Source organism: Aegilops tauschii, chromosome 3, assembly GCF_002575655.3.
Source record: "Aegilops tauschii subsp. strangulata cultivar AL8/78 chromosome 3, Aet v6.0, whole genome shotgun sequence".
Lineage (NCBI taxonomy): Eukaryota > Viridiplantae > Streptophyta > Magnoliopsida > Poales > Poaceae > Aegilops > Aegilops tauschii.
In genome coordinates this window covers 409,599,367-409,887,724 of record NC_053037.3, presented here as the reverse complement: position 1 = coordinate 409,887,724, position 288,358 = coordinate 409,599,367, and positions in this window count along the sequence as shown.

Below are 288,358 nucleotides of genomic sequence, written 5' to 3'. Positions count from 1 at the left end.
GAGAATCCAAACACACGGGAGGCTTTATTTTGTTCCGGACTCTAACAATGGGATGTGACGAGCATAATTGGTTTGGTGCCAAAAATTGGCATGCCAATGTTTGACATTGTGCTAAATATTGGTTAATAATTGGTTGGTTACCAAATTGTCTTGTCTATCTCACATGAAGTTGCCAATATTTGAAAGTATTGGTATTGCCAATATTTGACAATGCCAATATTTGGCTAGCCAAATATTGAAAGCAAACCAATCATGCTCGACATCTTCTCTCCCCTTCCTAAGTACAAAGATCACATGAGCTGCCTAACATGATTGTGATCAATCTAATATAATATGTTGTATGTTTGTTGAGGCGTGATGAATTATCACTTTATAACCAGATTATATATTGATTCATTTTGGTTTTGTGTGCATGATTATTAGATGTATATGATCTCTGGTCTATTAGTTTATTCTTTGACCATGTTTGGATGAGTTATGTGTAGTAGTTGGGGTTGACCTCTTTCACAAATTATTTTCTACGACAATCAAGAATACAAAGCTCATTGTTGTATCATCGCCACTAAGGATAAAAAAGATAACTATGGCACCCCTCATTGGATTAAGGCGTAGGAAAAATACGTTTATCAACATTATGTGATTTTGCTTAATGCAATACTCTGTTTAATTACTTCATACTTTGGGTGCATGTTGGGTAGTGGTCTTTGGATGGAGTATTAGTTGTATATGCATGTTGGATAGCGATATATGGATATAAGGACGTAATGGTTGTATGTAATCATGACATGTAGGATTTGCCATAAAATCTGCAATTTAATTGACACACAATTGTAATTTACTTACCATATCGACACTATCTGGGAGAGATGCCACTGGTGAACTTCTGAACTTCGGTCCAATATTTCTCATAGATACAAACTTTCTTTTACTTTTATATTCCGCAATCCGTTATTTCTCACATACAAAAACAATTCAAAAGTGAGACTGACAACCTCACTAGAACAATTGGGAACACAAATTGAATATCTTAGTTGTGTGCATACCTGATCATTATGCGTGTGGTTTTTGATTCACGAGCGAATTATCTTGGTTTTTTAGCTGAGGGGAAATCTTTTTTTGCGGGGAAAGGGGATCTTGTATTACTCAACCAGGAATTACATCGTTCATACACAGCCTTACAACTTCATCCGTGCCCAAGCCCAGCCAGACAGCAGTACGAGGCGTGGCACGGCCATAATGTGCTAGCTCAGGACTAGCTTTATTCTGTGTACGTCGAATATGAGTAATGACAATCTCCCTTCCTTCAGCTAACAAGGACTTGATCTCACCAACAAGCGCCATATGCCTTAAACGATCACATGATTTAGCTTGAATCATCTTGACTGCCTCAGCACAATCAAGCTCAACTATCACAGGTTTTGTGGTCCATTGTAGCGCCAAATGAACACCTTCTCTACAGGCTTCTAATTCTGTTTGGAGGGCATCAGCACATGTACATAGTTCTCTCTACATGCGGAGAAGCTGAGGGGAAATCTTACTGCTTACTACAAACCCTTGCACATCGGGTCCTAGCAATACTTTTCACAATTAGCACCATAATTACCTTTGATCTAGTTTGAGTGTAGATATAACCTTCTTCCGTAGAGACCCTAGAATTTATCGAATCCAGAAAGTGAATTAATCTTGGCAAGGATATAACTCCAAGTTCTTGTGATCTCAAATCGTTCCAGTTCCTGAACAAACACTTATCGTAGAGGTTGTTTCAATATAAAGGAAATAGGCCAGAGCTAATGTTTTAGCTGCAGCTGTGTACACACGCTTGGGATAATAATTAGGCAGATCAACAATGCACCAGCAAACACCATTACATATATCTTGTAAACACATTAAGTGGGAGATGCATCCTAATAAAACCATGAGCGACTACCGCCACATTGAGGATTGGTTGTCCGGCCTTGGCCCTATCCGACGCACTAGGTTACCTCGGTTATTAAGGATAAACCAGATCAACTCATGAGCATTTGATGACTACATCACAATATCCCCTAGAGACTCGATTATAGCTATTGTACTCACCTTACTGTCACCGGTTTTTAGTATAGATTTCCTCTTCTCTCTTCCCTTTACCTCTCCTTATTCGAATCTTCGAAGTCTTGGGTACCGACGAGCTCTAAGATTGATAAAGAGACAAGAAACAAAATTAGTTGCATACTATTATAGAATAAAGTTATCTTGAAGTAAACAATCAATCCCGTCTTATGTGTACACATGGCTGTGAGGCTACACCTCAACCCTTAGCCCAAGGATATTACTCACGCATCACGATTAAATCACAAGCAGAAGGCTGCAGATGAATGATTGAAAGTCTTACAATCTCTCCGGTCACGTTGGAATCTCTATTACAAGTAATTTATCTAATGAAGATGGAGGCTATGGTGGTGGAGATGGCTACGGAGATGTGATGTTTAGGATGTCGGTGTGGCGACTATGTATTGTTGAATGATGGTTTCCCACCGTCGGGTCTTCCACTCCTTTGTATAGTGCATACGGGGGGAATACGTTTAAGGATGCCTCTTTTGTGAATTTGGCTTGGGCCCCTTCATGATAGTTGTCAGGGATGACATCATGGAGGTGGCGATACATTTTACGACCACTACCGCGGACCGTGTTCTCTCATGTTTCCTTTAGTGCACCCCTAGTGGTATGAAGTTGACGATCACGTTCAGAATATCCCATATATGGTTTAATTTTCCACCTACAAACATCCATTTCTTCAAGGAACAAGATAAACAAGGAGATTTGTAATCATTTGTATCCATTAGTAATTATTGGGCAAATTGACGTAGTCAACTAGCAATTGTTCTAATTCATCTAGATAACACTTTCTTGCAATGTAAACATACTTAAGGATGTGAGATCGTGTCAACGAAATTCTTTCAATAATTTTATGGAAATTCCAATCTTCTACTAACGAGACCATGCCAAAAAGTGACATATGCTAACTGGGTTATTGATGTGAAGGAAGCTAAATACTCATGACCAATACCGGTTTTATTCCATTCTGAATTAATCACTGATAATCTCCAAATGGAGGGAGCATTGTAGCACTTTCAAAAGTGGAGGTGCTAAGTATGGAGTGTCGAACCCAAAAGGAGCTAAAGGTAGGATTAGTGTTCTCTCAAGTCCTATATGTCACCAATAAAACCCTATGTGCACCAAATGTTGTTTTGCCTAAACTTTCTAGTAAAGGTAGCATGTAAGTTTTAGAGAAAGCTAGTGTGAAGTAGTAGTGGTAGGTGTTGCTATTGTCCCTAGGCAGATGGCTACAATATTAGAAGGGTAGTCATAAAGTGCAATTTTATATGTGAGAGAGGCCTATGCTAACATGCAACAAGATCCAAATCGGAGATACGGCCCAGAAGATCATGGGGCATGAGGCATCATTGCCAGTCCATTAAAGGATAGGAGGGTGGCTCAAGATTAGGCTTAGTCCTTAAAGTCGGATCCTAAGCCACCTGACAGACGAGAACCAGTAGTCGGCCACGAAGATGATGAGAGCAGTCAGCGATGATGACCCACAGGTATAGGGGATCAATCGTAGTCCTTTCGATAAGAGTGTCAAACCCAACGAGGAGCAGAAGGAAATGACAAGTGGTTTTCAGCAAGGTACTCTCTGCAGGCACTGAAATTATTGGTAACAGATAGTTTGGTAGCAAGGTAATTCGTAACGGGTAACAAGTAACAAGTGTAACAAAAGTGCAGCAAGGTGGCCCAATCCTTTTTATAGCAAAGGACAATCCTGGACGAACTCTTATATAAAGCAAAGCGCTCCAGAGGACACATGGGAATTATCATCAAGTTAGTTTTCATCATGCTCATATGATTCATGTTCGCTACTTTGATAATTTGGTATGTGGGTGGACCGGTGTAAGTGCATCTAGTGCCCCTTAATGATTTCTTACCACGAGTGATTGGGCGAGGTCTGTGTGATCTTATCTCAAGGAGAATACGGTGAGGACTGTGTGTCCTCAGGTTTAAATACCTAGCCGCTCCAACCAGACGTACAACTGTCACAACAGTTGGAACTGGTCTACCAAATCACTGTCTTCACCAAGCTAACTGGTTCTATTTCCTCAACCCTTTAATTTCCTCATTACTGTGTTGTGTACTTGATCGCTACTGATTGAAGACTTTGACTTAAGACTTTCTCAATTTCCTCAGTTCAATTTCTTCAGTCAGTTTGTCTTCAGCCTGCTTATCCTGTGTTTACGCTTTATGTACTTTGTGCTTGTTTTCATTTCATCATGATGATTGTGCTTCAGTTCTGTTATGTTTGCATCTGAGTACTTATTCCGCTGCTAGTCATTCGTGACTTAGGAATTTCCTCACTGTGAAATTCCTCAGTGACGAATTTGTAAAAATCGCCTATTCACCCCCCTCTAGTCGACTTAACGCACTTTCAATTGGTATTAGAGCAAGGTACTCCCTTGTTCTATGTGATTTTGGTTTAACCGCCTGGAGTTTTAGTTATGTCGACCGCAGGTATGATCAAGGTCTCTGCTGGGTGTCCTACCTTTGATGGGATGGACTACCCCTACTGAAAGAATAAGATGCGAATGCATCTTGAGGCAATTGACAACGATCTCTGGTACGTTGTGGAAAATGGTGTTCCCTCTGTCACTCCTACCATCAACGCTTCTGACCTGAAGAGATTCAAGCAACTCGACTCTCAAGCAAAGAACATCATATGTGGCCATCTGAGCAAAGGACAGTATGGCAGAGTGAGTGCTTTGGAGACAACAAAGCTTATTTGGGAAGGCTGTCCAAGGTCAATGAAGGAGTCTCAACACAGCGTGACTCTCGAGTTGACGTTCTTCGCAATCTCTTCAACCGCTTCAAAAGACTCGACAATGAAAATGTTCAGCAAACCTTCGATCGCCTCACTGACATTTCAAATGAGCTTCAAGCACTTGGTGCCACTGACATCACCGACCAAGAGGCGGTGAAGAAATTTCTGAGATCGCTTGATTCCTCATTTGACACCCTTGCACTAATGATACAAGAACGTGGAGACTACAAGTCACTTGACCCCGCTGATATCCTTGAGAGGCTAAACACTCATGAGTTCCAACTTGCTGAGAAGAGAGATCTCTATGGACCGAGCTATGGCAGATCACGCGCTCTGAAGGTCAAGGCAGTATCTGAGTCCGAAGGTGAGGATTCTGGTAGCAGCCTTGGTGATCCTGAAGAACTGAGCCAGGAGCTAGCAATGCTCATGAGGAAATTCCAGAAGTTCTCAAGACGTGGTCGCTTTGGTAAATGCTCAAGAAATGATGACATAAGATCAGATTCCTCATCTCGTGACTACAAGAAGAGAACTTGCCATAAATGCAAGAAACCTGGTCACTACATTCAAGATTGTCCTGAGTGGAAAAAAGAATCAAAGAAGAAGAAGTACAAGGATTACAGTTCTGATGATTCAAAGAATAAGAAGAAATCTTCAAAGTCCTCATCATCAAAATCCTCGAAGTCTTCATCTCACAAGAAGAGCAGCTCCAAGAAGGCTCGGGCATTCATTGGCAAGGAAATGGACTCTGAGGCTGAATCTGAGGAAAATGAGGAAGAGGAGGCATCTGAGGAGTCAGAATCTGGTGTGGCGAGCCTAGCCCTCGCTATTGCATTCGTCAGCAAGTCCATCTTCAACTCTGAGGAGAATGACTTCTCCAACACGGCTGGCGATGACGACGATGATGACTACGCTCCCACCTATTGCTTCATGGCAAAGGGTTCCAAGGTACTCAAATATCCCTCCTCTGAATCAAGTGAGGATGAATCTGATGAAAACCTCAAGCCTAACTACTCTAAACTTGCTAAGATTGCTGTAAAACAACAAAAGGCTTTTGAAAAGGTTCAAAATATGCTAGACAAGAGCGATGATATGTTGGGTGAAGAAATGGATCGCACTAAAACTTTGACTGAAAATCTTCAGAGACTTCAGTCCAAGTTTGGTAACCTTCAGAGTCACCATAACACTCTCTTATCTGATCATGAGAAGCTTTCTTATGAATTTCTTCAAAGAAAGCAAGATCTTGAGAAGCTAAGGGTGAGTTATGATGATCTTTAGAAGGAGCGTGATTCATTACTTGCTCAACAAATCAGCGCTGCTCAGGAAGAATTCATTTCTCCATATTTGAAGTGCATTGAAAGTGAATCTGCTAATTCATCACCTGAAAGTTCAAATGCTTCTATTGCTGCAATTTCTTCACCTGTCTCTGCTATCACTAATTCCTCATCTGAGGATGTTGCTAGTATCACTGACAATGCAGGGCTGAAGGAATTGTATGTGACAGGCATGTACAAAAGCCTCAAAGGGCATCAGGCACTTTGTGATGTGCTTAAAAAGCAGATCCTCAACAGGAACTCTAGGAAAGAGGGTATTGCCTTTGAGAGGAAACTCAATGCTGATGGTACATACTGGAAGCCTGAGCAGTATCCCAAAACCTCATGGGTTGCTGCAAAGGGACCTCCAGTGGATCCATCCACTCTATCTGGCTTTACATGTGAATCTTCATACTCTTCTGATGAGTCATTTGGCTCCAACTATAAACTGTTCAAAAATCAGAATGGTGAAGTATTTGCTAGATATGTTGGCACTAACTGCAGGAATGGTTCCCCTATGAAGAAAATCTGGGTACCCAAAAGGTGCCTTGAAAGTCTTCAGGTGAATGTCATCATGACACCACCTGTGAAGAATAGGAACCCCAGATCAAATTCCTCATATGGATCAAAGTCCTCATGTGAACATCATCGTGCTAACACCTCTGTTTCGCAGGGAAAAACTAAGGGCTGTGAATATGTGCATTATTCTTCAAACCATTATGTTCATAAGTCCTCGAAGAATTTCTCTGCTTATTCATATGCGTACCCTAACCCCTCTTATGTGAAACGAAGTGGATTGGCATCTATGCCACCTTTCTTTTATGGAGCTGGCAGAATGATGAACTCTTTGCCACCCCTCCAGATGTGGGTGGTGAAGAAAAATAACTAATCTCTTATGCAGGGTCAGGTCTCCAGACGAACTTAAACGTCTGAAGAATTTGCTGGAGACCTGAATATGCTTGAAAGGACGCAAGCTAATCATGAAGAAATGAACTTCCATTTCTCACGTCCTCATACTGCTATACCTATTTTTGCGTGATGAAATTGATCTGATGAATTTGATGTCATATTCTTCACTGATGAAGTATATGAGTTCGTAAGCTGCACTAATTCATCTGCAGGATGATCAACCCAAAGCCACTGAGTGGGTCCTCGATAGTGGATGTACAAATCACATGACTGGTGACAAGATCTTATTGATGGACACTGCTTTATCTCCATCACATCTGGAGCATATCACCTACGCTGACAAAGGCAAAGCAAGGTATTGGGTCTAGGTAAGGTTGCGATCTCAAAGGATCGACACATGGACAAAGTCATGCTTGTCGAGTCCTTAGGATTCAACCTCATGTCAGTCTCAATGCTTGGTGATCTTGATATGGTTGTTATCTTTGGCAAGTATCGTTGTGTTGTGATCATGGAAGTTGACCATTCCAAAGGAGAGGAGATCTGTATATTGTTGATTTCTCTACAGCACCACAACCTGCCACATGTCTACTTGCAAAAGCTTCATAAGGATGGCTATGGCATCGACGACTTGGTCATGCTGGCATGAGGAAGTTGCACACTCTCGCAAAGAAAAAGCATGTCATTGGCATCGAGGATGTCAAATTCCTCAAGGATCACCTGTGCGGAGCCTGTGAAGCTGGAAACATGACCAAGGCCAAGCATCCCTCAAAGACTATCATGACTACCACTCGCCCATTTGAATTGCTTCACATGGATCTCTTTGGCCCTAATCATTATTCCTCATTCACCAATGAAGCTTCTTTATATGGCTTTGTTATTGTTGATGGTTATTCTCGTTACACATGGGTGCATATCGTCACTTACAAACGTGAAGTGCAGGAAGTCTTCAAACAATTTTCCTCGAGGGCTTCAACCAACTTTGGTGTGAAGATCAAGCACCTCAGAAGTGACAATGGAAATGAGTTCAAGAACACTGGTCTTGATGACTATCTTGATGAACTTGGTATTACTCATGAGTTATCTGCTCCTTATACTCCTCAGTAGAATGGCGTCGTGGAGCGCTGATAACCCACAAGTATAGGGGATCGCAACAGTTTTCGAGGGTAGAGTATTCAACCCAAATTTATTGATTCGACACAAGGGGAACCAAAGAATATTCTCAAGTATTAGCAGTTGAGTTGTCAATTCAACCACACCTGGATAACTTAATATCTGCAGCAAAGTATTTAGTAGCAAGGTAATATGGAAGTAACGGTAATGGTAGCAAAACTAATTTTTTTGGGTTTTGTAGTGATTGTAATAGTAGCAACGGAAAAGTAAATAAGCGAAGAACAATATGTGAAAAGCTCGTAGGCATTGGATCGGTGATGGAGAATTATGCCGGATGCGGTTCATCATGTAACAGCCATAACATAGGGTGACACAGAACTAGCTCCAATTCATCAATGTAATGTAGGCATGTATTCCGAATATAGTCATACGTGCTTATGGAAAAGAACTTGCATGACATCTTTTGTCCTACCCTCCCGTGGCAGCGGGGTCCTAATGGAAACTAAGGGATATTAAGGCCTCCTTTTAATAGAGTACCGGAACAAAGCATTAGCACATAGTGAATACATGAACTCCTCAAACTATGGTCATCACCGGGAGTGGTCCCGATTATTGTCACTTCGGGGTTGCCGGATCATAACACATAGTAGGTGACTATAGGCTTGCAAGATAGGATCAAGAACTCACATATATTCATGAAAACATAATAGGTTCAGATCTGAAATCATGGCACTCGGGCCCTAGTGACAAGCATTAAGCATAGCAAAGTCATAGCAACATCAATCTCAGAACATAGTGGATACTAGGGATCAAACCCTAACAAAACTAACTCGATTACATGATAAATCTCATCCAACCCATCACCGTCCAGCAAGCCTACGATGGAATTACTCACGCACGACGGTGAGCATCATGAAATTGGTGATGGAGGATGGTTGATGATGACGATGGCGACGGATTCCCCTCTCCGGAGCCCCGAACGGACTCCAGATCAGCCCTCCCGAGAGAAGTTTAGGGCTTGGCGGCGGCTCCGTATCGTAAAACGTGATGAATCCTTCTCTCTGATTTTTTTTCTCCCCGAACACGAATATTTGGAGTTGGAGTTGAGGTCGGTGGAGCTCCAGGGGGCCCACGAGGCAGGGGGGCGCGCCCAGGGGGCAGGCGCGCCCCCCACCCTCGTGGAAAGGGTGTGGGCCCCTGGCCTTGATTCTTTCGCCAGTATTTTTTTTATTTCCAAAAATAATCTCCGTGAAGTTTCAGGTCATTCCGAGAACTTTTGTTTCTGCACATAAATAACACCATGGCAATTCTGCTGAAAACAGCGTCAGTCCGGGTTAGTTCCATTCAAATCATGCAAGTTAGAGTCCAAAACAAGGGAAAAAGTGTTTGGAAAAGTAGATACGACGGAGACATATCAACTCCCCCAAGCTTAAACCTTTGCTTGTCCTCAAGCAATTCAATTGATAAACTAAAAGTGATAAAGAAAAACTTTTACAAACTCTGTTTGCTCTTGTTGTTGTAAATATGTAAAGCCAGCATTCAAGTTTTCAGCAAAGATTATGACTAACCACATTCACAATAACATTTAGGTCTCATGTTTACTCATGTCAATGGCATAATCAACTAGCGAGCAATAATAATAAATCTCGGATGACAACACTTTCTTAAAACAATCATGATATGATATAACAAGATGGTATCTCGCTAGCCCTTTCTGAGACCGCAAAACATAAATGCAGAGCACCTTTAAAGACCAAGGACTGACTAAACATTGTAATTCATGGTAAAAGAGATCCAATCATAGTCATACCCAATATAAATTAATAATAATGGATGCAAATGACAGCAGTGCTCTCCAGCTGGTGCTTTTTAATAAGAGGGTGATGACTCAACATAAAAGTAAATAGATAGGCCGTTCGCAGAGGGAAGCAGGGATTTGTAGAGGTGCCAGAGCTCGGTTCTAAAGCAGAGATAAATAATATTTTGAGCGGCATACTTTCATTGTCAACATAACAACCAAGAGATGGCGATATCTTCCATGCTACACACATTATAGGCGGTTCCCAAACAGAATGGTAAAGTTTATACTCCCCCTCCACCAACAAGCATCAATCCATGGCTTGCTCGAAACAACGAGTGCCTCCAACTAACAACAGCCCCAGGGGGAGTTTTGTTTGCAATTATTTTGATTTGATTTGCATAAAGCATGGGACTGGGCATCCCGGTGACCCACCATTTTCTCGTGAGTGAGGAGCAGAGTCCACTCCTCTTGAGAATAACCCGCCTAGCATGGAAGATACAGACATCCCTAGTTGATACATGAGCTATTCGAGCATACAAAACAAAATTTCATTTGAAGGTTTGGAGTTTGGCACATACAAATTTACTTGGAACGGCAGGTAGATACCATATATAGGAAGGTATAGTGGACTCATATGGCATAACTTTGGGGTTTTAAGGGATTGGATGCACAAGCAGTATTCCCGCTTAGTACAAGTGAAGGCTAGCAAAAGACTGGGAAGCGACCAACTAGAGAGCGACAACAGTCATGAACATGCATTAAAATTAATGAACATTGAGTGCAAGCATGAGTAGGATATAATCCACCGTGAACATAAATATCGTGAAGGCTATGTTGATTTGTTTCAACTACATGTGTGAACATGTGCCAAGTCAAGTCACTTGAATCATTCAAAGGAGGATACCACCCCATCATACCACATCACAACCATTTTAATAGCATGTTGGCACGCAAGGTAAACCATTATAAACTCCTAGCTAATTAAGCATGGCATAAGCAACTATAATCTCTAATTGTCATTGCAAACATGTTTATTCATAATAGGCTGAATCAGGAACGATGAACTAATCATATTTACAAAAACAAGAGAGGTCGAGTTCATACCAGCTTCTCTCATCTCAATCAGTCCATCATATATCGTCATAATTGCCTTTCACTTGCACGACCGAATGATGTGAATGATAATAATAGTGCACGTGCATTGGACTAAGCTGGAATCTGCAAGCATTCAATAAATAGGAGAAGACAAGGCAATATGGGCTCTTGGTTAAATCAACAATAATGCATATAAGAGCCACTTCAACAATTTAATCATGGTCTTCTCCTATCGACCCCAAAGAAAAGAAAAGAAAAGAAAACTATTTACACGGGAAAGCTCCCAACAAGCAAAAGAAGAACAGGAAATATTTTGTTGGTTTTCTTTTAATTATTACTACTACAGCAAGAAAGGTAAACTAGCTAAATGCTACAACTATTTTTTATTTTTAGTTTTTCTTAAGGTTTTTCAAACACACAAGAAGAAAGCATAAAAAGGAAAATAAACTAGCATGGATATTACAGTGAAAAAGTATGAGCACCGACATCTAGCAATGAGTGTGTAAACATAAATGTAATGTCGGTGAGAAATACGTACTCCCCCAAGCTTAGGCTTTTGGCCTAAGTTGGTCTATGGCCACGGCTGGCCTGGCGGATATCCATAGTTATAGCTGGGGTCGTACTGAGAAGAAGAAACCTCTGATTGCCACCGGTTGGCAATCGCCTCCGGATCCCACTGGTATTAGACTGTCGTGGAGGATCAAATTGTGGTTCCGGCTCTGGCTCTGTAGCTGATGTAGGGTTCCAGTAGGCGTGGATGGCCGCCAGCGGAACGAGATACTTGCCTGCAGATAAATCAAACAAGGAAGGAGCAGACAAGGTAATAGTCTTAGGGTGACTCTTATCAAATATCAGTTTGTATTTAAGCGCCCTTTCCCTATTCTTAACAATAAAATCATGTGCTACCATACTCTTATAATCTAAATAAACTGTAGGCAGCAATTTTTCTTCTTTCTCATAGTGCCTAATAGGTATGTTATAATGTGCAGCGAGGCGCGAGGCGAAGATGCCTCCCAAGATGGGGCCCTTAGTACGGTTAAGTTTTAACCGCTTTGCAACAATAGCGCCCATACTAAATGTGTCATCCCGAAACAAGGCATGGAACAAAATAATAATATCAGGGACACTCAAGTTTCCACAGTTTCCACGACCAATTAAGCATCGACTAGCAAATAAAGCAAAGTAACGTAGAACAGGAAAGTGTATACTAGTGATTCGTGCGTCGGAAACCTTCCGCGTTTCCCCTACAACAATTGTATCAATAAACCCCTCTACATCGTTACTATGTGGTTCCTCTATGATACCCGGAAAAGGTAACTTGCAAACTCTACAGAATTCTTGAAGGGTCATCTCCTTATACTCATCATATAAATAAAAATCCACCATAGGTGGTGACCTCCTAGAATGGAAATGAAAATTTTGCACAAAGATATTGGTGAGTAAGAGATACTGTTCGCGTTGGTCGCGGAGGAAGTCGGTGAGGCCTGCATTCTCAGCCAACTCATAAAAATCATCATAAATCCCGACTGCTCTCAAGAAATCATCGCAAGGCCATTCACACGGCCTAACCTCCGCGGTACGAGGCAGATTATATTTGGGCCTCTCTTCTTCTTCACCTTGCTTTTCCTTCGAGCTTCGGCTCGATGAGCCCCTCAAAAATCTCTTCATCATTTTCTGAAAATTTCTGAAATTTTTAGTAACTTCAAATAAAAGTAAACCAAACTCAACAAAATTGATAGCAACTACTCCCACAAGTGCCTAGAGACTATATCATGCATTAGAACTACTTGGAGCCATATAAATTTGACATGCAAGCTCAAGAACATGGTCACCTATGCAGCACAAATTTGCAATGAATAAAGCACTAGAACAAAAACTAATTGGACCAATGGAGGAGTCACATACCAAGGAACAATCCCCCAAAGCAGCTTTGTGAGAGGTGCTTTGAGCAAGGAGATCGAAAATCGCAGCAAAATGAGCTAAAACTCGTGCTTGAGCTGGTTGCTGATTTTTTGGGAGGAAGAAGAAGTGTGTGGGTGCAGGAATAAGTGGAGGGGAGCCACCATGGGCCCACGAGGCAGGGGGGCGCGCCCAGGGGGTGGGCGCGCCCTGGACCCTCGTGCCCAGGTGCTTGCTCCCCCTGTTGTGTTCTTAGTGCCAGATATTCTCAAATATTCCAGAAAAAATCATATTTCAATTTCGGGCCATTTGGAGAACTTTTATTTTCGGGGTATTTTTATATTGCACAGATAATTCAGAAAACTGGCAGAAAATACTATTTTTACTTTATTTGAACTAAATAACAGAAAGTAAAAGGAGGGTACAGAAGGTTGTGCTTTCTAACTTCATCCATCTCATGCTCATCAAAAGGAATCCACTAACAAGGTTGATCAAGTCTTGTTAACAAACTCATTCCGAATAACATGGAACCGGAGAAATTTCGAATAACACTATGTTACCTCAACGGGGATATGCACATCCCCAATAATAAGAATATCATATCTCTTTTTGATAGTAGGTAGAGGAAATTCAAAACCTCCAAAAATAATCGATGGAATTTTTCCAATAGAATTGATACTATGAACTTGAGGTTGTTTCCTCGGAAAGTGTACCGTATGCTCATTACCATTAACATGAAAAGTGACATTGCCTTTGTTGCAATCAATAACAAACCCTGCAGTATTCAAAAAGGGTCTTCCAAGAATAATAGACATACTATCGTCCTCGGGAATATCAAGAATAACAAAGTCCGTTAAAATAGTAACGTTTGCAACCACAATAGGCACATCCTCACAAATACCGACAGGTATAGCAGTTGATTTATCAGCCATTTGCAAAGATATTTTAGTAGGTGTCAACTTATTCAAATCAAGTCTACGATATAAAGAGAGAGGTATAACACTAACACCGGCTCCAAGATCACATAAGGCAGTTCTAACATAGTTTCTTTTAATGGAGCATGGTATAGTTGGTACTCCTGGATCTCCTAGTTTCTTAGGTATTCCACCCTTGAAAGTGTAATTAGCAAGCATGGTGGAAGTCTCAGCTTCCGGTATCTTTCTTTTATTTGTAACAATTTCTTTCATATACTTAGTATAAGGATTCATTTTGAGCATATCAGTCAAACGCATACGCAAGAAGATAGGTCTAATCATTTCAGCAAAGCGCTCCTCCTGTGTGCTGCGGTGGCAGCCCCTTTGACATATAAAAGGAGGACCGAGGCGTACTGAGAAAGGATTCAGACTTTTTGGGCTAGGCATGCACCGCAGCTAGTTCAAGATCTCAAGAGCACCAAATATACACCAAAGCAGGATTAGGGTATTACGCATCGCTTGCGACCCAAACCTGGATAAAATTCCCCTGCATTGGTCTTCTATACCCGCTCTTTTTACAGCCCCGCGCCCCGGCAACCGTAGTAGGGATTCCCTGTGATCCCATAGGTGTCATTCTTGAACCCCGACATCTTTGGCGCGCCAGGTAGGGGGCACAAGCTGTGAAAATCTGGTTTTGAAGCCAACTCACCAATTACATCATCGCCATGGCCCCCAAGAAGAAGGGGATCACAGCGATCGGGTCGTCCGGAGCCGTCCCGTCCGCACCAGCACGGGCAGGCGATGGGGTCGCCACGGGTGGTGTCGGCGGCGCGGCCCACGAGCATCCAAGACACTCTGGCAATCGGAGCCAGGAAAGCGGCGTCATTCGGGCCCAAGACGACAAGCCACGCGCCGCTGGGTCCGGAGGCGGGGTCGTGCTGCCCACGGGCGGCGCGGCAGCCTCTATGACGCCCCAGCCGGTGCCCGCGCTGCAACCTTCCCAGGCCGTGCGCAATGAGCAACACCACGATGAAGGTGCCCCTGGGCGCCTCCGTGGGAAGAGCCCTTTGCATCATTCTCAAGACGTACCGGGCCGGTGTGCACGCCTGGACGCAGGCGGGAGCGGCGCGCGACCGCGAGATCATGATAGAGCTCCTTCTAACATGGTTAGAAGTCGAAGCGCATCACAGTCCACGCAGATTTCGCCACCTCCCACACCAGCGGAAGCGTTGGCGCGCGTGCAGCTGCTCCTCGACTTCCCTCCTGTTGCGGAGAAGCTCGATGAGTGGAGAGCTACCATTCGGAGCCTCATCAGCTTCGCCAACAAAGATGAACCGCGACCAGTGGGACCCTCGTACCGGCGCTCCGTAGAGCCTGCGCACGCCGATGGTGGGAGGACCGGAGGCGCTGCAACCACGGTGCACTCTCCTCCCCCACGCCAGCAACAGCAGCCGCTGGCTCGTCGGACCGACGCCTGTGACGACGTTTCCATAGCGTCGTCCGACCCATGAGCCCGCCGCGACCAACGTCAAATTATTCGGGAGCGAGCCCAGGAGGATGCTCGGACCACCATCGAGCGGCGCCGGGAAGCGTGCAATCAGTCAGATAGGCGTGCAGGGCCCACCATGGACCACCCAACACCGGGGGGTTCCGGCGACCTACCATACGAGGTGGGTTGTCCGGCCTTTACCCGTGAGTTTCGGCAGTTCCAGTGGCCCTCCCAGCGCACGTTCAAACCTGATGTTGGGGAGAAGTACAACGACAAGACTCAGCCGTCGGAATTCCTCAGCATCTACACTATCGCGATGCAAGCCGCCGGGGCTCGCGACGACAAGGTGCTTGCCAATTACTTTCGGTTGGCACTTAAGACCAAAGTCATGTCATGGTTGATGCACTTGCTAGTGGATTCCCTCTCTTCTTGGTCGGACCTGTGCCACGAATTTGTTGCACCTTTACCGGAGGCCACCAAGCTCCTGGCTAGGCAAGTGATTTGCATGTCATCCCCCGGAAGGATGGCGAGAACCTCCGCAAGTACATCCAAAGTTTCAGCCGTGTGCAGTACAACATCCCAGATGTTCACCCCGCCGCTGTCATCAGTGTGTTTCATCAGAACATGCGCAACCGCAAGATGCGTGAAGAGCTGGCGATGAACAAGGTCAAGGATGTAGCCGAGCTTTATCTTCTGGCTGCCAGATGTGCTCGGGCTGAAGAAGGAAGGAAGTACCCCGGCGAGGACGCCGGTGCGGAAACTGACTCCACAGACGAAGACGCCGCCGCCCCAGGAAAGAAGGGCCGACGCCGCAACAGGAAGCATAAGGGCAAGACCGTGCTTACCGTTGAGGGATCCGGAGACCCCGGTGTCGGTGTCAAAACCGGCGGATCTCGGGTAGGGGGTCCTGAACCGTGCGTCTAAGGTCGATGGTAACAGGAGACAAGGGACACGATGTTTACCCAGGTTCGGGCCCTCTCTATGGAGGTAATACCCTACTTCTTGCTTGATTGATCTTGATGAATATGAGTATTACAAGAGTTGATCTACCACGAGATCGTAATGGCTAACCCTAGAAGTCTAACCTGTATGACTATGATAATGAGTATCCCCCTCTCCGGACTAAGTCCTTCGGTTTATATAGACACCGGGAGGATCTAGGGTTACACAAGGTCGGTTACAAAGGAAAGGAATCTACATATTTGGTCGCCAAGCTTGCCTTCCACGCCAGGGAGAGTCCCATTCGGACACGGGTGCAGTCTTCGTATCTTCACAGCCCATCAGTCTGGCCCATGGCTAACAGGCCGGACGCCCAAGGACCCCTTAGTCCAGGACTCCCTCAGTAGCCCCTGAACCTGGCTTCAATGACAAGGTATCCGACGCGTAGATCTGTCTTCGGCATTGCAAGGCGGGTTCCCCCTTTCCGGATACTTCACAGTGGTCTTCGGACGATCGAGTTCGGCTCTGCAACACAAGTAGCTTATACTTCCACAAAGGGCATAATAATTTATAAGTCCAATCCTCTGGCAACCTTTTTCAACATGACAACACGTCAGTCTGGTCATTATTTCGAACCATTTTTTCGCTTGTTGCCCCACGTTCCAAGACGCGGTTGTCATTGGCACGTCTTATCCAAGCAAAGATCGTGTCCCCTTATTAAGGGATTCTTTATCGACATGGACGTGGGTAACCCAACCGTCTTTAGGATACAACTCCTTGGGAATAGGCAAGCTTTAATGTCCAGGAGGAGGCGTTAGATATTCACGGCCTTTATAAAGGGGTACAGACCCGTCTTTCTTCTCCACGCTTGCTTCTTCCTCAACCCTTACTACCTCGAGTTCCAACACCCAGGTTTCAATCGCCGCAAGCCTCAGTCATGTCCGGATCCAGCCGTCGAGGCCGGTGGGTGGCTTCTTCTATCACAGAGGAGGATATCGTGAAGCTTCGCGCGGCAAGATATCTGACCGCATAAATCCTCCATCGGCTTCCCATGGAAGGGCAGGTTATCCCCACCCCCAGATCCGGCGAGAGGGTCGTGTTTGTTTCCCACTTCCTCTGAGGATTAGGGTTTGCCCATAATCCCTTCGTCCGGGGGCTCATGTTCTATTATGGACTAGATTTTCACGATCTCGCCCCAGACTCTATTCTTCTCATCTCGCCATTTATTGTCACGTGCGAAGCCTTCCTCCGAACTCCTTCACACTTCGGCTTGTGGCTCAAGACCTTCAATGCGAAGCCGCAAGTGATGGAGGGGGAGCAGGCAGAGTGCGGGGGAGCCTCAGTGAGCAAGCTTACCAACGTTGTTTGGCTAAAAGGATCCTTCACAGAATCTTCCGACTTATGGCAGCAAGAGTGGTTCGATATCACCGAGCCCCGTGGTTCCAAGTGGGCAGCTGCGCCTACGTTCCGATCCAGCCCCCCAATTCAGCTTGCATTATGGATTAACAAGGGGTTGACTGGGGATCAGTTGATGAAGTGCGAACTCTGCAGAGTCGCATTCGAAGCCTTATTGAGAAGGATATTTGTCGTGGTTTTGTCACGACAGATGTCCTAGAGAAAGGACTTAGTCGTGGAGCCATCGCTACGGGTTAGCTCAAAGGGGTTAAAGCGGACAAAGGATGCAATAGAGTTTTATACTAGTTCGGCCCCTTCGATGAAGGTAAAAGCCACGTCTAGTTGTGATGGAATTGATGGGGTTTCGATGACCAGGGAGCGGATACGCTTGCCTGAGTCTCGAGTTGTTGTTTGTTGTCCCTGAACCGCCGCCGGGTTGTCCCCTTATATACATGGGTTGACGCCCGTCGGTTTACAGACTCCGAGGCCGGCTCATAATCGTGTACGGCTCGGTCTCTGCTACGTATATCTTACAACACAAGTTTACATCTCAATGCCGGTTTGTGTCTACACGCCTTAAACCGGCTTTGGGCCCTGGGCCTTCATGGAGCGTCACCGTCTGTCTTCATGGGCTTCAGATACAGATGAGCTACTTATGAAGTTAACCCGGCCTCTCCTGGCCGGTTCACACCCAGTGGTAATATCGCCAACATTAGGCCCCAGATTGATTTGAACTGGTTCATGTCAATCCTCAATACCTGAGAAAATTTTCTTCTTCAACATCTTCACACAGCCTTGTAAACCGCCATGACATCATCTTCTAGGATCTTGGTAAACCGCCGTGACGTCACCTGTCATTAACGAGCCTCCGACAATCGAGGCAACAGCATCACATTATATCCAAAAATCTGGCTCCTCGATTTTCGCATCTGTCGTTTTATCTCCTTATAAATAGGGCCAGGGGGTCTTTCTAGTTTCCCCCTCGTGCCTCTTCGCTTCGTCTTTATCCTTGCGACGCCCGAACCCTCGACCTCAGCTGCCGCCGTCAACCTTCGACCGCTGCACCAACTTTGGCCGCTGCATCGACCTGAACGTACCAGAGCTCCTCCGCGCGCCGCCGCTGCTCAACAGCATCCGTAAGTCTCCCCTTTCTCTTACCACAGATCTGCGCTTAGGGTTTCTGTTGCTCATCGGTGTTCGTCGCCGCCTTTCCTTTCCCTTATTTATATCCGTGTGTTAGATCCAAAAACCACATAGGTCTCGTGCGGTAGTAGTTTAAACCTCATAGATCTCGTACTTTAGCAGTTTCAGCACCTGTTTGATATCCAACTCATCTCGTCTTGGTGAACCTTCAGTACACTGGAATTTAGGTCAGAATATACTTTGTTTTCCCTACGCGCGTTAGATCTGAAATTACCATAGCAAGATGTGAAACTTGTTTCTTCCTTCTCTTACACCCTTTGAATACCAGATTGGCCAGTTTAACCTCACAGAAAAAATGATGACCCGGTAGGTACCATTAGTCCCCTGTTGAACCGCCAATGCATTACACTGTTCCATTGCCAGACTCTGGTTTAGCAATATGCTAGTATCCTCATACCGCTGTATAGTTGTCCACTGTAAATCTTAAACCGGTAATACTCATGTTTCAGATTTCCCTTGTCATGGCTAAACAAGTTTATGAGTGCAATTGGGCTCCCTCTCGAGTAACCGAGGAGCAATTAAACAACCTTGTTAAAACGGGCGCCTTAGCCAAGAAAGATGTCATCCACTGGAGGGTCCCTGGCCCGGAGAATCCTCCTACACCCAAGGATGGAGAAGTAATCGTGTTTGCTGATCATCTCGGACGAGGCTTTAACCCTCCCGGTTCGAAAAATTTCCGAGATGTGCTAGCCAATTTTCAGCTGCGCCCTCAAGACATCGGTCCCAACTCTGTTACCAATACCTGCCACTTCCAAGTATTCTGTGAAGCTTATCTGCAAGAGGAACCTACAGTCGAACTGTTTAGGGATTTCTTTCATTTAAACCGCCGCACCGAGTTCTTAGATGGACCCAATACGGAACTGGGCGGAATGGCGGTTCAGAAGAGAAAAGAAGTCACCTTCCCCCATCCCAAACTCCACAGTCACCCCAAAGAGTGGAACCAAACTTGGTTTTACTGCATGGATACCTCTCCATCTGACGAAAACCCCCTGCCGGGTTACCGCCCTGAACGCCTGAGCAACACACACTCGTTTCCTCAGAGGCTGACAGCCAGAGAACGGGCCAACTATGCTTCCCAACTTTCGAAGCTTAGAGCCTTCATGGCGAACGGTTTGACAGGAGTCGATCTTGCTCGTTGCTGGATAAGCTGGAGCATTATGCCCTTAAGCCGGCGCCCCGGTTTGATGTGTGAGTACACGAGGAGTTTGAAAGATGCTCAGCGGCACATTGACATTCAGCTTACAGATGACGAAGTCACTGAGGCTGTAAAGAAAATACTGAACGAACCGGAGGCCGTCTGTGCCCAAACCGGGCTACTCCCTTTCTGCACCTTTAATAAACCACCAGTTGTAAGAATCATATAATCCTTTGTATCTGAATTTGCTTCTGTCCAAATACTCTCTGAAAGTGTGATTATTTTTCTGACAGGGTGATGATCCGTTCTGGAACAAGAAACCATCACAAGATAAACCGGCAAAACCGCAAGACAAACCGGTCAAGCCGGTTCGTCCAAAGACCAAGGTTGTCAAGAAACCTTCCAAGAGAAGGACCACTGCATCCTCCGATCTACCGGTTGATGACAATGTGCGTAATCCGGAATCAGAGGTAGAACTTGACTCTCTTGGTTCATTTTTCATACATCTCATTGACAATGATTATTATCAGGACGACGCTGAAGGCAGCCACGCTGATGACGTAGAGGTAACTATTCTTTCCTCCGATTCAGATCCTCTGCCAACATCAAAAATCCGTCAGGCAAACCGGAAAGTAAAATTTTCTCACCCTCTTGCTTATTTGGATCCAAACTTTCTTTTGAAAACGCAGCAGCACGAAGCTCGCCGTACAACCCGGCACAGCGGCCAGGTAGTTACCTCCGCCGGTTTACCGAACAGTCCGGTTCGGAAACGCCGATCAGAGGTCTCTTATCCCATTGATACTTCATGCCCAAAAGCAGGTTGTTTTCGCCAGCCTCTTAACCCGTCTGATTCAAATTATCAGGGTACTTCTCACTCATCCTCTGGCGAGTCTTCGACCACACAACTTCCACCTCTCAAAACAGTTCCTGGGTGAGTTATGCACATGTCTTTATTCTTGATATGTTATCTTTTCATACTGTACTGATCCTTATGTCTTATCTTTTCACAGCGCCAAGCCAAGACCCAGCAAGAAAGCTCGGTTGAACAAACCGGCTGACGATAATGTAGCTGTTGAACCGGAAACAACTCCAGATATGGAAGAAACTAATGCTGACGCCATGCTTCATGATCCGCCGCTTCAAGACCATGATTTCCTTGCTGAACAAGTGCAAGTTGATACTATAAGTCATGCAGACCGGCCAACCAGCCCTGTCCGAACTGGTGACAAACCAGTCAGTCCAACGAAGGACACTGATAAACCGCCAACTCCGGCAAGAGCTGCGGATGAACAAGATGATGATGTTATGATTACTGGCACTGGCCACTCCACCAGGCAACCCTGTAGCTTTGTCAAAGCATACTGCCAAGGATGATCTTTCTGCTATCGGCAAAGGCAAATGGAATGCCGATTTATCAAGCTTCGCCAACCTCAATGTTCAAGATATTCATTATGGCTTCTTGAACCGTCTGTATACCAGCCGTGACTATGAAGCTAGTTTGGTAAACTTGATGAAGGAGAGATATGAGGTAACTACCATTTTTCTCTTTTGTCCAATTGTACTTTATCAATTCCTAGAAGCCCCCAAGTGACGGTTTATGATACCGATCTAAACCGGGACTTTTGTCACAACTTATCTTTGCATATTTTGCCTTCAGAGACCGGATTACCTTGTTAAGATGAACCAGTTCCTTAAAATTTGCCATACTGTTCTTTCGCCGGTATAGTCCCCAAGGGCCGGTTTAACTTTATAAAGATGAACCGGGACTGTAGAAGAATTCCATATCAACAGCTTTTTGAGCAAACACACATTAGCCCCCAAGTGCCAAGCTTAATACTTGTATTGTGTTTGGGACTTGTAAATTTTTTGGAGTAAACGCAAATATGCATTAGCCCCCAAGTGCCAAGCTTAATACTTGTATTGTGTTTGGGACTTGTAAAAATTTCTGAGTAAACGCAAATATGCATTAGCCCCCAAGTACTAAGGGCGTAACTTGTTATGTGCTTGGTACTTCAAATATGTGTTGTCAACTCATTATGTATCTGTCTCTTTACAGGCGGGGCTGAGCAAGAAGGAACGCCAAACCGCTGATCTGCAGGAGAACATCAAAACCCAGCAAGCTGAAGCCTCCAAAGCAAAGGAAGAGTTGACCCGCGCTCTAGGCGCTATGGAGAAACTGAAAGAGGGCTTCAACAAAGAGCGGGCGGATTGGGAGACTGAAAAGGCCGCTTTGATAAAAAGGGCTGAAAACGCAGAAGCCGCTCTTAAACCGGTGGTTGACGAGCTGACTGGTGTAAAGCGGCAAGTGCATGCTATGACCTCTGCTGTGTTTGGTAAGCATCCTTCCTTTATGCTTTCAACATATCCTCTCATGCGTTGCCGGTTTACTGATGTTTGTAATGATATAGGAACCCGCATTAGCCATCTGGGCTCAGATGTGCAGAAGAAGTTGAAAGCTGCCTACACGCTGATAGAGCAACTTTATACCGGCGCACAACGGATTATCTGCACCGCTTCGCACAATAAGCCACCCCCGACATTGATCAAGGATACCTTAGACAGGCTATCTATGCTGCCTGCCCGGATAGAAGAGCTGAAGAGGTCTGCTGCAAGGGCTGGCGCTCTGACCGCGCTAACCCGGGCAAAAACATGGGTGTCTGATCTTGATCCGACGGACGTGGCTAAAGGCTACCCAAGCTTGAAAGAGGACAGATCAGAATTTTGCACTGAAGATCTCCGCGCCATAAACCGGGAAGTACGTCCACTGGCTTGTCAACTTGCTGAAGAAGCTGATCTTTCACATTATCAGGCGAGTTATGATATCAATAACAAGCGGGTTGCTGCACCAGCTCTTGAAACTCAAAGCCTGATCCCTCCAATCCGTAAGCACACTTATGCCCCTGATATTGAACCGTCCACCCTTATAAGCGACGAAGCTGTGTTCCAAGCTTTAACTGGGATAGACTGGACAACTGTTGACTTCCAGCCGCTGGGTAGGGACGAAGAAGAAGAACCGGTGCAAGATGACCCGCAGCCGTCAGGTCAAGCTGCTCAATGATCATAACCCGGAGGCCGGTTTAACCTTCCATACTGCAATGTTTATTGAGAAACAATTATTCCTTTAGGCAGTGAAACGCCTTGTAATAGGCTAGTTAAAACACTTGGTCTGTTATGCCTTCGTGCATATTTATCTGCAACTGATGCGTGTTAATCCGCCATGCTTGAGATATGATGTTCATAATCCATAGCTATTTATCCAAATTGTTCCTGCAGATAAAAAGCTTAAAATGCCCTGGCGGTTTACCACCGGGCGGGTCATGATACCCAACTATATATATGACCAAGTTTTATAACCAAGGTTGTAAAAGATAACCAAGTATGGAAATATATGATACCTGCGACCTTTAGGCATAGTGTTGGCTGACCAACCTTGTAATGAAGGTAATAACCTTAATCCGGAGTAAAAGTATCTCCTGTTATATAATGCCGGTTTACAACAAAACCGTTCCGGGTTGTGAAAAACACCGGCTTATTCCATACTGGTGACTATGAGTCAAAACCAGACCGGGCTGATAGTCTCCGGATTATAACTTGGTCATGTACTGACAACTTGTAGCTGACAGCCCAACCGGGTTGATAAACACTGGTTTGAAAACGTTACAAATCTTAGCAAAAGAAAAAGAAACTTAGCAAAAGGCAAATAAAACCGTTGTAATCGAGGCTTTTCATGGGCTGCCAGGCCCCAAATTTGATCAAGAGGTGTTGCTATGGTTCGGGTTCGACCAAGCCCCCAAGTGATGTTGTGGCATTACGCCGATCAAAAGGCATTGCTATGGTTCGGGTTCGACCAAGCCCCCAAGTGATTCTGTGGCTTTACGCCGATCAAGAGGCGTAGTCATGGTTCGGGTTCGACCATGCTCCCAAGTGATGCTGTGGCATTACGCCGATCAAGAGGCGTGGCTATGGTTCAGATACGACCAAGCCCCCAAGTGATTCTGTGGCTTTACGCCGATCAAGAGGCGTAGTCATGGTTCGGGTTCGACCATGCTCCCAAATGATGCTGTGGCATTGCGCCGATCAAGAGGTGTAGCTATGGTTCGGATACGACCAAGCCCCCAAGTGATCTGATATCAAGCTTTAAGAAGCTAAATCAAGGGGTAAACCGGACGCCGCTTTGCAAGCTCCATGTAACCACACGTGATGTAAGAAAACAACAGATACCCCGCTTTAGCTGAGGTTCCGGTTTATTATATTGATCATAATATATACAATGTCATAATATGTACATAAGCAGAGCCTGTAGCTCAAGTATAGTAGGGCCGAAGATGAGCAATATTCCACGGCCGGCTAGTCTCCTCCTCCGATTTACGTGAAGCTTTGCGCTCTCGAACATCGATTAGGTAGTACGACCCATTGTGCAAATCCTTGCTGACCACAAAAGGCCCTTCCCAAGGGGGGGATAGCTTGTGCATATCTGTCTGATCCTGGATGAGTCGAAGCACCAAATCTCCTTCTTGAAAGGTTCTGGTTCTAACCCGACGGCTATGATAACGACGCAGATCTTGCTGGTAAATCACCGAACGGGCTGCCGCCATGTCACGCTCCTCATTTAACAGGTCAAGGGCTTCTTGCCGTGCCTTCTCGTTGTCCGCTTCAACATATGCCGCTACACGAGGCGAGTCATGACGGATGTCACTGGGAAGAATCGCTTCCGCTCCATAAACCATGAAAAATGGCGTGTAGCCTGTCGATCTGTTGGGTGTGGTATTGATGCTCCATAACACTGAAGGTAACTCCTCAACCCAACAACCCGGCGTCCGTTGCAAAGGAACCATAAGCCGGGGTTTGATGCCTCTCAAGATCTCTTGATTGGCCCTCTCTGCTTGACCATTGGACTGGGGGTGAGCCACTGATGACACGTCAAGCCGGATGTGCTCACGTTGACAGAACTCCTTCATGGCACCCTTTGACAGATTGGTACCATTGTCTGTTATAATGCTGTGTGGAAAGCCAAACCGGAAGGTCACCCTTTTGATGAACTGAACTGTCGTGGCTGCATCACACTTACTAACTGGCTCTGCCTCTACCCATTTTGTGAACTTATCAACCACCACCAAAAGGTGGGTCTTCTTGTCCTTGGACCTCTTGAAAGGCCCAACCATATCCAGCCCCCAAGTTGCAAACAGCCAGGTGATTGGAATCATCCTCAATTCTTGAGCTGGTACATGAGCACGTCGTGAGAACTTCTGACAGCCATCACATCTTTTAACCAAGTCCTCGGCATCCGCATGAGCTGTCAACCAATAAAAACCGTGACGAAATGCCTTGGCCACCAAAGATTTTGAACCGGCGTGGTGCCCACAATCTCCTTCGTGGATCTCACGCAAAATTTCACGGCCTTCCTCAGGAGATACACAGCGTTGAAACACCCCTGTCACACTGCAATGATGTAACTCTCCATTGATAATAGTCATGGACTTGGACTGCCGGGTTATCTGTTTGGCCAAAGTTTCATCCTCTGGCAACTCGCCCCGGTTTATATACGCCAAATACGGAACCGTCCAATCCGGGATAACATGTAAAGCCGCCACCAACTGAGCCTCTGGATCAGGAACAACCAAATCCTCTTCACCAGGGAGCTTGACGGACGGATTATGCAAAACATCCAGGAATACATTAGGTGGAACCGGTTTACGTTGGGAACCCAGGCGGCTTAAAGCGTCTGCCGCTTCATTCTTCCGTCGGTCCACATGATCCACCTGATAACCTTTGAAGTGACCTGCAACAATATCCACCTCACGACGATATGCTGCCATTAGTGGGTCCTTGGAATCCCAAGTGCCAAACACTTGTTGAGCCACCAGATCCGAGTCACCAAAGCATTTGACTCGGCGGAGATTCATCTCCTTAGCCATCCGTAGACCATGGAGTAACGCCTCATATTCAGCTGCATTATTAGTGCAAGGGAACATTAAATGGAGAACATAACAAAACTTATCACCTCGTGGGGAAGTTAACACGACTCCAGCCCCCGAGCCCTCCAATTGCCTGGACCCATCAAAATGAATAGTCCAATAAGTGTGATCCGGCTTCTCTTCTGGCGCTTGTAATTCTGTCCAATCATTGATGAAATCCACAAGTGCCTGAGATTTGATCGCCGTTCGGGGTATGTATTTCAACCCGTGAGGCCCGAGCTCGATAACCCACTTAGGAATTCGACCAGTTGCCTCCCTATTCTGGATTATATCCCCCAAAGGAGCAGAGCTGACCACCGTGATGGGATGACCTTGGAAATACTGCTTAAGCTTCCGGCTTGCCATGAAAACCCCATACACCAATTTTTGCCAATGCGGGTACCTCTGCTTGGATTCAATGAGTACCTCACTAATATAGTAAACCGGCCGCTGAACCGGATATTCCTTTCCTGCCTCCTTGCGCTCCACCACAATAGCCACACTAACAGCCCGAGCGTTAGCTGCCACATATAGCAGCAACGGTTCTTTATCAACCGGAGCAGCGAGAATCGGCGGATTAGCTAGCTGCCACTTTAAGTCCTCAAATGCTTCATTAGCGGCGTCACTCCAGACGAAGTTATCCGTTTTCTTCAGCATCTGATACAAAGGAATGGCCTTCTCACCAAGACGACTGACAAACCGGCTCAACGCGGCAATCCGGCCTGCCAGGCGTTGAACATCATTAATACACTTTGGTTTAGCCAAGGAGGTGATGGCCTTGATCTTTTCCGTATTAGCTTCAATGCCCCTGTTAGACACCAAAAAACCCAAGAGCTTGCCTGCAGGTACACCAAAGACGCACTTGGCCGGATTAAGCATCATTTTATAAACCCGCAGGTTATCAAAGGTTTCCTTCAAGTCATCAATCAATGTCTCCTTTTTCCTTGATTTCACCACAATATCATCCACATAGGCGTGAACATTGCGGCCGATTTGTTTATGAAGACAATTCTGCACACACCGTTGATAAGTTGCCTGTGCGCTCTTGAGCCCAAAGGGCATGGACACATAGCAGAAGGCTCCAAAGGGAGTTATGAAGGCCGTCTTCTCCTGGTCCTTAACTGCCATCTTGATCCGATGATAACCAGAATATGCATCCAAAAAACTTAACCGCTCACAACCCGCCGTAGCATCAATAATCTGATCAATATGGGGGACGGCAAAAGGATCTGCTAGACAAGCTTTGTTGAGATCTGTGTAGTCCACACACATACGAGAAGTGCCATTCTTCTTGAGGACCAGCATCGGATTAGCCAACCACTCAGGATGGAATACTTCAACGATAAATCCAGCCACCAAGAGCCTGACTACTTCTTCTCCAATAGCTTTGCGTCTTTCTTCATTGAACCGGCGGAGAAACTGCTTGACCGGTTTATACTTAGGATCAACATTGAGGGTGTGCTCAGCGAGTTCTCTCGGTACACCAGGCATGTCAGAAGGCTTCCATGCAAAGATGTCCCGATTCTCACGGATGAACTCGATGAGCGCGCTTTCCTATTTCGGATCCAAGTTAGCGCTGATGCTAAACTGCTTGGACGAATCGCCAGGCACGAAGTCAACAAGTTTAGTCTCATCAGCCGATTTAAACTTCAGGGCCGGATCATGCTCCGTAGTTGGTTTCTTCAACGAAGTCATATCTGTCGGATCAATATTGTCTTTGTAAAACTTCAACTCCTCCGTTGCACAAACCGACTCCGCATAAGCCGCATCACCTTCCTCACACTCCAGAGCAATCTTGCGGCTTCCATGCACGGTTATAGTTCCCTTGTGACCCGGCATCTTGAGCTGTAGATATATATAACAAGGCCGTGCCATAAACTTGGCATAAGCTGGCCGTCCAAATAGGGCATGATACGGGCTTCTGATTTTCACCACTTCAAAGGTCAAGGTTTCTGATCTCGAGTCATGCTCATCTCCAAAAGCCACCTCCAGGGCTATCTTACCAACAGGATAGGCCGACTTACCAGGCACCACACCATGGAACACCGTATTGGACGGTTTAAGATTTTTATCTGTCAGCCCCATGCGACGGAAAGTTTCATAATAAAGGATATTGATACTACTCCCTCCATCCATGAGTACCTTAGTGAACTTATAACCGCCCACCTGAGGTGCCATCACCAGAGCCAGATGACCCGGATTGTCAACCCGGGGTGGATGATCTTCTCTACTCCACACAATCGGCTGCTCAGACCAGCGCAAATAACGGGGCACGACCGGTTCAACGGCATTCACTACCCTTTTATGAAGCTTCTGATCGCACTTGTCCAAGCTAGTGGTAAAGACATGATACTGTCCGCTATTCAACTGCTTTGGGTTGCTCTGGTAACCTGACTGCTGCTGCTGCTGATTGCCCTAATGATTATAGCCACTTTGATTACCCTGATTACTTTGATTGTTATGTCCACCCTGATTGCCGTGGAATCCTGAACCGGAATTTCCTCCGCCTGAACCGCCCCCTGGTCCATGATCATACCGGAAAGAGTCAAATTTTTTGAACTCTTGCATGATGTAACAATCTTTCCAGAGGTGTGTGGATGGTTCCTCCTTCGTCCCATGCTTTGGACAGGGCTGGTTTAACAGATACGACAAACGGTCCGGGTTAGGATTTGGCATTCCATTGCGCCGGGGCGGTTTACCCTTACGCCGCTGGCCCTTGTCGTGCGTATTAGTGTTAGCTACAAAGTCTAAACCGTGGTCCGCTTTACGCTTGCCGCCGTTTCCATGACCCGCCGGGTTGTGGTGTTGTCCCTTGGCGTTGCCGCTCTTCTTTCCCTTCCCTGTCTTATCATCGTCAGACTCGGGATCCTTGGTACTATCAGAGTCGGCATACTTCACCAGTGCAGCCATGAGGGTTCCCATGTCATTACAATGATGTTTGAGCCGTCCCAACTTCAACTTCAAGGGTTGAAACCGGCAATTGCCTTCCAATGTTAAAACTGCGGTGTCAGCGTTGATGCGGTCTGATGAATGCAAAATCTCCGAAACCCGGCGCACCCAATGGGTTGTTGACTCTCCTTCTTCCTGGACACAGGCAGCTAAGTCCACAATTGACATGGGCTGCTTGCATGTATCCTTGAAATTCTGAACAAACCGGGCTCTCAACTCAGCCCATGACCTGATAGAATTAGCCGGTACACTCTTTAGCCAAGTGCGGGCCGTTCCTTCTAGCATCATGGTGAAGTACTTCGCACATGCCGCATCATCCACGTCCAGCATCTCCATGGCCATATCATAGCTTTCAACCCATGTTTTAGGGGATAAATCAGTGGTGTAATTCGGCACCTTGCGCGGGCCCTTGAAATCTTTGGGCAGACGCACATTGCGCAACGCCGGGACAAGACATGGCACTCCCAAGGAACTAGAGGTAACTCCTGGTTCCACCGATGTGGTTGGACGAACCGGAGTAAGCTGACGGGCCTCGTGCTGCGCTGCTAACTCGGCCTCTCTGCGTGCCCGAGCCCGGTCCACCACATCCTGAGCATCACCGGCACCACCCGCCGGGTTATGGCCACGGGGCGGATCACGGTTCCGCGCATTGCTTGACACTGCCGGTTTATCCATACGCCTGCTGTAACTCCAGCTTGGAAGGGGAGTGGAATGAATCCGATCGCGACTATATGAATAAGCCTCCTGTTGAATCAAGGCTGTCTGAAGAAGCTCCTTAACCCGACGCGTCTCGACCGCTGCTGGAGAATCGCCTTCGATTGGGATGGCCGCCAGCCGTGAAGCGGCAGCGACAATGTTGTCCATTGGGTTAGAATAATGACTCGGTGGTGTGGGGACATGAGGTACCACAACATTGTTCTGACGAGGCGGATCCACCAAATGTGGCTGAACCGGCGCCCCTGCTCCGGGTGCCTCTGCCCGGTTTACCACCGGCGGATTACTGGTTCCTGCCCCTGGGGTGTTAAAGAGATTTCTAGCATCGTAAACCGGCTGCGGATGAGATCGGTGCCTCCTCTTCAGGACTTCGTTCGACGCACTCTGATCCAGCATAATCCGGTAAGCTTGTGCATCCAAAGCGGCCCGCTCCGCGGCTATCCTGGTATCCTCAACTGCTAAGTCGGCTTTTGCCTGGGTGATCTGATCTTTCACTTTCGCGACTTTCGCATTGTGTGCATCCTGATCCGCCGGGTTAACCTCCACCATCAGCGTTGCCAACACATCAAACAAATCAGATAGAACCTGAGCTGGTGGTCGCATAGGGCCTCCTGCCCCAGCTGCTGCCGCCACTGCTGACCCGGAAATCATCGCCGCTGCGGTTGAAGAGTGGAGCGCTGGTTGCGTGCCGGCCATGAAGATCCCCACCTGGTTTGGCAGATCGAAGGGGTCCGGAATACTGTCGCCATCGGAACAGCCCCCAATCCGGCCATCTTGTAACTAATATAACGACTCGGTCTGTCCAGTCGATGACTCGTCGCCGGAATAAACGACGGTCTCACCACCAGATTCCGATCTATCCTCAGATTCACCTCCATGGATAACTCCCACGAAGGCACGCTTCATGACAGGCTTGACCTGGGCAGATCTCGCACGCTGAGCCGTTTCGACGAGGTCGGTGCAGATGTCCGGCTCAGGGCCCGGTTCATCGATCTTGCCAATGAAAACGTGTATGCCACCAAAGGGGACCCAGTACCCATACTCGATTGAGCCGGCCTCGGGGCCCCAGCCTGCATCGTCGATGTAGAGCTTGCCACGACGACTCTTGGTCATCCGGCCCACGGCGTAACCCTTGAGTCATTCGAAGCTGCCCTCCAAGAACTTGAAACCATCGTGCGATAGCCCCACGGTGGGCACCAACTGTCGTGGTTTTGTCACGGCAGATGTCCTAGAGAAAGGACTTAGTCGTGGAGCCATCGCTACGGGTTAGCTCGAAGGGGTTAAAGCGGACAAGGGACGCAAGAGAGTTTTATACTAGTTCGGCCCCTTCGATGAAGGTAAAAGCCTATGTCTAGTTGTGATGGAATTGATGGGGTTTCGATGACCAGGGAGCGGATACGCTTTGCCTGAGTCTCGAGTTGTTGTTTGTTGTCCCTGAACCGCCGCCGGGTCGTCCCCTTATATACATGGGTTGACGCCCGTCGGTTTACTGACTCCGAGGCCGGCTCATAATCGTGTCCGGCTCGGTCTCTGCTACGTATATCTTACAACACAAGTTTACATCTCAATGCCGGTTTGTGTCTACACACCTTAAACCGGCTTTGGGCCCTGGGCCTTCATGGAGCGTCACCGTCTGTCTTCATGGGCTTCAGATACAGATGAGCTACTTATGAAGTTAACCCGGCCTCTCCTGGCCGGTTTACGCCCAGTGGTAATATCCCCAACAATATTGATCTTGTCAACATTATTCAGGTAATGCTAGTCCGCCAGACCCTGCCGTGCCAGCGACGGCCTCTCCGCATGTGGGAGTTTAATCCAGAAGGGCCAGGGACTTTTCAGCACTTCCTTGGCACTACGCACGAGGGAATGTGGAAATTATTTTTGGGAAACGAAAGCAGTGGCCGGACACCATCGAAGATGTTGGTCTTGGCTGCAACCATCCGGACACCTCGGTAAGCACTCAATTCCCGAACACCTTTCAGTCGAACGTACCGTAATAGGTTACTGAGCAACCCATCTTTTTCCAGGGTTGGAAAAAGAAAGTGAACCAGGTGTCCGGCCCCTCTTCCAGAAGACTCAGCGGACGCCGTGCTAACGAGGATGCTGGCCCCGACACCATACCAGGTGCCGACGAAGGAGGACAAGAACAGGGAGACTAGAGGTGACCCTTATTCCGGAGACGGATTAGACATTGTGTCTGGGGAAATCAATGTTTCTTCGCCCAAATACAAAGGTGCAGGAGGAGCGAACATCCCCTCTCCCCATGGCAAGAAAAGGGCTGCCTCCGAAGATCGGGAGGGGAGGTCTCCCAAGAGAGGCAAAATGCCATCATCGGGCGGCTCGGGCTTGGCAAGCGAGATCGTCACGCGGTTCCATTATGAGGACAAGCCTCCAACCAAATCGTAAGTGAAGCAGGGTGCTTTAAACATATCCTGCTCCTTTCTTGTTACCGAAGTAGCATCTAATATTATATATATATATATCTTCGAGTTCGGCGCACAGTTGTCCTCAACAATCTTCTTCCTCGGGAGACGTTCTCCCGGAGATGATGGAGAGCGATACGCCTCCCCCGACCTCCTCGCCCAACAGGGCGGACGACTTCAAGGTGTCGTCGTGGAGGGTTTCTCCCGACCGACAAGCAGTGCGGGGGGCGAAGAGAACCTTACCCCGAAGGTGTTCCATCCGTTGCTCGGGGTTCGGGGGCCAACAATGAAGGTCCCGGACTATCCGGTTTACAGGTAGAGATGATTCTGGAAACGAGTGAATGGGTTCCTTCAAAGGAAGGCCGTACTCCTGCGGCGGCTTCCGAAGATCCAGAAGCGCCGGATATGTTGACGAGCCTGCTGCGACAAGCGTCTGTCTCAGAGGAACACCGTGCCCTGATGGGTACGGTGGTTGAGAGGGTTCTGTCCGCGAAGAGCGGATTGAATGAAGCCTTTACGAGCCTGCTAAGAGGCTTTGAGGTTTGTGATATAATTTTTCCAACTGTACCTTAAGCGCAAAATGCACCTGTGTATAGATACTAGCCCCTGATACTCGGATTGCCTTCCCAAGGGAGGCGATCGGAGGATTAAAAAGATATGCTCAGGTAAGTGTCCGGACTAGGGAGGTAGCCGAGCTGCAGTGGAAGCTTGATGTGGCAGCGGATGACATCGCGTTAATCAATATGCGTCTTGATGAGTCGAAAGGTATGTATTCGGAGCAACCTGTATACATACATATTTGTAATATAAGCATGACGCTGAAAGTTGCATACTGGGATATGCATGGCTGCAGATGGTGCTGCCGCTGTTGAGATTCTTCGGGCGGAGCTGGCCCGAGTCAAGGAGCAGGCCCGGTCTAGTAATGCGGCTGCCGAAAAGGCATCGGCTTAGTTAAAGGCCGAACAAGCTGCTCAGCGCCAAGACGAGGAGAAAATATCCACGATGGCGCTCGAACTAAAAAATGCTACTAGCCGCTGTGAATTTCTTGAGAAGGAGAATGAAGCCAAAACGACTGAACTTGACAAGGCCTTACGAGAGGCGAGAGAAGCGCGGTCTGAATCCAGAGCAGCCCATGAGGAGATCCGGCAAGCTGGGGAGATTGCGGCCGGTAAGCCCTTTTTGTTACAGACTAAGTTCGGCGATCCGAACTATACTCAGCTTAACCAAGTGTGGAGTTCTCCAGACGAGTTTTTAGACTTGCCGAAGAGTTCTTCCGATGCGGCGCAGTTTTACCAGGTGCGAGAGGGGTATGCAACGGAGAGGCTTTTCTGGTCACAATTTGGCGCGTCAAAGCGCCCTCTTTTGCTGAATGAACAGATGTCCCAATGGGCTGAGCTTCATAGGATATCCGGCGCTGCCATGAAGAACATCATAATCCGGCTGTGGCCGACTGAGCCTGTTCTGAATAGCTACTTCGGCTTGGTGCAGCGGCTTGTTGATGCGGTGCCACATATTGAAGTCCTCAAGCGGACCTATTCCTCAGCTGATGAGAAGGGCAAGGCGACTGCGATTATTGATGAAGACATTCGTCCATTGGATGGAAAGTTTCACAAAGCTGCATCCTACTCCACCAATGATGACTCTGCCACTCATGACTCTGCCGCAAATGCTTCAAAGCACAATCCTCAAGGCACAGCTCCAAGGGTGATGACTGATCGTGAGCTTCTCCTCAGTCTTCATGAGAAGGTCGATCGCAACCACAAGTGGGTCAAGCGTCAGTTTGGTTCAATTCTTCAGAACATGAGCATCACTCAAAATTCAGTGAAGAAGAACCATTACTACCTCCATGAAGTATTTGATTGCACCTGGGCTATTCTGTCTCATCTCTATGGTGAAGAAGATCTTATGCAGATGGGCTTCAAGCAGGATTTTGACTGGTCTCAGCCACCTTCGAAGAAATTCAAGAAGGTCAAAGTTCCTCACTTGGTGGCCAGCTCTTATTCTTCATCGCGCGAGACTGATGAAAATGAAGACTTGGACAACACTGCGGCAGGCTCTACTTCAACAACCGACCCCAACAACGCTGGCGCTCCTCCATCAACTTTGTGATGATACTCTTCAGGGGCGTTAGTCCTCATTTTCCATCCCTTTTGGTCATTCGATGACAAAGGGGGAGAAATTTGAGTTAGTCTTCAAGCGGGTCTATATATGGGTGTTTTTTTGCTAATTTACAACTCTCATTCTTTTGAAAACTTTGTTGGATCGAGTTGTAATCTTAACTCCGATGGTGGTTTGATACTTTCGCTATGTTCTTCTGCATGCTATTTCCTCATATATATTAATGCACGCATGCTGAATTACATCAGTCACCATATTTCATCATGCATTTCAAATTCTTCATATCATATGTTAAATGCGTGTATGAATTACAAGATATAGGGGGAGATCTCCATGATTCTACTCTTCAATGTGCAATGCTTCAAAATCAAATTCCTCACATATGCACATCTTCAGGGGGAGTTCTTCTATATATTGCAATCAAATTCCTCATTATCAATATTTACACTTCATATGTTTATCCCCGTTGAAAACTTAACCTATATTGTCATCAATCACCAAAAAGGGGGAGATTGTAAGTGCATCTAGTGCCCCTTAGTGATTTTGGTGTATTGAAGACTTATAGGTTAAGGGACTAATGCATTTGTGAGTGTACACAGGTCTATAAGTCTATGACGAGTTTGATATTTACAGAGAAAGTCGACCCCTAAAAATGAATGTCTTCAACTGAAGACTTTGGCTTTCTGAAGACTTTGAAAGTGAAGAAATTGGTGTGACCCTGAAGACTTGGTATACATGCGAAGAACATGAAGCGTGAAGACTTTTGTTTTCGTAGTTTCATTTTCTCTTTCTTGAGTCATAGGAAACACCGTACTGTTAAAGGGGGTCGAGGAAAAACTAAGGAAAAGTTTCCATGTGATGCTCAACTCAAAATCCTACACCTACCAATCCCTTCGAGTGAAGCCATTGGAAATCTCATACAGTTCAGTCAATTTCTTCAGTGACAGATACGAAGTTCTTCTGGTCTCTTAGAAATTTGTTCTGACTGAGGAGTTAGGAATTCGCCGGTGCGGATTGCCTACAAGTGAGGAACATGATAGCCCTGAGGAATTTGAGACCTCAAATTTCCGACCGTTGCTGTGCTATGCGCCAGCTGTCCCAAAATATCTTATCCACCTAATGGTCATATCATTAAAGGGCATTTATATCTTATCATGTCGGGCTGCTCCCTAGGCTATAAATAGCCACGCCCTACAACCACTAGCTGGTTGGCTGCTCCGTGATAAACTAACACTTGTCATTGAGAGCATCCCATCCTCCGAGGACTTTGAGCGAAAATCATCTAGTGAGGAAAACCAAAACCCAAACACCTACAAACCCAAAAGTGATTGAGCACCACTGAAGAGATTGTTCCTGTGTGGATCCGACGCTTGTTACCTTTGAAGGCTGTGCATCTTCCAGACGGTTAGGCGTCATGGTCTAGAGCATCCAAGAGGAAATTGTGGATCGCCGAGTGACCGAGTTTGTGAAGGTTTGGAAGTCACCTGAAGACTTACCACGAGTGATTGGGCGAGGTCTGTGTGATCTTAGCTCAAGGAGAATACGGTGAGGACTGTGTGTCCTCAGGTTTAAATATCTAGCCGCTCCAACCAGACGTACAACTGTCACAACAGTTGGAACTGGTCTACCAGATCACTGTCTTCACCAAACTAACTGGTTCTATTTCCTCAACCCTTTCATTTCATCATTACTGTGTTGTGTACTTGATCGCTACTGATTGAAGACTTTGATTGAAGACTTTCTCAATTTCCTCAGTTCAATTTCTTCGGTCAGTTTGTCTTTAGCCTGCTTATCCTATGTTTACGCTTTCTGTACTTTGTGCTTGTTTTCATTTCATCATGATGACTGTGCTTCAGTTCTGTTATGTTTGCATCTGAGTACTTATTCCACTGCTAGTCATTCTTGACTTAGGAATTTCCTCACCGTGAAATTCCTCAGTGACAAATTTGTAAAAATCGCCTATTCACCCCCTTCTAGTCGACTTAACGCACTTTCAACCGGTGCTTCGGTGCTGTCCTTACTTGGACAAGCCTCCCGCTTATGATTGACCCCTCTCACAAGCATCCGCAACTATGAAGGAAGAATTAAGATAAATCTAACCATAGCATTATACATGTGGATCCAAATCAGCCTCTTACGAAGCAACACATAAACTAGGGTTAAGCTTCTGTCACTCTAGCAACCCATATTCTACTTGCTAATTCCCAATACCTTCCCCTAGGCCCAAATCATGATGAAGTGTCATGTAGTCGACGTTCACATAACACCACTAGAAGAAAGACAACATACATCTCATCATAATAATGAATGCCAAATTCACATGATTACTTATAACAAGACTTCTCCCATGTCCTCGGGAACAAAAGTAACTACTCACAAAGTATGTTCATGTTCATGATCAGAGGGGTATTGAATATCATTAAGGATCTGAACATATGATCTTCCACCAAATAAACCAACTAGCATCAACTACAAGGAGCAATCAACACTACTAGCAACCCACGGGTACCAATCTGAGGTTTTGAGACAAAGATTGAATACAAAAGATGAACTGGGGTTTGAGATGAGATGGTGCTAGTGAAGATGTTGATGAAGATTAGTCCTCCCATGATGAGAGGATCGTTGGTGATGACGATGGGTTCGAGTTCCCCCTCCCGGTGGGAAGTTTCTCCGGCGGAATCGCTCTGCCGGAGACCTGGATTGCTTCTGCCCAGGTTCCGCCTCAAGACGGCGGCGCTTCGTCCCGAAAGTCTTTTCTCTATTTTTATAGGTAAAAACCCTTCACATAGTAGAAGATGGGCACCGGAGGCTGGCCAGGGGCCCCAAGCTCAGGGGGCACGCCCTGGGGGGTAGGGCGCACCCCCAGGCTTGTAGTCACCTGGTGGGTCAGCTCCTGGTATTTCTTCGCCAATATTTTTTATATATTCTAAAATAATTCTCCATAAAGTTTCACGACATTTGGAGTTGTGCAGAATAGGGATCTCAGATTTGCTCCTTTCAGGTCCACAATTCCAGATGCCGGCATTCTCCCTCTTCATGTGAATCTTGCAAAATAAGAGAGAAAAGGCATGAGAATTGCATCATAAAGTGTTATAACTGTTAATAATTCAATAATATCAACATAAATACATGATGCAAAATGGAAGTATCAACTCCCCCGAGCTTAGACCTCGCTTGTCCTCAACCGAAAGCCAAAATCGATAATCATGACAGCATGTTTGGAGATAAAGGTGTCGATAAAACAAAATACGGACATGAGGGCATCATGATCATCTTTAGAAAAACAATATATTGTCATACACTACTGCAGGATGCTGCTAACGCGACACTACGATCAGAGACCCTCCAAGAAACTATGTGCGATGCAGTAATCGCAAACGGTGGTGTATGAAAACCGTCAAAAAAGGTGCAAAACGTTTGCGATGGAGGATGCATCAAACATGGTTCAGATTTTAGTTGCGTGTGCGATTCAGGCCACATGGTTAACCCATCTGAACTATTTGCGATGAGGTAGAACAACAGAAACGGGCAGCCATATTAATGTGTGTGCGATATACAGCATACAGTTCGCTCCGATGAACCGTTTGCTATTAGGGAGTGCAACATAAACGGTTAGCCACATCAAGGTGTGTGTGATATAGGGCATACGATTCACTCGGACAAACTATTTTCGATTAGCGAACGCAACAGAAACGGTTCAACTTAACAAGATGTGCGTGATACTGGCAAATAGCCGACTCAGATGAACTGTTTGCGATGAGAATTTACAACACAGACGGTTAATACAGTTAGTTCGTGTGCGATTCTGTGTGTACAAAAAACTTTGAAAAATGCAAACTAGTTGCTTGCGGTGGCTAGGAGTATCGCACAGTATTCGTGTGCGATGATTAGTAAGTTACACATGCATTTCCTTATGTTAACACTTGTGTGATAAATAACACGTGGCACCGGCTACGGTATTCGGGTTGTGTGTGTGCTCCACTTAGTCTTCCCGCGCTCCAGCGAATGCTTCCCGCGCTCCACATGGGTGAATTGTAAAATCCACACCTATTCCCTCACCGGTTTCCCGGCACCAGCTAACGGCTTGCTGCATATAACCCAGGCGGCAACGCACCGCCGCGACACTCCGCGAAGATCTAGTCCTCAACCATCTACCATTAGTTATTCCAAGCATGCCAGGCAACGACCAAAGCTTCGACGTCGACGCCTACCTGTGTTACATCTTTGGCGAGGAGAACGAGCCGGAGCAGGTCGGGGAGCAAGAGCTTCATCGGCTGGTGCAGGCACCATGGCCCATCGGCAGCGATATCGGCGTCACAGTCCTTGGGAGCACAATCGACATATTGCAGAGGAGGTGTGATGAGCAGTTTGCCATCCACCGTGCAAAAGATCCAGAGCTGCTCGGCGGCATGATCGACGACCCACCCGAAGAACTGCTGTCACCAGTGCTCATCGAGAGCCTGATGCCCCGCAAGGAATGGGCACAGGACCTCTGCGATTCAGTCAAGACAAAGGCAGCCTGCGGCTTCATCATTGCCCGCGGCGGCCGTGTCAACCTCGATTCTGATGATGTGGTGGCCAGGCTCGAGCGCATCCTTGGCAGAGGTGATGTCCCCGATGAAGTAGAACATCGCCAACGTGATATCTTGAGGATGTAGGTGATCGACGGAATTTGCTACCAGGCCAGAGACATGGAAATGGAGCGGTTCCACGGAGTTGTCATGTGCGCGATTGCACGCTGTCAAGCTCTTCTAGAAGAGGCCCAGCAGCCCCAAGAGCCTCCCATCAGCGCCAACAGCTCCGTAGGCGGAGGCGGGTCGGGACACTCGGAGTGAACGGTCGCAAGGGTGCTATGCTGATCATGGAGTCCGAGAAGACCATCGTCGGAAGGCCGCCAACTCAGCCTTTTAGCTTATATTTTATTATAATTGTATGCATATGTAGGTCGTGAGTGTTCTGGGCCTTGCCGCATTTGGCATTTTAAATTATCCTGAATATGTAAGACAATTATTAAGAATTATTAATAGTTGCCATTGTAACTTTGCCTCAACGGCGAGTAGAGCGCGCGCAGGGACGCCAGAGCGGAGCGCGCCGCGGCCGCCTCAACGGCGAGCAACCACGTGGTCAACCTTCTGCCATCAATAAATTTTGACCTTGTTTCTCGTCACATTGCTGATTACAACGCAATAAGTAATTGCAAATCTGTTCACACCTCTCAAACTAATATGTGTTCACACTTCGCACCGGGCTATAAAAACTACCCACTCAAAAATTACTTCACAGTTCCTCTCCTCATCACCCACAAAACTGGTTTTCTCTGTCAAGTCGTTCCGCCATGACCGGTAGGAGGAGTTTAGGGTGGACATATAACCAGGCAGCAACGACCAAGGCCGCGGAAGCACTAGAGAGGTCCCGCCACGAAGCCGCAGCCACAGCAGAGATGTCCGGGCATGCCGCGGAGCCCTCGAACGAGCTCTCATGGGCACGCGAGGGCTCTCACAAGCACATTCGTGGCGTCGGCCATCGCGACGAGCCGGCGTTCCTGAAGTCCTTCGCCGGCGACGACGACATTCTCGCTGGCGTCACTACGCAGCAGGAGCTGGTCGACGGCTTGATGAAGCTGCTCAAGATCAGCGATGCCTCGGTTGACAAGGCGACCGGCCTCGTCGAGCAACTCATGGATGACAATGCGGAGCTCCTCAAGTTGGTCGCCGAGAAGGAGGAGAAGGCCGCCGGATGGAAGATGTTGCATGAGCAGAGCAGTGCCTCAGAGTTGACGCTGAAAGCGGTCGTCGAGGAACTGATGGGTGGCTTGAGGAAGCTCCGGATCGAGCGTGAGCAGGAGGTGGAGGAATCCGTGGCTACTTTCAAGCAAAGTCGTGAGGAATTGAAGAAGGAGCTGGAGGATTTCGCCGCCCGGCGATCCATCGACGAGTAGAGACAGTAGCGACCCAGATCGTTGTCTGCAATTTCCTTTTTCTCTTGTCCCCGTGTCTTCCGGGCTTTGCCGCATGTGGCATTTTAAATTATCCGGAATATGTAAGACAATTATTATGTGCACCATTGTAAATTTGTCGTCGTATTATACGTTGCCATTTTATTTGTGGTTGTATTATCCGTTGCCCTATGTGGCAATTTAAATTAGGACGGAATACTAGTTGAAAACACGAACAAAGAAAATGCTGCCATGGGATCACAAGCAAACACCCTCTGTCCAGGTGCTTTAATTAACCCATTAATGGAGAAGTTGTGAGCGAGGCGGGCGGCGGTTGGTGCATGGAGGTCAAAGAGCTCGCTTCCCGGTGAGCATGGGCGGCCTTGCTGCTCGCACGTGTCCCGTCGAGCATGCGAGGTGGACAGGATGCACGCGTCCCGTCGAGCCTGCGCGGTGGACTGCTCACACGCGTCCCGTTGAAGCTGCACGGCGGACTTCTCGCACTCGTCTCGTCTAATCAAGCAGCTGCACGCACGCCACCGAGTATGGTTAAATTTCGACACGGTAAATATAATACAACCGTTTGCGATATTAACGTGTCAGATTTTTTTATTTCAAAAAGGACTTCGTTGGCTACTAATGTGTGCGCCTCTTCTCAAACTGGACGATTTTTCTTACCACGACATATATGTGCCATGTCATGAAACCATGCCAAGTTTCATGTTTTTTGGGTGACTTTTTTATTCACTAGGATTTAAATACCGAGATTCAGGACGACGACAAGTTTGTAATTCATTCTCATTCCTTAAACGAGACCTAAACATGCACCCAATGACACATGTACAATTTCCCACCCATTCTGCTTCACTGGAGCATGTGGTTGTAGTTCAAATTTGAATTATGGACTACATTAAATGCATAGAAAACTTAGTAATTAGTAATATATATATATACAATGGCCAAATGAACCCTGAACAGTTTCAAATTTCAGCCCGACACTCCTGTTATTCTATGTTGCCTGTAGAAAACAAAGTTCAAGGCAAGAAGAGGCATTGATTATCGTTTCGCCCACAAGAGGGGCATGTTTCCCTACCGGAACCACGAGGGTTGCGACAGGCTCTGGTTATTAAAAGGCTTGTAATATAGCTTTGCTCAAATTGGACAATTATATATACCAAGTAGTGACACCATACCAAGTTTCATGATTTCCTAGCGAGTTTTGGATTTACAGACATTTAAAAACCGAGATTCGCAATGTTTGTGGTCAGGCTAGGACGGCGAGACGGTTGAATTCGTTCCCATTCATTCCATGGGACCTAAACATGCACCCCAAGGAAACATGTACGTTTTTTCTAGCCATTTTGGTGCACTGGAGCATGTATTTGTAGTTTGGATTTGAATAAGGGACATTAAATGCCTAGAAAACTCAATTAATGAACAAAAAAGGTCAAACGAACCCTGAATAATTTCAAAGTTCAGCCCGAATCTCCAGTTGTTCCGTGTCGAGTGTAGAAGAAAATACGAGGCTAGAAGAGGGAGTGATTATCGTTTGGCCCACAAGGGGACACGTTTCCCTATCGAAACCATGAGGGTTCTTGCGACAAGCTCCGGTTTGTAACAGGTTTGTAATAAAGCTTGGCCCAAATTGGCAATGTTTTTACCACGACATATATGTGCCATGACATGACACCTTGCCACCTTTGATGACTTTCTGGTGAGTTTAGGATTTATGGGGACTTAAAAACCAAGATTCGAAATGTTTGAGGAAGAGCCAGGACACCGGTACGGTTGCAATTCGTTCCCATTCCTGGCATGAGACCTAAACATGCACCCAAGGACACATGTATAATTTTTCTAGCCATTTTGGTGAACTAGAGCATGTATTTGTAGTGCGGATTCGAATTATGGACATTAAATGCCTAGGAAACTCAATTAGAGTATACAAATGCCAAACGAACCCTGAATAAGTTTAAATTTTAGCACGGATATCCTGTGGTTCCATGTTTCTCGTGGAAGAAAATACAAGGTGAAAAGAGGCAGTGATTATGTTTCGCCCACAAGGGGAACACGTTTCGCTATCAGAACCACGAGGCTACTTTGAGAGAAGCTCCAGTTTTTGTAAGAGGTTTGTAATAAAGCTTGGCCCAAATTGGACAATGTTTTTACCACGACATATATGTGCCATGACGTGACACCATGCCACCTTTGATGACTTTCTGGTGAGTTTAGGATTTATGGGGACTTAAAAACCGAGATTCGAAATGTTTGAGTATGAGCCATGACACCAGTACGGTTGTAATTCGTTCCCATTCCTGGCATGGGACCTAAACGTGCACCCAAGGACACATGTATAATTTTTCTAGCCATTTTGGTGAACTGGAGCATGTATTTGTAGTTTAGATTTGAATTATGGACATTAAATGCCTAGGAAACTCAATTAGTGTATAAAAAGGCCAAACGAACCCTGAATAAGTTTAAATTTCAGCACGGATATCCTGTCATTCCATGTTGCCCGTAGAAGAAAATACAAGGTGAAAAGAGGCAGTGATTACGTTTCGCCCACAAGGGGGTCACGTTTCCCTATCGGAACCACGAGGCTTCTTTGAGAGAAGCTCCGGTTTGTAAGAGGCTTGTAATACAACTTGCGCCACAATGGACGAAAAAAATTCCTCGACATATAAGTGCGATGTCGTGACACCATGGCAGGTTTCATGATTTTCAGCTTAGTTTTGGATTTACGGAGATTTAAAAACCGAGATTCTTCTCACGAAATGTTTTCAAATAGCACACGTGTTCACTCACGAAAGACGATATTCAATGAAAACTTCGCAGAAACCATATTTTAAAGTTTCATAAAAAACTGAAAAAATGTGGGATGTTAAGAAGGTGATGTTTTATTGCGACACAAAATTTCAAGTTGAAAAACATTATGAGATGTGAGCTATGAAAAAGACAAATTCCGCCCTGAATAGTGACATTACTATTCGACACTATTCAACACTGATTTTGTCTTTTTCATAGCTCACATCTCTTAATGTGTTTCAACTTGAAATTTTGTGTGCTAATAAAACATAATCGTCTTAACATCCCGCATTTTTTTGAATTTTTTTGGAACTTCAAAACATCTTTTTCTCGTGGTTTTCACCGAATTCCACCGAATGTTGGTTTCCGTATGATATTCCCCCTGCTGCGCGCGCGATCTGAGTCCTGCTTTCTGACTGGCCAGAACCCAAACCCCACGGATCCTACGTGTGCATCGTTGGATGCTCCCAGATCGAACGACAACCCTTAGCCCTTTCGACAACACATGCAGTACATGGGTAAGCACTGTGCGCATGCGTCGTGTAGCTCACGCTTCCTTCTCTACTAGGTTTTCACTCAAAACAGGCTACCATTTCTCGCCACTCCTCTCATCTGTTTCCCGCCTCTTCTCCCAGATATGCATGATGTAGATGTTCGTTTAATTCTTATAGTTCATCTCATCCAAAATCAATTAGTTTTGTAAAAAAACTATTTTAAGATTCATGGAATTGTGCATTGTAAAGGTAAAAACAAATAGTGACAATTCATTTAGACAAAAAGGTTTGGGCAATTAAGATATGGAAGATTCTAGAGAACAAAGGAGAAGTGCTTGTGTTTAGAGGTTTGTGCATTATGCTTAAGTTCAACCATGGAGTCTTCTAGATTGTACATGTGGCAGAATCTGGTGGAATGTAGATGATATCCAACGGCCAGTAGTGCTCGGATTTGCCATCTCTATACTGTCGGATTGGCTTCATCCAACGAGCAACTTTCATAGTTATTCGCACACTATATATGTGTATAGATGTATAGATATATATAGATGTGTCCCATTCTAGACAAAATAAAGTTTGAGCGCATGCGTGGGACGACCCCCCCCCCTCCGCTGCCGCCTCGAAGTTGGGAAACTGACATCATAGGTATTGAACCAGGCTTGGTGTCGGGTACGGTGTTCGGTTTGTAATGTACTTGGCATGGCCCATCGTAGTTGTGCGTTTGGGATTTAAACACATCATACACCATCGTACCCATACATATTTTCGGGCCGCATGCAGTGTATACTGGGTCTTCTGATCGACCACGTCTCCCTTGTGCAGTTTTTTGTGACGACACGGATTTATGTGGGCTCCCCGAGTGTATATATATATCATCCCTTTGACCGATAATGAGGGGTATGTGTTTGCCATGAATGGATTCCTCCTAGTTCATGTTAGGGCCGGTCACCGTCAAATGTCGGTCAACCAAAACTCGAGCTCATGCGTTGTCAGGATTCCCTCCCAGATGCTCGGATTGCTGGGTTCAACCTACATCAAACCCTGCTGTCGGTGTACAAAAGTAGGGGCTCTCCTTTTGACCCCTTTTACTTGTGCACGGGCAGTCAGAGCCGCGCCCGCGGCCACACTTAATAAAGCAAAGGAGGGAAGCCGGAGGGAAACCGAAGCACAAGGCAAACAAAGCAACGCCAAGACCAGAAGCATAAAAGAGTAAAGGGGCGAGGTGGACTCCCCCGGCAAGACCCTTGCCGGGGCGGCCTCCGCGGCCCCGGCAAGAGCCTTGCCGGGGCAGCTTGCCCAACGCCAGCAGAGCGGGCCACCCTTGAGCCCAAAGGTTCCAAACGTCGCCAACAACTATACTGGAACTAGGGCTTGGGAGGCACCTCGTGGTGGCATGCAGATCTTTGTGAAGATCATAAATACATAGGATCAGACGAGGACCAGAAGACGATGACCCTCGGCGGGATTCTAGCCGAGGAAATCCACAAGACCCCCGGCAAGCGCCTTTCCGGGGACGACCGCAGCGCCACGGAAAGACCCTTGCCGGGCCCCCTGAGGGAGTCCTGGACTAAGGGGTCCTCGGGCGTCCGGCCTATTATCCATGGGCCGGACTTATGGGCTGTGAAGACATGAAGACCGAAGACTGTACCCGTGTCCGGATTGGACTCTACTTGGCGTGGAAGGCAAGCTTGGCAATCGACTATGTAGATTCCTTCTTATGTAACCAACTCCTTGTAAACCCTAGATCCCCCCGGTGTCTATATAAACCGGAGGGGTTAGTCCGGAAAGGACATCCACATTACCATAGTCATATAAGCTAGACTTCTAGGGTTTAGCCATTACGATCTCATGGTAGATCAACTCTTGTAATACTCATATTCATCAAGATCAATCCAGCAGGAAGTAGGGTATTACCTCCATAGAGAGGGCCCGAACCTGGGTAAACATCGTGTCCCCCGTCTCCTGTTACCATCGATCCTAGACGCACAGTTCGGGACCCCCTACCCGAGATCCGCCGGTTTTGACACCGACATTGGTGCTTTCATTGAGAGTTCCACTGTGCCGTCGACAAAAGGTCTGATGGCCCCTTCAATCGTCGATAATGACGCTGTCCAAGGAGGAACCCTCCTCCCCGGACTGATTTTTGTGTTCGGCGGCTTCGTACTGCGGGCCAACTCGTTTGGCCATCTGGAGCAGGTCGATAGCTACGCCCCTGGCCATCAGGTCAGATTTGGAAGCTTGAACTACGTCACGGATATCCGTGGAGACTTGATCTTCAATGGATTTGAGACCACGGCGATCACTCCCCCTTGCTTCGATGAACATGACTTCAATCTGTCATCGGATCACATCCAGGAGATGGTTCTTGTTGCTGCAAAGGCCTTAGAACCAGAGCAAATCGCGCCATCCAAAGCCATAGAGTCCACGGCGTTGGAGCCGCACACGGACTCAACACCCTGCAATATTTGCGTCAACGGAACTTCGGACTCGTCTCCGGCTATAAGTTCCAGACCGTGTACGCCTGCGGACACCGTGCTAGATCGGTTATCGATCTTCGAATTCAGCGCCGCAGTCGTTTTCCAGCACTCACCTTTGGGCGATGTGCTGAACTCTTTAAAGAATTTGTCCTTAGAGAAGGACTCGCAGCCGAACTATGCTCGGTTCGAGTTAGAGGCTGATGATGGGGAATTTTGCTTCCCACCAGCCACCCACTTCATAGCTACCGTCGAGGACTTAACCGACGAGCTCGATTATGGCTCCGAAGACATCGACGGTATGGACAACGATGCCGACAAGGAGCAAGGCCAAGACCCGCCATTTACTGGACGTTGGGCGGCCACCTCTTCGTACGACGTGTACATGGTTGATACACCTAAAGGATCTGGCGACGACAAAGAAGAGCCAGATGCGAATAAACCCTCTGAGATGCAGTCCAGGCGCCGGCGCCCCAAACGCCGCTCTAAGCCCCATCGCTCAAAAGATGGCAACACTGGCACCAGAGAAAATAGTACTCCGGGCAACGCCGAAAACAATGAAGACCCTGTTGGAGCTACATCCGAACAGGAGGAGCAAGACAACGGGCAAAATAACCCTGATAAACATGCCGCACCCAACGACCCGGATGATGATAGTTATCGTCCAGTCTCCGAGGATGAGAGAGCCTCGACAATGAGGACTTCATCGTGCCTGAGGCACCCCTCGAGTAGGAGCGCTTTAAGCGCCAGCTCATAGCTACTGCAAGAAGCCTAAACAAAAAGCAGCAGCAGCTCCAAGCAGATTAAGACCTACTCATCGATAGATGGACCGATGTCCTGGCAGCCGAAGAATACGGCCTCAAGCGCCCAGCCAAGAGTTACCCAAAACGCAGACTACTACCTCAGTTCGATGAGGAGGCACCAGATCCCATACCTCCCTCGCGCAATGCGGACCGACCACCACGTGGTCGGGATAGCACAGCGGACCGACCACCCCGCGGTCGGGATAAAACGACAACCCAGGCCGAACAACAGCCCGCCCCACCGCCTCGCAAAAACAGGGACAGAACAGCTCGGGATCATACATACGACCTTCGACAGGACCTGGACAGTAGAGCAGGACACACCAGATCAATCTACAGATCGCGAGGACGCCTCCCTACTCGGGATGACAGCTACCTATTCGGACGTGACAAACTTAATCACACCTGGGCGGATAACCGCAGACGGACTTCATCAGAGGTGCGCCGTGACGCGGCCCGCTATAGAGGCGCCGCACACCCTCTCTGCTTCACAGATGAGGTGCTGGATCACGAATTCCCCGAGGGGTTCAAGCCCGTCAATATTGAATCATACGACGGAACAACCGATCCCGCAGTGTGGATTGAAGATTTTATTATCCACATCCACATGGCCCGTGGAGACGACCACCACGCCATCAAATACCTCCCACTAAAGCTCAAAGGGCCAGCTCGACACTGGCTAAATAGCCTGCCTGAAAATTCCATTGGCAGCTGGGAGGACCTGGAAGAAGCCTTCCTTGACAACTTCCAAGGTACATATGTCCGGCCACCCGATGCCGATGACTTAAGCCACATAGTTCAACAACCTGGAGAATCAGCCAGAAAATTCTGGACTAGGTTCCTAACCAAAAAGAACCAGATCGTTGATTGTCCGGATGCCGAAGCCCTAGCGGCCTTTAAACATAGCATCCGTGACGAATGGATAGCCCGCCACCTCGGCCAAGAAAAGCCAAGGTCCATGGCAGCCCTCATGGCACTTATGTCCCGCTTTTGCGCGGGAGAGGATAGTTGGCTGGGTCGCAGTACAAACACAGCCAACGAAGCAGGCCCCTCCGAGGCCAAAATCAGCACCGGCAAACTCCGGCGCAACAAACACAAACGCCGAAGCAATGGCGATAACACCGATGACACTACAGTTCATGCCGGATTCAGCGGCTCCAAGTCCGGCCAGCGAAAGAAGCCCTATAAAAGGAATGGTGGAAGACCATCCAGCCTGGACCGCATACTCGATCGTCCGTGCCAGATACATGGCACCCCAGATAAACCAGCCAACCATACTAACAGAGATTGCCGAGTCTTTAAGCAAGCCAGCAAGGTAAATAGCGGAAACAAGGAAGGGGAATCGCAGAGCGAGGATGATGGCGAGGAGCCCCGGCAGCCGAACACTGGGGGGCAGAAGAAATTCCCGCCTCAAGTCAAAACGGTGAACATGATATATGCTACACACATCCCCAAAAGGGAGCGCAAGCGCGCACTCAGGGACGTCTATGCGGTAGAGCCAGTCGCCCCAAAATTCAACCCATGGTCGTCATTGCCGATCACCTTTGATCGTCATGATCATCCAACTAGCATCCGTCACGTCGGTTCAGCCGCATTGGTACTCGACCCAATCATCGATGGATTTCACATGACACGAGTCCTAATGGACGGTGGTAGCAGCCTTAACCTGCTCTATCAGGATACAGTACGCAAAATGGGCATTAATCCCTCACGAATCAAGCCCACGATAACCACCTTTAAAGGAGTTATACCAGGCGTAGAGGCCCGTTGTACGGGCTCGATCACACTGGAGGTGGTCTTCGGTTCCCCGGATAACTTCCGAAGCGAAGAGCTAATCTTCGATATCGGCCCCTTCCGCAGCGGCTACCACGCACTGCTCGGACGAACCGCGTTCGCTAGATTCAATGCGGTGTCGCATTATGCTTATCTCAAGCTCAAGATGCCCGGTCCACGCGGCGTCATTACAGTAAATGGAAACACGGAACGTTCCCTCCGTACAGAGGAGCATACCGCAGCCCTAGCAGCAGAAGTACAGAGCGACCTTCTCAAGCGGCACCATAATCCTGCCGCCGAGCCCCTGGACATCGTTAAGAAGGTCCGGACTACACTGCATCAGGGCAGCTCAGTTCGTCAAGAGCTGAATTAGTAAATTCGGCCTCCGTCCCAGCCCCGATGAGGAAATGGCATCCGTACCACGCGTACATAACTACGCACTCAAAACCCCATGGGTACTGACGGAGGCACAACTCGCTTGTGATCCACAGTGCGGCTTGACTGACCCTGGGATTCGCACGCCTTTACTTTTTCTTTTTATTACGGGTTTTTTCTCTTTTCGAGGTCTATGCGGACGACCCGCTCGCAGAACACACAAAGGAGGCAAGGAGCTCTGGCATACAAGGGAATCCCCAGGTGGTCTCTACTAAACGATTGCCATACTTGTTTTACATACCCTCATGCAGCTCGCCCTTGGTTGCGGCATGTTAAATAACTTTACTTGCTTATCACATTACTTGCACAATGTACGCCTCGACGTACTAATTACATCACAATAGTGAATAAATGGTGGAGTCAGTTTATTACTTAATTTTCGTGTCTCCTCACCTTTGTATATATTACTTATCGCACGCGTACACCATGGTACATATTACTACGCCAGGGTCTTCGTTACACCCCGCATTCCGGCAATAAAAGTCCGAACACTTTTACAGTATAGTTCGGCACCCCGAACTTATAGCATCATATGCATCGGCTCCGAATCATGTCTTTGGTCAATAGTTGGGTTGCTCGGCTCCTGTGCTTGCTACCTTACGTTCCACTATATCGGCTAGGGTAGTAAAGGGAGAACTACTGCGATCGTGTCCCGGTTCTTCCGGACGAGCACCTCAGTAGAGAAAGCCGAAAACTGACTGTCATGATGTGGCGAGAGCTGGTCAGCTGTTCGAGAGGTTCCAAATCGTTAGAGATTTTTTCCGCTTCTCGTGAAGAATCGGTTCTTCCGATTAGGCGTGTACAACGCCCCTAGTTCGGCCTTCCGAATACCAGGGGCTTCGCCAACTTTCTTAATTGTCAAACTCCTATGGCTAAGTGAGGGCGGTAAAGGCTGCATAGTCTGATTGCCTTGTTCCTTGCGCTAAACACCTCCTTTAAGGACCAGAATGTGGAGTAAAGAGTGTTTAGATTTATCCCGAACACCCCCATACTATCTACGTGGGGGCAGAAGCCGACGACTGGTCCACCCTCAGATTTCATAAACAGCCACACAGGAGGTAAAATATAAATCGCAAGCATTATAATACATAACATCACTGTTCCATATTACAGGACAGGATAATACAAATGTTCTCATGGAAATATGACATCCTTCGAACATTGCTCCACCACAAGGCGGGACCCCTCCAGGACACCATCAAAATAGAGCTCGGGTTGATGATGCTCCTTGCCCTCCGGCGGTCCCTCGGTCATCAGCTTCTTGGCATGCAGCTTTGCCCAATGCGTCTTGACACGGGCAAATGCCATACGCGCACCTTCAATACAGACCGACCGCTTCACGGCTTCGAGCCGTGGACAGGCACATACAAGCCGCTTAACAAGACCGAAGTAGCTGCTAGGTATAGGCTCGGCAGGCCACAACCGGACTATCAGGTCCTTCATGGCTAGCTCTGCCGACCTGTGCAGCTCGACCAACTGCTTTAGCTGGTCGCTGAAGGGCACCGGATGTTCGGGTCCAAGATATTGGGACCAGAATAGCTTCTCCGTAGACATCCCTTCTTCGGCTCTATAATGCTCGGCAGCATCTGATATACTGCGCGGCCGATCCGTAAACGCCGCTGGAAAACCCAAATTCGGATAAGTACAAGGAACGTTTCTTTTACATACTTGCTTTGCACGGTGAAAGACTTACCCGCTGCAATCTTCTTGGCCGCCTGAATCTCCTGGAGGGTGTTTTGGGCTTCGGCTCATGCATCCTGTGCGCTCTGGCGGGCCTTCACCAGTTCGGACTCTTGCGCCTTACAATCGCGCTCCAAAGACTCAAATCTCTCGATCGCGCCCTGGAGCTGTTGTTGCGCCTCGCCAACCTGGGCCTCGTGCTTCTCGCGCGCGGCGCATTCCCTGGCCGCTTTGTCCTCGGCCTCGGCTAACGCCTTTTTGAGGGCCGCCACCTCGGTCGTGGCCCCTAATAAAGTTCATGACACTTTAGTCAGCTTGAACAATTTACTCTTCAATATACACGCAGGTTACCGCATACCTTGGCTATCCTCCAGCCGCTTCTTCACGCGGCCGAGCTCTTCCTCGGCCCACTCCAGTTTCTGCTTCAGTCCAGAGACCTCCGCAGTTTGAGCGGTAGCAGCCCTCAACGAGGCCTGCTTATTCACATAGACATTTTATGTTAGACTCCTGCGAAAATTGATTTTGATCCTCTATTCGGCTTTTCTTTCCGGACACCGAACAACGCATCAGGGGCTACTATCTACGCTGTGATATTCTTCCTACAATTATGTACTCACCTCAAAGCCTGCTAGAAGGCTAGCGCAGGCTTCGGTCAGCCCGTTTTTGACGGACTGAACCTTTTCCATCACCGTAGCCATATGGGCACGGTGCTCATCCACAATGGAGGCGCCTTGCAGCGCCTCCAGTAGATGATCCGGCGCCTCTGGTTGGACAGAGGACACTGGTAGCACACCCCCTCCTTTCGGGAAGGGCCATTTGCCGGACTCTGGAGCCGTATAGGTCTCCGGAATAGAATCCGGCTGAGGGTTGAATAGAACTCGGCCCACACCGGCCGTCTCCGTAGGGGCTTTTTCCCCCATGTATCCGGTGGTCCGGGAGTCATCCTGGGGCGCCACCCTGACGATCTCTGGAGTCTTCCCCCGGTCTGAGGAGGCCCTTCGAGACGCCTCCTCGTCGTCACCCTTGGCCGAAGGGGAGTAAGCGGGCGGCAGTGACATGCTGGCCCTCTCCTTTGGGTCCAGCGAACCTTCTGATGAAGATAGCGGAGAGCTGTCCCGAGCCGGACTGCGATAGCGGAGAGCTGCCCGCATTGATGAGAATCCCGCGATAAGGGGACACGATCTCTGGTTTGACAAGACGTGCCAATGGCAACCGCGTCTCAAAACATGGACCGGACAGACGTGATGTCGTGTTGTAAAAAGCTGTCAGCGGATGGAACTCGTGTAAAAATATATATTCTCTCTGCGGTTATGTATGGTGTGTGTGTGACAGGTCCGGATACTATCATCGCATCCGAAGACTATCTTGGAGTTTGGAAAGGGGAACCCGCCTTGCAATGCCGAAGACAATCTGCGCGCCGGACTCCTCGTCATTGAAGCCAGGTTCAGGGGCTACTGAGGGAGTCCTGGACCAAGGGGTCCTCGGGCGTCCGGCCTGTTATCCATGGGCCGGACTGATGGGTTGTGAAGACATGAAGACCGAAGACTGTACCCGTGTCCGGATTGGACTCTACTTGGCGTGGAAGGCAAGCTTGGCAACCGACTATGTAGATTCCTTCTTATGTAACCGACTCCTTGTAAACCCTAGATCCCTCCGGTGTCTATATAAACTGGAGGGGTTAGTCCGGAAAGGACATACACATTACCATAGTCATATAGGCTAGACTTCTAGGGTTTAGCCATTACGATCTCGTGGTAGATCAACTCTTGTAATACTCATATTCATCAAGATCAATCAAGTAGGAAGTAGGGTATTACCTCCATAGAGAGGGCCCGAACCTGGGTAAATATCATGTCCCCCGTCTCCTGTTACCATCGATCCTAGACGCACAGTTCGGGACCCCCTACCCGAGATCGGCCAGTTTTGACACCGACACCCCCCGGCAAGACCCTTGCCGAGGGCATCAGCAGGGCCACAGCCAGGCCTGCGCCTGCCAAGACTCCACCGCCGTCCCCAAGCTGTTGTTAGCTCAACCAGCTGGGCAGGCACCTGCGTGGCGACAGGCGGCCTCTACGCCGACTCAGCAAGCACCTGCGTGGTGGCATGCAGATCTTCGTGAAGGCCCTGCCACTGCGCCACCTAAGCAGCCTGCCTGCCTACATGGCACTGCGCACATCGCTGGCCTGGGCGCGTGTCGAAGCGAGGCGGAGCGGCGACAGACGGGACGGGCCTCGTTCCCGTCCCCGATAAAGCTAATCGACACCTAAGTAGCGCATTTAATGCGCTTTTTCCCGTAATGCCGGGCGATAAGCTCGCGCACTGTAGACCTTTCCATCTCCTGTGTGCCACTGTGGCGACCCCTTTTGCCATATAAAAGGAGGCCCGAGGCGACCAGGAGAAGGGTTCGGCTCTTTGGAACTTTGCAGCCACCGTAGCTAGTTCGAGAGCTCAAGAACACTCTGAAATACACACTAAAGCAGGACTAGGGTATTACAAATCCTCGCGGCCCGAACCTGGGTAAACGATCTTTGTGCTAGCTCTTAAACCTGCTCTTCTCACAACCCCGCGCCCGCCAACCGTAGAAGGGATTCCAGTGATCCCATAGGTGTCGTTTCCCCGGCATCTTTGGCGCGCCAGGTAGGGGGCGCAGTTGTGATAATCTGGTTTAGCAGCCAGCTTAGCAGTTCCTCGTGGCCATTGAGGGAGTCCTGGACTAAGGGGTCCTCGGGCGTCCGGCCTGTTATCCATGGGCCGGACTGATGGGCTGTGAAGACATGGAGGCCGAAGACTGTACCCGTGTCCGGATTGGACTCTACTTGGCGTGGAAGGCAAGCTTGACGACCGATTATGAAGATTCCTTCTTATGTAACCGACTCTATGTAATCCTAGACCCCCCCAGTGTCTATATAAACCGGAGGGGTTAGTCCGGAAAGCGGATACACACATTACCATAGTCATATAGGCTAGACTTCTAGGGTTTAGCCATTACAATCTCGTGGTAGATTAACTCTTGTAATACTCATATTCATCAAGATCAATCAAGCAGGAAGTAGGGCATTACCTCCATAGAGAGGGCCCGAACCTGGGTAAACATCGTATCCCCCGTCTCCTGTTACCATCGATCCTAGACGCACAATTCGGGACCCCCTACGCGAGATCCGCCAGTTTTGACACTAACATTGGTGCTTTCATTGAGAGTTCCACTGTGCTGTCGATGAAAGGCTCGATGGCTTGCCTTGTCCTTAAAGATAACATCACCGCCGGGGGAGCTCTGGCCCCAGGCCAAACCCTCCGGCTGGGCGGCTTTAATATGGTCGCCCGTTCGGCCGTTGAGCCGACGATGACCTCTCAGGCCATCGAAAACCCCCTTCGCATCAACTCCGAGCGCTCCAAGCACATGGATCCGACAGAGTTCTCATCCTTGATTGAACTCCTAGATCGCATCGCCGCTTTGGGAATCACCACAGATTACGATCGGATCGGGCCTAAAACCGATCAAGGAGAAATCAAAACCCCACCGGTCACCCACCAGATTGCGGTAGTCGAGGAGCAGGACGGCGAGTCTTCTTCTATATTGAAGACGGACTATGTTCGGATCGCCGATCAGGAAGAGCCGGATACTCACCCGCAAAAGGGTGCGACCATCCCTCTGAACATAGAATCGGACGACGGTCCTAAACAATCAGAAGTTATTCCGGAACCCGGACTGTCAAGTCCGGAGGGTCGTCAAACTCCGGATAATCGGTCAGGTCGGGGTTCGGATTTAATTCCACCCACCCGCCCGGACATAGACGCTCTCACGAGCATAAAACAGCAGTCTCAGGAAACGGTCCACCACTTCTGGGCCAGATTCCTCCTTGTCAAGGACAAGGTAAAAGATTGCCGTGACGAGGACGCAATATCAGCGTTCTGCAACAATTGCGCGAACGAAGGAATCCTCAACGCCATCAATCGCCGCCGCATACTGAAATTCGCTGACTTAACAACCATCGTACAAAAATACAACGCGATGGAGAGCGCCTGGAAAACTCAGGCAGCTCGCTGGGAACCGTCAGTCCCAACTCAACTCCCCCTACAGGCGAAAAGGGCGCACCCTCATAGCACGCCCAGTCCAACAGTCAAGAAACACAAAACCGCTATGTGGCACGGCACCGTTCTGGAGGGGTGGCTCGATGGCCCATGCAAAATACATACAACACCAGATACCGTGGCAACCCACAGCCTTAGAGCATGTTGGATACTACGACAGGTAGCCAAGAGCGGCGAGGACATCCTTATCAAGGATGCCCCAGAACAGCATCCCCCAGAAGGCGATGCCTCAAGAGTATTGACGGTCTTTGAGACATTCGCTTCAAACAACAAGCGCAAAAGGGCACTTCGCGAGCTCACCGAAGTCTACCAAATTGCTGCAATAAACCCCCCGGAACAACACGGCTATAACATTCAACGCCGGTGACGAACCAAAGTACAGAACAGTACGAGCGCCAGCCGCGTTAGTCCTCAGTCCCATCATGGACGGGTTTCGACTCACCAAGGTCCTCATGGACGGCGGCAGCGGACTAAACCTCATTTATGAGGACACACTCCATAAAATGGAAACAGACAGGAGCCGCATCAAGCAAAGTAACACAACCTTCCGAGGAATTATTCCCAGTCGGGAGGCACGGTGCGCGGGCAAAATCACACTTGACGTAGTATTCGGCACGCCGGAGAACTATCGGTCTGAAGAAATAACTTTCCAAGTGGCCTCCTTCAGCAGCGGATATCACACCCTGTTGGGGCGGGATGCTTTTACACGCTTCTAGGCCATACCCCATTACGGGTATATGAAGCTCAAAATGCCCGGACCAAACGGTATAATCACTCTCGTCAATGATCCGTACATAGCACTCCCCGCCGAAAACAAAACCGCATCCCTGGCCCTGGAGGCGCTATCCGAAGCCCTCGCGGCCGAAGAGTTAACCGCACTACGCTCCACTGTGGACAGGGACGACGTGATTCTCGACAAACGCCCCAAATCCACCTCCTTCAAACCAGTAGAAGAAATAGTCAAATTCCAGGTCCACCCAATGGACCCCAAGAAGACAACATCTATCGGAGCTCAACTGAATCCAACAGTAGACGCTGCACTACGAGAATTCCTGCGCGAAAACTAGGACATATTCGCCTGGCACCCTTCAGACATGCCAGGGATCCCACGCGAGCTGGCCGAACACAGCCTCAATATATTAAAGGGATTTAAACCGGTTAAGAAAACACTGCGGCGCTTTTCCGAACCGAAGCAACAAGCCATGGGGGAGGAGCTGGCCAAACTCATCAATGCCGGATTCATTAGAGAAATCAAACATCCAGACTGGCTGGCAAACCTGGTGATGGTACCAAAGAAGGACAAATCCTGGCGCCTGTGTGTCAATTTCAAATACCTCAACAAGGCTTGCCCTAAGGACCCCTTCCCCCTCCCCCGCATTGATCAAATCATTGACGCCACCGCAGGACACGACTCACTGTGTTTCCTCGATGCATATTCCGGATAGCATCAAATCAAAATGAAGGAGTCCGACCAAGCCGCAACAGAATTTATCACCCCATGTGGGCCATTTTGCTTCAACACCATGCCCTTCGGGCTCAAGAACGCCGGCGCCACATACCAACGCATGATTCAAACATGCCTGGAGAAACAAATCGGCAAAACGGTAGAAGCTTACGTCGATGACGTCGTCATCAAAACTAGGCATGTCGAAACACTAATAGACGACTTACGTCTTACGTTTGACAACCTCCGGGCATATGACATTAAGCTCAACCCGGAAAAGTGTGTCTTCGGCGTCCCCGTTGGAAAACTGCTGGGCTTCATCATTTCCAATAGAGGAATTGAAGCAAATCTGGGTAAAATCCGAGCTCTGTCACAGTTGGCTACACCAACAGACCTCAAACAGGTCCAAAAACTAGTGCGCGTGGCAGCAGTAAGCCGCTTTATCTCCAGGTTAGGAGAAAAGGCACTACCACTCTATCGCCTCTTGTAGCGCACTGATAACTTCGAATGGACAGACGCGGCGACTGCCGGACTGGAGGAAATAAAGGCCCTCCTAGCGAGCAACCCAGTCCTGGCCGCATCAAACACTGGTGAGCCCATGTTGTTATACATATCGGCAACACATCAGGTGGTGAGCGCCGTGCTCGTCGTCGAACGAGAACAGGACAGACACAAATTTCCGCTCCAAAAACCAGTATACTATGTATCAACTGTCCTTACACCGAGCAAATCCCGGTACCCCCACTACCAAAAGATAGCATACGCGGTCTTCATGGCATCCCGCAAGCTACGACACTACTTCCAAGAGTGCTCAATCACGGTGGCTTCTGAGGTCCCACTCAATGACATAATAAACAACCGCGATGCCACGGGATGGATCGCCAAATGGGCCATAGAGCTACTTCCATTCGACATAACATACAAGCAACGTCGAGCCATCAAATCCCAAGTACTGGCTGACTTCGTCGCCGAATGGACAGAGGCCGAACTCCCTAAAGAGTACGACGCATATTCCAGTTGGGTTATGTATTTTGACGGCTCCAAAATGCTGGCGGAGCTAGGAGCAGGAGTCGTGTTACATCCCCCACTGGAGATGTCGTCCAGTATGTACTCCAGATACTATACACAGGCTCCAGCAATGCAGCCGAATACGAGGCCCTATTGCATGGTCTTCGCATGGCCGTAACCATGGGCATACAATGCCTAGAGGTGCGCGGGGATTCAAACCTCGCAATATCTCAAATAAACGGAGACTTTGACGCCAAAGATCCAAAGATGGCAGCTTATCGCAATGCCGTCTTAAAAATGTCGGCTCGGTTCAAAGGGCTCGAATTTCATCATGTCGCCCGGGAAAGCAATCAAGCAGTAGACGTCCTTGCTCGTATCGGCGCCAAGCGCGACCCTGTCCGACCCAACATTTTCCTGGAAAGGCTTTTCAAGCCATCCATGGTATGGCAAGGGGAGGGCGGCAACAACAGCCCAGATCCGAACACAACCTCAAATCCCAAACATACAGACAGTATCGGGGGCTCAGCCACCGACATAACACCGTCGGCCAATCTCATTATGGCAGTCATTGCCCCATGGACCGAACCCTTCTTGGCCTACATTAATAGGAAGGAGCTTCCTGAAGACCAGAATGAGGCTCGCCGCATTGTCCGGCGTTCGAAGGCCTACAAGGTTCACGACGGAGAGCTCTACAAGAAAAGTACTACCGGAGTACTTCAAAGATGTATCTCCGAGGAAGAGGGGCGGCAGCTTTTAGCGGAAATTCACGCTGGTCTTGGCGGACACCATGCCGCAGCCCGGGCCCTTGTTAGCAAGGCCTTTCGCACTGGGTTTTATTGGCCGACTGCCCAAGCAGACGCACAAGACCTCGTCCAACGCTGCGTCGGATGCCAACTCTTCGCCAACCAAAGCCACATGCCCCAACTGTTTTGCAAACTATCCCCATTACTTGGCCTTTCGCGGTCTGGGGACTGGATATGGTCGGACCTCTTAAAGGGGGAAGCCATAAGAAAAAATATTTACTGGTCATAGTGGACAAATTCACTAAGTGGATAGAGGCTAAACCAGTTAAAATGGCTGAGTCCGGCCCGGTGATAGAATTCATATCCGGTGTTGTGCATCGTTATGGTGTCCCACATAGCATCATCACCGACAACGGCTCTAATTTCACGGCCGACGAGGTAAAAACCTGGTGTACTAATCTCGGCATTAAACTCGATTACGCCTCCGTCTACCACCCGCAAACCAACGGTCAGGTTGAACGAGCCAATGGTCTTATTATGAGCGGCATCAAGCCCAGACTAGTGCGGTCTTTGAAAGAATCAGACAAGCACTGGGTTGAGGAGCTCGACTCCGTACTCTGGGGGCTGCGGACCACACCCAACCGTACTACCCGATACACACCTTTCTTCATGGTGTATGGCGCAGAGGCTGTTTTGCCCTGCGATATTGTTCATGACTCACCTCGAGTGCGCATGTACGAAGAGAGAGAAGCCGAGCAAGATCGGCAGGACAACCTTGATGCCCTGGAGGAGGAGCGCGACGTCGAAAAGGCCCATTTAGCATTTTACCAATAGCAGGCTCGAAGATATCAAAGCAGAGAAGTACGGGCCAAGACTTACAACGTTGGCGAACTCGTTCTACGCCTGCCGGAGAAGAAAAAGGACAAACTCAAGCCCAAATGGGAGGGTCCCTTCATAATTGATGAAGTTCTCACCAGAGGAGCGTACCGTCTTCGTGATGCATCAGACAATCGCCTCGAGCCGAACCCCTGGAACGCGGCCAGACTCCAAAGATTCTATGCCTAGCGATGAACTCCTTGTTCATCTTCTTCTCCCCTGTAGTTTCTGTTGTTTTTTCTCTCTTTTCCGATTACCTTTTTGCTTCCTCGCTTTTGCTTTGGTACGGCTAGACCACACACCCTTGACACATACATACTTAAAATATGTATGTCCATTATACCTGGGGGCTTCTTGGACAGAAGCTTTTTATTATTATTCCTCGAGCATCAAGCTCTTCACATATGAGTTCTTCCGTATGTACCTTTTCTTCGCCACTATATGCATCGATATGACTTAAGTTTTGGCCAAGCTGGGTTGCCTGGCTCCTGTGCTTATGCCCTACGTTCCCGTTAGTTCGGCTAGGGCATAAAGGGAGCACCTCTGCGATTGTTACTGCCGGGTCATCCGGATGTGTACCTCAGACTGGGTGAAGCCGAAAGCTAGCGTTCTTAAGGTAATATGTGGTCGGTGAACTAAAGATGTTTTTGCAATTACTCCATTGCGAACCCCCAGAAGTTACATACACTGTGATTTTTCCGTCACAATTCGGACATGTACATTAATACATGCACACCAAGGGAAAGGAACCCTTAACGGAACTATTCTCTCTGGAAGATGTTTCTTATGATCTCAATGTAATATAACATAAGTAGCAGAATACAACTTGTCTGTTCAAGCAACTATGACCCCTACGCCTAGTTTTCCAGGCATACCCCGGTCTATTCAGCCGCGAGGGTATCCGGAAACACTCTGCACCCTCGGGTCCAGAGGTTGAAGCGAAAAGGTCTGCCATGACAAATGCTATACAATTCAGCTAGAATTACATAGGGTAAGGAGAGTACATAGTCACTTGGACTCAAACACTTCCTTCTCTATACCGTCCAACAGGCGGTCCAACTTACAATCCTGTTGGGAATATTTGGCGGCCACCTCTACTTGGTCATATACTAAACTAACGGGAATTTCTTCCCCATTTGACCCTAGCGGTCCAACCCGGGCCATGTGATTAGGATCCAGCTTCCTATATCGCGTTTTCACCATGGCCCAGGCCTCTCGTGCACCCTCTCGGCAGGCCGATATCTTCCATAGTCGGATACGCCACCGCGCTCCCTTGAACAACTCTACAAGCTCCTCCATACTTCCTGGAGGGGAGGCGGACGGCCATAAGGCCTTGGCAACACTCCGCATGGCTAGCCGAGCATGCTCGTGCACTTGTGACAGCCTTTGCAGCAGATCACTTGATGATCCGGACACCTCCTCTTCAGGACGGCCCGTCAATATACCTGCAAACATGACTATATCAGTCCCATTTATCTCTGAGCTATTTCAAACATAGTTCGGACACATACTGAAGATGCCGCCCCGCAGCTTTTTGTTCTCCTTCACGGAATCGGCTAGCTGGGCTCGAACATCTGTCAACTCTTCACCCAATGTAGTGTTGGAATCCTGTAGCTTGTTTTTCTCGTCTCTGACGCGGGTCAGCACACGCTCGCCTGCGGCGTGTTGCCTTTTCGCCTCTTTTTCTCCCTCTTGGGCGATCTTCAACTTCTCTTCAAGTTGATCAGACGACCCTATTATGCGATCAGCAGCAGCATTAGCAAAGTTGGTACACAATTATTGTTCCTCGGTGGAGGGGAACATTACCAGAGGATGACTTCTTGACGTTTTCCAGTTTGGCAGTAGCAGCATTTAGCTGTGCCCGGCACTGCTCCAGCTCTTGGGCTAGCAAGCCATTCTTTTCTGTAAGGACCTGGTCGTACAACGATCCTTAAATCGGTTGTGCCAACTGCTTTCAGTCTCGGGGGCTACGGGCATATGGTTATCCTTTTTTTGACAAAGGAAACTTACCTGCACATCCGTCAGATATTGCTTCGTGGCTCTCCTAAGCCCATCTCAAGCAGCTCGGATGTATGCGTCGCCCAAGCTAAAGGCATTAAATGCCTCTTTCGAAAACTTGGGGTCTCGTAAAATAGCCCTGCAGCGCCGATGATTCATGGCGCTCTCCACCTCCGAGTTGGTGACAGACATATTTTCCGAACCCTCGGCCGAAGGGCAGTCCGGCGTTGTTCCTACACCGGCCCCGTCCCCCCGACTGGATCTAAATCCTGGTTGTTGGGAGCGCGACCGGCCGGGTCCCCGGACACAGTTCGGCGAACCTTTTTCCTGTAGCCAAACAAACACACAAGTCATAGTCGGGTGCGGCCGCCGAAAAGCATATTTATCCGTACCTCCTCGACAAAGGCCTGGTTGTGTCTTCACCGATCTTCCTCTTCGAAGGCTTGCCCGGTGCAGGAGCCGGTCTCTTCGGAATCGCCGAACGTCTCCCCTGTGGAGCACGATACAGTGCAGTGGGTGAGGCAGGATAAGAGCACTCTTTTAGAAAAAGTGTTTCTTGATTGTTTACATGTGAAGCGGGAAGAAGGCCAGGGTAGTCGGCGGTGATGGCCACTTCTGTGCCGTCATAGCTTGTCTGGTAAAACACTCCCTCTGCGAGCACCACGAATATATCCGGATCCTCCTCAAATCCAGGATCAAGCTCCCGGTTGTGGTTCTCCGGCTGTGGGGCGGGACTATGAAGTCCTTCGGTGACCTTCCGCCAGTGCTGTCATAACAAACAGACTTGAGATTTATCAAAAGTAATCCGGAGGTGGAATGAGTGGAACAGAGGGGTTGAGGCTTACCCAACTGGGTGGATCATACATAGAATACCCATCTCTGCGCTTAATGCGAAGAAACTCCTCTTCCTCCCCTTTAAACAGCTCGGCCAATATTTTGGCCAGAGCGGCGGGGGGTATCCAGACCCTTCCGGCCATAGCGGGAGGCGTCATCCTCTCCATTGTAGTGCCACATGGGCAGCCCTCTGTATTGTAGCGGCTGAACCCCTCGCACTATGGAGGTCGCCATTACCTCGATTATTGTGAGTCCGGACTGAGCGAGCATCTTTATCTTGCTCATAAGCTGGCGAATTTCTGCGCTGTCATCCTCTTCAAGACTCTGGGGACGCCAACTGTGGCGTTTCTTCAGCGGAACGCTCGCAAATTCAGGAAGGCCCTTTCGAACTGGGTCAGGAAGCGCGACGTCCTCGATATAGAACCATTCGGAAGACCGTTCTTCGGGTGCCTTCCTTGGTGTGCCGGACAGATATCCAGTATCGGCGATACGCCATACTTCGGCTCCGCCTACTTCAAATATTGACCCCTCGTGATTGCGTGGGACAAGACAGAACAACTTCCTCCACAGCTCGAAATGAGCCTCGATGCCCAGGAATAATTCGCATAAAGCGACGTAACCCGCGATGTGCAGAATGGAGGCAGGGGTGAAGTTGTGCAGCTGGAGGCCATAGTATTCCAGAAGCCCTCGGAGGAACGGATGAATTGGAAATCCAACGCCCCTTAGCAGGTAAGGGACGAGACATACTCGCTCTCCCCCGGACGGATTGGGAAAGTCCTCTGCCTGAATCTCACCATTGAAGGAATCTAGCCCCGCTCGAACAGAAACTAGATCTGCGGGGGGAAGAAATCCCTGCGCCTGCAACTTCGTCAATCGGCTGTGGGACACTGAACACCTCTCCCACTCGCCTTTCTTTGGGCCGGAACGGGTGGAGGAGCTAGGGGCACTAGCCACGCTGGAATGGTTTCTCCTAAGCAGTTTCCGGGGATTTTCTTTGCGTGGCGCCGAATGGATCTAGGATCCAATCTCTCAAATACGCGCTCTTCCTTGCATGGATGGAGTGTTATCTGCAAAAATACCCCGACCTTCCACCTTCGCTTAACACGTGGAAGGCGAAGATTATTCAACGCGCAGAAGCCGAGGGGAGCGACATTGAACCGATGGCCGAATACATCACTTGGAGATCATTAAAGGAGGAACCCGCCTTGCAATGCCGAAGACAATTTGTGTGCCGAACACCTCGCTATTGAAGACCGGTTCGGGGGCTACTGAGGGAGTCCGGGACTAAGGGGTCCTTGGGCGTCCGGCCTGTTATCCATGGGCCGGACTGATGGGCTGTGAAGACATGGAGGCCGAAGACTGTACCCGTGTCCGGATTGGACTCTACTTGGCGTGGAAGGCAAGCTTGACGATCGATTATGAAGATTCCTTCTTATGTAACCGACTATGTAACCCTAGATCCCCCCGGTGTCTATATAAACCGGAGGGGTTAGTCCGGAAAGCGGATACACACATTACCATAGTCATATAGGCTAGACTCTAGGGTTTAGCCATTACGATCTCGTGGTAGATCAACTCTTGTAATACTCATATTCATCAAGATCAATCAAGCAGGAAGTAGGGTATTACCTCCATAGAGAGGGCCTGAACCTGGGAAACATCGTATCCCCCGTCTCCTGTTACCATCGATCCTAGACGCACAGTTCGGGACCCCCTACCCGAGATCCGCCAGTTTTGACACGACAGCCATGGCTTCTGGAGAAGAAGACAGCCAAGAGAACGGCGCCGCCTGCAAGCATGAAGGGCGCCAGTGCGGCGCCAGGAAAGCTAAGTCATGCCGAACTTTAAATATTTCCTTTTTATATAAGGTTATTCCCCTCGGAGATCTCGTTCTTTGTATGGAAAACCTGCACACAATGGGGCCATTCCGCTATTGGCAACGCCCTTACTCTGTTTCAAGTCCGCTCAACAGCTTAAGCGGCCGCGTCGAGAACGGCACGGTAGCCTTCCGCAATTGGCAACGCTCTCGATTCTGACTCGAGTCAAGCTCGACAGTTCGAGCGGCCGCGTTGAGAGTGGTAAGGTGGTTTTCCTGGCAGCAAGCATACCCGGCAGGCTATTGGCGATCCGTCCTCAAGGCGCCGTGGCCTGGGTTACGCGCCGGCAAGCCCACCCGATTAACGTAGGGTGAACATACAAAGGGGGGATTGAACAGGAAAGTAACGTGCATAATATCAAAAGCACTGCAGAGTTATACTACATTAATTGTTGCTGCGGTTCTAACTAAAGATAGAAATTGTCTTGGTCATGAACCTGCAGCGGCGATGAGAAACGGGGTGCCTAGTCCCGGCACAGGCCCTCCACCCTCTGGATTTCGTCGATGCGGCTGATGATGGGTTTGATACGCTCCTTGAGCGTCGCGAGGTCCGCATCCTCCGGCAAGCTCTCCAGCGCGGCGTCGAAGTCGAGGTTGGGGTTCCAATGCGCCACCTTGGTGAGGACCTTGGTCATGGCACCCCGGCAAAGCCTCCGGGCCTCATCAGCTAGGGAGGCCGCCCGATTGGAGTGGAGATGCTCCAGGGCTCCGAGAACACCCTCGAAGAACAGGGTCAGCTTGGCATTGGGGCTCATGTTGCGCTCCGGGGTGTACCTCACATTTGGCATCCCCATGGTAGCCAGCTGCGTGGTGATCCTGCCGGCGACGTCTTCGAGGCGGCCGACCCAGCGGGTCTCGCCCTCCAAAAAATCCTTGTGGTTGGCGGCTTCGTTCTTCCGCTGCTGCTTCTCGGCCTCCAGATCCTTGGCCAGGGTCTCCTCCCGGGCCTTAGCCTCCGAGAGCGTCTCCTCAAGACCCTCCAGCTTCCGCTTCAGGTCTTTGATGGAGTCGTTGGCCTTGGAGAGCTGCTCGGCCTTGCCGAGGACTGTGCCCTGCGCCTCCGCGAGGGCACCGTTGAGCGTGTCTTTCTCCTTGGCTAGCTTCAGGCTCTGGTCCTTCAGCCCGTCCTGCTCCACCTCCAGCTCCTTCACCTTACCAGCGTGAACCAGAGCCTGGGCATTGAGTGCCTCCTTGTGCCTCTGCTCCAGCTCCTGGGTCCGCTGCACGACGAGTTTCTCCACCTCCGCGTCCTTGCTACGGAGCATTGCGGCAAGCCTCTCCTCGCGCGTGGCAAGGTCCTCCTCCTGGGAGTTTAGCGCAGCCTGCTGCTGGTGCCAAGCGGCCTCGGCCTGAGCGGCCTCCTGCTTCGCCAGTTCCTGGGCCTTCTTGATGTCGGCCTGCTTCATAACGAGCGCCAGGTCATGCTCAGCCAGCGCGTCCCGGGCGGCCTTCAGGTCCTTGTGGGCCTGGCAGAACCAAGCCTGCGCCTCGGCAACATGCCCCTCGAGGTCCGCCTCCGCCTTGTCCACCACTGCCATCCTGGACTTGGCCTTGTCCAGGCGAGCGCGGTGAAGCGCCCGGAGCTTCTGGAAGTTGGCGCCCATGGCCTGGAGGAGTCGCTCTTCCTGGGAACCACTGCCACCGGCGCTGGGCTCGTCAACAACCTCAAGCCCGACGGCGGCGAGCACCTCGTCATCGAACACCTCCCCCTTGACGGGCGCCCCGGTGCTCGCCGTCCCTAGGAGGTGGACGAACAGGTCGTCACTCACCCTCAGGTACCTGCCTGAGCCAGAGGCGCGGAGGAGGAAGGTTGGTCGTCAACCACCTCCTCCTCGGCAGCGGCCTTGCCGGCCTCGTCGGCAGGCCCCTTGCCAGCCTCCTCGGCAGCCGCCTTGCCGGGCTCCCCGGCAAGCCCCTTGGCGGCGTCCTCAGCGGCACCCTTGGCGGCCTCCTCGGTGGCGATCTTCTCGGCCTCCGCCGCGGCATCCTTGGCGACATCCTCGATGACAGTGTCTATATCCTCCGGATCCGCCGAGGGAGGATCTGGATACAGAGAAGGGGATGAGGCAAAACCAAGACCGAGATTCAGAAAGAACAAAAAAAGAACAGGGACGGAAGGCGAGTGACTTACCAGTGCCGGGCTGGGAAGTGGAGGTCCCCTCCCCGCCAACATTTGGCGCCGAGGTGAAGCCACCAGCGCCCGAGTTCGCCCCCTCCTCCTTCGTGTGCATGGGCTCGGTGCTTGGCGCCCTTGCCGGGGACGCCCCTCGGGGCGGCGTGGTGAATGAGGGCGGCGTGTTGGGGGTAGCCCTCTATGGCTCCTCCTGCTACTGTCCTCCGCCTGCAATCACGGCAAGATCAGCACCAAGGGATCGTGCCCCCAACACACGTTGACAAAGGGCGAGTGATGAACTGACGTTGGGGGTTGTGCCCAGGGCTGCTGTCCGGGCTGCTCAACACCACCAGCGGTGTACCAGAAGTACCTGCGGGGGCTGGCCGCTCGCCGAAGCCCTGGCCCTCTTCACCCTCTGGGCCAGTGTCTCCGCGTCCCTGCAATGAAAGAAACGAATCATGATAAGTGGCACGGTCTGAGGGGATGGAGATGACAAAAAGGGACAAGATACTTACTCGTCCTCCACCTCCTCCTTTGCCGCCTTCCTCTTCCTCCTTGGGCTGAGGAACCCGAAATCGAAGACGACCTCCGTGTCGACATGTGCCAGAGGAGGGGAAGCTGATGGAGTCCGAGGACGCTTAGACGAAGAAGAGGCAGTTGCTTTCTTCTTTGCCACCGCGGCCTTCACCAACTTCTTCGCTGCCGCAGCCCTTGTCTGGCGCGCGGACCCCTCCTGAGCTTGCCATGGTTGTATAGCCCTGCCAGGCCGGACCGGCTCGCCAGAGGTGGCCCGCCACAGGACTCGCCCTCTCCCCGTGACTGGAGGGTCAACAGCCTCGGCCTCCTCCTCCGATGACTCGTCGACCACATCTTCGACGAGAGGGGCCCCGGTGCCAGCGCTGCTGGCTTCCCCAGCGGACTCCGCCCACCGGGCAAGCTCCTTCTCCTCCACGGCCGCCGCGGCCTTATCCTCCATGCCGCCGGCGCCGCCGGCGCCGCCGGCCTCCCTGGCGAGCTCCGCCTCCGCCGCCCTAGCGGCGATGTAGTCCAGCTCCTCCTGGGTGGTGTCCTGGACGAGCCGCGGCTCATCGTGGACGTACTTCTCCTCCAGGGTGTCAAAAAACTCCTGCACCTGATCCTTCGGCGGCTCGGCCCAATTTGGGATGAGGCCATGCACGTTGAACTCCGGCATCATGGCGATGATGTCGCTTCAACGCGAGTTGTTGCTCAGCGGGACCACCCCTGCCGACAACTTAAACAAGGGCCCCTTGGCGACCTTGCCGGCCTTCGCGGCGGCCTTCGCGGCCTTGCCGGACCGCTCGACCTCGCCGTCGCGGTTCACGTCGAGCTGGAAGAGCCGCTGGCAGAAGTGGGCATGCCCCATAACCGTGAGGTTGTGGTCCAAGCCGGGGCGGAGCCTCATGATGTCGGCGGCGTTCGTGAAGAGCCAGGCCAGCCTCCCCTTGTTGTGCCGCGGAGTGATTCGGCGGCGGATGAAATCCGCCCCGATCATCTCAAGGGTGAGCCGGCCTCGGTGAGACGAAGAATCCTGGTGGTGGCGACCATGAGCTTCTTGTCATTGACGTCGACATCACTCCAGTCGTTCCTGCGGACCGGCGGTGCGTGGTGGACCTGGCAAAAGTCTTGCGGATCCTTCTCTTCAATCCAGCACCACCGGCCCCGCCACTCCTCCCACCTCTCCTTCTAGGCGTCGTCCGGATATGCCCTTTTCTCCTGGGTCCTTGGGATCCAGGCGACACAACCGGAAATGGCGCCCCCCTTTTGGATGCGAGGGAAGAAGTAGTGGCGAAAGAGCGCCGTGTTGGCGAAACCCTCGTAGAGGTGCACAAAAAGAGCCATGCACACCGCGGCATTTGGAGTAAAATCCAGAAGGTGGAAGCCGTAGGTGTGCATGACATCGTTGAAGAAATCGGAGAAAGGGGGACAGAGCCCGCAGGAGAAGTAATCGACGAAGAATGGGTACCGATTCGGGCCGGCTTCGGCGAAGGCAGTGGGGATGACGCGCGTGGCCGGATGCCCTGTCGTCTCGCTTCCCGTCTTGCACCCCCACAGGTGCTTGAAGTAGTCCCGGAGTTTGACCGCGTCGACCGTCGACGAGAAGTAGGCGTGCTGCGTCCGCCGCACCGCCGACTCGCTCTCCGGTGGCTCCTTGTCCCCGGCGTCCTTGGCCACTCCCTTGCCTCTGCTAGTCTTGGGTGCCATGGCGACTGCGGGAGGCGAGGAATGAAGGATGGCGAAGGTGCGGCGGCGGCGAGCGAAGGCAAGATCTTGAGAAGGAGGAAGAAGGGGACGGCGGTTCCGAGATTGGGGAAAGCACGGAGGGTAAATGAGCAGCGCGCCCGCGGTTATTCCTTTTTACGGGGAAGGCATGGGCCGCCTCTTTTCCCATTAACTGCGATGTGAGGCATGCGTGCGGGAACCGCCCCACGCATGACCCCCACGGCACGCACGACTCTCCACGTCGCGCGTTGAACGTGGGTCGTGGAGAAGCGCAGCGGACGAGAAGTTATTGCGATAAAATCCGCCCCACCTGCCCGCGCACCGTTCTGGGCCTAGCCCAACAACGCGTCACGCTTATGTGTGGCCCAGGCCCGGGGTCTCCTGTCGGTGTACAAAAGTAGGGGCTCTCCTTTTGACCCCTTTTACTTGTGCACGGGCAGTCAGAGCCGCGCCCGCGGCCACACTTAATAAAGCAGAGGAGGGAAGCCGAAGGGAAACCGAAGCACAAGGCAAACAAAGCAACGCCAAGACCAGAAGCATAAAAGAGTAATGGGGCGAGGTGGACTCCCCCGGCAAGACCCTTGCCGGGGCGGCCTCCGCGGCCCTGGCAAGAGCCTTGCCGGGGAAGCTTTTCCAACGCCAGCAGAGCGGGCCACCCTTGAGCCCAAAGGTTCCAAACATCGCCAACAACTATACTAGAACTAGGGCTCGGGAGGCACCTCCGTGGTGGCATGCAGATCTTTGTGAAGATCATAAATACACAGGATGAGACGAGGACCAGAAGATGACGACCCTCGACGGGATTCTAGCCGAGGAAATCCACAAGACCCCCTGGCAAGCGCCTTGCCGGGGACGACTGCAGCGCCACAACAAGACCCTTGCCGGCCCCCCGGCAAGACCCTTGCCGAGGGCATCAGCAGGGCCACAGCCAGGCCCGCGCCTGCCAAGACTCCACCGCCGTCCCCAAGCAGCTGTTAGCTCAACCAGCTAGGCAGGCACCTGCGTGGCGACGGGCGGCCTCTACGCCGACTCAACAAGCACCTGCGTGGTGGCATGCAGATCTTCGTGAAGGCCCTGCCACCACGCCACCTCAGCAGCTTGCCTGCCTACATGGCACTGCGCACATCGCTAGCCTGGGCGCGTGTCGAAGCGAGGCGGAGCGGCGACGGACGGGACGAGCCTTGTTCCCGTCCCCGATAAAGCTAACGGACACCTAAGTAGCACATTTAATGCACTTTGTCCCGTAATGCCGGGCGATAAGCTCGCGCACTTTAGACCTTTCCACCTCCTGTGTGCCACTGTGGCGACCCCTTTTTCTTATAAAAGGAGGCCCGAGGCGACCAGGAGAAGGATTCGGATATTTGGAACTACGCAACCACCGTAGCTAGTTCGAGAGCTCAAGAACACTCTGAAATACACACTAAAGCAGGACTAGGGTATTACGCATCCTCGTGGCCCGAACCTGGGTAAACGATCTTTGTGCTAGCTCTTAAACCTGCTCTTCTCACAACCCCGCGCCCGCCAACCGTAGAAGGGATTCCAGTGATCCCATAGGTGTCGTTTCCTCGACACCTGCGTACGTATCTCGTCCTTAACTACCTTGCCTTCATGGTTGTTGTCTGTATCGAGAGGTAGGCACCACATCTAAATTGTACATTATTCTATATTGAAAACACACATCACCCCTTCCCAACGTACATCATTTTGGGCTGCATGCAAGAGGTGCTGGTTTTGTGGTCCCTCTCATGCGATGTTTATGATGGTTCAATCTATTGGCCCAAGCGGTTTATCGACAACAACAACTGTGATTTGACCAAACGAAAGATTCATTGGTCCGTCTTATGGTAGGTCATGTCGACATGCATGTATGACCAAAGTATCGATCATTACGTGCATCCGCCCCTCTAACACGAAGTGGGAGGTGGTGGGCCAAGCATCCTAGCTAGGTATGACATTATGTCATTATATATATCCTAGCTAGGTGGTTGTTAGGGTGCTTTCGGGTTTGCGAGGTAGGTGCCACCAAAGTTATGCATTGTGTATTTAAAGTTTTAAACATCCCCAATATTCGTACATATATTTGGCCACTTCCAGGTGGTTCTTGACTTCTGGCCCCTCTCATCGATCTTCAATGACGCGCCCAACCGTGGGCCCGCGGGGTCAAAGTTGTGCATTGGAATTTTGAACATCACATACCACCCTTTTCACTCATATATATTTGGGCCACATGTTGGTGTGGCTATCTTTTGACCCTCCCTAACGTTATATTTTGCTGCAAAGACTCTGATGATCCTCAACGGACACGGGGTATAATATCTAAACCGTGTGCGATACAAGTGCGATGTGAATCACCACGACCGCGCAAGCGCGAGCAAATTAAGGTGGAGGTATTGGCTCAACCGTGTGTGATGCAAGTGCGCTGAAATCACCACGACCGCGCAAGCGCGAGCAAAGGGTGGAGGTACTGGCTTAACCGTGTGCGATGCAAGTGCGCTGTAAAACCACCACCTGTGGAAGCTAAAGGCGGGTAAGTTTATTTGGAAATTAGGATGAACCGTGTGCGATAGACCAGCTAGCTAGAAATATAAAAAACAAACTACCCGCCTTGAGCGTTGCAAAAATCAGCGGATCCGCGCCACTTTTCCTTATTATCATACACGCATATTGTTATTGGACCGTGCGCGATCTTGGGCAGTTGTGGCACCCCGGCTCAGAGCGACCGGTTTACCATGCATTGCTAGCCCAGAGACCATGTCTTCTGGCAACACACAACATCTTGGTACAGAAAACAACCGCTTTATTGATGCTAGCGGATCAGAGTTTATATTACAACAGGGGTAGAGGCCAAGCGGCACACACGGTGCGGCTGAACAATATGTACATTATTTAGTGAACATAAAGGGCCTCGATCATAACAACTACGCGGCAGCGGAACAACGTCGTAGCGGAAACTCCATAGCACAGGGACACCGATGTGGACACGATCTAGACTCGAGCAGCACTCCTTTCCAACGAGACTTTCCTGAAATCTGGCATGACACGCCAGGTCAGTACATTGAATGTACTTGCAAGCTCACAACATGCATAATCATAATGACAAGCAATATCATGATAATTAACCAATTAATAATGCAATAATGTTCCAACATGCTGTGATCATGCTCTTGTGATAAACGTCCCTCGGGACCGACTTACCAACCGTGATCGTTCTTGGATCACAAACAAACCACCATCGTGGTCTTGACCAGAGCAACTCATGATCCTTACGGCGATCACAACCATGACCAATATTTGTTCTCGAACATCTCGATGGCCTTTCCGCCATGATCAACAGTGCAAAGTTCATAACTTAGTGTGCAAGTTTATTAAACATTGACTCATGGTAGGACCTACTACGAGGCGCCCGTGACCGTGGACTCGGCTATCGATAGATTATACACTCTGCAGAGGTAGCACACTGTACCCACACCACGGAACCCATGGCCTAGCACTCCCATTCGGGTGGACCAACGGCATTCCGACAAAACCCTTCCATTGCCATGACACTCTCCTGGCCACTCCGAGCCAATCCCAACGGGCTAGTCCTGGGTGGCCCCGTGTCTACCAAAGACACAACGACCACTGTCGTGGCCAAAACGATCCCACTCGGGGACCCGGTACCATAATCTCAACAACGGGCACACAAGATTATGCCTGCTTACCGGGCCAGGGTAAGCATGCCATAACCTTCCCTAGTTGGAGGCACCGACCAGAGGCATGTCAATGGACGGAATCAAGGCCTTCCCACAAAGGCAAATGTGGTTGCACTGGGAAAAACTCGATTCAGCGGCACCATGACCCAGTAAACGATATATTAAAGTTGAGTTATATTCAGGTTCAACTTAAACTGAAAATGACCGGTGTCATAGCATGCCATGAAATGCAATACTACACATGCATCACATATTAACGAAAATGACTGATGTCAACCATATTCACACTAAACATCAACAACTTATATTACTTTCCTAGTCAGGGTAACTCTCACTTTAACAAGATATTTTGTAACAAGTTTTATTATTTTCTCATGCAAGAAAATAACTTCAATTAATTTCTCATATGCATAGCAAAAATTATACTATCATCACCACAAGCAAATCCTAATTTCTTTACCAACCAAGTAAGGTTCAAACATTCTGTAAGTCAAGTAAAATGGCTAAACAAGCACTTAACAGAATATTTTCTATCAAATTTTAACTATTTTATTTGTGCAAGAAAATAACTTTAAGTAATTACTCATATGCATAACAAATCATTTTATCATTTCCACAAGTAGATCTTAACTTTGCTTTACCAACTAAACTAGTTTCAACATTCTGTAAATCAAGCATAATAACTAACAAACACTTAACAGAATATAAATAACATAATAGTTATTTAAATGCATGGATTAATCATTTCATTCAAGTAAGAAAATCATAAATATTGAAATGACACCATGAAAATGTTGTTGTGGCTTGCCTTAGTGCAGATGAGGTTCACAAGCCTTCTGGTGATCCTCAAGACAAGCCTCACCCTCTGAAAATAAATTTAAGAACAAGAAGAAAAGATCAAGAACACTTCTGCAAATCACCAGAAATTCTAGACAGCTCAGAAAAATCTCATCTTTGATGAGCTGCTAGATTTCTTTGCAAAGAACACAATGCAAAAAGAATCAATTCATTTGGAGTTATGGTTGAAGAGTTATAGCTGTTTGAAGCTCTCTGGAAATTAATTGAATTTGAATTTAAATAAAACAGACTGGGGGGGGGGGTGACGTCGAAGGCGTAAAGCCTCAGGGCGCCACCACTCGTACCGCTTCGCGCGCGTACAGAGTGGCTGACTAGCGGGGCCCACTAGTCAGGTGAGGTGGAGGGGGAGAAGGAAACAAAGGGGGTCGCGGCTTCGCCGGAGCTCTCGCCGGCGACGAGGGCTCCTTGGCCAAAATGAGAGGGAGGGATTGAGAGAGGGGACGGAGGCACACCTGCCCGTACCCGTAGCGCAGCTAGGGGTGGTCGGATGGCGTCGGAATCGACCTCGCAAGTGGAGGCAGAGGGCGGTGGTCGCCGGAGACGAGGAAGACGGCGAGCAGAGGCAACTTCAGGGGCTCCAAGGGGACGGGATAGCTTCACCGGAGAGAGGCGGAGGCTCTGGAAGGGTCGCCCTGGCCTGGGAGGTGCTGGAGCTACCGCGACGACCCGAGGGGATCGCCGGCGAGCTCGAGCTCGGGGACGGCGGCCCGCGGCCTGCCCGGCCGGGCTACGGCTATCTACACGCTTGTGGAGTGTGTGGGAGTGGAGGATGGTGCTCGAGGAGGCTGGGGGTTGCTTCTTTTATAGGCGAGCGTCGGGGGTGGATCGGGGCTCCGCTGGCGACACCTGGACGCTGTGCTCGGCGACGAGTGGCGTCAGTGAGAGGGGGAGAAGGCGACGCAGCTCACGCGCGGACTGTGGGCGAACGGGGACGAACACAGGATCAAGAGGAAGGCGACGAGCACAGTGCAGAGCGCACTATGGCGTTGGCCGGACCATGCCCGTGCTCGCTGCGGCGAGCTCCGGCGTCGGCGAGTGCCAGGGGGGAGTTAATGGCGTTGAGATGAGGATGGTGGCGAAGTTTGGCACGCTCGGGCAGACGGGGGAAGCGAGCACATGCAAACAGAGCGCTCGGCGGGACTCAGAGCACGTCGACACGCATGCTGGCATCATGGACACGCGTGGTCACCGCGTGGTCACCGCGTGAACTCTCCCCTCAGGCCGACCAACGTCCAAAGATCATGTCTGGCTTGTTGTACGTGGTAGTTTTGAAGATTACCACGCTTTGGTTTGGCTCCAGATGCAGTAGAGAAGGTTTTACAAGCCAGGTAAGTTTCTGATCAGTAACTTTGAGAGATTACTGAGGTCAAATGGCTGGGATTTGGGGGCTGTGCTTTGGAGGCTAGCCATCATCTACTAAGGTGATGATGCACAAGAAAATTCAGGCACAATGGAGCAAGTAAAATGGTAGTTGCTGTAGAAACCACCATTTCTGTCCAGAACAGAAAATATTTTCTGTAGCAAAAATATTCCAAAAAGTGATGAAATATTTTTGCTCAGGAAGGTGCCCTAGGGTTCAAAGAATATTTGTGAATTTTCTTAGATTTTTGTGGGCAAGAAAAATTAGGGTTGCTTTGGGGCTCATTGAACTAGCTAGGGTTTTAGAGAGGAAAAATGAATATTTTTCATTTAAGAAAAATATTCCCAAGATTATTTTGTGGTGGATCAGAAGGGGAATGATGATTAGAGAGGGGAATGATTCACTTGGGTGAAAGCCAAGGGTACCCAAGTGTTTAAGTCCATATGAAAAGATTCAAAAACTCCAAATTTCAAAATAAAGCCAAATGAAAATCAGGGAAATAAGAGAGGGCAAAAATCAGGCTGTCACAGCATTCCCGCCCCGCATCACTTCCTTTACCCATATTTTAGTAGCCGCCATACTTCAACCGTCGCCCACACTCCTCCAGCACCGACCTTATAGTAAAATTTTAGCAGCCGAGGCATTTGAACTGTCGCCCTCCGTCGTCCACCACCATCTCCACCCACCATTACTAAAATTTACAGTAGCCGCGGCGTATCCTCAAACACCACCCCCCCTCCACAGTCCCCCACCCGCCCCTCCCCCCTTCGAACCCTAGCTCGCGGCCGGCGCCGGCGCCGCCGCCAACCCTGCCGGTCTGCCCGTTCCTCCTAGCTTAGATAATAAAGTTCAGGCTATCCAGCGATTCCCATACCATCGCCCCACTCCCCTGAGTTTTTAGATGAGGCCTGCGGTGTCCCTCCCTGCCAGATCCACATTCCCTGCTCCAGAATGTCGCAGCCTAAGCTCGACCACGTATCTCGGGGAGCCCGACGAGCATTCGGCCAAGAAGAGGTTTATCATGGCCTCTCCGGCGAAGGTTGGCGAGGTGGCCGCCGTTCACCCCGACCTGTCGATCCCGGAGCAACACGTCGCCGCGGAAGCCGGCGAGGACGTTGACTACGTTTCCATGCCGAAGGCTTCATGTCAGCGGGCTAGCGTATTACTGTATCTCGGGAAAGCTGGCTACGACATCAAGCTCGTCCACACTGACGGCTTCACGCGGGCCATGTCACAGGTTAAGTGGTCCATCCCCAACCCCTCTAGTTCAACTGCAGTCGATCTCTTCGACGGCCCTACCGCTGATCTCCTCCACCAAGCGATCAAGGATTTGCGAGCTTTATACGCCATCGAGCCCATTTTGTCACTTCTGAAGGACACGTTCTACGATGGCGGCTTGGGATCCTCAATTGCCAAGTCACATCTCATCGACCACGACCACGACCACGAGGAGGGCACCCACGAAGGTTCTTCCAAGGTGAAACAGCCCATCTGTGACATCAGAGAGCGCACCATGGGTCTGTGCTCTTCCAACTAGAAGGATCCCGTCCATGAAATGTGAGGCAACATTCTATCAACAAATATTACCTTTTCTAGCTTGCCAACCCATACCCTTTGTTGTAGTAGCATTTTCCGTGCGGTGCTTTAACTATGCCGTGTTTAATTATTTCAGTTATGCAAAAATGTATTGTTCAATAGGTCTATGTGATCTTTAAGTATGAATTGTCCACTTTAGTTTCACGAATGGCTATATTTGGTTGTTAGTAGATGCCTTGTTTATCTGTATTTGGTTGTTAGGTTGGTTGGAGTGAGCATTTTTTCAGTTATCGAGTAGATGCCTTGTTTATCTGTATTTGGTTCTTAGTTTGGTTGCAGTGAGTATTTGTCCAGTTATCAAGCAGATGCCTTGTTTATCTGTATTTGGTTGATAGGTTGCTTTTTTTAGCATTTGTCTAGTTATCAAGCAGATGCCTTGTTTATCTGTATTTGGTTGTTAGGTTGCTTTTTTTAGCATTTCTCCAGTTATCAAGCAGATGCCTTGTTTATCTTTATCTGCTTGTTAGGTTGGTTGCAGTGAGCATTTGTCCAGTTTTCAAGCATATGCCCTATTTATCTGTATTTGCTTGTTAGGTTGGTTGCAGTGAGACTCTGTCCAGTTTTCAATGGCTATATTTGGTTGTTATACTGGTCATTTATGCCTTGTTTATTTCAGTCATTCACAATGTGTGGTTCATTATGTGCAAGTCAGAACTGTGCCGCTCGACTACATCAATACCAGTTTGAACGGCTATATTTGGTTCCAGTTATTCTTGGTGTAGTTAACACATGCCCTTTATTTTCAGTTTTACACATTTATCCAGTGTGATGTTTAAGCATTACCTACGTTCTATTCATTTTTAACAATACCAGTTTGAATTGCAATATTTGATGGCTGTTAAGCCCGCTGTCGGTAACATTGCCTTCCATTTTATATCTACTTTAATAGCATGCTGAAACCAACACATTCAAGCTATCATTTGGAGATGATGTTGTTTACCTTTGCTATATTTGTTTGATGTTAAGATTGTTGTACTTATCATGCCTTTCCACTACTTATGCAGGACAACAACGGGAGTGGCCACCATTTTCTGCCGAGGTTAGCTTCATCCCTCGGCTTGTACTCCCCCGTCGTTCCATAATGTAGTGCATATAGATCCAGGCCTGGACACTAGTTAGCTTCTAATATTGACTTGTTGCTTGTAGGTACATATGCCCTTGGCAAGGATCCATGCATCGACCCTTTTTGCGTATGGGGTAATGAGATATTGATGAACAAGCATCAAGTGAGGAAACTGATAAGGATTATTAGCAAAAAGATACGAATGGTGGCAAGCAAATTATTTGTTTATGCTCTATCCAACACAACAGTGAGCTGTAGGATGGTAACTACAAACTCTGCGGCCTTCTCTTTTTACTGCCCATAATGAGTTGTTAGACAACAATGTCTGAATCTTTTTCGTTCCCAGTGGTTCCCGAAGCAGTTCACTCAAGATTACCTCGCAAAGTACATGATTGGTGGACATGCATTGAAGGTTAAAGTATTTCATCCAGACTACAATGAGCATCGAGAAGTACTAAGGAAGACAGTGAAGGATGGACGGGCAACCATCACAAGGGGTTGGCCTGGAGTCGTGCGCGCCTTATGCATGGAGGAGGGCACAATATGGGCATTCCGCTTCACCTTCTCCAGCAACCAGAATGTCTTTCGCATCTCTCTTTACAGTCTTTAGTACAACTGTGGTTCATCATTCTTTACTTGGTGCTTCTATAGTTCTTCAGTATATGTACCTGTGTATTGAATTATGGATTCGTGGTTGAACCTATATTTGTAATAAACATGGTTGGATATGAAATAAGTGATTGCCTACTTTCAAAATCATAACATGTGATTTTTAAATTAGGTATTAATTGGATTAATTATGGATTAAATAGGGATTACACTGCACACAGTTTGCAAAAGCGAAACGTCTGCAATATATGTGGAGATCAAAAACGTTTCTAGGATCCACTACGTGTGCGATCAATCTCCACTGCACACACGACTTTCTCTTGAAAACTATTTGCATTAGGCCACCTTGCGCAAACGTTTATCACACAAAAAGTGTGTGTGATGGACAGCCTTTGCCACATAGTTTCTTTGTACGCACCGTGTGTGATGCATTCAATAACGCAAACGATAAAATTATTATTATCATGTGCAATGGCAACGCTATCACAAATGATTTAACGGGAAAAATTGTGTGTGATGTACCTGTGAACGGAAACGTTTTCCTTGGAGCGACTGTGTGGGATGTACATACGAACGAAAACGTTTAGCGGGGACTGACTGTGTGGGATGTACTTGCGACCGGAAACAATTTCACCGTATAATTGTATTTTTTTTAGCTGTACTGTACGTATTTCCATATTTGAGCGCCCGCCGGTCGCACGCGACCTCATTTTGCCGAACGTGTGTGCCAGGAGGGCATATCCCAGACGGTTTCTGGTCGTGTGGGAAGGACCCCCCTATCGCCCACACTCACTTGGCGACGGTTTCAGATGTTGTCGCGGAAAGGGGTTTTAAACCATTTCTTTAGGATCGACGCGCACCAGTGATATAACTTCTCGTGCTAGAGTGATAATTCGTTCACAACGTAAAGTATGAACCATAAACTTCATTGAAAGCTAACAAACTATGATCTTAGTCATTGATGCAATTGCAGTTTGTCATAATGTGAGAAAGAGTCCATGTTGCAGGTTCACATACTCAACCATCATTTAGTCTTTCACAATTGCTAACACTCACGCGATACTTATGAGATCAAAGCTTCAGTCAGACAAATAGAAAGATAGGGGCTTATAATTTCTCCTCCCAACCATTTAATTCAAGAGTAATGTCAACAATAATAACTCATGATCACCTACATCCGACTGGATATGTGTGCCTAGATCTTTCCCCAACACATGATGCTCGCCAAAAAGATAAAAAAATAAAAGGAATGGTGAAGATCACCATGACTCTTTGAATAAAGGTAGATATTTAAAATAAAAGACAAGCCCTTCGTGGAGGGAAGTAGAGGTTGTCATGCACTTTTTATTTGGATGCACAAATTTTTAATAAAAGAACGTCACTTTATATTACCACTTTTGATAGTGACCTTTATTACGCAGTTCGTCGCTTTTATTTCTTTCCCATCACAAGTTTGTATAAAGCTTATTTCCTCACATTAAAAGATCATACATATATAGAGAGCAATTTTTATTGCTTTGCACCGATGACAACTTACTAGAAGGATCTTACTCAATCCATAGGTAGGTATAGTGGACTCTTATGACAAAACTGGGTTTAGAGATTCTAGATGCACAAGTAGTATCTCTACTTGGTGTGGAATTTTTGGTTAGCATAGGATGGAAAGCAAGCTCCACAGGTTGGAGGATCCATAACAATATAACTTCTATTCGGATATAAGAAAACATAACTCATTACGTTGTCCTCCTTGTCTAACATCAACTTATTAGCATATAATATTTTAATGAGTGCTCACAATCATGTAAGATGTCCAAGATAGTATATTTATATATGAAACCTCTCTTTCTTTATTACTTCTTATTAATTGCCACAATGACCAAAACTATGTTTGTCAACTTTCAACAACTTTCATGCATTATACTTCTTATATGTGAAGTCGTCACTCTCCATAAGATTTTTATATAATCTTTTATTTTCTTTATACTTTTTCATCTCTAAGCTCAAAGCAAGAAAGCAAAACACTCAACTCAAAAATAATCTTTATTATATAACTCTCATACTCGATTACATAGATAGATCACGAAGCAAAAACTCAAAGACTAAATCATACTAAAACTTTTATTCTACTAGATCACGATTTAACCAAAAGGATCGAACTAAGATAGATGACAATGATAAAGATGTGATGGTGATACGATACCGGGGAACCTCCCCCAAGCTTGGTACAAGCCAAGGTTGGGGTGCCCATACCCGTGTACTCAAGTCTCCTTAGGAGGTGGTGGTGAAGTTGATGATGTGGGAGGCTTGTCCTCCGTCTTCCAAGGCATAGGCTCCCAATCATAGAAGGATGAACGAGTCTCCGGAATCCTAAAATCTGTAGCTAAACTCATCCTCTTAAATCTGGACTCATACTCATAGTTTTGGTTTTGTAAGTCATAGATCTGTGCTTGGAGGTGCTCAATTCGCTCGTGAAGCTTGAAGATGGCCTCTCCAATATTATCGTTGTCCATCTTTTGATCACGAGTGAATTTCGTGATCATGGAGTGGTTGGCGTTGAGTCTGTGTTCCACCATCCCTGGCACTTGAAGATCTCCTGCTCCACTGCTTCGAGCCTGATCTCCATGCTTCTGGTCTTCTGTGGCCCTTGAACATCCCGGATGTGAAGCACCCCCTCACGCATCTCAATAGTTTGAGGGTGTTTCATCACCTCCGGAAGGTAGGGACTGATGACCTTCTCATAGAACTTGTCCTTGCGTGAACTTGGAGGCGTCATGGCGATCTAGATCTGTCAGAAAAAGTAGCTCGAAACAAGAATAGAGGATATTTTCGTGATACGGTGGTCAAAACCTCCGAGAGATTATATAATGATTTTTTACCATGCAAAACAATTAATCTGGAAGAAAACAGAGTCCATATGGTGCACGAGGATCCAAAAGCTCGGGAGGTGCGCCTAGGGGGTAGGGCGCACCCCCTAGGCTTGTCGCCTGCCCGTGCACATTCTGGACTACTTATTATTTTCCTAATTTTTTAAATATTCCAAAACGGAGTAAAATTGCTTTTATGGAACTTCTAGAGTCGGTTTACTTACCGTATCACATACCTATTCCTTTTTAGGGTTCTAGAGCATTCCAAAAAGTTTCCTTTATGAACTCCTCCGGTGTTATGGAATGAATAATATTAGTCTCAATATTTATAGGCGTACGTGAGATATAATGCTTAATTCTTTGTCCATTCACCACCTTCTGGTTGGTGCCTTCGGCATTGTTGATCTTGATAGCACCAGACCAATAAACTTCTTCGATAATGTAGGGTCCTTCCTATTTGGAGGGGAGCACCGGGTAGAAGGTTGAACATTCACATCTTGTATCTTATGCTAAGAGCTAAGAACACCACAAGAGTAGGGTATTACCTCCATCGAAGAGGACCCAAACCTGTATAAATCCTTGTGCTTACTTCCATCTACACCGATCGATAGATATGATTACCTGTACATTCATACTCACGTAGTATTATCAGGATATATCCATGACACTGGCGCAGTGGTGCCAGCCAGCATGGATTGCTCAGGCTTAATGAAGCCCTAATGCATATTTAAGGTCATCGACTGACTGGAAGTCCAATTTTTTTGGAGGCATAAAGTGAAAAATAAAAAAGTAAAAAGGTATACAAGGAGATAGGGGACTCATTATTTTGTGGCCCATCTGGGCCGGAGCGGGACCTTGCAAGGCAGCTCTCGAATCTTCTGTATAAGCAGGAAATTATGGCCAAGCAGCGGTCCCACATCGACTGGATGCGGGCTGCCGATTGAAACACGAAGTTTTTCCATGCTCGGGCATCAACGAGAAGGAGCCATGACCGAATTTTTGTTTTCATGGCGGCTGATGGGTCACTTTGTGAACAGATGGATGAGGTGCACACCAAGGTACAATAGTTTTACAACTCGTTGTACACAACCCAAGATGAGACCATGGTCGATGTGGTGCTGCACCATGTTCCCAGGAAGGTGTATTATCGGATGAATGAATGGCTTTTGAGACCGTTTGATTCGAGTGAGATGAAAGCAGCGTTGTTCGCCATGAAGCCATCGAAAGCGCCTGACGTAGATGGTTTAATGCAGGGTTCTATCAACGGAATTGGTAGCTTATTAAGGAGTATGTAACAGAGGACGTTCTTGGTTTCTAACGGAGGCCATATCCGGAGGTAGTTAATAAGATGGTAATTGTTCTTATTCCCAAAATAAAAAACTCAAAATATTAGCCAGTATCACTCAATTTCTCTTTGCAATGTCATCTATTAGGTTTGTTCCAAAGTGTTGGCTGTCCGTTTGCGGGAGATACACCTTTGTTCCTGGGAGGCTAGTAACAGATAATGTCTTAACCGCATACGAGTGTATTCTTGTATGCGTAGGAGAAAAGGTAAACAAAGTGGGTGCACGGTCAAGATCGACATGATGAAGACATATGATCGTGCCAAGTGGGTATATTTGCAAGGTATAATGTAGCAATTAGGCTTTAAGGAGGCCTGGATCTAGCTGGCGATGAGGTGTGTATTGTTTTAAGGTAAAGGTAAATGATGAGTTATTACCACATTTCATGCCGTCAAGAGGGCACCGTCAGAGAGACCCTATTTCATCATGCCTGTTGTTTTGTGTAGAGAAGGGTTTTCATGCATGCTCAATTTTTTTGATGGAGAGTGGATAGATAGGGGTATTCGGGTCAGCGCAAGGGATCTCTCATTTGTTGTTTGCCGATGATTGTTTGATCTTTATGAAGGCAAACCATATGAGTACTACTAGATTCAGTGATAATCTACATGATTAAAATATGGGCTCAGGTTAGAGTGGCAACAAATTTAAGAGCTCCATTCTTTTTAGTACAAATAGTGATGCTACTCTACTAAGGAGTAAAAAACACATTAAATATTCAAAGGGAAGCACTCAAGGAGAACATATCTGGGCTTGCCCATGGCTGGAGGGAGAATTATTGAGTGGTCTAGGGGGAAGTGCAAGGATGGTGTGAAAGGAAATTGTCATGTGCAGCGAGAGAAGTTCTCTTGAAATCAGTGGTTCAAGCGCTACCGACCTATTCTATGAGTTGTTTCAAAGAAACTTACAAATACTATGTCTAAGTACTAGTAGGCTGGATCAATTAGTAAAAAGGGAACACATTCTAATCTTGGGAGAAGATGGCGATCCCTAAGTCCAAAGGAGGGCTAGGGTTTAGAGATTAGCATATTTCTAAAGATGCTATGTTAGCAATGCAGGCATGAAGGCTTCTCAACAACCCTGAAAGTTTATGTGCAAAAGTTCTAAAAGGGAGATACTTCTTGGATGGAGAGTTTTATGTCGGCAGGCTATTCCGCCGGAGCATCTCCACATGGAAGGCGATTATATGTGGTAGAAACATGCTAAAGACGGGATTAATACGTTGAGTGGGAGATGACAGAAAAACTCAAGTGTGGAATGATAATTGGATTAAGGGTACAAAATCTATGCAGACACTTGGGACGCTGGTAGAAACTCCAAGTCGGTTAGTCAATGATTTGATCGATCTAGATTCTGGTAATTGGGACGGTCAGTTTATATGCCAAGTGTTCCATCCCTCTTATGCAGATGCAATATTAGCAATGGCAATACCTAGAAGAGCAGGAAAGGACATATATGCATGAGCGTGGGAAATAAAGGGTTTTTTCTCAGTTAAGTCAGTCGATAGGGAGACAGTGGATAGGGTCATTGCAGCATTAGATGCTCCTAACAGTTCTAGTGGTAATATGCAGATATGGAAATCTTTGTGGAAGTTGCAGGTCCTCCCGAAGATCCGTGTATTTTGGTGGAGAGTGATGAAGAACATGCTTCTGTTTTTTCCTTGTTTTAGAGTTTCGCAGAAAAGGATTACCAAACGGAGTCCAAACGGAATAAAACTTTCGCCATGATTTTTCTTGGACCAGAAGACACCCAGGAGACTTGGAGTGCAAGTCAGAGGAGCCTCGAGGCGGCCACAAGGATGGAGGGCGCGCCCACGGGGGTGGGGCGCGCCCCCCGACCCTGCGGGCCCCTCGCAGGTCCCCTGACCTAATTCTTCCTCCTATATATATACTCTTATACCCCCAAAACATCCAGGGGAGCCACGAAACCACTTTTCCACCGTCGCAACCTTCTATACCCATGAGATCCCATCTTGGGACCTTTTCGGGCATCCTGCCAGAGGGGGAATCGATCACGGAGGGCTTCTACATCAACACCATTGCCACTCCAATGAAGCGTGAGTAGTTTACTTCAGACCTACGGGTCCATAGCTAGTAGCTAGATGGCTTCTTCTCTCTCTTTGACTCTCAATACAAAGTTCTCCTCGATGTTCTTGGAGATCTATTCGATGTAACACTCTTTTGCGGTGTGTTTGCCGAGATCCGATGAATTATGGATTGATGATCAGTTTATCTATGAATATTATTTGAATCTCCTCTGAATTCTTATATGCATGATTTGATATCTTTGCAAGTCTCTTCGAACTATCGATTTAGTTTGGCCAACTAGATTGGTTTTTCTTGCAATGGGAGAAGTGCTTAGCTTTGGGTTCAATCTTGTGGTGTCCTTTCCCAGTGACAGTAGGGGCAGCAAGGCACGTATTGTATTGTTGCCATCGAGGATAAAAAGATGGGTTTTCACCATATTGCTTGAGTTAATCCCGCTACATCATGTCATCTTGCTTAATGCCTTACTCTGTTCTTATGAACTTAATACTCTAGATGCAGGCAGGAGTCGGTCGATGTGTGGAGTAATAGTAGTAGATGCAGAATCGTTTCAGTCTACTTGACGCGGACTTGATGCATATATTCATGATCATTGCCTTAGATATCGTCATAACTTTGCACTTTTCTATCAATTGCTCGACGGTAATTTGTTCACCCATCGTAATAAATTCTATCTTGAGAGAAGCCTCTAGTGAAACCTATGGCCCCCGGGTCTATTTTACGTCATATTAGTTTCCCGTCAACTTGCCAATTTCCATCGCCGTTCTTTTATTTTGCAATCTTTACTTTCCATTCCATAAGCCAAAAATACCAAAAACATTACTTTACCATTTATCCATCTCTATGAGATCTCACTTTGCAAATAACCGTGAAGGGATTGACAACCCCTTTGTTGCGTTGGTTGCAAGTTGGTGTTTGTTTGTGCAGGTATTTGGTGGCTTGTTGCGTAGTCTCCTACTGGATTGATACCTTGGTTCTCAAAACTGAGGGAAATACTTACGCTCCTTTGCTGCATCACCCTTTCCTCTTCAAGGGAAAAACCAACACAAGCTCAAGAGGTAGCAAGAAGGATTTCTGGTGCCGTTGCCATCTACACCAAGTCAAGACATAGCAAGCACCCATCATAAACTCTCTTCTCTCGCATTACATCATTCACCATTCGCCTCCGTTTTCCTCTCCCCCACTTCTAAAACGATTTTCGAAAAGATTCATCTTTTCTTCGCCCCTCTTTCGTTCGTCTTCTTCGCTTGCTTTTTGTGTGGTCGTGTCTTGGATTGCTTGCATAGTCGCAATGTCTCCTCCAAAAAATGTTGACCCTCACCTTAGGAGGTTAGGCGAAATTGAAAATAATGTTGAAGCTTCATGTCTTTGCAATTTGAGCAGAATAATTTCTTTAGGAGAACTCAAGGAGCAGAAAAGTTTTATGGAATACATGAATAAAGAGCTTGATGACATGTCTAAAGAATTTTATGGTTTGAGATCTCAGTTTGCCAATCTTTGAAAATTTGGTAGGTCAAATTTCTGACAAACAAGATACTCTAGTAAACAACGTGGCCGCCAAACCAGAGGCTGAAAATAATGATGAAGATCTAAAAGTGATTGATGTGACTCCTATTGAATCTTTGTTTTCAAATGTAAATCTTGAGAAAGATGGGACTGGAGATGAGTCAACTTTAGTTAGAAGGCGTCCCAATGATTCAGAGTTTTTAGATCTTGATGCAAAAATTGATAAAAGTGGGATTGAAGAGGTCAAAACTTTAGATAGCAATGAACCCACTATTATGGATTTCAAGGACTTTAATTATGATAATTGCTCTTTAATAGACTGTATTTGCTTGTTGCAATCCATGTTGAATTCTCCTCATGCTTATAATCAAAACAAAGCTTTTAATAAACATATCGTTGATGCTATGATGCAATCTTATGAAGAAAAGCTTAATTTGGAAGTTTCTATTCCTAGAACAACTTTATGATGAGTGGGAACCTACTATTAGGATTGAGATTAAAGATTATGAATGCTATGCTTTGTGTGATTTGGGTGCTAGTGTTTCCACGATTCTGAAAACTTTATGTGATGTGTTAGGTTTCCATGAATTTGATGTGTTGGAAATATGCCCTAGAGGCAATAATAAATGGTTATTATTATATTTGTTTGTTCATGGTAATTGTCTATTATTCATGCTATAATTGTATTGTCCGGAAATCGTAATACATGTGTGAATACATAGACCACAACGTGTCCCTAGTAAGCCTCTAGTTGACTAGCTCGTTGATCAACAGATAGTCATGGTTTCCTGACTATGGACATTGGATGTCATTGATAACGGGATCACATCATTAGGAGAATGATGTGATGGACAAGACCCAATCCTAAGCATAGCATAAAAGATCGTGTAGTTTCGTTTGCTAGAGCTTTTCCAATGTCAAGTATCTTTTCCTTAGACCATGAGATCGTGCAACTCCCGGATACCGTAAGAGTGCTTTGGGTGTGCCAAACGTCACAACGTAACTGGGTGACTATAAAGGTGCACTACGGGTATCTCCGAAAGTGTCTGTTGGGTTGGCATGGATCGAGACTGGGATTTGTCACTCCGTGTGACGGAGAGGTATCTCTGGGCCCACTCGGTAATGCATCATCATAATGAGCTCAATGTGACTAAGGCGTTAGTCACGGGATCATGCATTGCGGTACGAGTAAAGAGACATGCCGGTAACGAGATTGAACAAGGTATTGTGATACCGACGATCGAATCTCGGGCAAGTAACATACCGATTGACAAAGGGAATTGCATACGGATTGATTGAATCCTCGACACCGTGGTTCATCCGATGAGATCATCATGGAACATGTGGGAGCCAACATGGGTATCGAGATCCCGCTGTTGGTTATTGGCCGGAGAGGCATCTCGGTCATGTCTGCATGTCTCCCGAACCCGTAGGGTCTACACACTTAAGGTTCGGTGACGCTAGGGTTGTAGAGATATATGTATGCGGAAACCCGAAAGCTGTTCGGAGTCCCGGATGAGATCCCGGACGTCACGAGGGTTCCGGAATGGTCCGGAGGTGAAGAATTATATATAGGAAGTCAAGTTTCGGCCACCGGGAAAGTTTCGGGGGTTACCGGTATTGTACCGGGACCACCGGAAGGGTCCCGGGGGTCCACCGGGTGGGGCCACCTATCCCGGAGGGCCCCGTGGGCTGAAAGTGGAAGGGAACCAGCCCTTAGTGGGCTGGGGCGCCCCCCTTGGGCCTCCCCCCATGCGCCTAGGGTTGGGAACCCTGGGGGGGGGAGCTTCCCCCTTGCCTTGGGGGGCAAGGCACCCCTTCCCCCCTTTGGACGCCGCCCCCCTTGGAGATCCCATCTCCCTGGGCCGGCGCCCCCCCAGGGGGCCTATATAAAGGGGGGGGGGGAGGGAGGGCAGCAACACACAGCCTTGGGCGCCTCCCTCCTCCCCTGCAACACCTCTCTCTCTCCCGCAGAAGCTCGGCGAAGCCCTGCCGGAGAACCGCTACATCCACCACCACGCCGTCGTGCTGCTGGATCTCCATCAACCTCTCCTTCCCCCTTGCTGGATCAAGAAGGAGGAGACGTCGCTGCACCGTACGTGTGTTGAACGCGGAGGTGCCGTCCGTTCGGCACTCGGTCATCGGTGATTTGGATCACGACGAGTACGACTCCGTCATCCACGTTCATTGGAACGCTTCCGCTCGCGATCTATAAGGGTATGTAGATGCACTCCCTTCCCCTCATTGCTAGTATACTCCATAGATGCATCTTGGTGAACGTAGGAAAATTTTAAAATTATGCTACGATTCCCAACAGTGGCATCATGAGCCAGGCCTATGCGTAGTTACTATGCACGAGTAGAACACAAAGCAGTTGTGGGCGTTGAGTTTGCCAATTCTTCTTGCCGCTACTAGTCGTTTCTTGTTTCGGCGGCATTGTAGGATGAAGCAGCCCGGACCGACCTTACACGTACGCTTACGTGAGACTGGTTCCACCGACTGACATGCACTAGTTGCATAAGGTGGCTAGCGGGTGTCTGTCTCTCCTACTTTAGTCGGAACGGATTCGATGAAAAGGGTCCTTATGAAGGGTAAATAGAAATTGGCAAATCACGTTGTTGTCATACGTAGGTAAGAAAACGTTCTTGCTAGAAACCTACAAACCACGTAAAAACTTGCAACAACAATTAGAGGACGTCTAACTTGTTTTTGCAGCAAGTGCTATGTGATGTGATATGGCCAGAAGATGTGATGAATGATATATGTGATGTATGAGATTGATCATATTCTTGTAATAGGAATCACGACTTGCATGTCGATGAGTATGACAACCGGCAGGAGCCATAGGAGTTGTCTTTATTATTTTGCATGACCTGCGTGTCATTGAATAACGCCATGTAAATTACTTTACTTTGTTGCTAAACGGTTAGCCATAGAAGTAGAAGTAATCGTTGGCGTGACGACTTCATGAAGACACAATGATGGAGATCATGATGATGGAGATCATGGTGTCATGCCGGTGACGAAGATGATCATGGTGCCCCGAAGATGGAGATCGAGGGAGCATGATGATATTGGCCATATCATGTCACTATTTGATTGCATGTGATGTTTATCATGTTTTTGCATCTTATTTGCTTAGAATGACGGTAGTAAGTAAGATGATCCCTTATAATAATTTCAAGAAAGTGTTCACCCTAACTGTGCACCGTTGCGAAGGTTCGTTGTTTCGAAGCACCACGTGATGATCGGGTGTGATAGATTCTAACGTTCGAATACAACGGGTGTTGACGGGCCTAGCATGTACAGACATGGCCTCGGAACACACGCAATACACTTAGGTCGACTTGACGAGCCTAGCATGTACAGACATGGCCTCGGAACACGGAGGACCGAAAGGTTGAGCATGAGTCATATAGAAGATACGATCAACATGGAGATGTTCACCGATCTTGACTAGTCCGTCTCACGTGATGATCGGACACGGCCTAGTTGAATTCGGATCATGTTTCACTTAGATGACTAGAGGGATGTCTATCTGAGTGGGAGTTCATTAAAAAATTTGATTAGATGAACTCAATTATCATGAACTTAGTCTAAAATCTTCACACTATGTATTGTAGATCAAATGGCCAACGTTGTCCTCAATTTCAACGCGTTCCTAGAGAAAACCAAGCTGAAAGATGATGCCAGCAACTATACGGACTGGGTCCGGAACCTGAGGCTCATCCTCATAGTAGCCAAGAAAGATTATGTCTTAGAAGCACCGCTAGGTGAAGCACCAATCCCAGAGAACCAAGACGTTATGAACGCTTGGCAATCACGTGCTGATGATTACTCCCTCGTTCAGTGCGGCATGCTTTACAGCCTAGAACCGGGTCTCCAAAAGCGTTTTGAGAAACATGGAGCATATGAGATGTTCGAGGAGCTGAAATTAGTTTTTCAAGCTCATGCCCGGGTCGAGAGATATGATGTCTCCGACAAGTTCTTCAGCTGTAAAATGGAGGAGAACAGTTCTGTTAGTGAGCACATACTCAGAATGTCTGGGTTGCACAACCGCTTGTCTCAGCTGGGAGTTAATCTCCCGGATGACGCGGTCATTGACAGAATCCTCCAGTCGCTTCCACCAAGCTACAAGAGCTTTGTGATGAACTACAATATGCAGGGGATGAAAAAGACCATTCCCGAGGTATATTCAATGCTGAAATCAGCGGAAGGGGAGATCAGAAAAGAACATCAAGTGTTGATGGTGAATAAAACCACTAAGTTCAAGAAGGGCAAGGGTAAGAAGAACTTCAAGAAGGACGGCAAGGGAGTTGCCGCGCCCGGTAAACCAGTTACTGGGAAGAAGTCGAAGAATGGACCCAAGCCTGAAACTGAGTGCTTTTATTGCAAGGGAAGTGGTCACTGGAAGCGGAACTGCCCCAAATACTTAGCGGACAAGAAGAAGGCCGGCAACACCAAAGGTATATGTGATATACAAGTTATTGATGTGTACCTTACCAGTACTCGTAGTAGCTCCTGGGTATTTGATACCGGTGCGGTTGCTCATATTTGTAACTCAAAACAGGAACTACGGAATAAACGGAGACTGGCGAAGGACGAGGTGACGATGCGCGTCGGGAATGGTTCCAAGGTCGATGTGATCGCCGTCGGCACGCTACCTCTGCATCTACCCACGGGATTAGTTTTAAACCTCAATAATTGTTATTTAGTGCCAGCTTTGAGCATGAACATTGTATCTGGATCTCGTTTAATTCGAGATGGCTACTCATTTAAATCCTAGAATAATGGTTGTTCTATTTATTTGAGAGATATGTTTTATGGTCATGCCCCGCTGGTCAATGGTTTATTTTTGATGAATCTCGAACGTGATTTACACATGTTCATAGTGTGAATACCAAAAGATGTAAAGTTGATAACGATAGTCCCACATACTTGTGGCACTGCCGCCTTGGTCACATTGGTGTCAAGCGCATGAAGAAGCTCCATGCAGATGGACTTTTGGAGTCTCTTGGATTACGAATCATTTGACACGTGCGAACCATGCCTCATGGGCAAGATGACCAAGACTCCGTTCTCCGGAACAATGGAGCGAGCAACCAACTTATTGGAAATCATACATACCGATGTGTGTGGTCCAATGAGTGTTGAGGCTCGCGGAGGATATCGTTATGTTCTCACTCTCACTGATGATTTAAGTAGATATGGGTATGTCTACCTAATGAAACACAAGTCTGAAACCTTTGAAAAGTTCAAGGAATTTCAGAGTGAGGTTGAGAATCAACGTGACAGGAAAATAAAATTCTTACGATCAGATCGTGGTGGAGAATATTTAAGTCACGAGTTTGGTGCACACTTAAGGAAATGTGGAATAGTTTCACAACTCACGCCGCCTGGAACACCTCAGAGAAATGGTGTGTCCGAACGTCGTAATCGCACTCTATTGGATATGGTGCGATCTATGATGTCTCTTACCGATTTACCGCTCTCATTTTGGGGCTATGCTTTAGAGACTGCCGCATTCACTTTAAATAGGGCTCCGTCGAAATCCGTTGAGACGACACCGTATGAATTATGGTTTGGGAAGAAACCTAAGCTGTCGTTTCTAAAAGCTTGGGGATGCGATGCTTATGTCAAGAAACTTCAACCTGAAAAGCTCGAACCCAAATCGGAAAAATGCGTCTTCATAGGATACCCTAAGGAAACTATTGGGTATACCTTCTACCTCAGATCCGAAGGCAAGATCTTCGTTGCCAAGAACGGGTCCTTTCTGGAGAAGGAGTTTCTCTCGAAAGAATTGAGTGGGAGGAAAGTGGAACTTGATGAGGTGATAGTCACCCCTTCCGAACCGGAAAGTAGCGCAGCGCGGGAAAATGTTCTTGTGGTGCCTACACCGACTGGGGAGGAAGTTAATGATGATGATCATGAAGCTTCGGATCAAGTTACTGAACTTCGTAGGTCCACAAGGACACGTTCCGCACCAGAGTGGTACGGCAACCCTGTCCTGGAAATCATGTTGTTAGACAACGGCGAACCTTCGAACTATGAAGAAGCGATGGCGGGCCCGGATTCCGACAAATGGCTAGAAGCCATGAAATCCGAGATAGAATCCATGTATGAAAACAAAATATGGACTTTGACTGACTTGCCCGATGAGCGGCGAGCCATAGAAAACAAATGGATCTTTAAGAAGAAGACGGACGCAGATGGTAATGTGACTTGTCGCTAAGGGTTATCGACAAGTTCAAGGGGTTGACTACGATGAGACTTTCTCACCCGTAGCGAAGCTGAAGTCCGTCCGAATCATGTTAGCAATTGCCGCATACTATGATTATGAGATATGGCAGATGGACGTCAAAACGGCATTCCTTAATGGCTTCCTTAAGGAAGAGTTGTATATGATGCAGCCGGAAGGTTTTGTCGATCCTAAGAATGCTAACAAAGTATGCAAGCTCCAGCGCTCAATCTATGGGCTGGTGCAAGCATCTCGGAGTTGGAACATTCGCTTTGATGAGATGATCAAAGCGTTTGGGTTTACACAGACTTATGGAGAAGCCTGTGTTTACAAGAAAGTGAGTGGGAGCTCTTTAGCATTTCTCATATTATATGTGGATGACATACTGTTGATGGGAAATGATATAGAATTCTTGGAGAGTATAAAGGCCTATTTGAATAAGTGTTTTTCAATGAAGGACCTTGGAGAAGCTGCTTATATATTAGGCATCAAGATCTATAGAGATAGATCAAGACGCCTCATTGGTCTTTCACAGAGTACATACCTTGACAAGATATTTAAGAAGTTCAATATGGATTAGTCCAAGAAGGGGTTCTTGCCTGTATTGCAAGGTGTGCAGTTGAGCACGGCTCAATGCCCGACCACGGTAGAAGATAGAGAAAAGATGAGTGTCATCCCCTATGCCTCGGCCATAGGGTCTATTATGTATGCCATGCTGTGTACCAGACCTGATGTGAACCTTGCCGTAAGTTTGGTAGGAAGGTACCAAAGTAATCCCGGCATGGAACACTGGACAGCGGTCAAGAATATCCTGAAGTACCTGAAGAGGACTAAGGATATGTTTCTCGTTTATGGAGGTGACGAAGAGCTCGTCGTAAAGGGTTACGTCGACGCTAGCTTCGACACAGATCTGGATGACTCAAAGTCACAAACCGGATACGTGTATATTTTGAATGGAGGAGCAGTAAGCTGGTGCAGTTGCAAGCAAAGCGTCGTGGCGGGATCTACATGTGAAGCGGAGTACATGGCAGCCTCGGAGGCAGCACAGGAAGCAGTCTGGATGAAGGAGTTCATTACCGACCTAGGGGTGATTCCCAATGCGTCGGGTCCGATGACTCTCTTCTGTGACAACACTGGAGCTATTGCCCTTGCGAAGGAGCCCAGGTTTCACAGGAAGACCAGGCATATCAAGCGTCGCTTCAACTCCATTCGTGAAAGTGTTCAAAATGGAGACATAGATATTTGTAAAGTACATACGGACCTGAATGTAGCAGATCCGTTGACTAAACCTCTCCCTAGGGCAAAACATGATCAACACCAGGACGCAATGGGTGTTCGATTCATCACAATGTAACTAGATTATTGACTCTAGTGCAAGTGGGAGACTGTTGGAAATATGCCCTAGAGGCAATAATAAATGGTTGTTATTATATTTCTTTGTTCATGGTAATTGTCTATTATTCATGCTATAATTGTATTGTCCGGAAATCGTAATACATGTGTGAATACATAGACCACAACGTGTCCCTAGTAAGCCTCTAGTTGACTAGCTCGTTGATCAACAGATAGTCATGGTTTCCTGACTATGGACATTGGATGTCATTGATAACGGGATCACATCATTAGGAGAATGATGTGATGGACAAGACCCAATCCTAAGCATAGCATAAAAGATCGTGTAGTTTCGTTTGCTAGAGCTTTTCCAATGTCAAGTATCTTTTCCTTAGACCATGAGATCGTGCAACTCCCGGATACCGTAAGAGTGCTTTGGGTGTGCCAAACGTCACAACGTAACTGGGTGACTATAAAGGTGCACTACGGGTATCTCCAAAAGTGTCTGTTGGGTTGGCACGGATCGAGACTGGGATTTGTCACTCCGTGTGACGGAGAGGTATCTTTGGGCCCACTCGGTAATGCATCATCATAATGAGCTCAATGTGACTAAGGCTTTAGTCACGGGATCATGCATTGCGGTACGAGTAAAGAGACATGCCGGTAACGAGATTGAACAAGGTATTGGGATACCGACGATCGAATCTCGGGCAAGTAACATACCGATTGACAAAGGGAATTGCATACGGATTGATTGAATCCTCGACACCGTGGTTCATCCGATGAGATCATCATGGAACATGTGGGAGCCAACATGGGTATCCAGATCCCGCTGTTGGTTATTGGCCGGAGAGGCGTCTCGGTCATGTCTGCATGTCTCCCGAACCCGTAGGGTCTACACACTTAAGGTTCGGTGACGCTAGGGTTGTAGAGATATATGTATGCGGAAACCCGAAAGCTGTTCGGAGTCCCGGATGAGATCCCGGACGTCACGAGGGTTCCGGAATGGTCCGGAGGTGAAGAATTATATATAGGAAGTCAAGTTTCGGCCACCAGGAAAGTTTCGGGGGTTACCGGTATTGTACCGGGACCACCGGAAGGGTCCCGGGGGTCCACCGGGTGGGGCCACCTATCCCGGAGGGCCCCGTGGGCTGAAAGTGGAAGGGAACCAGCTCTTAGTGGGCTGGGGCGCCCCCCTTGGGCCTCCCCCCATGCGCCTAGGTTTGGGAACCCTAGGGGGGGGGGAGCTTCCCCCTTGCCTTGGGGGGCAAGGCACCCCTTCCCCCCTTTGGCCGCCGCCCCCCTTGGAGATCCCATCTCCCTGGGCCGGCGCCCCCCCAGGGGGCCTATATAAAGGGGGGGGAGGGAGGGCAGCAACACACAGCCTTGGGCGCCTCCCTCCTCCCCTGCAACACCTCTCTCTCTCCCGCAGAAGCTCGGCGAAGCCCTGCCGGAGAACCGCTACATCCACCACCACGCCGTCGTGCTGCTGGATCTCCATCAACCTCTCCTTCCCCCTTGCTGGATCAAGAAGGAGGAGACGTCGCTGCACCGTACGTGTGTTGAACGCGGAGGTGCCGTCCGTTCGGCACTCGGTCATCGGTGATTTGGATCACGACGAGTACGACTCCGTCATCCACGTTCATTGGAACGCTTCCGCTCGCGATCTACAAGGGTATGTAGATGCACTCCCTTCCCCTCGTTGCTAGTATACTCCATAGATGCATCTTGGTGAACGTAGGAAAATTTTAAAATTATGCTACGATTCCCAACATGATGATTGTTCCTTAAATTTGCATCTTGCGGATTCCACTATTAAGAAACCTATGGGAAGAATTAACGATGTTCTTATTGTTGCAAATAGGAATTATGTGCCCATAGATTTCATTATTCTTGATATAGATTGCAATCCTACGTCCTATTATTCTTGGTAGACCTTTCCTTAGAACGATTGGTGCAATTATTGATATGAAAGAAGGAAACATTAGATTTCAATTTCCGTTAAGGAAAGGCATGGAACACTTTCCAAGGAAGAAAATTAAATTGCCTTATGAATCTATTATGAGAGCCACTTATGGATTGCATGCCAAAGATGATAATATCTGTTCGTGTTTTTATGCCTAGCTAGAGGCGTTAAAGAATAGCGCTTGTTGGGAGGCAACCCAATTTTATTTTTGTTCTTGCATTCTAGGTCCTGTTTTGCTTTGAATAAATCATCTAGCCTCTGGTTAGATGTGTTTCGTCCTTTAATTAGTGTTTGTGCCAAGTAAGACCTATGGGATAACCTACGGTGATAGTTAATTTGATCTTGGTGAAAAACAGAAACTTTGGCACTCACGAAAACAATTCTTATTCTTAGCAGGAACGTGATAAAATACTGATTATGTTTTTAGAAGATTAATAAACAAATTATCTAGGATTTCCTATTTTCTCAGGATTTTTGGAGTTACAGAAGTATTCTAAATATTCAGATTGCTACAGACTGTTCTGCTTTTGACAGATTCTGTTTTTCGCGCGTTGTTTTCTTATTTTGATGCATCTATGGCTAGTATCGGGGGGTATGAACTATGGAAAAGTTGGAATACAGTAGATATTACACCAATATAAATAAAGAATGAGTTCACAACAATAACAAAAGTAGTGATTTATTTTCTTATACTAACGGAGCTTACGAGATTTTCTGTTGGAGTTTTGTGTTGTGAAGTTTTCAAGTTCTGGGTTAGGATTTGATGGACTATGGAATAAGGAGTGGCAAGAGCCCAAGCTTGGGGGGCATGCCAAGGTAATATTCAAGGATGTCAAAAAGCCTAAGCTTGGGGATGCCCCGGGAAGGCATCCCCTCTTTCGTCTTCGTCTATCAGTAACTTTACTAGAGGCTATATTTTTATTCACCACATGATATGTGTTTTGCTTGGAGCGTCTTGTATGATTTGAGTCTTTGATTTTTAGTTTGCCACAATCATCCTTTCTGTACACACCTTTTGAGAGAGACACACATGAATCGTGATTTATTAGATTGCTCTATGTGCTTCACTTATATCTTTTGAGCTAGGCAAAATTTGCTGTAGTGCTTCACTTATATCTTTTTAGAGCACGGTGGTGGTTTTATTTTATAGAAATTGATGAACTCTCGTACTTCACTTATATTATTTTGAGAGTCTCTAAACATCATGGTAATTTGCTTTGGTTATAAAATTAGTCCTAATATGATAGGCATCCAAGAGGGATATAATAAAAACTTTCATATAAAGTGCATTGAATACTATGAGAAGTTTGATTCCTTATGATTGTTTTGAGATATGAAGATGGTGATATTAGAGTCATGCTAGTAAGTAGTTGTGAATTTGAGAAATACTTGTGCTAAAGTTTGTGAGTCCCGTAGCATGCACGTATGGTGAATCGTTATGTGATGAAGTCGGAGCATGATTTATTTTTTGATTGTCTTCCTTATGAGTGGCGATCGGGGACGAGCGATGGTCTTTTCCTACCAATCTATCCCCCTAGGAGCATGTGCGTAGTACTTTGTTTCTATGACTAATAGATTTTTGCAATAAGTATGTGAGTTCTTTATGACTAATGTTGAGTCCATGGATTATACGCACTCTCACCTTTCCGCCATTGCTAGCCTCTCTAGTACCGTGCAACTTTCGCCGGTACCATAAACCCACCACATATCCTTCCTCAAAACAGCCACCATACCTACCTATTATGGCATTTCCTTAGCCATTCTAAGATATATTGCCATGCAACTTTCCACCGTTCCGTTTATTATGACACGCTCTATCATTGTCATATTGCTTTGTATGATCATGTAGTTGACATCATTTTTGTGGCAAAGCCACTGTTCATCATTTTTATACATGTCGCTCTTGATTCATTGCACATCCCGGCACACCACCGGAGGCATTCACATAGAGTCATATTTTGTTCTAAGTATCGAGTTGTAATCCTTGAGTTGTAAGTAAATAAAAGTGTGATGATCTTCATTATTAGAGCATTGTCCCATGTGAGGAAAGGATGATGGAGACTATGATTCCCCCACAAGTCGGGATGAGACTCCGGACGAAAAACAAAGAAAGAGAGAAGGCCCAAATAAAAAATGAGAGAAAAGAGAGAAGGGACAATGTTACTATCCTTTTTGCCACAAAGTAGCACCATGATCTTCATAGAGAGTCTCCTATGATATCACTTTCATATACTAGTGGGAATTTTTCATTATAGAACTTGGCTTGTATATTCCAATGATGGGCTTCCTCAAATTGCCCTAGGTTTTCGTGAGCAAGCGAGTTGGATGCACACCCACTTAGTTTCTTTTTGAGCTTTCATAAACTAATAGCTCTAGTGCATCCGTCGCATGGCAATCCCTACTCACTCACATTCATATCTATTATTGGGCATCTCCATATCCCATTGATACGACTAGTTGATGTGAGACTATCTCCTTCTTTTTGTCTTCTCCACAACCACCGTCTATTCCACCTATAATGCTATGTCCATGGCTCACGCTCATGTATTGCGTGAAAGTTGAAAAAGTTTGAGAGCATAAAAAGTATGAAACAATTGCTTGGCTTGTCATCGGGGTTGTGCATGATTTAAATATTTTGTGTGATGAAGATGGAGTATAGCTAGACTATATGATTTTGTATGGATAAGCTTTCTTTGGCCATGTTATTTTGAGAAGACATAATTATTTTGTTAGTATGCTTGAAGTATTATTATTTTTATGTCAATAATAAACTTTTGTTTCGAATCTTACGGATCTGAACATTCATGCCACAATAAAGAGAATTACATGGATAAATATGATAGGTAGCATTCCACATCAAAAATTCTTTTTTTATCATTTACCTACTCGAGGACGAGCAGGAATTAAGCTTGGGGATGCTTGATATGTCTCCAACGTATCTATAATTTTTTATTGCTCCATGCTATTATATTATCTGTTTTGGATGTTTTATATGCATTAATATGCTATTTTATATGATTTTTGGGACTAACCTATTAACCTAGAGCCCAGTGCTAGTTTCTGTTTTTTCCTTGTTTTAGAGTTTTGCAACAAAGGAATACCAAACGGAGTCCAAACGGAATAAAACTTTCGCCATGATTTTTCTTGGACCAGAAGGCACCCAGGAGACTTGGAGTGCAAGTCAGAGGAGCCTCAAGGCGGCCACAAGGGTGGAGGGTGCGCCCAGGGGGTGGGGCATGCCCCCCGACCTTGTGGGCCCCTTATAGGTCCCCTGACCTAATTCTTCCTCCTATATATACTCTTATACCCCAAAAACATACAGGGGAGCCACGAAACCACTTTTCCACCGATGCATCCTTCTGTACCCATGAGATCGCATCTTGGGGCCTTTTCCGGCATCCTGCCAGAGGGGGAATCGATCACGGAGGGCTTCTACATCAACACCATTGCCTCTTCGATGAAGCGTGAGTAGTTTACTTCAGACCTACGGGTCCATAGCTAGTAGCTAGATGGCTTCTTCTCCCTCTTTGATTCTCAATACAAAGTTCTCCTCGATGTTCTTGGAGAACTATTTGATGTAATACTCTTTTGCGGTGTGTTTGCCGAGATCCGATGAATTGTGGATTTATGATCAGTTTATCTATGAATATTATTTGTATCTCCTCTGAATTCTTATATGCATGATTTGATATCTTTGCAAGTCTCTTCGAACTATCGATTTGGTTTGGCCAACTAGATTGGTTTTACTTGCAATGGGAGAAGTGCTTAGCTTTAGGTTCAATCTTGCAGTGTCCTTTCCCAGTGACAGTAGGGGCAGCAAGGCACGTATTGTATTGTTGCCATCTAGGATAAAAAGATGGGGTTTTCATCAAATTGCTTGAGTTAATCCCGCTACATCATGTCATCTTGCTTAATGCGTTACTCTGTTCTTATGAACTTAATACTCTAGATGCAGGCAGGAGTCGGTCGATGTGTGGAGTAATAGTAGTAGATGCAGAATCGTTTCGGTCTACTTGACACAGACATGATGCCTATATTCATGATCATTGCCTTAGATATCGCATAACTTTGCACTTTTCTATCAATTGCTCGGTGGTAATTTGTTCACCCACTGTAATAAATTCTATCTTGAGAGAAGCCTCTAGTGAAACCTATGGCCCCCGGGTCTATTTTACATCATATTAGTTTCCCGCCAACTTGCCAATTTCCATCGTCGTTCTTTTATTTTTGCAATCTTTACTTTCCGTTCCATAAACCAAAAATACCAAAAACATTACTTTACCGTCTATCCATCTCTATGAGATCTCACTTTGCAAATAACCGTGAAGGGATTGACAACCCCTTTGTCGCGTTGGTTGCAAGTTGGTGTTTGTTTGTGCAGGTATTCAGTGGCTTGTTGCGTAGTCTCCTACTGGATTGATACCTTGGTTCTCAAAACTGAGGGAAATACTTACGCTCCTTTGCTGCATCACCCTTTCCTCTTCAAGGGAAAAACCAACGCAAGCTCAGGAGGTAGCATTCAGGACCCCCTACCCGAGATTGGCCGGTTTTGACACCGACATTGGTGCTTTCATTGAGAGTTCCACTATGTCATCGGCAGAAGGTTCGATGGCTCGTTTGATCATCGACAACGATGCTGTGTCCGGGGAAACCTTCCTCCCTGTACAACTTTTCGTGTTTGGTGGCTTCGCTCTGCGTGCCAATTCAACTGGCCGCCTTCAACAGATCGACAGCTACGCTCCTGGTCACCAGATCAGGTTCGGAAGCCTGAACTATATTGCTGATATCCGAGGAGACTTGATCTTCAATGGGTTCTCGGCCTCGACCGCCGTTCCTCACCCACATGAAGGAAGCCTTTCAATTCCACCACCAGGCTCCGTTCAAGGATCAACTATCGTTCCTACCATGGCCTTAGATCTAGAGCGGACCACCTTGTCCGAAGACGGGAGTATGAACCCCACCAGACCCTCTCCCACTACGGAGCTCCCTGGCAAAGACCCAGAGGTGACCATATTATCGGGAGACCTGGAATCAAACAGGGTTCTCCCTGTCGTCAGGAGGCCGAACTCACCTCTGGATGTTAAGTCCAAACTCTTGAGGTCTGCGTCCATTGGGCACGGCCGAGCGGCGTTCACAGGCCCAGCTCCGCAAATCCTCAGCCACCCGTCCAGTTTTCACTTCTAAGCGAAGCTCTGGACTTAATGCGATCTCTCGCCATCACAAAAGCGTCGCTTCCGAACTACGCCCAACCCGAACTAGGGGCTGAGTGCGGGGAATTTTGCGTCCCACCCACCAACCACTTGGTAGCCACTGTCGAGGACTTAACCGACATGCTAGACTACGCCTCCGAAGACATCGATGGTATGGACGACGATGCCGGAGCCGATCCAAGCCGAAACCCGCCTATCACCGGGCGTTGGACGACCACCTCTACATACGACGTGTATATGGTGGATACACCCAAAAGGACGACGACAACGGCCCGATTGAGGACAAGCCCGTCGAAGCACCACCAAAGCGCCGACGTTAGTGGCGCCGCTCACGATCACGTCGGGAAAAGGACAGTAATACCGGCACCGGAGACAATAACACCCCGTACAAGGCCAAAGACTCCGACTGCCCCGTCGAGCCTGCATCTGAGCAGGATGAATGGGAGAAGGGAGAAGTTAACCCCGATGAACCTATCGAGAATGAGGATTGGGAAGATAGTAACTATCTACCGGTCTTCGAGGGGGATGTCAGCCTTGGCAATGAAGATTTCATTGTGCCAGAGGAACCCCTCGAGCAAGAGCGCTTCAAGCAACAACTAATCGCCAGTATGAGGAGCCTAAAAAAGAAACATCAACAGCTTCAAGCCGAACAGGATACACTCAACGACAGATGGACAATGGTCCTGGTTGCCGAAGAATACGGCCTCGAGCACCCAACAAAGATTTATTCGAAATGTTGGCTACTACCACAATTTGACGACGAGGCCCTTGAGCCAATACCATCAAGATATAATCACGCTGACGAACCAGACCGACCACCACGTGGACGGGACAAAGCTGCTGCTTATGCCGAACACCAGCCCGCGCCACCTCGCCGTCGAGGCAAAGAGGTAGCGGCTCCGGGCTACACCTATGACTTACGTCAGGACCTGGACAATAGAGCCGGTCATACTAGATCAATCTACGGATCAAGAGGACGCGCTCCAACACGAGATGACAGACATCAAGCTTAGCATGATAAGCATAACCAAACTCGGGCCGAAAACCAAACACGGATGCCATCTGAACTCCATCGTGACGTTGCTCGATACAGAGGCGCCGCACACCCCTTGTGCTTTACCGATGAGGTAATGCAGCACCAGTTTCCAGAAGGGTTTAAACCCGTAAACATTGAAGCATACGATGGGACGACCGATCCCGTCGTATGGATTGGAGATTTTCTTCTTCATATTCACATGGCTCACGGCGACGATCTCGACGCCATTAAATACCTCCCCCCAAAGCTAAAGGGACCAGCACGACACTGGTTGAATAGCCTCCCAGAGAACTCTATTGGCAGCTGGGAGGACTTGGAGGATGCTTTTCGAGACAACTTCCAAGGTACTTATGTCCGACCACCGGACACTAATGACCTCAGCCACATAGTCCAGCAACCCGGAGAATCAGCCCGCAAACTCTGGACCCGGTTCTGAATTAAAAAGAACCAAATCATCGACTGTCCGGACGCCGAAGCCTTAGCGGCCTTTAAACACAACGTCCATGACGAATGGCTCGCCCGACACCTCGGTCAGGAAAAGCCGAAGACTATGGCAGCTCTTACCGCACTCATGACCCGCTTCTGCGTGGGAGAAGATAGCTGGCTAGCTCGAAGGAATTGGTTCGGCTGGCCAAAGCCGGACTGTGAGATCCTTCATGGCCAAACTAGACATCCTATGCAGCTCCAACAGTTGCTTCATCTGGTTGTTCAGCAGTGTCGGATGCTCCGGCGCCAGGAACTGTGACCAGAACGGCTTCTCTGTCGAGTTCCCCTCCTAGGCTTGGAAGAACTGCGCGGCATCGGCGGCACTCCTCGGAAGATCCGCAAAGGCGTCTGGAGAACTCCACAGTCGACTGAGCAAGGCATATCTTTGACCCCCAAATATACTCTACAAGAGAAAGGGCTTACCAGCCGCTATCTGTTCGGCCTGCCGGATCTCTTCACGAGCACTCCGAGACTCGATCCACGCCTCTTTGGCCTCCTGGAGGGCTTTGGCGAGTTCGGCCGCTTGGGCCGAAGTATTCTCCTCCAGCGCACTTGCCAATGGCGTCTTTGAGCTCTTGCTCCACTTCAGCCACCCTCTCTTCGTGTTGGCGGCGGGCGACCTATTCGGTCTTTAGTTCCACAACCGCTTTATTCACCTTCGCCTCCTCCTTGTCCTAGGCAAGGGCGCTCTTGAGGGTCTCGACCTCGGCCACGCCAACTGCACTCATAATCATGACAGTACATGAGTTACACTCTGAATTTGCATATCACTTCAGATATATGATCAAACTCTTTAAAATACACGCATACCTTGTGTCTCATCAAATCGCTTATTGATGCGATCTATTTCATCGGCAGCCAGCTTCAGTTTCCGATTGAGCTCGGAAACTTCAGCGGCCTAGGCGGTTGCGCCAACAGGGAAGCCTGTTATACAATAGAAAAGTCCGTTACCTCTTCCGAATACTATATGATCCTCTGTCCGGCTTTTTCAAAACCGGAGAGAGTTTTAGGGGCTACTATCTATATACAGGTATATTTCCTTCATATAAAAATAGAAGCGTCTAGAGCATTACATCGCATACCTCGAAGCCTATCAGTAGGCTGGTGAAGGCTTCGTTCAGCCCGCTCTTGGTGGACTGAACCTTCTCTACCACCACACCCATCAGGGTGCGGTGCTCCTCCACGATGGAAGCACGTCATAGTGCTTCCACCAGAGTATTCTGTGCCTCCGGATTAGTGGAGGTCGCCGTCGGAGCTGATGCTCCCCTCCTTCAAAGGGGGCTGCTCACCAGATTCCGGAGCCACGTGGGTCTCCGGAATGATGTCCGTCTGGGGGCTGGATTGACCAGGGCCCCCGCCATCGGTCGCCATGGGGGTCGCACCCCCATGTCTTCGGCAGCCGAGGTATCTCCCTCGGGCGCCTTCTCAACAGCCTCGCTCGCCCCTCCGCGGTCAGGAGAGGTCCTTCGGGACAACACCTTGGTGTCATCCTCAATGGTTGGCGAAGAGGCTCGGGGGGGGGGGGCGTCTCACTCTCTGCCATGTCCGGTGGCAGAGAACTCCCCTTAGATAGCGAAGCGTTAGGGAGGTCGCGAGCAGGGCTGAAAGACACATGGTGTAATAAGTTATATCATCAAAATATAGAGGACCGAAGATGTATGATAAACCCTTTGGTACTTACAATTCAGCTAGGGGCTTCACCCTGGGAAGCCTCTTGGGGATGGGTTCGGCCTCCAAATCCGAACCATCTAAGAGGGCCATCTTCCCCCTCTTGGGCGCCTCCTCCTCCGGGTCTGTGGAGGCCGCCCTCTTCTTCTTCCTTCCCCTAAGAGGGGAATTGCTTTCCGCTTACTCCTCCTCTTCTTCCTCATCTCCCTCGTGGGAGGAGGGGGCTTCGGTCTCTCCGGACACCGCGTCCGAAGGACCCTTGTGGCGGAGGCCGCCCTTGGCCTCCTCGCCCTTCTTCTTTTTGGCCTTCTTCTTCGGCGCCTGATAGGGCGCCGGGACCAGCATCTTCGTCAGCTGGGGTGTGGCCGGGTCTTCAGGCAGCGGGGCCGAACACTTAATCCGCTCCGCCTTTGCTATCCAGCCCTGTACAAGGGACAAAAAACTTGTTATGTTTGAAGAATTTATTAACCAAATATATATTCAGTAAAATCATACTTACCGGTGTGGCCGGATTCTCGCTGTCAAGACCGATGTCTTCGGTCTTCTTTGGCCACGCTTTTTGGGCCTTGAACAATAGCTTCTAGATGTCTTCATGCGTTGTGCCGAAGAAGTGCTTCAAGGTCCGTGGATCTTCCAGATTGACTCCCACATGTGAGAGGGCCGGAGTTGGCAGGGAAGAATCCGACGGAAGAGCATCACCTGAATCACGTTAGTGAGACTGGTGTTCTTGCCTATCATGTTTGTGATGCACTTTTGCAGCATCAACACTTCCGCCGTGGATCCCCAGTCCAGACCCTTTGTAGTCCATGAGGTGCCGCATAGGGGGTCCGGATCTGAACTCAGGAGTGGCCGCCCACTCGGCGTCACGGAGTACAGTGATGTAGAACCACTCCTGCTGCCACACCTTGTCAGTCTCCACGAAGGCCCCCTTAGGCCAAACGACATTGGGGAGCTTGCTCACCATGGCGCCGCCGCAGTCCGCATGCTGCCCATCGACCACCTTCGGCTTCAGATTGAAGACCTTGAGCCATAGGCCAAAGTGTGTGGGGGATGCGGAGTAGCGCCTCGCACACTACGATGAACGCCGAGATGTGAAGGAAAGAATTCGGGGCTAGATCATGGAAATCTAGCCTGTAGTAGAACATAAGGCCCCGGACGAAGGGGTGGAGGGGCAACCCTAGCCCAGGGAGGAAGTGGGGGATGAATCACTACAAAAAAACACTCTTCTGTGATGATATGTGTTTGTCACAGCAGGTCACGTTTTCTGTCATGCATGTACATCCATGACGATTTTATGACAGAATCAAGATAGTCATACCTGTGCTGTCGTAGAAGTGTTCCATGACATTACCAAAATTGTCATCACGGAAGTGTCCACTTCCATGACGATAAATGGCGCATCATGGAAGTGCTTTCGTCAATGGTGATCGACACGTTGCATCCACCGTAATGGGTCGCCGTTAAGCTATCGGGTCCGGTTTTGGATCCGATAACCCGTTAACAGCTCGGAATGAGGATTTTCCACGTGTAAAATTGTCATTGGCCAGAGGAAACACGTGTTGGCTCACCGTTGGGACAGATGTCATCCATTCATTGGACAGGAGGCGCCTATGATACGTCGACATGTGGCAAGGCCCAACAAAGGCCCATTTCAGTGAAAAGGCCGACCCGTTTGACTTGCTCAAAAGGTAACGGGCCAGCCCACGGAAAGCCTGTTAACGGCCTGTTCGTATATAGCCCATTTACGGCCCGCTAACTCACGGCCCATTACGGCCTATCGGAATTAAGCCCGGTAGCTTCATCTGGGCCGTCCAATATGATTCCAGCCCGTTGTAACTTCCGGCCCATGTATGGCCCATGATGTCTTTTGGCCCATACGAGGCCATTTGAAACTGTTGGCCCATTAACGGCCCGTGGTGAATCTGGCTCGTAATGAACAGTGTACCACTTTATATCCATTAATGGCCCATTATTCCATTGGGCCATTTCCAACCCGTGTTATCTTTCCGCCTTCTCAGGGCCCATTTATTCTTGGGCTCATTTCCAGCATTCGGTTACTTACGGCCTCTTACTGGCCTTTTCTGCTTGTGGGCCAAATTCAGCCCGTGGTTACAAATCGGCCCATTCGCGGCCCGTTAATCCGTTGGCCGTTTTTATAGCGTCATCAAATACGACCAATTAACGACGGCCTGTTATGGTCGGCCCATGAATGGACGATTCCAAATCTAGCCCCTTTATGGCCCATAATGCGGTTTGTTATTGGCCCATGTTTGGCCGATCGATCATATGGCCCGTAGAAGGCCCATTGATGCTACGGCCCGTAGAAGGCCCATTGTTTCTACGGCCCGTAGGAGGCCCATGGTAACTACAGTAAATATGTAGCCCATGGTTATTGTGGCCTAGTTTTAAAAAATAGGTTATTGCGGCCACTAGCAAACCGCGGAAAAAGAACTGCACTGACTACAAGCAAACAAATAAACAAGACAACAAGGAAATAAATAAGCAAGCAACTTACGCTAGGTATCACGGCTATTACACATGTTACATGCACTGGGCATCAAAGTTCGCCACCAGTGCAAATATAGGGAACAAAGCAGCATATCATATACACTGGTTGTCAAAGTTGGCGACCAGTGCAAATAAACGCTGCAGCAAAACAAGTCCAGAACTGAAACCACTTTAGAAGAGCTCAAGAAATAATATCCTGGGTACCCATAATGCTGGCAATATGCTTAGCAAGCTTATTAACTTTCTCTTGTTTAGTGCTTAAATCCTCCAGCGCTTGCTGTTGCACCAGAAAGTATGCATTGAATTCTACAGGGACTTGCTCAGTCCTTCAGCTTCCTGTCGCAGCACATCTGATCGATGTCTTTCAACTTTAAGTTGAGACTCAAGAAGACGAACTGATTCAGGCAGCGAGTTCGAAGAGCTTGTGCCAGCAGTAGTGGCCAGTAACTCGAACACTGCATCAAGACAAGACTTTTCGGTTCTCTCACTGTTGTCAAGATAGTTTTTATCATCTTTCTTGGAGAGCAACAGGGATGTCTCACTATCTTGAACCTTATCTGCATTACTTCCTTTACCATTGCATAATGGGGTATTGTTCTCCAATATTTTGTCCGCATTCTAAAAGAGAAACAAGCAGACGCATCACAGGTTTACCATGTTGTATATGAAAGTCATTTTGGTAAATCAGTTGAGTAGTAAAGTGGACAGGATAACAACATGAAACAAACATATATCTATGTACCATGGTCACTTTATGGTCTACATCATTCTAGTTTTTTTGCCAAATCAAGATAGAGACACAGTTCAAATAATATTTGTTCAAGACAAAGCAGAATAGACAGAATATAAGTGTGGGAAACTACAAAGCAATAACAACACTTGTAATGTGCATGACATGAGAACATAACTGTTTATTCAATTGAAACTGAAATCAACATAGAGCAAGTTACAACAGCAAACCAGTTAAAGAAACAGGTTCAAACATACATGTTGTGCCGTTGGAGTTTCAATTCCATCCTTCAAATTTGAAAATAGTTGGTATGAGTAAATACCATGATGCAAGAGCAAAGGAGTATGAACCATAGCTACATAACCTGACCTGAGAACAATTCTTCTTCTCCTTTAAGCGTTGAGTTGGGATTCGGAGTGGTGGTTCTCATGCTTTTGGCACTGCAGTTCCCTTACTAACTGCTCGTGTTTGGGTGCTCTGTGGTGGAGACAGTGCTGTGTCAACTGGAACTGGGTTACTATCTGCCGGGGTTGGGGTTAGAAGGGGTGTAGCTGGTTCTCTGTCCAACTGGGTAGGGGTACAATCTGCGAGAGTCTGGGTTATGTGTGGTGGGGCTGGTTCTTGGGCAAGTACAACTGTGGTTCTATCTGCATCAACTGGTAGCACTATCTTTTGTGAGGACCGTGTTGTTACTCCCTTAGATACTGCCATCACCCTCTCCAATTCAAATGGCTGATAAACAAGAAAGTAATTGAATGTACAGACATTGTATGATAGACAGGTGCAATGGATAGTGGGAAATAAAAGAGGGCATGAGATAATTCACATTTATGTTGTCTAACCAAACAGGATAGCATGACACAATTTCACATATATGATGGCTAACTAAACATGATAGCATGACACAATTTCACATTATGATGGCTAACTAAAAAAGATGGAAAGACATAGTTCAAAATATGATGACTATGTAAACAGGATGACATGATATAACTATATAATGTGTTTATTAAATAGGTTGGCATGCCATAATTCACATACATGTCGCCAATGGAAACATGATAACATGATATAATTCACGGATAGAATGACATAATTCAAAATATGATGACTGTAAACACTAAATAGGATGAGATGATATAACTATATGATGTCTTTATTAAATGGGTTGCCATGCCATAATTCAGATAGATGCTGTGTATGTAAACATGATGGCATGGTATAATTCAAATATATGATTTATATAGTAAGCAAGTAAGCAGATGGCCATCCATATATGATGTAAATACTAAGCAATGCAAGACAACATGCATTACATGGGTAATATAACCCCGCCAAGTTTGAGCATAGACCTCAGGGGGAAATAGGACTAGTCATCAGTCTCTGAATCCTCCTCTGAGGAGCTCTCTGTAACCAGCAAGATATCTGCTTGAGCAGGTAGCATTGTCTGCTCTGAATAGCATGGCATTGCATAATTCACATACATGATGATTCGCTAAATAGCATGGCATTGCATAATTCACATATATAATGCCTTGCAACAAGATAGCATTGCATAATTCACATATATAATGTCTTGCAACAAGATGGCAATGCATAATTCACATATATGGTAATTAGACACTAAACAGGTGGCATTCACACAAAGCATGTCTAAACTAATCAAATGACATAGCAATGCAAGACACCATACGCACGATATGGGCAACATAACCCTGCCAAGTTAGAACATACACCTCGGTGGGGGGGGGAATAGGACTGGTCATTTGTCTCTGAATCCTCCTCTGAGGAGCTATCCGTAACCAGCGAGATATGCGCTTCATCAGATAGTATAGTCTGCTCTGAAGACCTTGTTTTCACTCTAGAATTTTCCATCACCGTGCCAAATGGCTGATGCACACGAGGGGTAGTTGAATGTACTAACATTGTTGACAAATGTAATACGTAACGAAAAAAAGGATGGCCTGATATAATTCACATATAAGATGACTGGCTAAGCATGATGGCATTGCAAAATTCACATATATGAAGCCTGGCTAAACAAGATGGCATTGCATAATTCACTTATATGATGAATAAACTAAATAGATGGCATTCACACAAAGCATGTCTAAACTAAGAAGATGACATATTTGATGTATAAAGTAAGCAATGCAAGGAACCATATGCATGATATAACCAACATCAGCATGCCAAGTTAGAGCGAAGACCTCAGGGGGTAAATAGGAGTGGTCTTCTCCTTCTGAATCCCCCTCAGAACAGATATCTTCCTCTCAATTACAATCCAAAATGGGTGGAGGGGGGCTGCCTTTGCGCCTACCATGGAGCGATGTCTGCATGAAATTTTATTGCCACCCAAGGCTCGTCTCTTTTGCTCTACATGTTCTGTTCCATTGTGTACAATAACTGACATGCACATGAATAAAACATAATGAGATTATGTAAGGAGTGCAGGCAGAAATCCTGAGTGATGGTAGCAACCTGTGGATAGACCCAAAACTAATGATAGCAGGCAGATAATGGCTTTAGTTAAAAAATACAGATAATGGCTTCTTTATTGTTTGTTTCCCACCCAACATGAAACTCATAGTAGACACCAGAGATTAACCAGATAGTACATAGATACTATTGATCGCGGCCCCGATATGTACCCCACAACCATTTAAAAACTCAAGTTTGACCGTTAGTTTGGAGCTGACTCAGTGTCCAATCGGTGAACAGGACGATAAAGTAGCATGTAATATTAAGCGATGCATAACGTAAGCAGACACGAAAGAGTGCGACCTCTCTTGCGGACCCGTGTAGTCCTCGAGGTCACCTTCTCAGTTGATGATGGTAATGCAGTTGTCATGGCTGCCGACAGTGGGGAAGAATATCTGAGGCGGCGAAAGACAGTCTGGAGGCCGGATCCCTGCTGTGCTGGACCCTTCTGTCGTTGGAGCAGCTGAGCTGGGGTGGACGACGACGCAGCAGGAGTGGGACAAACCACACAAGGTTTTCTTTGACAACTATCTGTAAGAGAAGTAATTCTGTAAGGGCTCGTTTGAATTAGAGGATTCTAACAACGCAGGGATAGGAAATACACAGTAATAGGATAGGAATGCACGTGCAAAACAGAGAATTTAAAAACACAGGATTTGTGCCAATCTGGGTGTTTGGTTCACAAGAATTGGAAGATCACAGGGTGCAAAGAACACTACAAAAAAGACACATCCGTGACATTTTGGGCCGAACGAATTTTTTTCTGTCATGCTTATGACACTTCTATGACGATAATTGTGACAAAACCCGGTATGATCATAGATATGGTGGGCTCCTACTTCTATGACAAAAAATCATGACAAAAAATGGGCTTTTCGTCTTGGACGGGCCGGAGACGCAGCTGCATGACATTCTTTGGGCCGTCCATGACAGAAAAAACCGTGGTAGAAGCGAGGGCGCGGAAAATATCAGGGAGTTCCCGGTACGGTGGGTGGTCGAGGGACGAGCGATGCGCGTTTCTCTCGTACACGTACGCGCGTGGGTGCGAGGCGTTGGGCTCTAACTGAACCCGAGCGAGGCGTTCGCCTACTGAACCCGAGTGATTGCACTGCAGGCTACGCGTTACTGAACCCGAGCGATCAATCGATGGCTGTTAACTGAAGCCGATTGTCGGATGTGGGGTTCCGGCAAACCCTTAAGGTTCGAACACTGCAGTGCGTGCGAAGTCTTTCCCCTCTACCGATCTACACCCTAGCTCCCTAAGATCTCGCAGATGAACTCGATGAACTCGCAACACAGAAAGACACGAGCTTTATACTGGTTTGGGCTACCGTTCTGGTGTAATACCCTACTCCAGTGTGGTGGTGGTGGATTGCCTCTAGGGCTGATGATGAACAGTACAAGGGAAGAACAGCCTCCTGAGGTTGAGGTGTCCTTGTGGCTAGGGTAGGCTCTCGACCGGGTTGGATGAAGCTAAGATGAGATGCCTCTACTATGGTGGCTAGCTCTACTTATATAGGCCCTGGTCCTCTTCCCAAATATCGAGCGGGAAGGGAGCCAACAACGGCGGGCAAATTTGGAGGGGGACAGCTAGTACAAGCTATCCTGACAAAGCGGTCTTCGCCTGCGAAAAGCTCTGGTGGTGACGCCATCTTGGGCTCCACGATGACCTCCGTCTTGCCGTCCTCCTGGTCTCGGTCTCGTTGCACCAATATAGCAACCTTTGCCTGATGCCTCGGTACTCTTCGCCTGCGCTGGCCTCCTTAGCACCAAGAGGAAATAAGGACGCTGCGCGCGTTGGCGCCCGCCTGGTGTCGTTCGTCATGGCTCACGTCACGAGAGCCTCGTGAGGTTTTGCCCCACCTTGATATCTCCGCTCCTCGTGAGCCTGCCTGGCTAGGCCACTCCCGAGGAAGTCTTGCGTCGTCCGCCTCGCGAGGCTTGGACCCTCGCGAGGGTCTTGGATGCCTTGTTGATGAAGATGGGCCGTACGGCCTGCTAGCTTAGCCACGCCGTGGGCTGCAGGCAGGCGAGTCTAGGGACCCCCGTTACCAGAACGCCGACAGTAGCCCCCGGGCCCAAGGTGCGCTCGAGCTTGGCTTCGCGGCGAAGCCAAGGGTCAAGTTCGGAGCACCGCAGGCCCCAAAAGCCTGCGGCCTCGGTTGACGCGTGGCGGTTGATTGGACGTGGGCGTCTCCGCTTCCCCACGCTGCCTCGGCAACTGCTTGATCTGACAAAAGGCTGGCGCGGGCAGTTCTTGCCTTCATTGCTTCTTCATCGCCTCGCCCCAGATCCCCTTTCTCGCTCCTCGCCACCGCTACCTCCAGATCTGCTCCAACTTTGCTCTGCATCTGCAACCCATGGCGCCACACAAAGTCAAGGCTTCCTCGGCACCGGCTTGGTACGATCCCGCTCTTGAAGCGCCCACCGTCACGGAGAAGAGCCTCGCCTCCGTGTGTCTACTGACGACGGGGGAGAGCAATGAGTGGGGGAAGACGGAACTCCGGCTTGCTTCCGACAAGCCAGAGCTTGAGGGGAGCACCTTCTTCCCTTTCTTCTCGAGCAGCATCGCCGTTGGGTTGGTCCCTCCTTTCTCCGATTTCTTTTATGAAGTCCTCGACCACTACGGTCTGCAGGTGTTGCATCTCCATCCCAACTCTATCCTCCTCCTGTCCATCTTCGCCTACTACTGTGAGGCGTACCTGGGGGTGATGCCGTCCGTGGCATTACCGCGCCATTTCTTCTTCCTTCGTGTCAGCGAGGGTCACATCTCCGGATTCGCTAACTTCGTCGCAGCCGGCAAGGCCAACTCGATCTCGAGCACCGGGAAGAGTGCCGACAACATTCGATCCAAATGGGTCATGATGGATGCCAAGCGCGCCGATCCACGTCTGGCGTTGCCAACGGCGGCGCCCTCCTCCAACGGGGAATGGCCCAAGGCGGAGCTTGCTGATGAGCGGGCATCGCTAGTGTTGGGGCAGATGGTGACCGACCTGAAGCCGGGCAATGCGAGGGCGGCCAAGGTAACGGGGGCGATGCTCCTGAGGGAGTTCTTGATGCTGCGGGTTGCCCCACTCCAGGCGCGCGCGCCCCCTGTGGGAGCTTGAAGAAGAGGGGAACAAGACCCGCCTAAGGCCGGGGTGAAGGAAATATGCCCTAGAGGCAATAATAAAGTATTATATATTTCCTTATATCATGATAAATGTTTATTATTCATGCTAGAATTGTATTAAACGGAAACATAATACATGTGTGAATACATAGACAAACAGAGTGTTACTAGTATGCCTCTACTTGACTAGCTCGTTAATCAAAGATGGTTATGTTTCCTAGACATGGACATGAGTTGTCATTTGATTAACGGGATCACCTCATTAGGAGAATGACGTGATTGACATGACCCATTCCGTTAGCTTAGCACCCGATCGTTTAGTATGTTGCTATTGCTTTCTTCATGACTTATACATGTTCCTATGACTATGAGATTATGCAACTCCCGTTTACCGGAGGAACACTTTGTGTACTACCAAACGTCACAACGTAAATGGGTGATTATAAAGGTGCTCTACAGGTGTCTCCAAAGGTACTTGTTGGGTTGGCGTATTTCGAGATTAGGATTTGTCACTCCGATTGTCGGAGAGGTATCTCTGGGCCCACTCGGTAATGCACATCACTATAAGCCTTGCAAGCATTGTGACTAATGAGTTAGTTGCGGGATGATGTATTACGGAACGAATAGAGAGACTTGCCGGTAACGAGATTGAACTAGGTATCGAGATACCGACGATCGAATCTCGGGCAAGTAACATACCGATGACAAAGGGAACAACGTATGTTGTTATGCGGTCTGACCGATAAAGATCTTCGTAGAATATGTGGGAGCCAATATGGGCATCCAGGTCCCGCTATTGGTTATTGACCGGAGAGGTGTCTCGGTCATGTCTACATAGTTCTCGAACCCAAAGGGTCCGCACGCTTAAAGTTACGATGACAGTTAAATTATGAGTTTATATGTTTTGATGTACCGAAGGTTGTTCGGAGTCCCGGATGTGATCACGGACATGACGAGGAGTCTCAAAATGGCCGAGACATAAAGATTGATATATTGGACGACTATATTCGGACACCGGAAGTGTTCCGGAGAAGTTTCGGATTAAACCGGAGTGCCGGAGGGTTACCGGAACCCCCCGGGGAAGTATTGGGCCCTGGTGGGCCTTGAGGGGAGAGAGAGGGCAGCAGCCAGGAGGTGGCGCGCCCCCTCCCAAGGGGAGTCCTAGTTGGACTAGGAGAGGGGGGCGCAGCCCCCTTTCCCTCTCCCTCTCCCTCTCCCTCTCTTTCCTTCCCCCCCTCTTTTCCTAGTAGGACTAGGAAAGGGGAGTCCTCCTCCTAGTAGGAGTAGGACTCCCCTTTCCTAGTCCTACGAGGTGCCCCCCTCCACCAGATTACACCTCGATAATACCGTCACGGAGCTTAGGCGAAGCCCTGCGTCGGTGGAACATCATCATCGTCACCACGCCGTCATGCTGACGAAACTCTCCCTCAACACTCGGCTGGATCGGAGTTCGAGGGACGTCATCGAGCTGAACGTGTGTAGAACTTCGGAGGTGCCGTACGTTCGGTACTTGATCGGTCGGATCGTGAAGACGTACGACTACATCAACCGCGTTGTGATAACTCTTCCACTGTCGGTCTACGAGGGTACGTGGACAACAATCTTCCCTCTCGTTGCTATGCATCACCATGATCTTGCGTGTGCGTAGGAATTTTTTTGAAATTACTACGTTACCCAACACGGGGGACCTGCCTGGCGATGAATTGGACGCCGCCCTGCGCCTCATAGTCAGGGACAACCAGGAGTACCCGCCTAGCACCTTCGTTCCCTTGTTCCAACGTAGAGACCGGGAGGAATTCGTCACCTCCAGGCCGACCTTTGACGCGCGCGGGCTGGTGCTGCCGGCGCTCCCAGGAGCCCATGCGACACAGAAACCAGTGGAGGTGTCTTCTGACGAGTCTCGTGGGGAAGGGGAAGAGGAGGTGGACTCGGAGAAGACTCTGAAAGAGGTGGGGGAGACTTCCCCTCTGAACAAGGCCGAGATCCTCCGCGCCCTTCCTGACGATGCTGAGGCCGATGCCCGCCAAGGGGAGAGGGAGCAGCCCCTCATCCTGACAAGGAGCAGGTCATCGCTGGTCCCTCGGGATGCTGCCCCCGTCTTGACGCCGCCTGAGGCTACCTCCATCCCTCCTGCTGCGTCGTCTCCTGCCCCGGGGATCTGTGCGCCAATTTCCCGGGCTCCGCAACTTTCGGGCTTCAAGCTCCCCAAGCGGAAGGTGGAATACATCGCGATGGATAGGTAAGTGCCTTGAGCTTCGTCTTGTCCCCGCTTGTTCTTGTCATTTCCTTATGCTTGCCCTTGGTTGATCAGGCCGACGTCTTCGGTGAAGAAGAGGAAAGAGGATACGGCGGCCGTGCCTCCCTCCGCGGAGAAAGGAGGCAGCAGCGCCCGCATCTCCCCAGCCCAATTGTCCTCGCGGCCAAGAGGAGCATCGCCGCGTGGAATCAGCCCCCATGGCCCTGCTGGCTCTGGAGGTGCCGGCACTTGGCGCGGATGATGAGGTCCCAGCTGCGCCGGAACCCATGATCTCCCAGGCCCTGGTGACGAAGTCGCCTCCTCCCACTGCTGCGCCTCCACTCCCAGGTTGTTCTGCTCCTGCTGCTATTCTGGAACGTGGTCTTTTGGAGATGACCCAGCTGCAGGCGGATCTCCTGAGCGCGGACCCATGCCTTGTGGCCGGGTGCCTGGAGCTGGCCTCAGGCTGGCTCCACTCCAACTTGGCTGTTCGCGCGGCGCTGGGCCAGGCCGCTGCAGCTTCTGAGAAGGAGAAGCAGAGTGCCGCCAACGCCGCAGCCGATCGATCGCTGCCAGGTGCTGGAGGACGAGTTGCAGAGTCTGCGCGACAAGCATGCCGAAGAAGCACGTTGCTGCCAAGCAAGGGAGGAGGAGATGAAGGCCCGGGAGGACGCCGTCAAGAACCGTGATGCTGAGCTGGCGGAGTTGGAGAGGACGCAGGCCGCCGAGCGCAACTGGTTGGAAGAGCTGGAGCGGAAGGCGACTGCGAGGGAGGCCGATCTCGATGCCAAGGCGCGAGTCCTGGCCGAAGACCGCGTGACCTTCGCCGATCTCGAGAAGAGATCTCGACAGGCGCTGAGGACGCTGTACGAGCACGGCCTGGAGAAGTCGCTGGCCACTGATGAGGATGGCCCCGCCTAGCTGCTTCCTCTCTTGGTGGAGGCACTGGAGGAAGTCGTTGATGGCATTGGTCCCATGGCGGAGGCGGAAGCTCATGTCCTGTCTTCAGCTGCGTTGACCCGCGTCTTCAGCCACCTGCACCTTCGCGACCCCAGCGCGTGCCTTGACGAGCTGCTGGAGCCTGTTGCTGAAGATCAATGCGAGGCCGCCGCCGCAGCCGTGCAAGGTCAGGTGGAGGCCTTGCTGAAGAAGTTTCGCGGCTTTGTCTCCGCTCCTCTCTCCGGCGACGCCGCCGATCCTGCGGCGGGTGGTGAAGGCGAGAACATCGTTGCCCACGGGGAAGCGCCTTCCGCAGGCGATGGCGACGTCCACGGGTGACATGTGAGGCGTTTATTTTCATTTGGTACTGTGAGGACAATATGCTTGTAATATTTGCTTCGAGATTTTGCGATTTCCTTCCTATTTGCTTTGCGTTTTGCGTCGGCAGAGCCCGGCCCCGCGCATACCTCAACCACCATTGGGCCGACCGGAGACCAGCATGAACCAAGGAGTGAGGGGCTACGTGACCAGTTAGGCTCCTGAGTCGCGATGCTCAGGAGTCCCCCTTGACGCGCAAACAACCTATAGGGAGAGTTCGCGAGGATAGATTAATGTTCTACGTCGGCAGAGCCCGGCCCTGCGCATACCTCAACCGCCATTGGGCCGACCGGAGACTAGGACGGACCAAGGAGTGAGGGGCTACGTGACCAGTTAGGCTCCTGAGTCGCGATGCTCAGGAGTCCCCCTTGACGTGCAAAAAATTTCCATACCTACCCTCACCGAGGCCTCGGGAGGGGCGCGCGACGCCCAGGTCCGAGGGACCTGGTTGGGTGGCGTGCGCTTGGGCGTGACCCGAGCGCAGCCCCCGTGCCCAGCCCCCTCGCGCAGCTCTCCCGAGGGGAGGCGTCGCGGTGAGGCTGGTCGCTGAGCTCTGGGCTCCCTGAGGTTGGTACGGCTGTGGGGCCGCCCTCAGTTGTTTATCACCAGCGCGGAGCATAGTGCTTCCGCTTGTGCACGGGCATAGCCGCTCCTCGGCAGTGTCGACAGCCAGCGCGGAGCATGGTGCTTCCACTTGTGCGTGGGATGGGGGGCCCCCTCCGGGAGGAGCCCCCTGGGCGTGTACAGCCCCGTCCTGACACGTGGCTTGCACGGCAGGGCTGCGAGGTGTACTGGGCACTCGTGAGCCAGCGCGGGACTCACAAGGCCCTACCTCAAGGCCGGTTGCGCCTGGTCTTGAGTCTCGGCGACTGTGTGTTCCTGCAAGGCGGTTAGATGTAAGCACTCTACGTCCTCAGGTCCCGGCCCTTGAGCGAGCTCAACCGCCGCTGGTATGCCAGGTCGCGATGCCGTGGTCAAGGCCAGGGGGTGAGGGCTGGAGAGCCAGTAAGAGCTCCTGAGTCGCGATGCTCAGGAGCCCCCCTTTTAACGCGCAAGCTAATTGCATAGGATGAACAGACTCGTGATGGGCAGCGATCGAGCAGGCGATAGCAGTTGGCAGGTTAATCATGGAAAGCAGATCAACTTGGATAAATGCAGGAAGATACATGCCACCGGGTCCGGCCCGAGCGGCTTGGGGATGAGGCAGCCCGAGGGGCGCCCCCAGCAAGGTAAGCTAAAGACATAAACAAAAGGGATACATGCCACAGGGACGGACCCACGCGGCCTGGGAATAATGCAGCCCGAGGGGCGCTCCAAGCTAAACGAGCTTGGAAGATGTCACCTGGTTCTGTAGACAAAGTAGAGTCGGTGCAGCAGAAGGCGTGCGTTGAAGAAATGACTCCTGACGAGCCGCCGGAGCCCTGAGCCTCGGGAGGCTCTGAGGGCTCGGGAGGTTCCCTGAAGACCGTCTCCATCTCCTCCAGGACGGCGTGGTACCTGGCTTCCTGAGCCGCCAGGACACGCCGCATGTTGCGCTGATAGGCCGACGCCACGCTCGGCAAGCCGAAGGGCATGTGAACGTAGCTGTGTGGCGGGCCCTCGCAGCGGCCCACACGCGAAGGCCAGAAGCGCTCCTGAGACGCAGCCCTGTTGAGCCCTGGGATGTCGATGCAGACACGCAGCCCAGCATCCTCGCCAGGATGGGGGGCTGCGCCTCGTGAGCAGCGGTCGCCGCGCATGGCTCTTGCGTCTTGCAGTTCCTGGGTGGTCTTGGTGATGAACTCCTGGGTGGTGGGCACTCCTTGCCTCGTGCTCTCCTGAGGAACATGTGCTGCGAAGCACACTTCCAGGTAGTGCCTAAGCGCCTCCCTCTTGAGGTCGGCAAGGTCTGAGGCCCTCCAGAAGAGAGCCCCCGAGCCCTGCCTGAGGAGGGCGCCGGGCGCGCCTTCCTATGCGATGGAGGGAGGTGCCCCTGGGACAGACGCTGATCCTGATGAGGCTCCTGCCGCGACGCCATCCTCCTGAGGTCCTGCGCGGCGCAGCTTCTTCTTCTTGGGGATGGCCTCCGGAGGGCCTTCACTTCTACTGGCGGGGTCGTTGATTACTGCAGCTTGGAAGGCGCGCTCGAGGGAGCACACCGCACCCCTCTCTTCACATGGGACCGTGATGATTCCTCCACTTCCTGGCATCTTGAGGACGTTGTAGCCGTGATGGGTGACTGCCATGAACTTGGCCAGGGCCGGATACTCGAGGATGGCATTGTACATCAGGCGGATGTGCGCGACTTCGAAGTCGATGAGCTCGGCGCAGTAGTTCTTGCACTCCCCGAAGGTGACAGGAAGGCGGACTTGCCCTATCGGTGTGGTGGAACCATCGGTCACTCCTGAAAAAGGCTTGGTGGGCTGGAGTTGTTCATATGGCACTTGGAGGTTGTCGAATGTGTCGACGGATAGGACGTTGAGCCCTGCGCCGCCGTCGATGAGGGTCTTGGTAACCTGCACATTGCTGATGATTGGGGAACACAACATCGGGAGGGCACCGGCGGTGGCCGCGCATTTGAGCTGATCTGCCGAGCTGAAAGTGATGGCGCATTGGGACCACTTGAGTGGGCGTGTGGCCTCGAGCTTGGGAAGCACCGCGTTCACCTCGCAAGCGAACTGTTTGAAGATGCGCTGAGAGGCTGGGGCCTGGAAGCCCCCAGCCCCCTCGTCCTGTTGGTGGTCGTCGTTCCTTCTTGGGGGCGACAGCGGGGGAAGACCGGCGTTGCCTTGGGGGCGATCCTCACGAGGCTGATCCCTCCAGGCGCCTTCGCGAGGTTGGTCCTGCCAGCGGTCCTCGCGAGGCCTGTCGCGCCATTCCTGGCGCGGGCCACGGTCGTCCCAACGTCCGCCTCCACGTCCTCCTCCGCGACCGTAGCCCCGGTCGCTGCGCTCGGGGCGTCGACCGAAGCGTCCTTCTCGTATGGCTCTGAGCTCTTGACGGTCGCTGGTGTTGTGGGTGTTCAGGTTCTGGAAGGCGCAGAATGGTCGGCTGTTCTTGGAAGACTCGGGCTGATCTCTGCCCCGCTTGGTGTCGGGCTCCGCTGCGAGCACAGCTGCCTCCTTGCGCTTCACGTCCTTGGCCTTGGTTTTCTTCTCCTCTGTGCCCACGGCTGGCAGCTCAAGGAGAGAGAGGCGCCCCTCCTCAGCTCTTGCGCACTTGGTCGCCAGGTTGAACAACTCCTGAGAGGTGCAGAGCTCCTCGTGGATGGCGAGCTCTTCCTTCATCTTGACGTCACGGACGCCGTCGGAGAATGCAGAGATGATGGCCTAATCCGTGACCTTGGGGATCTTGAGGCATGTGTTGTTGAAGCGCTGGATGTACTTCTGGAGGGTCTCTCCTGGTTGTTGCTTGATGCGGCGTAGATCACCCGCGGCCGGCGGGCGGTCGCGAGTGCCCTGGAAGTTTGCGACGAAGCGGTCGCGCATCTCGTCCTAGGAGGAGATCGAGCCGTGCTGCAGGTTCAGGAGCCAGGAGCGAGCCCCATCCTTGAGAGCCATGGGAAACCAGTTCGCCATGACTTTTTCGTCGCCGTTGGCATCTTCGATGCTCAGCTCATAGAGCTGCAGGAACTCCGCGGGGTCGGCGGTGCCGTCGTAGCGAGGAGGCAGATCCGGCTTGAACTTGCCTGGCCAGGCGACGCTACGCAGCTCGGGGGTGAAGGCGCGGCAGCCAGTCGTGGTTGCCGGGGCCCGCTTCAGAGGTGGAGCTTGGTCTTGGCGAGGTCCACGCGGCGCCGCCGCGGGCGGCGCGCGGTCTTGACGTGGTGGAGCGGGGAGCGCAGGTGCAGCCTCTCGCGGCCGCGGGATTTCTTGGTAGCTTCTCTCTTCTCGCGCGAGCACCGGGCGCGCTGGATCATGCCGCGGAGCCGCGCGCCTTGGTGCCAAGGCACCGTCTTGGGGCAGAGGTGGTGGAGGCACGCCATGAGCCTCGTCGCCCGTGGCTGGTTGAGTGGGAGGCAGAGAGAGGGACAGCGCCGGGGAGCCCCCTACGGCGCGGACGAGCTCGGCGACGCGGTCGAGCCACTCCTCATAGAGGTCGTCGACGGGGCGGTAGCGCAGGAGTTCGTTTGCGGCGAGGAGCGCGGCGCGTGTGAGACGAAGAACCAGCGGGGGTCAGCGATGGAGTGGCGGTGCGGCCATCCTGCCCCACCGAAGGATGCAGTGAGGACGCCTGCTGCTCGTTCCCCGCCGGGCCGGTGGCAGCATTGGTGGCGGGAGACGCAGAACGACGAGGTGGCCCGCCGACGGGAGCCGTCTGAGCGACGCAGGCGGTGAGGGCAGCTCGACGCTCAGCCCGAGCACGGCGAGCGTCCGCCATGGAGACGACGGAGCGACGGAGCGACGAACTGATGGAAGGGAAGCTACAACACACCCCTACCTGGCGCGCCAAATGTCGGATGTGGGGTTCCGGCAAACCCTTAAGGTTCGAACACTGGGGTGCGCGCGAAGTCTTTCCCCTCTACCGATCTACGCCTAAGCTCGCTAAGATCTCGCGGACGAACTCGACGAACTCGCAACATAGAAAGACACGAGGTTTATACTGGTTCGGGCCACCGTTGTGGTGTAATACCCTACTCCAGTGTGGTGGTCGTGGATTGCCTCTAGGGCTGATGATGAACAGTACAAGGGAAGAACAGCCTCCTGAGGTTGAGGTGTTCTTGTGGCTAGGGTAGGCTCTCGACCGGGTTGGATGAAGCTAAGATGAGATGCCTCTACTAGGGTGGCTAGCTCTACTTATATAGGCCCTGGTCCTCTTCCCAAATATCGAGCAGGAAGGGAGCCAACAACGGCGGGCAAATTTGGAGGGGGGCAGCTAGTACAAGCTATCCTGACAAAAGCGGTCTTCGCCTGCGAAAAGCTCTGGTGGTGACGCCGTCTTGGGCTCCACGATGACCTCTGTCTTGCCGTCCTCCTGGTCTCGGTCTCGTTGCACCAATATAGCAACCTTTGCCTGATGCCTCGGTATTCTTCGCCTGCGCTGGCCTCCTTAGCACCAAAGAGGAAATAAGGACGCTGCGCGCGCTGGCGCCCGCCTAGTGTCGTTCGTCATGGCTCACGTCACGAGAGCCTCGTGAGGTTTTGCCCCGCCTTGATATCTCTGCTCCTCGTGAGCCTGCCTGGCTAGGCTACTCCCGAGGAGGTCTTGCGTCGTCCGCCTCGCGAGGCTTGGACCCTCGCGAGGGTCTTGGATGCCTTGTTGATGAAGATGGGCCGTACGGTCTGCTAGGCTAGCCACGCCATGGGCCGCAGGCAGGCGAGTCTGGGGACCCCCGTTCCCAGAACGCCGACACCGATCGAGCGATTCCTTTGCTACTGCTGCTAACTGAAGCCGATCGAACCTGCTGCCTCTTGATGAACAGTGAGCATTGTTGGGGGTTTGGATGAATAGTCCCGGTGGGGGGTTGGATGAACAGGAACCCGTGGTGTTGCCGCTGAATGAACAGGACCCCGATCGATCGGGCCGGTGGAGGGGTGGATGAACAGGACCCCGTGGAGGGCTGGATGAACAGGATGACCCCATGGAGGGCTGGTTGAACAGTAGCCCGTGGAGGGCTGGATGAACAGTAGCCCGTGGAGGGGTGGTTGAATAGGACCCCGTGGAGAGGGCTGGTTGAACAGTAGCCGGTGGAGGAGCGCGTGGTGGAGGCTGGATGAACAGGAGCCCGTGGATGAACAGTCGCATGTGGAGGCTGGAGGAGGTCGATGATGGTTGAACAGTAGCCCGTAGAGGCTGGAGGAGGTCGACGGTGGAGATGAACAGTATCCCGTGGAAGTCCCCTTTTCGACCGTAGGAAGTCTGTTTCCTCCATTTTGTGGTATGCCAGACCCCTCCCAATGAACAGGATCCCGTTTTGACCGTGGTCGGTCGAACACAAGGCCGTTTCCTCCGTTCCGCGGTATGCCAGGCCTCGTTTCCATTGGCTATTCCGTCCAAGCCGGCTGGCTCCCGATGAACAGCACGCGTTCTGTTGCCTCCCGATGAACACGACGCATTCCGTTGCCTCCCCATGAACATGAGGACGACGCAGTTTCTCCGTTCCGACCCAGCCATGTACACGAGCCCTGGCCGTACGTATACGCGAGTAGGCGTTCGAGACCCCGCCCGTATGTACATACGTGGCCATATTTACTTTCTTGCACCCTGGCCGCTGTACGTACGTGTACATGCTGTGTGCGCGCCTCTACTACGACACGTGCACGCCTCTGCTATGACATGTGCCCTTCCTTACACGGCCACGGTTCATCGCTGCAGCCTGCAGACAGACCGATCGTATGTACATACACGTTCGCGACCAAAATGATAATGCTACGTACGCTTCGACCAGGTGGGTCCCGACTGTCAAGTACTTCCTTGCGAGTGAAGATGTAGCTGGTGGGTCCCAGCAGTCAGGGGGGCGAATCATTTTTTTGCCCGTAATATGGACGCACTTCCTTGCGTGCGAAGATGTAGCTGGTGGGTCCCAACAGTCAGGGGGGAAACTCTTTTTTGGCGAAATACAGTGGCCCGTCCGGTGGGTCCCTGCTGTCAGGTAGAGGAATAATTATTTTACGCGTAATAAGGAGGCACTTCCTTGCTGCGGCCGTGGACCCAGCTGTCAGCCTCTCCACGTATAGTACTGTTCCGATGGAAGTCGTTCGTTGACCAGATTGACCACGCTGCGCCGAGAGCACCAGGGCGGTGGATGACGGCGAGGCCTAGGAAGGGAACGACACGGAGCTGGGGAAGACTCGACAGTGGTTGCCCACGCGGTGGGGAGTACGAGGGTTTACTGGTCCGGCTGCCATCGTCGGAAAATAACATGAGGTGTGGGTGAGTAGAGGAATGGCCTTGCCAGCAATGGAGTAGGGTGGGGCGGTACGGCCTTTGCGGCAGCACAGCAGGCCACGGGAGGCGGGAGCAGGCAGTCCCACCGGTGCTGGTTTGGGCGGCTGGAGCAAGAAGACCAGAGGTGAAGAAGCACTACGGCCGTTGGATAGACATCGTACGGTCTCTGCAGCTAGAATCGTTTATATTGACTAAGTTGACAAATCCCTTGGTACACGTCAACTTAGTAGGCCCACAGGTCAGCCTCCGAAACGGTGCGCCCCAGATGTCAGGGGGAGGAATCATTTTTTCAGCGGCTGAAGCTAGAATATCCGAGATTGAAGAAGAAGCACGACATCCGTTGGATGATCCAACGGCCACTGCTGCTAGAACTGTGTGTTGACTATAAGTTGACAAAGCCTTGCATACGCGTCAACTTACTTTTTTTTAGGGGACGCGTCAACTTAGTAGGCCCACAAGTGTGTGGCAGAGAACTTATAGCCCATTTGCAATTTGTAAGAATGTACAACCCATTTTTGAATTCTAATGGAATTTACGACAACCCATTTACAGTTTGTTAAAAGTACAACCCATTTTCTAGCTAGGACAAAGATTAATAATTTCAACCAACCGTTCAAAACAAAATTCAATAAAATTTCCCACATTTTGATGGGATCCGAAATATTTTTATCCCGAAATTTCTAGTCAGATTAAATACAATTTCAATATAAATTTGTATTACGTAAAAATCCAATGAAACATTGCGCGTGCAACAATTAATGAAATTAAAATTTTCAAAATCCAAAAAATATATTTATACTAATTATGTGTTTGGTGCATTTTTTATAGTTACTGCCCAGTTTTTATAATTACATCCCATTTATTATTTCTTAAAGTCCATTTTCTTGTTAAGCCTAATGCATCCCTCCTTGGAAAGATTTGCAGCCCAGCGGGGCGGAGAATAACAAGTTGACCTTGCCTGGGTATTCCTCAAAAAAAGTATAGTTAGGCTAGCCATTTTCAGCTTGAAAAAAATTAATATCTGGGCTGGATATCTGGCCTGGGCTAGACGGGCCATAGCCCACCCAGTTAATACCCTGCTCTCCTCTGAACAACAACGAAAACATCGCTCAAGAAAAACTCTACAATGCTCACGCCTCAAAAACATAAATACTTCTTGAGCTGCTTGGTCCCAGCTGTCGGCCGCTCGTTGTGCAATTCTCTCGTTTATTGACTACATAAGTTGACAATGGTGTGGGACCGTGATGTCAGGAAACCAGGAGAAAGAAAAAAAATATAGTTGTATATAATAAAGAGGCACTTGCGTACGTGCGGCTATGGCCCTGGTGGGTCCCCACTGTCATCCTCTCCAAGTAAAGTCATCTCCTCATTCCTCATGTCCATTGACCATGTTGACAACACGAGACGGCGGCGCCACGGCGAGCGCAACAACTCGAAGGACGACGAAGAGGGCCTCGCGGGCCCTACAGATGGTCTGATACAACGCCCGCTGCTCATTCGGGAAGCCAGGATCATAGGGCCACATGTCCGCGACGGCATTGTCGTTCGCTTGTTCACCGGTGCTTGTTGAGGAGACGAAGGTTGCAGCACAGGTCCTCCTGCGCTGGTAGCTCTTCCGCCATTAGGGCGTCGAAGTGCGGCCGCACCTGCTCTATGGTGAACATGGCATGAACCGGCTTGGACAGTGGCGCCGGCTCCTGGTCGGAAGCTACGTCCATCGTCTGATTGTCGACGCTCAGCTCGGCGAGCTCACTAGTGAGCCAGCATGTCCGGCTGCTGGACCGACCCGCTGCCAAGCATGAGTCTGATTGCCGTGGCCCACCCAGACCGCCTCCCTCGCCCGCGCGCGCTTTCCGCCCAAAATGGTCAGCGCCGCCCGCCCCGCTTCCCGGTGCAGGCGATTGCTCCGCCTTCAAATGACACAAGTGCCGTCCGTTCGTCCGTCTACCGACCACATTAATGATACGCGGTTGCCGAGGCGGCTACTCCGGCGCCACACGTCCGTCCCTCCGCCGCCCACCATTGTTATATGAACTGCTACGCCGGCCATAGCCGTAGTCATCCGCCTCCGTTCCCTTTCTCCTTTCCACACCACTACTGCCCACCATGGCTTCCTAGCGCTCCAGTGCTCTTCGGGACGGGTGTACGACGGACCACAAGGAGATGGCAGCCATTGCTGCCAACTGGCTGGCCGTCAGGCAGCCGGAGGACGACGACGTCCCAATGGATAACATGGTAGTCGACGATCCCACGCCAACCCCCACCTCCGCGCCATCCTCGCCGATGCATTGCACCATGACCATCGGCGAGGCCCGTGCCCAATACATGGACACGGTGAGGCAGAAGCGTCAGGAGCAGTTCCGGGAGGCGCATGCCGACGCCGCCTACAACCACCATCTCCTCCAGGAGCACCTGCAGGCGGAGGAGCAGATCGACACGGAGCGTGCCGAGCAGGAGGCGCTACTCGACTCGTACCACTCCGCTCGCGAGGGCCGCCTCGAGCGCTGGCGGTACCGCATGCGGGTGGCGGAGGATGTGGCCGCCTACAAAGAGGGCGAAGAAGCAGGCGAGGCGCTGTTTGGCAAGACTGAGGACGAGGCAGAGGACAATGCCGGCAATGACAAGTCCCTGCTCCACTGGCGTCGACGAGGCCCTGCTCCGCTGAGGCCCCGCGGCGCCAACTACAAGACAGAGGGCACCGCCGGCTCCACCGAGGCCCCGCCCCACCGCCACCGAGGCAGAGGACCTCACCGGCTTCGGCGAGGGCCTACTCCGCCGAGGCCTGATACGTCTCCAACATATCTATAATTTTTGATTGCTCCATGCTATTATATATTCTGTTTTGGATGTTTACTGGGCTTTATTATACACTTTTATATTATTTTTGGGACTAACCTATTAACCCAAGGCCCAGTGCAAATTGCTGTTTTTTTGCCTATTTCAGTGTTTCGCAGAAAAGGAATATCAAACGGAGTCCAATCGGAATAAAACCTTCAGGAGCGTGATTTTTGGGAACAAATGTGATCCAGAGGACTTGGAGTGGACGTCAAGAAATCAACGAGGAGGCCACGAGGCAGGGAGGCGCGCCTGCCCCCTGGGCGCGCCCCCACCCTCATGGGCCCCTTATGGCTCCACCGACCTACTTCTTCCTCCGATATATACCTACGTACCCCGAAACCAACCAGGAGCACCACGAAACCCTATTTCCACCACCGCAACCTTCTGTACCCGTGAGATCCCATCTTGGGGCCTTTTTCGGCGCTCCGCCGGAGGGGGAATCGATCATGGAGGGCTTCTACATCAACACCATAGCCTCTCCGATGATGTGTGAGTAGTTTACCACAGACCTTCGGGTCCATAGTGATTAGCTAGATGGCTTCTTCTCTCTCTTTGGATCTCAATACAAAGTTCTCCTCGATCTTCTTGGAGTTCTATTCGATGTAACTCTTTTTGCGGTGTGTTTGTCGAGATCCGATGAATTGTGGGTTTATGATCAAGATTATCTATGAACAATATTTGAATCTTCTCTGAATTCTTTTATGTATGATTGGTTATCTTTGGAAGTCTCTTCGAATTATCAGTTTGGTTTGGCCTACTAGATTGATCTTTCTTGCAATAGGAGAAGTGCTTAGCTTTGGGTTCAATCATGCGGTGCTCGATCCCAGTGACAGTAGGGGAAACGACACGTATTGTGTTGTTGCCATCGAGGATAAAAATATGGGGTTTATATCATATTGCTTGAGTTTATCCCTCTACATCATGTCATCTTGCCTAATGCGTTACTCTGTTCTTATGAACTTAATACTCTAGATGCATGCTCGATAGCGGTCGATGTGTGGAGTAATAGTAGTAGATGCAGGCAGGAGTCGGTCTACTTGTTGCGGACGTGATGCCTATATACATGATCATGCCTAGATATTCTCATAACTATGCTCAATTCTATCAATTGCTCGACAGTAATTTGTTCACCCACCGTAATACTTATGCTATCTTGAGAGAAGCCACTTGTGAAACCTATGGCCGCCGGGTCTATTTTCCATCATATTAATCTTCCGCAAACTAGTTATTTCTGTCGCCGTTTATTTTGCAATCTTTACTTTTCAACCTTTATCATAAAAATACCAAAAATATTATCTTATCATCTCTATCAGATCTCACTCTGGCAAGTGGCTATGAAGGGATTGACAACCCCTTTATCGCGTTGGTTGCAAGGTCCTTATTTGTTTGTGTAGGTACGAGGGACTTGCGTGTGGCCTCCTACTGGATTGATACCTTGGTTCTCAAAAACTGAGGGAATACTTATGCTACTTTGCTGCATCACCCTTTTGTCTTCAAGGGAAAAACCAACGCATGCTCAAGAGGTAGCTACAAGGATTTCTGGCGCCGTTGCCGGGGAGTCTACGCACAAGTTAAGACATACCAAGTACCCATCACAAACTCTTATCCCTCGAATTACATTATTTGCCATTTGCCTCTTGTTTTCCTCTCCCCCACTTCACCCTTGCCGTTTTATTCACCCTCTTTTCCATTTACCCTTCTTTCGCCATGGCCGAATCAAAGAGAGTTAAAGGTTCTTTCCCGGGTTTTAGTGCTTTTGATAGTCCCTCTGTCCTCTCTAAGCTCATAAATAATGATGCTATGGAAAGACCTACCGGGGTTATCAATGAGAGTTTGAATAATTTCGATGAAGATGATCCCGGAATCTTTCGTCATTTGCTTGATGAGTCTTTGAAAGATGCTTGGGATAGGCTATTAAGGATCCGGGCTAGCTATGTGCCCCAATATCAAATTGAGGTCTACCTAAAAAGCTTTTATGTTGGCTTGCCCTCTTCGTTCAAGCAAGTTTTAGATTCTATTTTTGAAGAAGGTTTTCTTGAGGGGGATCCCATAGACACCTATGAAAATATGAAAACTATATTTGGGCACCCCATGAGTGAGAAGGTTGAGTCCACCTCTCTTTTGTGTTTTTATCAAAACGAAATTATCAAAGAGATGAAGGCTAGCTTAGATACAAATTTCCGTAGCGTGCTTAATCTTTCTTCTACCATTAATGGCCATGTGATTTCTCAAAATAGAAGGATAAATGCTATAGATAAGAAATTTTCTCTTTTCTTTCCCAATACCAAAGATGGCAATACCTAGATCTTTCCTTGCCTTTATGCGTAGCTAGGGACGTTAAACGATAGCGCTTGATGGGAGGCAACCCAATTTTATTTTAATTCCTTGCTTTTTGGTTCTGTTTAGTAATAAATCTTTGATCTAGCCTCTGGTTAGATTTGTTTTTGTGTTTTAATTAGTGTTTGTGCCAAGTAGAACCAATAGGATCTTCTTGGGTGATAATTGTTTGATCTTGCTGAAAAAGACAGAAACTTTGCGCTCACGAATATAATTGTTTAAAATCACCAGAACGTGATAAAATAACAATTCTTTTTGCAGTAGATCAGTATGCAAATTGTCCTGGTTGTCCTAGTTTTCAGGATTTTTTGAGTTCCAGAAGTTTTTGAACAAATCTGATTACTACAGACTGTTCTGTTTTTGACAGATTCTGTTTTTCGTGTGTTGTTTGCTTATTTTGATGGATCTATGGCTAGTAATGGAGTTTATGAACCATAGAGAAGTTAGAATAAAGTAGGTTTAACACCAATATAAATAAAGAATGAGTTCATTACAGTACCTTAAAGTAGTGGTTTGTTTTATTTCGCTAACGGAGCTCACGAGATTTTCTGTTAAGTTTTGTGTTATGAAGTTTTCAAGTTTTGGGTAAAGATTTGATGGATTATGTAATAAGGATTGGAAAGAGCCTAAGCTTGGTGATGCCCAAGGCACCCCAAGGTAAAATCCAAGGACACCAAAAAGCCAAAGCTTGGGGATGCCCCGGAAGGCATCCCCTCTTTCGTCTTCGTCTATCGGTAACTTTACTTGGAGCTATATTTTTATTCACCACATGATATGTGTTTTGCTTGGAGCATCTTTTATGAATTGAGTCTTTACTTTTTAGTTTACCACAATCATGCTTGCTGTACACACCTTTTGGGAGAGACACACATTAATCAGAATTTATTAGACTACTCTTTATGCCTCACTTATATCTTTTGAGCTAAACAATTCTGCTCTAGTGCTTCACTTATATCTTTTAGAGCACGGCGGTGGTTCTATTTTATAGAAATAATTGATCTCTCATGCTTCACTTATATTATTTTGAGAGTCCTTTAGAACAACATGGTAATTTGCTTTGGTTATAAAATTAGTCCTAATATGATAGGCATCCAAGATAAAAACTTTAGAGTGCGTTGAATACTAAGAGAAGTTTGATACTTGATGATTGTTTTGAGATATGGAGATATTGATATTAAAGTTGTGCTAGTTGAGTAGTTGTGAATTTGAGAAATACTTGTGTTGAAGTTTGCAAGTCCCGTAGCATGCACGTATGGTAAACGTCATGTAACAAATTTGAAACATGAGGTGTTGTTTGATTTTCATCCTTATGAGTGGCGGTCGGGGACGAGCGATGGTCTTTTCCTACCAATCTATCCCCCTGGGAGCATGCGCGTAGTGCTTGGTTTTTGATGACTTGTAGATTTTTGCAATAAGTTTGTGAGTTCTTTATGACTAATGTTGAGTCCATGGATTATACGCACTCTCAACATTCCACCATTGCTAGCCTCTTCGGTACCGTGCATTGCCCTTTCTCACCTTGAGAGTCGGTGCAAACTTCGCCGGTGCATCCAAACCCGGTGATACGATACGCTCTATCACACATAAACCTCCTTATATCTTCCTCAAAACAGCCACCATACCTACCTATTATGGCATTTCCATAGCCATTCCGAGATATATTGCCATGCAACTTTCCACTGTTCCGTTTATTATGACACGCTTCATCATTGTCATATTGCCTTGCATGATCATGTAGTTGACATCGTATTTGTGGCAAAGCCACCATGCATATTATTTCATACATGTCACTCCTGATTCATTGCCCTTCCCGGTACACCACCGGAGGCATTCATATAGAGTCATACTTTGTTCTAAGTATCGAGTTGTAATCATTGAGTTGTAAATAAATAGAAGTGTGATGATCATTATTAATACAACATTGTCCCAAATAAAAAGAAGAAGAGAAAGGCCAAAAAAAGAGAAGGCCCAAAAAAGAAGAAATAAAGAAATAAAAAGGGACAATGCTACTATCCTTTTTCCACACTTGTGCTTCAAAGTAGCACCATGATCTTTATGATAGAGAGTATCTTGTTTTGTCACTTTCATATACTAGTGGGAATTTTTCATTATAGAACTTGGCTTGTATATTCCAACAATTGGCTTCCTCAAATGCCCTAGGTCTTCGTGAGCAAGCAAGTTGGATGCACACCCACTTAGTTTCTTTTGTTGAGCTTTCATACATTTATAGCTCTAGTGCATCCGTTGCATGCCAATCCCTACTCCTTGCATTGACATCAATTGATGGGCATCTCCCTAGCCCGTTGATTAGCCGTGTCAATGTGAGACTTTCTCCTTTTTTGTCTTCTCCACACAACCCCCTCATTATATTCTATTTCACCCATAGTGCTATATCCATGGCTCACGCTCATGTATTGCGTGAAAGTTGAAAAAGTTTGAGATTACTAAAGTATGAAACAATTGCTTGGCTTGTCATCGGGATTGTGCAAGATGAGAGCATTATTGTGTGACGAAAATGAAGCATGGCCAAACTATATGATTTTGTAGGGATGAGCTTTCTTTGGCTATGTTATTTTGAGAAGACATAATTGCTTGGTTAGTATGCTTGAAGTATTATTATTTTTATGTCAACATTAAACTTTTATCTTGAATCTTTCGGATCTGAACATTCATGCCACAATAAAGAAAATTACATTGAAGAATATGCTAAGTAGCATTCCACATCAAAAATTATGTTTTTATCATTTACCTACTCGAGGACGAGCAGGAATTAAGCTTAGGGATGCTTGATACGTCTCCAACGTATCTATAATTTTTGATTGCTCCATGCTAATATATATTCTGTTTTGGATGTTTAATGGGCTTTATTATACACTTTTATATTATTTTTGGGACTAACCTATTAACCCAAGGCCCAGTGCAAATTGCTGTTTTTTGCCTATTTCAGTGTTCGCAGAAAAGGAATATCAAACGGAGTCCAAACGGAATGAAACCTTCGGGAGCGTGATTTTTGGGAACAAACGTGATCCAGAGGACTTGGAGTGGACGTCAAGAAATCAACGAGGAGGCCACGAGGCAGGGAGGCGCGCCTGCCCCCTGGGCGCGCCCCCACCCTCATGGGCCCCTTATGGCTCCACCGACCTACTTCTTCCTCCGATATATACCTACGTACCCCGAAACCAACCAGGAGCACCACGAAACCCTATTTCAATCATGCGGTGCTCGATCCCAGTGACAGTAGGGGAAACGACACGTATTGTGTTGTTGCCATCGAGGATAAAAATATGGGGTTTATATCATATTGCTTGAGTTTATCCCTCTACATCATGTCATCTTGCCTAATGCGTTACTCTGTTCTTATGAACTTAATACTCTAGATGCATGCTCGATAGCGGTCGATGTGTGGAGTAATAGTAGTAGATGCAGGCAGGAGTCGGTCTACTTGTTGCGGACGTGATGCCTATATACATGATCATGCCTAGATATTCTCATAACTATGCTCAATTCTATCAATTGCTCGACAGTAATTTGTTCACCCACCGTAATACTTATGCTATCTTGAGAGAAGCCACTTGTGAAACCTATGGCCGCCGGGTCTATTTTCCATCATATTAATCTTCCGCAAACTAGTTATTTCTGTCGCCGTTTATTTTGCAATCTTTACTTTCAACCTTTATCATAAAAATACCAAAAATATTATCTTATCATCTCTATCAGATCTCACTCTTGCAAGTGGCCGTGAAGGGATTGACAACCCCTTTATCGCGTTGGTTGCAAGGTTCTTATTTGTTTGTGTAGGTACGAGGGAGTTGCGTGTGGCCTCCTACTGGATTGATACCTTGGTTCTCAAAAACTGAGGGAAATACTTACGCTACTTTGCTGCATCACCCTTTCCTCTTCAAGCGAAAAACCAATGCATGCTCAAGAGGTAGCAAGGCCCCTCCCCGCCAACAACGTGGTAGAGGACATCGACGGCTCAGCCGAGGCCTCACCCTACCGGCAATAAGGGGGAGGACTTCCTCCACTCCGCCAAGGCACCACCCTGCCGGCAACGAGACAGAGGACATCGCCGGCTCCGTCGAGGCCCCGCCCCACTGCCAACGAGGCCGCGCCACACAGAAAACGAGGAAGAGTAGAACACGGTAGGTCGCCGCCCCTCGGGTCCAAGTAAGGCCACCGCTGCTACCTTCCGGTTGAAGCCAAGCTAGGCGAGTTGACCATTGACGGCCGATTAGCTTCTTGGCGGCGACGTGGAGTCAGAGAGCTATCTTGGAGAAGTACGTTGCTTCAGTTACTTAACTGCTGGTACAGTTGGGTCACTGACACGTGGGCCCAGCAGGCATCTGGGCCACATGTCAGTTACGCAACTGCACCTGCAGTGAAGTCACTGAAGGTCAGTCCGCTGGAGAATAAGCTTCTGTTCGGCTCAGCCAGACACAGGTGGGTAGATTCGGTTAATTAATTATACCTCCACTGCACCCCTTTTTAGTTGAAGAATGTATGAAATGTAATGAAATCTGGCATGTTTATATGAAATCTGACTGTGTATGAATGAATTTAGTTCGATTAGTTCAAATTCTTGTATCAGTGGCATTGGATGAACATGCAAAACAATACGTACTAGGATTATTCCCAGGGTGATCACCTCGTTTGCAGTAGTTTCACATGTACTCAATCCGGTTCCTTTTAGTCTACATACAAGTTTTGTCTGCAGTCAAAGTATCTCTACTTTGACCAATCTTTTCGAAAAAATTATGAACATTCACAATGTAAAATCAACTGACTTGAAAGAAATCTAATATGCGAAGGAACATAGGGAGTACAAAGAGTTTGAGCTGCTTTTTAGCATTCCTGTACATTGCAATCAAACACATAGGTCTGGCAATTCATAGAGAACATTCAAAACAATCGATGATTATGCATCTCAGCGATTCACATGTCAGAGCCAATATTTACTTCACAACTAAAGAATAAAGAAAAATCGATCGATGCTGCTGACAGCAAAGGGCGTCCCGTTCGAAAATATCAAACGCATGTCTTCTTGCTAACGTCAGTGAGGAAAATTTGACAAGGTTGTCCCATTCCAAAGTGTCAAATGTGTTTTGTTTTGCGTACATCAATGAGCAAACTTTAAAAAGGTTTTCCCATTCCAAAATATCAAATGCCTACGATTGTGGAATGGGCAGGGTTTGCCATCAGTTTGGACATTGACAGGGCACCTCGTGCTAAATAACCAGTTGTTCTTCTTGTGCAGTTCCACCAAAATCAACCAAATTCGCGCGTAGCTTGTATGATTTCGCCTTTATATGTTGCAACTCCTTGAACATATCGGCACCTCCTTTCTTGTGGTGGAAATGAATGATTCGATGTATTCATGAACATTTTGTGCAGTTCCCATTGAAATCAAGCTGAGCACCCCTGTTTGCACAAATACAAAATAAGTTATTAGTATAAAGCAAACTGTACTATGAATTGACAGTTTAAACAGGCACCTACATGGTCCATGTAGAGCACACTTTAAAAAAATGGAACTCACCGGAAAGAATCCTAGAACAACATTATACTTGCGCAAACCAGCAAAAAAGATGGAGATCTGTCAGTCCTTCTAAGCTGAAGTTAGTTTGGTCTTGTGGGGAGTAATGTAACCATCGTTCAACTGGTCCTTCTGATGAGAAGATAGACATGGCTTCTTCATCCTGGCATAATCGGAACTAGTCACTTCGTTTACTCCATATTCTTCTTTAGAGGAGGATGATCCTGTTGTGCAAAGACAAGAGGACAGCTAAATGCTAGCATCCTTGTTTGCTCGAAAAAAGGAAAGGAAATATTTAAAACAGCACAAATGAAGCACTTCTCAAGGACAATACCACTTTCTCATGACAGTATCTAAAAAGTAGCACAACACTAATAGAGATGACAAAGCTCAATCATATGGATGAAATCTGTGGGCGAGTAACAACGTTTGTCAGGAGGCTTATTGTGTAGAGCATACAGATCAAGCACTTCTCCGGAACCATCTGTTGTTATCTACTGTGGTTGCCATGCTTACTATATACTCCTCGATTAGTTTAATGTTTCCAATATCTTATTTTGCAGTTCCACTAAAATATATGGTATCTTCAAAGAAGATCCCTGTTTGCACAAGTAGAGATAATTACATATTACATTAAGAGTGGCATCAAATCAGTGGCAAAACAATTGCTCGTTCCAGCCATAGCAATAAATCAAGATGCAAAACTATATCATTACTTGTGTCATCAGAGTTCCAGTGCTTCATTACAACACCGAGAGTTGATTTTTGTTTTCTTCCGCTTGTTCTTCCCCTTCATCACTTGGTTCAATAACAGACAAGCTTCGCCTTCAATGTAATATTTTGCATGTCAATTAGGGAGCACAAGTATAGCACTAAACAACGACATTAATTTTCTGATGAAAGTGGCAAAATACAGGCCAAAAGTTGTGCAATATCCTTATCTTACCTCAATTGGATATTACGGTGCACATACAGATTGGAAGTCTTGTCTCCATTTGTGCAATTCACTAAAATCAAGCAACATTACCGTACAAGTAGCGCAACATATGAAAGCACACTGCACAATCATGTGAAAGAAGGCTAGTACTGACCTCTCATGACGTGGAATTCAAACAACTCACAAGAAGAAGATCTGAACCAAATTTGCCAACATGGATAGGAAGTAAGATCTCCTCTTGTGCAGTTCCACTAAGATCAAGCAATCAAGCAACGTTGTCGGTGTGACATTTTGGTTGAACTGCACAAAACGCTCTTAAAACAAAAGTGTTTTGTGCAGTGCAACAGAAGGTCACAATAGCAATGAGGTGAAGTAGATAACCCTATTTACACAAAGGTGCAAAGGAAACAACTAGTGGTCAATAACGGTGGATGACACAGAAGCCAACAAAAAGAAGCATCTAACTTATCTAATTGGGAAATAAAGCAAGACAGTAGCATTTCTCAAATAGTGGCATTGATTCATATTAACAGAGAGATTATATTAACAATAAAATTCATTAAACATGTAATTTGCTTTTAACTGTGCCATTGCATCAATTTTCCAGCGGCATTATTAGAGGGTGTTTGTTTACAGGGACTTTTTGGTGTAGGGACTAAAATAAGTCCCTTTCAGTCCCATCTCAACCAAACAGGAGGGACTTTTAGGGACTAAAAGTGGGCATTTGGGACTAAAGAAAGAAGACCCCAAGGGAGAGTCTTTTTGGGACTTTTTCCAACAGTTTCCCCTGCCCCGCATCGCACCTTATCTCTATTAGTTCATTACTAGGGGTAACATGGTCTTTTAGCATGTCATTTAATAACCTCTAGTCCATGTATAGTCCTTGGAACGAAGCAAGTGGGGACAAGGGACTTTTTAGTTGGGACTAAAAAAAGTCCTAGGACTTTTTAACCAAACAGGGCCTTAGATTAACAACAGCTAAAGAGTTGCACGGGACAGTGGACTCACCATCACCATGTGCATCTACCGATGTATGAAGGGGTGATGCATACTCTATTGCAACAAAGAACAAACAACCAAGCATATTTGTGTTGGTCCCAGTTTTGTTATCTTTAGACACCTTTCCCTATGTGAGCGCAGCAAATCTAGTCCTGCTGAAACTCTACAGCCTTGTCCCCCAAAACAAAAAGATCAGTTTGTTACAGATGTGCATACTGCATTTGTCATTGTTTTCCCTTTTCGACCAACGTAGGTGCTGGATAGCTAGTAGTACTTTCCCCCTCCCTTTCCTCTTTGAACCACGTCCTAGATTGATGCTATACAACTTTCCCCACAACTTCCCCCCTTCCTTTCCTTTTTGAACCACGTCCTAGATTCATGCTATACAACTTTCCCCACTATTCCCCCCATTCCTTTCCTCTTTGAACCACGTCCTAGATTCATGCTATACAAATTTCCCCACTACTTTCCTGTTTGATCCAACACCAAGATTCAAGTGCAAAAGCGGAAAAATCCCACATGCAGCTAGAGCAATGCATGTGGAATAAGTAAATTATACCTTAAGGTTCTTGGGGTGTGGTTCGGTGGGCGACCGGAGGCCGTTCTGCCCACACTATGTATGGTGGCAAGGAAGAAGGGGTCGGAGGGCCTCCCGCGCCGCTGCTGGGTGAAAGAGAACAACTGCACCGGTAGTGGATTCCCTCCCTCGCCGATGGCGACAGCGTTAAGCCTCCTTCCCTTCCCGGCAGACGGATCCTATCGGCTCTTTGACCAGCAGTGAGGGGAGAGAGAGAGGCCAACAGAGTCTTGTTTAGATCTGGAGAGGGTGAGAGAGTGTGAAGAGAGCAACTACAAGCGCCGAGGCTCGAGCGTGTATATATATAGTGGAGAGAGAGTGTGAAGAGTGCAAACCCTAGAAAACAAGCGTCGAGGCCGAGATCGTATAGCTCCGTATCCATCCATTTTTACCAGTCAAAGAATCCTCCTGGCACCGCCCCAGATCACTTTCTCTCTCTGTCATGCGGGGCCTACCTGTCATTGTGTGGAAGAAAGAAGTCGAACAAAAATAAAATTATGCTCAAGTGTGGTTATCGAACCCAAAACCTCAAGTTTGATGAGCGAACAGGCTAACCAGCTACACCACCCTCACGTTATGTTTAACGAGAGGAAAGTAACCTTTTATACATTCATGCATTCGTGTGACAAGCATGCCATGTTTTTTTTTGCGTGGAGTCATTGGGATTTAAATCATAATCGTGTCATGTGGCTTTGGAGGTAAGGTCTTTTGGGATTTAAAGCAGTGTTGGTAGTATAGAAATAATGCAGCCTTAGTCACCTTACCTCTCTCCACGTAGTACGTTGGGTCCCACCAGTCAAAGGGTGAAACAAGCAAATTAATAAGAAAAATTAAAAGCGCCAGCAGTGTATCTTACCTCACACATCTCGCTACTGCTCGTGAACAATGTCCAATTGATCCATCTGCACACAATTTTGGGCACTTGTATTCGACCTAAGTCAGTGTGCCACTGTATCTCATACTACTCCCTCCGTCTAGGTGTAATAAGTCACGTTAGAAGGTGCAAGCAGATTGATGGAGAAGGAGAAACTTGACCGGTCCTTCCTCCAAGCAAAGCCCTGATTTCCGTCTCTAAACGCAATAATTAATCACAACAACTAAGAGCAAGTATAATAAGCTTATGTAAGCAGGCTATAAGGATTAAAATATAATTTTTCTACTGACGTGGAGGGAAGAGAAGAGGAGAGAGAAGGGGAGCCGGCTACAGAATAAGAGTCAGTTGCAGCACGTGCTCCTAGGCACTATGTGAGAGTGGGAGGTGGGCCATGTATTAATGAAGTAGCACATCTTTGTATATTACTATTATACTTTAAGGCTACAAGGTTGGCTATAGATGACATGGCAATGTCATATAGCCATCAGTTGGATGTACTATTAACCATGCTCTAAGAGATGCCATTTTAGCTACCATGTAGGGCCACGTATTAACTCGCATGCAAGCCGACTTTGATTTCTTGACTGATCAACGCGTAGTTGCGCTCCATGCATTGGGTTTCCGGGGGAGATAACAAGGCAGAGTAAGGAGCGTTTGGTTACATTGCTAGGCTGGTCATAGTGGTGAGTAACTTGGACTAGTAACATGCATATAGATGGTAACATGCAAGTCTTTATTAATTGAGATATAGACTCATTTTACCTTGGTGTGTGTGTGTGTGTGTTTAACAACATGTGTGTGTTAGAGAGAGCGACACATCGACCTACTCCTACAGAGAGATGGTGTGTAGTCTACGATTTAGCCGTGAGAGTCGGTGCATCCTTTCGTTTCCGGGTGTCCGGTCGGGCCAGGTGGACAGCTGCCACGCCCGCTCCTGACCAGCCTGGCCCACCCAAAGCCCCTCCATCGCCTGCGCGTGCTTCCCGCCCGAAACGGTCAGCGCCGCTCCAAAGAATCGGTGCTGCATTCATGACCGGGCAGAGCGGACGCGACCTCTCACTCGCGCCTGCGTTGAAGGGAGAAGCGGATTCAAGAGTGATGGTTGCTTCATCCGTCCAACTTACTGTTGGGTCTATGTGATTTGACGGCTCATTGGTCATTATTACTTAGGTGGTACGACTGCTGGATGTCCCGCGCTTTCGGCGAAAGGAGGTACTACTAGATTACAATTTTCTCCATTCTTACAACGGAGAAGTGCGAAAGCAGTGAAAACACGCAGGCTCAGTGATTACATGGCCCATCTCACACTATCACCATATTTTCTAGACACCGTGCGACACCTAACTCTTTACATCGTACTGTACTAGTATAGTACATACTGTAATTTCTCAGCGAGATAAATTTGTACAATGCTATGAAGCTTCCAGCTTCTGTTTCATGTATCTTGCATCCAAGGTTGCCCATTGCAACATTTCATCAAATATAAAGGAGACCAACATGCATGCTATTGCATCTCAATGATTGACAGATCATAGCCAATATGTACTCCCGCCGTTCCAAAATAAGTGTCTCAACTTTATGCAAACTTTAGTACAAAGTTGTACTACTATTAAAGTTAACACTTATTTTGGAACAGAGACAACTAAACAAAAAATGATCCATGCAGTCCCTAGCCCTTGAACCGTAAACCCTAACCAGGCTTTAATTTGCTGGCAACGTTGGAGCTTCCGAAGAAATGAAGTTTGCAACCCTTTGACCATCAGATCATTTTGTGCAGTTTCACCAAAATCGAGATGAGCATCCCTTTGGCAAAGAAATTGAAGAAGCGTCAATAGAATAAGATTACTGGGACTAGTTGATGAGACATAAACTCATCACAAATACCGTACGTAGAAGCTAGTAGAGGTGTGTTCGGGGCAAAGAAGTAGAGAAATATCCACATGCAGTGATGTGGGCAGCTGGAGCAGTGGTGCAAGCTGGCTGTAAAGGAAGTTCTACCTGAGGGATGTCGAGACGTAGCTCAACCTAGAGGAGGGCGGCGGGAGGCGGCCACTGCCCACGTCGCGGCAGTGAGCAAGGGATGAAGGCAACGTCACCGGCTTTGTGAGAGAGAACGGCGGGGACCCCTAATCGGGGCGTGGCGACAGTGGGATTTCACCGTCGGCGACGGCGACCGCATCTACACTAAGTATCCACCCTTCCCCCGGCGGGCGTGATCCGCCGGGATGTTAAAGATGTGGCCACAATTGTTTTGTGCGAGAGAGTGTGAAGGGAGCAACCCCAGCAAGCAACCGTGTAGGCTCGTCCTGGCTATGTATATAGTGGAGCGGTTTCCTTTTCTCTCCATATGAATCTATTTATATTGCGTATATGCCATTAAAGAAAAAATATTTATTTATAAATGATGCGGCACCGTTCATCCGTGGTTCCTGACCCTCCATTATTTATAAGTGAGTAACTACTACTAGACGCGTCAAATTATCACGTGGGCTGCATCCTCTTACAGAAATGAGCTCCACCGTGTCACGTGTGTGGTTGGGGAAGACGCAAAAGACGCAAAGAGTGCTACTAGTACACTACGTGCGTTGGTGTGTGCACCTCTTCTCTTCGAGCATGGTTACTAAAAGTATAATCCACTATTATACTACCACACAGTTATTATATAGGGGCAAAGAGTATAGGCATAATAATGGCTAATAAGCCGTGAAATCACGAGGCCCACCTTTCTCTATGTTTGACCGAGGAAGCAGCCATCATTTCACTCCTCGTTGAATATCCATCCGCTGCTACCTCCGCGAATAAATAAAAATCCGCTTCTACCTCCGTAGCATGGTTAATAATATAGCCATGTCAATCACGACGTAGAAATATCATTCACTGATACAATAGGGCTGGATCTAAGGCTGGTGATTTTTTTTACTTTGTCTCTTTCTCTTTTTGTCTCATATACTCATTTTACATAGGAGCACGTGTAGAGGATGGCTATTCCTTTCGATGGGACTTCTTCATGGGGTTTAAGACTAAGCAGCTCCGAATTATGCCCGCTGCCCACCACTCTGAATCGTGCCATCTATGATAGGGAGTAGTCCCATTGCAACAATGAAGTCCACTAGGTCTAGCACGTCCTGTAAGAAGAGACTATCACGCAAAACATACATCTTGTTGCCTTCTTCCTCGTACAGTACGTACCACTGGTACGTACTACTAGTACTACTAGTACTCGTTCTCCTATAAACCTTGCGCTTGGCATCTCCAAAATATTAACCTTGCGATTGGCTCTTCGCCTCTTTGGGAAGTCGAGCAATAATGCTACTGCAGTATATATCGTTCTCGCTATATGAGACCGAATGAATTGCTGCACGTCCACCACGTGGGCGAGGGAGAGTGCATACTATTACGTCCGTTTCAATATTGACTACATACCGAGCAAAATGAGTGAATCTACACTCTAAAATACGTCTATATACATCAGTGTTTGGAGTATGTACTAGTAGTTCATATTGAAATCTACTAAAGGACATATATTCCAAACAATATGATAATCTCTCTAACCAAGGTAGGGACGAGGAGTAAACGAAGGGAGTAGTAAAATTTTCTCCTCGTCCCGCGAGCCACCGCGCACATGGGGGAGGGAGCGGGCGTAAGGCGTAGTAAGCAAGCTTCACCTTGTCCTGCGAGCCACGGCGCCCGTGGGCGGGGGAGACGGCATACTAATCAAGCTTCTCCTCGTTCTGCGAGTTGATGGGACACATCAAAAGTAATACGCACAGAGCATCCCGAGTGTATAGAGCATTGCCTCTAAGGTAGGCCCCACATGGTTTGCCTCTTTTTTAACATAACGCGTCAAGTCGAAATTTGTTTGTTCACCCGTGGTAGACGATCCTCCATCAAGTGGACAACCAGTACACGTGCCAAATTACCACGTGGGCCGCCTTTTCGTACAGAAATGAGCTCCACCGTGTACCCGCGCGGGTGTGGTTGGGAAAGAGACGGGAGTACGTGCACCGTGCGTGCACCTCTTCTCTTCGTGCACGTCCCCCACCTACGTGGGTGTGTGTGAGAGAGATACAAACCTAGACAGATGGCGTGTGCGTTCGTGAGTGTTCTTTGTTTTGGGGGGGTGATTTGATGAATGTATTTGTGGGAATATGTGTCGATGACATCTCAAACAAAAATTTGACACATGCAATGTGTGTGAAATAGAGGCCTATTGATATCATATATAGAGGGGGCGATCCACGAGAAGAGAGGGAGGGGTCATAGATATCGATAGAGTCAAAGAGAGGATCAAGTGGGTGGGTGTGAGATCGATGAAGAGATCCATCGAAATTGTGTGTGTGCAAGTCAAAGATATAGGGCGACTGACCTACCGGAACGTAGGAGGGCATAGGGCAAGTTTGTGTGTGGCAGGGATACATGACTAGAGCGCTCGATGTATTGGTGTGTGTGGGGGGGAGGAGGGGGAGGCAGAGGCCTAACTAGAGAGGTAGAACGACTCGTATATGTGTTGAGAAGGAGAGACCCAGCTATGTCTTGAGGGAGATCAGTCGACATCCATACATAACTAAAGGGTGGGAAATAGGTTGGACAGAGAGAGAGAGAGAGGAGAGAGAGGGGGGGAGGGAGAGGGGTAGATTGCTGGGTGGGTGATGGAGTTGCTTCTCGAAGATGGTGGGAGAGGCCTACTAGAAAAACTGAGGGTAGAACTGCAATATTATCAATAAGAGTGGGGATGTGTTTCTGTGTGTGCCTATGCGTGATAGATGTGTCGGGACACATGCATAGATGATGAAGGGGAACCATGTGTTTGGTAAGCAAACCTAACTAGATCAGTAGATCAATTGTTGTTTGTCGGAGGCAGGGAGAGACATAATTAATGAGGTAGATCGTCGACGCGTGGGGAAAACGAGTTATAAGGACCTAACTAGCTATATGTATAGCGGGAGATCGGTCGGTGTACCTCCATTTGTTAGAGGCATATAAGGCCCAGCGAGACGGATAAACAGACAGAATGGAGCTAGGAGGTGGTGCAAGATGCCGAGCTACTAGCTAGATAGGGGAAGGAGTGTGCGATTGTGAGATCGATGAAAAGAGGGGCGAGAGTTTACACGTGTGTGGGACCGTATGAGAGACACGAGGCATGGACACAGAATGGAGGGTGGGTGTGTACGTTGTAGGCAGACATCGCTGGAGAGGTTTATCGATCGGTGTGTGTCGGAAAGGAGTTGTGGAGACTGTGGGAGAACGACCTAAAGAAAAAAAAGAATGTGCGCAATGCATAGAATGCTGAGGGAGGGGGAGGGCAAGGAGGGCGTGTGCATGCACGAGTGGAAGTTAGTGCTAGCTACAAAGGTTAGAGGATTGTGTGGGTGTAAGAGACTAACAAAGATGATAATTTTATATGAAAGTGGATTCATATATTTGAATAGGAGATCATAGTGTTATAAACATATGCATGCATGAATATAGCGGTGATACACGTGCTGTGGTTTTGCACATGTTATACCATAACGTGATAATGCATGGCGTTTGCAACTCACAGCTAAATGTCGAACAACCTAAACCATACTATACATCGAACAATCTCACATTTTATTTGAATTTGTGATAATGTGTGGCGTTTGCAACTTACAACTAAATATTGAACAATCTAAACAATACTATATATCGAACAATCTCACATTTTATTTGAATTTGTGGTAATGTGTGGCGTTTGCAACTCACATATAAATACTTGTAGGAGTAGGGGGCGGGGCACCATACACTATGTGATAAACACATTATATATATGAGACATGGTTTAGATTATGAAGATCTAGCTAGAGCTTGAAATGTATTGTGATTTGAAATCAACATAAAGTGGATTCAAAAAATCAAGTTCGAATTCATATAGTACACATAGTTCATATCTAACTCGACAGTAATCATGTGGTGTGCTGTGAAGATAATACACAAACGATGGTTTAACTTGACAATAATGGTGATTGTAGATCTTATTAAAATAGAGAAACGAATTCAAATGGTTTGACTGCACAACAATCATTATTGCAGATCTTATTCAAATAGAGAAACGAATTCAAATTTAGTTCATATTGAAGCGGTAGTATATATGTTTGGAATGCACTAAAACGTTCATTTGAGTAGCAGGTTGTATGCATTATACACATAGCAAAATATATTAATTGAACATAACATGAATTCAAAGTTTTGAATGGAATTTCTAGTGCGAATTGATTTGGTACAGTACACGGGACTAGACTCTCTTGTGTGGTGCGAATTGATTTCTTTTTCTTTTTTCGTCGACGGAAGTGCGAATTGATTTGGTACAGTACACGTTAGGCTTGTTCTGAAATTTCAACCCGCGCCTTGTTACCCCAAAATATTTAAGATACTTCTTTGTCTCGTTGTGCTCCGAAAACTCCCTCCATCTCAGCCCGCGCCTTGCTATCCCAAAATTACAACGCGCGCAAAACTCCCACCTCCTGCGAAATCCTGACACGCGAAATGCCCGTGATACCCATGAACCGAAAGAACCGACTAGCACAAATCGGTGGGGGTAGTTCCGTAACTTACCCCATATTTTGGACAAGCGCGTCCCTAAGCCATGGTTCCCCACTCCCATCCCATCAGCCCACCCATTCGTACACCGAGGTTGCGAAAACCCGCGAAGCCCCACACCCTCCTCCGTCCGCCACCCAGCTGGAGACTCTTCCCCGACGACGTCGTCCACAGCAACACCTCGACGTCCCTCATCCACCGTACTGGATGAGGATCCATCGTCGATCTCGTCGTCCCACCGGTTCAGCCACCCCGTCGTCCACCTCCAAGGAGCTGCCCCGACGTTCCACTCGTCTTTCGCGCCACCACCATTCCCACACCGTCGTCTTCACCTGCACCACCGGAAGAGCAGCATCATCACCATTTCCTCGGATGAAGCTGAGGCCTAATCGGTGCCACCAAAGAGGTTGTACACTAATCGCCGCATTTTCTTCTTGATTCGATCTCACGGTGCTACCGGCGCTCGGTCCCGAGCCGACATGGCGCGGCTCCATCCACGGCGGCGTCGCCGGCCACTTCCTCCACGGTGTCGCTCCCTTGGTGGTGACGTCCACATCAGTAGGAGTTGCTGCTGCTCTGCTGTTGGTCTCGGTCCCCTGCCTGGTCTGCTCTTGCTTTTGCTCTTGCTCTTGCTCACGCTGCTGCTCTCGCTCTTGATCTTGCTTGCGATGCTGCTCCGATTTGGCTACACTTCAGTCGACTGAATCAACTTTTGGGTCAGTCGATTTTCAGGGGGTGGGGGGGGGGGGCTCTCCGGAGTTAAGGAAGATCCAGCCGCAGCGGGGAGGGGGCTCGCCGGAGAGGTACCCCACTATCTATCTTAGGGTTCAGGGTGGGGGCGGTGGTCGCCGGTGGTGGTGGGGCGGTGGCATGGGGTTTGCCAGAGAAAAAGCTCGGCATGGGGGGCCTAGAGGGATGGCCGGGGCGGCGGTGCACCGGTAGTGGGGAGTGATTTCGGGGTGGCGCACCGCCGGCCGCGGGCGGCGGTTTGGCTGGTGGTGTCAGTCGACTGATGCTGCTACACGACCAGTTGCCCCGGCTCTCGCACGCGCTGCTGCTACTGCTTTTCTGCTACTGGTGTGTTCAGTTTTGATAGTAAAATTCAGTTTCGACAGCAAAATTTAGTTTCTACAGTTAAGTTCAGTTTCGACAGTTAAATTCAGTTTCGACAGTTAAGTTATTTTACGTTAACGTTGTCTATTGTGGTTATGTATTTACGTCGTCTATTGGAGATGCTATTACAATTCCACTCAGGTTAACGTTGTCTCTCTTGTCCTGCTTCAGCCTCGGCGTCGTACAACTCATCGGAGCTGCTCCAACGACGAAACCCTCCATCACAACGAAGCAGTACCTCGGGCTCCATCTCAAGATGTGTAAGATGTTCTTCCCCTCCTCCGACAGCCAAGTCAGCTGGACCATCCTCACCGACCAACCCAATCATGCTGAGATCGACATGGCTTCGCCAAAGAGGTTGTACACTCGTAGCATCTCTTTTTTACTCTTCATGTTATATATATTGTCCAGTGAGCACACGTAGTAACGTGAAATACGATTAGTTTCTCCTACTATATGACAAGTAGTGAGGTACCAGGCAACTTAGCTATCCGCGATGGACTCTCTTGAACGCCATCATTATTTATCTCTGCGCGTTTGAGTTGTGCATTTGTCGATGGGCCTGGGAGTTGAGCTAGTAGTGCAGTGGCCTGGGTCCAAAGTAGTAGAAGTAGCACAAAAACATTTTATGAGTGTAGGCATTTCCTTGCTCAAGCCTGTCTACTAGAATCGCCAGTGCTTGAAAGGAAAAGTGAAGGAAAAACATAGGAATTGGAAAGTTTCCTATGGTACTACTATTCAGGCATTTGGTTCAAAGGAATGGAGCAAATGAAAACTGTATGATTTGTTCCTTTAGTGTCTCTTTGAAAGAAAAACTGTAGGAATTTTAATATCCACTTGTCCTCCTTTTCAAATTCATATTCATGAAGCACAATACTAAGAGATAGTAGCATAATAGCATTATAACCGTACATTTTCTTGTGGTTTGACTTAATCTCACCATGCTTCTTTGCATCCTGTGATCTTCCAATTCTTGTGAACCAAACACCCAGATTGGCAGAAATCCCGTGTTTTTAAATTCTCTGTTTTGCACGTGCATTCCTATCCTATTACTGTGTATTCCTATCCCTGCGTTGTTAGAATCCTCCAATTCAAACGAGCCCTTACAGAATTACTTCTCTTACAAATAGTTGTCAAAGAAAACCTTGTGTGGTTTGTCCCACTCTTGCTGCACTGTCGTCCACCCTAGCTCAGCTGCTCCAACGACAGAAGGGTCCAGCACAGCAAGGATCCGGCCTCTAGACTGTCTTTCCCCGCCTTAGATCTTCTTACCCGCCGCGGGCAGCCATGACAACTGCTTTACCATCATCAACCGAGCAGATGACCTCGAGGACTACATTACCATCATCATCCACAAGAGAGGTCGCACTCTTTCGTGTCTGCTTACGTTATGCATTGCTTAATATTACATGCCACTTTATCATCCTGTTCATCGATTAGACTCTAAGTCAGTTCCAAACTAATGGTCAAACTTGAGTTTTAAAATGGTTGTGGGGTACATATCGGGGCCGCAATCAATAGTATCTATCTACTATCTGGTTAATCTCTGGTGTCTACTATGAGTTTCGTGTTGGGTGGGAAACAAACAGTAAAGAAGCCATTATCTGTATTTTTTAACTGAAGACATTATCTGCCTGCTATCATTGGTTTTGGGTCTATCCATAGGTTCCTACCATCACTCTAGATTTCTGCATGCACTCCTTACATAATCTCACTATGTTTTATTCCTATGCATGTCAGTTATTGTACACAATGGAACTAAACATGTAGAGAAAAAGAGACGAGCCTTGCGTGGAAATATAATTTCATGCAGACGTCGCTCCATGGTAGGCGCAAAGGCAGCCCCCCTCCACCCATTTCAGATTGTAACCGAGAGGAAGATATATGTTCTGAGGGGGATTCAGAAGGAGAAGAGCACTCCTATTTACCCCCTGAGGTCTTCGCTCTAACTTGGCATGCTGAAGTTGGTTATATCATGCATATGGTGCCTTGCATTGCTTACTTTATACATCAAATATGTCATCTGCTTAGTTTAGACATGCTTTGTGTGAATGCCATCTGTTTAGTTTATTCATCATTTATGTGAATTATGCAACGCCATCTTGTCTAGCCATGCATCATATATGTGAATTTTGCAATGCCATCCTGCTTAGCCAGTCATCTTATATGTGCATTATATCAGGCCATCCTTATTTTTCATTACGTATTACATTTGTCAACAATGTTAGTACATTCAACTACTCTTCGTGTGCATCAGCCATTTGATACGGTGATGGAAAATTCTGGAGTGAAAACAAGTTCTTCAGAGCAGACTATGCTATCTGATGAAGTGCATATCTCGCTGGTTACGGATAGCTCCTCAGAGGAGGATTCAGAGACAGATGAACAGTCCTATTCCCCCCCGAGGTGTATGCTCTAACTTGGCAAGGTTATGTTGCTCATATCGTGTGTATGGTGTCTTGCATTGCTATGTCATTTGATTAGTTTAGACATGCTTTGTGTGAATGCCACCTATTTAGTGTCTAATTACCATATATGTGAATTATTCATTGCCATCTTGTTGCAAGACATTATATATGTGAATTATGCAATGATATCTTGTTGCAAAGGCATTATATATGTGAATTATGCAGTGCCATGCTGTTTAGCCAATCATCATGTATGTGAATTATATCATGCTATCATTTTTTTGTATTACGTGTTCCATTTGTCGACAATGTTTGTATATTCAACTACTCTTCCTGTGCATCAGCCATTTGAAGCGGTGATGGAAGTATCTGGAGTGAAAACAAGGTATTCAGAGCAGACAATGCTACCTGCTAAAGCAGACATCTTGCTGGTTAGAGAGAGCTCCTCAGAGGAGGATTCAGGGACTGATGACCAGTCCTATTTCCCCCTTGAGGTCTATGCTCAAACTTGGCACGATTATATTACCCATGTCATGCATGTTGTCTTGCATTGCTTAGTTTTTACATCATATATGGATTGCCATCTGCTTACTTGATTACTATATAAATCATATTTTGAATTGTATCATGCCATCATGTTTACATACACAACATCTATCTGAATTATGGCATGGCAACCCATTTAATAAAGACATCATATAGTTATATCATCTCATCCTGTTTAGTGTTTACAGTCATCATATTTTGAATTATGTCATTCTATCCGTGAATTATATCATGCTATCATGTTTCCATAGGCGGCATGTATGTGAATTATGGCATGCCAACCTATTTAATAAACACATTATATAGTTATATCATGTCATCCTGTTTACATAGTCATCATATTTTGAACTATGTCTTTTCATCTTTTTTAGTTAGCCATCATAATGTGAAATTGTGTCATGCTATCCTGTTTAGTTAGCCATCATATATGTGAAATCATGTCATGCTATCCTGTTTGGTTAGACAACATAAATGTGAATTATTTCATGCCCTCTTTTATTCCCTAGTATCCATTGCACCTGTCTATCATACAATGTCTGTACATTCAATCACTTTTCTTGTTTATCGGCCAATTGAATTGGAGAGGGTGATGGCAGTATCTAAGGGAGTAACAACACAGTCTTCAGAAAAGATAGTGCTACCAGTTGATGCAGATAGAACCACGGTTGTACTTGCCCAAGAACCAGCCCCACCACACATAACCCAGACTCTCGCAGATTGTAGCCCTACCAAGTTGGACAGAGAACCAGCTACACCCCTTCTAACCCTAACCCCAGCAGATAGTAACCCAGTTCCAGTTGACACAACACCGTCTCCACCATAGAGCACCCAAACACGAGCAGTTAGCAAGGGAACTGCAATCCCAAAGCACGAGGACCACCACTCCGAATCCCAACTCAACGCTTAAAGGAGAAGAAAAGAATTGTTCTCAGGTCAGGTTCTGTAGCTATGGTTCATACTCCTTTGCTCTTGCATCACTGTATTTACTCATACCAACTATTTTCAAATTTGAAGGATGGAATTGAAACTCCAATGGCGCAACATGTATGTTTTAAACCTGTTTCTTTAACTGGTTTGCTGTTGTAACTTGCTCTATGTTGATTTCAGTTTCAATTGAATAAACAGTTATGTTCTCATGTCATGCACATTACAAGTGTTGTTATTGCTCTATAGTTTCCCACACTTATATTCTGTCTATTCTGCTTTGTCTTGAACCAATATTATTTGAACTATGTCTCTATCTTGATTTGGCAACAAAAACTAGAATTATATAGACCATAAAGTGACCATGGTACATAGATATATGTTTGTTTCATGCTGTTATCCTGTCCACTTTACTACTGCACTGATTTACCAAAATGAGTTTCATATACAACATGGTAAACCTGTGATGTGTCTGCTTGTTTCTTTTAGAATGCAGACAAAATATTGGATAACAGTACCCCGTTATGCAATGGTAAAGGAAGTAATGCAGATAAGGTTCAAGATAGTGAGACATCCCTGTCGGTCTCCAAGAAAGATGATAAAAACTATCTTGACGACAGTGAGAGAACCCAAAAGTCCTGTCTTGATGTAGTGTTCGAGTTACTGGCCACTACTGCTGGCACAAGCTCTTCGAACTCGCTGCCTGAATCAGTTCGTCTTCTTGAGTCTCAACTTCAAGTTGAAAGACATCAATTAGATGTGCTGCGACAGGAAGCTGAAGGACTGAGGAAGTCCCTGCAGAATTTAGATGCATACTTTCTGGTGCAATAGCAACCGCTGGAGGATTTAAGCGCCAAACAAGAGAAAGTTAGTAAGCTTGCTAAGCATCTTGCCAGCATTATGGATACCCAGGATATTGTTTCTTGAGCTCTTTTGAAGTGGTTTCAGTTCTGGACTTGTTTTGCTGCGGCGTTTATTTGCACTGGTCGCCAACTTTGACAACCAGTGTATATGATATGCTGCTTTGTTCCCTATATTTGCACTGGTGGCGAACTTTGATGCCCAGTGGATGTAATATGTGTAATAGCCATAATAGCCTAGCGTAAGTTGCTTGCTTATTTATTTCCTTGTTGTCTTGTTTATTTGTTTGCTTGTAGTCAGGGCAGTTCTTTTTCCGCGGTTTGCTAGTGGCTGCAATAACCTATTTTTTAAAACTAGGCCACAATAACCATGGGGTACATATTTACTGTAGTTACCATATGGGCTTCCTACGGGCCGTAGAAACAATGGGCCTTCTAAGGGCCGTAGAAACAATGGGCCTTCTACGGGCCGTAGCATCAATGGGCCTTCTACGGGCCGTATGATCGATAGGCCAAACATGGGCCAATAACAGACCGCGTTATGGACCGTAAATGGGCTAGATTTGGAATCGTCCGTTCATGGGCCGATAATAATGGGCCGTCGTTAATCGGACGTTTTGGTGACGCTAAGAAAATGGCCCAACGGATTAACGGGCCGCAAACGGGCCGATTGTAACCACGGGCTGAATTTGGCCCACAAGCAGAAAAGGCCAGTAACGGGATGTAAGTAACCGAATACTGGAAATGAGCCCAAGAATAAATGGGCACTGAGAAGGCCAAAAGATAACACGGGTTGGAAACGGCCCAATGGAATAATGGGCCGTTGATGGGTATAAAGCGGTACACTGTTCATTGCGGGCCAAGAGTTACAAATGGCCTCGTATGGGCCGAAAGACATCATGGGCAATACATGGGCCGGAAGTTACAACGGGCTGAAATCATATTGGATGGCCCAGATGAAGCTACTGGGCTTAATTCCGATAGGCTGTAACGGGACATGAGTTAGCGGGCCGTAAATGGGCTATATACGAACAAGCCGTTAACACGCTTTCTGTGGGCCGGCCCATTACCTTTTGACCAAGTCAAACGGGACGGCCTTTTCACCGGAATGGGCCTCTGCTGGGCCGTGCCACGTGTCGACGTATCATAGGCGCCTCCTGTCCAATGAATGGATGACATCTGTCCCAACGGTGAGCCAACACGTGTTTCCTCCGGCCAATGAGAATTTTACACGTGGAAAATCCTCATTGGTCCGGGCTGTTAGCGGGTTATCGGATCCAAAACCGGACCTGATAGATTAACGGCGACCCATTATGGTGGATGCTATGTGTCGGTCACCCTTGACGAAAGCACTTCCATGACGCGTCATTTATCATCATGTAAGTGGACACTTCCGCGATGATAATTTTGGTAATGTCATGGAACACTTCTACGACAGCACAGGTATGACTATCTTGATCCTATGATAAAATCGTCATGGATGTATATGCATGACAGAAAACGTGACCTACTGTGAAAAACACGTATCATCACGGAAGTGTATTTTTAGTAATGGAAGCATGGTGAGATTAAATCAAACCACAAGAAAATGTACGGTTATAATGCTATTATGCTACTATCTCTTAGTCTTGTGCTTCATGAATAGGAATCTAAAAAGGAGGACAAGTGGATATTAAAATTCCTACGGTTTTTCTTACAAGGAGACACTAAAGGAACAAATCATATAGTTTTCCTTTGCTCCATCACTACAAAAAAAGACACATCCGTGACATTTTGGGCCGAACGATTTTTTTTCGGTCATACATATGACACTTCTATGACGATAATTGTGACAAAACCCGGTATCATCATAGATGTGGTGGGCTCCTACTTCTATGACAAAAAATCATGACAGAAAATGGGCTTTTCATCCTGGGCGGGCCGGAGACGCAGCTGCATGACATTCTTTGGGCCGTCCAAGACGGAAAAAACCATGGTAGAAGCGAGGGCGAGGAAAATTTCGGGGAGTTCCCGGTTACGGTGGGAGGTCGGGGGCCGAGCGATGCGCGTTTCTCTCGTACACGTACGCGCGTGTGTGCGAGGCGTTGGCTCTAACTGAACCCGAGCGAGGCGTTGGGCTCTAACTGAACCCGAGCGATTGCACTGCAGGCTACGCGTTACTGAACCCGGGCGATCAATCGATGGCTGTTAACTGAACCCGATCGAGCGATTCCTTCGCTACTGCTGCTAACCGAAGCCGATCGATGCTGCCTCTGGGATGAACAGTGAGCGTTGCGGGGGGGTTTGGATGAACAGTGAGCGGTGGCGTTGCCTCTGGATGAACAGGACCCCATGGTGTGGTGGAGGGCTGGATGAACAGTAGACGGTGGAGGGGTGCCCGTGGAGGGGTGGTTGAACAGGACCCCGTGGTGTGGAGGGCTGGATGAACAGTAGACGGTGGAGGGGTGCCCGTGGAGGGGTGGTTGAACAGTAGCCGGTGGAGTAGCGCGCGGTGGAGGCTGGATGAACAGGAGCCCGTGGAGGCTGGAGGAGGTCGACGTTAGCCCGTGGAGGCTGGAGGAGGTCGACGGTGGAGATGAACAATATCCAGTGGAGTCCCGTTTTGCGGTACGCCACACCCCTCCCGATGAACAAGACCCCCATTTCGACCGTAGGACGTCCGTTTCGTCTGTTTTGCGGTATGCCACACCCCTCCCGATCAACAGGACCCCCGTTTCGACCGTAGGAGGTCCGTTTCGTCTGTTTTGCGGTACGCCACACCCCTCCCGATCAACAGGACCCCCGTTTCGACCGTAGGAGGTCCGTTTCCTTCGTTTTGCGGTACGCCACACCCCTCCCGATCAACAGGACCCCGTTCCGAACGTAGGAGGTCTGTTTCCTCCGTTGTGCGGTATGCTAGGCCTCATTTCCATCGCCTGTTCCGTCCAAGCCCTCCCGATGAACACGACCACGCATTCCGTTCCGACCCAGCCAGTTGGCTCCCACGTGTTCCGTTGCCTCCCGATGAACACGACGCATTCCGTTGCCTCCCCATGAACACGACGCATTCCGTTGCCTCCCCATGAACACGATGACGACGCTGTTTCTCCGTTCCGACCCAGCCATGTACACGAGCCCTGGCCGTATGTATGCGCGAGTAGGCGTTCGAGACCCCGCCCGTATGTACACATACGTGGCCGTATTTTCTTTCTTGCAACCTGGCCGTTGTACGTACGTGTACATGCTACGTGCGCGCCTCTACTACGACACGTACGCGCCTCTACTACGACACGTGCGCGCCTCTACATCCACCAGTATATATGTACGTGCACGTTCGCGACTAGAATGACAACGCTACGTACGCTTCGACCAGGTGGGTCCCGACTGTCAGGCACTTCCTTGCCTGCGAAGATGTAGCTGGTGGGTCCCAGCAGTCAGGGGGGCGAATCGTTTTTTTGCCCGGACGCACTTCCTTGCGTGCGAAGATGTAGTTGGTGGGTCCCAGCAGTCAAGGGGAGACGTTTTTTCGTGAAATACAGTGGCCCGTCCGGTGGGTCCCACCTGTCAGGTGGAGGAATCATTATTTTCCGCGTAATAAGGAGGCACTTCCTTGCTGCGGCCGTGGATCCAGCTGTCAGCCTCTCCACGTACAGTCCACGTCCAATAAAAGTCGTTCCTTGACCACGTTGACCACGCCACGCCTAGAGCACCAGGGCGGTGGACGACGGCGAGGCCTAGGAAGGGGATGACGGGGAGCCGGGGAAGACGCGGCAGTGGAAGCCCGCGCGGAGAGGAATACGAGGGTTCACTGGTTCGGCTGCGGTGTGAGGCCGCCGTCGCCGCAGGGCCTGGCCAACGGTGGGAATAGTAGGGGGCGGTGAGGCCTCCGCGGCAGCACAGCCGGCCACGGGAGGCAGGAGCATGCGGCACGACCGGCGCTGCTTTGGGCGGCTGGAGCAAGAAGACCAGAGGTTGAAGAAGCACTACGGCCGTTGGATGGACATCGTACGGTTACTGGAGCTAGAATCGTTCATATTGACTAAAGTTGACAAAGGCCCCCGTCCCAGTCAACTTAGTAGGCCCACAAGTCAGCCTCCCACCATGGTGGGTCCCAGCTAGCAGGGGGAGTATTCATTTTTTTGTGCGTAATAAGGAGGCACTTCCTTGCGTGCGAAGATATAGCTAGTGGGTCCGAGCTGGCAGCGGCGGTAACGTTTTTTTCATGAAATACATAGGCCCTTTTGGTGGGTCCCTGATGTCAGGTGGAGGAATCATTATTTTGCGTGTAATGAGGAGGCATTTCCTTGCGTGCAGCCGTGGACCCAACTGTCGGCCTCTCCACGTACAGTCCACTTCAGATGCATGTCGGTCGTTGACCACGTTGACCAGGCCACGCCGAGAGCACCAGGGCGGTGGACGACGGCGAGGCCTAGGAAGGGAACGACATGGAGGCAGGGAAGACTCGGCAGTTGTTTCCCACGCGGAGGGGAGTACGACTGTACGAGGGTTTACTGGTTCGTCTGCCGTCGCCGGAGAATAACAGCAGGTGTGGGTGAGTAGAGGGATGGCTAGGCCAGCGATGGGAGTACGGTATGGCGGTGAGGCCTGCGCGGCAGCAGAGCCGGCCGCGGGGAGGAGGGAGCAGGCAGTCCCGCCGCCGCTTGTTTGAGCGGCTGGAGCAGGAAGAGCAGAGATTGAAGAAGCACGACGGCCGTTGGATGGCCATCCAATAGTCACTGCTTGTGCGTCAACCTTATTTTTAGGAAAGCCTCAAATTTGTGGAAAACAGCATAAAACCCATCTGCCATTATTTCTAATAATTTACAGCCCATTTGCAAATTATTAAGGTTTTTTTGGAGCCCATATTCTTTTTGTTAGCATTACAGCCCATATTGTGGCCACGGTTAAAAAATTATACGAAATTTTGCATATTTCGGTGCGGTCCGAACTGTTTTTAATCCCGAAATTTCGACCCACATTCAAACTGATTTTAAAAATAAATGTATATCAATATAAAATCCAACAAATTCTCCACGCATAAAAATTAATGTAATTTAAAATCTCGAAATGAAAAAAAGATATTTGAAACTAATTGCCGGTTTGATGTGTTTTAAAAATGTACAACCCATTTCTCATTACTGATGGGCCATTTTCTTGGCCAGCAGAATGAAAGCTCCCCTCGTCTTGAAAGATTTGCAGCCCAACAGGCCTGACAAAGCGACTTACTTGGCAAATCACAAAAAACTGGGCTATGGCCGTGGACCCAGCTGTCAGCCTCTCCACGTACAGTACTCTTACGATGGAAGTCGTTCCTTGACCAGGTTGACCACCCCGCGCGGAGAGCACCACGGCGGTGGACGACGACGAGGCCCAGGAAGGGGACGACACGGAGCCGGGGAAGATGCGGCACTGGAAGCCCGCGCGGAGAGGAGTACGAGGGTTCACTGGTTCGGCTGCGGTGTGAGGCTGCCGTCGCCGCAGGGCCTGGCCAGCGGTGGGAATAGTAGGGGGCGGTGAGGCCTCTGCGGCAGCACAGCCGGCCACGGGAGGCAGGAGCATGCGGCACGACCGGCGCTGCTTTGGGCGGCTGGAGCAAGAAAACCAGAGGTTGAAGAAGCGCTACGGCCGTTGGATGGACATCGTACGGTTACTGGAGCTAGAATCGTTCATATTGACTAAAGTTGACAAAGGCCCCCGTCCCAGTCAACTTAGTAGGCCCACAAGTCAGCCTCCCACCATGGTGGGTCCCAGCTAGCAGGGGGAGTATTCATTTTTTTGTGCGTAATAAGTAGGCACTACCTTGCGTGCGAAGATATCGCTGGTGGGTCCGAGCTATCAGCGGCGATAATGTTTTTTTGCGAAATACAGAGGCCCTTTCGGTGGGTCCCTGATGTCAGGTGGAGGAATCATTATTTTGCGCGTAATAAGGAGGCATTTCCTTTCGTGCGGCCGTGGACGCAGCTGTCGGCCTCTCCACGTACAGACCACTTCAGATGCATCTCGGTCGTTGACCACGTTGACCAGGCCGCGCCGAGAGCACCAGGGCGGTGGACGACGGCGAGGCCTAGGAAGGGAACGACACGGAGGCAGGGAAGACTCGGTAGTTGTTTCCCACGCGGAGGGGAGTACGACTGGACGAGGGTTTACTGGTTCGTCAACCGTCGCCGGAGAATAACAACAGGTGTGGGTGAGTAGAGAGATGGCTAGGTCAGTGATGGGAGTATGGTGGGGTGGTGAGGCCTGTGCGGCAGCAGAGCCGGCCGCGGGGAGGAGGGAGCAGGCAGTCCCGACGGCGCTTGTTTGAGCGGCTGGAGCAGGAAGAGCAGAGATTGAAGAAGCACGACGGCCGTTGGATGGCCATCCAACAGTCACTGCTTGTGCGTCACCTTTTTTTAGGAAAGCCTCAAATCTGTGGAAAACAGCATACAGCCCATCTGCCATTATTTCTAATAATTTACAGCCCATTTGCTAATTATTAAGGTTTTTTTGGAGCCCATATTCTTTTTGTTAGCATTATAGCCCATATTGTGGCCACGGTTAAAAAATTATACGAAATTTTGCATATTTTGGTGCGGTCCGAACTGTTTTTAATCCCGAAATTTCGACTCACATTCAAAATGATTTTAAAAATAAATGTATATCAATATAAAATCCAACAAATTCTCCACGCATAAAAATTAATGTAATTTAAAATCTCGAAATGAAAAAAAGACATTTGAAACTAATTGCCGGTTTGATGTGTTTTAAAAATGTACACCCCATTTCTCATTACTGATGGGCCATTTTCTCGGCCAGCCGAATGAAAGCCCTCCTCGTCTTGAAAGATTTGCAGCCCAACAGGCCTGACAAAGCGACTTTACTTGGCAAATCACAAAAAACTGGGCTGTGGCCGTGGACCCAACTGTCAGCCTCTCCACGTACAGTACTCTTCCGATGGAAGTTGTTCCTTGACCACGTTGACCATGCCGCGCGGAGAGCACCACGGCGGTGGACGACGGCGAGGCCTAGGAAGGGGACGACGCGGAGCCGGGGAAGACGCGGCACTGGAAGCCCGCGCGGAGAGGAGTACGAGGGTTCACTGGTTCTGCTACGGTGTGAGGCTGCTGTCGCTGCAGGGCCTGGCCAACGGTGGGAATAGTAGGGGGCGGTGAGGCCTCCGCGGCAGCACAGCCGGCCACGGGAGGCAGGAGCATGCGGCACGACCGGCGCTGCTTTGGGCGGCTGGAGCAAGAAGACCATAGGTTGAAGAAGCGCTACGGCCGTTGGATGGACATCGTACGGTTACTGGAGCTAGAATCGTTCATATTGACTAAAGTTGACAAAGGCCCCCATCCCAGTCAACTTAGTAGGCCCACAAGTCAGCCTCCCACCATGGTGGGTCCTAGCTAGCAGGGGGAGTATTCATATTTTTTGTGCGTAATAAGGAGGCACTTCCTTGCGTGCGAAGATATAGCTGGTGGGTCCAAGCTATCAGCAGCGGTAACGTTTTTTTTGCGAAATACAGAGGCCCTTTCGGTGGGTCCCTGATGTCAGGTGGAGGAATCATTATTTTGCGCGTAATAAGGAGGCATTTCCTTTCGTGCGGCCGTGGACCCAGCTGTCGGCCTCTCCACGTACAGTCCACTTCAGATGCATGTCGGTCGTTGACCACGTTGACCAGGCCGCGCCGAGAGCACCAGGGCGGTGGACGACGGCGAGGCCTAGGAAGGGAACGACACAGAGGCATGGAAGACTCGGTAGTTGTTTCCCACGCGGAGGGGAGTACGACTGTACGAGGGTTCACTGGTTCGTCAACCGTCGCCGGAGAATAACAACAGGTGTGGGTGAGTACAGGGATGGCTAGGTCAGTGATGGGAGTACGGTGGGGCGGTGAGGCCTATGCGGCAGCAGAGCCGGCCGCGGGGAGGAGGGAGCAGGCAGTCCCGACGGCGCTTGTTTGAGCGGCTGGAGCAGGAAGAGCAGAGATTGAAGAAGCACGACGGCCGTTGGATGGCCATCCAACAGTCACTGCCTGTGCGTCAACCTTTTTTTAGGAAAGTCTCAAATCGGTGGAAAATAGCATACATCCCATCTGCCATTATTTCTAATAATTTACAGCCCATTTGCTAATTATTACGGTTTTTTTGGAGCCCATATTCTTTTTGTTAGCATTACAGCCCATATTGTGGCCACGGTTAAAAAATTATACGAAATTTTGCATATTTCGGTGCGGTCCGAACTGTTTTTAATCCCGAAATTTCGACTCACATTCAAACTGATTTAAAAAATAAATGTATACCCATATAATATCCAACAAATTCTCCACGCATAAAAATTAATGTAATTTAAAATCTCGAAATGAAAAAAAAAGATATTTGAAACTAATTGCCGGTTTGATGTGTTTTAAAAATGTACAACCCATTTCTCATTACTGATGGGCCATTTTCTCGGCCAGCCGAATGAAAGACCTCCTCGTCTTGAAAGATTTGCAGCCCAACAGGCCTGACAAAGCGACTTTACTTGGCAAATCACAAAAAACTGGGCTGTGGCCGTGGACCTAGCTGTCAGCCTCTCCACGTACAGTACTCTTCCGATGGAAGTCGTTCCTTGACCACGTTGACCACGCCACGCGGAGAGCACCACGGCGGTGGACGATGGCGAGGCCTAGGAAGGGGACGACGCGGAGCCGGGGAAGACGCGGCACTGGAAGCCCGCGCGGAGAGGAGTACGAGGGTTCACTGGTTCGGCTGCGGTGTGAGGCTGCCGTCATCGCAGGGCCTGGCCAGCGGTGGGAATAGTAGGGGGCGATGAGGCCTCCGCGGCAGCACAGCCGGCCACGGCAGGCAGGAGCATGCGGAACGACCGACGCTGCTTTGGGCGGCTGGAACAAGAAGACTAGAGGTTGAAGAAGCGCTACGGCCGTTGGATGGACATCGTACGGTTACTGGAGCTAGAATCGTTCATATTGACTAAAGTTGACAAAGGCCCCCGTCCCAGTCAACTTAGTAGGCCCAGAAGTCAGCCTCCCACCATGGTGGGTCCCAGCTAGTAGGGGGAGTATTCATTTTTTTTGTGCGTAATAAGGAGGCACTTCCTTGCATGCGAAGATATAGCTGGTGGGTCCGAGCTGTCAGCGGCGGTAACATTTTTTTTGCGAAATACAGAGGCCCTTTCGGTGGGTCCCTGATGTCAGGTGGAGGAATCATTATTTTGCGCGTAATAAGGAGGCATTTCCTTTCGTGCGGCCGTGGACCTAGCTGTCGGCCTCCCCACGTATAGTCCACTTCAGATGCATGTCGGTCGTTGACCACGTTGACCAGGCCGCGCCGAGAGCACCAGGGCGGTGGACGACGGCGAGGCCTAGGAAGGGAACGACACAGAGGCAGGGAAGACTCGGCAGTTGTTTCCCACGCGGAGGGGAGTACGACTGTACGAGGGTTTACTGGTTCGTCAACCGTCGCCGGAGAATAACAGCAGGTGTGGGTGAGTAGAGGGATGGCTAGGCCAGCGATGGGAGTACGGTGGGGCGGTGAGGCCTGCGCGGCAGCAGAGCCGGCCACGGGGAGGAGGGAGCAGGCAGTCCCGACGGCGCTTGTTTGAGCGGCTGGAGCAGGAAGAGCAGAGATTGAAGAAGCACGATGGCCGTTGGATGGCCATCCAACAGTCACTGCTTGTGCGTCAACCTTTTTTTAGGAAAGCCTCAAATCTGTGGAAAACAGCATACAGCCCATCTGCCATTATTTCTAATAATTTACAGCCCATTTGCTAATTATTAAGGTTTTTCTTGTTGCCCATATTCTTTTTGTTAGCATTACAGCCCATATTGTGGGCACGGTTAAAAATTATACGAAAATTTGCATATTTTGGTGCGCTCCGAACTGTTTTTAATCCCGAAATTTCGACTAACATTCAAACTGATTTTAAAAATAAATGTATATCAATATAAAATGCAACAAATTCTCGATGCATAAAAATTAATGTAATTTAAAATCTCGAAATGAAAAAAAAGATATTTGAAACTAATTGCCGGTTTGATGTGTTTTAAAAATGTACAGCCCATTTCTCATTACTGATGGGCCATTTTCTCGGCCAGCCGAATGAAAGCTCTCCTCGTCTTGAAAGATTTGCAGCCCAACAGGCCTGACAAAGCGACTTACTTGGCAAATCACAAAAAAAGGGGTTGTGGCCGTGGACCCAGCTGTCAGCCTCTCCATGTACAGTACTCTTCCGATGGAAGTCGTTCGTTGACCACGCCGCGCGGAGAGCACCACGGCGGTGGACGACGACGAGGCCTAGGAAGGGGACGACGCGGAGCCGGGGAAGACGCGTCACTGGAAGCCCGCGCGGAGAGGAGTACGAGGGTTCACTGGTTCGGCTGCGGTGTGAGGCTGCCGTCGCCGCAGGGCCTGGCCATCGGTGGGAATAGTAGGGGGCGGTGAGGCCTCCGCGGCAGCACAGCCGGCCACGGGAGGCAGGAGCATGCGGCATGACCGGTGCTGCTTTGGGCGACTGGAGCAAGAAGACCAGAGGTTGAAGAAGCACTACGGGCGTTGGATGGACATCGTACGGTCACTAGACCTAGAATCGTTCATATTGACTAAAGTTGACAAAGGCCCCCGTCCTAGTCAACTTAGTAGGCCCACAAGTCAGCCTCCCACCATGGTGGGTCCCAGCTAGCAGGGGGAGTATTCATTTTTTTGTGCGTAATAAGGAGGCACTTCCTTGCGTGCGAAGATATAGCTGGTGGGTCCGAGCTGTCAGCGGTGGTAGCGTTTTTTCGCGAAATACAGAGGCCCTTTCGGTGGGTCCCTGATGTCAGGTGGAGGAATCATTATTTTGCACGTAATAAGGAGGCATTTCCTTCCGTGCGACCGTGGACCCAGCTGTCGGCCTCTCCACGTACAGTCCACTTCAGATGCATGTCGGCCGTTGACCACGTTGACCATGCCGCGCCGAGAGCACCAGGGCAGTGGACGACGGCGAGGCCTAGGAAGGGAACGACACGAAGGAAGGGAAGACTTGGCAGTTGTTTCCCACGCGGAGGGGAGTACGACTGTACGAGGGTTTACTGGTTCGTCTGCCGTCGCCGGAGAATAACAGCAGGTGTGGGTGAGTAGAGGGATGGCTAGGCCAGCAATGGGAGTACGGTGGGGCGGTGAGGCCTGTGCGGCAGCAGAGCCGGCCGCGGGGAGGAGGGAGCAGGCAGTCCCGACGGCGCTTGTTTGAGCGGCTGGAGCAGGAAGAGCAGAGATTGAAGAAGCACGACGGCCGTTGGATAGCCATCCAACAGTCACTGCTTGTGCGTCAACCTTTTTTTAGGAAAGCCTCAAATCTGTGGAAAACAGCATACAGCCCATCTGCCATTATTTCTAATAATTTACAGCCCATATGCTAATTATTAAGGTTTTTTTGGAGCCCATATTCTTTTTGTTAGCATTACAGCCCATATTGTGGCCACGGTTAAAAAATTATACGAAATTTTGCATATTTTGGTGCGGTCTGAACTGTTTTTAATCCCGAAATTTCGACTCACATTCAAACTGATTTTAAAAATAAATGTATATCAATATAAAATCCAACAAATTCTCCACGCATAAAAATTAATGTAATTTAAAATCTCACAATGAAAAAAAAGATATTTGAAACTAATTGCCGGTTTGATGTGTTTTAAAAATGTACACCCCATTTCTCATTACTGATGGGCCATTTTCTCGGCCAGCCGAATGAAAGCCCTCCTCGTCTTGAAAGATTTGCAGCCCAAGAGGCCTGACAAAGCGACTTACTTGGCAAATCACAAAAAAACGGGGCGGTGGCCGTGGACCCAGCTTCCAGCCTCTCCACGTACAGTACTCTTCCGATGGAAGTCGTTCGTTGACCACGTTGACCACGCCGCGCGGAGAGCACCACGGCGGTGGACGACGACGAGGCCCAGGAAGGGGACGACACGGAGCCGGGGAAGACGCGTCACTAGGAGCCCGCGCGGAGAGGAGTACGAGGGTTCACTGGTTCGGCTGCGGTGTGAGGCTGCCATCGCCGCAGGGCCTGGCCAGCGGTGGGAATAGTAGGGGGCGGTGAGGCCTCCGCGGCAGCACAGCCGGCCACGGGAGGCAGGAGCATGCGGCACGACCGGCGCTGCTTTGGGCGGCTGGAGCAAGAAAACCAGAGGTTGAAGAAGCGCTACGGCCGTTGGATGGACATCGTACGGTCACTAGAGCTAGAATCGTTCATATTGACTAAAGTTGACAAAGGCCCCCGTCCCAGTCAACTTAGTAGGCCCACAAGTCAGCCTCCCACCATGGTGGGTCCCAGCTAGCAGGGGGAGTATTCATTTTTTGTGCGTAATAAGGAGGCACTTCCTTGCGTGCGAAGATATAACTGGTGGGTCCGAGCTGTCAGCGGCGGTAACGTTTTTTTCACGAAATACAAAGGCCCTTTCGGTGGGTCCCTGATGTCAGGTGGAGGAATCATTATTTTGCGCGTAATAAGGAGGCATTTCCTTGTGTGCGGCCATGGACCCAGCTGTCGGCCTGTCCACGTACAGTAGACTTCAGATGCATGTCGATCGTTGACCACGTTGACCAGGCCGCGCCGAGAGCACCAGGGCGGTGGACGACGGCGAGGCCTAGGAAGGGAACGACACGGAGGTAGGGAAGACTCGGCAGTTGTTTCCCACGCGGAGGGGAGTACGACTGTACGAGGGTTTACTGGTTCGTCTGCCGTCGCCGGAGAATAACAGCAGGTGTGGGTGAGTAGAGGGATGGCTAGGCTAGCGATGGGAGTACGGTGGGGCGGTGAGGCCTGCGCGGCAGCAGAGCCGGCCACGGGGAGGAGGGAGCAGGCCTAGACGGGGCAGCCTAAAACCACGTCCAACACTTGCCAAAACTTCGTCCCTCGTTTTCTATGTGTTTCGCACACTCGACATTGTGTGGGCATTTTGACTGTGCATCATATGAAGATGTGCTATGCATGAATGTTGATCAGCATGAGTTTAACTGGCTGGTAGTTCCATTTTCGACCATGAATAAAACTTCCAACATGATGTTAACCCTGTTTGGAAAGGCCGTGTTAATATAAATGCTCTGCCTCTGAAAGTTGCAGTTTCTTCTCTGAGAATCACATTGTCTGCAGTTTTATACTCCTATGAAACTACATTTTTTTAAGTGCTAAAAATAGATCTCTAGAATTCATAAAATACTTCATATGCTCAATACTGCAAATCTGAAATTCAAAAGACATTCATATCTGAAAGTACTCTCAAAATACACAACACAAAACACAATTCACAACCTGCAAATACTAACAACCCTAAGCTCCTCCAGACAATTCACAACCTGCCCGGCTATTGGGCTGGGGGGCAGCCCCCTCCTATTCCTCGGCGGCAGACATCCGCCCCGTGAGACGATGTGAACGGCGAGGGAGGCGATGGCGGGGAAGCGTCGTCGGGCCAACTGCTTTTCTCCTCATGCAGTTGGGTTCGGTCGATGAAGACTCCACCGGCTCGCTCTGACAGGACACCCTCACAAACGACACCCTATAGATGCTCAATCCTTCCATCTCTGGTGGATGCTCCATCTGGGATCGATACTCCCACCACCGCTCCCTCACGATCGGATTCGGTGAATCTGTTTGCTCCATGGCCTAGAGGAGTAGCTCTATGTACTCTGGCGCGACTCCCTCCGGGAGTATCGCCGCCTTTTCGCTCTGTTGCAGATATTTGGCCATGGCTGTCGCCGTCGCCGCTAGTTGGTCCTTGTTGTCAAACCAAGACTGTATCTCCAACATCCTAGCTAGCTTCACAGGGTGTTCGTCTGCGATCATCACGTATCGGTTGTACTCCTCCATCGATCTACTTCTCCACAGCACCTTCACTCGCCGGCGGTGGTTTTTGAATGGAAGAGGAGAGGAGCAGCGCTGGTTTTGGATTAGAACGGGAGAGGAGCGACGCTGGTTTTGGACTGGAACAGGAGAGGAGGGGCGGTGGTTTTGAAATGGAAGAGGAGAGGAGCGGCGCTGCATTTAGATTGGAACATGAGAGGAGCGGCGGTGGTTTAAGAGGAGAAGAGCGGAAGAGCGGCGCTGGTCTTAGAAGTATTTTTTTATTGTTTTGCGTATTTTGGGTCAAAGTTTGACCACGTACTGTATACTATTTAAAAGTCGAGGGCGGGGCTTTTCCTGCACGGTAGGCGGGGCAGTTCCGCCTAGTCGGTTCGACAGAGACGCGAGAAGACGAGGGAGTAGGCTGCTGCAAATGTAGAACTGTGTGATTTGACAGCGAGTTACTGCTGGACAGGTGGGGCCCCGTGATTTGACTTGCCATTATCATTTTAACTGCGGCGCTACGACCGGCGTGAGTCTCCCGATTCCTGACCACCTCCATACAGGTGCCTCTCCCAATGCTCCACCATGTAGTACAGGCTGGCTCTTGCATGAGAGCCCACTTCTCCAGTTTTTCCTTGCCTCTCTTTCCTACACATATGCAAAAATGCCATGTAAAGCGCACTATTGTACTTACTTTTACTTGCTCCTACAGGTGCTTAAGCTTGCCACATAGGCATAAAGTCTGATGTGGCAAGTTAATCAAGAAGAGAGAGACTAGTTTGGTGACCCAAGGAAGAAACAGTGCTAAGTGCGTGTACCTAGGTGAAAAGACAATTCTGAGTCTATAGCTAATTAAATGAAGCAAACTTAGCAACACCATTTCATTGGAAGAGGTCACTCCTTGGCAAATGCAATAAATACTAGTACTCCCTGTGTCCCATAATATAAGAACGTTTTTGGCACTACACTAGTGTCAAAAACGTTCTTATATTATGGGACGGAGGGAGTACGAAGAAAGAGATAGAGAGGAGTAAAAAAATTACACTTATAGCCAACCTTATAGCCAACCTTGTTGTAGTATGAGTGAATAAGTGATGACTATGTATGACATGCCAACATCAGATAGCCTAACACACCGTGTTAAATATCCAAGGGCGCGAATGCGCGAGCGACGCGACGGTCATGGTAGGCGCGACCATGATACGGGCTGCTGGCAGCCCTTGGATCTGAGATCAAACGGTCGCATGCTAAGTTGCTGAAAATTTGCAGAATAACCCTCTAGGATAGGATATTCACCCATAGGTCTAGAATCACGCCATGCAACCATTCGGTCTCAGATCCAAGGGCTCTTGGAAGCCCGTATCATGGGAGAATGGAAAGCCACTACCCTGTCGTTCGCACGCTGGCAGTTCACTCCTACTCGTCCCCGCACGTCCTTCAATACTACGGCGGTTCGCTCCTAGTCGTCCCGTCCATTCACATTACGGCAGTTCCACTAATCGTAACCCTCCTCCCAAATCTATGGCGTCCCAAATCTCCATGATCGGCGGTGAGTACAAGGTTAGAACCATCACCGGCGATGAGTTCGACGTCATCTACACCCGTTCTTCCGCGACGGTGAAAGGATGCCTTTCTCGCTTCAGACGCATGTTCGAAAACTCAGATGATGAGTGGGTCACTGGGCTAGATGTTGAGTACACCACAGTCCTGGGACAAGAGAAGGATCTAAAGGACGAAGAGAGGAAGAAGCCCGCCGTAATCCAGGTTTGCTTGCATGACTTATGCTTGGTCTACCACATATGCCATGCCGACGTTGAGTGCCAGGATTTTAAGGACTTCCTCGAGAGCAACCTAGTCAAATTTGTTACTGTAGACTTTGGAAACGACAAAGAAGTCCTGCGTCGGATAGGCCTCGTTGTAGGCAACACCTTCGACCTCCACAAGAATCGGCTGGTGTCCTCTCGTCAGCCTTCAATGCTGACCCTGGCAGGAGCCATGGTTCATCCTTCGTATGGTAAACTGGAGAAACCTCCATACACGTTTCATCGTCATGCATGGCAGCGAAATGTACTAGATATAGACCACATGCACTATGCTGCAATGGATGGCTACCTTTGCTTCAATATCTACAAGGGTTGAATGAAGAGCAACAGCCAAGTGTGCGGTTCAAGCAAAGAAGTATCGGCCAAGAGGAAGAGGGACAAGGACGAAGTCGAGGACGTGGACGTGGACGAGGACTCCGAGTAAGGTGGCAGTGTCGTTGCTCATGGTGGTTCTAATGCAGTGTCTACCGGAATAGTTGCAAAGTTTAATTTCAGGTGTGCTTAATTTAATTTGAGGGGTGTGTTGTGCTGAGCCCCCAGCAGAACTATGTTATGTTTCTTCTCGTTACTTTAACTCTTCTGTACGTACATACTAGTATTTCTTATATTTCATCTTTTAGTTGGTATAATACTACCACTCGTTTCTTCACATTATATACGTACAATATATATGGCCAACATCATATAGCCAGCAGTTTAGTTGTCAAAGAATTTCAGGGTGCTTAGTTTTGTCAAAGAATTCCAGGATGCTTAGAGGGTGCTTGGATCCAAGGGACTTATTTTTAGTCTGACTAGAAATAGTCTCTTTAAGAGGCTAATGTTCCAAGCACCCCTGACTAAAGAGGGGCTAAAACTAGTCTTGAGACTAAAAAAATTTAGTCAGGGGTACCCCTACTAAAATGTGGATTAGTCCTCTCTCTACTCATTTAACTCCTCTCCTTTAACACAGGCGAGTTCTGGATTGGAGGGTTTGGACGATAATAAATGCTCATTAACTTGATTTTAGCCTTTTTAGTATTTGGATCCAAGCATGGGTGAGGCTAGCATGTTTTAGTCCCACTACTTTTAGTCATGGGACTAAAACGTATCCAAGCACCCTCTTAGTTTTATTTGAGGGGTGGGTTGTGCTGGACACCATTATTGTGACTAGCCTTTTTAATAGTACTATATGCATAATTTGGCGACAAGCGCTCTCTATATGTACCACCTTTTTTTTAATTTCAAGTTTTGCTCCATGGCGCAATCCATCGATACTACTGCTGTACAAAAGTATACATTTTTTAAAAGGCTAGAGGGCGGGGCAGTCTAGCTTGGTCGGTTTCACGAGAGGCGAGGGCCTTTGTGATTTGATGGCTCATTACTGCTGGAAGGCGGGGCCTTGTGATTTGACTGCTCGTATAAATGCGCCGACGACCTGATCGAGGAGGAGCAAAGAACCGTGCGGTATACTCAAGTTTTCCACTGGAGTAGTACTGCGACGGAGGAGCACGAAACACGGCAGCCCAGTGCCATATGGCGATAAAAAATGATCTAATTTGCTAGTCATCTCATTGTTAGCATTGTTCTATTCATTCCCTCAAAAAAATATTGTTCTATTCATGCCTCGCAGAGAACGTGACACGTGCGGCGAAACACCCAAAGCAAAAGATGAAACACAAGAGCAAAAGAAGAAGGAAGATTATCACCCCAAATGATCTAATTCGCCGCGGAGTCATAACTTCTTCTTCATCACCTCCACGACCTCCATCTCCTTGCGTGTCTCCTCCGCCATCTTCTTCATTCTGTCCATGACGCGGGATTTCTCGACGCGAGCCTTCATCATCTGTTCCACGGCCGCATTACGTACCTTGACAGCAGCCGGGTGCTTGATGTGGAGCTTCGCCAACTCCTCCTTTTGTTCCATGACGAGGGCTTGCAGCATCTTCATCGAGGAACTACTATTCTCACGCAGCTTCTTCCAGCCGGCATTCTTCTCCGTCAACAGGTCGATCTCGTGGCAGAGCTTCGCCTTGTCCTCCTGAAGTCGCAGGATTTCGCCGGTCGCCTTCTTCTCCGAGGCAATGCTCTTCTTCAGCAGCATCACCAAGCCGGCGGTTAACCCCCCTGCTGATTGAGCTCAACGGGCATGTCGTCGAGGCTCTCCTTCAGCAACTCCATCAAGCCTTGGATGAACTCCTTCTGCTTACTAAGCTGATCGGGCATGCCGTCGAGGGGTAACGACTCCAGCTCCGCCGGCTCGGCATGTTCGCCTCCGCGGCTAGGGCGCTCCTGGGAGCCATCACCTGCCCATGAGAGATCTTTCGAGGTCTCTGCGTGGCGGCGAGCCCTCTTTTTTTTTCCGCAGCCTTGGTTGCCGCTCCCTTGTTACAAGTAGTTCTCGACCTAGAGCTCTGCTCACCGGCCATGGCAACAATGGACGAAGAAGAAGCACTTATGAGGAGGAAAGGTAGAGTAATTTTCGGTTAGGTAGTTCCCCTTTTTATAACCTAAGTACTAGCACTAGTACTAATACCTGCATAGTGGGAACACGTTCAGGTTTGGTACGTATTAGTAGGTGTGAGCAGGCTTTCGAATGTGATGGGAACAAGGTAAAGATTAATTGATGGTTTTGGTTTCGAGGCCCGAAACGGCTCCCGATGAGTTTAGCGGAACATAAATTTCAAGTACTACACTGCTCAAATGCGTAAATATTATGTTACTGTCAAAAACTGGCACAAAATACGAAGGAGACCAATGGAAGTACTACTAGCAACCCACGATTTAACTACTCGCATGCGCGCAGTGGAGTAATAATGTCTTTCTTCCGCCCCCACGTCCACTCAATTTGCATGCGCTGTATTAATCGACCATCAATGAAGTGAACGACTTTACACGCGTCAAATTATCACATGGGGTGGATCTTGGTACAAAATTGCATCCGCCCGTGTACCCGCGTGTGCGTGCGAGGGAATGAGTGTGTGCGTGGCGTGCGTGCACATCTTCGCTTCATGCATGTACCACCAGTATGGCTCAGGGAGGACGAGTACATTCTTCTGGAACCAGCAACACGTCACTGTGATCAATCCACACAAGGAGGTCGCGACAATGCCTCCACATGTGCCACGTGGCTTCGTGAACTGTAAGAGAGACACTGTGTAGCGTGCCATTGGTATTCTAATTTACGTGTTTTGCACATACTCGAAGTACTAGTAAGGTACACGTGCATTGAACGCATCAGATTTTGCAACCAAATTATGAATAAATACGACACTATAGCATGTAAGCTCTGAGTCATATATGCTTGATGTATCCCTTCGTTTAATTCTTATAGTTCATCTCATTCAAAATCAATTAGTTTTTATAAAAAAGCTAAGAACGCGGGAATAGGAAAAACATGGGATTATAGTGGAATGTCGTCTTGAATCCTACAGGATTGTACGAGTGTTTGATTGTGCATAGAAAAAACGCAGAATTCTTTTAAAGAGGTTTGAGTGGATGGGATGTTTCCTATGAAATCTAGTGCAAATGAATCATATGGAAAAAATCCTATGGTTTACAATCCTACGAATCAAACAACCAAGATAGGAAAAATTCCTAATGATTAGAATCCTCCAAAATTCCTTTGAGAATCCTTTGAATCAAAGAAGCCCTTAATCTATTTTATGATTCATGGAATTGTGTGTTGTAAAGCATAAAGTAAAAACAAATAATGGCAATTCAACTAGAAAAAAAGTTTGGGCAGTTATGATACGGAAGATTCTAGAACAAAAGAGAACCACTGTTGTTTTGAGGTTTGTGCATTATGCTCAAGTTCAACCATGGAGTCTGCTAGATTGTACAGGTGGAAAAATCCGGTGGGGGCTAGAAGATGGTGCGAGGGGCCGAGTGGAGGGAGACTATGAAGGAATGCACAAGTGCGAGATCGATATTTAGAGAGAGGGGGCGAACACGTGCGCCGTTGCGCGCAGTGGCGGAGCCATGAAAAATAAATGAGCTAGGGGGCCACGCATTGCTAATCCTTTACGAGGAGGGTCAATTCATGAACTTAAACCATTTTTAGCAGCAATTGTCTAATGATCACATTCATATTAGCCTCGATATATAGTGATGTTAGGGGGGAGGGGGTAGGGCCCTTACTGCCCCTGTCTTCGCCATTGTGCATGCCTGAGAGATGAAGCGGAAGGCATGGATGATGAGAGGGGGACGTTGGATATATAATTAATGTAGGTGTATTAGCTATATATGTTAATCCTATATAGAGAGGTATAGATTGATCGATGTGGATGTGGGAAAGAGGGTGAGACCTCACTGGATATATCGATTGATCGGTTTGTGTGGAAAACTATGAAAGACCTAGCTATATACACACATACATAGAGGAACATCGATCGTTGCGCATGCACGCGTGAGAGATAAAGAATGCCCGATATGATGGAGAGGGGGATGTGTGTGGGTGTGTGCCTTCATGGGAGACCGACCTGAAGAAAAAGATTGTATGCGTGCGATGGATAATGCCGACTGGTAGTGTGTGTGCATGCATGCACAAGAGAAAGTTAGTGGTACAATTATAAAGAGAAGACTACTGTGTGGGTGTAAAAGAATAGGTGAGGTCATAATCAATGTAAAGTTGAATTCAAATATTTGAATAAGAAATCCTGATGTTTGAAACCCATGCATGCATGAATATAATGGAGATCCGCGCGGTGTGGTTTGGAAATGAGCATGTTGTAATGTATACACATTGAACAAGGTCAGACTGATTTGAATTTGAGATACCGATGGCAGACATCATTTGGCCACGTCGCATCCGTGCATGGACACACTATTCTAATTGGAGATGATGGGCGGCTTTCACATCACATATCTATATCTATACCCCTATATATATTATATATTATATTTTTTTATATTGTGTGCGGGTAACTTTAAGTTTGAAAGATGGTCGTTGGATGAGGCGAATCCGATGGTCCAAAGATGGCAAATTTGAGCACTACCGGCCGTTGGATATCATCTAGATTCCACCAGGTTTCGCCACATGTATAATCTAGAAGACTCCATGGTTGAACTTAAGCATAATGCACAAACATCAAAACACAATCACTTCTTATTTTTTCTAGAATCTTCCGTATCAGAATTGCCCAAATGTTTTTCTACAATATTTGCCATTATTTGTTTTTACTTTATGTCTTACGACGCACAATTCCATGAATCTTAAAATAGATTAGCTTTTGTAACATCCCAAAATTCTAAATTTTGGAATGTTATAATAAACAGATATATTGGATTGATTGTTTGATTGATTGACTGAAAGTGAGTGAATTCGAAATCTTTTGAAAGTTAAATGAGAGGGAATAAAAGGACTTTCCCAAACTTTCATTTTGCTTTTATGATCTCCATGAATTCAAATTCTTTTCATCACAAAACCTGGAGAGAAGATGACATGACTTCTTCCATTTATTTAAATGAAAAGGGGTGTTGAAAATATTTGAATATCATTTGAAAATATTTCCAATTCAGAAACTTCAAGCAACTCAATGATTTTCATGAGAGAAGATAAAATGACTTCTTCAAAACATATGAAATATGAGTTGGAAGTTTAAAAGGATCTAATTTAAAGTCCTTTTGAAAATTATTTTCAATTTGGAGTATTTGGGTTTTATTCAAATTATTTTTCTCCAAAATAAAAATATATGGAAAATAGGGTAACATGATTCCCTACAATAGAAAATTGGAGAAAAATTCATTTGAAATCATTTTGGGTATTTTTAAAATGATTTTTATGAGGTTTTATTGCAGCAGTAGCACTCTTTGCTTTATCTGAATTTTTGTATATTTTATTTGACGCTAGAAAAATGTCCACGTTGAAGAAAATCTTTTTCTGAAAATTTTGATATATTATATGCCTATATAATTTTTTCTTTATTATTGTTATTTTTGTTTGTCTGAGAAAATGTTTGATAAAAAAAAACTTTCTTCGGGCCGGCCCAGCTGAGCCAGGCCATGGCCCAACTCGCCGCCGCCGCCTTCCCCGAGTGCGGGAGACCGCATCCCGCACGTCGCCGGAGTCCGCCGCGCCACCGCCTCCTCCGACCCCTGCCGCAAGCCAGCGCCCCTCCCGTGGCCTTTAAAAAGGCGGGCCCCGACCCCGCCCCCCCCTCTTTTCTCCTCCTCCCTAGCCGCCGCTCCCCGCCGGCGCAAACCCTCGCCTCCGCCGCCGTCGAGCCGCTGCAGCCGCTGCTCGCCTCGCCGCCATCTCTCGCCGACCCCGCTGGCGACTCCGCCGCTCGGCGCCGCCCTTCCCCGACGTCTCCGCCGTCCTCTACGACCGCCGGAACGCCGCCCCCGATCGGATCCGAGCCGCCGCCGTCCTTTTCCTCGCCGCCGATGACCCCGCCGCCGCGATAACCGCCACCTCCACCTCCCCCGTCCGATTTCGATCCAGAGGCCGAGATCGTTTCTATTTTTTTATCCTTTTCTTTTATTTAGCAAACGTTCACTAGTTAAGTCACTGGAGCGAAGGTGTTCGTAGATTAGGGTTCAGTAATGAACGTTCACTTTTAGTTTTTTCTTTTTCTGTTATTTTCGGCCAGGGACCCATCTGTGAATAATTTATTTACAAATTAGCCCCTGATCTTCAAACGTCTACAACTTTTTACTCGTTTATCCAAATCCAACGAAACCAACGCCCACTTCTTCGTTATGATCTCCTGTTTCCAGTAAAATAACTTAAACATGTTTTTGAAAGTTTTAAAATTTGATTTCAAACAGATTTGTATTTGAACTTTGTTTGATCATAACTCAAGTTTTATAACTCCGTTTGAGTTGATTCTTTTTGCAAATCGAAGCTCTTGATCTAAACTTTCTGATTAGGCCAAATTCAAATAATTTTGGTACTGTTAGAAATTGTTTTATGTTGCAAGAGTTATTTGCTTGGTTCTGATGTTTTCCGAATTGTCTTCTTCGTTCTTCCCGATCTTTTGAGTGATTGCTTATGTGTGATTACCACTGCTTGCTTACGATAGATTGACCGGAGTGTGACGAGTAGAACTATCAGAGGTTATGAGTGTGAATCATCTTCATCAACAGTACAGGCAAGTAACACTTTGATCATACCTCTTTACTACCCAGTTTTGTTGCATTAGACCAATCCTCCAACATTGCATGGTTAGGATCTAATTAAATTGTGGGTATTGGGAAGTAGATGAGGTAGTACCTATTACCTGTTTTGTTATCAAACCTTTGGGAGTTACTTCTATGTTTGCTCATATTGCTATGCTATGCTAGTAGACGTGGATTGGGTGAGTGTATCCATGACAGATGTGAGATTGTTAATTTAATGGTTTACTTAAGGTGGCAACTTAAACACACATCTTGGTGGATTGAGGCACCTGGGTATTCCAGTGATTGCCTGTTTTCTTTTGGACCGCCACCCAGGCTCAAAGGGATCATGAGATTATTCATGCTAGAAACTTCCGTGTGCAGCCACAAGCTATTATGGGCTCTAGCATAGTTGAATAAGTTGTGTGAACTCTTACAGTGGTAGACTAGCAGATGTAGGCGAAAGTAGGTGTAACGGTCTACCCGATCGTAAGGTGCAAACACTTCTGAAAGACTATGTCTCGGTCATCCGTCACTCAAACACCATGTAGTGTGAGTAATCCAACGGAGGAGATCGAGTCTTGTGGGGAAAAGTGCACAAACCTCTGCAGAGTGTATAAAATAATCATGATTAGCCGTGTCCCCGGTTATGGACATCTTGAGTATCTAGTACTTGGATTATCATGTGAATCTCATCATGTTACTCAAATTAATTTTGTTGGGTTAAGGATGATACTTAATTGGGATTGAGATGCTGTCAACCATTCTCAATGTTTAACAACCACCATGATAGTTAAATAAAATTTATTCCTTTGCAGTAGGGAAAAATTGGCTTTTTTGCAAAAACATTATAACCATAGAGCTTTTCCACCAGCCATATATGCATGTAGTGATAGCCATTATTCATCATTGCTCTACAGTGTGAATTTGCCAGTACATTCAATGTACTGACCCTTTGTGGCTGCAATGTCCCATGTTGCAGGACTTCTTACGACGAGTAAGCGATACATTAGGGTTACGATTTGTACACTCAACTTTGCCGTTGGTGTTGATGGGAATCCACAACCTTGTTGTTACTTCCGCTATTTGGACTGAGGTAATAGTATTTACGTTACTTTATACATGTGATTTACCTCTGTTATAAATCCTCTAGTACTGTGTGTGTCAGCATACCGATCCAGGGATGACACTTAAGCACAGAGACTTGACCGTCTGAGGTCGGGTCGCTACAAGATGGTATCAGAGCCAGGTTGACTGTAGGACGCGACCCTAGAAACTGGCAAGCCCATAGGAAGGATTTTCTCTAAAACTTTCTTTTTCAAAAAGATCTTTTACCTATCTTCTCTTCTGAGCTTATTCAAATATTCCCTTTTAGTGAGACCATACCATTTTCCCTTTTGACCACGAAGATTCGACTGATGAGACCACTCCAAGAAGTACAAGATATCGGACAACTAAGACCACTTTGGAATGAAGAGGATTTTACGGAGCACTATAATAATGGAAACTACAACGGTTGAAGACCCCGAAGACTAGGAGAATTTGAAGGCGCTGAAGAATTTCCACATTGGTATAGGAAGGCTACACTTACGGATTTTGTCAGACTATGGAAGCCGTCAATACCCGAGATCAAGGTGTGTCGGAGAAAGACCGGAACATGGAGAGTTAGAAACTCAAAGTTTTGTCAAGAAAAGCCTAAGGCATGAGATATCAACTATGGAATGATAGCTCATGGAAATGACAAGAGCAGAAACACGGTTATCCATGATGTCATCGCCCACTGATGCTATAGTCACCGTGCTGAGTTAAGCATGCATTTCTTTGGAAGGATTGGATTACAAGAAGGCTTATGGAACACCTATCAGCAAGATGAAGTGTTAACCTTAGCTGGTGTATCACCAGGATCTGGAATATTACATCAGGAAGTTTAGGATGGACCTGCAGGAAGCCGTATTAGATAAGGAAGCATTTTGTGAAGAACTCATGTCTCAGAAGTTGAAAGTAGCCAAGTTAGAGGAGCAAAACCTCGAGATACCGGAGATACGCAGGAACTGAAGGACAGTAGGACTATGGTTCATGCCAAGGATGTTGAAATCCAGAAGTTTGGAACGCAATTATTAAAGGACGCCACGAGAGACTTCGCGTCAACAGAGAGGATCTGGCAAAAAGAACTTGAGAAGGACAAGTACGATCGAAAGATGCCATCGGAGACATGAAGAGTTCGGCGACGTTGAATATTTATTGACCTTTAGAAGACCAAACCCCTGTTATATACCTATGTTAGATGTGACGTTTGTGAGCTGTCATTTGTTTGATGTTTTTTCGACAGCCACAAATAAAAATCTGTCTTTTCAAAACTATTGGTTGTGTTGTGTGTATCCCTCTCTATCTCTCTTATCTCACCCCAAACGCATGGACCCAATAGAGGATGAATGGAGATGAACTCATAGTTCCAGGACCGATAAGTCAATCGGAGACGGACCGATGGATTCAGAACATGGAGGATCACATGGAGAATAACCCTATAGCCGGAAAGGATATGACCTAGCATGCTTTTGAGTGCTTTGAAAGAGGTGCCACTACCTGGTAGAGGATGTACCAAACCATCAATGGATGGCAAGGAGAAACCACTTGGAAGGAATTTAAGTGGACTTTGTTAAAGTCTTGGCTTGTGTCCCAGAAATTGAGGCCTTATGGAAAGGATATGAAGAAACCTTGTGCATACAAGCTTTGTGGAGAAATAGGACACAACCATAAAGAAAAGAAGGATGAATACCCTCATAATCGGAGGATTTCAAAAGGAGTTAGCCGAGGATCTCAGGAAACTTCGGTTGGAGATTGTTCCCAAAGGTTATGTTGCAGCAATGGAAGTTCAGTCTACATTGTTGGGAAAGATCCGTGAAGCTCAGAAGGATGAAAAAGAGATTGCTGAGGTAAAAGAGAGGATGAGCAAAGGAAGGGCCAAATGTTTTCGTAAGGATGAGCACGACACCTTATGGTTCGAGGACCGTGTATATGTGCCCAATAATGCAAAGATCAGGAAGTAAATACTTCAGGAGGCTCATGACTCACCATACTCGATTCACGCTGGAAACACCGAGATGTATTTGGATTTGAAGGAGTGTTTCTGGTGGACTGGTATGAAGAAGGATATTGCGGAGTATGTAGTCGTCGGTGATGTATGCCAGAGAGTAAAGGCAGAGCATCAGAAGCCAGCCGGATTACTACAGCCTATGCCGATACCCGAATGGAAGTGGGATAAGCTTGGCATGGATTTCATTACTGGATTTCCCTAAACCCGATCGGGATATGATTCTATCTGGGTAGTAGTTGATTCGCTTGACCAAAGTGGCTCATGTTATCCCAGTGAAAACCACCTATACAAGTGCGAAGTTGGCCAAGATATATATGACCAGGATCGTATGTCTGCATGGAGTTCCGAGGACCATCGTATCAGATAGAGGAACACAGTTTACCTCAAAGTTTTGGCATCAGTTGCATCAGACTTTGGGTACCAGGCTAGAGTTTAGTACACCTTTTCATCCACAGACAGATGGACAGATCGAGAGAGTCAATCAGATTCTGGAGGACATGTTGAGAGCTTGTGCATTAGATTATGGATCTAGTAGGGATGATAATCTACCTTACGCGGAGTTCTCATACAACAATAGTTACCAAGCCAGTTTGATGATGGCCCCTTTTGAAGCTTTGTATGGGAGAAGGAGCCAGACACCGTTGATGCGGGATGAAGTTGGAGGCCGTCAGTTGTTTGGACCAAAAGTGATCAAGGAGTTAGAAGAGAATGTTAAGTTGATTCAAGATAGACTGAAGGTAGCTCAGTCCAGGCAGAAGAGTTATGCAGACTCAAAAACGTAAGGAGGTAGTCTATGAAATTGGAGACAGAGCATGTCTTCGTGTGTCCCCTCTGCGAGGAGTTAAACGATTTGGAGTTAAGGGAAAGTTAGCGCCTAGATATGTAGGACCATACCGAGTTTTGGAGCGTATGGGAGAAGTGGCCAACAAGTTGGAGTCACCCAAAGGACTGTCAGGAGTTCATGATGTGTTTCATGTTTCCCAGTTGAAGAAGTGCCATGCAGAGATGGCCAATATTCCCCTGTAAGGACGCTTGACCCTGGAAAGGATAATGATGTTCCACGAAGTGGAGTATGGACTTCATAAGTATAAGTTTTATCTCGGTATGTGGGATATCCCACGAGGATGAAGAGATAAATTACTATTGGATATAAAGGAGGTATGATATTGGAAATATGGATCAATGAAATTCCATGATGAGTCTGAGTAAACATGTCCTATTTTGGTGCAAATAGAAGGAAGGGAGACAATAAAATTGGATGGATTTAAGAATGCTGGAAGCTGGATGTTGGAATAATGATCAGTTGCTCGATGATAAGTTCAAGGACTACAAGTGATGAGATGGGCCATAACCCACAGGCCCCAGGACCTGCCAGGAAGCAAGCACATTCTTGCTAAAGGAAAAACCCTGGAAGAAGTTACGATTTTATCAACAGACGATCTTATAGGAATTAACGCGAAACCTAAGAGTTGTGCAGAAACGATAGATGTTTGTTTGGCTTGCAGAATCAATGGATTTATCCGAACCTAGTTCGTCGACAAGAGAAATTCTGCAATGCTTGCGAGGATGACCAAGTGTTAGAATGCGAGATTCACTAAACCATATACAGAGTAACGATTTGGGTGCGGGATGGATTGATCACCATACCGACTTACTCTTATTGTTCGCTTTGCTATATGGGATGGTAAATCTGAGTGACTTGCCTATAGTAGAGAGACAACGAGCAAAACCTTGTTTGAACCTTAGAATGGTGTAAGTATTTTTCCCCTTGTACAAGGCAGCTCTTGCCAATCGTAGGTTATACGGTGAGGATCAACCCAGACCCATTTCCCGCAGGAGAAACCATAATTGGAAGACCACCATGAGATATCGATAGTTGTTTAGTATTGGCGCCTGACCCGTCAGCTAAGAAGACCCAGTCTCGGAACAACCTTACCAAGAAAAAGGACAGAAGAATTGAGGTAAAGATTATGCCACTACCGGAAGAGCCCAGAGAAGGAATTTTCCGAGAATCTGAGAAGACTGACACTGTCAAAGATAAGGATGGCGTATATGAGTTTTGATGGAACAGTAACAATGCTTCTAAGGGTGGTAGCACCCCAGACCCCCTGTGATGATCGATGGATTTTGAGAAGACCCAAAACCTAACCTATTTCTTGCTAGCCTCTCCGAATCTCGAGGACGAGATTCATTTTAAGGGTGGTAGGTTTGTAACATCCCAAAATTCTAAATTTTGGAATGTTATAATAAACAGATAGATTGGATTGATTGTTTGACTGATTGACTGAAAATGAGTGAATTCGAAATCTTTTGAAAGTTAAATGAGAGGGAATAAAAGGACTTTCCCAAACTTTCATTTTGCTTTTATGATCTCCATGAATTCAAATTCTTTTCATCACAAAACCCTGGAGAGAAGATGACATGACTTCTTCCATTTATTTAAATGAAAAGGGGTGTTGAAAATATTTGAATATCTTTTGAAAATATTTCCAATTCAGAAACTTCAAGCAACTCAATGATTTTCATGAGAGAAGATAAAATGACTTCTTCAAAACATATGAAATATGAGTTGGAAGTTTAAAAGGATCTAATTTAAAGTCCTTTTGGAAATTATTTTCAATTTGGAGTATTTGGGTTTTATTCAAATTATTTTTCTCCAAAATAAAAATCTATGGAAAATAGGGTAACATGATTCCCTACAATAGAAAATTGGAGAAAAATTAATTTGAAATCATTTTGGGTATTTTTAAAATGATTTTTATGAGGTTTTATTGCAGCAGTAGCACTCTTTGCTTTATCTGAATTTTTGTATATTTTATTTGACGCTAGAAAAATGTCCACGTTGAAGAAAATCTTTTTCTGAAAATTTTGATATATTATATGCCTATATAATTTTTTCTTTATTATTGTTATTTTTGTTTGTCTGAGAAAATGTTTGATAAAAAAAAACTTTCTTCGGGCCGGCCCAGCTGAGCCAGGCCATGGCCCAACTCGCCGCCGCCGCCTTCCCCGAGTGCGGGAGACCGCATCCCGCACGTCGCTGGAGTTCGCCGCGCCGCCGCCTCCTCTGACCCCTGCTGCAAGCCAGCGCCCCTCCCGTGGCCTTTAAAAAGGCGGGTCCCGACCCCGGCCCCCCCTCTTTTCTCCTCCTCCCTAGCCGCCGCAACCCGCCGGCGCAAACCCTCGCCGCCGTCCGTCGCCGACCCCGCTGGCGACTCCGCCGCTCGGTGCCGCCCCTCCCCGACGTCTCCGGAGTCCTCTACGACTGCCGGAACGCCGCCCCCGATCGGATCCGAGCCGCCGCCGCCGTCCTTTTCCTCGCCGCCGATGACCCAGCCACCGCGGTAACCGCCACCTCCACCTCCCCCGTCCGATTTCGATCTAGAGGCCGAGATCGTTTCTATTTTTTATCCTTTTCTTTTATTTAGCAAACATTCACTAGTTAATCACTGGAGCGAACGTGTTCGTAGATTAGGGTTCAGTAATGAACGTTCACTTTTAGTTTTTTCTTTTTCTGTGAATAATTTATTTACAAATTAGCCTCTGATCTTCAAACGTCTACAACTTTTTACTCGTTTATCCAAATCCAACGAAACCAACGCCCACTTCTTTGTTATGATCTCCTGTTTCTAGTAAAACAACTTAAACATGTTTTTGAAAGTTTTAAAATTTGATTTCAAACAGATTTGTATTTGAACTTTGTTTGATCATAACTCAAGTTTTATAACTCCGTTTGAGTTGATTCTTTTTGCAAATCGAAGCTCTTGACCTAAACTTTCTGATTAGGCCAAATTCAAATAATTTTGGTACTGTTAGAAATTTTTTTATGTTGCAAGAGTTATTTGCTTGGTTCTGATGTTTTCCGAATTGTCTTCTTCGTTCTTCCCGATCTTTTGAGAGATTGCTTATGTGTGATTACCACTGCTTGCTTACGATAGATTGACCGGAGTGTGACGAGTAGAACTATCAGAGGTTATGAGTGCGAATCATCTTCATCAACAGTACAGGCAAGTAACACTTTGATCATACCTCTTTACTACCCAGTTTTATTGCATTAGACCAATCCTCAAACATTGCATGGTTAGGATCTAATTAAATTTTGGGTATTGGGAAGTAGATGAGGTAGTACCTATTACCTGTTTTGTTATCAAACCTTTGGGAGTTACTTCTATGTTTGCTCATATTGCTATGCTATGCTAGTAGACGTGGATTGGGTGAGTGTATCCATGACAGATGTGAGATTGTTAATTTAATGGTTTACATAAGGTGGCAACTTAAACACACATCTGGGTGGATTGAGGCACCTGGGTATTCCAGTGATTGCGTGTTTTCTTTTGGACCGCCACCCAGGCTCAAAGGGATCATGAGATTATTCATGCTAGAAACTTCCGTGTGCAGCCACAAGCTATTATGGGCTCTAGCATAGTTGAATAAGTTGTGTGAACTCTTACAGTGGTAGACTAGCAGATGTAGGGGAAAGTAGGTGTAACGGTCTACCCGATTGTAAGGTGCAAACACTTCTGAAAGACTATGTCTCGGTCATCCGTCACTCAAACACCATGTAGTGCGAGTAATCCAACGGAGGAGATCAAGTCTTGTGGGGAAAAGTGCAGAAACCTCTGCAGAGTGTATAAACTAATCATGATTAGCCGTGTCCCCGGTTATGGACATCTTGAGTATCTAGTACTTGGATTATCATGTGAATCTCATCATGTTACTCAAATTAATTTTGTTGGGTTAAGGATGATACTTAATTGGGATTGAGATGCTGTCAACCATTCTCAATGTTTAACATCCACCATGATAGTTAAATAAAATTTATTCCTTTGCAGTAGGAAAAATTGGCTTTTTCGCAAAAACATTATAACCATAGAGCTTTTCCACCAGCCATATATGCATGTAGTGATAGCCATTATTCATCATTGCTCTACAGTGTGAATTTGCCAGTACATTCAATGTACTGACCCTTTGTGGCTGCAACGTCTCATGTTGTAGGACTTCTTACGACGAGTAAGTGATACGTTAGGGTTACGATTTCTACACTCAACTTTGCCGTTGGTGTTGATGGGAATCCACAACCTTGTTGTTACTTCCGCTATTTGGATTGAGGTAATAGTATTTACGTTACTTTATACATGTGATTTACCTCTGTTATAAATCCTCTAGTACTGTGTGTGTCAGCATACCGATCCAGGGATGACACTTAAGCACAGAGACTTGACCGTCTAAGGTCGGGTCGCTACAGCTTTCTTATAAAAGCTAGATGATTTTGAATGAGATGAACTATAAGAATTAAACGAACATCTACATCATGCATATATGACTCAAAGCTTGCATCTATAATGTGGTATTTATTCATAATTTGGTTGCCAAATCTCATGCGTGCAATGCACGTGTACCTTACTCTAGTCTAAATGGTGTTTGTGTGTGTGTTGTGCGTGTTGAGGTGCAAATTGTCTTTTTTTTGGGTACACGTTACGCTTGTTCTTCCGAAATTTCAAGTCGCGCCTTGTTATGCCGAAAATTCAAGCTAGCGTATCTGTCTATCATGCTGCGAAACTCCCGCCTCTTCAACCCGTGCCTTGTTAGCCCGAAATATTTAAGATATATCTTTGTCTCGTTGTGCTCCGACAACTCCCTCCATCTCAACCTGCGCCTTGCTATTCTGAAATGACAACGCGCGCGAAAACTCCCACCTCTTGTGAAATCCCGACACGCGAAATGCCCGTGGTACCCCTAAACCGAAAGAACCGCCTCAACTCGGTGGGGGTACTTTCGTAACTTACCCCACATTCGGACAAGCGCGTCTCTAAGCATTGGTTCCCCACTGCCATCCCATCCGCCCACCCATTCGTACACCGAGGCCGCAAAAACCTGCGACGAAACCCCACACCCTGCTCCGTCCGCCACCCAGCCAGAGCCTCTTCCCCGACGATGTCGTCCACAGAAACACCTTGACGTCCCTCATCCACCGTATCGGATGAGGATCCATCGTCGATCTCATCGTCCTGCCAGTTCAGCCACCCCGTTCTCCACCTCCAAGGAGCTGCCCCGATGTTCCCCTCGTCTTTCGCGCCACCTCCATTCCCACACCGCCGTCTTCACCTGCCCCACCGGAAGAGCATCATCATCACCATTTCCTCAGATGAAGCTGCGGCCTAATCGGCGCCACCAAAGAGGTTGTACACTAATCGCCGCATTTTGTTCTTGATTCGATCTCACGGCGCTGTCGGCGCTCGATCCCGAGCCGACACGGCGCGGCTCCATCCACGGCGGCGTCGCCGGCCACTTCCTCCACGGCGTCGCTCCCTTGGCGGCGATGTCCACATTAGTAGGAGTTGCTGCTGCTTTAGCTCTCGCTCGCGCTATTGCTCTGCTCTTGCTCTCGGTCCCCTGCCTGGTCTGCTCTTGCTATTGCTCTTGCTCGCGCTGCTGCTCTCGCTCTTGCTCTTGCTTGTGATGCTGCTCCGATTTAGCTACACTTCAGTCGACTGAATCGACTTTTGGGTCAGTCGATTTTCAGGGGGGGGGGGGGGCTCGCCGGGGTGAAGGAAGAACCAGCCGCAGCGGGGAGGGGGGCTCGCCGGAGAGGTACCCCACTATCTATCTTAGGGTTCAGGATGGGGGCGGTGGTCGCCGGCGGTGGCGTGGGGATCACCGGAGAAAAAGCTCGGCACGGGGGGTCTAGAGGGATGGCCGGGGCGGCGGTGGACCGGCGGTGGGGAGTGTTTTCGGGGCGGGCGGGGCAGCGCCCCGCCGGCCGCGGGTGGAGGGGGCTGCTGTTTGGCCGGTGGTGGCTGGCGGCTCAGGGGGGTGGAGGTTGAAGATGAACCGCAGGCCCTTGATTTCGTATCCAACGGCTGCAAAATCGACTGACCAGAGATGAAAAAGTCAGTCGACCGACGTGTAGCCTCACCTTGCTAGTGCGTTCAGTTTCGACAGCAAAATTCAGTTTCGACATTTAAGTTCAGTTTCGACAGTTAAGTTCAGTTTAGACAGTTAAATTTAGTTTCGACAGTTAAGTTAAGAGATGAGCGGCTGATGTATTTTACATCTAGCACTTTCTGGTTATGTATTTTACGTCATGTATTGGAGATGCTATTAGAATTCCACTCAGGTTAACGTTGTTCGTTGTCTCTCTTGTCCTGCTTCAGCCTCGGCGTCGTACAACTCACCGGAGCTGCTCCAACGACAAAACCCTCCATCACAGCGGAGCAGTACCTCGGGCTCCATCTCCAGACGCCTAAGATCTTCTTCCCCTCCTCCGACAGCCAAGTCAGCCGGAGCATCCTCACCGGCCAACCCAATCATGCTGAGATCGACATGGCTTCGCGAAAGAGGTTGTACACTTGTTGCATCTCTTTTTTACTCTACATGTTATATATATATTGTCCACTGAGCACTCGTAGTAACGGGAAATATGATTATTTTATTCTACTATATGACAAGCAGTGAGGTACCAGGCAACTTAGCTATCCGTGATGGACTCTCTTGAACGCCATCATTATTTATCTCTGCGCGTTTGAGCTGTGCATTTGTCGATGGGCCTGGGAGTTGAGCTAGTATGGCAGTGGCCTGGGTCCAAAGTAATAGAAGTAGCACAAAAACATTTTTTTAGTGTAGGATTTTCCGTGCTCAAGCCTGCCTACTAGAATCGCCAGTGCTTGAAAGGAAAAGTGAATGAAAAACATCGAAATTGGAAAGTTTCCTATGGTACTACTTTTCATGAATTTGGTGCAAAGGAAAACTTTAGGATTTCTTCCTTTAGTGTCTCCTTGAAAGAAAAACCGTAGGAATTCTAATTTCCACTTCTCCTCCTTTTCATATTCCTATTCATCAAGCACAAGACTAAGAGATAGTAGCAGAATAGCATTATAACCGTACATTTTCTTGTGGTTTGACTTAATCTCACCATGCTTTTTTGCATCCTGTGATCTTCCAATTGTTGTGGATCAAACACCCAGATTGGCAGAAATCTTGTGTTTTTAAATTCTCTGTTTTGCACGTGCATTCCTATCCTATTCCTGTCTATTTCCTATCCCTGCATTGTTAGAATCCTCGAATTCAAACAAGCCCTTACTCAATTACTTATGTTATAGATATGTGTCAAAGAAAACCTTGTGTGGTTTGTCCTGCTCCTGCGGCGCTGTGTTCCACCCCAGCTCAGCTGCTCCAACGACGGAAGGGTCACCACAGCAGGGATCCGCTCTCCAGACTGTCTTTCGCCGCCTTAGATCTTCTTCCCCGCCGCCGGCAGCCACGGCAACTGCATTACCATCATCAACTGAGCAGATGACCCTGAGGACTACACGGGTCCGCAAGAGAGGTCACACTCTTCCGTGTCTGCTTACGTTATGCGTCGCTTAATATGATGACATGCTACATTATCGTCGTGTTCACCTATTAGACTCTGAGTCAGGTCCAAACTAATGCTGAAACTTGAGTGTTTAAATGGTTGTGGGGTACATATTGGGGCAGCAATCAGTACTATCTATCTACTATCTGGTTCATCTCCGGTGTCTACTATGAGTTTCATGTTGGGTGCAAACAAACATTAAAGGAGCCATTATCTATATTTTTCAACTAAAGCTATTATCTGCCTGCTATCATTGGTTTTGGGTCTATCCACAGTTTGCTACCATCACTCCGGATTTGTGCATGCACTCCTTACATAATCTCACTATGTTTTATTCCTATGCATGCCAGTTATTGTACACAATGGAACTGATCATGTAGAGCAAAAGAGACGAGCCTTGCGTGGCAATAAAATTTCATGCAGACGTCATTCCATGGTGGGTGCAAAGGCAGCCCCCCTCCACCCATTTCGGATCGTAATCAAGAGGAAGATAACTGTTCTGAGGGGGATTCAGAAGGAGAAGACCACTCCTATTTACCCCATGAGGTCTTCGCTCTAACTTGGCATGCTGATGTTGGCAATATCATGCATATGGTGCCTTGCATTGCTTACTGTATACATTAAAGATGTCATCTGCTTAGTTTAGACATGCTTTGTGTCAATGCCATCTGTTTAGTCTCTTTATCGTATATGTGAATCATGCAATGCCATCTTGTCTAGCCAGGCATCATATATGTGAATTTTGCAATGCCACCCTGGTTAGCCAGTCATCTTATATGTGAATTATATCATGCCATCATTTTTTTATTACGTGTTAAATTTGTCAACAATTTTAGTACATTCAATTACTCTTCCTGTGCATTAGCCATTCGGCACGGTCATGGGAAAATCTGGAGTGGAAACAAGGTCTTCAGAGCAGACAATGCTATCTGACGAAGCGCATGTCTTGCTGGTTACCGATAGCTCCTTAGAGGAGGATTCAAAGACAGATGACCAGTCATATTCCCCCCCCCCCCCGAGGTGCATGCCCTAACTTGGCAGGGTTATGTTGCTCATATCGTGCGTATGGTATCTTGCATTGCTATGTCATTTGCTTAGTTTAGACATGCTTTGTGTGAATGCCACCTGTTTAGTGTCTAATTACCATATATGTGAATTATGCAATGCCATCTTGTTGCAAGACATTATATATGTGAATTATGCAATGTTATCTTGTTGAAAGGCATTATGTATGTGAATTATGCAATGTTATGCTGTTTAGGCAAGCGTCATATATGTGAATTATATCATGTCGTCCTTTTTTCTATTTCTCATTGCTTTTGTCGATAATGTTTGTATATTCAACTGCTCTTCCTGTGCATCAGCCATTTGAATTGGTGATGGAGAAATCTGGAGTGAAAACAAGGTGTACAGAGCAGACAATGCTACCTGCTGAAGCAGATATCTTGCTGGTTACAGATAGCTCTTCAGAGGAGGATTCAGAGGCAGATGACCAGTCCTATTATCCCCCTGAGGTGTATGCTCAAACTTGGCAGGGTTATATTACTCATATAATGCATATGTTGTATTGCAATGCTTAGTTTTTACATCATATACACAATATTGAATGCCATCTCCTTAGTTGACACATCATATATGCGATTGCCCTCTGCTCACTTCCTTAGTATATAAATCATATATTTGGATTATGTCATGCCATGATGTTTACATAGACAGCATGTATCTGAATTATGGCATGCCAACCCATTTTCTAAAGACATAATATAGTTATATCATCTCATCCTGTTTACATAGTCATCATATTTTAAATTATGTCATTCTATACGTGAATTATATCATGCCATCATGTTTCCATCGACGGCATGTTTGTGATTTATGGCATGCCAACCACTTTAATAGACACATCGTATAGTTATATCATGTCATCCTGTTTAAATAGTCATCATATTTTAAAGTATGTCATTCTATCCTGTTTAGTTAGCCATCATACATGTGAAATTGTGTCATGCTATCCTGTTTAATTAGCCATCATATATGTGAAATTATGTCCTGCTATTCTGTTTGCTTAGACAACATAAATGTGAATTATTTCATGCCCTGTTTTCTTCCCTACTATCCATTGCACCTGTCTATCTTACAATGTCTGTACATTCAATTACTTTTCTTGTTTATCAGCCATTTCAATTGGAAGGAGTGATGGCAGTATCTGTGGGAGTAAAAACACGGTCTTCAGAAAAGATCATGCTACCTGTCGATGCAGATAGAACCACCGTTGTACTTGCCCAAGAACCAGCCCCAACACACATAACCCACACTCATGCAGATTGTACCCCTACCCAGTTGGACAGAGAACCAGCTACACCCCTTCTAACCCCAACCCCAGCAGATAGACACCCAGTTCCCGTTGACACGGCACCGTCTCCACCACAGAGCACCCAAACACGAGCAGTTCGTAAGGCAACTGCAGTGCCCAAATCACGAGGACCACCACTCCGAACCCAAAGTCAACGCTTAAAGCAGAAGAAGAATTGTTCCCAGGTCAGGTTCCGTAGCTATGGTTCATACTACTTTGCTCTTGCATCACTGTATTTACTGATACCAACTAATTTCAAATTTGAAGGATGCAATTGAAACTCCAATGGCACAACAGGTATGTTTTAAACCTGTTTCTTCAACGTGTTTGGCTGTTTGCTGTTGTAACTTGCTCTATGTTGATTTCAGTTTCAATTGAATAAACAGTTATGTTCTCATGCCATGCACATTACAAGTGTTGTTATTGCTGTGTAGTTTCCCACACTTATATTCTGTCTATGCTGCTTTGTCTTAAATAGATATGATTCGAACTGTATCTATCTTGATTTGGCAACATAAACTAGAATGATATAGACCATACAGTGGCCATACTACATAGATATATGTTTGTTTCATGCTGTTATCCTGTCCACCTTACTACTGAACTGGTTTACCAAAATGAGTTTCATATACTACATTGTAAACCTGAGATGTGTTTGTTTGTTTCTCTTTTAGAACGCGGATAAAATATTGGAGAAGAGTACCCTGTTATGCAATGGTAAAGGAAGTAATGCAGATAAGGTTCAAGATAGTGAGACATCCCTGTTGGTCTCCAAGAAAGCTGATAAAACTATATTGAAGACACTGAGACAACCCCAAAGTCCTGTCTTGATGTAGTGTTCGAGTTACTGGCTACCACTGCTGGCACCAGCTCTTCGAACTAGTTGCCTGAATCAGTTCGGCTTCTTGAGTCTCAACTTCAAGTTGAAAGACATCGATCAGATGTTATGCGACAGGAAGCCGAAGGACTGAGGAAGTCCCTGCAGAATTCAGATGCATACTTTCTGGTGCAACAACAAGCGCTGGAGGACTTAAGCGCCAAACAAGAGAAAGTTAATAAGCTTGCTAAGCATCTTGCCAGCATTATGGGTACCCAGGATATTGTTTCTTGAGCTCTTCTGAAGTGGTTTTAGTTCTGGACTTGTTTTGCTGCGGCGTTTATATGCTGCTGTATTCCCTATATTTGCACTGGTGGCGAACTTTGATGCCTAGTGGATGTAATATGTGTAATAGCCGTGATAGCCTAGTGTAAGTTGCTTGCTTATTTATTTCCTTGTTGTCTTGTTTATTTGTTTGCTTGTAATCAGTGCAGTTCTTTTTCTACGGTTTGCTAGTGGCTGCAATAACCTATTTTTAAAAACTAGGCCACAATAACCATGGGCTAATATTTACTGTAGTGACACTGGGCCTCCTACGGGCCGTAGAAACAGTGGGCCTTCTACGGGCCGTAGGAACAGTGGGCCTTCTATGGGCCGTATCATCAATGGGCCTTATACGGGCCGTATGATCGATTGGCCAAACATGGGCCAAACAGACCGCATTCTGGCCGTAAACGGGCTAGAGTTGGAATTGTTCGTTCATGGGCCGACCATAACGGGCCATCGTTCATAGGCCGTATTTGATGACGCTATGAAAACGGCCCAACGTATTAACGGACCACAAACGGGCCGACTGTAACCACGGGCTGAATTTCGCCCACAAGCAGAAAATGATAGTAACGGGCCGTAAGTAAACGAATGCTGGAAAATAGCACAAGAATAAATGGGCTCTGAGAAGGCCGAAACATAACATGGGCTGGAAACGGCCCAACGGAATAACATGCCATTAATGGGTATAAAGTGATACACTGTTCTTTACGGGCCAGTTTCACCACGGGCCGTTAATGGGTGTAAAGTGATACACTCTTCATTACGGGCCAGTTTCACCACGGGCCGTTAATAGGCCAAGAGTTACATAGGGCCTCATATGGGCCGAAAGACGTCATGGGCCATACATGGGCCAGAAGTGAAAACGGGCTAGAATCATATTGGATGGCCCAGATGACGCTACTGGGCCTAATTCGAATAGGGCGTAACGGGCCTTGGGTTAGCGGGCTGTAAATGGGCTATATGCGAACAAGCCGTTAACAGGCTTTCCATGGGCCAGCCCGCCACCTTTTGACCAAGTCAAACGGGCCGGCCTTTTCACAGGAATGGGCCTCTGTTGGGCCGTGCCATGTGTCGACGTATCATAGGCGCCTTCTGTCCAATGAGTGGATGACATCTGTCCCAGCGATGAGCCGACACGTGTTTCCTCCAGCCAATGATGATTTTACATGTGGAAAATCCCGATTGGTTGGGGCTGTTAACGAGTTATCGGAATCCAAAACCCGACCCAATAGCTTCACGGCGTTCCGTTACGGTGGATGCCACGTGTCGGTCACCCTTGACGGAAGCACTTCTGTGACACGCGATTTATCGTCATGGAAGTGGACACTTCCGTGATGATAATTTTGGTAATGTCATGGAACACTTCTATGACAGCACAGGTATGACTATCTTGATTCTGTCATAAATTTGTCATGGATGTACATGCATGACAAAAAACGCGACCTACTGTGACAAACACGTATCATCACGGAAGTGTATTTTTTTGTAGTGCATTCCTTTGAACCAAATGCATGAATAGTAGTTACATAGGAAACTTTCCAATTCCTATGTTTTTCCTTCACTTTTCCTTTCAAGCACTGGCGATTCTAGTAGGCAAGCTTGAGCAAGGAAAATCCTACTCTCAAAAAATGTTTTTGTGCTACTTCTACTACTTTGGACCCAGGCCACTGCCCTACTAGCTCAACTCCCAGGCCCATCGACAAATGCACAGCTCAAACGCACAGAGATAAATAATGATGGCGTTCAAGAGAGTCCATCATGGATAGCTAAGTTGCCTGGTACCTCACTGCTTGCCATATAGTCGGAGAAACTAATCGTATTTCACGTTACTAGGTGTGCTCAGTGGACAATATATATAACATGTAGAGTAAAAAAGAGATGCAACAAGTGTACAACCTCTTTGGCGAAGCCATGTCGATCTCAGCGTGATTGGGTTGGTCGATGAGGATGCTCCGGCTGACATGGCTGTCGGAGGAGGGGAAGAAGATCTTAGGCGTCTGGAGATGGAGCCCGGGGTGTTGCTCCGTTGTGATGGAGGGTTTCATCGTTGGAGCAACTCCGGTGAGTTGTACGACGCCGAGGCTGAAGCTGGACAAGAGATACAACATTAACCTGAGTGGAATTCTAATAGCATCTCCAATAGATGATGTAAAATACATAACCACAAAGTGCTAGATGTAAAATACATCAGCCGCTCATCTTTGAACTTAACTGTCGAAACTGAATTTAACTGTCAAAACTGAACTTAGCTGTTGAAACTGAATTTTGCTATCGAAACAGAATTTTACTGTCGAAACAGAACGCACTAGTAGGGGTGAGGCTACACGTCAGTCCATTGACTTTGTCATCTCTGGTCAGTCAATTTTCCAGTCGTTGGATACGAAATTAAGGGCCTGAAAGTTCATCTTCCACCTCCACCCCCCTGAGCCGCCAGCCACCACCGGCCAAACCGCTGCCCTCGTCGCCCGCGGCCGACGGTGCACCGCCACGCCCACCGTGAAACCACTCCCCACCGTCGGTCCGCCGCCGCCCCGGCCATCCCTCTAGGCCTCCCGTGCCGAGCTTTTTCTCCGGCAATTCCCACGCCACCGCCCCACCACCATTGGCGACCACCGCCCCTACCCTGAACCCTAAGATAGATAGTGGGGTACATCTCCGGCGAGCCCCCCTCCCCGCTGCTGCTGGTTCTTCCTTAACTCCGGCGAGCCCCCACCCCCTGAAAATCGACTGACCCAAAAGTCGATTCAGTCGACTAAAGTGTAGCTAAATCAGAGCAGCATCGCAAGCAAGAGCAAGAGCGAGAGCAGTAGCGCGAGCCAGACCAAGAGCAAGAGCAGAGCAGCAGCGCGAGCGAGAGCTAAAGCAGAAGCAACTCCTACTGATGTGGATGTCACCGCCGAGGGAGCGACGCCGTGGAGGAAGTGGATCGGCGACGCCGCCGTCGATGGAGCTGCGCCATGTCGGCTCGTGACCGAGCGTCGGCAGCACCGTGAGATGGAATCAAGAAGAAAATGCGGCGATTAGTGTACAACCTCTTTGGTGGCACCGATTAGGCCTTAGCTTCATCCGAGGAAACGGTGATGATGCTACTCTTCCGGTGGTGCAGGTGAAGACGGCGGTGTGGGAACGGAGGTGGCGCAAAAGACGAGGGGAACATCGAGGCAGCTCCTTGGAGGTGGAGGACGGGGTGGCTGAACCGGCGGGACGTTGAGATCGACGACGGATCCTCATCCGGTACGGTGGATGAGGGACATTGAGGTGTTGCTGTGGACGGCGTCGTCAGGGAAGAGGCTCCGACCGGGTGGCGGACGGAGGAGGGTGTGGGGCTTCGCGGGTTTTCGTGGCCTCGGTGTACGAATGGGTGGGCTGATGGGATGGGAGTGGGAAACCATGGCTTAGGAACGCGCTTGTCCGAAATTTGGGGTAAGTTACGAAAGTGCCCCCACTGATTTGAGCTAGGCGGTTCTTTCAGTTCAGGGGTATCACGGGCATTTCGCGTGTCGGGATTTCGCAGGAGGTGGGAGTTTTCGCAGGCATTGTAATTTTGGGATAGCAAGGCGCGGGTTGAGATGGAGGGGGTTTTCGGAGCACAATGAGACAAATATATATCATAAATATTTCGGGGTAACAAGGCGTGGGTTGAAATTTCCGGACAAGCCTAACGTGTACTGTACCAAATCAATTCGCACTTCCGTCGACGAAAAAACAAAAACAAATTAATTCGCACCACACAAGAGAGTCTAGTCCCGTGTACTGTACCAAATCAATTCACACTACAGATGCCATTCAAAACTTTGAATTAATGTTATGTTCAATTAAAATATTTTGCTACGTGTATAATGCATGCAACCTGCTACTCAAATGAACGTTTTAGTGCATTCCAAACGTATATACTATCACTTCAATATGAACTAAATTTGAATTCATTTCTCTATTTGAATAAGATCTACAATCATGATTGTTGTTAAGTCAAACCATTTGAATCCGTTTCTCTATTTTAATAAGATCTACAATCATCATTATTGTCAAGCTAAACCATTGTTTGTGTATTATCTTCACAGCACACCACATGATTACTGCCGAGTTAGATATGAACTATGTGTACTATATGAACTCAAACTCGATTTTTGGAATCCAGTTTATGTTGATTTCAAATCATAGTACATTTCAAGCTCTAGCTAAATCTTCATAATCTAAACCATGTCTCATATGTATAATGTGTTTATCACATAATGTATGGTGCCCTTCCCCCTACGCCTACAAGTATTTAGATGTGAGTTGCAAACGCCACACATTACCACAAATTCAAATAAAATTTGATATTGTTCGATATATAGTATTGTTTAGATTGTTCGATATTTAGTTGTAAGCTGCAAATGCCACACATTATCACAAATTCAAATAAAATGTGAGATTGTTTGATGTATAGTATGGTTTAGATTGTTCGATATTTAGCTGTGAGTTGCAAATACCATGCATTATCACATTATGGTATAACATGTGCAAAACCACAGCACGCGTATCACCGCTATGTTCATCCATGCATATGTTTATAACACTATGATATCCTATTCAAATATATGAATCCAGTTTCAGATCAAATTATGATCTTTGTTAGTCTCTTACACCCACACAATCCTCTAACCTTTGTAGCTAGCACTAACTTTCTCTCGTGCATGCACACGCCCTCCTCGCCCTCCCCCTCCCTCAGCATTCTATCCATCGCGCACATTCATTTTTTTCTTTAGGTCATTCTCCCGCAGTCTCCAGAACTCTTTTCCAACAAACACCGATCGATAAACCTCTCCAGCGATGTTTGCCTAAAACATACACACGCACCTTCCATCTCCTCCTTTCTGTGTCCATGCCTCGTGTCTCTCATACAGTCCCACACATGTGTAAACTCTCGCCCCTCATTTCAGCGATCTCACAATCGCACACTCCTCCCCCTATCTAGCTAGTAGCTAGGCCTCTCGCACCACCTCCTAGCTCCATTTTCTCTGTCTATCCGTCTCGCTGGGCCTTATTTGCCTCTAACAAATGGATGTACACCGGCCGATCTCCCGCTATACATATAGCTAGCTAGCTACGTCGTTATAACTCGTTTTTCCCCTCGCGTCGATGGATCTACCTCATTAGTTATGTCTCTCCCTTCCTCCGACAAACAACAATTGATCTTCCGATCTAGTTAGGTTTGCTTACCAAACACATGGTTCCCCTTCATCATCCATGCATGCGTCCTGACACATCTATCACACACACGCACACACAGAAACACATCCCCACTCTTATTGATAATATTGCAGTTCTACCCTCAGTTTGTCTAGTAGGCCTCTCCCACCATCTTCGAGAAGCAACTCCATCACCCATCCAGCACTCTACCCCTCTCCCTCTCTCTCTCTCTCTCTCTCTCTCTCTCTCCTCTCTCTCTCTCTCTCTTTGTCCCAACCTATTTCCGTCCTTCAGTTATGTATGGATGTCGACCGATCTCCCTCAAGACATAGCTGGGTCTCTCCTTCTCAACACATATACGAGTCGTTCTACCTCTCTAGTTAGGTCTCTGCCTCCCCCTCCCCCCACCCCACACACACCGATACATCGAGCACTCTATTCATGTCTCCCTGCCACACACAAACTTGCCCTGTGCCCTTTGCCGTTCCAGCAGGTCAGACGCCCTATATCTTTGACTTGCACACACACAATTTCAATGGCTCTCTTCATCGACCTCGCAGCCACCCACTTGATCCTCTCTTCGACTCTATCGATATCTATGACCCTCCCCCTCTTCTCGTGGATCGCCCCCATTATATATATGATATAGATAGGCCTCTATTTCACACACATTGCATGTGTCAAATTTTTGTTTGACATATCATCGACACATATTCCCACAAATACATTCACGAAATCACGCCCCCAACAAAAAGCACTCACGAACGCACACGCCATCTGTCTAGGTTTGTATCTCTCTCACACACACCCACGTAGGTGGGGGACGTGCACGAAGAGAAGAGGTGCACGCACGGCGCACGTACTCCCGTCTCGTTCCCAACCACACCCGCACGGGTACACGGTGGAGCTCATTTCTGTATGAAAAGGCAACCCATGTGGTAATTTGACACGTGTACTGGTTTTTCCACTTGATGGAGGATCGTGTACCATGGGTGGACAAACAAATTGCGACTTGACGCGTTATGTTAAAAAAGAGGCAAACCATGTGGGGCCTACCTTAGAGGCAAGGCTCTATACACTGGAGATGCTCTATACGTATTACTTTTGATGTGTCCTGTCAACTCGCAGAACGAGGAGAAGCTTGCTTAGTACACCGTCTCCCCCGCCCACGGGCACGGTGGCTCACAGGATGAGGTGAAGCTTGCTTACTACGCCTTACGCCCGCTCCCTCGCCCACGCGCGCGGTGGCTCGCAGGACGAGGAGAAAATTTTACTGCTCCCTTTGTTTACTCCTCGTCCCTACCTTGGTTAGAGAGATTATCATATTGTTTGAAATATATGTCCTTTAGTACATTTCAATATGAACTACTAGTACATACTCCAAACATTGATGTATATAGACGTATTTTAGAGTGTAGATTCACTCATTTTGCTCCGTATGTAGTCCATATTGAAACGGACGTAATAGTATGCACTCTCCCTCGCCCCTCAACCCTCGCTTGACCCTCGCCCACGTGGTGGACGTGCAGCAATTCATTCGGTCTCAGATAGCTAGTACCATTCTTGCTCGACTTCCCGAAGAGGCGAAGATCCAATCGCAAGGTTAATATTTTGGAGATTTATAGGAGAACGAGTACTACTACTACTAGTAGTACGTACGTACCAGTGGTACGTACTGTACGAGGAAGAAGGCAACAAGATGTATGTTTTGCGTGACAGTCTCTTCTTACAGGACGTGCTAGACCTAGTGGACCTCATTGTTGCAATGGGACTACTCCCTATCATAGATGGCACGATTCAGAGTGGTGGGCAGTGGGCATAATTCGGAGCTGCTTAGTCTTAAACCCCATGAAGAAGCCCCATCCAAAGGAATAGCCATCCTCTACACGTGCTCCCATGTAAAATGAGTAAATGAGACAAAAAGAGGAAGATACAAAGTAAAAAAAATCACCAGCCTTAGATCCAGCCCTATTGTATGAGTGAATGATATTTCTATGTCATGATTGACATGGCTATATTATTAACCATGCTACGGAGGTAGAAGCAGATTTTTATTTATACGCGGAGGTAGCAGCGGATGGATATTCAACCAGGAGTGAAATGATGGCTGCTTCCTCGGTCAAACATAGAGAAAGGCGGGCCTCGTGCTTTCACGGCTTATTAGTCTTTATTACTGCCTATGCTCTTTGCCCATATATAATAACCGCGTGGTAGTACAGTAGTGGGCTATACTTTTAATAACCATGCTCGAAGAGAAGAGGTGCACGCACCCACGCACGTAGTGTACTAGTAGCACTCTTTGCGTCTTCTGCGTCTTCCCCAACCACACACGTGACATGGTGGAGCTCATTTCTATAAGATGATGCAGCCCACGTGATAATTTGATGCGTCGAGTAGTAGTTACTCACTTATAAATTATGGAGGGTTGGAAACCACGCATGAACAGTGCCACGTCATTTATAAATAAAGTTTTGTTCTTCAGTGGCACGTACGCAATATAAATAGGTCCATATGGAGAGAAAAGGAAACCGCTCCACTATATACATAGCCAGGACGAGCCTACACGGTTGCTTGTTGGGGTTGCTCTCTTCACACTCTCTCATACAAAACGACTGTGGCCACATCTCTAGCATCCTGGCGGATCACATCCGCCGGGGGAAGGGGTGGATGCTTAGTGTAGATGCGGTCACCGTCGCCGACGGCAAAAGCCCACTATCGGCACGTCCCCGTTACGGGTCCCCGCCATTATCTCTCACAAAGCCGGTGAGGTTGCCTTCGTCCCTTGCTCACTGCCGTGACGTGGGCAGTTGTCGCCTCCCGCCACCCTCCTCTAGGTTGAGCTACGTCCCGACATCCCTCAGGTACAACTTCCTTTACAACCGGCTTGCACCACTGCCCCAGCTACCCACATCACTCCATGTGGATATTTCTCTACTTCTTTGCCCCGCACATACCTCTATTGGCTTCTACGTATTGTATTTGTGATGAGTTTATGTCTCATCAACTAGTCCCAGTAATCTTATTCTAATCACGCTTCTTCAATTTCTTTGCCATACGGATGCTCATCTCGATTTTGGGGAAACTGCACAAAATGATCCGATGGTCAAAGGGTTGCAAACTTCATTTCTTCGGAAGCTCCAACGTTGCCAGCAAATTAAAGCCTGGTTAGGGTTTACAGTTCAAGGGCTAGGGACTACATGGATCATTTTTTTCTTTAGCTATCTCTGTTCCAAAATAAGTGTCAACTTTAGTAGTAGTACAACTTTGTACTAAAGTTTGCATAAAGTTGAGACACTTATTTTTGAACGGAGGGAGTACATATTGGCTATGATCTGTCAATCATTGAGATGCAATAGCATGCATGTTAGTCTCCTTTGTATTTGATGAAATGTTGCAACGGGGCATCCTTGGACGCAAGATACATGAGACAGAAGGTGGAAGCTTCATTCATTGTACAAATTTATCTCGCTGAGAAATTACAGTACGTACTATACTAGTACTATGTAAAGAGTTAGGTGTCGCACGGTGTCCAGAAAATATGGTGATAGTGTGAGGTGGGCCATGTAATCACTGAGCCTGTGTGTTTTCATTGCTTTCGCACTCCTCCGCTGTAAGAATGGAGAAAATTGTAATCTAGTACCTCCTTTCGCGGAAGCGTGGGACATCCAGCAATCATACCACCTCAGTAATAATGACCAATGAGCCGTCAAATCACATAGACCCAGCAGTAAGTTGGACGGACGAAGCAACCATCGCTCTTGAATCCACTTCTCCCTTCAACGCAGGCGCCAGTCAGAGGTCGCATCTGCTCTGCCCGGGCATGAATGCAGCACCGATTCTTTGGAGCGGTGCTGACCGTTTCGGGCAGGAAGCACGCGCGGGCGATGGAGGGGCTTTGGGTGGGCCAGGCTGGTCAGGAGCGGGCGTGGCAGCTGTCCTGACCGGACGCCCGGAAATGAGAGGATGCACCGACTCTCGCGGCTAAATCGTACACTACACACCATCTCTCTGTAGGAGTAGGTCGATGTGCCGCTCTCTCTAACACACACATGTTGTTAAACACACACACACACACACGCACATGCACACACAGGTTCATAGAATAGGAATATCGTGCGAGTGCGAAGCCACAGGAAGTGAGATACAAAAGTAGTACGTACAAGAAGAGAAGAGGTGATGAATATTCCATCAAACCTGGACTGAGTAGTAGTACTCCCTCCGTCTAGGTGTTAAGTCATCTTACGAAAATCAGATATTCCCAAAATGTTTTGGCGTGTTTTCACTGCGTTGTTACTTAGGGAGCATTTCGATCCTTAGCAAGAACAGTTATAGCCTAGCCGGGCAAGGTTAGGCGTTTGGAACTGTTAAAATATGTTAGCTTTTATGGGCCAGCTAGCTTGGGTGGGTAAGAAAAACCTTGCTAGCTCAGGAGAGCCAGATCGGCTCGCTTCCGACGGCAAACTTCCCGAATGGAAAATTTGGCGACCCACTCATGACAACGATTTTCACGTGGCAAGACTGGTAAGAAAAAGAACTAAACCATTTGACCAGGTAAGGTTGGCAAAGCGAAAGCTGGCTAGCTGGACTAGCTGAGCAATTTCCTTACTAAGGCTAGCCATAGTGGGAGTAACTTAGGTAGTAACATAGCACATCCCAAGAAAAAATTGCTTATTGTGGCATGGAGTTAATGAGGAAAGAGATGCTTGTGTTAACATAATATGTTACTGTAACATAACACACCCCAAGGTAAAATGAGTCTATATATCAATTAATGAAGACTTGCATGTTACCATCCATATGTTACTACCCACTATGAAGGTAGTAACATAGACTAGTAACATATGCATGTTACTAGTCCAAGTTACTCACCACTATGACCAGCCTAAGCAATGTAACCAAACGCTCCTTACTCTGCCTTGTTATCTCCCCCAGAAACCAAATGCATGGAGCGCAACTATGCGTTGATCAGTCAAGAAATCAAAGTCGGCTTGCATGCGAGTTAATACGTGGCCCTGCATGGTAGCTAAAACGGCATCTCTTAGTTGTTGTGATTAATTGTTGCATTTAGAGACAGAAATTAGGGCTTTGATTGGAGGAAGGACCGGTCAAGTTTCTCCTTCTCATCCAATCTGCTTGCACCTTGGTCCGGCTGCACCTTCTAACGTGACTTACACCTAGACGGAGGGAGTAGTACGAGATACGGTGGCACACTGACTTAGGTCAAATGCAAGTGCCCAAAATTATTGGAAGAGAGCAAAGTGTACAAACTAAATAATTAAAAGAGTAAAATGCACTGTTGGTCTTTGAACTTATCGTATAAGTTCACTTTGGTCACTATACTCAAGAATACGGTCGATACGGTCACTATATACGTGATGAGGTGATTATACGGTCACTGCGAGATCGTATAGCTCTGTATTCATCCATTTAACCAGTCAAAGAATCCTCATGGCGCCTTGTTAGATAACTTTTCTCTCTTTGTCATGCGGGTCCACCCTATCATTGGGTGGAAGAAAGAAGTTGAACAAAAATAAAAATAAGCAGGCACGCGCAGCTTGCAGTGCATGCACACGCACTAGCACGGACTCAAGTCGCACGCTGGCCTCTATTGCCGCAAGTTCGTGCAGTACCTCGCCTATTGCCCGCCGTTCCCGTTGTTGACCCTGCCACCTGAGGTCGTTGACCCGTTGCTCTACCACTACGAGAAGTCCGAGCTCTCGCTGCTTGTGGCGCAACGCATACGAACTCCATCTGCGTGAGATGACATGGCCATCAATGATGATTATCATGACACGCACACTAGGCCGCCCTACTCGCCTTGTGCGCACGATTGCCGTGCAACTGCTGAAGTACGACCCTGCGGCCTCAACTTCGTCACCGGTCGCCAGTGTGTGCGTGATGTGTGCTAACTAGTGTGTGTCTGCCCGCTGCGTGCTAGTGTGCGAGTGAATGCATGCGTATTGTGTGCATGTTATAATAAGGATTCACTTAAAATAGTACGTGAGCGAACAGAGGGATACATTGGACAGTGTTCACGAGCAGTAGCGAGATGTGTGAGGTAAGATACACCGCTGGCGCTTTTATTTTTTCTTATTAATTTTTTGTTTCACCCTCTGACTGGTGGGACCCAACATACTACATGGAGAGAGGTAAGGTGACTAAGGCTGCATTATTTCTGTACTACCAACACTGCTTTAAATCCCAAAAGACCTTACCACCAAAGCCACATGACACGATTATGATTTAAATCCCAATGACTCCCACGCAAAAAAAACATGGCATGCTTGTCACACGAATGCAGGAATGTATAAAAGGTTATTTTCCTCTCGTTAAACATAACGGGAGGGCGGTGTAGCTGGTTAGCCTGTTCGCTCATCAAACTTGAGGTCTCGGGTTCGATAACCACACTTGAGCATAATTTTATTTTTGTTCGACTTCTTTCTTCCAGCCAATGACAGGTAGGCCCCGCGTGACAGAGAGAGAAAGTGATCTGGGGCGGTGCCAGGAGGATTCTTTGACTGGTCAAAATGGATGGATACAGAGCTATGCGATCTCGTAGTGACCGTATAATCACCTCATCACGTATACGCTGCAGCCTCGGCGCTTGTTTTCTAGGGTTTGCACTCTTCACTCTCTCTCTCTCTCTCCACTATATATATACACGCTGGAGCCTCAGCGCTTGTAGTTGCTCTCTTCACACTCTCTCACCCTCTCCAGATCTAAACAAGACTTCGTTGGCCTCTCTCTCTCTCCCCTCACTGATGGTCAAAGAGCCGGCAGGATCCGACCGCCGGGAAGGGAAGGAGGCTTAACACTGTCGCCGTCGGCGAGGGAGGGAATCCACTACCGGCGCAGCTATTCTCTTCCACCCAGCGGCGGCGCGGGAGGGCCTCCGACCCCTTCTTCCTCGCCGCCGTACATAGTGTGGGCAGAACGGCCTCCCGTCGCCCACCGAAGCACACCCCAAGAACCTTAAGGTATAATTTACTAATTCCACATGCATTGCTCTAGCTGCATGTGGGGTTTTTCTGCTTCTGCACTCGAATCTAGGTGTTGGATCAAACAGGAAAGTAGTGGGGAAAGTTGTATAGAATGAATCTAGGACGTGGTTCAAAGAGGAAAGGAAGGGGGAAAGTAGTGGGGAAAGTTGTATAGCATGAATCTAGGACGTGGTTCAAAAAGGAAAGGATGGGGGGAAAGTAGTGGGGAAAATTGTATAGCATGAATCTAGGACGTGGTTCAAAGAGGAAATGAAGGGGCGAAAGTAGTGGGGAAAGTTGTATAGCATGAATCTAGGATGTGGTTCAAAGAGGAAAGGAAGGGGGAAAGTACTAGTACAGACTGGCTATCCAGCACCTACGTTGGTCGAAAAGGGAAAACAATGACAAACATTGTACGCACATCTGTAACGAACTGATCTTTTTGTTTTGGGGGACAAGGCTGTAGAGTTTGAGCAGGACTAGATTTGTTGCGCTCACATAGGGAAAGGTGTCTAAAGATAACAAAACTGGGACCAACACAAATATGCTCCTTGGTTGTTTGTTCTTTATTGCAACAGACCGTGCATCACCCCTTTATACATCGGTAGATGCACATCATGCTGGTGCGTCCACTGTCCCGTGCAACTCTTTAGCTGTTGTTAATCTAAGGCCCTGTTTGGTTAAAAAGTCCTAGGACTTTTTTAGTCCCAACTAAAAAGTCCCAAGTCCCTACCTGCTTAGTTCCAGGGACTAAACATGGGCTAGAGGTTATTAAATGACATGCTAAAAGACCATGTTACCCCTAGTAATTAACTAATAGAGATAAGGTGCGATGCGGGGTAGGCGCAACTGCTGGAAAAAGTCCCAAAAAGACTCTCCCTCAGGGTCTTCTTTCTTTAGTCCCAAATGCCCATTCTTAATCCCTAAAAGTCCCTCCTGTTTGGTTTAGATGGGACTGAAAGGGACTTTTTTTAGTCCCTACACCAAAAGGTCCCTGTAAACAAACACCCTCTAATAATGCCGCTGGAAAATTGATGCAATGCCACAGTTAAAAGCAAATTACATGTTTAACGAATTTTATTCTTAATATAATCTCTCTGTTAATATGAATCAATGCCACCGTTTGAGAAATGCTACTGTCTTGCTTTCTTTCCCATTTAGACAAGTTAGATGCTTCTTTTTGTTGGCTTCTGTGTCATCCACCGTTATTGACCACTAGTTGTGTCCTTTGCACCTCTGTGTAAATAGGGTTATCTGCTTCACCTTGTTGCTATTGTCACCTTTTGTTGCACTGCACAAAACACTTTTGTTTTAAGAGTATTTTGTGCAGTTCAACCAAAATGTCACACCGACAACGTTGCTTGATTGCTTGATCTTAGTGGAACCGCACAAGAGGAGATCTGACTTCCTGTAGCGACCAGACCTCAAATGGCCTGTGCTGCTGTGCACCAGTGTCATCCCTGGATCAGTAATGCTGACATGCACAGTACAAATGGAGGATTTATAACAGAGTACCAATCACACACTTATTACATCGAATATCTCCGAAGAGATTAAGTATGATAGACATGGCTTAAGGCCATCTAATAACGATAACAGCGGAAGACTTGGAAGATAAGTGAGTCCATCACTCCAGCGGCATCACTGAGTATAAGACCACGACCTAAGGCACCTTACTCGTCGTCTGAAAAGTCTGCAACATGAAACGTTGCAGCCCGAAAACGGGTCAGCACATAGAATATGCTGGCAAAGTAACACATAGAGAGCAATGAACAATAATAATGCTATACTATATGCATATATGGCTGGTGGAAAGCTCTATGGTTACAGTTTTGCGAAAAGCCAATTTTATCCTACTTCAAAGGAATAAGTTTTATTTAACTATCATGGTGGTTGTGAAACATTGATAAGGTACCTCCAACTCAATCCCAATTAAGTGTTATCATTAACCCAACAAAATTAATTATAAGTAACGTGGTGATGAGATTCAAATGATAATCCAAGTACTAGATACTCAAGTTGTACATAGCCGGGGACACGGCTAACCATGATTAGTTTGTACACTCTGCAGAGGTTTGCGCACTTTTCCCCACAAGACTCGATCGCCTCCGCTTGATTCTCGCACTGCATGATGTTTGAGAAACGGATGACCGAGACACAGCCTTTCAGAAACAATCCCTCTTTACTCTGGATGGACCGGTACACCTACTTTCCCCTACATCTGCTAGCCCACCTCTTCAAGAGATCATGTAACCTACTCAACTATGCTATAGCCCATAATAGCTTGTGGCTGCACACGGAAGTTTCTAGCATGAATAATCTTATGATCCCTTTGAGCCTGGGTGGCGGACCTTATACATACAGACAACACTGGGTTCTCCAGGTGCCTCAATCCACCCAGATGTGAGTTTTAGTTGCCACCTTAAGTTGAACCATTAATAAACATCTCACATCTGTCGTGAATATCACTCAAACCCAAATCCACGTCTACGAGCATAGCATGGCAATAATAAAAGCAACGTAGAAGTAACTCCCAAGGGTTTGATAAGAAAAACAGGTAATAGGTACTACCTCAACTACTTCCCAATACCCACAATTTAATCAGATCCTAATCATGCAATGTTTGAGGATAACAGATCTAATGCAGTAAAACTGGGTATGAACGGGGTATGATCAAAGTGTTACTTGCCTTGCTGATGATCCGCAAAACCTAACGAGTCGAAGTAACAAGCGGCACACTCCGGGTACTCTATCGCAACAAACAAGCATACAATCAGTACTCATCTAATGCACAGGTAAAACTCGAATGAAAGATCCAACCAGAAAGTTCAACTTAAGAACTCCAGTTTGCAAAAAGAATCAACTCGAAAGAAGCAACGAAAGTCAAACGGCGAAAGAAAGAAACTTCGTTTGCTAATCTGGATCTAGGTCAAATTTTACTGTAGCAAAAACTTGTTTGAGTAGGTTAAACGGAAAGAGAATTTCGAGACGAAACTCTAGGCGCTTGAATCGCGTGATTCCGATAAACGAGCGAGAAGTTAAACAGAATCGAAGATTCGATCAGAAATCGAATCTGAGAAAATCGCAGAAAAAATCCGACGAAAAAGAAAAACGGACGAACGGTTAAATAACGGACGTTCGTTAACAGAGTAAAACCGACGAACGCGTTCGTTAAAACGAACGGTTCGGTGAACGCTCGCAAAATAATAAAACCAAAAAAAAAACCGATCTAGGGTTTTTTTAAACGAACGGTTTTTTTTTAAAAGAAAACCGGCAACAGCGAGGTGCGGCTACCTCGGGGACGGGCTCCGGTGAGGCTCCGGTGACGGGGCTGCGGGGCTCGGGCGGCTCGGGGAGAGGGGCGGGGCTCCGGCGGCGGCTCCGGCGAGCGGCGGCGCAAGGCGGCGGCGGCGCGGATCCCGTGCGGGCGGCGGCGGGCGAGGCGAGTGCGGCGGCGGCGGCTTGCGGTGAGGGAGAGGGGGGGGGGGGCGGCGGCGGTATAAATAGGGGGGTGGAGGTGACTTGGGGGAGGGGGTGGCCGGCGGGAGCCGGACTCGGCCATGGCGGCGGCGGCGTCTCGTGCGCGAGGAGGAGAGGGGCGCGGGGTGGGCCGGCGGCCTGGCTGGGCTGCGGCCCGGTCAGGCGCGCGCAGTTTTTTTTAAATAAGTTCTGCGGAAAACAATTCGTAGAAAAATAAATAAAAATCAGAAAAATATGAAATAAATTTTCCCCGTCTTGTTAGAAAATCTAGAATAGGGTGAACATTTTTTTAAATCAAAATAAATATTTTGAAAACATGCAATATTTTTAATGCAATAAAAATTGCAAATAAAATCCAAATAAATTCAATAAATGATTTTAACCTTTTCCTCCAGTATTTCAATTGTTTTGGAGAAGTCATGTTTTCTCCCCTCGTTTATTTTTAGAATGAAATATTATTCCGGAGAGAAAATAATTAAAACCAAAATCCTCGTCTTATTATTTGATGAAAATCAAATATGAAAATTCGAGAAAATCCCCAACTCTCTCCGAGGGTCCTTGAGTTGCTTAGGATTTATCGAGGATTTGTCAAAATGCAATAAAACATGATATGCAATGATGATCTATGTATAACATACCAAATTGAAAATTTGGGATGTTACAAACCTACCCCCCTTAAGATGAATCTCGCCCTCGAGATTCGGGTTGGCTAGAAAACAGGTGGGAGTGGTCTTTCCGTAGATCTTCCTCTCGCTCCCAGGTGGCTTCATCTTCTGTGTGGTGACTCCACTGAACTTTGCAAAACTTGATAACCTTGCTGCGGGTAACTCTGCTGGCATACTCGAGAATCTTAACTGGCTTCTCCTCATAAGTCAAATCACTTTCCAGCTGAATCGCTTCTAGTGGCACAGTATCTCTCAGTGGTATCTCAGCCATCTCTGCGTGGCACTTCTTCAACTGCGAAACGTGAAATACATCATGTACTCCAGACAATCCTTCGGGCAATTCCAACTTGTAGGCAACTTCTCCCATACGTTCCAACACTCTGTATGGTCCGATAAAACGGGGCGCTAACTTTCCTTTAACTCCAAAGCGCTTCACTCCTCGAAGGGGTGATACTCGAAGATACACTCTGTCTCCGACTTCGTGAACGGTCTCCTTTCGTTTAGAATCAGCACAACTCTTCTGCCTGGACTGGGCTACCTTGAGCCTATCGCGAATCAACCTCACTTTCTGTTCAGACTCCTTAATCAAATCTGGTCCAAACAACTGACGGTCTCCAACTTCGTCCCATAACAACGGTGTTCTATACCTCCTTCCGTACAAGGCTTCTAAAGGGGCCATCTTCAAACTGGTTTGATAACTGTTGTTATACGAAAACTCCGCATATGGCAAATTGTCGTCCCAGCTGGATCCATAATCTAGTGCACATGCTCTCAACATGTCCTCCAAAATCTGGTTGACTCTTTCGGTCTGTCCATCTGTCTGTGGGTGGAAAGCTGTACTAAATTCCAGCCTGGTTCCCAATGTTTCATGTAACTGCTTCCAAAACTTCGAGGTAAATTGGGTTCCTCTGTCTGATACAATGGTCCTCGGAACTCCATGCAAACATACGATCCTGGTCATGTATATCTTTGCCAACTTAGCACTGGTGTAAGTGGTCTTCACTGGAATGAAATGAGCCACTTTCGTCAAACGGTCGACTACAACCCATATCGAGTCATAGCCTGAACGAGTCCTGGGTAATCCTGTGATAAAATCCATGCCTATTTGATCCCACTTCCATTCGGGTATCGGCAATGGTTGCAGCAATCCTGCTGGCTTCTGATGCTCTGCCTTCACTCTCTGACATACATCACAAACTGCTACATACTCCGCAATATCCTTCTTCATTCCGGTCCACCAGAAAGTATTCTTCAAATCCAAATACATCTTGGTATTCCCTGGGTGAATCGAGTACGGTGAATCATGGGCTTCTTGCAAAATCAACTTCCTGATCTTCGGATCATTTGGCACATATACGCGGTCCTCGAACCATAAGGTATCGTGCTCATCCTCTCGAAATCCCTTGGCTTTTCCTTTGCTCATCTTCTCCTTTATCTCTTCAATCTCCTTGTCTGTCTTCTGAGCTTCTCTGATCCTTTCCATCAAGGTAGACTGCATCTCCAATGTCGCTAAATAGCCTCGAGGGACTATCTCCAAACATAGCTCGCGAAGGTCCTCGGCTAACTCCTGAGGTAACTCTCCTGTCATGAGGGTGTTGACATGACTCTTGCGGCTTACGCGTCTGCTACTACGTTAGCCTTTCCAGGGTGATAATGCAATCTCATATCATAATCTTTAATGAGCTCCAACCATCTCCTCTGTCTAAGATTTAACTCCTTCTGCGTGAAAATATACTTCAAACTCTTGTGATCCGTGTACACCTCACAATGGTTTCCGATGAGAAAATGTCTCCATGTTTTCAATGCATGCACCACGGCTGCTAATTCCAAATCATGCGTAGCATAATTCTTCTCATGGGGTTTAAGTTGTCGTGAAGCATACGGCACAACTCTTACTTCCTGCATAAGCACTGCTCCAAGTCCTCGACGAGAAGCGTCGCAATAAACTTCATAATCCATTGTGGGCTTCGGGACAATCAGTAGCATAATGTCCCGTCTTCTGGCACTTGAAACAAGTAATGTGACTTAGATCTCTCTTGGTTGGGGTAGATGGGTTGGTGCGGTTCTGTCCGTTTCCTCCTCCATTCCCATTACCATTCTTGGAGCCATTTTGGTTGTGCGAACTACCTCCTCCATGGGTATGCTGAAACTGTCCTCCCGGCTTCGGGGTAAATCGTGGCTTCTGCTGGGCTCCAGAATTGTACTTCCCTTGTCCATACTTCCTCTTACGGTTTTCAATCTGCTGTTGCTTCCCTTCAATCATGAGAGCTCTATCTACCAGCTCCTGCTAGTTGTTAAAGGTTGCTACCATCAACTGCATACTCAGTTCATCGTTCAGCCCTTCAAAAAATTTCTCCTGCTTGGCAGCATCTGTAGCAACGTCATCTGGTGCATAACGTGCTAACTTACTGAAATCCTCCACATACTGGCCTACGGTGCGTCCTCCTTGGCGTAGGTTACGAAACTCACGCTTCTTCATAGCCATAGCTCCTGCTGAAACATGAGATGTACGGAAAGCTTGCTGAAACTGGTCCCATGTGACAGTGTCAATAGGGTGCGTGGCTGTATAATTCTCCCACCATGATGATGCGGGTCCATCAAGCTGATGTGCGGCAAAACGCACTCTTTCCGCATCTGTGCATCCTGCAGTGGTCAACTCCCTTCCAACTTTGCGGAGCCAATCATCTGCTACAATCGGCTCGGTGCTACTGGAAAACACCGGCGGGTTTAGCCTTAAGAAACGGGCTAAGTGATCAACAGGTGGTGGTGGCGGTGGGTTGTTGTTGTTGTTGTTGCCTTGGTTCTGCACTAACACTTGCATCAGGGCATTCTGTTGCTGAATCAACTGGGTGATCTCTGGCGGGAAAACAAATCCGGTGTCGCGTCTCGGAGGCATCTAATAGGTTTAGAAAAGATGAGAGTTAAGAATAGAATGAGGTCTAGAGAGAAAACACTACCCATATGCTCATGAGACAAATTCAATCAATATCACTCAATCAATTCAAACAAGGCAAAACAATCGATCTAACTAGCATTACAAAGTGCTTGAACTATACTATTAAATGGGGGAAAACTACTACTGATATGGTGGTCTACTAGAAATTCTGATCCGTTGAAGACTCCATGATGTCTGCTCCAGCTTCATCAACCCAATCGTCTTCACTTGGTTCCGAGTCGGTGTCGTCGATGATGATGTAGTTATCCGAACAAGTGCATTCGTCGACTTCTGCTTTTGGCACTGGATTTCCCACGAATGATCCAATCTTCTTCTCCAGGTCGTCAATCTTCCCTACTAGTGCGTTGATTTCCTCCAAATAATCTTCGCGTGTAGCCTTGAGTTCTTCTTGGAGCTCCTTGATCTTCGTTAATGCCTTCTTCAGTTCTTCCTTGTCCGTGCACATCTGGTTCTCCTGGCGACGAATATGTTGGTTCTGCTCCTGGATGAAAGCTGCAATTGATCCATCCTTCTTGGTCTTAATCATCTCCCATTGCGCGTCTCGACGTCCACAAATCTGATAAATTGTATCCTTAAGCTCCTGGTGGTAGACTTCTCCAATGCGTCCCATGGCGATATGTGCGGCCATGCTCTTCCCTAAACTCCAAGTTGGTGCTTCGAAAACCAATCTCATGGGTTCAGTAATTGGCATAAAAGTCCTTCCTGGAATGATAACTTGAATCTTCCAGCTCTCCTCTTCAGGTAATGTGGCGTTGTAGGTTCCGGTGATGCTTGGTATTCCTATGTTCAAGTACTTGGTGACTTCCTTCAAGTGTCGACCAAACGGCGTGTCTTCATCTGGTTGCATGAACTTGCTCCTTGCATTCGCCATTCCTAAAAGAGTAGAAAGTGGAGAGGGGTCAGAAATGAGAAGAGAGAGGCTTTCTAGGGCTTAAGCTTAGTGGTCATGTCCTACAGTCAACGTGTGCTCTGATACCAACTTTGTAGCGACCAGACCTCAAATGGCCTGTAATGCTGTGCACCAGTGTCATCCCTGGATCAGTAATGCTGACACGCACAGTACAAATGGAAGATTTATAACAGAGTAGCAATCACACACTTATTACATCGAATATCTCCGAAGAGATTAAGTATGATAGACATGGCTTAAGGCCATCTAATAACGATAACAGCGGAAGACTTGGAAGATAAGTGAGTCCATCACTCCAGCGGCATCACTGAGTATAAGACCACGACCTAAGGCACCTTACTCGTCATCTGAAAAGTCTGCAACATGAAACATTGCAGCCCGAAAACGGGTCAGCACATAGAATATGCTGGCAAAGTAACACATAGAGAGCAATGAACAATAATAATGCTATACTATATGCATATATGGCTGGTGGAAAGCTCTATGGTTACAGTTTTGCGAAAAGCCAATTTTATCCTACTTCAAAGGAATAAGTTTTATTTAACTATCATGGTGGTTGTGAAACATTGATAAGGTACCTCCAACTCAATCCCAATTAAGTGTTATCATTAACCCAACAAAATTAATTATAAGTAACGTGGTGATGAGATTCAAATGATAATCCAAGTACTAGATACTCAAGTTGTACATAGCCGGGGACACGGCTAACCATGATTAGTTTGTACACTCTGCAGAGGTTTGCGCACTTTTCCCCACAAGACTCGATCGCCTCCGCTTGATTCTCGCACTGCATGATGTTTGAGAAACGGATGACCGAGACACAGCCTTTCAGAAACAATCCCTCTTTACTCTGGATGGACCGGTACACCTACTTTCCCCTACATCTGCTAGCCCACCTCTTCAAGAGATCATGTAACCTACTCAACTATGCTATAGCCCATAATAGCTTGTGGCTGCACACGGAAGTTTCTAGCATGAATAATCTTATGATCCCTTTGAGCCTGGGTGGCGGACCTTATACATACAGACAACACTGGGTTCTCCAGGTGCCTCAATCCACCCAGATGTGAGTTTTAGTTGCCACCTTAAGTTGAACCATTAATAAACATCTCACATCTGTCGTGAATATCACTCAAACCCAAATCCACGTCTACGAGCATAGCATGGCAATAATAAAAGCAACGTAGAAGTAACTCCCAAGGGTTTGATAAGAAAAACAGGTAATAGGTACTACCTCAACTACTTCCCAATACCCACAATTTAATCAGATCCTAATCATGCAATGTTTGAGGATAACAGATCTAATGCAGTAAAACTGGGTATGAACGGGGTATGATCCAAGTGTTACTTGCCTTGCTGATGATCCGCAAAACCTAACGAGTCGAAGTAACAAGCGGCACACTCCGGGTACTCTATCGCAACAAACAAGCATACAATCAGTACTCATCTAATGCACAGGTAAAACTCGAATGAAAGATCCAACCAGAAAGTTCAACTTAAGAACTCTGGTTTGCAAAAAGAATCAACTCGAAAGAAGCAACGAAAGTCAAACGGCGAAAGAAAGAAACTTCGTTTGCTAATCTGGATCTAGGTCAAATTTTACTGTAGCAAAAACTTGTTCGAGTAGGTTAAACGGAAAGATAATTTTGAGACGAAACTCTAGGCGCTTGAATCGCCTGATTCCGATAAACGAGCGAGAAGTTAAACAGAATCGAAGATTCGATCAGAAATCGAATCTGAGAAAATCGCAGAAAAAATCTGACGAAAAAGAAAAACGGACGAACGGTTAAATAACGGACGTTCATTAACAGAGAAAAACCGACGAACGCGTTCGTTAAAACGAACGGTTCGGTGAACGCTCGCAAAATAATAAAACCGAAAAAAAACCGATCTAGGGTTTTTTTAAAACGAACGGTTTATTTTTTTTAAAAGAAAACCGGCAACGGCGAGGTGCGGCTACCTCGGGGACGGGCTCCGGCGAGGCTCCGGCGACGGGGCTGCGGGGCTCGGGCGGCTCGGGGCGAGGGGCGGGGCTCCGGCGGCGGCTCCGGCGAGCGGCGGCGGCGGCGCAAGGCTTTATGTTTTCAGTTCGAACGGACGCTGAAAAATGTCATCGTGAATAGTGAAAATCAGCTTTATGTTTACTTTATGGAAAGCCGCCTTTTGGGGCTTTGCTCCAAAAGATCTTGGGGATGACATGGATGGATAGGAGCCATTTTTTGGGCCCCTCATGGGGGTGTGGCCGGCCACATGGGGTATCCCCCCTTGGGGACCCTCTTGTTCATTGGTTTCACTCCTAGGTCCTTGTGGAACGACTTCATTCATGTGCATTTTGGGTTTTTGTGTGAAACTACCCTACCCCTTGGGATTTCCTATAAATAGAGGTGGAGGGGCAGCCCTCCACACTCACTCTTTCTCACATACATGCCATTGCAATGATTTGGCTTCTTCTCTCCCTCCCAGCAAAATAGTTTCGTAGAGCCGAAAGGCTGTCTGGGTTCCGGCAGGAACTAGTTCTGGACGGCGAAGCCCTGCCGGATAGATGACACCGTATGTGTGCAACTCTGTAGAGAGATGGTAGTTTCGGTCTTAGTTCGTGAGTGCCTCCCGAAGGGCTGTCCGTGTGACCGTCCGAGTTTCGAAGGTCCCCCCGAAGGGCTGTCCGAGTGATCGTTCGAGTTTCGAAGGTCCTCCCGAAGGGGCTATTCGTGACACCGTCCGGGGGGCTGTTCGACCGCCTCCCGGAGGGCTGTCTGAGGAGCAGATGAGGGTATACATCCTCGCGGTTGGGAGGTTGTAAATCCTAGCTGCGGGGATCTGCACCGCCGATCGTCATCGAATCTACTTCCCGCTGCGCTACGAGTCGGTAACGAAAAAGATCAAACCTTGTATGCAGTCTCCATAGTGGTCCTGGGCTGGTGCGTAGGTCAGAATTTTTTTGTTTTCTGCTGTGTTACCCTACAGTGGCATCATGAGCCGTGCTATGCGCAGATGCAGGTTGCGATCTAGAATACATAGAGATGTATGGGTATTGCATAATATAATTAGGTAGTAGATGAGATCTATTGCTGAAAATTATTTATGCGGGTGACAGATGAAATCTGTTACCCGATGTTCTTGTTGCTTCCCTAGAATTTGCGTTTGCTCAATCTCGAGACAGCATGGTTGAATTTGACAAAGTTCTGGCAATCCGTGATCCTGATTGATCATGGAAGTGCTATCAGTTCTTTGGGTTCTGCCGTAGTCAAAAGAAAGATGAAATTCGCAGACGACAGGGCAATGCAGATATGATCTGCACGGGGGTCATGTGTATGAAGAAGTTTAATATGGGGTTCGAGATTTTGTTGTCTCGTGCTTCATACACCCTGCAAAGTTAATCTAGCGACATGAACTATCATACTTGATGATGAACGTTGGTCGCTGCGGTTTAAGTCAAAACCTTAGAAGCCACGTAAAATAAATTTTGCATAAACCGATTAGAGGCGTCTAACTTGGTTTTGCAGGATGTGCATGTGATGTGGTATAGCAGTGCTCATACTAATTCAATTATGTATGAGATGACTATATGATGTAATTTGATTAAACATGACCTGCGTGTCATGATTCGACATGATGGTTGGAGCCATATGATTGCACTTTAATGACCTGCGTGTCAACCTTAAGTAATGCATTAATTTTATACGCTATGGAGATAGCAATATTATTCGGTGCATCGACAAGGTGGTGGCAATCTTTGCGAAGGTGAACACCAACACGAATGCCGAAGACGAAGAAATGAAATACTTCTCCGTCAGAAAGGGCTATACCATATCATGCTATTATGAATTGCCTAAGATGTTTATCCCTTATGATGCACCCTTCTTGATTGCGTGGTAGTCGCTTTTTATTAGGGTGATCTCTCACAAAAATACCAAGTAGTTAGTGTTCTCCCAAGTGTAGCACCGTCACGACACCTATCTTTTCGGGGTGCGCCGTGTCACACGGGTACGAACGATTAGAGAAGTGTGAGGCGGGTGAGTTGAGACCTCACAGCGAGATCACTTGGTTGTCTTGACATTCAGGCATGACCGTCATGAGCTCGGAACACACGCATCGAAAGATGAACAAGAGTCACATAGAGATGTGATTGGCAAGTTGGCCTACCGGTTGAGATTTTTCGTCATCAATGGTGTTACACCAATGGCGAACAATTGAAATGTGGGTCTTGTATCACTCACAATCAATTTTGAGAGATATTGATTTGAGTGGGAGCGCACTGTTGAATTAACATGTTTAATTCTTAGTGCAATTAATTATGAACATTGTCTAAGTGTTATATGCAAAATAGTTGTAGAATAATGGCTCGCGTTTCCACCTTCCCTATTAAAATTGAATATCTGTTAAATATCTGGTTAAAAATTCAGGATTGGTAACGTAATATGAGGATTGTCCTCAAAAGTGCCGAGAAGGACTTTGTCCTATCGCATGCTTTCCGTATACTCCCGCTAATGCTATGGATCATGTGACTCTCGTCCTTCGATCCAAAAGCTAGAATTCTGTTACGGTCAAGTGAAATATGTTTGCTACCATGAAACTCGAACTTCGAAAGTTTGGGATAGTTATGTGATATTCATGGAACTGGAAATTAATTTTTAGATACAAACAAAGGCTGAAAGATATGAAATATCCAAAGCCATGTTAGATTGCAAATTATTAGTAAAGTGTTTACTATGCATTAGACTGATAAGGGAGGGATCCAGAAGAACGCCTGTCATATAATGAAAGGTGAATAAAACAACAACTTAAAGAGAAAGGAAGTGTCCAAAGGGTGTTAGTATGACTTACACGCCTAGGAAGTCCGGGGCTAACGCCACTCTTAAGTTGGGTGCTTCTTTTGCGAGTAGGAGAAATACTAAAAGTTAAACTGTTAGAAGTATAAAGGCAGAAAGAAAGATGACTGGAATATCCAGCTCATGTATGAATGTCATACAAGTTTTTGATGCATAGTAGGCTGGTCAAAGATATAGTTCTTGGGAATTATGGTTAAACATGTTAATCACTAATTATTGGGTATTGTGAGTTAATCATGAAGATACCCACTCGATTGCATTCTGTTACGAATCAATGTAAGAGCTACTATGGCCTAAAAGGCTAGCCAGAAATGAGGTTAAGGTATACACAGGGAACATAGTAAATGTTACTATACCTTCCATCGGTGTATTGCTGTCTGTATTTATTTTCATATTCATTTAGAGTTTTACAAACTCTATCCCATTGCATAAGGTATCTTGCAAGAAGGTTGTTCATAAGAGAACTTTTTATGTTCGATGTTATGAATAACACAAGGGCCATACTTTCATTATGAATGATATGTATGTTATGAATATTGATAATAATACAATACCTCTGGGTTTACTTTCATAATTCATTTTAGAGTTTCATACACTCTAGCCCATTGCACAATGTTTGTAGCAAAAGAGTTGTTCATAGAAACAACAATTGTTGTTAAGTATTATGAATAACATGAAGGGCCATGCTTCCATCCAAGATGGATGTATGTTATGAATATTGATGGTAATATAATATATCCATAACACTGACGCTAAATGTTGCAAGACTATGAGAATACCACACATGTGTGGCACTGTATTTGGTCACATTGGAGAAACCCGCATGGAAAAATTCCATTGTGATGGATTTTGAAGTCGTTTGATTTTGAATCATCTGACACTTGCAACTTTTCTCCGAAAAGTGAAGTGACTGAAATACCGTTCACATGCCATAAGGAACGAGCAACAAACTTATTGGTGATCATACATTTTGATGTGTGTAGTTCAATAAATGTTGTTGCAAGTAGTGGATTTATATATCTTCAGAAATGACTCAAGTAGATATATGGATATTTGCTTGATGAGACGTAAGTCTGGATCTTTTGAAATCATTCGAAAGGTTTTCAAAAATGAAGTAGAAGTTATTGTAACAAGAAAATTATGTTTCTGCAATTTGATTGCACAAAGGAATATTTGAGTTACATGTTTAGCGAATGTCTGATGAGTTGTGAAAGGGGTTTCATAACTTGCACCTCCCGGAACACCACTGCAAGTGAAAAGTCCGTGGAGATGTAATCTAACCATTTATGACATGGTAATGTCAAAGATGACATAAATAAATTTGCCATTATCCTTTTTAAAGTGATGCTTTAGAGACTGCGGCTTTTACACTGAAAAGAGCTACATCGGGTCTGTTGAAATGAAGCCATGGTATGGTATGCCCAACCATGTTATATCTTTTCTTAACATTTGGAATATGGGGCTTGTTTAAAAGGTTACAAACCTATTCCAAATCAGACAAGTGCTACTTTGTAGGTTATACCAAAATGTTGGGTATTCCTCCCTCACTATACCGAGGCAAATAGTTTTGCCGCGAAACGGTGTGCTTTTAAAGAGAATGGTTCTTTCAAAAAGGTGAGTGGGAGAATAGTGCAACTCGACGAGATAAACAGTATCTTCATCATCAGATCAAAGGAAAGAGACCTTGGAAGTAATTCCAGAGTTTCCTACTGCGACTGATACGGAAGTCTCTACTATAAAATGTATGAACTTCGGTCGAACTTGTAGCTGAACCACGTAGGCAAGGCTCGTGCAAACCTCTCAGGTGCGCAAAAGAGATATTGTTGTTAGACAACATTATACCTACGATACATAAGGAAGCGTTGATGGGCCCTGACTCTGGAATTGGCTAAATGCCAATACAACCCAAGTTAGTTTCCATATAAGTGATTCAAGATTAAAACCTTGATACACCTTTCGGAAGACTTAGAGTCTAACGAATATTTATGGAACTTAAAACTGATACGGATAAAAATGTTTTATCCATAAAGCTCGACTTGTTGAAATAACAAGTTCAAGAGTTGACTACGATGAGGTTGTTTTCATCATAGCGATGCTTAAAGTCGGTTCGGGTTGAACTAGCAATTAATACATATTTCAATCATGAGATATGAAACATGGATGACAATAGGATTTCCATCTGATGGAAATGAAACCAAGGACTTGCATGTGTTATAGTCCAAGGCGTTTTGTCTATCCAGAGGATGCTTGTAAGGGTGCAAACTTCAGAGTTCCAGCGATGGACAGAAGAGAGCAAAATGGAGTTGGAATCTTCGTGCTTTGATGAAATGGTCAAAGGGGTTTGAATTCATCAATGGGTAATGAAGATCCTTGTAATTCAAGAAAGTAAGTGGGAGCGTAATAATATTTCTAAAAACCTTGTGTGCTTGACACATTGTTAATTGGAAATAAATTTCTTGACACGAATTAGGACTTCAGTTGAAAATAGTTTTTCGATGAAGTGCTTAGGCTAAATAGCCTCAATATTAGGCATGATGATCTATGGAGATAGATTTACCTAATGGGGCTAAGAAATGAATACATATTGACAAGATGTTAAAACCTTTTAGCATTTAAAACACCAAGGAGTGATTCTTGCCGAAGTCACATGGAGAGTTTTTGCAAGACTCGGTGTCCCAAAACACTGATGAGTAAAATACATGATGGAGATTCCACACACTCTTGTGTTTGGATTAATCATGTATTCCAGATATGTCCGATACTCCCAAGGGGTTGCGAGTATGGATACCAAAGTGATCAAATTACTGATCATGGGACAACAGTGAAAGATGTCACAGAGTACTAGAGTAAGTACTGATGACATGGTTTTCTCGCAAGCAGAGATCATGAAGAGTTCGTTGTAAAATGTTACATCGATACAGTCTTCATCTTTTCTCCATGCGATTTTTGATTTAAATTAAGGGTTTTGTGTAACACACAATGTGGTGGCACAGTTAGTTGGAATTTGTTCAAACTAGTTACTATGGCAAATTCTATAACAAGGGCTAAGTATGTTGACGCTTTAGAAGCGACAAAGAAGATGTTGAATCATATAGTTCATTCATGAACTTAGTATGGTTCCAAGATGGCTTTTGACAATGGGACACTACTACAGATAGTTGCTCCATAACTCAGTCTGAGGAATCCAGGTTTGACCTGTGATTCACATACATACAAAGCCAAGTCCACACAAAATATGAATTTTGTGAAGATACACACGGAGCTGAAGTCGTCAAATCCGTTGGACATCAGGCTATACCACAAGCGAAGCATATTTACACCGGTGTGCCACAGGTGTGAAGTGCATTAGCATAAGCTAGATTATTGTCTCTAGTGCAAGTGGGAGTTTGTAGGAGATATGCCCTAGAGGCAATAATAAATGTTATTGATTATCTCCCTGTTCATAATTATGTTTATGTTGCATGCTATAACTGATGTGGTTCCCGAGCCCGTATATCCATAAAGGCTCTGGGGAGAACCCATATGCACGTGTGGAATAATAAACGGTAAAATGTATTCCTAGTTGTGCCTCTAAGACTAGCTCAAGTGTTGCATGATGATTATGTTTTCCCAATCATGGGCATGTCTATGCCAAGCAACTTTGAGGGCACAATGTCAGGAAGGACATTTGTGTTGAATCGACCCGAATTGATGTTATGCTATGAGATACATTCATCACAAGTTAATGGTTTATAACACAGTGATAGTTAATGTTTGCATAATTCCTTAGACCATGAGAGTATCGAGTTTCTTCATGATTGCTTCATGAACTTTGGGGTTTGTTAAACGTCATCCGTAACTGGATGGCTATTACGGCGGCTTACCGGTTCATGGGAAAGTATGTTAAGTAACTTGATAGCTCAAGATTGGGATTTGCTCCTCCGACGATGGAGAGATATACTCGGGCCCTCTCGGTGTTACGGTGTCCATCATCGTCTGGCCAGACACCTTTGTGATTTGATCACGGGGATGCCGGAACACGGAAACGAGAAAAGAGAACAAAACCAGTAACGAGGTAACTTGCATGGTGGACAAATTGTTCGTCCACGGGGATGCAATAAATCTCACCTCAGGTGTTTGTGATATATCATGAAGCAACAGGAATAGCTCACCGCAACTGGAGGTTCACTCGAATATTCATTCGTGTGGGTATAGGGGTCAATATGGGTGTCCACGGCTCCGATGTTGATCATTGATCGGAAGGGGATCCAGGTCATGTCTATACTTCACCGAACCTATAGGGTCACACGCTTAAGGGTCATCTATCTGCTGAATACTAGACAGGGAGTCTGAGAGGAAATCACCGAAAAAGTTTCGGACACTGGAAAAGTTTCGGACAGCGGAAAAGTTCCGCAGAGAGAGGTCACCGGATGAGTTCCGGTGAAACTGAAAAGTTGTTTCAGGGGATACCATAAAGTCAAATTGGTTTTGGCACATGCCTGATAATTCTTGGAGGGTGCCAGAATCATTCTGGAAGCTTTCTGGAATTTTCCGGGATAATAACCGGATATGCTCCGGAGCTGCCGGAACCACTTCAGATGCTTTTTGCAGATGAAAATCACTAAACCGGAATTGTTTTGGAACGCGTTGAAAATAATTTTGGTGGGTACTGGAAATATTCTAAGCCCACACAAATATTTTCAGTTTGAACGGACGCTGAAAAATGTCGTCGTGAATAGTGAAAATCAGCTTTATGGTTACTTTATGGAAAGCCACCTTTTGGGGCTTTGCTCCAAAAGATCTTGGGGATGACATGGATGGATAGGAGCCATTTTTTGGGCCCCTCATGGGGGTGTGGCCGGCCACATGGGGTATCGCCCTTGGGGACCCTCTTGTTCATTGGTTTCACTCCTAGGTCCTTGTGGAAGGACTTCATTCATGTGCATTTTGGGTTTTTGTGTGAAACTACCCTACCCGTTGGGATTTACTATAAATAGAGGTGGAGGGGCAGCCCTCCACACTCACTCTTTATCACATACATGCCATTGCAATGATCTGGCTTCTTCTCTCCCTCCCAGCGAAATAGTTTCGTAGAGCCGAAAGGCTGTCTGGGTTCCGGCAGGAACTAGTTCTGGACGGCGAAGCCCTGCCGGATAGATGACACCGTATGTGTGCAACTCTGTAGAGAGATCGTAGTTTCGCTCTTAGTTCGTGAGTGCCTCCCGAAGGGCTGTCCGTGTGACCGTCCGAGTTTCGAAGGTCGTCCCGAAGGGCTGTCCGAGTGACCGTTCGAGTCTCGAAGGTCCTCCCGAAGGGCTGTCCGCGACACCATCCGGGGGGCTGTTCGACCACCTCCCGTAGGGCTGTCTGAGGAGCAGATGAGGGTATACATCCTCGCGGTTGGGAGGATGTAAATCCTAGCTGCGGGGATCTGCACCGCCGATCGTCATCGACTCTACTTCCCGCTACGCTACGAGTCGGTAACGAAAAAGATCAAACCTTGTATGCAGTCTCCATAGTGGTCCTGGGCTGGTGCGTAGGTCGGAATTTTTTTGTTTTCTGCTGCGTTACCCTACACCCTTGGGAACAGACGAGTTTTAAGGCTTGAGGGGGGCGTTTGATATTCACTGCCTATATAAGAGGATAATGATTCCCCCTTTTCCCCACGCCTTCTTCCTTCTCATGCTTTCCCATCTTCAAGCTCCAGTTCCCAAACTTCAATCTTTCCCACCGCCACCAGCCTCCCCAGCCATGTCAGGATCTAGTTCAAAGGGCAAGTGGGAGACCTCCTCCGTCACTGAGAAGGACGTCAAGGAGCTCCAGGAGGCGGGGTATCTGTCTGCGGACATCACGCACACGCTCCCTGCCAAGGATCAAGTCATCCCCGCTCCGGAGCCCGGCGAAAGGGTTGTATTCATCCCCCACTTTCTTCTTGGGCTAGGGTTTCCCCTCCACCCCTTCGTCCGGGGCCTTATGTTCTACTACGGGCTAGATTTCCATGATCTAGCTCCGAATTCTTTCCTCCACATCTCGGCGTTCATCATCGTGTGCGAGGCGCTACTCCGTATCCCCCCTCACTTTGGCCTATGGCTCAAGGTCTTCAATCTGAAGCTGCGACGAGCATCATGCGGACTGCGGCGGCACCATGGTGAGCAAGCTCCCCAACGCCGTTTGGCCTAAGGGGGCCTTCGTGGAGACTGTCAAGGTGTGGCAGCAGGAGTGGTTCTACATCACCGAAGCCCTCGATGCCAAGTGGGTGGCCACTCCTGTGTTCCGATCCTGACCCCCTACGCGGCTCACCTCATGGACCACTAAGGGTCTGGACTGGGGATCCACAACGGAAGTGTTGATGCTGCAAAAGTGCATCACAAACATGATAGGCAAGAACACCAGTCTCACTAACGTGATTCAGGTGATGCTATTCCGTCGGATTCTTCCCTGCCAACTCCGGCCCTCTCACATGTGGGAGTCAATCCGAAAGATCCATGGACCTTGAAGCACTTCTTCGGCACAATGCACGAAGACATCTGGAAGCTGCTGTTCAAGGCTCAAAAAGCATGGTCGAGGAAGACCGAAGACATTGATCTTGACAGCGAGAATCCGGCCACACCGGTAAGTATGATTTTCCCGTATATATATTCGTTCAATAAATTATTCAAATATAACGAGTTTTCTGTCCCTTGTACAATGCTGGATGGCAAAGGCGGAGCGGATTAAGTGTCCAGCCCCGCTGCCTGAAGACCCGGCCACACCCCAGCTGACGAAGATGCTGGTCCCGGCGCCCTATTAGGCGCCGGAGAAGAAGGCCAAGAAGAATAAGGGCAAGGAGGCCAAGGGCGGCCTTCGCCCCAAGGGTCCTTTGGACGCGGTGTCCGGAGAGACCGAAGCCCCCTCCTCCCACGAGGGAGATGAGGAAGAAGAGGAGGAGGAAGCAGAAAGCGATTCCCCTCTTAGGGGGAGGAAGAAGAAGAGGGCAGCCTCCACAAACCCGGAGGAGGAGGCGCCCAAGCGGGGGAAGATGGCCCTCTCAGATGGTTCGGATTCGGAGGCCAAACCCATCCCCAAGAGGCTTCCCAGGGTGAAGCCCCTGGCCGAATCGTATGTACCAAAGGGTTTATCCTACATCTTCGGTCCTCTATACTTTTATGATATAACTTATTACACCATGTGTCTTTCAGCCCTGCTCGCGACCTCCCCAACCCTTCGCTATCTGGGGGGAGTTCTCTGATACCCGAGATGGCAGAGAGCGAGATGCCCCCGTGAGCCTCTTCGCCAACCATTGTGGATGACACCAAGGTGTTGTCCCGAAGGACCTCTCCTGGCCGTGGAGGGGCGAGCGAGACTGCCGAGAAGGCGCTCGAGGGTGATACCTCGGCTGTCAAAGACATGGGGGGTTGCGACCCCCATGGTGACCGATGGTGGGGGCCCTGATCAATCCGTCCCCCAGCTGGACTTCATTCCGGAGACCCACGTGGCTCCGGAATCAGGCGAGAAGCCCCCTTTGAAGGAGGGGGGAGCATCAGCTCCGACGGTGACCTCCACTAATCCGGAGGCGCCGAATACTCTGGTGGAAGCACTACGACGTGCTTCCATCGTGGAGGAGCACCGCACTCTGATGGGTGTGGTGGTAGAGAAGGTTCAGTCCGCCAAGAGTGGGCTGAATGAAGCCTTCACTAGCCTACTGACAGGCTTCGAGGTATGCGACGTAATGCTCTAGATGCTTCTTTTTTATATGAAGGAAATACACCTGTATATAGATAGTGGCCCCTAATACTCTGTCCAATTTTGAAAAATCCGGACAGAGGATCATATTGTATTCGGAAGAGGTAACTTACTTTTCTATTGTATAACAGGCTTCCCTGTTGGCGGCAACCGGCCAGGCAGCTGAAGTTTCCGAGCTCAATCGAAAACTGAAGTTGGCTGATGATGAAATAGATCGCATCAACAAGTGATTCGACGAGACGCAAGGTATGCGTGTATTTTAAAGAGTTTGATCATATATCTGAAGTGATATGCAAATTCAAAGTGTAAATCATGTACTGCCGTGATTATGAGTGCAGTTGGCGCGGCCGAGGTCGAGACCCTCAAGAGCGCCCTTGCCCAGGCCAAGGAGGAGGTGAAGGCGAATAAAGCAGCCGCTGATAAAGCGGCTGCGGAACTAAAGACCGAACAAGTCACCCGCCGCCAACACGAAGAGAGGGTGACCAAAATGGAGCCAGAGCTAAAATACGCCATTGGCAAGTGCGAGGCCCTGGAGGAGAAGACTTCGGCCCAAGCGGCCAAACTCACCAAAGCCCTCCAGGAGGCCAAAGAAGCGCGGACCGAGTCCCGGAGTTCTCGTGAAGAGATCCGGCAGGCCGAACAGTTAGCGGCTGGTAAGCCCTTTCTCTTGCAGAGTATATATGGGTGTCAAAGATATGCCTTGCTCACTCGACTATGGAGTTCTCCAGACGCCTTTGCGGATCTTCCGAGGAGTGCTGCCGACGCCACGCAGTTCTTCCGAGCCCAGGAGGGGAACTTGATACGTCTCCGTCCTAGATATAACTTTTACATACTTTTGGCAACTTTTTATATGATTTATTGGACTAACCTATTGATCTAGTGCCCAGTGCCAGTTCCTGTTTTTTGCATGTTTTTTGTATCTCAGAAAATCCATATCAAACGAAGTCCAAATGCAATAAAATTTCACGAAGAATTATTTTGGAATATATGTGATTTTTGGGAGATGGAATCACCGCAAACGGAGGCCCACACAACCCACAAGACACCAGGGCGCGCCAGAGGCCCCTAGCGCGTGGTGGTGGGTTGTGCCCTCCTCGAACGTCGGTTGGAGGTCTACTTCGGGCGCAAGGAAGCTTATATCCGGAAAAAATTTGTGTCAAAATCTCAGCACAATCGGAGTTACGGATCTCTGGGAATATAAGAAACAGTTTTCGGCCAGATCTGGGGAGCGCGAAACAGAAGAGAACAGGGAGGGAGATCAATCTCGGAGGGGCTCCTGCCCCTCCGCCGCCATGGAGACCATGGACCAGAGGGGGAACCCTCCTCCCATCTAGGGGGAGGGCAAGGAAGAAGAAGGAGGGGGCTTTCTCCCCCTCACTTTCGGTGGCGCCGGAGTGATGCCGGGGCAACGATCGGGACGACGATCTACATCAACAATCTTGCTACCGTCAACACCAACTTTCTCCCCCTCTATGCAGCGGTGTAACACATCTTCCCTCTACTGTAATCTCTACTTAAACATGGTGCTCAACTCCATATATTATTTCCCAATGATCTATGGTTATCCTATGATGTTTGAGTAGATCCGTTTTGTCTTGTGGGTTAATCATGATCTTGGTTGGTATGATTGTATATTTTATTTATGGTGCTGTCCTATGGTACCCTTCGTCTCTCGCACACGTGAGGGATCCCCGCTATAGGGTGTTGCAATATGTTCATGTGGTTCGCTTTTGGTGGGTTGCGAGAGTGACAGAAGCTTAAACCCGAGTAGGTGGGCTATGGCGTATGGGATTAAACAGGACTTGATACTTAATGCTATGGTTGGGTTTCACGACCTTAATGATCTTTAGTAGTTGCGGATGCTTGCTAGGGGTCCAATCATAAGTTCATATGATCCAAGTAGAGAAAGTATGTTAGTTCATGCCTGTCCCTCATATAAAATTGCAAGAATGATTACCGGTACTTGTTATCGATTGCCTAGGGACAAATAACTTTCTTGTTGACACAAACCCTTCTTCTAAACACCTAACTTTTATTATCTTGCAAAGTACTTCTAGTTTTATTTTTGCAAAATAGTTCTAGCATCACTCCTACAAAATAGTTTCATACTTGTTTCCGGTAAAGCAAACGTCAAGTGTGCGTAGAGTTGTATCAGTGGCCGATAGAACTTGAGGGAATATTGGTTCTGCCTTTAGCTCCTCGTTGGGTTCGACACTCTTATTTATCGAAGAAGGCTACAAACGATCCCCTATACTTGTGGGTTATCAAGACCTTTTTCTGGCGCCGTTGCCGGGGAGCAATAGCATGGGGTGAATATTCTCGTGTGTGCTTGTTTGCTTTATCACTAAGTAGTTTTTATTTTCTGTTCTAAGTTGTTCTCTATCTTTAGTTATGGATATGGAACACGAAACACCAAAAAAATTAGTGGTACTTGCTACTCATGGGGATGGGGAACCTCCTAACCCTCGATGCTCGTTATGTGGAAAATATTATGCACTACTTTGATAATCCTGAGAAAACCCCATTCAACTTGATAATTGGAGTAACGTTGGATCAACGTGAATACTTTAGGGATTATCTCTTGATACATAAAGGGAAATTGTTATGGGATCAAATTCATTCATGCAGGACGCGGAGTTTTGGCTCCTAGGTGCATATGCACCCATTGTCTAAATACACATTTTGAAAAATTGAAAAATTCGGAACAAAAATCCCGCGAGTATATCCGGACATTCTATGTATATGCACAAAGTTTCGGTGAAAAATGACATTTTTTGTGGCTTGTGTAAAAAAGATAAAAAATGCAAAATGAATAGTTGTAATGAAGCATCAGAAATTGTCTTTTTTACACAAGCCACAAAAAACCTCGTTTTTCACCGAAAACTTTGTGCACGCACATAGAATGTCAGGATATACACGCGGGATTTTTGTTCGAAATTTTTCAACTTTTTAAAATGTGTATTTAGACAATGGGTGCATATGCACCTAGGAGCCATTGCCAATTTCCGATGCAATAGTATGCTTGGAATCTATGCTTGAGACATGATTATACTTGTTGCTCTAAGATTGAGGTTCCACACCTTCCCTATTCATGTGAATTTAATGATAATGAAACCTTGGCTTCTTATGCTAGTGGTAGATATGATTACTATGATGTGGAACGAACAGAAGAATTTGTTGCTTTTAAGGGTGCTTATGAAATTGAATCTTTGTTTGAAAAGTTTGAAGATTTTGATGATTCAGTTTATAGACCTAAATTTTTTGCCATCCTTAAATATTGCTATGATAATTATAAATTCAATTCCGATATTGATGAATTTATTGAGAGAGTCTCCGCTGTCCAAGAAGAGACTAATATTTTGCAGGAGTCTATGGAAGAAGGAATTGATGAAACTGTGAGCTCATTGGATGAAAAAGATGATGAGGAGAGCGAAGAACAAAAGGAGGAAGAGCGGATTGATCACCCGTGCCCACCTTCTGATGAGAGTAACTCTTCAACTCATACATTGTTTAATTTCCCTTCGTTCTTACCGAAGGATGAATGCTATGATAATTGCTATGATCCCGTTGATTCATTTGAAATATCCCTTTTTGATGAACATGATGCTTGCTATGCTTGTGGCCAAGATGCCAATATGAATTATGCTCATGTAGATGAACTTGCTATAGTTCCTTATATTAAGAATGAAATTGTTGTTATTGCACCCACACATGCTAGTCCTATTATCTTTTTGAATTCTCCAAACTACACTATATCGGAGAAGTTTGCTCTTGTTAAGGATTATATTGATGGGTTGCCTTTTACCGTTGCACATGATGATTTTGATGAATATAATATGTGTGTGCTTGCTGCTCCTACTTGCAATTATTATGAGAGAGGAACTACATCTCCGCCTCTTTATGTTTCCAACACGATAAAATTGCAAGAAACTGCTTATGCTATGTATTGGCCTTTACTTGATGTGCATGAATTGTTCTTGTATGACATGCCGATGCATAGGAAGAGAGTTAGACTTCGTCATTGCATGATATATGTTGCTTTGTGCTCTCTACTAAATGCCAAATCATTGTTGATTCAAATTGGCTTTGATATACCTTGGGGTCCGGGTGGATCCATTACTTGAGCACTTTATGCCTAGCTTAATGGCTTTAAAGAAAGCGCTGCCAGGGAGACAACCTGTCGGTGGCAACGACACCTATGGGATCACAAGAATCCCTACTATGGTTGGCGGGGCGCGGGGTTGTGAGAAGAGCAGGTCTAACAGGAAGCACAAGGATCGTTTACCCAGGTTCGGGCCGCAAAGGTGCGTAATACCCTAGTCCTGCTTTGGTGGATGTATTGAGTGTTCTTGTGTTCTTGAGCTAGCTACGGGGTGCAACTTGCCCAAAAGAGCCGAATCCCTCTCCAGTACGCCATGGGCCTCCTTTTATAGTCGACAGGGGTTGCCACAGTGGCACACAAGAGGTGGAAAGGTCTACAGTGTTGCGAGCTTAACGCCCGTATTATAGGACAAGACGCATTTAATGCATCGCTTGGGTGTCCCTTAGCTTTATCGGGGACGGGAACGAGGCTCGTCCCGTCCGTTGCCGCCTCGCCTTGCTTCGACACGCGCCCAGGCCAGCGATGCATGCGGCGCCATGTAGGCAGGCAGGCAGCTAAGGTGGTGCGGTGGTAGGGTCTTCACGAAGATCCGCATGCCACCACGCAGGTACTTGCTGAGTTGGCTTCGAAACCTCCCGTCGCCACGCAGGTGCCTGCCCAGCTGGTGAGCTAGCAGCTGCTTGCGAACGGCGGCGGGGTCTTGGTCGACGCGGGTCCGGCCGTGGCCCCGCTGATGTCCTCGGCAAGGGCCTTGCCGGGGGCCCGGCAAGGGTCTTGCCGTGGCGTTGTAGTCGTCCCCGGCAAGGCACTTGCCGGGGGTCTTGTGGATCTCCTCGGCTAGGATCCCGCTGAGGGTCGCCGTCTCCTGGTCCTCACCTGATCTTACATGTTCATGATCTTGACAAAGATCTCTATGCCACCACAGAGGTGCCTCCCGAGCCTTGGTTCCAACATAGCCTTTGGCGGTGTTTGGAACTCTTGGGCTCGAGGGTGACTCACTCTGCTGGTGTTGGGAAAGTTGCCCCGGCAAGGCTCTTGCCGGGGCCGTGGAGGCTGCCGCGGCAAGGGCCTTGCTGGGGGAGTCCACCTCGCCCTCTTGCTTTTTGGTGTTTCTAGTCTTGGCGTTGCCTTGACCATCTTGTGCTTCGGCTTCTCTCCGGCTCCCCTCCTCTGCCCTGCTACGTGCGGCCGCGGCGCGTGGCTCTGACTGCCCGTGCACAAGTAAAGGGGTCAAAAGGAAAGCCCCTACTTTTGTACACCGACAGGAGCCCCCGGGCCTGGGCCACACATAAGCGCGACACGTTGTTGGGCCAGGCCCAGTACGGTGCGCGGGCAGGTGGGGCGGATATTTACCGCAGTAACTGTTCTGTCCGCTGCACTTCCCACGACCCGCGTTGAACGCGCGACGTGGGGGGTCGTGCCTGACGTGGGGGTCATGCGGGATGCGGTTCCCACACGTATGCGTCATGTCGCAGTTAATGGGAAAGGAGGCGGCCCGCGCCTTCCCCGTAAGAAGGGATAACCGCGGGCGCGCTGCTCACTTTACCCCCCTTCCTGCGTCTTCTCCAATCTCAGAGCCGCCGCCTCCCCCCTTCATCCTCTTTCTCGAGCTTTTCTCCTTTGCTCGCCGTCGCTGTGTCTTCGCTGTCCTCCGCCCCTTGCTTCTCGCAGCCGCCATGCCCCCCAAATCCACCAAGGGCAAGGGAGTGGCCAAGGACGCCGGAGCGCCGGAGCCGCCGGAGAGTGCGTTGGCGGCGCAGCGGACGGACCTCGCCTACTTCCCCTCGACGGTTGATGTGTTCGAGCTCCGGGAATGCTTCAGGCCCTTGTGGGGGTGCAAGACGGGGGGAGAGACGACGGGGCACCCAGCCATGCGCGTCATCCCCGCCAATTGCGCCGAGGCCGCCCCGAATCGGTACCCGTTCTTCGTTGATTATTTTTCTTGCGGCCTTTGCCCCCCTTTCTCTGATTTCTTCAATGATATCATGCACACCTACGGCTTTCACCTTCTGGATTTTACTCCAAATGCCGTGGCGTGCATGGCTCTCTTTGCGCACCTCTGCGAGGGTTTCGACGGGGTGCATCCCAACACGGCGCTCTTCCGCCACTACTTCTTCCCTCGGATCCAACCGGGGGGCGCCATTTCCGGTTGCGTCGCCTAGATCCCACAGTCCAAGGGGGCATACCGGAGGCCGCTCAGAAGGAGAGGTGGGAAGAATGGCGGGGCCGGTGGTGCTGGATTGAGGAGGATGATCCACAGGATTTCTGCCGGGTTCGCCAGGCGCCGCCGGTTCGGCGGAGCGACTGGAGCTATGTTGATGCTGACGATGCGAAGCTCACAGTCGCCACCACCAGGATTCTTCGCCTCACCGAGGCCGGGCTCACCCTTGAGATGATCGAGGCGGATTTCATCCGCCGCCGAATCGCTCCACTGCACAACAAGGGGAGGCCAGCCTGCCTTTTCACAAACGCCGCCGACATCATGAGGCTTCACCCCGGCCTCGACCACAACTTCACGGTGATGGGGCATGCCCACTTCTGCCAGCGGCTCTTTCAGCTCGACGTGAACCGCGATGGCGAGGTCGAGCGGTCCGGCAAGGCCGCGAAGGCCGGCAAGGTCGCCAAGGGGCCCTTGTTTAAGTTGCCGGCGGGAGTGGTCCCGCTGAGCAACAACTCTCGCCAGACCGACATCATCGCCATGATGCCGGACTTCAATGCACATGGCCTTGACCCGAGCTGGGTCGAGCCGGAGGAAATTCAAGTGCAGGAGTTCTTCGACACCCTGCATGAGGGGTACGTCACCGACGAGCCAAGGCACATCCAGGACACCACCCAGGCGGAGCTGGACTACATCGCCGCCAGGGCGGTGGAGGGAGAGCTCGCCAAGGAGGCCGGCAGCGCCGAGGGCGTGGAGGACAAGGCTGCGACGGAGGCGGAGGAGAAAGAGCTTGCCCAGTGGGCGAAGGCCGCTGGGGAGGCCAGCAGCGCCGGCATCGGGGCTCCTCTCGTCGAAGATGTGGTCGACGAGTCGTCGGAGGAAGAGGCCGAGGCTGTCGACCCTCCGGCCACGGGGAGAGAGCGAGTCCTGCGGCGGGCCACCTCTGGCGAGCCGGTTCGGCTCAGCAGGGTGGGGCAGCCCTGGCAAGCACAGGAGGCGTCCGCGCGCCAGACGAGGGCCGCGGCGGCAAAGAAGGTGGTGAAGGCCGCAGTGGCAAAGAAGAAGGCGACTGCCTCTTCTTCGTCCAAGCGCGTCCAGACTCCGCCCTCCTCCCCTCCTTCAGCAGACGTCGACGCGGAGGTCACCTTTGACTTCGGGTCCCTCAGCCCAAGGAGGAAGAGGAAAGCAGCAGAGGAGGAGGTGGAGGACGAGTAAGTATCTCGTCCCTTTTTGTCATCTCTGTCTCCTCAATCTGTGCCGCTTGTCTTGACCTGTTCTTCTTCTTTGCAGGGATGCGGAGACGCTGGCCCAAAGGGTGAAGAGGGCCAGGGCCTCGGCGAGCGGCCAGCCCTCGGCCGACACTTTCGGCACACCGCTGGTGGTGTTGAGCAGCCCGGACAGCAGCCCCCGGCACAGCCCCCAGTGTAAGCTCATCACCCTCCCCTCGTCGACGTGTGTTGATGGTATGATCCTTCGGTGCTGACCTTGCCGTGGTTGCAGGAGGAGGACAGCAGCAGGAGGAGCCACATTGGGCTACCCCCAAAACACCGCTCCCATCGACCACGCCGCCCCGAGGGGCGTCCCCGGCAAGGGCGCCAAGCACCGAGCCCATGCACACGGAGGAGGAGGAGGCGAACTCGAGCGCTGGTGGCTTCGTCTCGGCGCCAAATGTTGGCGGGGAGGGGACCTCTGCTTATCAGCCCGGCACGGGTAAGTTACTCGCTTTCCGTCCCTATTCCTTTTTTCAATCTTTTTGAATTCTTGGTCTTGGCCTCGCCTCATCCCCTTCTCGGTATCTAGATTTTCCCTCGGTGGACCCAGAGGACATCGACATCATCATCAAGGATGTCGCCAAGGACGCCGCGGCGGAGGCCGAGAAGATTGCTGCCGAGGAGACCGCCAAGGGCGCTGCTGAAGACGCCGCCAAGGGGCCTGCCGGGGAGCCCGGCAAGGCCGCCGTCGAGGAGGAGGTGGTCGATGACCAGCCTTCCTCCTCCGCTGCCTCCGGCTTCGATAGGCATCTGAGGGTGACCGACGACCTTTTCGTCCACCTCCCAGGGTCGTCAAGCTCCAGGGCGCGCACCGAGGGAGAGGTGTTCGACGAGGAGGTGCTTGCCGCCACCGGGCTCGAGGTTGTTGACGAACCGAGCACCGGTGGCGACGGTTCTCAGGAGGAGCGGCTTCTCCAGGCCATGGGCGCCAACTTCCGGAAGCTCCAAGCGCTCCACCGCACCCGCCTGGACAAGCCCAAGTCCAAGATGGCAACGGTGGAAAAGGCGGAGGCGGACCTCAAGGTGTGCGTCGCCGAGGCGCAGACTTGGTTCCGCCAGTCTTGCAAGGAGCTGAAGGTCGCCCAGGGTGAGCTGGCCAAGCGCGACGTGGAGCTCACCATGAAGCAGGCCGATATTGAGAAGGCCCAGGAGACGGTGGAGAACTTGGCCGCCGCAGCTGAGGCCGCTCGGACCCAGCACCAGGCCGCGCTGAACTCCCACGAGAAGGACCTTGCCGCGCGTGAGGAGAAACTTGCCACAAGGCTCCGCGGCAAGGATGAGGAGGTGGAGAAGCTCATCGTGCAACGGACCCAGGAGCTGGAGCGGAGGCACAAGGAGGCACTCGATGGCTCTGGTTCACGCCGACAAGGTAAAGGAGCTGGAGGTGGAGCCGGACAGGCTGAAGGACCAGACCCTGAAGCTGGCCGAGGAGAAGAACACGCTCAACGGTGCCCTGGTGGAGGCGCAGGGCGCAGTCCTCGGCAAGGCTGAGCTCTCCAAGCCCAACGACTCCATTAAGGACCTGAAGCTGAAGCTGGAGGGCCTTGAGGAGACGCTTTCCGAGGTCAGGGACCGGGAGGAGACCCTGACCAAGAATCTGGAGGAGGAGAAGCTGCTGCAGAAGAACGAGGCCGCCAACCACAAGGATTCCGTGGAGGGTGTGAACCGTTGGATCGGCCGTCTCGTGGACGTCGCTGGCAGGATTACCATGCAGCTGGCTACCATGGGGATGCCAAATGTGAGGTATGTCCAAGAGCGCAGCGGGACTACCAACGCCAAGCTGACCCTGTTCTTCGAGGGCGTCCTCGGGGCCCTGGAGCAGCTTCCCTCCAACCGGGCGGCCTCCCTGGCCGATGAGTCCCAGAAACTTTGCCGGAGTGCCATGACAAGGGTCCTCACCAAGGTGGCGTACTGGTATCCCGACCTCGACTTCGACGCCGCGCTGGAGAGCTTGCCGGAGGATGCTAACCTCGCGGCGCTCAAGGAGCGTATTAAGCCCGTCATCAGCGGTATCGACAGAATTCAGAGGGTGGAGGGCCAGTGCCAGGATTAGGCACCCCGTTTCTTATCGTCGCTGCAGGTTCATGACCAAGACAATTTCTATCTTTAGTTAGAACCGCGGCGGCAATTGATGTAATATAACTCTTTTGTACTTTTGATATGATGCATGTTATTTTCCTGTTCAACCTCTCTTTGTATGTCCACCCTACGTTTATCGGGTAGGCTTGCCGGCGCGTAAACCCAGGGCGGCGTCTTGAGGACGGATCCCCAATGGCCTGCCGGGTGTGCTTACTGCCGGGCAAACCACCTTACCGCCCTTAACGCGGCCACTCGAACTGTCGAGCTTGACTCGAGTCAGAATCGAGAGCGTTGCCAATTACGGAAGGCTACCCTGCTACTCTCGACGTGGCCGCATGAGCTGTTGAGCGGACTCGAAACAGAACAAAGGCGTTGCCAATCATGGGAGGGCCCCTTTGCGTGCAGGTTTTCCATGCAAAGAACGAGATCTCCGAGGGGAATAACCTAATATAAAAAGGAAATATTTAAAGTTCGGCATGACTTAGCTTTCTTGTCACCGCTCTGGCGCCCTTCGCGCTTGCAGGCAGTGCCGTCCTCTTGGCCGTCTTCTTCCTTAGAAACCACAGCCGCGAGGAACCGCTAAGCTGGTTGCTAAACCAGATTCTGTCAACCGCGGCCGCCTACTTGGCGCGCCAAAGATGTCGGTGGGAACGACGCCTATGGGATCACAAGAATCCCTACTACGGTTGGCGGGGCGCGGGGTTGTGAGAAGAGCAGGTCTAACAGGAAGCACAAGGATCGTTTACCCAGGTTCGGGCCGCAAAGGTGCGTAATACCCTAGTCCTGCTTTGGTGGATGTATTGAGTGTTCTTGTGTTCTTGAGCTAGCTACGGGGTGCAACTTTCCCAAAAGAGCCGAATCCCTCTCCAGTACACCATGGGCCTCCTTTTATAGTCGAAAGGGGTTGCCACAGTGGCACACAGGTGGTGGAAAGGTCTACAGTGCTGCGAGCTTATCGCCCGTATTACAGGACAAGATGCATTTAATGCATCGCTTAGGTGTCCCTTAGCTTTATCGGGGACGGGAACGAGGCCCGTCCCGTCCATCGTCGCCTTAGCTTGCTTCGACACGTGCCTAGGCCAGCGATGCATGCGGCGCCATGTAGGCAGGCAGGCAGCTGAGGTGGCGCGGTGGTAGTGTCTTCACGAAGATCTGCATGCCACCACGCAGGTGCTTGCTGAGTTGGCTTGGAAACCTCCCGTCGCCACGCAGGTGCCTGCCCAGCTGGTGAGCTAGCAGCTGCTTGCGAACGGCGGTGGGGTCTTGGTCGACACGGGTCCGGTCGTGGCCCCGCTGATGTCCTCGGCAAGGGTCTTGCCGTGGCATTGCAGTCATCCCCGGCAAGGCGCTTGCCGGGGGTCTTGTGGATCTCCTCGGCTAGGATCCCGCCGAGGGTCGCCGTCTCCTGGTCCTCACCTGATCTTACATGTTCATGATCTTGACAAAGATCTTCATGCCACCACAGAGGTGCCTCCCGAGCCTTGGTTCCAATGTAGCCGTTGGCGGTGTTTAGAACACTTGGGCTCGAGGGTGGCTCACTCCGCTGGTGTTGGGAAAGTTTCCCCGGCAAGGCTCTTGCCGGGGCCGTGGAGGCTGCCCCGGCAAGGGCCTTGCCGGGGGAGTCCACCTCGCCCTCTTGCTTTTTGGTGTTTCTGGTCTTGGCGTTGCCTTGACCGTCTTGTGCTTCGGCTTCTCTCCGGCTCCCCTCCTCTGCCCTGCTACGTGCGGCCGCGGCACGTGGCTCTGACTGCCCGTGCACAAGTAAAGGGGTCAAAAGGAGAGCCCCTACTTTTGTACACCGACACAAACCGGAAGTTTTAGAGAGTTATTTGTTTCTGTTGAGTGCTTTTATAAAGTTTAAAAACAAAAAAATATAGAGGGGAACTTAAAACTTCACAAAAAGAAAAGTGAAAGTGAGAAGGATGAGCACCGTGGAAGCGGGAGCATGCCTTGAACCTTGGTCATGCCCATGGAAACTTTGTGAATCTTGTATTGCAGAAAATTTTCAAAAATAATAATTATTCCCTGGTACAAATACATTGTATTATAAAAATAATGTGCCAAGATTTGCCTTTAGGATGTTTAAATTGCTTGTTGGTTTGTGCGGTGCAAAACAGAAACTTTGGCTGTAGTGCGCGATTTTACATTTTTGACTGGAATGTCAAACGGTTCTGAAACTTCTTGCACTGTCTTACTAGACAAAATTTTTATTTTTCCAAATTTTTTCACAATGTTTGGAGTACCAGAAGTATGGTTAATGTTCATATTACTACAGACTGTCCTGTTTAAGACAGATTCTGTTTTTGATGCATTGTTTTGCTTGTTTTGATGAAACGATCGATTCTATCGATGGATTAAGCCATGGAAAAGTTATATTACAGTAGATACAATGCAAAAATATATATGAATTGGTTTGCAACAGAACTTAGAGTAGTAATTTTCTTTATTATACTAACGGATCTTACCGAGCTTTCTGTTGATTTTTGTGTGGATGAAGTGATCAAAGATCGAGGAGGTCTCAATATGAGAAGAAGGAGGAGAGGCAAGAGCTCAAGCTTGAGGATGCCCAAGGCACCCCAAGTAAATATTCAAGGAGACTCAAGCGTCTAAGCTTGGGGATGCCCCGGAAGTCATCCCATCTTTCTTCAACAAGTATCGGTATGTTTTCGTTCTCGTTTCGTTCGCGTGATATGTGCAAATCTTGGAGCGTCTTTTGCATTTAGTTTTTACCTTTTTCTTTTATGCACCATGCTGGGATGAGATAGTACATGGTTGATTTATAGAATTCTCATTGCACTTCACTTATATCTTTTGAGTATGGCCTTTATAGAATGCTTCATCTGCTTCACTTATATCATTTGAAGTTTGGATTGCCTGTTTCTCTTCACATAGAAAATCATTGTTTGAAGAATGCCCTTTTGCTTCACTTATATTTGCTAGAGAATGGTATTTTGTAGAAAGAATTAAACTCTCTTGCTTCCCTTATATCTATTTAGAGAGTCAACAGGAATTGGTCAATTGCATGGTTAGTCATAAAATCCTACATAAAACTTATGGATCGCTGAATATGATATGTTTGATTCCTTGCAATAGTTTGCGATATAGAGATGATAATATGTGGGAGGTACTAGTAAACGTTTGTGTTTTGTAAGAATATTAGTGTTAAGGTTTGTGATTCCGGAAGCATGCACGTATAGTCTCTCGTTATGCTATGAAGTTGGAGCATGATTTATTATTGATTGTCTTCCTTATGAGTGGCGGTCGGGGACGAGTGATGGTCTTTTCCTACCAATCTATGCCCCTAGGGGCATGCGCAGTAGTACTTTGCTTCGAGGGCTAATAAAGTTTTGCAATAAGTATATGAGTTCTTTATGACTAATGTGAGTCCATGGATTATACGCACTCTTACCTTTTCGCAATTTGCTAGCCTCTACGGTACCATGCATTGCCCTTTCTCACATCGAGACGTGGTGCAAACTTTGCTGGTGCATCCAAACCTCGTGATTTGATGCGCTCTATCACACATAAGCCTTATTATATCTTCCTCAAAACAACCACCATACCTACCTATTATGGCTTTTCCATGGCCATTCCGAGATATATTGCCATGCAACTTCCACCGCTTCCGTTTGATGACTTGAGCATTCATTGTCATATTGCTTTGCATGATCATATAGCTGACATAGTAGTTGTGGCTCAGCCACCGTTAATCATTTTTCATACATTTTACGCTAGATCATTGCACATCCTGGTACATTGGCAGAGGCATTCACATAGAGTCATACTTTGTCATAGGTATCGAGTTGTAATTTATATTTCTTTTGAGTTATAAGTACATAGAAGTGTGATGATCATCATTATTCATTTTAGAGCAGTGCCCCTGTGAGGAAAGGATGATGGAGACTATGATTCCCCCACAAGTCGGGATGAGACTCCGGATAATGAGAGAAAAAGAAAAATAAAAAAATAAAAAGAAAAAATAAAAAGAAAAAAGAAAAAGAAAAAGAAAAAAAGAAAAAAAAGAAAAAAAAACAAAGAGAGAAGGGGCATTGTTAGTATCCTTTACCACACTTGTGCTTCAAAGTAGCACCATGTTTTTCATATGGAGAGTCTCATATGTTGTCACTTTCATATACTAGTGGGAATTTTTCATTATAGGATTAGATGCACACCCACTTAGTTTCATATTGAGCTTTCATACACTTATAGCTCTTAGTGCATTCGTTGCATGGCCATCTCTACTCCTCACGTTGATATCAATTGATGGGCATCTCCATAGCCCGTTGGTTAGCCGCGTCGGTGTGAGACTTTCTACTTTTTTGTCTTCTTTATATTTACCCCTATCATTATACTCTATTCCACCCGTAGTGCTATATCCATGGCTTGTGCTCATGTATTGCGTGAGGGTTGAAAAAGCTGAAGCGCGTCAAAAAGTATGAACCAATTTCTCGGCTTGTCATCGGGGTTGTGCATGATAAATACTTTGTGTTAAGAAGACAGAGCATGACAAGACTATAGATTTTGTAGGGATAGCTCCCTTTAGCGTTGATATTTTGAAAGATATGATTGTTTGTTGGGATGCCTGAGTATTGATGTCTTTATGTCAAATTATAGACTATTGCTTTGAATCACTTATGTCTTAATATTCATGCCATGATTAGATATATGATCAAGTTTATGCTAGGTAGCATTCCACATCAATAATTATCTTTTTTATCATTTACCTACTCGAGGACAAGCATGAATTAAGCTTGGGGATGCTGATACGTCTCCATCGTATCTATAATTTTTGATTGTTTCATGCCAATATTATACAACTTTTACATACTTTTGGCACCTTTTTATATGATTTATTAGACTAACCTACTGATCCAGTGCCCAGTGCCAGTTCGTGTTTTTTCCATGTTTTTTGTATCGCAGAAAATCCATATCAAACGAAGTCCAAATGCAATAAAATTTCACGGAGAATTATTTTGGAATATATGTGATTTTTGGGAGTTGGAATCACCGCAACTGGAGGCCCACACAGCCCAAGACACCAGGGTGCGCCAGAGGCCCCTGGCGCGTGGTGGTGGGTTGTGCCCTCCTCGAAGGTCGGTTGGAGCTCTACTTCGAGTGCAAGGAAGCTTATATCCGGGAAACAATCGTGTTAAAATGTCAGCGCAATCGGAGTTACGAATCTCCCGGAGTATAAGAAACGGTTTCCGCCCAGATCTCGAGAGCGCGAAACAGAAGAGAACAGGGAGGGAGATCCAATCTCGGAGGGGCTCCCGCCCCTCCGCCGCCATGGAGACCATGGACCAGAGGGGAACCCTCCTCCCATCTAGGGGGGAGGCCAAGGAAGAAGAAGAAGGAGGGGGCTCTCTCCCCCTCGCTTCGGGTGGCGCCAGAGTGCCGCCGGGGCAACGATCGGGACGGTGATTTACATCAACAATCTTGCTACCATCAACACCAACTTTCTCCCCCTCTATGCAGCGGTGTAACGCCTCTCCCCCCCGCTGTAATCTCTACTTAAACATGGTGCTCAACTCCATATATTATTTCCCAATGATCTATGGTTATCCTATGATGTTTGAGTAGATCCGTTTTGTCCTGTGGGTTAATCGTGATCTTGGTTGGTATGATTGTATATTTTATTTATGGTGCTGTCCTACGGTGCCCTCCGTCTCGCGCACACGTGAGGGATCCCCGATGTCGGGTGTTGCAATATGTTCATGTGGTTCGCTTATGGTGGGTTGCGAGAGTGACAGAACCTTAAACCCGAGTAGGTGGGCTATGGCGTATGGGAGTAAAGAGGACTTGATACTTAATGCTATAGTTGGGTTTCATCACCTTAATGATCTTTAGTAGTTGTGGATGCTTGTTAGGGGTCCAATCATAAGTGCATATGATCCAAGTAGAGAAACTATGTTAGCTCATGCCTCTCCCTCATATAAAATTACTAGAATGATTACCGGTACTTGTTATCGATTGCCTAGGGACAAATAACTTTCTTGTTGACACAAACCCTTTTACTAAACACCTCACTTTTATTATCTTGCAAAGTACTTCTAGTTTTATTCTTGCAAAATAGTTCTAGCATCACTCCGATAGTTTCATACTTGTTTCCGGTAGAGCAAACGTAAAGTGTGCGTAGAATTGTATCAGTGGATGATTGAACTTGAGGGAATATTTGTTCTGCCTTTAGCTCCTCGTTGGGTTTGACACTCTTATTTATCGAAGAAGGCTACAAACGATCCCCTATACTTGTGGGTTATCATAACTCGATAAAGAAGTTGTTCTGGTCACAGTTCCTGGCGCCGGAGCATCCGACGCCGCTGAACAACCAGATGAAGCAATTGTCGGAGCTGCATAGGACGTCCGGTTTGGCCATGAAGGATCTCATAGTCCAGCTTTGGCCAGGCGAACCAATTCCTAGCAGCTACTTCTGCTTGGTGAGGCGACTTGTCGATGCACTGCCACGAGTTAAAGTTGTGAAGCGCTCGGCGTGCATAAAGGTTGTGCGGATGGCCTTTGCCCGTGTCAAGATGCACTGCGCGAAGATGAAGGCTACCGATGTAGCGACCGCAGGCCCGCCTGAAGGCAAGGACCACCGCAAGCCGGAGAGATATTTTGAAGATGTCCTAGCGGGTTCCCGAATAGTAGAGGTCCAATGCTCAAAGGATGTTATGTTTGAGTAAATGTATCCACGCTGTCAAAACTTTGTTTTATGAACTGAGGCTTGTCATATATTTATGCCTTTATTTTAAGTTATTTTCCTCCTATGCGACCGTTTTTAGTTCTGAAAGTTTGCCAGTCATCGGCTTCAGCCCCCACGTAGATGCTACGGGAGTGTTCGGCATAGCGCGTGATCACACGTTATCCAACGTCTTGGTCCGTAAAGGAGGTGTTCGCGCAATGAACCAGGCAATCAGACTATGGGGCTTTATTACTTTCACTTAGCCATAGGACTTTGGTGGTGGGGCTAAGTACTAGCCCCTGGTGCGTATGCGGCAATCCGAAATAGGATACCTTTGTCGCATGACCGGGCTAAGTCCAGTCCTTCGTATAACACGGTGTAAATCACTAATAATTTATAGTAAGTCGCCGAATCGCCGACCAGCTCTCGCCATACCATGACAGTCAGTTTTCGGCTTTCTCCTCTGAGGTGTTTGACCGGACGAACCAGAAAACACAATCGCAGTAGTTCTCCCTTTACTACCTTAGCCGGACTAGTGGAACGTAAGGTGGTAAACACAGGAGCCGGGCAACCCAACTATAGACCAAAGACAAGATTCGGAGCTAATGCATATAATGCAATATTCGGGACGCCAAAGAGTACCCTATAGGTGTTCGGACTTTTGAAAATATGGGAAGCCGGATAGAGCTCCCGGCATTTAGGCTGGACCGAGGCATATGTGGCAATCTGAAGCAAGTAGGGAATATAGATGGTAAGATAAACCAATACTGAACAGAAGTTGGCAATAAACTATTTCCTTTATACGCTGATTAATACGTCAAGGCGTGCTATTATAGATAATGCCATGAACATCAAGGCTATTTTACATGCCGAGAATTTGTACACAAGGGGAAGCTGTATACAGGGCCAAAAAATAAAAGGTAGTCTTGAAGATCCCCTTGATGCCCTGCTGCACGTCTGCGCCGTTTCTCCTTGGTAAAAAAATCCTTTGAAAGGAGCTGTCGACGGTCGTCTATACCAAAAGGGGCCTGAAAAAGGGGCCCTTGTACGATCGTAGGGTAGCTAGGTTTTTGATGAACTTGCAGTATGATAGAAGAAGAAAAAAAGAAGACAGAAAGAGAAAAGGCTAAGGTCCGAATAGGGTCAAGCCGCACTATAGACCTTTTCCACAGTGTGCCTCTATCGCTACCCAGGGTATTTTAAGTGCGTAATTATGCATGCGCGGTACGTATGCCGCGGTTTTATGGGGCGATCGACGGAGGCGAAACTGCTAGTCAAGCTCTGGATCTTCCGAGCTGTCATTCTGCAGAGTAGACCGGACTCGCTTAGCAGTGTCCGGGGTCTTGATGACCGATGAATTGTTCAGCTTGATGAGGCCGCTCTCCACCTCGGCTGCAAGGGCCGCGGTGTGCTCCTCAGTACGGAGGGAGTGCTCTATATTTGCATTGACTGTGATAACACCGCGCGGTCCGGGCATTTTGAGCTTTAAATAAGCATAGTGCGGCCGCTTTGTCCCGTCCACGTGGTGGTCGGTCTGATTCGTCAGCGTGATTATCTTGATGGTATTCGCTCAAGGGCCTCGTCATCAAATTGTGGTAGTAGCCGACGTTTCGGATAACTCTATGTTGGGCGCTCGAGGCCGTATTCTTCGGCAGCCAGGACCTTGGTCCATCTGTCGTTGAGCGTATCCTGTTCGGCTTGAAGCTGTTGCAGTTTCTTTTTTAGGCTCCTCGATGTGGAGATTAGCTATCACTTGAAGCGCTCTTGCTCGAGGGTTCCTCTAGCATGATGAAATCTTCGTTGCCAAGGCTGACATCCTCCTCGGAGACTGGTAGATAGTTACTATCTTCTGAATCCTCATTGTCGACAGGTTCGTCAGGGTTAACTTGTCCCTCCTCCCATTCATCCTACTCGGATGCAGGCTCGACGGGGCGGTCGGAGTCTTCGGCGTTGTCCGGGGTGTTATTGTCTCCGGTGCCAGTATTACTGTCCTTTTCCCGACGCGATCATGAGTGGCGCCGCTGACATCGGTGCTTTGGTGGTGCTTTGACGGGCTTGTCCTCAATCGGGTCTTGCATGCCGTTGTCGTCGTCCTTTTTGGGGGTATCCACCATATACACGTCGTATGTAGAGGTGGACGTCCAACGCCCGGTGGTAGGAGGGTTTTTGCATGGGTCGGCTCCGGCATCGTCGTCCATACCGTCGATGTCTTCAGAGGCATAGTCTAGCATGTTGGTTAAGTCCTCGACAGTGTCTACCAAGTGGGTGGTGGGTGGGATGCAAAATTCCCCCCTAGTTCGGGCTGGGCGTAGCTCGGAAGCGACGCTTCTCTGATGACGAGAGATCGCATTAAGTCCAGAGCTTCGCTTAGAAGTGAAACCTGGATGGGTGGATGAGGATTTTCGGGGCTGGGCCTGGTGAACGCCACTCGGCCGTGCCCAATGGACGCAGACCTCAAGAGTTCGGAGTTAACATCCAGAGGTGAGTTCGGCCTCCTGACGACAGGGAGAACCCTGCTTGATTCCAGGTCTCCCGATAATATGGTCGCCTCTGGGTCTCCGGCATGGAGCTCCGTAGTGGGAGAGGGTCCGGTGGGGTTCATACACCCGTCTTCGGACAAGGTGGTCCGCTCTGGATCTAAGGCCAGGGCAGGAACGATAGTTGATCCTTGAACGGAGCCTGCTGGTGGATTTGACAGGCTTCCTCCATGTAGGTGAGGAACGACAGTCGAGGCCGAGAACCCTTTGAAGATCAAGTCTCCTCGGATATCAGCGATATAGTTCAGGCTTCCAAACCTGATCTGGTGACCAGGAGCGTAGAGTTCGATCTGTTCAAGGCGACTAGTTGAATTGGCACGTAGAGCGAAACCGCCAAACACGAAAATTTGTCCAGGGAGGAAGGTTTCCCCGGACACAGCATTGTTGTCGATGATCAAACGAGCCACCGAACCTTCTGCCAACGACACAATGGAACTCTCAATGAAAGCACCAATGTTGGTGTCAAAACCGGCCGATCTCGGGTAGGGGGTCCCGAACTGTGCGTCTGAGGATCGAAGGTAACAAGGGACAAAGGGGACACGATGTTTACCCAGGTTCGGGCCCTCTTAATGGAGGTAAAACCCTACATCCTGCTTGATTGTCTTTGATGAGTATAGGGGTTACAAGAGTTGATCTACCTCGAGATCGTAATGGCTAAACCCTAGCTGTCTAGCCTATGTGAATTCTGATAGCCTCTACGGACTAAACCCTTTTATATACACACCTGAGGGGTCTAGGGTTGCACAGAGTTGGTTTGTAGAGGAAGGAAATTACATATCTGGACACCAATCTTGCTGTCCACGCATAGGAAAGTCCTACCCGGACACGGGAGAAGGTCTTCTGCCTTGTATCTTCGCAGCCCATCAGTCTGGCCCATATCAAATAGCCCGGACACCCGAGGAATCCCTAGTCCAGGACTCCCTCAACTAGAGTCTCTACTTTCTATTCTTTGATGAGGACCACTAGTGGTAGCTTGTGTTGGGGAGAAAAAATCAATATAGGTGTCTCAAACTATCAATCTATTCTATATCTATACCTACTATTAAAGGGAATAGGTAGTCTTGGTTTGGTTCAGTCCTTTTCGTTGATTTCGTTTTCTTTGAGCGCACGCTAATCACAAGTTAAGCAATCTGAGTCAGGTACTTATACGTTGATGGGCTTTCACTAGTGCGCTTCGGTCCTAAACAAATGGTTTTTAACCCCTTTCCGCGACGGCATTTGGAACCGTCGCCAAGTGAGTGTGTGCGATAGGGTGTTGTTCCCACACGACCCAGAAATCGTCGGGGATAGGCCCTCCTGGGACCCAGGCTAGGGCCGTGTGCGATCGGGCGAGGCACCGAAACCCAATCATTTCCGTAGGTATGTACAACCCACACGGTAATCCGAGAAAATCATTTCTGTAGGTATGTCCATCCCACACGGTAATCCGAGAAAATCATTTCCGTAGGTATGCACATCCCACACGGTGAATACCAGAAAAACATTTATGTTCGTATGTACATCACACACAGTCAATCCAAGGAATACGTTTCCGTTCTTATGTACATCCCACACAGTCAATCGAGGGAAAACGTTCCCGTTCGGACGTAAATCCCACACAGTTTTATGTGTAGGCTCGTGTGTGAAAGGTGTAACTATCACACATGGTCTTCCTTGATTAACTGCTTGCTTTTATCAACTATATCACACAGGATTTGATGAAGAAAACTGTGTGGCATTGGGCTATCCATCGCAAGCGCTTTTACTGCTAGAACCATTTGCAAAGGTCCATGACACATTTAGCAGGTTTATTAGTTTACAATTAATTATTCCAATATTACGCAAATTCACATTTCATATCAAAGAGCTGTTTGCTAATTTCATATCAAGCACATAAATATATTATAACATCACAGTACGGTAGCTACATGAAAACAGCACAATACAACATACAGCTAGTTCAACTTCATAAGAACAATATATTCATTTCCCTAATCGAGATCATTCAGGCTCGTCTTATCCACCTCTGCTTTCAGGTCAGTAAGAACCCGTTTTCCACGGGTCAACTGGGAAAGTGCCTCCTCTTCGCCAACACCATCTTAGCAAAGTCAGATTTAAAAAATCTGAGCTCATTCTCCACCTTCAACTTTTTATCCCGCATCTTGAAATATGCTTTAGCGTTGACAAGACTTTCTCTAAGCCTACCTGTGTTCACTTCCTCATAGATGCTCCAGAGCTTCGTTAGGCACATCTTCAAAGACTCTGGCCACTCTTGATCAACCCACTCCAAGTAAGAACACTTCCGTTCATCCTATAATATTTAAAACTAGATCAGTAACAATTGTAGGGGAAATGGGTTTATAGCAACATAGAAAATCACCAATTCTTATTTTGAAAAACTGAAGAAACATGTTAATTATGACACATCTTCTCAAAAAGATCAATGTGCAAATGAAATAATTGGTACTGAGACAACAACCAAATTCTGGAATATCAGAAGATATAATTAACTACAACGACGCTACAAGTTCTTACTCATGTACAACAAATAACAAATTGAACATTTTATGAGGAAGGTAATATAACTGCAACAGCATAGCAACAGTGTTTGGATGACAGCAAATTGATACTAACAGGTGTGTACATGCACAAATTTAGTAACATAGAAGTAATGGCACTAAGGCCATCCACTATGTATGCAAAATTGGTGTAAAGACAACTGTTGCTACATCTCGCACCGGTGCCCTGAACTGGCGAGCCGATGTAATGGAAAAAAATCAGGGACCCGGACTCCAGAGCACGTAGTTGCTCTGATGCCCAGTTCCTCCGTGTCATAAAGATTTAGTATTTTACTGCTTGGCTGCTCGGATGTGTGGACCAAAGTTGGCTGCACAAACTGCTGAAGCGGTGCCAAATAATTTTCTAATGGCACCGCTGATGAGATGGCAACAATTTATGATACTAGGTACAAACTGTGACATTGTCTTAGGATGCGTTTGGTTGAAGGTGTGGTATGAATGGGTTGGGACAGTGACAGTGTCTGAATCACATCTAACAAATGATTTGTAACAATGGAAGAGGGTCTAACCTTCTCTGCACATGCCAGAAACTTCCTCCCAGTGTCCACAGAATCAAACGCAAGTAGCTTCACGCATGGAGATTGATGGTGACAACGAGCAGATAGATCTTCAGCCACCCCACTCCATTCATTGCCACTGATGGTCTTAGGGAGCTACAAGAGGAAGAAACGACTCAAATCGACCTCCGGGTAAAAATCCTTCATTCCAAGTAATAGCCCGAGAGAGAGAAGAGAGGCCTACCCGGGTGGTGAAGGAGTAGTCGCCGGAGGAGGAACCGCTGGAGATGTCTTTGAAGAAGACCATGGCAACCCCGGCGGTAGGATGCAAGACGGCGAGAGTGAGGAAGCGGCTATAGCTTAGCAAGGAAGGAAGGAAGGAGGAAACAGGGGAAATGTGACTTGTGGTCGGGGAGAAAAGGGGGTGGGGAAGGGGTAGATATTTTGGCGGTAGGCCAAAATTTTGGAAATGTGGAGGGAAACTTTGCGCGCGGTGCCGCCGGATTATTCACTTTGAACGATTGTGTGCATTGCAAACGATTCTTCTGCTTTACGCGCATGGGATGAGTTTGATAATTCAAATTTTGGTCTCAAGGCATGGGCACATTCACTTTGAACGCGCGTGGTGCCGTCGGACCATTCACTTTGAACGATTGTGTGCATCGCAAATGATTCTTCTGCTTTACGCGCATGGGATGAGTTTGATAATTCAAATTTTGGTGGAAATTTCCCCAGGAACGTCACTGCATAATTTAACATCGCTTGCTAATTTGGGCACACAAAAGAGCGTATAGCGAATAGACCACACTTACTGAATCGAGCAATTTTAGTAATTACACAGAGCTAGTTGACCTAAACATTGCTCTAACAAAAGACCAACATTAAAAGCAAAGCCTAAGTACGCAGAATTAAAAATCCACCGCCGCGCCGGCCTATGCATCGCCGGTGTGAGATGAGACGTCGATGAATTGTCCTGGCGAGATGCGGCCGTTGGTGGACTCCGCGTCCCCCCTGCTGAAGTCGACCGCGTCCTCGTCCTCATCCTCGTCCTCATCCTCGGTGCCGCCCTCAAGGTTGTAGTACTCATAGTAGTGGCTGCGCCAGAGCTCGCGTTGGTACTCCACCGCCGATTCCTCGATGGACAGACTCTTCTCTACCTCGACCTCGGCCACGCACAACTCCTCCTACCGGTGCTGCTCGGCGACCTCATGAGGAAGCAAGTGCTCCATGGCCACCGCCGCCTTTTTAGACGTGGGTTGCATGCTGGAGTCCGAGGTGGCCTGGAATATCTTGGCGTGTGCATCCTCGATGTTGGTGTGGATGGCCTCGGCCCGGGCCATGGCGACATCAGAGGCACGGACGGCAGCTCGAGCGCTCTTGGCATTTGCAGCTGTCGTCGCAGCAGCAGCTGCAGCCGTCTCGGCTGCTGCAGCTGCCCTGTCGGCTGCCGCAGACGCCCTCTAGGCGGAAGCGGCCGCGCTCAATGCGGATGCAGCGGCACTCTCGGTGTAGGCGGCCGCGCTCTCGACGCAGGCGGCGGTGCTCGGGGGAGGGACGCGGTCATCGTACGGGCCTTCACGAAGCGTTTCCATGGCGTCATCTTAGCAAGAAGGGCATGCGGGAATGGGGATCGGGATTCGTGGATTCGGGGGTTGCCGGCACTAGAGCAGACGAGCCGGCGAAGCTTAAGGAGGGAGACTTAAATAGACCCAGATATTTTCATCGTAAACGGCTCCTAGAAAACAACTGTGTGTGATGTTGTAGATATTTTTTATTAGCTGTGAAAGACGAATTTAGAATAAAGTGCCAACGGATGTTGTTTTAAATGAACGAGAAATTTTGTAGTACTAATACAACTGTCATGTCAAATTTTGGAAAATTTCTGGGGTCATTTGACCTTCTAAGACATTTAATTGATTTTCTAGCCATTTAATGACCGTAATTGAAATTTGAACTACATGTACATGCAACAGCTAACCATAACGGTTTGAAAACTCATATTTCATGTACTTGTGTGCGATTTAATTCCATGTGTAGTAAATTGGAAGGGATTTTCAAACATATTGGTCTAACGGCTATGACACAATTAAGCATGAAGTGACATGGCATTTTAATTCCAAAAAATTAAAAAAAATCAGAAACACATGAAACCTTGGTTGATGTAATGTCATGCCACCAAGATGATGTGGTAATTTTTTTGCATGTTTGACCAAAGTTTGGACACACACCCCTCACAAACCAGAGCAACTCACTAGAAGGCTCGTGGTACCGAGAGGGAACAATGCATGTTTGATGACGAACGGGAGATAGCTTCCTCTTACGGCCTTCAAATTTTTTTCTACGTCTAACGTGCACTACTACAACTTAATGTGAATTTTTTGAAAATTCTAGGGGTCATTTGACCTTTTAAAGACATTTAAGTGATTTTCTAGCCATTTAATGACCTTAATTCAAATTTGAACTACATCTACATGCAACGCGTAATCAAAACGGTTTGAAAAATCATATTTGTGTACTTGTGTGCAGTTAATTCCATGTGCAGTAAACTAGAAGGAATTTTCGAACATATTTGTCTCATGACATGGACACATATGCATGAATACGTATGCATGGAGTGGCATGGCATTTTAATTCCAAAAAAATCAGAAACACATGAAACCTTGGTTGATGTAATGTCATGCCACCAAGATGATGTGGTAAAGAAATTGGCATGTTTGACGAAAGTTTGGACACACACCCCTCACAAACCGGAGCAGCTCGCTAGAAGGTTCGTGGTTCCGGGAGGGACAATGCATGTTTGAAGATGAACGGGAGATAGCTTCCTCTTACTGCCTTCAAATTTTTCTACGTCTAACGTGCACTACTACAACTGTAATGTGAAATTTTGGAAAATTCTAGGGGTCATTTGACCTTTTAAAGACATTTAAGTGATTTTCTAACCATTTAATGACCGTAATTCAAATTTGAACTACATCTACATGCAACGCCTAACCAAAACGGTTTGAAAAATCACATCTGTGTACTCTCGTGTGCGAGTTAATTCCATGTGTCGTAAATTAGAAGGAATTCTCAAACATATTGGTCTCACGACATGGACACATGCATACGTATGCATGGAGTGACATGGCATTTTAATTCAAAAAAATAGAAAAATGATCAGAAACACATGAAACCTTGGTTGATGTAATGTCATGCCACCAAGATGATGTGGTAAAGAAATTAGCATCTTTGACGAACATTTGGACACACACCCCTCAGAAACCGGAGCAACTCGCTAGAAGGTTCGTGGTTCCGTGAGGGAACAATGCATGTTTGATGACGAACGGGAGATAGCTTCCTCTTACGGCCTTCAAATTTTTTTCCTACGTTTAAAGTGCACTAATACAACTGTCATGTGAAAATTTGGTAAATTTCAGGGGTCATTTGACCTTTTAAAGACATGTAAGTGATTTTCTAACCATTTAATGACCGTAATTCAAATTTGAACTACATCTACATGCAACGGCTAACCATAACGGTTTGAAAAATAATTTTTTTGTGTACTTGTGTGCGAGTTAATTCCATGTGCAGTAAATTAGAAGGAATTTTCAAACATATTGTTGTCAAGGCATGGGCACATGCATGGAGTGCATGCCATGGCATTTTAATTCCAAAAAATTAAAAAATGATCAGAAAAACATGAAACCTTGCTTGATTTAATGTCATGCCACCAAGATGATGTGGTAAAGAAATTGGCATGTTTGACGAAAGTTTGGACACACACCCCTCACAAACCGGAGCAACTCGCTAGAAGGTTCGTGGTTCCGAGAGGGAACAATGCATGTTTGATGACGAACGGGAGATAGCTTCCTCTTACGGCCTTCAAATTTTTTCTACGTCTAACGTGCACTACTACAACTGTAATGTGAAATTTTTGAAAATTCTAGGGGTCATTTGATCTTTCAAAGACATTTAAGTGATTTTCTAACCATTTAATGACCGTAATTCAAATTTGAACTACATCTCCATGCAATGCCTAACCAAAACGGTTTGAAAAATCATATATGTGTACTTGTGTGCGAGTTAATTCCATGTGCAGTAAATTAGAAGGAATTTTCAAACATATTGGTCTCACGACATGGACACATGCATACGTATGCATGGAGTGACATGGCATTTTAATTCAAGAAATAGAAAATTGATCAGAAACACATGAAACCTTGGTTGATGTAATGTCATGCCACCAAGATGATATGGTAAAGAAATTGGCATGTTTGATGAACGTTTGGACACACGCCCCTAAAAAACCGGAGCAACTCGCTAGAAGGTTCGTGGTTCCGAGAGGGAACAATGCATGTTTGATGACGAACGGGAGATAGCTTCCTCTTACGGCCTTCAAATTTTTTCCTACATTTAACGTGCAACTGTCATGTGAAAATTTGGTAAATTTTAGGGGTCATGTGACCTTCTAAAGACATTTAAGTGATTTTCTAACCATTTAATGACCGTAATTCAAATTTGAACTACATATACATGCAACGCCTAACCAAAACAGTTTGAAAAATCATATTTTTGTGTACTTGTGTGCGAGTTAATTCCATGTGCCGTAAATTCGAAGGAATTTTCAAACATATTGGTGTCAAGGCATGGGCACATGCATGGAGTGCATGCCATGGCATTTTAATTCCAAAAAATAAAAAAATGATCAGAAAAACATGAAACCTTGCTTGATTTAATGTCATGCCACCAAGATGATGTGGTAAAAAAATTGGCCTGTTTGAGGAAAGTTTGGACACACACCCCTCACAAACCGGAGCAACTCACTAGAATGTTCGTGGTTCCCACAGGGAACAATGCATGTTTGCTGATGGACGGGAGATAGCTTCCTGTTACGGCCTTCAAATTTTTTCCTACATTTAACGTGCACTAATACAACTGTCATGTGAAAATTTGGAAATTTTCAGGGGTCATTTGACCTTTTAAAGACATTTAAGTGATTTTCTAACCACTTAATGACCGTAATTCAAATTTGAACTACATCTACATGCAACTCCTAACCAAAACGGTTTGAAAAATCTTATTTTTGTGTACTTGTGTGTGAGTTAGAAAATCATCAGACGATGTAAATATGGTGTTCAAAAAAGAAAATGTAAAGATCTGGCAAGACAATCGCCCCCCACACGATTGGCACTCTATCTCGCGACTCGAGGTTTGGTAGGTGATTGGCGGGGATCATTAATCAGACACGGTTCTGTATTGGAAACCGTCAACTATTATGTTCACACACGGATTTGTTGCGGGAATTGTGTGTAATTCAAACTATAGTACTCGTAAATTCCGTCGACCGGCGTGTGTACTGTCCCCATCGATCTAGATTCCAGACGCCAATAAATACTACCTTCCTCACGTCGTCCAGCCTGCATTCTCGTCTACATCCTCCCCTCGCTCGCCCTCTCTCTCTCTCTCAAATCTCTGCCATGGCGCCGCCGATCTGCCCACGCGCCGACGAGGAGTCACCGCCCCTCGAGGATGCTCACTCGATTAGCAGCGAGGAGGACCCCTACGCGCCGCCTGATGAGGTTGCGCCGGCCCCCCCAACTTTGGATTCGTTTTGGGGCCAGTACAATCTTTGTCTGTGGAAGTCGCTTCCGCCGGCTGAGAAAGCCAGGCAAGTGGCATTCAAGAAGGAGATGGCGGAGGAGGAAGCCAGGTACCAGGCGGCCTGTGAAGCCTGTGATGCCGCCTGGAAAAAGGAGGCGGCGGAGCTTTGGGGGCGGGCGCGTCGTCGTGCCGAGGAGGTGTACGAAGACAGGTACTTCGCAAGGAAGGTCATAGGCGCTGGGCACCTCGTTGCTGCGTGGAGGTGGGCCGATAAGCTCCAGCGTGCCACCGACGAGGAGCTCCGGTGGGCGCCCAACGAAATGGCAAGATCGGCCGCGCGCGTCCGCCAGCAAGAGGCAGATCGGTACGTCAAGCGCTGCGAGGCGGAGGAGTCAGAGTACTGCCTCCGCACTGGGAAGACGCCGGGCACCAGGGAGGTGCTGGCGAGGGGCTGCCGGAATACTGGCCCCAGGAGGGATTATTAGTTTTAGTATTGTTCGTTTTCAATTTTATGCATTGTACCTAGTTGTTAAGTATCATCACGTATATGTGATGATATTATATATATATATATTCTGTGATAATCTAATGAACAATTAATATATATATATTATGAATTCCATTTTCTATCTGTTTTTGTATACTAATTTGAATCTAGCTGTTATCATCCACATATACAGAATGGAAAGCGTATATACACACATTAAAACAGAAGATATAAGAATGAAAATAGAGTACACACATTGAAACAGAGCAATAAACAAAGCAATACTATGATTGCTGTGAATACATAGCTATCCACGTCGAAACGACTTTCCAAAATAAAACGCGTCCATGAGACCATGACCAGCAACCCTTGCCTAGGGTAGCTCTTGGCTCTGCCTGAACTCGTGCATGCGTTCGTCCAAGCGGTCGACATGCTCGCGGTACATCTGGAGCGCGATCTCCAGCTCCAAGTTGGCTATTTCATCGGAGATCACCAGCTCAAGGATGTGACGGCCATGTTCCTCTACTGCGCCCAGGTGGACACCTGGGCCAAGGAGGCCGTCGAGCCTACGGACCAGCGTGTTAGCATCCAACGGGCCGCGGACAGGGTGAACGGCGGCATCCACGCAAACGGCGCGGCGGGCGTCCGATGCAAGTACGGCGCGGCCGGCCTCTGGTGCAAGTACGGCGCTAAGGGCCTCTGCCCACTCCTGGTGAGGAATGGGGTACTGATGGGACGTGTACCCAGCTGCGACGCCATGTCCACAGCAGGCAAGCGCCGATGGATCCGCTGTTACTGTGCTGCGCGCCGCGCCTCCTGCTCTGCGGTGCTCCAATGGTCTCGCCGTGCGGCGAGCCGCAGCCTATTGGCGCGGACGCGCCTAGCTTGCTTTGCGGCGCACCATCGATCATGTTGTGCGGCGAGCTGCAGCATGTCGGCGCTGACATGCCTATCTTGATCCGCGGCGCTCAAGCGCCATGCACCAAAGGTCTGCTCAACCCTGGTGATGACGCGCATCACGGCGTCGTCCATCGCATTTGCCGGGGAGCGCCTCGGCCCTGACGGGCCGTGGTGCCTGCTCATTTTCCTCGTCGACGAGGTTGATGGCAGAGGCGGCGCTTTGGTGGGTTGGCATGCTTGGAAAAGGTCGATGTGCTATAGGCTGCGCTTGTCGCCTCCGTGCGTCACGCGCCCCCTATGCGCAATATAGCAGGGTGGCGGGAAACAGGTGAGGAAATGGAGGGAAACGGTGGTGTGTTCATAAAACGCCATCAATTAATGGAAACTTAGCATCGAGCTAGCACAAGTCGTAGATGATGATCAGATGAACACGGACCACACTAGGGAACCCATCGGTGATGAATTCATCAATCCCAAATGGTTGAATACTAGCAAGCATTTGCACACAACACACACGACCTATTCCATCACAAATAGGTCGGATGGATCAACTATATGTCACGTATCGCACATTGTCAAAAAGTAACGCAGTAGACCTTCTTTAATTAACATGTGTTAAAAAATAAAAAAACAAGGACCTCGAGGTTAAATTAGCTGAGGGAATGGAGCATTTCGGTCATTTGACCGAAATGAGCCATCCCATCAGCTAATTTAACATCGACACAACTTCCCATCCAGTCACCCATCCGATGGTTGCTCCAGCCTGAGCACACTTAACTTGATAGTTTTATTACATGAGCTACTGGTGGAACAGCTAGTCCTTGCTGATAGGAATGCCTCTTCACATCCTTATGGCGTATCTGGATGACCGCCCGTCCCACAATGGCCAATAGATGTTGTGTAGACAGAGCATATTACATACGTCTTATTAGAAGCAATCGTCTGTGTTATTCTCGGTCTTCGCACACATTTCTGGTTACAGACCTGTTTGCCGCGTATCACACACATCTTGTTATATTGAACCGTTTCTGTTCTCTTGCCTAATCACAAACAGTTCATCCGAGTGAACCGTATGTTGTATATCGCACACACCTTCATCTGGCTGCCGTTTCTTTTGTGTTGCCTAATCACAAACAGTTCATCCGAGTGAACCGTATGCTGTGTATCACACACGCCTTCATCTGGCTGCCCGTTTCTTTTGTTCCTCCTCATCGCAACAGTTAATTGACCTGAACCGTATGCCCTTCATCGCACACACAACTAAAACCTGAACTGTGTTTGATGCATCCGTCATCGCAAACGTTTTATACATTTCTGACGGTTTTCATACACCACCGTTTGTGATTATGGCATCGCACACAGTTTCTCGAAGGGTCTCTGATCGTAGTGTCGCGTTAGCATCATCCTGCAGTAGTGTTTCAATCGACTTCCATTGAGACCGCGAAAAATATCTAGGCCAGGTACTTGTATGTTGATGGGCCTTCTATGGGCTTCCATAGAGACCGCAAAAAATATCTAAGCCAGGTACTTGTTGAAATAAATATGCCCTAGAGGCAATAAAAAGTTATTATTTATATTTCCTTATATCATGATAAATGTTTATTATTCAAGCTAGAATTGTATTAACCGGAAACTTAGTACATATGTGAATACATAGACAAAACTGAGTGTCCCTAGTATGCCTCTACTTGACTAGCTCGTTAATCTAAGATGGTTAAGTTTCCTAGCCATGGACATGTGTTGTCATTTGATGAACGGGATCACACCATTATAGAATGATGTGATGGACAAGACCCATCCATTAGCTTAGCATAATGATCGTTTAGTTTTACTGCTATTGCTTTCATCATGACTTATACATGTTCCTCTAACTATGAGACTATGCAACTCCCGAATACTGGAGGAACACCTTGTGTGCTATCAAACGTCACAACATAACTGGGTGATTATAAATATGCTCTATAGGTGTCTCCGATGGTGTTTGTTGAGTTGGCATAGATCGAGATTAGGATTTGTCACTCCGTGTATCGGAGAGGTATCTCCGGGCCCTCTCGGTAATTCACATCACTATGAGCCTTGCAAGCAATGTGACTAATGAGTTAGTTATGGGATGATGCATTACAGATCGAGTAAATAGACTTGCTTGTAACGATATTGAAATAGGTATGATGTTGTGGAATTGTCACGGCAGATGTCCTCAAGCTAGGACTTAGTCGTGGAGCCATCGCTGCTAGGAAGCTTGAAGGGGTTAACGGGACAAGGAACACGAGGGTTATACTGGTTCGGCCCCTTACGGTGAAGGTAAAAGCCTACGTCCAGTTGAGGTGGTATTGATTAGGGTTTCGAGGGCCAGGGAGGTTAATTGCTATGCCTGGCTCTCGACGAGATCTTACTTGTCCCTAAACCACTGCCGGGTCGTCCCTTTATATAGGGAGGCTGACGCCCAGCAACTCTCAGAGTCCCGGCCGGCTCATAAGAGTGTCCGGCTCGGACTCTCAACTATTCTTGCCTTACACTACCAGTTCTATTATAATGATGATTGTAACTACGGGCCTTAAGCCATATCCGGGTCTTAAGCCCACCTTTGGCCCACCGTCTTCAAGCTTGTCGCCGGGCTTCTGGCAATGACCATTATGAGTAACCCGGCCCCTTCTGGCGGGTGACTCTAAGGTCTATATCCTCAACATTAGGCCCCAGATTGATTTGAGCCGGCTCATGTCAATCTTCAACCCTTTTGACAGAAAAATCTCCGGCTTACAATTATGTGAAGGCCATAACCCGGCGTGACGTCATCCTCTGGACTCCGGGTAATCCGCCGTGACGTCATCTTCCATTAAGTCCGTTTTTACTCCACCAGATCCGCAACGGATCTTATCTTTACTGCCATCCCAAAAATCGAGGCGTTTCATGGGGAGATAACCACGCCGTGGTCTCCTCGTTTCTCGCGCCCACTTATGAGCTCGCCCTTATAAATAGCCCGACCCTCAGGTCTTTCCATTCTCCCCCTTCAGTCGTCCTCTTCCTCTCACTGCTTCCGTACTGCTCGAGCTCCGCCGCCGCCGCCGCAACAGAGCTCCGCGTCTTCGTCGACTTTGGCCGCTGCATCACCCTGATCCGTCCAGAGAACCGCGGCGAACCCTCGCAGCTCACCTGCCTCTGTAAGTTCCTTCTTCCTCGTAGAACAGATCTACATTCAACTCCTGCTGTTCTTCCGTGTTCGTCGCCGTCGCCCACGAGCTCTGGTAGTTTTCATTTTTACTGCCCTTTTTGGATCTTAGCCTTATATAAACCCACCGCGGTAGCTGTTTAGCACCCATTTCACATGCAAGTAGCCCTCTTTTTACTGCATAAGAGCCTTGTTCGAGCCCAAGAACTTCCCTCGCGCCTGTTTTTAGGTCTAGAAATTTTCTTTTTCAGCCGACCACTTGATCCAAATTATTTACCGCAATGTGTGAAACTTGTTTTCACCACACTTAGTACAAAACTGCACTCGTTGAACCATGGCGACTTACATTTCCAGTTTAAAGAAACCACACGCCACAGGATCTTCCGGCTCAAAAGAAGCCACACGCCGTAAAAATTTCTGGCTTACTTACAACAAGGCTATAGACGAATTGAATTACTCTTGACATCTTTTCAGCAGCTTAGATAACCCAATGTACTCAGATATATATCATTAGGCCCCTCCATGAGCCGCCACCTTAAACCTTGACTTGTAAGTCTCCTCTGGCTCATTATTAAACCGGACATTTTTCCCTGTATCATAGGCTTCCAACGTTCACCATGCCTCCCAAAGCTCCCAAAGCACCCATCACTTGCAACTGGATGAGGTCCACCATTACCGACGAGACCTTAACGGACCTTATGAAGTCGGGTTACCTACCCAAGAAGGATGTCATGTCCTATCGTGCCCCTGACCCGTCAGAGGAGAGACCACAGCCAAAGGACGGGGAGGTAGTGATTTTTGCGGATCACATGAGTCGGGGCTTCACACCGCCCGGCTCAAAGTTCTTTAGAGACGTGCTGAATTTCTTCGACCTGCGGCCTCAAGACATAGGACCCAACTCAGTGTCCAATATCTGCAACTTCCAAGTGTTCTGCGAGGTCTACCTTGGAGAGGAGCCCAGCCTGCTGCTCTTCAGAGAGCTCTTCTACCTGAACCGTCAGAATGAGTGCGCCAATGGGCCAAGTTTGGAGCTCGGTGGCATCTCCATTCAGTGGCGGAGGGACTGCCTTTTCCCTCACGCAGAGCCGCCAAGCCACCCCAAAGACTGGAACCAGACGTGGTTCTATTGCCAAGACACGTCGCCGGCTGATGAGAGTCCGCTGCCCGGCTTTCGCCCCTCACGTCTGGAGCCAACTCACCTGCTGTCTGACAAGTTAACTCAGGCAGAACGCCAACCTCTGCTCCCCACCATCAACAAGATCAAGGCTCTCCTGGGCAATGGTCTCAACGGAATCGATCTGGTCCAGGTCTGGATCTCGTGGTGGGTGATCCCATTGAGCCGCCGCCCCGGCTTAATGTGCGAGTACACGGGCCGAAAGGATGACCCCCAGAGACACAGCCGCAACGATCTCCCTGAAGATGTTGCTGAGGATATGACCAAGGCTCTTTTGAACGAGAGCCTGGCAGACTGCGGGAGGACCGGGTTAGCTCCCTTCTGCAAGACCAATCCAGCCCCAGCGGTAAGCCGCTGATCTGAACATTTTATCTTCTTCTGTAGATAACCATCATCTGAATCTTTAAGAAATCATCCTTGCACTTTTCAGGCTGATGACAAGTTCTGGAAGGTCAAATATGACCATGAGGCGGCCAAGAAGGCCAGGAAGGCGAAGAAAGCCGCCAAGAGAGCCGCTCCTCGCAAGAAAGGAAAGAGGCCTACTGCTTCTGAGCTGATGCAACTAAGCGACAGCTCCGAGTCAGAGGTAACCCCTGAGCCTGTAAGTTCTTGTTGTATTTGTTGTTTATTTCTGTCCGCCTTATCAATACTTGTTCATCAATAGGATGACACCGGAGCAAGTAACCCGGTGGTTGAAGAGGTAACGATACTTTCCTCCGACTCGGAGCCCTTGCCAAGGCTGAAAATCCGAAGGGTAACCCAGAAAGTAAGCTTTTCACATCCTTTAGCTTATCAAGACCCTCAATTTATTTTGAAGCGACAGGTTCATGAGAGCCGGCGGCACACCCGGACCAACAAAGACACTGACATCTCCTCCGGGTTACCTGACGCATCGAGGAAACGCCGGACCGAGGTGATCTCAAAATTGTACCCTTTTCATCCTTTGGCAGGCGTTATACGTCAACCGCTCAACTCTTCTGACTCAAATAATTAGGAAACTTCCCCCTCTTCTAGCGACTCTATGCAGTCAAGCCTGCCGGCTTTCAAGATCGTGCCCGGGTAATGATGATCATCTCATGTTGTTCTTGTCTTTACTTACATTTTTGTGCTTAACCTTTCTGTCTTTTCAGTGCCCAGGCCAAGCTCACCAAGAGGGCGAAGAAGACCAAGCCGGTCGAAGAACCGGATTTGCCTGAGCCGGAGGTAGCAGGTCAAGAACCGCCAGCTGCCTCCGCTCCCGAAGCCACCGCTCCAACCGACAAGGCAACTGCAGAAGCTTCTGCTAACCCGGAGGCCTCCAGCTCGGCTCAACCAGCAGATGATCCGGATGTGGTAATCACCCGGACGGAATTTGTTGAGCAGGGGAGACCTACTGCACTGGCCAAGTGCTCCGCCAAGGGGGAATTGCTACAGCCCCGCCGGGTTAATCTGGACCTTACTGACTACACCAACCTGAACATCGGAGAGATCGTCTCCGGCTTCGTTAGTCAAGTGCACAAGAGCCGGGATGCAGAGATTAGCATGGTGAACCAGATTCAGCAGAAGTCTGAGGTACCACTCTTCTTTCTTCCTACTTAGTGTATAGTTATCTTGTTATTCTTACCATGCTCTAGCCCCCAAGTCTACGGCTTATGATAGAATATGTTGTAGACTTAAGTTCCGGCTTACTCACTTGAACCGGCAATTTGTAGATAGAAACATTCGATATGCGTTAGGCCCCAAGTGCCAAGTGTCTTTGCTTGGAAAGTGCTTGGGACTTTAAAAGTGCACAATATCTGTTCATCCTATAACCCGGAAATTATGCAGGCTGCTTGTAAAAAGTTTGAAGCTGACATATCCGATCCGAAGAACCGGCTGAAGACGCAAGAAATGGAGACCCGGAAAGCAAACGCCAAATTTGTGTCCAGCATTGCTGCACAAGAACAGATGAACACAAACTTTGATGCTGAACGGAGAGCCTGGGCCGAAGAGAAGGCCACTCTGGTGAACCGGGCCGAACAGGCGGAGAAGGCTCTCTCAGAGAAGACCGCCGAACTCTCCGGCTTAAAGCGCCAATTGTCCCAGATGGTTGCCGCAATCTTCGGTAAGTCATCTCACCGGCTTTCATCAAGTTTAGAATCTGTACATCTCATAACTCATCCTTTTCGGCGGCTTATCTTATTATGTTAAACAGGTCCCAGAAGCGCCAACCTCAACCAGAGTGTGGTAACCAAGCTGAAGGCCGTGTACACCCTGGTGGAGCAACTCTACACCGGGTCACAGCGTGCTCTGGCTGTGGTGGCCCTATCCAACGAGGTGCCGACTCACCTGGCGGAAGTTCTTCGCCGGCTCGCCGTTCTTCCTCAACGCATCCAAGAGCTGCGACGGGCCTCTGCAAGAGCCGGAGCCATAGTGGCTCTAAGCCGGGCTAAGGCATTCCTTCCAGAGCTAGACCCGACGGACATCGCTCTGGGCTACCCTAGTTTGAAGGAAGATGGCTCCGCCTTTGACCAGAAGGACTTCGCGGCTTGCGTGAATATCGTACGCCCGGTGGCCACTCTGATTGGCAATGATACAAATTTGACTAAGTATCAGCCGGGTTACGATGCAGAGAATCAGAGGATCCCCACTCCGCGCTATGAAGCCCTCAGCCTGATCCCGCCGGCTCGCCAGCACACCTTCGCCCCGGAGATTGACCCGGCGGGGCTAGTTGACGAGGAATCTCAATTCGAAGCTCTGAGCGGCATCGACTGGAAGTCGTCGAATTTCCAGACCTTGAGAACAGCCGGAGGCGCGGAGAGGGATGAACCGGAGACTTCAACCCAGCAGGCATCTTAATTCTGTAGGCGGCTTACCAAACAATGCTCCACCCTTTTGGACTCAATGAGTCTTGTAATAGAATAGGGTCAATACTTTAACTGTGTCGTGCCATCGCGCACGTACTAAATGCTGAATCCTTATTGTCGGGGATATACCCCGCGGTATGACTCGGCCGGAAGTATGACCCGGCCGGACTTGGCGCTTCACCGTGACCTGCCGGAGGACTGGCGACTCACGGGTCTGGCGGCTCACTGACAGACGACTCACGAGCCTGACGACTCACGGATGACCCTGACGGCGGGTCAGATAGAAGACTAGGCCCAGGGCCCAGAAGGCCGGCTCATGTTATGGTGGGCCAGCTTAAAAGGAAAGGGATGACGAATATTTCCTTTACGCGGAAGCAAGACCCGGACTTGTATTCAACTTGTAAGAAAAGATAGACTAGCCCTAGTCCTACTAGGACTCCACATGTAACCCGCCCCTCTAACTTATATAAGGAGGGGCAGGGCACCCCAAAGAGGGACGGGTAACAAGAAATAATCTCTAGGGCTAAACACCGAGAGCCGGAGCCGGCGACTCTCCCGTGATCATAATGAGACCTAGCCTCAACAACACGTAGGGTTGTTACCAGATGATGTTTCCCGGGGCCCGAAGCTGTCTAAACCCTTGTCTTGTGCGTTGATCCGCCCTGCGTCTCTCATCCCAATCAACCCCTCTCAAGCTGCTACATAGATGCGCTGGCCTCACGACTAGGTCCTCACGCTAAGGACATCTGCCGTGACAATTCCACGACAGTTGGCGCCCACCGTGGGGCTCCGCACGGTGGTGTTGAGTTTTTGGAGGGATCTCTTTCAGGGATCGAGAAGCTCGCGATTGACTGGACGAAGAAGAGCTGACACGGAACAACGATCATGAAATTTGAGTTCAAGTAAGATTAGGGTTGCGTGGTGCGCGCCGCCGCAACCAGAGGATCCGTCAAATCCGGGTCGATTTATGTTCAGCCGTAATTAGAAACCAAGGCAAAGCTGACTGCCTGCAAAAGTTCTGAGATGATCAGGCATTGCAGGAAGGGATTTGACAGGTCGCTGCTGTTACTCATCACCCGAAGAAAACAAGAAGCGATCTGTTACTTTTTGAACCAAGCAGTACTACTGTTGCATCTCACGTAAAGCTACGGCCAGGGCGGTTTTCCGCAGGCTCTCGGATACGCAGCTATTTGGAGCTTGTACAATTTACTGTTTGCTCATGGGCAAGCCGATGAGCCGTTCCATCTGTTATCCAACCAAGATATAGAAAAGATGCTACACATAGCAACAACTGGAGCTGCGCGTCGAGCCACCGCTTCGGCCACCAGCAGGCCCCCATCCTCCACGCCCGGATCGTCTCCTCAAGCTACCTCCGCCTCAAGTGCCGCCTTGAGTCGCCGCCTGTACACGCTACGGCCGGTTGTACTGCGTCCGTCAAACTCCGGTTTGCCTCAGCTGCACATGACCCGTCATCTCCATGGTGCTGCATCAACCCGCCTGAGCTACCCCCGCTGGCGCAGCCTAGCGCCGCCTCCAGGGCCTCCTCAATCGTAAACCGCCCTGCCGCTATAAACCGCCACTGTGACTTCTGCAGCCATGACCTGCTACCGCGCCGCTCCTCTATTGTCGCGGGCCACCTCCTCCCGCTCGCTCCGTCGCGCCGATCACCTGTCTCGCCGGCCTCCGCGCCGCATCTACAGCCGTAGGCTCCCCCGGGCCACCTGCCAAGTCGCCGCCCCGAGCCGGCTGCTCCGCCTTCCTGCCGCGCTCCCGCCGGCTGCCATCCGGGTGTTCCGCTGCTTGTTGGAGAAAAGAAAGGCAAAGGAGGAAGAGTCACGTGGAGGCCTATGGCACTTCAAAAAATCAATCATTAGTAGCAGTCCGTCAAGCGTCAGTTGGAAAGGGCAGGAACACAGGCGTCGCGCATAAAAACAATTCATCAGCGGTAGCCCACAACGTCCCTGTTGCTCACATGGTTTTGCTGGCCATTGTCATCTCGACTTTCAGATGCAGAAGGAGTTAGAGTAATTTTTGTTTATCACTTCTCCTCAAAGCTCAATACCCAAGGAGATAGCAATGGGAGTAGTACTACTGAAAAGTGTTATCCAACAACAGTATCCAGCATTATCTGACACCAGCGTCCACAATCATTTCAAGTTACAACAGAGGGTCACGTGGATATTATGCTCCATTGTATCAGCAGAGCTCAACGTGCATATTATATAGCATGAGCATCTGCGTTCATCCGACAAAAACAAAATCAGGAGAATTATTCATTACAAAGTGGTGTTATGCCACGGAGGCACGTTCGGCGGTACCGCGCGGCTTCACGGACTGGCATGTCATAACCGGATTACGTCAACGCGCCGGCCGACTCGCCCGTCCATGCTGCATTGCAACACCACAAACGACTCGCCCGCTCGCCCTCGCGACCGGTTCACGAGTCCGCATCGGCTTACCACGAGGAGGACAATTTGCTCGCCCGCACTGGTTTACAACGCCGCGGCCGATTCATCTGTCTGCTCCTGCGGCCGATTCACCCCCCGCGGCCGACTCGCCCGTACACACCGGATTACAGTGCCGTGGCCGGCTCATCTGTTGCCCAGACAAATCAGCTTATAACGCGGAGGACAACTTGCTCGTCCGCACCGGTTTACAGAACCTCAGCCGACTCATTTGTCTATATCCGTAGCCGACTCGCTCGTGATCGGTTTTAACCTCGCCGCGGTGATCATCAACTCCGCGGTGGATAACTACTGGCCTGACGTATCAGGTGAAATCCATCTAATATGTTTTTATATTACATATTGCTTTCTTTAAAAACAACAAATACTTTGGCTTGCAATACTTTTGGATGCAGGACAATTGTTCGTTGTGAATGAGGTGTTATATTGTGGGTATAGAGCGAGCGATGGCAACGTTCTGCACCGGGGTTTTCGTCCGTGTCATACTGCCCGGAGAATGAACGTGTGCAAGGTCACCATCCTCTGTGGCCCGGTTTACATTAACTCGCCCGTCCGCGCCGGCTTACAACGCCGTGGCCGTCACTCGCGACCACGCCGACTTACAGCGTCGAGGCCGTCTCTCGCGGCCTGGTCTACATCAACATACCAGGCCGCACTTGTCTGGATGAGTTGTTTATTGATTATGAGCAAGTCACTACTTGGGAAGCCCGGTTTTCTTCCAACAAACTGGAGGCAAATTATCATATATTATCAGCCGTCGTCGGCACTGGACGGCTCAATGGGCAGGCGCACAAGTTGCCGCCACTACAGTTGGTTTAACTTCAAAACATTTAGTTGGAAGGAACCATTGGCCGAGTTGCTGACACGGCTCATACGGGATCATTTATAACCCGCCACAGTCACCTCAACCTTCTGTGGATTCATATCGTGCTACCAACATCAATGATGTACGCCTTATACTATGGTCAATATGGAGAATCTCAAGCCAACTCCTCGAGTCGTCTTGAGACTCGGGGGCTACAATGATATGACTCGGCACCATTGGTCGGTTTCAATGCATTCAAAGAACTCCGGGTCATTGGAGGGAAAAATAACCCGGTCACGGAGGCTACCGCCATATTGGTGAAAATTTAAAGGCCGTCAGAAAAATTTCCGGCTTAAAAAGAAGGATTCCGGTTTAAATCCGGCTCAAGAGACTTGACATCTCCCACAAGGTACTGAAGCTCTTAGTATCCGGTTTGAAATCCGGCTAAAGGTAAATTTATATTTTATAAAGCTTTGAAGCTCTCAATATCCGGCTTACAAATTTCCGGTTCAAAAAGAGGTTATCTCTCGCAAAGTTCGAGTTCTCAGGAAAATTAAAGGGACCAAAGAAAGTCGGTTACAAAGCACAACTCAAACATAGGTACCCTGCTTTAATGGCCATTGGGAGCTGATCGTATTCGAATTTAGCTTAATCCTTTTGGTGTGACCCTGATCGTATTCGAATCAGAGTCGTTAAATATTCTCATGATCACTAGGGGGCTTCCTGTTCAAACATAGGTCGTATTCGAACCAAAGAGAACATAGCTGTCGATACCCTCTTGATCGGCACACTGCCGAGCTCATTGGGGAGTTTCTTGGTCATATTTGAACCATAGCTCAACCCCCTTTGAGAACCGACGTGGATCGTATTCGAATCAGCGTCGTTAAACAACTCTCAAGGTCATTTGGGGGCTTCCTGTTCAAACATAGGTCGTATTCGAACCAAAGAGAACATAGCTGTCGGTACCCTCTTGATCGGCAACGCCAAAGCCACTGGGGGCTATATGATCGTATTCGAATCTTAGCTTAACCCCTTTGGAATGGTTTTCCGATCGTAGTTGAATCAGAAGCCTCAAAATTTTTGAAGTCTCTTTTTGCAAACAACTTTTGGATTTTATTTGAAGCTCTTTTTCATATCTAAAGTATATATGAGTGGTTGTTATTTAACCCGACTTGATTTTCAACGATAAATCGCCAGTTTATGACAATCATCGTCTATGTGGAAGTATTGGCTTCTAAGGATTGGGTTATCACCCTTACTGGTCATGTAAACCGGCAGTACAAATTCAATATCACAGTGGTTATATGTGAGATATTATGACCCGCCTTGCGGTAAACCGCCAAGGGATTTTGTGATCTACTCGTGTGCAGGATAAGACTACATTTGGGTGGTTACCCGTCCTGGCTTTTTGACGTTAAGTCGCCAGGGCATATGTTGTTTAATCTCTGTGCAGGATTTACAGAGCTATGACTTACATAAATGATTAAGTTCAAGCCCATCATCAAAGATTGAAATTGGTGTTTCAAAAGGGTTATCAATTCTTGATTTTCTCAAAGGCTATAAGTCGCCGGGTTATAAAAGTTCCGGCTTACAATGGAGGCGTATTAAATTGCCATTGGCCAAGAGCCGCCGGGTATTTAAACTCCGGAGTTAATTATCAATAGATGAGGTATTCAAAGTCGCTTTGGTGCAATGGCTATTATTTTATCAATGAATATAATTTATTCTACAGTGAAAGGAATAGTCCCGAGTCGCTGCAGGCTTACGACCCGGCACTTCGGGGCTACATTATTCAAATTGATATTACATCAAATATGCAAGTCCCATTTCACTGCCAGCATGCACCATGGCACTTGGGGGCTAATGCAAAGTCATTTTTTGCTCAAACTTATTGAAGACCCGACTCATCACATTCTAAATGAGCCGGCCCTTAGGGGCTACCAATTGCTCCTGTCGAAAATTCAAGACAATTCTAGGATGACCCGGCTACACTACTATGACTATAGCCGACTCATGGGGGCTACACAACTGGATTTTATTTAAAGCCATGGTGATAAGTCCCGGCTTATTCATGCTGATTAAACCGGCCCTTGGGGGCTACATGTATTATATTATTATCGAAGAAATATTTTCAAACTCTTTGTTTTGAGCAAACCAGATTGACCCGGCGTCACCAATCATTATGACCCTGTGACTACAACCTGGCGTCATCAATAAACATGAACCGGCGTTGGCAGCAATTATGACCCGGCATCATCAGTCTTTTATAACACGGAGATTTTGGAAATTGTAACTCAGCAAGATCTATATCTTTAAGCCGGTTGAAAACCAGATGAGTATTTTAAGACCTATATTTTTAAGCCAGCGCTTTGGAAGCTGATTCAAGTGGATTATTTCTTACAATATTTCTCTACAAGAGACCAATGTCAGCAAATTGATTCTAAAGCTGGCCTATTGACCCGAATTTTTCAAAGGAAGTATCTGGATTTTTTTGTTTGCATTAGCAAAATTTGAACATATCTGCTAAAGAGATTTGCTATGAGATTATGGATACATATCAAGAAGGAAGAGGACAAGGACTTAAGGATGATCAAGTGCCGGCTTACAAAGAATATTTAACCCGGAGCACAACCTATCAAGTTTGTTCTTGTGTTTATTTTACAGGATCAGTTTAACATGGATGAATCCAAATTAAACTGGGGGCTAATGTCGGGGATATACCCCGCGGTATGACCCGGCCGGAAGTATGACCCAGCCGGACTTGGCGCTTCACCGTGACCCGCCGGAGGACTGGCGACTCACGGGTCTGGCGGCTCACTGACAGACGACTCACGAGCCTGACGACTCACAGATGACCCCGATGGCGGGTCAGATAGAAGACTAGGCCCAAGGCCCAGAAGGCCGACTCATGTTATGGTGGGCCGGCTTAAAAGGAAAGGGATGACGAATATTTCCTTTACGCGGAAGCAAGACCCGGACTTGTATTCAACTTGTAAGAAAAGATAGACTAGCCCTAGTCCTACTAGGACTCCACATGTAACTCGCCCCTCTAACTTATATAAGGAGGGGCAGGGCACCCCAAAGAGGGACGGGTAACAAGAAATAATCTCTAGGGCTAAACACCGAGAGCCGGAGCCGGCGACTCTCCCGTGATCATAATGAGACCTAGCCTCAACAGCACGTAGGGTTGTTACCGGATGATGTTTCCCGGGGCCCGAAGCTGTCTAAACCCTTGTCTTGTGCGTTGATCCACCCTGCGTCTCTCATCCCAATCAACCCCTCTCAAACTACTACATAGATGCGCTGGCCTCACGACTAAGTCCTCACGCTAAGGACATCTGCCGTGACAATTCCACGACACATGAAAGTTGCTTCCTTATATGTCTCCGGGTTACACTTGATCAGTCATGTTCCTTCAGTTTAAATAATTGTCTTCAACTATCCTGCAAGAAAAGACAAATCACAAGTCTCGAGGCGGCTTACCGCATGGAGAATCATAGTCTTATGCCTATAACCCGGAATATGATTCACCAAAGACTGGCCCTCGATGATGTCCTTGATATAATCGTAACAACACACTTACCAGCCAGCAAGCACACTGTCGGCTTAGAGAACCCGGGCTATGAGTTTGACACCTCAATTCTGGTTTACCAGTCTTAATAACGCCAGTTGTGTTCGACTAGCACTGTAAATCAAAGTTAAGCCGGCAAAGTGAGACCCGGCCGTACAAACCATGAAATAATCAGAAGAAACTTGCTATAAAGCAGAAGAACTTAGGGGCTTCCGGTTCGAATACGACCAGAGACCCGGCCCAAAGGGGTTATGCTAGGATTCGAATACGATCATATAGCCCCCAGTGGGTGTGGCGATGCCAATCAAGAGGGTACCGACAGCTATGTTCTCTTTGGTTCGAATACGACCCATGTTTGAACAGGAAGCCCCCAGATGACTTTAAGAATTGTTTAACGACGCTGATTCGAATACGATCCACGTCGGTTCCCAAAGGGGTTAAACTAAGATTCAAATATGATCAAAGAAAACTCCCCAATGAGCTCGGCACTTTGCAAATCAAATGGGTATCGACAGCTATGTTCTCTTTGGTTCGAATATGACCTATGTTTGAACAGTAAGCCCCCAAGTGACCTTATTGCCTACGGCTAGATTCGAATGCGATCATAAGCCGAATTCTCCTTCAGGTTATCATGTAATCTTATAATGAAAACAACACGTGCACATTTGGAGGAGAAAAAAGGACAGAGGTCCTGCTTTATTGCTTATCATAATGTATACATGGCTTAGAGAAATATGTACATTATGAGAGCCGGTGGCTCAAGTGTAGTAAGGCCGAAGCTGAGCTATGTTCCACGGCCGACGGGTTTTTTCCTCCGACTTACGTGAATCTTTGTGCTCCCGAATGTCAATGAGGTAATATGACCCGTTGTGCAAATTCTTGCTGACCACAAAGGTCCCTTCCCATGGCGGGGATAGCTTGTGTGCATCTGTTTGATCTTGATGAGCCGGAGCACAAGATCGTCTTCCTAGAAGACCCGGGATTTAACCCGGCGACTATGATAACGGCGCAGGTCTTGTTGGTAAATCGCTGAGCGAGCTGCTGCCACATCACGCTGTTCGTCCAACAAGTCAAGAGCATCTTGGCGCGCCTGTTCATTATCCGCCTCAACGTAAGCCGCCACTCGAGGTGAGTCATGACGGATGTCACTGGGGAGGACTGCCTCTGCCCCATAAACCATGAAAAAAGGCGTGAAACCTGTAGACCTGTTAGGAGTAGTGTTGATGCTCCATAACACAGAGGGCAACTCCTCCACCCAACAACCCGGCGTCCGTTGCAAAGGGACCAAAAGCCAGGGTTTGATGCCTTTCAGAATCTCCTGATTAGCTCTCTCAGCTTGACCATTGGATTGAGGGTGAGCCACTGATGAAACATCAAGTCTAATATGCTCTCGTTGACAAAACACCTCCATGGCGCCTTTGGATAAATTGGTGCCATTGTTAGTTATAATACTGTGTGGAAAACCAAAGCGAAAGAGCACCTTTTTCATAAACTGAACCGCCGTGGCTGCATCACACTTGCTAACTGGCTCCGCTTCAACCCACTTGGTGAATTTGTCAACTGCCACCAAGAGGTGGGTCTTCTTATCCTTGGACCTTTAAAAGGCCCAACCATATCAAGCCCCCAGACCGCAAAGGGCCAAGTAATTGGGATCATCCTCAGCTCTTGAGCCGGCACATGAGCCCGTCGCGAGAACCTTTGGCAACCATCACACTTACTGACCAAGTCCTCTGCATCAGCATGAGCCGTTAGCCAATAAAAACCATGACGAAAAGCCTTGGCCACAAGAGACTTTGAGCCGGCGTGATGGCCACAATCCCCTTCATGGATTTCATGCAAGATCTCTTGACCTTCCTCGGGGGAAACACAACGCTGAAACGCTCCCGTAACACTGCGGTGATGCAACTCGCCATTGATAACAATCATTGACTTAGCCCGCCGGTTTATTTGTCTGGCCAAAGTTTCATCCTCAGGCAACTCTCCCCGGGTCATGTAAGCCAGATAAGGTACTGTCCAGTCCGGTATGATGTGGAGAGCCGCCACCAGTCGCGCCTCCGGGTCAGGGACAGCCAAGTCTTCCTCTGTAGGCAACTTAACAGAAGGGTTATACAGGACATCCAGGAAAGTATTAGGCGGCACCGGCTTTCGCTGAGAGCCCAGCCGGCTTAGGGCATCAGCCGCCTCGTTCTTCCTGCGATCGATGTGCTCTACTTGGTAGCCCTGAAAGTGCCCAGCAATGGCATCAACTTCGCGGTGATAAGCCGCCATGAGAGGGTCCTTAGAGTCCCACTTGCCTGATACTTGTTGAGCCACCAAGTCTGAGTCACCGAAACACCTTACCCGGCTCAAGCTCATCTCCTTAGCCATCCGAAGACCGTGGAGCAAGGCCTCGTACTCAGCCGCATTGTTAGTACAAGGAAACATCAACTGTAGCACATAATGGAACTTGTCACCTTTAGGGGAAGCCAACACGACTCCAGCCCCCGAGCCCTCCAACTGCCTGGACCCATCAAAGTGAATAGTCCAATATGTGTTATCCGGCTTTTGCTTGGGCACTTGTAACTCTGTCCAGTCATTGATGAAATCCACCAAGGCTTGAGATTTAACAGCAGTGCGTGGCACGTATTTGAGACCATGAGGTCCAAGCTCTATAGCCCATTTAGCCACTCTCCCTGTGGCCTCTCTGTTTTGAATGATATCACCTAGAGGGGAAGAACTGACCACAGTGATGGGATGACCCTGGAAATAATGCTTAAGTTTCCGGCTCGCCATAAACACACCATAAACAAGCTTCTGCCAATGCGGATACCGCTGCTTGGACTCAATGAGCACTTCGCTGACATAATAAACCGGCCGCTGAACCAGATGCTCCTTACCCTCTTCCTTGCGCTCCACCACCACGGCCACACTGACGGCTCGTGTATTAGCAGCCACATACAGCAATAAGGGCTCCTTGTCAACTGGAGCAGCAAGGACTGGGGGCTCTGCCAGCTGCTTCTTCAAATCCTCAAAAGCGGTATTAGCTGCATCATTCCAGACAAAGTTATCAGTTTTCTTCATCAACTGATATAATGGCATGGCCTTCTCACCCAAACGGCTTATAAACCGGCTTAAAGCAGCGATGCGACCCGCCAAGCGCTGAACATCATTTATACACGCCGGCTTAGCCAGGGAGGTGATGGCCTTGATCTTCTCTGGGTTAGCTTCAATGCCTCTGTCAGAAACCAAAAAACCCAAGAGCTTGCCTGCAGGAATACCAAAAACAAACTTGGCCGGGTTAAGCATCATCTTGTAAACCCGGAGATTATGAAAGGTTTCTCTCAAATCATCTATCAGGGTTTCCTCCTTTATGGACTTAACCACAATATCGTCCACATAAGCATGAACATTGCGCCCAATCTGGTTATGAACACAGTTCTTTACACAATGCTGATAAGTCGCCTGTGCACACTTGAGTCCAAAGGGCATAGACACATAGCAGAAGGCTCCAAAGGGAGTGATGAATGCCGTCTTCTCCTGGTCCTTAACTGCCATTTTAATCTGTTGATACCCAGAATAAGCATCCAAGAAACTTAAGCGCGCACAACCTGCCGTAGCATCAATAATTTGATCAATACGGGGAAGGGCAAAAGGATCAGCCGGACACGCTTTATTTAAGTCCGTGTAGTCCACACACATCCGCCAAGTGCCGTTCTTCTTGAGTACGAGCACCGGGTTGGCTAACCACTCTGGGTGAAAGACTTCAACAATAAACCCGGCCGCCAAGAGCCGGGCCACCTCTTCTCCAATGGCTTTCCGCCTCTCTTCATTAAACCGCCGAAGGAATTGCCTGACCGTCTTAAATTTCGGATCAACATTGAGAGTGTGCTCAGCGAGTTCTCTAGGTACACCTGGCATGTCGGACGGCTTCCATGCGAAAATGTCCCTATTCTCACGGATGAACTCGATGAGCGCGCTTTCCTATTTTGGATCCAGATTGGCACTGATGCTAAACTGCTGAGATGAATCTCCTGGAACGAAATCAACAAGTTTAGTCTCATCAGCCGACTTAAATTTCATCGCCGGCTCATGCTCCGTAGTCGGCTTTTTCAGAGAAGTCATGTCTGTTGGGTCAACGTTGTCTTTGTAAAACTTTAACTCCTCTGTTGCGCAAACAGACTCTGCATAAGCTACATCGCCTTCCTCACATTCCAAGGCCACCTTCCGGCTGCCGTGAACCATAATGGTCCCATTATGACCCGGCATCTTGAGCTATAAGTATACGTAACACGGCCGTGCCATGAACTTGGCGTAAGCCGGCCGCCCAAATATTGCATGGTACGGACTTCTTATCTTGACCACCTCAAAGGTCAATTTTTCCACCCTGTAGTTGTGCTCATCTCCAAAGTCCACTTCCAACTCGATCTTGCCGACTGGGTAAGCCGACTTACCAGGTACCACACCATGGAAAATAGTGTTTGATTGGCTGAGGTTCCTATCAGTCAACCCCATACGACGGAAAGTCTCATAATAGAGGATGTTGATGCTGCTGCCTCCATCCATGAGCACCTTAGTGAACTTATATCCTCCCACCTGAGGAGCCACCACCAAGGCCAAGTGACCCAGATTATCCACCCGGGGAGGGTGATCCTCCCTACTCCACACTATAGGCTGCTCAGACCACCGCAAGTAACGTGGAACCGCCGGCTCAACAGCGTTCACAGCCCTCTTATGAAGCTTCTGATCTCGCTTACACAGACTGGTGGTAAACACATGATACTGCCCACCGCTAAGCTGCTTTGGATTGGTCTGATAACCCCCCTGCTGCTGTTGATGACCCTGGCCAGACTGCTGATTGAAGCCCCCTTGACCGTTCTGAGGATTAGAATTTGAGCCGCCGCCCGGGCCATTATTGCCGTTAAAGGCGTTGGAATTCTTGAAGGCCTTCATGATTGCACAATCCTTCCATAAATGAGTTGCTGGCTTCTCTCTAGAGCCATGCCGTGGACAAGGCTCGTTCAATAGTTGCTCCAGCGTCGGTCCTGACCCGCCGCCTCGGGGAGGCGGCCTCCCCTTGCGTCTCTGGCTATTACCCTGTGAACTGGTGTTAGCCACAAACTCTAGGCTGCCATCGGCCTTGCGCTTGCCGCCTCCTTGGTTCCCCGGGTTATGCTGATGACCCTTGCCATTGCCGTTCTTCTTTCCCTTCCCTGTCCTTTCATCATCTGAAGCGGGGTCCTTGGTACCATCAGAATCGGCATACTTGACAAGAGCCGCCATCAGTGTGCCCATATCATTGCAGTCGCGCTTAAGCCGCCCGAGTTTCATCTTCAGGGGCACAAAACGACAATTCTGCTCCAACATTAAGACTGCAGAGCCGGCATCCATCTTATCGGTGGAATGTATTATCTCCTTATCCCGGCGAACCCAATGTGTCGTAGACTCACCCTCCTGCTGCTTGCAGTTAGTCAAATCCACAATTGACATAGACTGCCTACAGGTATCCTTGAAGTTTTGGATGAACCGGGCCTTCAGCTCAGCCCAAGACCCAATGGAATTCGGTGGTAGCCCTTTCAACCAAGTGCGGGCAGTCCCATCTAACATCATGGTGAAGTACTTAGCCATGGCCGCTTCACTGACCTCCAGCAGTTCCATGGCCATCTCATAACTCTCGATCCAGGCTGCGGGTTGTAAGTCTGCCGTGTAATTAGGCACCTTCCTAGGGCCTTTGAAGTCCTTGGGTAGACGTTCATTGCGGATGGCTGGCACTAAATAAGGGACACCCCTAGTCCTGGTAGGGATACCCACGTCGACAGAAGTCGTCGGATAAGCCGGGGGAGTCTGGTAAGCCGTCAACTGAGGCACCTGCTTCGCCTCTTGCCGCGCTCTGTCTTGGTCTACTGCGTGAAAGGCTCCGTTATGAGCCGGGCCATGGCCAGGGGGCGGGTCATGCGTCGGACGTTACTTGAGCCGGTCGCTGAGACCATGTGTCTGCTGTAACTCGGGCTCCGGCCTGGACGAGGGGTCGAGTGGATCCTGTCCCGGCTGTAGGAGTACACCTCTTGCTACGCCAGTGCTGTCTGAAGGAGTTCCCTGACCCGGCGGGTTTCAATAGCCGTCGGAGAGTCGCCGTCAATTGGGAGAGCCGCCAGCCGTGCTGCCGCGGCGACCATGTTCTCCAGCGGGTTAGCATAATGACCCAGTGGTATTGGCACGTATTGAGGCGGGGCAGCGTGCACCTAGGGAGGCCCCATCACTTGTGGCTGAATAGGGGTCCCGGACCCGGGCACTATGACCCCTGGCGGTTTACTAGACCCTGCACCTGGCGTGTTGAAGAGGTTTCGTGGATCGTAAACCGGAGGGAGCCGAGATTGGGCCTTTTGACGCCTCCTTCTCAGGACCTCATTGGACGCATTTTGATCCATCGTGAGCCGGAAGGACTGCGCTTGAATCAACTGGGTTTGGGCGTCGAGAGCCGCCCTCTCCGCAGCCATCCTGATCCCTTCTGCTACCAGATCCTCCTTAGCTTTCACTAGATCTAACTTTAACTGTGCCACCTCCGCATCATGCTGAGCTTGATCCGCCGGGTTAACCGTGGCGGTTAGCAGGGCCGTCATCTTGTCCGTGAGATCCATTAGCACCTGAGCCGGCGAGGGCACCGGGTTTCCCGCTCCAGCCGCAGGGTTCTGAACAGGCTGCGCACCGGCCATGAAGATTCCAACCCGGCTTGGCGGCTCAAACGGGTCCGGAATACTGTCACCATCGGAACAACCCATGAGCCTACCATCTTGAAGTTGATACAACGAGTTTGACTCATCGGTGGAAGACTCGCCGTCAGAGCCGGCGGCCGTCTCATCACCATGGATACATCCCACAAAAGCATGCCTTAAGGCAGGCCGGCCCCGGGCGGATCGTGCACGCTGAGCCGTCTCGATGAGATCGGCGCAGAGATCCGGCTCAGGGCCCAGCTCACCAATCTTGCCAATGGAAACATGAATTCTGCCGAAGGGGACTCGGTACCCGTACTCAATCGAGCCGGCGTCGGGGCCCCAGTGTGCATCGTCGATGTAGAGCTTGCCGCGACGACTCTTGGTCATCCGGCCCACAGCGTATCCCTTGAGCCCTTCGAAGCTGCCCTTCAAGAACTCAAATCCACCGTGCGCTGGCCCCACGGTGGGCACCAATTGTCGTGGAATTGTCACGGCAGATGTCCTCAAGCTAGGACTTAGTCGTGGAGCCATCGCCGCTAGGAAGCTTGAAGGGGTTAACGGGACAAGGAACACGAGGGTTATACTGGTTCGGCCCCTTACGGTGAAGGTAAAAGCCTACGTCCAGTTGAGGTGGTATTGATTAGGGTTTCGAGGGCCAGGGAGCTTAATTGCTATGCCTGGCTCTCGACGAGATCTTACTTGTCCCTAAACCGCTGCCGGGTCGTCCCTTTATATAGGGAGGCTGACGCCCAGCAACTCTCAGAGTCCCGGCCGGCTCATAAGAGTGTCCGGCTCGGACTCTCAACTATTCCTGCCTTACACTACAAGTTCTATTATAATGATGATTGTAACTACGGGCCTTAAGCCATATCCGGGTCTTAAGGCCACCTTTGGCCCACCGTCTTCAAGCTTGTCGCCAGGCTTCTGGCAATGACCATTATGAGTAACCCGGCCCCTTCTGGCGGGTGACTCTAAGGTCTATATTGAAATAGGCATGAGGATACCGGGGATCGAATCTCGGGCAAGTAACATACCGATGACTAAGGGAATAATGTATGTTGTTATGCGGTTTGACCAATAAAGATCTTCGTAGAATATGTAGGAGCCAATATGAGCATCCAGGTTCCACTATTGGTTATTGACCGGAGATGTGTCTCGGTCATGTCTACATAGTTCTCGAACCCGTAGGGTCCGCACGCTTAACGTTCGATGACGATTTGTATTATGAGTTATGTGATTTGATGACCAAAGTTCGTTCGGAGTCCCAGATGAGATCACGGACATGACGAGGAGTCTTGAAATGGTCGAGAGGTAAAGATTCATATATTGGAAGGTTATATTCGGACATCAGAATGGTTTCGAGTGATCCGGGTATTTTCCGGAGTACCGAGGGGTTACCGGAACCCCCGGGGAAGTTAATGGGCCTTAGTGGGCTTTGGTGGAGAGAGGGAAGAAGGGCCATGAGGTGGCACACGCCTCTCCCTGCCCAAACCGAATTGGACAAGGGGTGGGGGCGCGGCCCCCTCCTTCCTTCTCCTTCTCCCCTCCTTCATTTCCCTTCGGTGGAAGAAAGGAAAAGGGGGGGCGAATCCTACTTGGAGTAGGATTCCAAGTAGGACCCCCCCCTTGGCGCGCCCCTCCTGGCCGCCGGCCTCTCTCCCTCCATCCTTTATATATGTGGCCAGGGGGCACCCCAAAGCACAACAGACAATCTCTTAGCCGTGTGCAGTGCCCCTCTCCAGGGTTTAACACCTCGGTCATATCGTCGTGGTGCTTAGGCCAAGCCCTGCGCCGGTAACTTCATCATCACCGTCCCCACGTCGTCGTGCTGACAAAACTCTCCCTCGTCCTCAACTGGATCAAGAGCTCGAGGGACGTCATCGTGCTGAACGTGTGCTGAACACGGAGGTGTCGTACGTTCGGTACTTGGATCGGTTGGATTGTGAAGACGTTCGACTACATCAACCGCGTTACTAAATGCTTCCGCTTTTGGTCTACGAGGGTACGTGGACACACTCTCCCGTCTCGTTGCTATGCATATCTTAGATAGATCTTGCGTGATCGTAGGAAATTTTTTGAAATACTGCGTTCCCCAACAGTGGCATCCGAGCCAGGTCTATGCGTAGATGTTATATGCACGACTAGAACACAATGAGTTGTGGGCGATAATAGTCATACTGCTTACCACCAACATCTTACTATAATTCGGCGGTATTGTTGGATGAAGCGGCCCGGACCGACATTACATGACCGCGTTCATGAGACTGGTTCTACCGACGTGCTTCGCACACAGGTGGCTGGCGGGTGTTTGGTTCTCCAACTTTAGTTGAATCGAGTTTGACTACGGCCGGTCCTTGTTGAAGGTTAAAACAACACACTTGTCGAAAAATTGTTGTGGTTTCGATGAGTAGGTAAGAACGTTTCTTGCTAGAAGCCCGTAGCAGCCACGTAAAACTTGCAACAACAAAGTAGAGGACGTCTAACTTGTTTTTGCAGGGCATGTTGTGATGTGATATGGTCAAGACATGATGAGATATAAATTGTTGTATGAGATGATCATGTTTTGTAAAAGTTATCGGCAACTGGCAGGAGCCTTATGGTTGTCGCTTTATTGTATGAAATGCAATCGCCATGTAATTGCTTTACTTTATCACTAAGCGGTAGCGATAGTCGTAGAAGCAATAGTTGGCAAGACGACAACGGTGCTACGATGGAGATCAAGGTGTCAAGCCGGTGACGATGGAGATCATGACGGTGCTTTGGAGATGGAGATCAAAGGCACAAGATGATGATGGCCATATCATGTCACATATTTTGATTGCATGTGAAGTTTATCCTTTATGCATCTTATTTTCCTTCGTACGGTAGTAGCATTATAAGATGATCTCTCACTAAATTTCAAGGTATAAGTGTTCTCCCTGAGTATGCACCGTTGCTACAGTTCGTCGTGCCAAGACACCTCGTGGTGATCGGGTGTGATAAGCTCTACGTTCACATACAACGGGTGCAAGCCAGTTTGGCACATGCAGAATACTCGGGTTAAACTTGACGAGCCTAGCATATTCAGATATGGCCTCGGAACACTGAGACCGAAATGTCGAACGTGAATCATATAGTAGATACGATCAACATAGTGATGTTCACCATTGAAAACTACTCCACCTCACGTGATGATCGGACATGGTTTAGTTGATATGGATCACGTGATCATTTGGATGACTAGAGGGATGTCTATCTAAGTGGGAGTTCTTAAGTAATATGATTAATTGAACTTTAATTTATCATGAACTTAGTACTTGATAGTTTTTGCATGTCTATGTTGTTGTAGATCAATGGCCCGTGCTACCGTTCCTTCGAATTTTAATGCGCTCCTAGAAAAGCTAAGTTGAAAGATGATGGTAGCAACTACACGGACGTCTGGCAGAGCAAAGCTGATGACTACTCAAAAGTTCAGTGTGCCATGCTTTACGGCTTAGAATCGGGACTTCAAAGACATTTTGAATGTCATGGAGCATATGAGATGTTCCAAGAGTTGAAGTTAATATTTCAAGAAAATGCCCGAGTTGAGAGATATGAAGTCTCCAACAAGTTCTATAGCTGCAAAATGGAGGAGAATAGTTCTGTCAGTGAACATATACTCAAAATGTCTGGGTATCATAACCACTTGACTCAGCTGGGAGTTAATCTTCCTGATGATAGTGTCATTGACGGAGTTCTTCAATCACTGCCACCAAGCTATAAAGGCTTCGTGATGAACTATAATATGCAAGGGATGGAAAAGACAATTCCTGAGCTCTTCGCGATGCAAAAGGCTGCGGAGGTAGAAATCAAGAAGGAGCATCAAGTGTTGATGGTTAACAAGACCACTAGTTTCAAGAAAAAGGGCAAAGGGAAGAAGGGGAACTTCAAGAAGAACGGCAAGCAAGTTGCTGCTCAAGTGAAGAAGCCCAAGTCTGGACCTAAGCTTGAGACTGAGTGCCTACTTCAAAGGGACTGGTCACTGGAAGCGGAACTGCCCCAAGTATTTGGCGGATAAGAAGGATGGCAAAGTGAAAGGTATATTTGATATACATGTTATTGATGTGTACCTTACTAATGCTCGTAGTAGTGCCTGGGTATTTGATACTGGTTCTCTTGCTCATATTTACAACTCGAAACAGGGGCTAGGGATTGAACGAAGATTGGCTAAGGACGAGGTGACGATGTGCGTGGGAAATGGTTCCAAAGTCGATGTGATCGCCGTCGGCACGCTACCTCTACATCTACCTTCGGGATTAGTTTTAGACCTGAATAATTGTTATTTAGTGCCAGCGTTAAGCATGAACATTATATCTGGATCTTACTTGATGCGAGACGGTTATTCATTTAAATCAGAGAATAATGGTTGTTCTATTTATATGAGTAATATGTTTTATGGTCTTATACCCTTGATGAGTGGTCTATTTTTGTTGCATCTCGATTGTAGTGATACACATATTCATAACATTGAAGCCAAAAGATGCAAGGTTAATAATGATAGTGCAACTTATTTGTGGCACTGCCATTTAGGTCATCTTGATGTAAAGCGCATGAAGAAACTCCATGCTGATGGGCTTTTGGAATCACTTGATTATGAATCACTTGATGCGTGTGAACCATGCCTCATGGGCAAGATGACTAAGACTATGTTCTCTGGAACAATGGAGCGAGCAACTGACCTGCTGGAAATAATACATACTGATGTATGCTCTCCAATGAGTGTTGAGGCTCGCGGCGGGTATCGTTATTTTCTGACCTTCACAGATGATTTGAGCAAATATGGGTATATCTACTTGATGAAACATAAGTCTGAAACATTTGAAAAGTTCAAAGAATTTCAGAGTGAAGTGGAAAATCATCGTAACAAGAAAATAAAGTTTCTACGATCTGATCGTGAAGATGAATATTTGAGTTATGAGTTTGGTCTTCATTTGAAACAATGTGGAATAGTTTCGCAACTCACGCCACGTGGAACACCACAGCGTAATGGTGTGTCCGAACGTCGTAACCGTACTTTATTAGATATGGTGTGATCTATGATGTCTCTTACTAATTTACCGCTATCGTTTTGGGGTTATGCTTTAGAGATGGCTGCATTCACGTTAAATAGGGCACCATCTAAATCCGTTGAGACGACACCATATGAACTGTGGTTTGGCAAGAAACCTAAGCTGTCATTTCTTAAAGTTTGGGGCTGCGATGCTTATGTGAAAAAGCTTCAACCTGATAAGCTCGAACCCAAATCAGAGAAATGCGTCTTCATAGGATACCCAAAGGAGACTGTTGGGTACACCTTCTATCACAGATCCGAAGGCAAGATACCTGTTGCTAAGAATGGATCCTTTCTAGAGAAGGAGTTTCTCTCGAAAGAAGTGAGTGGGAGGAAAGTGGAACTTGATGAGGTAATTGTACCTGCTCCCGAATTGGAAAGTAGTTCATCACAGAAATCAGTTCCAGTGATTCCTACACCAATTAGTGAGGAAGCTAATGATAATGATCATGAAACTTCAGATCAAGTTACTACCTAACCTTGTAGGTCAATCAGAGTAAGGTCTGCACCAAAGTGGTACGGTAATCCTGTTCTGGAGGTCATGTTACTTGACCATGACGAACCTACGAACTATGAGGAAGCGATAATGAGCCCAGATTCCGTGAAATGGCTTGAGTCCATGGAATCTGAGATGGGATCCATGTATGAGAACAAAGTATGGACTTTGGTTGACTTGCCCAATGATCGGCAAGCCATAGATAATAAATGGATCTTTAAGAAGAAGACTGACGATGACGGTAATGTTATTGTCTACAAAGCTCGACTTGTTGCGAAAGGTTTTCGACAAGTTCAAGGAGTTGACTACGGTGCGACCTTCTCACCCGTAGCGATGCTTAAGTCTGTCCGAATCATGTTAGCAATTGCCGCATTTTATGATTATGAAATTTGGCAAATGGATGTCAAAACTGCATTCCTTAATGGATATCTTAAAGAAGAGTTGTATATGATGCAACCAGAAGGTTTTGTCGATCCTAAAGGTGCTAACAAAGTGTGCAAGCTCCAGCGATCCATTTATGGACTGGTGCAAGAATCTCAGAGTTGGGATATACGCTTTGATAGTGTGATCAAAGCATATGGTTTTATACAGACTTTTGGAGAAGCCTGATGACCCACAAGTATAGGGGATCTATCATAGTCCTTTCGATAAGTAAGAGTGTCGAACCCAACGAGGAGCAGAAGGAAATGACAAGCGGTTTTCAGTAAGGTATTCTCTGCAAGCACTGAAATTATCGGTAACGGATAGTTTTGTGATCAAGTAACTTGTAACGGGTAACAAGTAATAAAAGTAAATAAGATGCAGCAAGATGGCCCAATCCTTTTTGTAGCAAAGTACAAGCCTGGACAAATTCTTATATAAAGGAAAACGCTCCCGAGGACACCTGGGAATTATCGTCAAGCTAGTTTTCATCACCCTCATATGATTCGCGTTCGTTACTTTGATAATTTGATATGTGGGTGGACCGGTGCTTGGGTGCTATCCTTCCTTGGACAAGCATCCCACTTATGATTAACCCCTATTGCAAGCATCTGCAACTACAAAAGAAGTATTAAGGTAAACCTAACCATAGCATGAAACATATGGATCCAAATCAGCCCCTTACGAAGCAACGCATAAACTAGGGTTTAAGCTTCTGTCACTCTAGCAACCCATCATCTACTTATTACTTCCCAATGCCTTCCTCTAGGCCCAAACAATGGTGAAGTGTCATACATCTCATCAAAATATCGAACGAATACCAAATTCACATGACTACTTATAGCAAGACTTCTCCCATGTCCTCAGGAACAAACGTAACTACTCACAAATCATAATCATGTTCATAATCAGAGGGGTATTAATATGCATAAAGGATCTGAACATATGATATTCCACCAAATAAACCAAATAGCATCAACTACAAGGAGTAATCAACACTACTAGCAACCTACATGTACCAACCTGAGGTTTTGAGACAAAGATTGGATACAAGAGATGAAGTAGGGTTTGAGAGGAGATGGTGCTGGTGAAGATATTGATGGAGATTGACCCCTTCCCGATGAGAGGATCGATGGTGATGACGATGGTGATTATTTCCCCCTCCCGAAGGGATGTTTCCCCGGCAGAACAGCTCTGCCAGAGCCCTAGATTGGTTCCGCCAAGGTTCCGCCTCGTGGCGGCAGTGTTTCATCCCGAAAGCTTCCTCCTGGTTTTTTCCGGGGTGAAAGACTTCATATAGCAAAAGATGGGCATCGGAGGCCTGCCAGGTGGCCTACGATGCAGGGGTTGCGCCCAGGGGTAGGGCGCGTTGTAACACCCCAGATGTAACTTCCCATATTTGTAACACCGACTCTTGCCATTTTCGGCTATGTGTTATGATATTCCCTCCGTGGTCGGGTTTTGTTTTTCATTTCGCATTTTGTTCATGTCATGCATTTCATATCATGTCATCATGTGCATTGCATTTGCATACGTGTTCGTCTCATGCATCCGAGCATTTTCCCCGTTGTCCGTTTTGCAATCCGGCGCTCCTATCTCCTCCGGTGCACCCCTTTTGTTTTTCTTTCGTGTGCGGGTGTCAAACGTTCTCGGAATGGACCGAGGCTTGTCAAGTGGCCTTGGTATACCACCCGGAGACCACCGGTCAAATTTCGTTCCATTTGAAGGTCGTTTGGTACTCCAACGGTTAACCGGGCATCCGCAAAGTCCATTTGTGTGTGCAGCAAACCCCCCCTAAAAACCAGCCCAAAACCCACCAAACTCTCTCCATGCTGTAGGTCGTTCGATCACGATCGTGTGGGCGAAAACCGCACCTCATTTGGAGCCTCCAAGCTCCCTCTACCTATAAATATGTGACCCTCCCGAAAAACGAATGCAGTCCAAACCCTAACCCTCATCCCTCCGCGCGCCGGACAAATCGCGCCGCCGCCCGCAGCCAGTGGCGCGCTGCCACGTGGCAAGCCCGTACGTCGCCGCCGCCGAAGCCCGCGGGCCCAACGCCGGCCCCCGCGGCCCGACGCCTCCCCGCGCGAGCCCGCGTCCCCGCCGCCGTCTGCCTCCCGAGGCTGCCGCCATCTCCGCCGCCGGCGCCGCCGCCATCCGCCGACGCGCCCGAGGCCGCCGCCCTCGCCGCCGGACCGCGCCGCCATCCTCCCGTGCTCAGGCCGCTCCTCCTCCGCCTCTTCTCCCTCCGGCCGCCGCGCCCTCCTCCACTCCGGCGAAACCCCGGCCGCCCCGACCTCGACGGGCTCGATCCTGATCGGTACAGGAACCCGAAGGTTGACTTTCTCGTTTCCCCGAAAATCTCCAAGTCCTGAGAATTCTTCAACATGTGCCCCTGTTCTACATTGCATAACTCTCTGCATATAGCTCCGTTTTGCGCGTGTAATATGTCAAATTGTTCGTCTCGTGATTCTCTACATTTTGTTAAATTGCACCATGTTCATTAAAGGTCATCTTGATGCCCAGATCTGGGTTGCAAGAGTGCTAGTTGCTGTTATCTGCTGGTTCTTAACAGAACTTGGAGATTGTCATTTTTGTATCATTTTACCTGTGCATCTTTTGGGCATGAGCTCTACATGTGTTTTGTTGTATGCCATGCCATCTTTCCAGTGGGGTATACCATGTATTTTTGTGATCTCTGTGGTGACTAGCACAAGCATGCAAACTAGGCCCCGTAATGTTTCTGATTTCAGGGACAGTGAAGTCTTTGTCTGCTGTTATTTTGTTGCCATGTAAACTTGATTCTACAGAGAGATCCATGCTTATTTTGGAGATGTGCAGTAAGGATGTTTTGTAGATATAGTTCTAATTGATCCATTCCTGCCCTTGTTTGCAATTATGGGGTGCCATAGCATGACTCAATCTTTCTCTACTTTTGATATAAAATATTTCTGGCAGATTCTTAACATGATATTCATTTTTACCAAGCTTATTGTAGTTGATCCATACATGCTATGCTTTTGTTCTTGCCATGGATATCTTCATAAACATGCCATCTTGCTGTAGGTATGCTTGTTTTGTCATGCATTGCCTTGTGGTGAGTGCATCAAGCTCACAAACATGCCCTCATATTATTGTTTCTGCCATGCTCTGTTTTCTGCCAGGTCTGAAACCTGATAACGAAACTTGCTTTGTTTACATGATTGCCATCATATCTTCTGATCCTTTTTGGCTTATGGTCATTAAGGGACTTTTGTCATATGCATTTAGTAGAATACTGCCATGCCTTGTTTTGCTATGTTAAGTTCCTGTACCATGTTCATTTCGTGCTCTGAACATTGCTACCTGATGCTGTTTCTGCCATCTCCAGTAATTTCACCAAGTCTGTGAACCTGTTATTTTTTGCACTTTTGCCATGCTTGTTTGAGCTTGATATGTTGTGATCTAGCCGTAGCTCAGTGTTCATCTTTTGTCAAGCTTCTCCTGTAGATTACTGTCATATGCTTTGTTGCTATGTTGGTGAAAGAACATACGGTGCCCCCATGTTTGGTTTTGGTAATTGATGACAATCTCTATGGACTAATAGTTGCCTTGAGTTATATTTGAAGGATTTGTCCATAGGCATTTCTTGAAGTTCATGTGTTGGTTTCAAGGAGTTTATGTGGTGACCAAGGTGTTATTAAGGAATTATCCAAAGATAGGTCATGTGAGAGTTGAGCTTATTGCAAGCATGTCTTGGAGAAGAAGATTGTGTGATCATTCATGTATATCTTCAAGACATCATCCAAATGAAGAGAGTTGAAAAGATTCATGGTTGATCAAGACTAAGTCGAGAGTGAATCAATTTGATCAACTCACAAAGCGTAGAAGATGTACCGAGAGGGATCAAGCGATCCCATGGTGTGGTAAGCATTGTCAATTACGCTTTGTGTACTAACCCATGATCTTCGTGAGAGTTCTTTGTGGGGTTAGGTTGCGGTGTGCAAGTTCAAGTGAAGCATCATGAAGAGATCAAATGCTTGAAGCTTGCCGTCCATTGTGGTGACAATGGACTTGTGAAGATGTGCGGAAGAGTGGCTCACCCATAGTGGAGTATGGGGGAGCAATCAACTAGTCTTCATCGAGCCAACGCAACCAAGAAAGGTGGTCCAACTTGAGGGAGTCAAGATCGTCATCATCTAGATCAAGTGGACCATGTGCAAGGCAAAGGTATGCTCTTGATAGGTTTTCTATTTTACCGGTCTCATGATGGTAGTTGGGAGACCGGGTTATAGGATCGATTGCCGTACTATCAAGGGGGGCTCTCGATGAATAGCTTGATCGTATCGTTCATAGAGAGCTCAAACCATTGCATCCTTGCATCATCCTTATTGGTTCTTGTTTGGTTCTTCTCTTTGTGAGTTTTGGAGCTTATGGTCATCTTGATGACAAGCTCGAGTTCATCGAAAACGGAGTTCACTCGCATCTTCTATGATGCTTTCGATGTTGGAGGTTATGCCGGTTCTTCTCGGTTGGAGGTTTCACTCCTCGATGTTGTAGCATTGTTACATGTTGCATTCTAAGTGCTATCATGCTGTTAATCGCAGATTCGTGACATTCTTGTTTTGCTTGCCATTTGCAAACCGTGCATCCGTTTCCGGTGATCTTTATATCGATTTCGACCGAAATCATCTCATCTTTCTAGTGGCATGCTTGGTTTGCCAAGTTACTGCCTTGTTCATCATTTTCCCTCCGGAGCACGCATATGCATCGCATATCATATCTTGCATATCATACATGTTTTGCATCATGTTGCTTGTGCATTTCTCGTGATTGATTGTGGTTCCGTTGCTTGTGTTCTTGTCTTGGGTAGAGCCGGGAGACGATTTCGTGAACGAGGAACCTGTTGAGTATGCTTACGAGGATCAAGCTTTCGACAACTCTGAGAACCTTGCAGGCAAGATGACCAACCCTCGAAATCACTTCTATCTTTACTTTGTTAGTTGTTCGCTTTATTGCCATGCTGCGCTACCTATCACTTGCTATATCATGTCTCCCATATTGCCATGTCAGCCTCTAACCATCCTTTCCTAGCAAACCGTTGTTTGGCTAAGTTATCGCTTTTGCTCAGCCCTTCTTATAGCGTTGCTAGTTGCAGGTGAAGTTGAAATTGGTTCCATGTTGGAACATGGATATGTTGGGATATCACAATATCTCTTATTTAATTAATGCACCTATATATATATATATGGTAAAGGGTGGAAGGCTCGGCCTTATGCCTGGTGTTTTGTTCCACTCTTGCCGCCCTAGTTTCTGTCCTACCGGGTATTATGTTCCTTGAGTTTGCGTTCCTTACGCGGTTGGGTGATTTATGGGACCCCCTTGACAGTTCGCCTTGAATAAAACTCCTCCAGCAAGGCCCAACCTTGGTTTTACCATTTGCGACCTAAGCCTTTTTCTCCCGGGTATTCTAGAGCCCGAGGGTCATCTTTATTTTAAACCCCCGGGCCAGTGCTCCTCTGAGTATTGGCCAACCTGTCAGTCGCCGGTGGCCACCAGGGGCAACTCTGGTCTGGCTTATCGGAAGCTTGGACAATCCGGTGTGCCCTGAGAACGAGATATGTGCAGCTCCTATCGGGATTTGTCGGCACATTCGGGCGGCTTTGCTGGTCTTGTTTTACCATTGTCGAAATGTCTTGTAAACCGGGATTCCGAGACTGATCGGGTCTTTCCGGGAGAAGGTTTATCCTTCGTTGACCGTGAGAGCTTATGATGGGCTAAGTTGGGACACCCCTGCAGGGTATTATCTTTCGAAAGCCGTGCCCGCGGTTATGAGGCAGATGGGAATTTGTTAATGTCCGGTTGTAGAGAACTTGTCACTTGACCCAGTTAAAATACATCAACTGTGTGTGTAGACGTGATGGTCTCTTCTCGGCGGAGTCCGGGAAGTGAACACGGTTTGAGTTATGTATGACGTAAGTAGGAGTTCAGGATCACTTCTTGGTCATTTCTAGATGACGACCGCTCCATTGCTTCTCTTCTCGCTCTCTCTTGCGTATGTTAGCCACCATATATGCTTATTGCCGCTGCATCTCCACCTCTTTACACCTCCCTTTCCTATAAGCTTAAATAGTCTTGATCTCGCGGGTGTGAGATTGCTGAGTCCTCGTGACTCACAGATTCTACCAAAACAGTTGCAGGTGCCGACGATGCCAGTGCAGATGATGGGATCGATCTCAAGTGGGAGTTCGACGAGGAACGTGGTCGTTACTATGTGTCTTTTCCTGATGATCGGTAGTGGAGCCCAGTTGGGACGATCGGGGATCTAGCATTTGGGGTTGTCTTATTTTCATCTGGATTTTGACCGTAGTCGGTCTATATGTTTGTATTCTGGATGATGTATGAATTATATTTATGTATTGTGTGAAGTGGCGATTGTAAGCCAACTCCTTATCACATTCTTGTTCATTACATGGGATTGTGTGAAGATGACCCTTCTTGCGACAAAACCACTATGCGGTTATGCCTCTAAGTCGTGCCTCGAAACATGGGAGATATAGCCGCATCGTGGGCATTACAAGTTGGTAATCAGAGCCATCCCCGACTTAGGAGCCCCCTGCTTGATCGAATCGCTGGCGTTGTTGAGTCTAGAACAAAACTGTTTTGAGTCTTAGGATTATATATATCGGAGAGTAGGATTCTTTTTACTCCTCAGTCCCTTCGTCGCTCTGGTGAGGTCTCCTGACGTAGAAGTTTTGACTATTCTCTCCTCAAATTTCACTAAAAAAAATTTAGGATCACGCGGGTATCTTGGAATCGTTCCGATGGTTTTGTGACGAGAACATTGTTCTTGGTGCCTCCTGACATTTAGGGGTTGTGGCAGTGTCCCGGGGAGTTGAGCTCCGAGGTGTTGTCGTCACAATTTTATCATTGCAGTTCTGGAATACCTGAGTTTCGCCGACATCGAAATCTCTTTTATGCAGTTGTTGGTGAGATCACCTCGACGCCAACCAGTACTGGGGCGGGAGTTCGGGAGTATTGCCATAACTCGTATAATGGATGTTTTTCGAAGGTTGAGGTAAACGATTTCCGAAGATTTCTTGGTTATGCGTTGACGGATGGATACAGCTGGATCTAGGGATTGTTAGTTTGGGTGATATATTTTGTGTCCCCTGTATCCCCAACACCAGATTGCATAACCAGAAATTCTCGGGAGTTTATAAGTGGGTATTCAAGTAGCCTTAGGATATCTTTCCGACAGACGCATGATATGAGATTGGGGTTCGACGTCTAGTGGTCCGCCTGTACACGGTTGGTTTTAAAGTGGTATCGTAGTGTCTTAAACAGTCCTTGGCTATGCCGACTCGGGGACGCTTCGTATGTCATGTGCACAGCCTTGTACATGATGGTGCTGTACGATTGAGCCCGTGTGGGCCCCACCACGAAAACTTCGGACGAAATATCTATCATATGTTTGTTCCGGCTTATTCTGCAAGCAAATACTTTGTTTTGTTTTGTATTGTGGTATTCGAGTTCCTTCGAAATCATATGTTGATTCCATATCTTTTTCAAGTGGCTTCTCAACTTATGGAAGTGTGATGATTTACTATGGAATTCATTCGTTCATCTTCGTTCGAATGTTTATTGTGAAGACTATATGTTGCAATTTCTATCCGTTGATTCTACTTATCTATTTGTCTATCAAGATGCTAATGGATGTCACCCTCTTCAGGATGGCTCCGCCAACGCGTCAGAATCCGGATCGCAATGAAGGGAGTCAAGCGAACCCTCCGCCACCACCTCCGCCTCCGGAGGCATGGCAAGCTATCATGGCAGCCACCAACGCCAATGCTCAGATGATTCTGCAACTCTTGCAAGAACGTACTCAAGGGCAAGGCAATCAAGGCAATCAAGGTCAAGGCAACAATCAACCTAACTTTGCTACTCTCAACCAGTTTCTCGCAAATCAGCCCAAGTCTTTCAGCTACTGTGCCGAGGCCACGGATGCCGATGATTGGCTCGTGGACATCAACAAGCTTTTTGAATGTAGCAATGTCAGGCCTGAGGACTATGTCAAGTTCGCTTCTTTTCAGCTCAAGGACCAAGCTGCTGATTGGTTTCAGCAATACAAAGATTCCAGAGGAGGTCGTGTGATCACTTGGACTGACTTCTGTCGGGACTTCAAAGCGCACCACATTCCACAAAGTGTTGTTGAGAGCAAGCGTGAGGAGTTCCGCAATCTCAAGCAAGGAAACATGTCTGTGTATCAATACAACATTCAGTTTCAGAAACTTGCTCGCTTCGCTAAACAAGACGTTCCTGATGAAAAGAGCATGATCTATCACTTCAGAGGTGGCCTTAGAGAGGATCTGCAGTTAGCTCTCGTTCTTGTTGAGCCTACTCAGTTTGATCAATTCTATAATATGGCACTGAAGCAAGAGGCTGCTCAGCTCAAGTGTGAGGCTTCTAAGAAGAGAGTCAGAGACGCAGTTCAGTCTTCTTCTTCCTCACTTGTGGCAGCTAAGCAACAGAAGTTCTGGTTGCCTCGTCCTCCTCCGTTTCGTCAGCCTTACCAGCAGAAGAACAAGGGTGGCCATGTTTCTTCCAACTCTTCCAACTCTGGCTATCAGAACAAGTCTCAGAATCAAGCTCCAAAGTCCAATGCTCCTTATCACCGTCCACTCTCAGAGGTGACTTGCAACAAGTGTCATCAGAAAGGTCACTATGCTAACAAGTGCTTCAACCAAAGGCGCCTGCCTCCTCCTCCTCCTGTCAGATCTTCCAGCAATGCAGTGGTCAAGCATAATCCAAAGTTTGCAAAGGTGAACATGATGAATGCAGCTCAAGCGGAGGAATCTACTGATGTGATAATGGGTAATCTTCCTGTTAATGATATTCCTGCAAAAGTTCTTTTTGATACTGGTGCATCGCTTTCTTTCATATCAAGAACATTTGCATCTAAGCATGAATTGCATTTCCAAGGATTGCCTAGACCGTTAGCAGTTGTCTCTCCGGGAAAATGCATGAATGCAAGTTCCATGGTTCCGGATGTTTCCATCAAGATGGGAAACTATAAATTTCTGTCTTCTCCAATTGTTCTTGGTGACTCGGATATTGATCTTATTCTCGGGATGGACTAGCTTTCTAAGCACAAGGCTCAACTTGATTGTGCTGCCAGGGAAATTCAATTGACACACTCTTCTGAGGATGTGATTATTTATGCAGCTCGTGATGAAACCATTCGGTTTTTTTCTCTTAATGAGAAGGGTGAATTGAATGCCATCTCTCAGATTCCAGTCGTTTGTGAGTATCAAGATGTCTTTCCAGAAGAGCTTCCGGGTATGCCTCCTCACCGGCCAGTTGAGTTCGTTATCGATCTTGAGCCGGGTACTGAACCTGTTTGCAAGCGTCCATACAAGCTTGGACCCAACGAGCTGAAGGAATTGAAGAAACAGCTCGATGAACAAGAGCGTCTGGGTTTGATCAGACCGAGTTCTTCTCCATGGGGTTGTGGTGTTCTTTTTGTAAAGAAGAAGGATGGCACGGACCGACTTTGTGTCGACTACCGTCCATTGAACAAGAAGACAATCAAGAATAAGTATCCACTTCCCAACATCAATGAGCTATTTGAGCAACTCAAAGGGGCTAAAGTGTTCTCCAAGCTTGACTTTCGTATGGGTTATCATCAGATTCGCATTCGTGAAGAAGATATTCCCAAGACAGCATTCAGAACAAGTTTTGGTTCTTATGAATATACTGTCGTGTCTTTCGGCCTTGTCAATGCTCCTCCAGTATTCTCTCGGATGATGAATTTCATCTTCAACCCCTATACCAATGAATTCGTCCTGGTGTATCTCGATGATATCTTGGTCTTCTCCAAGAATAAGAAGGACCATGCCTGTCGTGGAATTGTCACGGCAGATGTCCTCGAACTAGGACTTAGTCGTGGAGCCATCGCAACTAGGAAGCTTGAAGGGGTTAAGTGGGACAAGGAACACGAGGGTTTATACTGGTTCGGCCCCTTACGGTGAAGGTAAAAGCCTATGTCCAGTTTGAGGTAGTATTGATTAGGGTTTCGATGACCAGGGAGCTTAACTGCTATGCCTCGCTCTCGATGAGATCTTACTTGTCCCTAAACCGCCGCCGGGTCGTCCCTTTATATAGGGAGGCTGACGCCCAGCAGCTCTCAGAGTCCCGGCCGGCTCATAAGAGTGTCCGGCTCGGACTCTCAACTATTCTTGCCTTACACTACAAGCTCTACCATAATAACGATTGTAACTACGGGCCTTAAACCATATCCGGGTCTTAAGCCCATCTTTGGCCCACCGTCTTCAAGCTTGGTGCCGGGCTTCTGGCAATGATCATAAGAGTAACCCGGCCCCTCCTGGCGGGTGACTCTAAGGTCTATATCCTCAACATTAGGCCCCAGATTGATTTGAGCCGGCTCATGTCAATCTTCAATTCTTTCGACAGAAAAAATCTCCGGCTTACCATTTGTGTGAAGGCCATAACCCAGCGTGACGTCATTCTCTGAACTCCGGGTAATCCGCCGTGACGTCATCTTCCATTAAGCCCTTTTTTACTCCACCAGATCCGCAACGGATCTTATCTTTACTGCCATCCCGAAAATCGAGGCGTTTCGTGGGGAGATTACCACGCCGTGGTCTCCTCGTTTCTCGCGCCCACTTATGAGATCGCCCTTATAAATAGGCCGGCCCGACGGGCCTTCAGCCACTCCTCTCTTCTTCGTCTTCTTCCTCGCGCCACTGCTCCCCTGCTCGAGCTCTGCTGCTGCCGCCGCCGCGGGTCTTCTTGCCGTCACCAACTCTGGCCGCTGCATCACCCTGATTTGACCAGAGAAACGCGACTACCTCCGCGACTCACCAGCCCCTGTAAGTCCTGCTTGCCCTGTAGAACAGATCTGCCATAGGGTTCGTCCGCGTTCTTTGTGTTCTTCGTCGTCGCCCACAAGCTCCGGTAGTTTTCACTTTTACTGCCCTTTTCTGATCTTAGCCCTGTATAGAACCACTGCGGTAGATGTTTTAGCACCCATTTCCCACACAAGTAGACCTCTTTTCACTGCATAAAGGCCTCGTTCGAGCTCAAGAACTCCCTTGCGTCTGTTTTTAGGTCTAGAAATTTTCCTTTTGCCCGACCATTTTGATCCAAAATATTCACCGCAATGTGTGAAACCTGTTTTCACCACACTTAGTAAAAAACTGCACTCATTGAGTCATGGCGGTTTATATTTCCGGCTTAAAGAAACCACGCGCCGTAGAACCTTCCGACTCAAAGGAGACCATGCGTCACAGAATTTTCCGGCTCATCTGTGATAAGGCCGTAGACAATCGAATTACTCTCAATACCTTGGGCGGCTTAAATAACCTGGTGCACTTAGATATATGTCATTAGTCCCCTCTGTAAGCCGCCACTTTAACATTGAACTATAACTTCCCTCCGGCTTATACTTAAACCGGACATTTCCTTTTATCATAGGCTGCCGACTTTCACCATGCCTCCCAAAGCTCCTAAAGCCTCTATCACTTGCAATTGGATGAGGTCCAATGTCACCAATGAGACCTTAGCGGATTTTGTCAAGTCAGGCTACCTGCCCAAGAAGGATGTCATGTCCTACCGTGCCCCTGACCCGTCAGAGGAGAGACCACAGCCAAAGGACGGGGAGGTGGTCATTTTTGCGGATCACATGAGCCGGGGCTTCGCACCGCCCGGCTCAAAGTTTTTTAAAGATGTGCTGAACTTCTTTGACCTGCGGCCACAAGATATAGGACCCAACTCGGTGTCCAACATCTGCAACTTCCAAGTGTTCTGCGAGGTCTATCTTGGAGAGGAGCCCAGCCTGCTGCTCTTCAGAGAGCTCTTCTACCTGAACCGTCAAAATGAGTGCGCCAATGGGCCAAGTTTGGAGCTAGGTGGCATCTCCATTCAGCGGCGGAGGGACTGCCTTTTCCCTTACGCAGAGCCGCCAAGCCACCCCAAAGACTGGAATCTGACGTGGTTCTACTGCCAAGACACGTCGCCGGCTGATGAGAGTCCGTTGCGCGGCTTTCGCCCCTCGCGTCTGGAGCCAACACACCCACTGTCAGACAAGCTGACTCAAGCGGAGCGCCAACCTCTGCTCCCCACCATAAACAAGATCAAAGCTCTCCTGGGCAATGGTCTCAACGGAATCGATCTGGTCCGGGTCTGGATCTCCTGGCGGGTGATCCCATTGAGCCGCCGCCCCAGCTTAATGTGCGAGTACACGGGCCGAAAGGATGACCCCCAGAGACACAGCCGCAACGATCTTCCTCAAGATGTTGCAGAGGATATGACCAAGGCTCTTTTGAACGAGAGCCTGGCAGACTGCGGGAGGACCGGGTTAGCCCCCTTCTGCAAGACCAACCCAGCCCCAGCGGTAAGCCGCTGATCTGAACATCTTATCTTCTTCTGTATATAACTTTCATCTGAATCGTTTTAAGAAATCATCATTGTATTTTTCAGGCTGATGACAAGTTCTGGCGGGTCAAATATGACCATGAGGCGGCCAAGAAGGCCAGAAAGGCGAAGAAAGCCGCCAAGAAAGCCGCTCCCCGTAAGAAGGGAAGTAGGCCAACCGCTTCAGAGCTGATGCAATTAAGCGACAACTCCGAGTCAGAGGTAACCCCTGAACCTGTAAGCTCTTGCTATATCTGCTATTTACTTCTGTCCACCTTATCCATACTATTCATCAACAGGATGACACCGGCGCAAGTAACCCGGTGGTTGAAGAGGTAATGTCACTTTCCTCCGACTCGGAGCCCTTGCCAAGGCTAAAAGTCCGAAGGGTAACCCGGAAAGTAAGCTTTTCCAATCCTTTAGCTTATCAAGATTCTCAATTTATTTTGAAGCGATAGGTTCATGAAAGCCAGCGGCACACCCGGACCAACAAAGACACTGAACTTTCCGCCGGGTTACCTGACGCATCGAGGAAACGCCGGACCGAGGTGATCTCAAAGTTGTACCCTTTTCATCCTTTGGCAGGTGTTATACGTCAACCACTCAATTCTTCTGACTCAAATTATGAGGAAACTTCCCCCTCTTCTGGCGACTCTATGCAGTCGAATCTTCCGGCTTTCAAGACCGTGCCCGGGTAATGATAATCATCTCATGTTATACTTGTCTTTACTTACACTTTTGTGCTTAATCTTTTTGTCTTTTCAGTGCTCAAGCAAAACTCAGCAAAAGGGCGAAGAAGCACAAGCCGGTCGATGAGCCGGATTTGCCTGAGCCAGAGGCAGCCGCTCAAGAACCGCCAGCTGCCTCTGCTCCTGAGGCCGCTGCCCCAACCAACAAGCCCGTAACAGAAGCTTCTGTTAACCCGGAGGCCTCCAGCTCGGCTCAACCAGCAGATGACCCGGACGTGGTAATCACCCAGACGGAGTTTGTTGAGCCGGGGAGACCTACTGCGCTGGCCAAGTGCTCCGCCAAAGGGGAGCTGCTAGAGTCCCGCCGGGTTAACCTGGACCTCACCGACTACGCCAATTTGAACATTGGAGAGATCGTCTCCGGCTTCGTCAGCCAAGTGCACAAGAGCCGGGACACAGAGATTGCCATGGTGAACCAGATCCAGCAGAAATCTGAGGTATTATTCTTCTGTCCTCTTACTTACTGCATAGTTACCTTTACCATGCTAGCCCCCAAGTCGACGACTTATGATTGAGTATGTTGTAGACTTTAAGTTCCGGCTTACTCACTTGAACCGGCAAGTTGTAGATAGAAACGTTCGATATGCATTAGCCCCCAAGTGCCAAGTGTCTTTGCTTGGAAAGTGCTTGGGACTTTAAAAATGCACAATAACTGTTCATCCTATAACCCGGAAATTATGCAGGCTGCTTGTAAAAAGTTTGAAGCTGACATCTCCGATCTGAAGAGCCGGCTGAAGACACAAGAAATGGAGACCCGGAAAGCAAATGCTAAATTTGTGTCCAGTATTGCTGCACAAGAACAGCTGAAGACAAACTTTGATGCTGAACGGAGAGCCTGGGCCGAAGAGAAGGCCACTCTGGTGAACCGGGCCGAACAGGCGGAGAAGGCTCTCTCAGA